The sequence below is a fragment of the Lepidochelys kempii genome, chromosome 4, assembly GCF_965140265.1.
Source record: "Lepidochelys kempii isolate rLepKem1 chromosome 4, rLepKem1.hap2, whole genome shotgun sequence".
Taxonomy (NCBI): Eukaryota; Metazoa; Chordata; order Testudines; family Cheloniidae; genus Lepidochelys; species Lepidochelys kempii.
Window position 1 is genome coordinate 66,234,883 of NC_133259.1, and position 288,358 is coordinate 66,523,240.

General features: G+C 40.7%; 3 protein-coding genes across 19 annotated transcripts; all 3 read left to right on the top strand.

Moving 5' to 3' along the window:
- Positions 1-3,971: 3,971 nt before the first annotated feature.
- KLHL2 (kelch like family member 2) lies at positions 3,972-109,355 on the top strand. 15 transcript variants are annotated; one of them, XM_073341540.1, is made up of 16 exons: positions 3,972-3,992; positions 9,552-9,677; positions 14,843-14,949; positions 17,797-17,918; positions 67,120-67,282; positions 68,195-68,271; positions 87,090-87,194; positions 88,839-88,955; positions 90,597-90,746; positions 93,627-93,744; positions 94,359-94,556; positions 95,322-95,423; positions 96,359-96,487; positions 106,964-107,104; positions 107,316-107,459; positions 108,239-109,355. In XM_073341540.1, the coding sequence occupies exons 2-16, from the start codon at positions 9,640-9,642 to the stop codon at positions 108,265-108,267; spliced, it is 1,740 nt and encodes a 579-aa protein (XP_073197641.1). In that variant the 5' UTR covers positions 3,972-3,992; positions 9,552-9,639; the 3' UTR covers positions 108,268-109,355. The 15 variants fall into 15 exon arrangements, with proteins under 15 accessions (XP_073197641.1, XP_073197642.1, XP_073197646.1 ...); XM_073341541.1 differs by lacking the exon at positions 3,972-3,992 and adding an exon at positions 4,002-4,140; XM_073341539.1 differs by lacking the exon at positions 3,972-3,992 and adding an exon at positions 4,291-4,785.
- Positions 109,356-115,259: 5,904 nt separating this feature from the next.
- On the top strand, positions 115,260-128,191 carry MSMO1 (methylsterol monooxygenase 1). Of its 3 annotated transcripts, none has more exons than XM_073341555.1 (6): positions 115,260-115,357; positions 118,209-118,520; positions 121,591-121,739; positions 122,845-122,971; positions 125,594-125,748; positions 127,167-128,191. In XM_073341555.1, exons 2-6 carry the CDS (start codon positions 118,266-118,268, stop codon positions 127,372-127,374), a joined length of 894 nt encoding a protein of 297 aa, XP_073197656.1. In that variant the 5' UTR covers positions 115,260-115,357; positions 118,209-118,265; the 3' UTR covers positions 127,375-128,191. The 3 variants fall into 3 exon arrangements, with proteins under 3 accessions (XP_073197656.1, XP_073197655.1, XP_073197657.1); XM_073341554.1 differs by having other exon boundaries at positions 115,292-115,399; XM_073341556.1 differs by lacking the exons at positions 115,260-115,357; positions 118,209-118,520 and adding an exon at positions 119,379-119,539.
- Positions 128,192-147,452: 19,261 nt separating this feature from the next.
- CPE (carboxypeptidase E) lies at positions 147,453-237,523 on the top strand. Its single transcript, XM_073341557.1, has 9 exons — positions 147,453-148,043; positions 214,696-214,892; positions 217,629-217,796; positions 218,888-219,005; positions 221,346-221,528; positions 228,336-228,475; positions 230,004-230,103; positions 232,597-232,715; positions 234,737-237,523. The coding sequence occupies exons 1-9, from the start codon at positions 147,743-147,745 to the stop codon at positions 234,833-234,835; spliced, it is 1,425 nt and encodes a 474-aa protein (XP_073197658.1). The 5' UTR covers positions 147,453-147,742; the 3' UTR covers positions 234,836-237,523.
- Positions 237,524-288,358: the final 50,835 nt, after the last annotated feature.

Sequence of the window (288,358 nt, forward strand, 5' to 3'; positions counted from 1 at the left end):
GACAGAGGGTAACACCAGCATTGTTGACTGCCCTGCAGTGAAACCTGACTGCTGTGGATGACAATGTCTTTTAAGGAACAACTGCATCCTACCAAGGAGAATGTAAGCAAAGACCTTTCCAGGGACCAATAACGAGACTGGCCTGTAGTTGGCACAATCGGTGCAAGGTTCTTTGCCCTTGTATAGGGACTCTATGATGCTGTCTTTCCAGTCTATTGGTACTTTTCCTGATGCTCACACTTTTAAAAACAGTTGATGCAGGCTGGTGCTCACTGGTTCCAAGGCACCTTTGAGCAGCTGCAATGAAATACCATCAGGTCCAGCATCATGTCCATTGTGTAACTCTTGGTTGGCCTTTCATATTCCTTGAGTTACCAAAGATCAATGTTTGTTCCTGGATCTACAGCTGTGAGGTTTGCCAGATCATGTAGCTCTAGACAGTCATCAGCAGGTCTGTGCTTCAGCATGCTTTAATGTGTTTTCCATCTGTTTAGCACCTCCTCCATCAATGAGCAGAGACATCTGGTTTCATAATAGGGATGTTAGAAGGCTGTTTATGGCTGCCAGCCAGGTGGGTGATGGCTTGGTAGGCAGGATGCAGACTGTTCTTTAGGCTGTCCTCTGCTTCGTCGGCGAGGGAATTGACATAGATCTCACGGTCACATTTTGCCATGGTCCAGAAAATGCCTTTTAGCAGTTTACATTCTTGGACATCCGTCTGCTTATGTGCTTCTACCTTTTTCGATAACATAACAAAGGCTTCTTCAGAAAGCCAAGGTGTCTTGGTTAACCATCTGACGCTGATTGTTCCAGCGGTGGAATGTGACAGTGTTACATATACTATTCCAGGTGATCTCCACATCGTCCATGCGGGTACTGAGGTTACATATGTGATCCATGATGGCCTGCGTGTATTTCATGGCTTCAACAAGATCCTCAGAAAGATTCTGGACATTGTACTGGTAGCGAACATCTGGTTTGCAAGAAGTTGGAAGATGCAATGAGAGCTGAGTGACAACCAGTCTGTGTTCTGAGTTTGCTGGTGCTTCTGAATCGCCAAAGACCCACAGACAAGGTGGTATACGTCAAAAGCCAGGTAGTGGTGTCATTTGAGAAATCGAACCAAAAGGGACCTATTATGGGTCTCTGGATTTCATACTTAGTTCGATTGCAGCCGGTCACAGCACTGAAATCGCCAAGCACTAACAGTGTGTCATGTGGCAGTGTTACTGGAATGTTTCTACTAGCTGGTACTAGAATGGGTCCTTTTCCACAGCTGGTGCATGGGACACAACAACAGATGTATCCACAATGATGTTGGAGCCAAGCATAGAGTAAGCCTAGAGAATAGAGGTTTCATGTGGCTAAAGTCTGTGCTAGAGCGGTCTAACAACAAGTGCCACACCTTGAGTTTGGTGTGGATGGAAGGTTGCTCTTCCATAGTAATGGGTAGTGGCATAAATGGCATAAGCTGCAGTTCTTCAGGATGTGGTCTTCCATGCCTACATGAGCTTTGTGTCTGACTATACCTGATAAAGGCTCCTGCTCAGAGCAATGAGCAAATGCCAACAGCTGACACTGTGGATGAGGACCAAGTTTCCCAACGGTGATGAAAGTGGATGAGCCCAAACAGTAGATGCATGGACCACATCAGATGGAAGAGCTAGCACTTCAGAATCATCATCCACACCCTCAGGAACCAAGAACATCTAGTAGAAGAGTTACTGAGAAGGGGGAATGATATCCCCCCAAATAAAACCCTTCTATGTGTCCCCAGACTCAAGGGAGCAGAGTGAAATGAAGGAAAACCAGCCATGACAGACCACAACAACAGCACCAGAAGACGTGTGCTCTGCATGTGAGGATGGGTGTGACCCAAACTCTGTTTACAGAAAGTGCCACCTCGATGTCCCCAACTTTCTAGGAATCCAAACCAGACCTTTATGGAACATTCTAATACTGAACAGCACTGGGTGCAAGACAGCTCTTGTGAAAAAAACATACCTGTTATAAAATTATAATTGCCAGTAACACAGAGGCCCATCTGCCACAAAGCAATCAAGATTTTGGAATGGGGATATGCAAAAATCAAGGTAATAATGTGAACTCAATTGCAATCTTAACTAGGGGAGGCCTGCTGTTGACCAATACCACCCATAAGTTAGTCTTGTAGGTTTAAAATGTAGTTAATGATGAGTCTTGCTTAGTTTAAAATTCTCTTCTGTGAGATTTGTCTTTCTCAAAATCCTCAGTGGCCTTAATTGTCACTGGTTAGGTTGTTAGGATTATGATGTGTAATTGTTGAGATAAATTAGTTGTGCTGTTCATTTATGTTCTCTTGGAGCATGCTTATTTATTATACAACTTGAAAATGGTGACTATTTTTAAATGGGGATAATACCCACCTTTTATAGAATGCTCTGAGCCCCTCAGAAGGATTCACAGATTCCAAGGCCAGAAGGGACCATTGTCATACGTGTTGGAGTACCCATGGAAAAAAGTTAGCGGGTGCTTAGCACACACCGGCAATCAGCTTCCTCCTTTCCCCCCAGCACTTTCTGCCTGCTGGCAGCCCCTGCCCATCAGCTCCTCCCTCTCTCTCCCAGTGCCCCCTGCCTGCCACAGTCAGCTATTTCACAGCATGCAGGAGGCTCTAGGAAGGAGAAGGAGAAGCACGGATGGGGCACATTCGGGGAGGGGGGTGGAACTTGAAGGGAAGAGGCAGGGCGGGGCCAGGAAGAGGCAGGGGTGGGGGTTGGGGCTGAGGGTTTGGGGAAAGGGGGTGGGACCTGGTGCGGAGTGGGAGGTTGAGTACCCCTTACAGGTCCGGAGGAAGCTGTCACCTATGACCATTGTAATCATCTAGTCTGACCTCCTGTATACACAAGCCACAGAGCTTCCCTAAATAATTCCTAAAGTATATCTTTTAGAAAACATGTCCACTATGTCCCTCGGTAAATTGTTCCAATCATAGGTGCCAACTTCTCCTGGCACCGGTGGGTACTTGCGACTCTACCCCTGCCCCACCCCTTCCCCAAATCCCCGCCCCCTCGCTTGAGCATGCTGCATTCCTGCTCCTCCTCTGTTTTGTGGCAGGAAGCAATGGGAGGAGAAGCCAGGAAGGCCCGCTCAGAGGAGGAGGCGGAGGTGAGCTGAGGGAGGGTGGGGAGTTGCTCTGCACCCACCAATGTTTCCCCTGTGGGTGCTCCAGCCCCGGAGCACCCACAGAGTCAGTGCCTATGGTTCCAATGGTTAATTAATACTAAAAATGTACACCTTATTACCAGCCTGAATCCGTTTCAACTTCAAGCCATTGACTTGTGTTCCACCTTTCTCCACTGGAGTGAAGAGCCCACTATTTAATATCTGTTCCCCAGGTAGGTACTTATAGACTATTTACTCTTCTTATTGTTAAGCTAAATAGATTGAGCTCCTCCAGTCGGCCACCGTGAGGCATGTTTTCTGATCCTTTCATCATTCTTGTGACTCCTTCCGGAACCTCTTCCAATTTAGCAACAGCCTTCTGGACCGGAGGGCTCGAGAAGGGGACGCACGATTCCTGCAGCGGTGGCATCAGACTTAGGAAAGCGGGGACCTGTTAGCGCAGTTGCAGGGTCATTTTCTTTCTTCCAACAGGCCCCGGGCCGTGCCCAGGCAGCGTCTGGTGGGGGGGGGTCCCCCTGCAGCTCCAGCTTCCCCTGCACAACGGGCCCACCCCCGCAAAGCCCTCCTGACTCCCCGCGGCGCCCGGCCCCTGCAGAGCCCAGGCCCTCGTGCCCCACGCCCCGGCTGGCGGACGCTGGCGGAGGGCGCGAAGCTTGTGGGCGTCCCGCTCACTGCGAGGCTGCGTGCTGACGTTGCGCCGTCACCGCCCTCCCGGATGGAACCCGGAAGTGGGTTGGGCTAGGGGCGCCCGGCAGGGGCATCGTAGCCGGCTCTGGCGGGCAGATGGGTGGGAGCCCGGCTCCCCCTGGGCGGCGGCGGCGGCGGCGGTAGGGGGGCCCCGGGAGGGGAGAGGCGGCGGCGGCGGCGGGTGCCCGGGCGCGCGCGGCTGGAATGGTGCAGGCGGCAGCGCGCGGTGCCCGCGTTCTGAGGAGGAAGCCTGCGCGGAGCCGCGATGGAGATGCTGCTGCCGCCGGTGTGAGTGCGGGCGGGCGGGAGAGGGGGGCCTTAGGGAAGCCCCGGGCGCGCCTTGCTGATGACGGTGGGGAATCCCCGGCGGTGTCTCCCCCCCATGGCCTCCGGGCAGGGGAGCGGCCCCTTTCCCCCTTGTCCTGGTCTCCGGCAGCCCCTGCCCGGAGGGAGGCGGCAGCTGCGGGGTCCCCCTCCTGGTGCCCAGGTACCGCGGTGCCTTGAGTGCCCATTGCTCGGGCTCGTCCCCTTCCTTCCTCCGGCTCAGCGCGATCCCGGCAGGGGAGCCCCGGACGCCGCTGCCAGGGACCCGGCAGAATGTGCGTCTCCCACCTGCCGGCGGGCTCCGGGTCCCATCTGCCCTGGTGGCGTTAGGACACGTTAAAGCCTTGCACAGTTATAGCCCTGCTGGATTGTGTTAATGCTGCTGTCCCATTCCCCGCCTGGGTTCGCGGGATAGGTCTCAGAACAGGAGCACCCAACAGGTGAAACGTAGTAGTGGGTAAGGTGTCTGCAGGATTTTAATAATACTTCTTGTTTTGCCCTAGTACTGTAAGATCTTCAGGGGGCGGACTGTCTCGTTGTACCTTGTACAGTGCCAGGCATGGCGGTGTTCCATAAAGAACTCTTAAAGGCTGTCACAAGCAGAGGCAGGTGAATGAGGGAGATCGCAGAAAGTGAGCAAGATTGAAGATGGTCAGCAGAAAACATGATAAAATGCACTCCCAATCCATAAGACCAGGAGAGGAGATGCTAAGGAATGCCCTTAAAATCTGTTCCCCAGGAGGGGAATAGCACCCTCATTAAGGAAGTCTTCAAGGGAAATGTGTAACCACCCTGTTAAATCTTCCTCATCTTGACCGAGATCCTCTCATTTTTGTATTAGCTATAGACATTTTTATAGCATCTGTTTTATGAAGAATGGTTTTGAAGACAATATGAAACATTTAAAATATCACCCACACTCATTTGCTGGCATTGTATGTGCATACATATGCATGCGCCGAGATGTATCACTAGATTAAGAGATTTCTAGAGTGTTCAGGCATGTGGATGTAGTGGCTTTCTTAAAAGCAGGGTTGCTAAGCAATAAGCAGTTACATGAGTGGTTTATGAAGATATGTATATTTTCTGCTTCTCAATATTTAACAACATGTTACCAATTCCATAGTCCCAAACCTCCTCAAATTTGAAGCACGAGTGTTCCAGTGATTGAGCCATAGTATTATGTATAGGTGTGTAACTCCTTCCCTGCCCATGGTACTTGCAAATCCCCTTTCCTTCCTGGTATAGTAATTTTACTTTTGTAACTGGCAGCCATGTGTTTTCTTTGTACTAAAGGTAAGCAACATATTACCTCCTTTGTGCCCAGGATTTGGAGTGTATTAACTTACCCATCTCTCTAATACCCAGGGTTTGGCAGTTGACCAAAAAATTACTAGAGGCACCTTCTCCCCACACTGTTACACATAAATGGAAAAATATACCACCTGCTGTTCCTTTCTTTATCTCTTATGGTAAATTTGTGCTTTCCCAAGCTGTCTTCCAAAAAGAGGCCTGTCTTCAACAAATCTTGCAGCCTTTTGCTGTTTGTAGGAGCCCGGATTTTGGATGAGTTCAGATAAGATTGAAGACAGAAGGAATTAACCATGATGGGGTGGTGTGTATGGGATAGTGGAAGTGAATATGCTTATGAAAACTCTACTCTGTGTACGTGGCATTACTTTCTGCTCTTCAAAGATCTGACAGGTCAAGACTGTGACATATGAAGTTAGAAATGACAACTGGGTCCCATCTGTTGTTTTCTGGTATTCAGTAAATGTGTTGCATGCCTATATGCAGATCTAGACTCCCATTTTTGTATACAAATTCAGGATTGGATGATGTGAGAGATCCTGCATTATATCTTTTCTCTCTACATCATCATGTGTGTTGTAATCTGACATGCAAGTGAGGTTATATATTACCTCAGAATGTTTAAACTTTCCCTACTTCTCAGGAGCTCCAAAGGGTAGCTATTGTAGTCCTGAAATTTCAGGAGGAGCAAGGATCATCAAACAGGGAGGGCTGCATGAATAGGATAGGCAGAGTAAAGGTAGTTTGAGTTTGACCATTGCTCTGGTTCAGCCAACCACATTGTTTTCACCCTATTTAGTTAAGCATGATAATCAGGACAACTGGAAGATCTTTTATAGCATCAGTGTATTGAAGATTCAAGCCACATGCCTCCACCATGCTTAGGTTAAGGTTCATCCCGACTGTCTACCCTGTGGTCTAATGTATGTGCATCATACCCTTCTCATTACAGTATAGTCTTAGATGCCACAGATATGGCACCACTAGAAACAACTAAAATAGAATTGCTGTCACAAACAACTGTAGCTCAGTTGGAGACACTGCTAAACAAATCCAAAGTAATTTAAAGTATGTCAAGCAGCCCCCAAAATAGGATGCATATTAAGGAGGGCTTTTTAATTCATTGTGGTCTTTATAACATCACAGCCAATTTATGATATTGCTGTTTTGTAACCTAGAATCTGACAGTTTCATCATCTCCTTACGAATTTATGATTCATATGTAATCAACCCCTCCACCTTAGCCAGTGTGTCTGGAAATCCTCAAAGACAGCGTTTGGCATAGCCTTAAAGTTTTTAGAGTGTGGTGTATTGCATTGGAACGTGAGAAGTTATGGTAGAAAAGATTTTGCTGACTTGGATGTGTGTTGTAAGCGAGCAGAGAAGTAAAAGAGTAAATGTTTACTTCACCGTTAATTACCTGATGGTGCAATATGTATTGCCTAATACCTGTAGTTTCAGTATATCATTTTGAGTGCTTGCTTTTATTTCTGAATGATGATCCCTGTATACAGCATATAAATTGGAAAATTAAAGTTTACTATAAAAGAAATGCACCACAGATGCTGTATTTAGGTGTTTTGTAGTACAGTGACAGATGTAAGGAAGAAATACCTGGTAATGTTGGTTTTTTGAACATTGATGCAAAATTTTTCTACTAATTACCCCCAGAACCACTTTTTACTTGAATTGTATCTGTTCGTTTAGGACACTTCCCAGAAGTTAGCTGTAAAACAGACTTTTAAATTCTAGAATGTTAAAGTTGCAAGGGGTTTGAAGTAGAAAACCATATTTATTTTGCTGACCTCTCTCTTCTATCGATGATTCTCTCTTACTTTGTGGATCAGTGCTTTTTGTCTTTCTTGCAGTTTGGTCCAAAATGTTATGTTACTAGACCCAATATCCTGAATGGTATATAATGACAGGTTTCAGAGTAGCAGCCGTGTTAGTCTGTATTCGCAAAAAGAAAAGGAGTACTTGTGGCACCTTAGAGACTAACCAATTTAGTCTCTAAGGTGCCACAAGTACTCCTTTTCTTTTTCTGAATGGTATAGTAAAGATTGCTTTGCTTTCCTATTTGTGGGAATACTGTGCATCTAGAATGACAGGTTTAAATCTTAAATTTAAGTAGCCATTATCTTCATGTAAATGCTGTCCTTTTTTTTTTTAAAGCTGCTTCAGACATGCTCAGAAAAATATTCTAGCAGATGCAGTGAAAAAAACAGATCAGAGTTCTAGGTCCCTAAATCTTATGTTGAATTTGACCCTCCTAATTTGGTAAAAACATTTAAACATGACAAACTATAAGCAGTGATTTAATCTTCACTATAAAATGCTGTAAATTTTTTAAGTATTTGTGTCAGAGTGAACTGCCTCTAACAAGTTATTTGAATGCCAAATACTCATGCTTTATTGTTGGTCATTTTGAGGATAGGGAATAAAGTTGTGTAGTGCAGATAAACATATGAGAGCTAGTAAATATTGTAAAAAGAAAAGGAGTACTTGTGGCACCTTAGAGACTAACCAATTTATTTGAGCATAAACTTTCGTGAGCTAGAGCTCACTTCGTTGGATGCATTCATTTCCAGTGAATGCATTTGATGAAGTGAGCTGTCGCTCATAAAAACTTATGCTCAAATAAATTTGTTAGTCTCTAAGGTGCCACAAGTACTCCTTTTCTTTTTGCGGACACAGACTAACACGGCTGCTACTCTGAAACCAGTAAATATTGTATAACAAAGTGAAATGGTCTCCTTTGTGGGAATAGCAGCACAGCCTTTAGGCATTATAGACAACAGCATAGCTTGGAAATCTACTTGCCTACTCATTACTGGCTAGCTCAGCTGAGCAAAGGAGCTGGTATAAACAATGTTTGTAGAATTTAAACATTCTTTTAAAAAGTTTAAATTCAGACAGATTTTTTGACTCTGCTGATACTCTGAGACTTTTCAAGCAGCAGAAACTCATTAAGAAAAGTCTGGTCAGTTTCACTCCTTGTCTTCAGAAGAGTCTTGTGGATAGCTGTGAAATTGCCCATAATCGTGTCAGTTTCATGTGGCTGATGTGGAAAACTGAACAGGAGTGGGTACTGTTGGAATTTTCAAAGGGGGAGGATGACCTGGAATCTGTGGGAGATGATGTGTTGCAGCAGCCTAGGGCTGGGGGAGGGGGTGTGAACTGATTCTCTTCCAACAGACAGATAAATGGGAGATTGAAAATTTATCAGTGCTGGGATTATGTCTGAGATCTTTTCCACTCATCTTATCTAGAACACCTTGTCCATTTCTGGGAGAACGCTTCATCTAGTTCTCAGTTTAACTCCAGATTTTGTCACTCAGATTCTTTTATTTGGCACAAAGCAAAGCTACCCTGAGTTGATCGGACTCAAGTGTAGATGAGTATAGGAAATACCACACATCCAAAGTTACACAGAAAGCCTCTTCCTTTATATATATATTTACATATTACATTGCATCAAATGTTTTTGGATTGGCTTGGTTACTTTGCAGGAACCAATCCCTGTGCAGCATGCTCTGTCCATGCATTGCCCATGCTCAACCTCATCTTTTCATTTCTAACTTATCTTACTCATTGTCAGTAAATGGTGCTCTGGGTGTTCTGCCTCTTACCTTATCTGGCTAAGACATTGTTTTTTTAGCCTACTGACCTATTTATTTATCTTATTTAGCACAAAAGTTCTGTTTTCAACCTAATCTGTTTACCTCCTTAATTCTATCCAAGCACTTAGTTAAAAATTCCAGTACCCATTTCTTTCCCAGAAGCTGAGGATTGGTAAGGGGGAGGATGGGTTCCTCACTAGTGCCTTTGCTCATGGAGCTTTCTAGGCTAACATTCTTCTTTATCATCAACCTGGCTAGTAGATGCATTCCTCTGACTAGTATTATTAGGTGCCTGGTATATTTTCCAAAATACGTACAGGGTGTTGGTAATGTGGAATTTGAAATCACTCTGAGTAAAAAGTAAGTTTGGCAAAAAGAATTGGGATCATGATTTTCAAGTAGACAGAAATGTTAACTAAACTTGTTTGTCTTGTTTGTTTATAGATGTACAAAACTTTGCCATCAGAAGCCTGTGGATCTGAAAGATGATAATACTGAAAAACACTGCCCTGTTACAGTGAATCCTTGGCATATGAAGAAAGCTTTCAAAGTTATGAATGAATTAAGAAGGTAAGTATTGTATTCATTTTATGCATGTGTATGGGGTCATCCATTTTCAGTTGTTCACAAATTTTTTTAATTTAAGTTTCTGCCGTAAATAGGATGTGTAATCCCACAAACGTAGTTTTCCAGGTAAACCAATAAGATGAATTATAAAACTAAAAAGTGATAACTTATTGGTAGTCATAAAGTAATTTGATGGAATCTATATTCATATCACCCTTGACAAGCTAGCCAGAGTTATTGCTTATGTGTTGGCTTGGCAGAATTCAACATTTGATTTTTTTATATAATTTCAACAGATATAAGTGTTTATTTGTAAGCATTTTTCTGGGTATAAACTTTCAAAGTTGAACAACATTATAGATTTTAAGCATTTTTTATTTTTATATGTTTAAATTTTCACAGTTGCATGAAATTATGGAGGGTCAGACAATAATTGTTTCATGACAGTAGATATTGAGATTCAAGTTACTTCATAATAATTAAAAACACAAATTGTTAACATCACATCAAAATATACCAAGTAAATCATTGATTTAAAGATATCAAGGATTATTTTTCTTACTTTGCCTATCTGTAAATTTCAGTTATTATTGTTGGAGATATTCATTCCTGGATTTGTGTATGTACAGTGAAATCGATATTGACCAACATTTACTGATAAAAATCTAATCCTTCCAAGCCTGCTTATGGGGTATGAAAAACATCTGAAGAATTTTGTTTGTTTCAGTGGCGCTATCTGTTGCACAGTATATTCCAAATAGGTTCAGTTAAGAGGTCACTTTTCACATAGGCCTCTTATGCATTAAGATATTTTTGTTGTCAAGTTTCCAACCATTGCAACACTGGAAGCCCTGTGTTGATACTGTTCTTAGTATCATGTCAATTAGAATATTTAGTAAGAGAACTAGGTGATGTGGTACTCAAAACTGTTTATAGCTGGTCTTACAACAGTTGCTAACATTGGTTCAGCTGAATAGGTGTTGACGACGCAAAATTTTTGCAGAATTTCCCTACTATAGACAAAGCCTGAGATTTTAAACTTCATATACCTACCTTTTTTCCCTACCTTACCTAAAAATATTAACCTCTTTTGGCATAAAACAACAATTTGTATCTCTTAGTAAAGTTTGCCTCAATATTTGATTCTCACTCGTTGCATGTGGCTATGTCTTCTCGCTGCTACTGACACTGTGGCCATACTTAGTTATTTATTGAACTTTGACAGTTTGTGCCACTCCGGACAAACATGGAGATAGTCCCTGCCCCAAAGAGATTGCAATCTACATCACGCCGACCGTATAGTAAAAAGACATAGCCTGAGAGTAAGCTATCCCCTTCTAAGTGTTCCTGCCCATCCTTACACTGCTGACCAAACTGAATGGCTGTCATGCTACACCCTACCACATTTCTTGTTCCTCCAAGGATTATGGTAACCAGATTCACAATCTCAAGGAATGTAGCAGAGCTGCAGGGTCAAGTGAGTGGAGGGAGAGTGTAGAAATAGAGGTCACGTCGTGCCCAGAAGTAACAAACCCAATCTCAGTTTTGCTGTTTCATTGTGGGCAAAGGGAGCTGACTTCCCAGCAGAGTTCATTGTTGAAGGCCCTGGATTATTATTTTAAAAATGTACTTCAATTTTCAGGATTTATTAAAGTCAGGATTGTTGTTGAGAGAGTACAAGCAGTTTCTGTTTTGTATTTAGAAACAATTGAGAAGTTTAAATAGGAATGGTGCCAAGCAAATCTCAACTATAGTTGCATTTAGTAGTGTAGCTGCCACAAATGTTTACTGATGATACTGAAAGGTAGCTTCAGTTTGAGTAAAACTGATGTCAAAATTTTAGGACCTTGTCAGATCACATTATATTTGTATTTGCATTCCTTTTGGATTTGAAATAATAAACTTAATTATTTTAAGCTTGACTTCAGAACAATTGGCTTAATTAGATTTATTTGACTGTTTCCTCTAGACTTTAATAGAAAGTATTAAAAACTCCATATTAGTGCACCTTAGTTTGACAATGTGTTGCATAATGAATTTCCTTCAGTTTTAAATGTGTTGCCTTTTAACTTAAGATCTGTTTTCATATTATGGGAACTATTTAGTAGGCGTTTGATCATCTTTGAAAGTATTCATTATTGTTTACTAAACCTCTAACTTTCCCTTGCTTGTCTTTCCAAATGAAATTATCCTAAACGTTTTAATCTTTCTATGGAAACCTTCTTTATGTCTTTGACTGCCGTTACACAAGACCACTGAAGGACACTATCAGCTTTGAGAATGAGTTGACTAAAAGACATGATATTGTTCAAAATAAGGCAGTATCTTCAAGTAGCCATTTTTTGTATTATTGAGTATTTTTTTAATACTGCCTCCCAGCTCACACTTTCTTTCATTTGTGCAGCAATCTAAGCAAATATCTTTTGAGATATGTGCACCTCAGTAGACATTTCCTGTAAGGTTATAACTATTTAAGAATCCCTCAGCATGAACACTTAAATTCTTTTTAATATGTATAACCTTTCACTTGCCTACATTGAATCTTGGTTGATGTCAAGTTACCCATTTACCCAGTTTTGTTATATCTTATCAATGGTTTTCACAATCCTTACAGTTCTTAACTAATCTGAATAATTTTGTCCTTGGTAAATCTTGCCACTTCATAAGTCACAATCTCCTCTAAGTAGATGTCAAATATGCTTAACATCGATCCTAGTGTTGATCACTGGGACACCCATCTACTAACTCTTACACACCAACATTAAGTCTTCAGTTAAAACGCTACAGCAGCACAACTGCAGCAGTGATTCGGTGTAGACCCTACCTACACTGAAGGGAGAGGTTCTTAATTCACCTCCTTAAGAGGCGGTAGCTTGGTTGATGGAAGAATTGTTCTGTTGACCTACTGCTATTTACACTGGGGGTTAGGATGGCATAGCTACATCTCTCAGGGGTGTGGATTTTGTGGATCTGCTATGCAGATGTAAGTTCCCCCCCAAAAACTGAAAATTGTCCATTTAGCCCCTACAAATTGTCCATTTAGTCCTTATTTTTATGCCTCGCAGTAATCTGTTTTTATCGTGATGGAACTTCTCTTACTTATGCCTCCCAAACAGCTTTAATAGTTGATAAACAAGGACTTCCAAAAGCATTCTAATTGGAAAATGGTTAATATTACAAAACCTAGACTGATTTCTTATATTGCATATGTACCAAGCTATGTTACCGCTAGAGCCCTTTTGTAGACTCTGATTCTGCAGCTGAGAAGCTTGTCACAGAATTGCTTCAGAGTGTACCCTTTCATTATTAAAAAAAAAAAAGTTACTTAATTTTCTAGTGTAGACAAGCCCTAAGTCTTTAGCAAAGTTATGAATGTAAGTTACCAGGTTTGCCATTTGAAGGTGTCGTGCAGGTTTCCTTTGAGGTCAAGAACTGAGAGGTTAGATAGTGAGAGTTTTTTGAAGAGTTTGCCCATGGGTGACAAGGTGTTTTTGTTGTTTATCGTTTTTCTATGTGAGTTCTGTCGAGAATATAGTGATTGCCTGACTTCCCCCAAGTCGTCGTTGGGGCATTTGATGCACTGGATGAGGTACTCTATATGTTGTGATAGGCATTGATAGGACCTATGGACCTTGGAAGGTGTGGGGGGTATTGATCCACTTAGCAGTGGAGATATGTCTATGGGCTTTGCATCTATCATAGCAGGATCTGCTGTCATTTGGTTTGGTGTGTCCTGGTTTGTGGGGAGCTTGCTTCTGATGGTGATCTTAGAGAGGTTAGGGGATGGGAGGTTGTCTGAGACCAGAAGAGGGGATTTGGGAAAGATTTCTTTCAGGATGTGGTCCCCATAAAATAGGGATTACAATTGTTTGGTGGTACCCCACACAGATTCTAATGTGGAGTGGTAAGTGATAATTAGGGGTGTGTAGTTGGTGGGTTTTTTCCTTTATTGAAGCAGATTTTCTTGGGGTATTTGGATGACCAGTTCCATGATGCAATCTACTTCTCTGATGGAGTGTCCTTGTTTGGTGAAGGCAGTTTTAAGTGTGTATCCTGGACTTCCTTCTTGGAACATATTCTGTGAGTGGTTGGCTGTAGATAACAGATTTATTGTTGTGTTTGGGATGGCTACTAGATCTGTGAAAGTAAGTGTGTGGTGATCCATGAGTTTCTTGTATATAGTTGTCTATAGGATTTCCTTGTTGAGGCTGATTGTGGTGTCCTGCAGGTTGATGCTTGTGGGGGAGTGTTCTAGAGAGTTTGATGGATGGGTGGTGGTTCTCTAAGCAGAAATTGTGGGATACGCACTTCACCCACTTAAAACCGCCTTCACCAAACAAAGACACTCCACCAGAGAAGTAGATTTCATCGTGGAATGGTCCATCCAAATATCCTGGGAGAATCTGCTTCAATACAGGGAAAAAATGCACCGACCGCACACTCCTAGTTCTCAGCTACCACACCACACTGCAATCCATACGGGATATCATCAAACAATTACAAGCCATACTGGATGGGCACTGCATCCTGAAAGAAATCTTTCCCAACCCCCCTCTTCCACCTTGTCTTTCTCATGTCCTGGGACCAACGTCGCTAAACAACACCTTAGAAAAAACTAAGCTATTTTTCTTGGTTCGGAGATTTTTGGTGATGAAAATATACTTGAAAAGCAGCAATAACAAAGAAGACTTTATGGTGATTTTGAATAGTAAACAAGGAACGAACTTTGAAAGTAATACAACAAAGAAAGCCACTCTGAAGTTTGGGCTCATCACTGACTAGGAAGCTCATAGCCCTGAACTACCTGGGAGTGAATCTTAACCTTTTAGTATTTGTCCATATTGATACATGGCATGGAAAGAGGATTCCTCCAGAGTATGTAGCCTTAAACTCTTTTCGGCTGATATAAGTTGTTCTGTATTTGGCATACAAGTCTTTTCACTAAGCAAGAAAGCAGAATTTATTAGTTTGCGCCTAGGAAGCTGCATGAATCCAAGCACCAGCTGTATACAGCCGTGTGTATTTTGAAACAGAGTTAAAAATGTTAGTTTATCAACATTGTTTTTGTTGGGGAAAACATGTTTACTGTGAGGTAGATGTTATGTGCTTTTCTACTATGGATTTGCTGATGTAAAACTACTCTTCCTTTGATATTTTTTTCAAAACAGTCAGAACTTGTTGTGTGATGTGACGATAGTAGCTGAAGACATGGAAATTGCAGCTCATAGAGTCGTGCTAGCCGCTTGCAGCCCTTACTTCCATGCCATGTTTACAGGTACTAAATATTTTTAACACTTGTTACCTTTAACTCCGTGCTCAGGCAAAAGAGTTTTGTTTTGCTTTGTTTTATATATTAATAAGATGTTAAAATTAAAGGAACCGTGTCTATTTTATATGTTAGCTTGTTCTAACCTTAAAGGGAACTGTCAACTTGAAATCCAGTCTCTTGTATAGAAGGAGTTAAAAGTAGGTTTGGGTGATTCTCTTTCCTCTAAGTCCTCCTGACAATTCTTGGTATTTCTCTCTCTTGTTTTATTTATTTTTGTTTTTCTCTTCCTTTTTCTGTGTGAAAGATGCACACAAACAGTGGAAACAGTAGAAAATGACTATGTAAATTGCCGTCACGTTCAAAGTAAAGGAGAAAGAGATTCTCTAACCTTTTCAGCAGTAACAATCCTATGTAACAGTAGGTTAAATCACTTTTTTCTGGACTTTAAGTAAATGATGTCCCTTTAACATCTCTTCTTTCCCCTAAGTACATTCCTCAGTCCCATAGTGTTGTAAGCTGTTAGACATGAATGCTTTCAGTGGCTTTGGCAGCTGGAGTGCATATTTTGGTATTCTTTGGATAATTGAGTGACAGATATGCTGTGCATTGTTGCAATAACTTTTCTGTACAGGCTGGATTCTGTCTCTTCTCATTCCACGCTAATAATTTGCTGTTATGTTATTACAGCAGGTATGTTAGATGTTTTGTAGGGCTAAAGTAGGTTTAGATCCTTAATACCTCCCAGTGGATTCTGAATGTTGCGGATTTACTTCTTCACTGGTTATAAATTACTTTGAAACCCTCTCATGGAAGATGCTGTCAAAATGAAAATTATTATTAAATGTGTGTTTTATAATTTTATTTTAAAATTCCTTGGCTATTTCCTCTCACTCTGTGATATACTCTGGTCCTTAATGTTTTTTTCTTGATGACATGGGACATCAGATATAATCACTGTGATATGCATCTTACAACTTCAGCTACATTCCTGACATGGGCATGCAGGTAAAAAGAGTAAAAACAAAATTTTGACAACTAAGTTTCAAATTAGGATCAGAAGTTCTAGTTGTATATACAACTCTGTATTGGGAAACAGGGATCACTTTACTGAGATTAAACTGTAAATGTAGGATAGATTTGATTTGTTTATGATATGGAATTGACTGAAATCTGTTAATATTTTCTTTCTGCTCTGTTCTGTGCTTTCTTCTCTCCTCCCCTCTTCCCCCACATTTTTGGCTGAATACTCACTTAGTGCAGCATAGAAATGACATTTAAAGAATTCTCCAGTTATTAATCCTTAAGTATTCAGTTGTGGTTGATACACAGATTACTAGTGAGCACTGATATTTTTTTTAATCTGATAATCATCCTAGTTTTCTGTTAAACTCAAATGAAAGCAACTTTTTGTATTATGCTTTTTTCCATCTGGTTGATAACGTAGAATTGCAAGCCTTTTAAGTTAGCTGTATTTTAAATGCTGAGTATTATTATCTCACACATTCAAAATATCTCTATGTAAACAGACTAACCATTTATTCAGTGAATTGGTGTGGTGGGAGTTTTAAACCCAACACCAACGTTGCTTCAAGGATTGGAAGACTGTGTGCTACAGGTGCAAATGCTTCCTTCCAATAAGAATCAACCATGCTGCCTATGCTATTTGGCCATTCTCCACTGACAAAGTCCTAAATTTAATCTTTAATTCTTATTATGTTACACTTCTAATAACCCACATTCATACGTGTTGACCTGCAAGTTTCACTCACTTAACTGGTTACAACCAAAGGGAAGAAAGGAGGAATTTTCTGCATTCTTTCTCCATTCAGAGTTATAATTGTAAATGCTAACATTTTGAAAGATATTAAACCTCAGACTTTAGGGTTTACACCAATAACTAACTACTAAGGATTGGGAGGAGATATAGCGTGGAGGACAGATTATCCCACTTTTCGTAACATGAGGTTGCATGCACCGTCTTCTCAAACATCTGGTACTGGCCACAATCAGAGACACAATACTAGGCTAGATGGACCACAGGTCTGATTCAGTCAGGCATTTCCTGTGTTTCCTCTAGAGCAGGGGTTCTCAACCATTTTCTTTCTGAGGCCGCCCCTCAACATCCTTTATAAACTCCATAGCCCACCTGTGCCACGACAACTGCTTTTCTGCATACAAAAGCCAGGGCCGCCGTTATGGGGTAGCACGCAGGGCAATTGCCCAGGGCCATTCACCACAGGGGGCCCTGCAAAGCTAAGTTGCTCAGGATTCAGCTTCAGCCCCGGGTGGCGGGGTTCAGAGCTCCATAGCTTCAGCACCATGCGGTGGGGCTTTGGCTTTCTGCCCTGAGCCCCAGCAAGTCTAATGCTGACCCTGCTTGGCACCCCCCCCCCCCAAAACCTGCTCACGGTCCCCCAGGGGCCCCGGGTGAGAACCACTGCTCTAGAGCCTAAATTCTGACAGAGTAACTCAAGAGAAGAGGCAGGAATGGAGACGCTTCACCCTTCCTAGCCCTGGTCTGTCCTTCCCATCCGAAGATAGAACCTAATGAGTGGCAGAAGCAAGGAGCCTTGATAAAGAGACTGTCAGATTCTATGGTGATAGGGGCCACATAAGTACCTTAGATAGCCTTTTAGTAACTTCAGATAATCTGGGTTACTCTACCTTTAGGCTGTGTCTACACGGCATACCTACAATGGCTGTTGTAAGGTGCGCTGTGTGGTTGCTCTTTGTCGCCGGGAGAGAGTTCTCCCAGCGAAAAAATTAAAACCATCCCCAACAAGGGGCAGTAGCTTCGTTGACAGTAGTTCGCCTCCCGATGACTAAATTAAAGACTACAAAATTGTATTGCAGGTGAAATGAGTGAGAGTCGAGCAAAGAGAGTTCGAATAAAGGAAGTGGATGGCTGGACACTGAGAATGCTTATTGATTATGTTTACACTGCTGAAATTCAGGTTACAGAAGAAAATGTACAGGTAAGAGAGTAAGGACTTCTCCTAATAATTGTTTCTGTGGTTTCTGACATTTTTGCTCTTGCAAAATAAGGTGATTTTTTTTTCCTTATACTTGCAAAGATAATAGGATTTACTGCTAGAATCTTAACCATAAGAAAGAGAGAAAAATATTAGACAGAAATTGTGTGATCACAGAATTCTCCTTTTTTTAAAGTGCAAAATCAGGCTCCCTGACACATTGATTACCTACATTCAAATCCTCAGTACTGCATGTGCTGCAAAGAAAACACCAGTCACTAGTTTGTAGTTTCTCACAAATGATAGATTGACAGTAATCTTGCTGTCTAGTAGAGAATGTATCAGCAAGTCCTTAAATAAATAGACAAACAAAGGGTTTTTGTACTAAAATCATGTAAGTTTTCTAGTGAAAGTCAAGTGTGTGTGTGTGTGTGTGTGTGTGTGTGTGTGTGTGTGTGTTCTGAAATGTGGCTGTTCTCTGCTTGAGAAAAGTGCCATTACTGCAAAGTGAAGTCCTCTGTTCACAGTATAGCTACACCAGCTATAAGATCCTCTACACTACTAATGTGCTTCTACACTGATGTGGAAAAATTCCCCACCTTTGTGATGGAAAGGTAGTTCATGCTCCCAAGGCTAGTACTCTCACATCCTGTACTCTGGGCCTAATCCAAAGATCACTGAAGTCAATGGAAAGATTTTAGTGGGCTTTGAAGCATAGCATTAGTGTAGTAAACTGGGTATCCCCCACACTTATCAGTTTGCTGCTAGTGTTCTTCCTACATAGCTACCTGGGAGTTTTCACTCTGACAGTGCTAGGTTGCACTGAGTTTTGTCTTAAAACAAACAAAAATAAACCTCCCCCTTTAAATTAAAGTTTAGTTTATTGAACATTTCCTTTACATTAGTCCACTAAGTCACCTACTCCCACTTGGTCCAAGCTCCTATGTTCTCATTTTGTCAGTGGCCTACTAAGTCTGGCTTTTATTTTTTTTGTCAGCTCAAGGATGGACTTTTGCTAGATAGCTCTATATTTATATCAGTCGGTATTTAGCACAAGGACTTTGCCCATCCCACTCACTCAATCAGCTGATCTTACCTATGACTCATTCATGGCAGACACACTTCAAAGAGATTAGAAATGTCGCAATGAAAGAGTCCAATCAACAATGAAAAATACAAATAAAAAATGTAGCTATTATCCCTCCCACTATAATATTTTCTTACCATGTATCAAGAAGATTCAGCCCTTCCCTCTTCTTTGCTTCTGCTGCTTTAAGATCTGAAGTAGCTATTCTGGAGAGTTAATGCTGGTTGCTTATTAAGAGGTGCTGTTTGGTAAGCTGTATTATTTAGGTCTCCAGTTGCTCTTGTTACCCTCTGCCTTTGTTTCTCCACTTCCCCGTTTTCTTGCTCTGAGCATTAGATCACTAGCCATTCACACATAGTAAACCCTGAGGGAAAGAAATCGTGCATTGTTATATGCACCACATACTTGCGCTTCAGTCTTTAAGCCTGAAATAAACAGTTTTCTACTGGGCATTGGACTGAAATTATCTTCTCTTTCTTGGCCACAGAATAGCCATCAATTGGAATCACTACTGGTTTTAGTCATGTTTTGAATCAGTGACCTGGAAGTGATAGGCTTCATATTACCATTTTACAAATCAAAATAAATGTTCCATTACCACCCTTTGCAGCAATCTAGGCCACATGTGTTCCCATTCTGAAATGGTAACTTCACATCTTACTAATTAGTTCTCTTTGGATACTGTTGGCTTGTGGTGGTACTGTCTGAGGGCTCTGTCAGACACATAATAAGTCTTTGATGATGCTGTGCTGTATCCTGCCAGACTAGCAAGGGTACAGACCTCTTAATCTCATTGTGGAGAGCTCTTGCACGATCAAAAATGACAGAGGTTTTGTTAATACTCATCTCATGTGTTCATGGCAGCTCCTTTTTGCCCATTCAGGAAAAGTTTGATTCCTCAGGGGCAAAACTTCTCCGTATATATCTTGATGACTACGTGTGCAGGGGACTGGACTTGATGACTTCTCAAGATCCCTTCCAACCATGTGTTTCTATAAATCTATATCTTTCTAATCTACAGTACATAACATTAGGATGGATGCCCAAATTTCAATTAAAAATAAAGTTCTTCTTGTCAGGGCTTTTGTGTAGAGATTTTCTGTCTGACTCTGCAAGCAGCCTTGTGTGTTTTGGATGCTGGTTCTGTCTGAGAGGACATATTTTAGTCTGATGTTGACAGTGTTGGCTTCCTCTTGTGTTTATGGGCATGAGAAGTAAAATGTCTGTATCCTAGTAGTAGTATGAGGGATGTTAAAGGCCAGATATCCACAGGTTTAATGCTTCTGAGTCTGATGCAGCTTTCATTTTCACAGCTCCAGATTACCTGGCTGTTTGAAGATGAATCTAATGATGTTGGGGTTGGTAATTTATATAATGTGACCTGGTGAGTGATCTTACAGTTTGTAGTTACTTGTATATTGAAAAGACAGTCTAGCTTTGATTCGGACTAGATCTACTGAAATAAGAGTTGCACTTTTGAATGTCATCACATGCATTTGTGTCCTGGGACTGGCTATAAATGCAAATCTATTCCTCTGTTACCCTCATGTTTATTTTAGCTAAAAATATATTTTATTTGTATTCTGCTAATACTCACATTAAGTGCCATCCAAATATGCCATATGTAGTCCCTGCCCCAGAGACTTTAGAAGCTAAGATAAAAAAGGCTGCCCTGAATCTTTTGGAAGGATAATGCAGTGGTTAGATCCCTAACCTAGGCAGTGGGAGATAGGGTGATCAATTCCTGTTCTGCTGTAGACATCTGTGTGACCTTGGGGCAGTCTTAGTCGTTCTGGGCCTCAGTTCCGCACCAGTAAAATAGGGCAAATAGCACAGTGGTGTTATGAGGGTAAACACCTTGATGATCGTGAGATGCTCATGTATCGTGGTCATGGGGGTTGTAAAATACCTAAGATATAATATAATAGATCCTGTTATACTGTGTCTGTAGACTGATTTACTGAACACCTGAGAGGCTCCCACTTACAGGTAGCTTCTTATGATATTTACATGTAATATATTTAATAGGATTGGAAGTGCTATGTTCAGTCTATTCAGATCATATGTTAGGAAACTATGTCTACTAAATGGGCCAATCTATTAAATGAACAAATATTCAAAAAGTGTGTGATTTTGCAGTTTCAATGAAGAATAGCTATATACAACTGCACTGATGTGCAAATAATTATAGATTGGTCCTTCTGCTATTAGGTATTAATCTATATATACTATTATGCTAACTGACTGTCCTCTCAGTCCATCTGTTAACAGGAAAATGAGTTTGAGCTTCTTCCTCGATTCGCTTTGGCACATAGAAAAAAGTTGAAATAGCCATGATTTGCCGTTAGCTGTTACATGAACATGATGTATTTTCCATTTGAAACAAACATACTGAGTTTTACTTATTTTTGCAAATAGGTACATAATACTACAATGGAGTTATTGTAGTGCAGTGGTCTTTTGGGCCTGGATAAACAGTGTGAGCTGGTATTAAGTCACTATTAAATTAGTTTTAACTAGTTGTTCATATATATTGTGCTAAGCTGCCTTTGTTTACTTTGATTTAGAGATGGTCATGAGCAGGAGATCCCTTTATTAAAAATCCTGTATAGGAATTACTTGTGTTTTAGGCTTTGTTAAAGAGCATTTACCTGGTTTTTAGAAAAAACTTTTTTTTGTGAGAACATGCACCTTTAAAGATCGGACTTGGCAATTAAGTGAACCAAAAAAGGATCCGTTTATTTTCCTGTTATGTGTGGAAACTGAATGCCTGTAGGCTTGCATTGCTGCCGGATTAAAGAAACTAGTAAAACAGGTATACGCTTGTTCATAGACTGTTTCCTGCAAGTGAATGTGAGACTTCATTGGCCTTCCTAAATTTCTTCTGGTAAACTCAGGGCATGTCTACACTTAACCAGTAGATCGGCACTGCTGCAATCGATGCAGCGAGTGTTGATTTAGTGGGTCTGGTGAGGACATGCTAAATCGATGGGAGAGCATTCTCCCATTGATTTATGTACTCCACCTCCCCGAGAAGCGTAAGGGAAGTTGATGAGAGATGCTCTCCCATCGACACAGCACAGTGTAGCCACCACTGGATCTAACTACATCGACTTCAGTTACATTATTCACGTAATGTTGCGTAACTTAGATCGATTTACTGCGCTAGTGTAGACCAGTCCTCAGATAGTAAGCTAAAGGTAAAAGATGGTTCTTGCTTAGGTTTTTCTTCGTCCCTTATTGTAACATCAGTGGTCGATCTTATTTAAAATTAAAATGTTATCTGACAAATTCAAGACTGAAACAGAAACAAGAAATGAATCATGAAATGATAGAGTTCATGATTCTAAGGAATGGTAGGAGGGAAAACAGCACAGAGAAGATAATGGATTTCAAGAAGGCAGACTTGAGCAAACTCAGGGAGTAGGTAGGTAGGTAAGATCCCAAGGGAAGCAAGTTTAAGGGGAAAAATAGTATGAGAGAGTTTGCAGTTTTTTGAAGAGACGTTATTAAGGACACGAGCAAACTATCCCACTGTGAAGGAAAGATAGGAAATGTGGCAAGAGACCACCCCGGCTTAACCACAAGATATTCAGTGATCTGAAAAAATAGAGTCCTATAAAAAATGGAAATTAGGTCAAATTACCAAGGATAAATATAAACAAACAATGCAAGCATGTAGAGGCAAAATTAGGAAGGCCAACGCACAAAATGCGATTAAACTATCTAGAGACATAAAGGGTAACAAGAAATCATTCTACAAATACATTAGAGGCACGAGGAAGACCAAGAACATGGTAGGCCCATTACTCAATGAGAGGAGAAAGACAATAACAGAAAATGTGGAAAAGGAAGAAGTGCTGAACGACTTTTTTGTTTCTGTTTTCACCAAAAAGTTTGGTAGATGTCCGATTGCTACTATAGTGAATACAAGTGACCAGGAGGTAGGATCAGAGGCTAAAATATGAAAAGAACAAGTTAAAAATTACTTAGACAAGTTAGATGTCTTCAAGTCGCTAGGGGTTTTTGAAACATTCTAGAATATTCAAGGAGCTGACTGAGGAGATATCTGAGCCATTAGTAGGGCTGTTGATTAAATGCCGTTTTAATCACACTTAAACAATAGAATACAAATTGAAATTTATTAAATATTTTCAGTTTTTCTTCATTTTCATATAGTATTCCATGTTGTAATTGAAATCAGTGTATATTATTTTTTATTACAAATATTTGCACTGTAAACATGATAAACAACAGAAATAGTATTTTTCAGTTCACTTCATACAAGTACTGTAGTGCAATCTTTGTCGTAGAAGTGCAACTTACAAATACAGATTTTTTTTGTTACATAACTGCACTCAAAAATAAAACAATGTAAAATTTTAGAGCCTACAAATTCACTCAGTCCTACTTGTTCAGCCAACTGCTAAGACAAAGAAGTTTGTTTACATTTATAAGAGAGAATGCTGCCCTATTCTTATTTACGTCACCAGAAAGTGAGAACAGGCATTTGCATGGTACTTTTGTAGCGGCACTGCAAGGTATTTACATACCAGATATGCTACACATTCGTATGCTCCTTCATGCTTCAGCCACCATTCCAGAGGCCGTGCTTCCATGCTGATGATGCTTGTTTAAAAAAAGAATGTGTTAATTAAATTTGTGACTGAATTCCTTGGGAGAGAATTTTATGTCCCCTGCTCTGTTTGACCCACATTCTGCCGTATAGTTCATGTTATAGCAGAGTCGGATGATGACCCAGCAAATTATGTTCATTTTAAGAACACTTTCACTGCAGATTTGACAAAATACAAAGAAGGTCCCAGTGTGAGATTTCTAAAGATAGCTACAGCACTCGACCCCAGGTTTAAGAATCTGAAGTGCCTTCCAAAATCTGAGAGGGATGGGGTGTGGAGCATGCGTTCAGAAGTCTTAGAAAAGCAACACTCTGATCCGGAAACTACAGAACCCAAACCACCAAAAAAGAAAATCAACCTTGTGCCGGTGGCATCTGACTCAGATGATGAAAATGAACATGCGTCAGTCTGCACTGCTTTGAATTGTTATCGAGCAGAACCCGTCATCAGCATGGATGCATGTCCCCTGGAATGGTAATTGAAGCATGAAGGGACATATGAATCTTTAGCACATCTGGCACGTAAATATCTTGAGATGCCAGCTACAACAATGCCATGCGAACGCCTGCTCTCACCTTCAGGTGACATTGTAAACAAGAAGTGGGAAGCATTTATCTCCTGCAAATGTAAACAAACTTGTTTGTGTGAGTGATTGGCTGAACAAGAAGTAAGACTGAGTGGACTTGCAGGGTCTAACATTTTACATTGTTTTGTTTTTGTATGCAGGTTTTTTTTGTACATAATTCTACATCTGTAAGTTCAACTTTCATGATAAAGAGATTGCAGTACTTGTATTAGGTGAATTGAAAAATACTATTTCTTTTGTTTTTATAGTGCAAATACTTGTAGTCAAAAATAAATATAAAGTGAGCACTGTAGACTTGGTATTCTATGTTGTAATTGAAATCAATATATTTGAAAATGTAGAAAACATCCAAAAATATTTAAATAAATGGTATTCTATTATTGTTTAACAGTGTGATTAATCAGGATTAATTTTTTTAATCGCTTGACAGCCCTCACCATTAGCGTTTATCTTCGAAAAGTCATGGAAGATGGGATTGATTCCAGAGGACTGGAAAAGGGCAAATATAGTGCCAATCTATAAAAGAGGAATAAGAATAACCCGAGGAATTACAGACCAGTCAGCTTAACTTCAGTACCCAGAAAGATAATGGAACAAATAATCAAGCAATCAATTTGCAAACACCTAGAAGATAATAAGGTGATAAGTAACAGTCAGCATGGATTTGTCAAAAACAAATCATGTCAAACCAGGGTAACAAGCCCAGTGGATAGAGTAGGAATGGTAAATGTGGTATATCCTGACTTCAGTAAGGCTTTTGATACTGTCCCTCATAACCCTCTCATAAACAAATAAGGGAAATACAACCTAGATGGAACTACTGTAAGATGGGTGCATTCCCAGAGAGTAGTTATCAGTGGTTCACAGTCAAGCCGGAAGAACATACTGAGTCATGTCCCGCAGGTCCTGGGTCCGGTACTGTTCAATATCTTCATCAGTGGGTTGGATAATGGCATAGAGAATATACGTATAAAGCTTGTGGATGATACCAAGCTGGGAGGGGTTGCAAGTGCTTTGGAGGATAGGATTAAAGTTCAAAATGATCTGAACAAACTGGAGAAATGGTCTGAAGTAAAGAAGATGAAATTCAACAAGGACAAATACAAAGGACTCCACTTTGGAAGGAACAATCAATTGCACACATACAAATTGGGAAATGACTGCCTAGGAAGTATTGCTGCGAAAGAGGGTATGGGGGTCATAGTGGACCACAAAGCTAAATATGAGTCAACTCTAGAGCTTAACGATTAATCACAGTTAATTCACGCAATTACCCCCAAAAAATTAATTGTGATTAATCGCACTATTAAATAATTGGATACCAATTGAAATGTATTAAATATTTTTGGATGTTTTTCTACATTTTCAAATATATTGATTTCTGTTACAACACAGAATACAAAGTGTACAGTGCTCACTTTATATTCTTTTTTATTACAAATATTTTCACTGTAAAAATGATAAAAGAAATAGTTTTTTTTTCCAATTCACCTCATACAAGTACTGTAGTGCAATCTCTTTATTGTGAAAGTGTAACTTACAAACGTAGATTTTATTTTTGTTACATAACTGCACTCAAAAACAAAATAATGTAAAACTTTAAAGCCTACACGTCCACTCATTCCTGCTTCTTGTTCAGCCAATTGCTAAGACAAACAAGTTTGTTTACATTTACGGGAGATACTGCTGCCTGCTTCTTATTTACAAAGTTACCTGAAAGTGAGAACAGGCATTCGCAGGGCACTTTTGCTGGTGGTACAAGGTATTTACATGCCAGATATGCTAAACATTCGTATGCCCCTTCATGCTTCGGCCACCATTCCAGAGGACATGTTTCCATGTCTGGAATTCAGGGGTCGGCAACCTTTCAGAAGTGGTGTGCCGAGTCTTCATTTATTCACTTTAATTTAAGGTTTTGCGTGCCAATAATACATTTTAACATTTTTTAGAAGGTCTCTGAGCTCTATAAGTCTATATATTATACAACTAAACTATTCTCATATGTAAACAAGGTTTTCAAAATGTTTAAGAAGCTTCATTTAAAATTAAATTAAAATGCCGATCTTACGCCACCGGCCCGTTCAGCCTGTTGCCGGCCTGGGGTTCTGTTCACCTAGGCCAGCAGTGGGCTGAGCGGGGCCTGTGGCCGGGACCCCGGCTGGCAAAGAGCAGGCAACCAGAACCCAGACCGGCAGTGGGCTGAGTGGGGCCGGTGGCTGGGACCCCAGACTGGCAGTGGGCTGAGTGGCTCAGCCCGCTGCTGCTCAGCCTGCTGTCGGTCTGGGGTTCCGTCCGCCAGCTCCTGCCAGCCAGGGTTCCGGCTGCGGGCCCCGCTCAGCCCGCTGCCGGTCTAGAGTCCCGGCCCTGTCCACATAGAGTAGGTACCTATCTTCTCCATGGTTCTAGCAATTCTCTTCCTCTGTCTGCACTGAGATGAGGGTGGGAGTGTGCTGAGAACAGGGTTGGGGGTGAAGGAGCAGGCTGGGGGTTGGGGTGCAGGATCTGGAGAGGAACTAGAATGAGGGAGGGGGCTCAGGATTGGGGCAGGAGGTTTGGGTGTGGAGTGCTTATCTGGGTAGCTCCCATTTGGTGCGAGGGGTGCAGGCAGGAACGTGGGGAGTGTGTGGAGGAGTTCCCGTTTGGAGCTCAGGGTGGGAGTGGGGATGTGGGGGTGCAAGAATCAGGGCATGGGGTGTGGGGGGGGCTGGGTACGTGTGGGGGGTGCAGGAGTTGGGGCAGGGGGTTGGGGTGTGTGAGGAGGGTGCAGGAGTCAGGGTAGGGGACTGGGGGGGCTGGATATGTGTGGAGGTGCTGGAGTCAGGGCTGGGTGTGTGTGAGTTGGGTTCAGGAGTGAGGGCAGAGGGCTGGGGGTGTGTGAGGAGGGTTCACGGGTGAGGGCAGAGGGCTCGGGGTGTGTGAGGGGGGTGCAGGGTTCAGGGCAGAGGACTGGCGGTTTGGGCTGGGGTCGTGGGGGTGCTCCCAGCCCCCTACCCTGGGCGGCTCACAGCAGGGGGCTGGAGGGGATATGCCCTGATTCTACCCCCTTTCCCGAGGTCCCTGGAGCAGAGAGCGTGCTGCTGCTCCGCTTTTACCTCTCCTGCTCATAGCAAGGGATCAGCCGCAGGGAGGGAGAGAAGGAGGGGCAGGAACCCAGCACACTTGGGGAAGGGGAGGGGGAAGCTTGCCTGTTCTGCAAGGAGAGAGCGGTGGGCGGGCGGGGGCGGAAAAGAACGGGCCGGGCCGGGCAGGATTTTTAGTGGCACGCTGCTGTCTGCCTGGGTCCGGCAGACAGCAGTTTGCCATTAAAAATTGGCTCGCTTGCCATGTTTGGCACGCGTGCCATAGGTTGGCAACCACTGGTCTACATAATACTTAGTCCTGCCATGAGTGCAGGGGACCGGACTAGATGACCTCTCGAGGTTCCTTCCAGTCCTATGATTCTATGCTGATGCTCATTTTAAAAAAAAAAATGCATTCATTAAATTTGTTAATTGAACTCCTTGGGGGAGAATTGTCCTCTGGAATGGTGGTTGAAGCATGAAGGGACATATGAATCTTTAGCGGAGCTGGCATGCCATGCAATCTTGCGATGCCAGCTACAACAGTGCCATGCAAACGCCTGTTTTCACTTTCAGGTGACATTCTAAACAAGAAGCGGACAGCATTATCTCCTGCAAATTGTAACCAAACTTGTTTGTCTGAGTGATTGGCTGAAGTAGGACTGAGTGAACTTGTCGGCTCTAAAGTTTTACATTGTTTTATTATTGAATGCCATTTTTTGATACATAATTCTACATTTGTAAGTTCAATTTTCATGATAGAGATTGCACTACAGTACTTGCATTAGTTGAATTGAAAAATACTATTTCTTTTGTTTTTTACAGTGCAAATTTTGGTAATAAAAAATATAAAGTGAGCACTGTACACTTTATATTCTGCATTGTAATTGAAATGAATATATTTTTGAAAATGTAGAAAACGTCAAAACATATTTAAATAAATGGTATTCTCTTATTGTTTAACAGCATGATTAATCGCTATTAATTCTTTTAATCACTTGACAGCCCTCGTCAACACTAACAAAAAAAGCAAACATCTTTCTGGGATGTATTAGTGGGAGTGTTGTAAGCAAGACACAAGAAGTAATTCTTCTGTTCTACTCCATGCTGATAAGGCCTCAGATGGAGTATATGTTGGCCAGAGAGTACAAGAGCTGGTAGTCGCAGGACAAAGGTTGTGAGGAAGACTTAGACAAAGGTTGTTCAAGATGCTGAAGGATGATATGAAGAAAATTGGTGTCAGTTTAGAATATGCGCTTGACAAGAATGCTTGGAGAAAAACAGAAAGAGCCACTAGTACCCATTGATGGGGCAAAGCAAAGAAGACAATTGTGTAAGTGGGAGATACAGAGAAAGAAATCAAGAACAGAACTTTCACGGTGCTTAGAATGTGTTGCTCTTTTGTTGTGCATCTCCTAGTAGCCGTCACTATGTATCAGGTTATTCTAGCATGTCTATCATCACCAGCCTTTTTCCTCACATGTTCAACTTTCTGAATGTTCTTTTTTTAATACCAGGAAATTAAATATCAAACTGTTAATGAAGTATTAAGGTTACATGTTTTAAGACAGGGAATACAACAGTTAAATGTTCTCAAATAAATTAACTTTCTCAAATCCAACTTTTCAATTCCCAGTTAGGTTATTAAATATGTACCTAAATACTTAGTGTGATGTGGGAGCGTTAGTTACTATAAGAAGCTTATGAGTAACTAACTCACCCACACTGTAGCATATGCATTTAGGTACATATTTAGTCAGGCCTGTACCTAATGGACTCTTGAGCACGGATGAATTGGGAAAGGAGCTCAGAGAGGTGGTCTTGGACACAGGCAGGGACTACTTCTAGGGTTTGTTTTCTTTCCCCAAAGCCTTATCTGCCACTTTGTAGGATGGGGCTGTAGGATAAGGGGTATATGGACATACATACTCAGACCAATTAGCAAACATGCTGTACTGCTTTATGAACAATTTGCAAGCACAGACACAATGCTAGAAGAAAGAATCGCAAATAGTTGAGTAATTACAAAGATGTATTCCTGTTTTGTGATCATTGGAAGATACTGTAGGGTACAGCATGCACAAATCACACAACTGAGACTTTGTAACTTTGTCCATATATGAACAATAATTTAAATCATGTGAACAAGCACATGTATACATAACAAGTATGTCTTCGCCTTTTGCTTTGTAACCCTAGCCCCTCATTCTTCCATCCGCCTAAGAGTAGGATCCCGTCCACTCTTGATTGCCTCACGTACCAGGTTTGCTGTGTAACCATGACACCAAAACCCACCACATGGACACTACACAGCACTCCATCATCATCAACTTCATCAAGGTGACCCCTAAGTGGAGCTGAATTATCTGTACTCTCCAAGGGACTGAACTTCTCCGCCACCAGAGAACCTGATCCTATATTAATGTGGAGAACTAAAAGAACTCTTTCGCCAACTCTGCCTCAAAGAATTCTTTCACAACAGAGACGACAACACCACCCACTTCCCCACTGACAGTCAAAAGAATCATGTAACTGGATACCCTACAGGAGATGAAATCACATACTTGATCTTATACTAATTGCTTAAGGGAAAAAAAATTGATTGTAAAATCTTTAACAAACATCACATCCATCACAATCTCTCCACTGCTGAGAGAACAGCTATATAGTCCCTGAAATCCAGCCACCAGATAGTGATCAAACCAGCAGACGAAGCGGGCACCATCAATCCTCAACCATGATAACTACATCAGTGAAGCTAACCGACAACTGTCCGACACAACCTACTATAGAGAATTCAAAGAAGATCCCACACCACAATTCACCCAATGATTTCAGGATATCAAATCCTTCCCCAGACAACTCCAAAAGAATCTCTACTACATTACCCCTCACGAACCCACCCCCATTTCATCCCCACCCATAACAATTTTATATTCAACAAACACTTTGCCCAAGCCATAGGAACAACCATGGATGCTAAATGGCTCCCCAATACCTCAGCCTCTTCATGGGCCATGTTGAAGAAGAATTTCTGGAAAAATGTATATCAGGTAATATGGTTCTGTGATGCATCAATGATATTTTTATCCTCTGGACAGAGGACCTAAACTGCCTTATAGATGTCCACTAGAATGTCAACCACCACCACTCGTCCATCAAACTCTGTTGAGAATACTCCCGTACATCAGAATCAGCTTCAACAATGCAACCCTACAGACAGCTATATACAAAAAACCCACAGATCATCACACTTACCTCCACAGATCCCAAACACACCAAGAAATCTGTTCGCTACAGCCAGGCACTCAGGTACCACAGAATATGCTCTGAGGAGGAAGTCCAGGATACACACCTTAACATGCTTAAAACCAGCCTTCACAACAAGGATATTCCACCCAGAGAAGTAAATCTTATCATGGAACGGGCCACCCAAATGCCCTGAGAGAATCTGCTTCAGTAAAGGAAAACCTGGACACTATATTGGAACCCATACGGGATATCATCAAACAATTGGAAGCCATACTTGATGGGGACCACATTCTGAAGGAAATCTTTCCCGAACCTCCTCTTCTGACCTTCAAACAACCCACCAACCTTTCCAAGTTCATCATCAGAATCAATCTCCCCACAGACCAGGACACACCAACTCAAATGACAACACACCCTGCTATAACAACAGATGCAAAACCTGTAGGCACATCTCCACTGCTAAGATGATCAATGCCCCCCCGCCCTCCCCCGCACATATGCCTTTCAAGATCCATGGGTCCTGTCAGTGCCTCATCCAGTGCATCAAAAGCCCCAACAACAGCTACTTGGGTGAAACCAGGCAATCACTATGTTTTTGAATGAACTCTCACGGAAAAATGATAAATGACAAAAACACCCTATCACTCGTGGGCAAACACTTTTTTTTCACAAAACGAAGAGGGAGACTCTCCTGTGCTTTCAGTGTTCCCGCTGCTGATGCCCAAGCAGCATAGATGAGAAAGAAGAAGCTGCCTAAGACGCCGGGCTTGTCTACACTACAACTGATGTCGATATAACGTACATCGTTTGGGGTGTGAAAAAGCCACCCCCCGAGTGACGCAAGTTGCAGTGACCTAAGCGCTGTCTACACTGGTGCTATGTTGGCAGGAGATGCTCATGGAGGTGGAGTAATTATGCCGACTGGAGAGCTCTCACATGTCAGCATAGAAGCGTCTTCACTAGACGCACTACAGTGGCACAGCTGCATCAGTGCAGCTGCACTGATGTAGTGTTTGTAGTGTAAACTTGCTCTATGCCTGTGCTGCAGCTGTGCCACTGTAGCTTAGATGCTTCCTACATATATGGACAGGGTTTTCCTGTTGGTGAAGGTAATCCACCTCTCTGAGCCAGTAGCTAGGTTGATGGAAGAATTCTTCCATCAATTTAGCTGTGTTGACAGTGGGCGTTAGGTTGGCCTAAGTTTTAGGTATAGTCCAGGTCTAAGGGAGTAAGGAACAGAAGGGCTGGGGGATGCAGGCTTAGGGGGAATAGAAGGGAGAACAAGGATACACTGGGAGGCAAAAGGAGCAGAGAGGAATAGAAGCAGGGTTGGCAAGGTCAGTAAGGGGTTAGGACTGCGGGGGGGGGAAAGGGGCCACATGGGTCTGTAATTGGTCACTGTAACATGTTCCATTCAGCACCTGACCTGGAAGTCAGGATTCCTGAGTCTCAACATTCCTTTACTATCAGCAAATAACTATGACACTTATTGGCTAAATGTGTGCTTCATCTCCCTCTAGCAGCTTGTCCACATAGAGGATGACTGACTACTGCTGCTGTCAGTTACTTTGTTAGCTTGAGGGACAGAGGTCTAAGCTGTGAATCTGAAAGTTGTAAACCTTCTGATGAACCATGTCATGTGGGAGTCAGTGTGATGTCTGTCACGTGATAGTTTTTTTTAGTTTGCTATTGAAAAAAAATTAATATGCAAAAAACTGTATTAAAAGAACACTAAAGTTCAAACATTAAAAATTTTAGACGCCTGAATTAATGGTTGCCTGTGTAACCTTAATTTGGCCCTTTTGTATGTATGCATTAAATACACAATCATAAACTGCATTTCCCACAGGATCCTTATCTCACTGAGTTCATAGGATGGATGAAGCTCACTGGAAGGGTAGCAGTTCAGTATAACTTTTCAGCCTCATCATTCATTGTGTAGCCCCAGGCCTTCCTTATCAGATACCATCCAAATCCCGCACTGACTACAGGTAACTTCCTTGTGTGTGCGCTCGAAGAGTATTGTTGAAGTGCTTTACAAACTTTAATAAATGTATCTTCACAACACATCTGTGAGGTGCTAAGCACATTTTATACACTAGGATCAGAGGCACAGATTAAGACAGAAGTATTGTCAAGTATCCATGAATATTAGGCATGCGCCTTGAGATACCATCACAGTGCTTAACATTTGTATAGCATTTCATGTGTTCAGAGCACAGTAGTTCTTTTGAGACCTGGTCAAAACTTGGAATTTCTGTTCTGCAGGAAATTCTAACATTTTGAAAATTTTTCATTCTGAACCACAAGAAGTCAAAATTCACAATTTTCTGTGAAACTGAATTTCCCGAAAATTAATTTGAGGTCAACTGAAATATTTCACTTTGATTTTGACTTTGATTTTACATTTTTAATTTTAATTGGTAACTGGTTTTGAAATTGGTATTCTAATTGCTTTAATAATAATGGGTATTGATTTGGTAATTAGTTTTGTTTGCTTGGTTGGTATGCTAACTGGTCATTTGTAATTGTCCTTACTGGTATCATATAAAAAATAAAATGAAAAAATTACAATCTGGTGCACGATTTTTCCCAGTTTAAGTTTGTGCATTTACGAAAGTGAGAGATTAGATGTGTGTGTATATCTCATAGTACTTGGTCAGAATGTTTTGTCATCTGCTTATTGATAACTAGTAAAGATTGTTTCTTTAAATAGGTGGTGCAGTGTCGAGAGGATGCTTACTAGGGAGGAGAGTAATTAACACAAAGGGTTAATTTTCCTCAAGATTTAGTGGGTGACGGATTAGGCAGGTGAATAGCTGCAGAGGTCATGAATGTAAGCATTAAAAAATCCTTCTAAAACCACTGAATCTAATCCAGGAATCAGAGTAATGGCTCAAGTGAAGGAAAGCATGGCAGCAAAATAAAGCAAAATAAGCAATGAGGTGGACACACTGGGGCTAAACTCTGAAGGGTTCTTATGGTACAGAGATTTAGTATGATTCTGCAATGGCATGGAATAATGGATAATGGCCTGGGTATTAAAAAATTAAATCCAAAAGTACCATATGGCAACATTAAGAGCAAGCATCCAGAAAGAAATTCTTCTACAGCCCTGCAAAAAAAAAAAAAAAAAAAGACTTGTTTGATGTGAATTGATATTTTTAAAATGTTGTTTTACGTTCACAGGAGATCTGTCTTATTAGACACGAATGTTTATGCAGCTTATATTCAGTCTTTGTTAAGATGAAAATGTAGTCTCTATATTTTAGTTTGCCCAAGTCACATGCTGTTGTACTTCTGGTTTTTTCATTGATTAACCTTCCTGTGCACCAAACAGAACGGGCAGGAGAGTCTATTTCAGGCTGAAGCTCAGTTGTATATTGGAGAATGTACTAATGCAAGAAGCTCCGGTGTAATTGGTTGCCATCAGACAAACAATACAATTCCTTTAAACCCTAGGAACAAGTATTTTCTATTTTAGTTTATCACATTATTTTGTAACTTCTTTTTTTATTACAATGTAGGCACATGAATTTAAATAACAAAATTAAAATTTTGAAACAAAAAATATTCATTCTGGTAAGTTAGAAATGTTGATCAAAGATCTTACCAAAATACTTAATTTCAGATTTTTTTTTAAAATGAAATGTTGTTGAAATAGACATATTCCTATAGAATGTGTCCATTTTGAAGGATTAATATTTCCTAATGGAAGAATGTTCTTTTGGAATTTTTTCATGCAGCTATAGTTCCCATTTACTTCACTTGCACTTGTGTATGCGAAAAACTTCTGTTTTATATTTCCTTTAAGGGCCAATTGCCTAGCTTCCCTAACTCTGGCATTTCCTAACTTTTGAGTACCTGACTTTAAGTAATCTTTGTTCTTTTAACATGCTTTAACATATATAGGCTTAAGGGCCACTTACCTAGCTTGCAGTTCATGTGTTAAATGCTAATAGCCACCCATGAAAGGAGGAGAAGACTTCTGCCACTCCAATTTCCTTACCCTCAGCCACCACCTTCTACTTGTCGTTATCGGTAGCGGAAAGCATAAATCATGACACAGGAGTTGTACAAAACTAGAACCAGGGAGGAAGATTTCCACCCCTCCCTCCCAAATTAAGCTTCTGTACTGGGGGGGTTTAGTTTCTGCTCTGACTCAGTGGGCTTAATTGGTGCAGGAAGATGTGCAGTATTTTGAAATTTACTCTCATATAAGTGCTCATGGAGGGGTTGTGAGGATTTGAGCTCTCGGAAAAGGAGTTATGATAAAATGTTTAGAACTCTTCGAGTGCCCCTTCAAGTCTACACAATTTCCATTCTCTCTGGAGGGAAGACTATGGAAACTTTTACCTCTGAAAAAGTGTGAGGAGTGAGTTGGATTCTAATCCAGTTTATGCATAATTAAAAGAATTATTTACTGAAGACTTGTCTACATGAACAATTAGTTTATGGCAAGCTGTGGTGTGAATCTGCACAGCACTAATTTTCTGCAGACTAACTGTTCACGTGGACCCTGCTGACATGAGTTAAGAGTTTGTTAATATGCTTTGATCTAGTCCTCTTTGAAACTGGACCAAGTCCCCATTATAGGACCAAGCAATTATAGTTATGTAGCTCATTGAAGACAATGGATATTCAGGTATAAGGGAGGGCATAATTTGGCCTTGACAAAATCTCTGGTAGTGATGCAGAAGGAAACATCCTTGATTCACTTTCATATCCCAGGTTGAGTTTGCAGAAGTGGTGGTTTTTAAAAAAAAAAAAAAAAAAGAGAAATCTTTCATTTGTCTGTAAACTTTGACCACAGTTGCTCAGTGAGAAGCAATAAACTTGGAAATCAACAATGCCAGTTCTAGTTACTTTTCAAAGTAGCATGTTCACCATGTTTTTTCTTATTCTCTGGAATTGGGCTTGTGCTGTACACTTGGTATGTCTTTAAATCAGTGATTACCTTTTTTCTTTGGGAAATGTTGATTTATACCCCAGGGAATCATGTGCATATACTACCACAGTATTTTGTATAATGGGGTATCTATCAGGGAACTACTCTCACAGCATTTTTGGTCACAGATTGGAATCCAAAGGGTTTTTAATATGACTGCAGCAGTTCCTACAGTTGTTCACTTTTCCTGGTGAGCTTCTCTAACCCATGAAGGATTTCAAAGATGACTTTGCTTGCCATTAGGTAAAGTGATTACTGCAGGTGCAGAATTTATCAATTCACATTTTTTCAGAAAGCATTGCTTGGAGTTCAAGAACTTAGTTGCTCTATTTACTGTCTATTTAAAAAAGGTTGGCAAATAACAATGAAGCAATTTTAATGTTTTATGTGTACATTGATTTATGTGTACAAATTCTTTCATAAATAGCAGCGATGAAGATATAAGGATCTTTTATGCTAAAATTTGTTAATTTTTACTTCCTGTGCTTTAGGTTTGACTTGCCAAAAAACTCTCAGCTAAATATCTGGTACAACATGTAATATTTTTAATGAACTGTTTAGCCAAATGTTCCCTAAACCATACAGAATGTTTCAAGCTGATACACGCTTATTTATCTGCATTGATAGGGAGTTCTAACACCCAAATAACATTCTGCTTTAAGCTTAACAGTATGGACAGTTTTGACGGTGGACATTGGTGAATTAATCAGCTTTACACTTTAAGTTTACATAACTTCAGATATTTTAATTACCAAAATCAGCCAGTTTCTTAGCACCTACGAAAGTGATCTTGCACTAATTTCCCTGTGCATATCACCATGATCTAGCATAAACAGAATCTGCTAGTGGTGTTTTGGCAGATGTTAAGACTTGCTAAGTGTTATGCATGTTGCATGACACTCACATCTGCCTTGTCATACCTGCCCACGTATCAGGTAAAATATCCTGCATAGTGACTCTCCTCCCCCCGCCCCCCCATCACTAAAATTAAAAATATTTAGCCTATGTGTAAAGGGCTGGGAGCTAGGAGACATGAGTTTTGATCTCCTGTATTCCATTGACAGCTGTTAATTTTTATGAGCAATTCCCAATGCTTATATACTGGCCAAGCCCTCATTGCTATCTTGGGAGGCAGGCATTCACTTATTTGACAAATAAGGTAGCAGAGGTTACACCAGACAGTGCTGGGAATAAAACATGGGTTTCTAATGTGACAGACCCAAGTTTTAACACTTATCCACGCTTCCTCTCAGAATAAATGCACCACATCTGTGTTCTTGGTATTCCATTGGTAACCACTGCTCTGATGATTAGACCTCTCTGGTTGCAGACCCAAGAATAGAATCCAGGAATTCTGCTGTGATGCAAAACATTCCATTGCTATCTCACAAATGGTTATCCATTGGCAAAGTGTGTATAGTATATCCATTAGGGGCTGAGCCACATAAAAGATAAAACAGCTTACTTCTCTTATTTTTTGTTCCTTTAACTCAAGTGGAAGAGGTCTGTGATGTCTATTTGAAGGTCCTGTTGAAAATCCATGTGAGGGGAAGAAAAGGTTTGTGATCATGTAACTAAAAACTATCCACATGCAAATGCAGAAGGGGGTCTGTCAAGCTTCCTTCCCCTCTCTGAACTCTAGGGTACAGATGTGGGGACCTGCATGAAATTGCCCCTAAGCTTATTTTTACCAGCTTAGGTTAAAACTTCCCCAAGGTACAAACTATTTTACCATTTGTCCCTGGACCTTATTGCTGCCACCACCAAGCATCTAACAAAAATAATAGGGAAAGAGCCCACTTGGAAATGTCTTCCCCGCCAAAATCCCCCCAAGCCCTACACCCCCTTTCCTGGGGAAGGCTTGATAAAAATCCTCACCAATTTGCATAGGTGAACGCAGACCCAAACTCTTGGATCTTAAGAACAATGAAAAACCAATAAGGTTCTTAAAAGAATTTTAATTAAAGAAAAAGTAAAAGAATCACCTCTATAAAACAGGGTAATCAGATTCAAAACATAGGGAATCCCTCTAGGCGAAACCTTAAGTTACAAAAAGACACAAAAACAGGAATATACATTCCATTCAGCACAACTTAATTAAACAAACAGCCATTTAAACAAAACAGAATCTAACGCATATCTAACTAGCTTGCTTACTGACTTTTTACAGGAGTTCTGACCTGCATTCCTGCCCTGGTCCTAGCAAATGCAAACACAGACAGAGAGAACCCTTTGTCCCCCGCACCCCTCCTCCCCCAGCTTTGAAAGTATCTTGTCTCCTCATTGGTCATTTTGGTCAGGTGCCAACGAGGTTGTCTTAGCTTCTTAACCCTTTACAGGTGAAAGGGTTTTTCCTCTGGCCAGGAGGGATTTAAAGGTGTTTACCCTTCCCTTTATATTTATGACAGGGTCAAATTAAGGTTGTATAGGTAACCTCAGTTTTGACATTTTCTAACTTAAGTGCTTAATCTTAAACATTATTTGTATATAAAATATATGTCTACAACCCCTTAAGTTGGGGCTGAATGCTTCATGGCCTTACCAGTGAGCTACAAAGTCTTTAACATTGAGGCCACCAATTCTGAATGCAGCCGAGCTGTGAAGGGATTAAAAGATGTTCCCATATAATGGATATTTGATGACCCCTGTATGAGATAAGTTTGGGGGTTCAGTTCCAGCATTCTTAGACCAAACTAATCATCATGCTTTGGACTATTTGGTAGAGGTCAAGCACTGAATAGGCCATGAGGACTGAACTATCCCTCTTGCCTGCAGATGAAGTCTGTCCTCCCTGTTATCAGGGTTGAAGCATGCTGACAGAACAAAGTTCCCTGCTGCCACCCTGTGATAAACAGGGGATTTCATTCATCACAGATGTCAGTCAAATGCCTTTTACCAGTATAAAATCCAAACAACTTTTAAAGATGAAATTTGTTAGATGCAGAGAGCTCAAATTTCTATGCAGTGTCATACATAGAGCTGCACAAAACTTGCCAGCTATGGATGCTTATAGAGAATTAGACTGAGACCATTTAACTCTTTCACCTGTGAAACTGAACTTGGGGCCTACAGAACTGAAAGGCTAATGTGTGATCCCAGTATGGCCATTTTTTTCTTCATCTAATTTGAAAGAAAATATCACTAACATGTCTTAGCACATTAGGTTATTTTAAATTAAGCCTAATAGTATTCTACTTATGAAGCCTCTAAGCGTCAAACCCTATTGGTGGTTGGTGTTCTTTCCCCACCCCTTCCCCAGTTATCTTCAGAATGTCATTTAAGTTGAAATATTTTTAAATATCCTTATCTGTCGCTAATGACGGTTTAGATGATTGAACTGAATTTAAAAAAATCTCACTTATCTCAGATTGTGCTCTTTACTCTTTGCATCTCACTCAGTGACAGCGAGCAGTGATCGTTGTTCAAGCTATCTCATTCTTTTACTCTAGTACTATTACAGTGCTGTAATATTTGGGTTCTTAACCCTGCAGAGAACTATTTACATTCCAACTGTCTTCTCTGACCCTTAAATTTTATTAAAATGTTTTAATTTAAGAGGGCTTGTAAAGCCCTTTTTTCCCCTTCCAAAATCTAAATGTTGGTTCTGAACTGCCTGATATGGTCTCTTTTTAAACAGCTTGATTGTGTGCTAGGAGAGAGTAAGAGTTACACTATATTTTGCTATTATACATATTTTATATGTTATACTTCCAGCAATTATCTGGGTATTTGTGAGGACAGCTTTGAGAATTTAAATGGTGTGAGGGCATAACTTAATATGTCACATAGCTGGAGGAGAAACAGTGGCACACAATTCTAGACTTTATATGCATTTTAAGAAATGTCAGGCAACCGTAACTGATCTAAGTTTCCAGTGAACGAATCCTAGTGTATTGTGCATGTATTCTACCCCTCATCTGTTATATATGGTTGCTTGTCATTTGAGGGCAATGGTCTTCCTATAGGCATATTTCCTTACAAATACAAGCACAGTGAGTATCTTCTTTAAATGATCAAGGTTTATATCTTAATGTAACTACAGTTTTGAAGGTTTGCAGCAAAATAAAATTTTGTTGAGGGTAATTGTTCTTACTGGTTCGCTAACATCAGTCAAGGAGCAGTTGGGAATAGTTGATGTATTTTTTTAAATGTATATGGAGTTGTACATATTCTGACTGTATCCTTCTGCATGTTATTCTTGTCTTAAGTTTTAAGTAGTGTGGGGGCAGGAACTCTTTTTTTTTTTTGTGCCTGTTGACAGCATCTGATACATTGGGCTCCCATATTTCATTAATATAACCATGCCTACAGAGAGACAAAGGTGTTAATGTAACCCAGTCACTGTCCAATATTAGACAGTGTTTGGTATATAGAGACCTCAGCCTGCTTAGTACCTTGGCAAAAATCATTGAAAACCCTTTTAACCTTTTATAGAAGATACAGAAAAAGAAGGAAAAGCAGTTAAAAGTGTTTGATGTGTAAAATATTAAATAAAGCTTTTGTTTTAACAACATCTCTTGTTCCCTTTTCCTTTAGCTGGAGAGAGGTTTTAGAAGGGGAAAAACCCTTGTTTGACTGTCTTAGATTATATCAAGAATGGTAATAACCATCCTTTATGGGGAAAAGAGAAGAAGTTAGTTGAGGTGGGCTGGAGCTGTCATTGTGTTGCTATTAAAGTCCAGTCCCATTTCCTAGAAGGCATAACAATACGAACCCACACATGGGGAAAGAAGAGAACAGAAAAGATAGAAAATGCAGTTTCTGTCTCTGGTGCTGACTCTCACTTGCATTCTCGCTGATAGAAAAACACAGGCACAGCACCTGGTCTTAACAGCCGTTCTGAGACATGGTAAACTTGTGCCAGCATTGGGCTGGTTCGGGCTTTACTTTTAGTTGCCTCTTTGCTCCTAGGCTTCCAGAATGTCATAAAATATGCAATCTTGGCTGGCTAAACTAGACTTTTGTTAAACAGAAGGCAAAAGGAGAGCGAGAAGGAAAAAAAAAGAAAGGTGGTGTGGGGAGAAAAGGACATAAGGGAGTGGGATTTGCAAAGACTGACATGCCAGGTGATGGGTGGGATTCAACTGGAGCCAGTGGAGGAGGTGGTGTCATCTGGGTCTCTCTTTTGGTCCAGTCTGGTTAGGACATCTCTTAGGGTCACAAAGAGGAAAGCACAGTGGTGTCGCACTGGATCACAGGGTTCCATGGGATAGCTGGGTTAGCAGCCATGAAGGAGAAGCTCACTCCTTCCCCTTCATTCAGTCATGCAGCATTTGCGGTAACCCAACCCCCTCACCCCCCGCCTATTTTTTTTGAAAGGACCCCCAAAAGGGAATGATAGCGGTATAGCCCATCCTCTCATTACTTTGTCCACCAATTAGGCCTAATTTCCAACACAGCAGTTTTGTTTCATTAATTTCCAGTCCCACACTTCTCCTGTTTACCAGGCATGGTCTTAATAGTTCTTGAGTTATAGCAATAGGACTTTTGGTTTGGACTAACTCAGTCTTTCTGACTCCCTTGTGCACCTTTTCTCATCAACATTTGTTACAGGTTATTGTGACACTTTATGAACTTTTATTCAGTTTTTCACAGTTAGGTTCAGAATTATGGTAAATATATAGGCCCAGTTATTACAGCAGCACAAGTAAACTATAAATAATTAATACTGTCACTCTCCTGTCTATTACTGTTTGTGTAAGAGTTTGGGTAACATCTTACTAAAGGAGTTCAGGATTTTTGGCGTGGTGATGAATGCCAGTGCTGAAAATAAACCCCAGCTCACTCACAGCTGACGATGGGAAGGGATTTGCTTGCGGGAGTAAAAGTATTACTCTTTTTACTTTTGCTTTGCCAGTGACCTGTAACAAGATGAAATAATCTTTAAAAGTATGCATTTCACATGAGGAAAGCTAACATGCCCTTGGGTATTGCTGGAACTTTTTCCACATTGTTTTGGGCTACTCTCCTAACAATGGAAATGTTGATCTGCTTTATCCTTTAGAGTAAATAATCAAGGCTTCTTGCACAGTGTGGCACCAAACCTGTATTATGCAATGAGCCCTTCGTATTTCATGCAACAATCTGTGGAGAATTTATTGATTTACTGAAGAAACTTCTAAGAATGAAGTGTCTGAGATACTAACAGAAATATGTAATCTGTTAATAGTGCTATAAAGGACTAACAATAACCTTTTTGTATCTAACTTTAAGAAAGGCATTGCAGGTGATCCTAGGAATTAAAGACAAGTGAGCATTCTTTCAGTGTGAAGTAGACTAGTAGAGAAGAGAATTTAAAATAGAACTGTAAAACACCTAGATGAACAGGCTATTGTTAGTATATAGGTCTGTTTGTTAGCCTGGGATAGAATTTTGGGTTTTACTTTTTAATATTTTATATTAAAATTAAAATATTAATATTTTATATTAATATGTGTAAACAAAGAACAAAAGACTGTGTGTGTTGCTTTTGCCTAGTTAGATGGGTTTGTTAGTGCAATGGGAACAAATAAGAGCAGTCAGTGTTACAAGGTGTGATGGGAGTGTAATATATGAGCACACTTTAAGATTGCCTCAAATCTCAAGGCAAGGTCAAGCTACCAGTTGGGAAAGGCAAAGGGGGATTGGAGGGAAGGAATAAAACACTAAAAGACCAACGAAATGCCTGTCCCTGACCGTAGCACAACCTCACTCCTTAGCCCTCCCATGGGGTACAAAAGGGGTGGACTGTGGGCATGCATTGCAGGTATATTTGGGCCTGCTAAGAAGGAGGAGGTGGGAAATGGGAATGTGGAGGGGGGAATACAGAAGCGGGACACAGGGCAAGGCTCTGCAGTATCAGAGCTGGAAAGGTAGACAAGGGGGTAAAATGCTCTGTTGTGTCAGAGCTTAAAATGAAATACTGGAAAACAGACTTGCCGGCAAGTAGAGCTATGGATATGTTTGCTTGGAACTAATCCCAATAAACATTGCATTGGCTGCACTTTGGACTTCTGGTTTTCTGCTTTCTGTCTGCATGACAAGAACCAAGGGGGTGAGGGGGTGTGTGTGTGTGTGTGTGTGTGTGAAGGGAAAGCCCTCTAACAGCTACGATGGAGCAAATTTGAACAACTTCTGTACAGAAAATGGTGTCTTTGAAATCTACTAGAATTCTATGAGCATATTGTTGAAATAGTGGATAAAAGAGAACCATCGGAAGGAGAATATTTCAATGAAGCTTTTGACACAATCTCATCAGTTGTCATGGTCAGAAGTAAAGTATTTTCAGAGATCAAAAATTGATTTAAACAGAAGAGATCATAGGAATAAATGGTCATTTTCACCATAGCAAAAGGCGGTGGTGCCAGGAGGTTTCAAAATAGGGCTAATTTTTAATATATTACATTTGAAAAAGGGTGTACACATGGGGTGGTAACATTTGCAAATGACAAAATTATGTAGGTTAGTCAAAAGAGAAAATAAAGGAACTTCAGAGGCACCTCCTAAAGCAAGGTGTACGGGCAACAGGATGGCAGACAAAATTCAATACTGAGAAATCCAAGATAATGTTACTGTTGGAAGCAATAATTTGAATTATTTGGAGGTATATTGTTAGGTTCTGCAATAACTGTCACCACGAAGGAATAAAGCCTGGGTGTCACTGCAGATACCTTAGTGAAAACCTCTGCTCAATGTGGTGGTTAAAAAAACAAAGTTTAAAAAAAAAAGGGGGGATAGAAAACACTTAATTTTATTAAGTCAGTCAGTGTTATGCCCTCACTTGGAATATTGTGTTCAATAGTGATAAACTGATCTCAAATAAAGTATAGCAGGTTTATAGATTGGTGATTAAAATGATTAGAGGCATGGAACGACTTCAAAATAAAGAGAGATTTAAGATGAGTATCTTTTTAAGTTAGAGAGTAGATGAGTAAGAACGGACTTGATTGATGCAAAATATCTAGTATATGTCTAGTATTGAAAAGGTGAACCGTGGGTTTCTATTTACCCTCTCACGATATGAGAATATTTCATTCAATGAAAGAGAGAGGCAACCAATTAAAAGCTTGACTTTTTTTTTAAACAATGTATGATTAACCTGTGAAACATATTGCTACAAGATATTCAGGTCAAGAGCTGCCTAGAATTCAGAACTGTAGTAAACATATGGATAATAACCTCATTTATTACATTAGGTAGAATGAAAATGCTTTTAGAAGTATTATGAGCCATCATGCTTCAAGGCGACACTCTAGCAGATGGTTTAGGAAAAAACTTCTCCAATGGGCAGGCTTTGGAGTTGCATGCATCTTCCTTTTAAGCATGTAGTACAGGATACTGGATTAAGTAGACCATTGATCTGATCTGGTGTAGTTATTTGTATGTTGTTGTCCAGTAACATCTTGATTTAATGGCTTTACTGAGACTAATTAAGAAGCATTGAATTCCTACAGTCAGATGTCAGCCACCTAGCAATGATTTAAAAGGTGGGTGTAAGTGGAATAGTGGGTAAAAAGAAGCTCCAGATCACATGAAATGGTACTTTCCCAAAAAATGCATCAGCAAAAAGCTTTCCTCTCAGCAGAATGATGCTCCACCAGGCAATTTGCCAGGGTGGAACAGCTTTGATTATCAGACGAAAGGCAAATTTTAGCCATTTTTTGAGAATGTTTTACTGAAACTAAAATTATAGAATAGCTCGCAGAATCTTTTTGTAACTGTCCTGTTATTTGTATTACAGTAATGCCTAAAGGCCCCAAACAAGATTGGGACTCTACTGGGCTGTGTGCTGTACCAGCACTGTTGAGAGACAGTCCCTGCCCCAAAGAATCTTCAGTCTAATTAGACCACTCAGACAGAAGGCGAGACAGAGACAAGGAGGTCAAGTGACTTGCCCACTCAGCAACTCCTGTAGTAGTCAGGAATACGAACACAAGTCTGACTCCCAGTCCAATGCCCTCTCCACTAGACATGCGTGTGATGGGCTGGATCACAGAACCCCCCTGGGAGCTGCCACCTGATGTGCCAAGACTACTTCTGCCCCTGCTTTCCCTGCCAGCTTAGGACTCCAGCAGCCTGTCCTGCTGACCCAGACATGCCAGTCTGCTCCAACACAGACCCAGGGTCTGAACCATGTGCACCAAAGTTGCAGACTTAACTGAAAGCAAGTTAAGAAGTGTTCCTGCCTTTAACACTTAGATGCCCAACTCCCAATGGGGTCCAAACCCTGAATAAATCAGTTTTACCCTGTATAAAGTTTATACAGGGTAAACTAATAAATTGTTCGCCCTCTATAACACTGATAGAGAGATACGCACAGCAGTTCGCCCCCCCCCCCCGCAAGTATTAATACATGCTCTGGGTTAATTAATAAGTAAAAAGTGATTTTATTAAAGTAGGATTTAAGTGGTTCCAAGTAGTAGCAGACAGAACAAAGTCAATTATCAAGAAAAATAAAATAAAACATGCAAGTCTAAGTCTAGTACAGTAATAAAACTGAATACAGATAAAATCTCACCCTCAGAGATGTTTAAATAAGTTTCTTTCACAGACTGGATGCCTTCCTAGTCTTGGCACAATCCTTTCCCCTGGTACAGCCCTTGTTCCAGCTCAGGTGGTAGCTAGGGGATTTCTCATGATGGCTGCCCCCTTTTTCTGTTCCACCCACTTATATATCTTTTGCATAAGGTGGGAATCGTTTGTCCCTCTGGGTTCCCACCCCTCCTTCTCAGTGGAAAAGCACCAGGTTAAAGGTGGATTCCAGTTCAGGACATGATCACATATCACTGTAAGGCTTCATTACTTACTTGCCAGCACACAGGTATACAGGAAGACTTACAAGTTAAACAACCATCTACAGTCAATTGTCCTGGTTAATGAGAGCCATTAAGATTCCAAACCACCATTAATGGCCCACACTTTGCATAACTACAATAGGACCTCAGAGTTATATTTCATATTTCTAGTTTCAGATACAAGAGTGATACATTTATACAAATAGGATGACCACACTCAGTAGATTATAAGCTTTGTAATGATACCTTACAAGAGACCTTTTGCATGAAAAGAATATTTTAGTTATTATATTCACACTCATCAGCATACTTTCATAAAATCATACAGAGTGCAACATCACAATGCCACTTTCCTGTTACCCAGTTGCTGTTTAACTGGATACTGTTGAAGAAGACCTCTTGTATGAGTAATTGGCTTCCTCAGCTAAGTTCACCCATTGTCCAGGTGGTCTTCAGTCTTAAGATATTACTAGAGTCATCATATTTCCAAGTTGCATCGTTGGCAGAAATGCCCCATCCGTGTGACTGTCTGAAAGATTGTCCTTTCATTTCATCTATGACCCTTGCCCTGGGCATCCATACCTTTTTATCTAATTCTTGGCAATAATTCTACTTGGAGCCATTCTTGAATGGCCACCTTTAGAAGATTTCAAATACATAATGCATTTTCCTGTCTTCTGTGTCCATACCAGCGAGTGCATATTAAAACTGTGTTTCTCACTCTGCACTGACTGTCCAATTTCAGGTTAAATTCAAGGTGCTTTGTTAGAATGGTAAACTTACATTTACAGAAGAGAACATGTATTCTTCCCTGACCCACCTTACCACATGTATTAATCAACAATGCTTATCTGTGCCAAGGATGGAACTCACAGGAATCAGAGGAAATCCTTTCTCCATAGTGGTAGCTACCTTCTGAAAATGTATTATAATAATCGTACGCTACTTTAATTTTCATTTACTTATGAGAATTTTCAAAGGCAAAAATCCTTTGAAAATCCCAGCCTTGGTTGTTAGATTGTTGTAACAATACCTTGATTTTTAAACAACCCTTTACTGTCAGTGAAGTGTCATTAAAAATAATCCTTTTTCTAGAAATTTTGCAAGGAAATGTCTCCTAGAAGAATTTAGACACGATCCACTGCAGATTATATGAATGATAGCTGAAAGCTTTCCTGGATGAAATGTAAAGTATTGGTCTTAGCTTTGTGTGCTGTGGTTATCAACATGTATTTTTAGCCTGCTCAGATGTCACCCACCCACTATTACAGATGTTGATCTTGACTCATTCTTTCTGCATTGAAAGACAAGCAGCATACATGCAAAGTATTTTAGCTTTAAGCACTTCTACTACCCTGCTATTTGGAATCTGTATTACTATAAAAATGGGAGATTTAGCTGATTCATACACCTGTGGTGTGGTGGGGGAGAAATGTACATCAGCTAGAGTTGGTGCTGTACTCCACTGTCTGAATTAACGATGCCTTGGGGTTTCAGTCCAGACTTTGGGGTTTGCTGGCTATAGTGGATGCTTTTTTACTTAAAGGCTTATAACAAATACTCAATTATAATTATGAAACAAGTTTGTTAATTACAACCAACTCTGCCTACACTATAAAAATAACCATGTTTGAAACATGCTTTATTGAAGATATAGTTGTGGACTTGCAGTGTTGTGTTGGCTTTTTGCCCAAATGGAAAAAATAGAGCTATTTTTTGCCTGTGATGAGTTGCAAATCATTTGGCCTCTCAAATTTTAAATCCTTAAAAAACAAATTTCCATCGTGCTATCAGTAGTGAAATGTGTTGATTTGTATTTGAAACTAACCCTTAATCTTTGTCTCCTTAGACTGTGAGGTCGTTGGGGCAAGGACTACTGTTCTTGACCATCTGAGAAGCACCTAACACAGTGTAGGTGCTACCATAAACAGATGATAAACATTTTAACTGCTTTTTCAGATTTTCTAGCCCTTAGAAAGGGTTATAATTAGTGATGCATAAAAATATGATGTTAGCAATAAGTGTTAATATAAACAAACCCAGTTGGGCCATTAGAAGGGTTTGAAACTAGGACCTACCTCACTGAAAGCCTGAGCTTCTAAATGACTAAACCCATTAGACGGAAGCCTCAACTGATTCAGAGACCTCTAATGTGGACTAGCTTCTAGAGACGGACAGAGATACATACTGTTAGTGTGGCTTACGCTAGCACCCTTTCGGTCTGAACTATATTTTTTAGCCCTTAGGGGAAGGTGAATTTCCCACAGCACTGAAATTTTTTAGCATTTTAGGTCCTGTATTTGTAGGATTGATTTAATTGAACCATTACAATCTCTGGTTGGAGAAACCCTGGTAGCTCCATTCAGACTGTGAATTTATCTTAAAATCAGCCTGTTGTTCCTAAGGAATTGCAGGGGCTTTTTACAACGTTTTGTAATCTTTCAAGTATTGCAGTACAGTATGAGCAAGAACTCTAAACTCTTGCTTTGGGTGACCTACAATGGACTGTTAATGTTACACAAATGTATTTTAGGAAATAACTAAAAGGCAAGTATCTACACTCACTGCTTTCCTTAATACCACGATGGCTTCTAGTTTCCAGGTTAGTGAGATAACATTTATGTCCAAGTCCTCGCCATGTTAATATTTATTATAGCATTTCGTATGGTTGTAATTATCTTTTATTTTGGTATTTTGCTGAATGCTTATGTACATCTGAAACAATAATATGTTGTAAATACTGTGGCTGCTGTATAGCAAAACTGTTGGGAAATAAGGGGTTGTACATCACTGTAGTGTGAATTAGAGGGGTGTGAAATGTAGAGCAATAGAGCATGTGCTCTAACTGCCCCATGTAGATCCTGCTGATGCGTACTGAAAGGTATTGCACGTTACCGACAGACAAGCCCTAGAACTGTATTTTGTTCAGTTATCTGAGACTTTCACGGATTTCAAGGCTGTTGTCCATTTTGAATTTCGTAAGGCTCATTACGCTTAAGGATACATTTGTAGTGTTAGGGGCTACTGTCCAATTGCCATTAAATCAGTGAGAGCAGTATGACTTAGAATACCATGCAACCCTATAAAACATGTCCTTTAGCGCTCTCATTCTAATCTTTGTGCTCCTTGCACAGCTTTAAATCCAATGCTGCATTTTCATACATGTATTTTTAAAACCACACCAGTGCATCCGGCACATGGGTGGTACCCTGAAAATGTTCAATAAAGATGCCAGGATAAACTATCAGACATAAATGCTGAAAGAGATGAACTGCAAAGTTTGTAACACTTCTATTATTCCCATAGATGCAGCTCTTAAATACTTCAAGTGCTTTGTAATTTTTTCATAAATATATTTGGCAGCAGTGAAATATAACTGCAATTTCAAAATGTGAATGTGTATTTACCACCCATTTCACTAAAAGTTAAGTTTCACTACAGGTTTCTCCAGGTGTGGATTAAAAACTCAGGTTAAATTGGAGCTGGTTTAAGTGTATTTGCTAACCCTGGCCTAACCTTAACTTCTTTTCATAATCTGGACAAACCCTTCCTGGTCTTAATGCAGCTCTTTTTTTCTCTTCATATGTCAGAAATATGTACCTATATTTCAGGTTTAGCTTAAAAAAAAAAAAGCAGTTCTCTGAGCTTGTGACTATTTAACCATTGGAAGTACAGAGTTTGAATACTTTAAGAATTAGATTTTGTAGGCTTTTTTGTCCACTGTTCTCTGTAGTGGGTCTCATTTTAACAGTACATGAATGCGGTGGTACTTCGAACTCAGAAGGTTTTTCTTTGAAATTCAAGATCAGACCAAACAGTTATTTTTACATAGGAAGAGAATTTCTTGACAACAAACTTCTGTTTTGTTACTCACTATGCTATTAACCCCATCATTTCTAACTCTTTGCTACCAGCTGTGAAACACATACAGCTCTTGGAGTTTGAGGTTAAACACCTATCTAGAGCTTGAGAATATTTAGCCAGCCTAATGAGGTCACAAGATCAAAATTCCTCCTAAATAGCTTTTCAGGTGAAGACTGGAGTCAGGGGGAAAATCCTGTATTGATTCATTGTTCAGATGTGGTGCAATCAACTATTCATACAAACACTCATCAGTTAATCTGAATTCTGTCTGGAGACCTGCCTTTCTTAAGCGTGAATGATATCTCACTAGTCACAGTATTGTCATGAGTATCTCTTCATCTGAGACTACTAGGCATGTAACCCTATATGTAGGGCACTCATGTTTTGGACTGTGGAGCATTGGGACTCATATAAGATAACTCGTCTTATTTAATTTTTCACCAGTATTGCTGATTCAGACTTGTCTCCTGCCCATGGTGATAAAAGGAAGGATGTCATGTTTGTATTTTTTAGGCACCTATCATGCTATTCATTTGTGAGCATTTTTAAAGTAAATAAGAAGCCCAGCTTTGACTATTATTTTAAGGTCTCTGTTTTGTATGTAAGGCACTTTTAAATGTATCTTAAGCAAAAGAACTGGGCAGGTAAAATGTGCCAAGAAATGGGAGGAATTTAAGTTTTGAAAACAATAGAATCTTGTTCCCAATCCCTGTTGCCATTTCCCTTTGTCATCTTCCATGTGAGAGGCTGTCCAAATGGCCCCAAAAAATCATTACTGATTTTAAGTTTCTATGTCTGCTTCCCAAGTATATTTGAGAATGTTTGTTTTCCTGTGATACGAAAGTTAAAATCCATTTTTATTGGCTTCATTGATTCTAAGCCTAAGAATGGTCACAGTGAACTGACCACCTGAATACCACGGGCCATAGAACTTCCCTGAAATAATTTCTGTTTGAACTAGAGCTTGGGAATATTAAATACAGTAACTTTAGAATGAGAGTATGCGTGGGGTGGGACCAGAATCCACAGAAAAAAAAAAATCTTAAAGCAAGTAAAGGGTAATTAAGAACAATGGAAATTAGAGTACTTAGATGTAGATTAGTATATGGCTGCTCTCTGGGGAAGGGACTGTCTCCTTGTTCTGAGTTTGTACAGCATCTGGCACAGTCTGGGTTCTGGTAATTAATGAGACTTGTAGGTGCTATTCTTTTTCATCTTGTACTCATCTCAAAGCATCTCTACAGACACCGGGAGAAATACTGCATCACTGTTCTTTCCTGTTCATGGCTTGTTCCTCCATTAAACCCAGCCTGGTTGTGTCCAGGCATACAATGGCCTGCCACGTAGGTGGTGGTCAGCTTCTTGATCTGACTGACTTTGGTTGTATTTGCATTGTTTTCTTTGGCATCCTATCATCTGTTTGTCTTCTACAGTGTCCCCACCATCATAATCTTTTTACTGCAGCCAATCGCATACCTGGATTTTTCATTTGTTTTAAAATCATTCCACTTTCTACCTGCCACCTTCCAGAGAACTCTTCCCTCTGCTGCCTCCAGCATTCTGATATCTGTATTTAAAGCAATTGCTTTCAGACCACAGAATAATATTGTTAGTACGCTGGTCTGATAAATTTTCACTTTATTACCAAACACAATGTTTTTCGGTCTATAATTTCATCAACTTCTGTGCAATGCTTGTAAAAGCAGGTCGCCTTTTAACTTCATTCTTGAGGGAAAGATCGGCACTGATCAAGATACACATAAGATTGTATTTGTTCTATGGTTTCACTGCCTCGTTTCAACATTTTATCTATTATCCCTTTTCCAAGATGCAACTGCTGTTGTCTTGGCATTTATTTTAACTCCAAGTTGACTACACAATTTTCCAAGGTAGTGAAGAGTATCATTAATTCAAATAGGTCTCCAGTTGTATGATATCATTGGATAAGCTAAAGAGCTTAACTGTAGATCATCCAGTATCATGCCCTCCCACTCATCTACCATTCTTATCTTTACTATATGAACATGATGAAAAGTAACAGTAATTTCATGCCCCCTTGTCCTACACCAAACTTTGACTTGAACCAGTCGCTTAATTTTCCACCAATTCTTACAGCACTACAGGGGTCTTGGTACATAACTTTCATAATTGCAGCTATGCCTTCTGGAACTCCATATGATTTTATTGCTTTCCGTAATGCTTCCCTCCAAACCAAATCAAATGCTAGGCGCTAGAGTAAGACAATACAGTGGTGACTGAGTGCTCTAGCTGAATTCTCAGATGCCAGTATTGTATACAGGAGGGTGGAGAGCACAATGTAATACAGAACTCAAACCATACAGTGCTCTTTTTAAAGTTAAAGTTTTCTTTATATCTGAAAACTAATTTGTAGCCAATGCAATCTATGGAGCATAGTTACATTTTTTTGGCCCCGTATGATATGGCAGTTCAGGAGAAAGTCTTGTAGTGCACAGAAATTTCCCAAATCTTTCAGTCTGCAAAAACAGATCCATTTTTAAAGTCTTCTCTCGCCCCCTACCCATACATGAATGGTGTTCGGGCTGTGGCAGAGCAACATCTCTGGTGGTAGTCCTTCGGGACTCAAATGGAGAGTCAATGCTGAAGTATTATATGTGGGGCTGGTTGCAGCACCTAGCATTAAGACACTTTCCATTGTAAGACACTGTTTTCAGTTGCTTATAATTTTGCCAAACTTCAACTGTTTCAGCTTAATTTTTCCATGGCAAGTAAATGACTCAGGCTGCATTTTTCTGGAAAGTTTGAGCCAAAACTGTTCAGTCACTTCTAAGAATAAGGCTAGGAAAAAACAATGTTTTTAAAAAAAGTCACCAGAATTACTTTTAAAACTCTATCTTGCCCAAGTTTTGTAGTCAGGACTTAAAACTTGGCAGGGAGGCAGTGACCTTCTGTCAGGGCTAAGCCTCTTGCTGTCCCTGTGAAGATCCGTCCAAGCTTGGCAAAGTTATAAGCCTTAGGAAAAAAATCAATTTTCATATGCTCAGTAGAGACTTGCTAGATTGTAACAGCTAAAATCTCCAAATGTTGTGTCCTTGCTGAGCATGCTCAAGCCTGTCTCAGCTCTTAGTGCTGGCCAGACTGTACATGCACCATCCCTGTAGAGCATCTGAGCATATTTCATCCCCTCACACCTCTTGCATGTAACAGGATTTCACATGTGCCATTCCTGCAAAGTGACTAAGCATGCTCCCTTCAGCCAAGGGTTACGGGGCAAAGCCAGACTCTCCCTGTAACGGCTGCTCTGAGCCAGGGTGGGGCCAGCACTGAAATTGAGAGCAGGGAGCCTCTCTTCTGTGCTTTCGATAACCTCCTGTGACGGTGCCCCTCATAAGCCTTTATGGAAATATGCTTATGAATATATATGACATAACTGGAATATGTTCTATGCTACATATGCCATGTAACATATCTATGTAAAGATTATTATCTACTGAATCTATTAATCCTATTTGTATGCATGTATCATTTTTGTATTTGAAGTTATGAATATTGCCTGTGTACTGGCTTGATTTCTAAATAATCTTAGTCGAGCATTTGGTCAGTTCCTGGAGAAAGGAATTCGCAAAGTTAAGTGCCCAGTCAAGAAGCACTTAAGGAACAATGCATCTTGGAATGCTCCAATCCACATAAGAAGTATTTCTGGAGACATTCAAGATACCATGTGGGCAATGGCTTCTGCCTGTAAAAACTGTGAGTCATGCGTGGACATGTGACTTGCCCAGGTGACTCCAGAACTCCATCTTGGAGCTGGACTTTGCATAGGAGAGAAGAGGGGGTCTCCACCCACAATAGAAAGTCTATTTAAGCCCGTGGGAGACCCCTCCATTTGGTCTTCCACTGGCTAAAGAGAGCGTCTCTCCACCCCCAAGAAAGAAACTGGAACAAAGGACAACTACAGGGGGTATGAGTGATTGCTGGACCCGGACTAGAAGGAAATTAGTCTGTAAAAGGAAGCTTACTGGAACTGCTGAGGTTTTATCTGTAATCAGTTTGATTAGACATAGACTTGCGGGTTTTATTTTATTTTGCTTGGTAATTCACTTTGTTCTGTCTGTTACTACTTGGAACCACTTAAATCCTACTTTCTGTATTTTATAAAATCACTTCTTACTTAATACATACTCTGGGCTAATTAATAATACTTGGGGGGACAAATAGCTATGTACATCTCTCTATCAGTGTTATAGAGGGCGAACAATTTGAGTTTACCCTGTATAAGCTTTATACAGGGTAAAACGGATTTATTCAGGGTTTGGGTCCCATTGGGAGTTGGGCATCTGAGTGGCAAGGACAGGAACACTTTTGTAAGCTGCTTTCAGTTAAGCCTACAGCTGTTAGGGGATGTGGTTCAGACCTGGGTCTGGGTTTGCAGAAGGCTAGTGGGTCTGGCTCAAACCAGGCAGGGCACTGAAGTCCTAAGATGACTGGGCAGGAAATCAGGGGCAGAAGTAGTCTGGGCACATCAGGTGGCAGCTCCCAGGGGGTTTCTGTGATCCAGCCCATCACACCTCCCTACTGGTATCCATGGTAGTGTGGGAGGAAGTCCTCCAATTCAAATGCAGAGAGAACAAGTTATACCTAGCGCACTGGAGGAGTATATTGGCACAAGGAGACGGGGATTGTCTGGGAGCCAGGGAGTGGAGAGGCTAGCAATAGGGAGCCATTGGTTTGGGTGGCGGGTGGGAAACTGAAATCATAGGAAGAGCTGGGTGTGAAGACGGTAGGTAGGTAGGCAAGGAGATTGGGACTGGGTGCCTGTGGGATGGGGAGGCAGAAGTGAGGGTGAGGGGACACAGGTCTGATAAGGAGCCATAGTGTGTGTAGAGAGAACAGAGACTGGCTGGTCAAAGACTGGGACTAAGACAGAGGAGCCAAGAGCACTGAGGAGATTGGATGAGAATCTCAGGGAGGGAAACTGGGACTGGAGCGAGTGAGGTTGGGGCAAATGGGCAGGGAGGAGAGTTAGTGGAGGCTTGGCATGGTGGAGAGAGAGATTGGGGAGTTGGGAAGGGGATTTGGAAGTGGGGGAGACTGGGATTCTGGAGGGTGGGAAACTAGGATTAATTGGACAAGGAGGCTGGGAGTGGAGAGTGGGACTGACTAGTTGAGGAGAATGGGCCTCAGATGAGGAGTCGGTGGTGGGGAAGAGATAGGGCTGGGGTATGAACAGGTTGGAGGGAATGGGGGAGAAGGTGTCAAGCTTGGAGAATGGCAGAAAGAGGAGTGAATGCCCATTTGAGTACACTCCCCTCCAGAGCCTGGAATGGAACCCAAGATCTGAGTCTCACCATTGTTCTGCTGTCAGCAAATATCTGTGAAACCCACTGGGAAAGTGTCCTTTCCCCCTCTAAGTGCTGGTCCAAATAGCACTAACTTACTACTGCTAACCGTTAGTCCATTAGCTTAAGTGGCAGAGGACTGTGTCATGGTTTTAAAGATTCTAATCCTGCTGACGATTTAGGTAGGTGTCAATGTGATGCCACATGATGGAATTTTCTATTTACTAAGTTAGCTTTTTAAAAACCTAGGAAATTGCACACACAAAATACATTAAAAGAACAGTATTAAGGTAGCAAAGTTAAGCACTCTAAAGGAAATGCTAAAATTAAGGTAGTCCAATCTGGATTCAGCCCCCTGGTGCATATGTATTATGATACAGCTTTAAAGACATGATCACATACTATTTTTTTCTTCAGAACTCCTGCCTCATGCAATTTTTTGTTTTGTCCTCATTGTTCAATGTGTGGCCCCAGGTCTTAATTACTGTATGCTGTTGAAACCCTGCTTTGAAGATAGAATTATTCATTTCCTCATGGGCATTTTATAATGTTCATCACTATAGTGTCCAAGTACTTCACAAACACTAATGAAATTATTTTCACAACACCTCTGGGATTAGAAGGCACTATTATTCCCCAGATGGGGAACTGAGTCATGGAGACGTTAAGGTCAAAAGTATCAACTAATTTTAGGTGCCCAATTTGAGATGCCTAGAAACTGATTTTTCAGAATACTTAGTATTATATAGCACTTCAGACATTTAAAGCACAGCTCCCATTGACTTCAGTTGCAGCTGTGAGTGCACAGCACTTCAGCATGTCAGATTTCAGGGTATCAAGTTTGGTACCCAGAAAATGAGGAACATGTAATTAGTGACCACCAATGAAAAGTAGGGTTTAAGAGATTTGCCCAGTATCACACAGCAACTCCATGGCACGGACTCCAATTCTCCAAGGCAGCATTCAACTGCCTTAACCACAAGACTGTTATTTCTTTCCTGCCTCTCTCATCCATCTCCTGCCTTGTTCACGACACATCTTCTAGCTTCTGCAAAAATGGAACAAGGGGCCTTACAGACCAACAGCCTCATTCATTGCATAACCCTGATTCATCCCCAGAGCGGGTACATCCAGTGCACTGAACGAGGCAGGGGAAAATAGTATGTGGAAAAATGTAATTAAAGGCTGCATCAATATGTATGCACAAAGGGATTGAATAAAGGTTCCAGAGGCAACCTTTATTTTGGTGTTTTTCCTCACCAACAACTACACACCACACAACAAAAACAACAATCCAGGGACCAAACCCTGCTACAAACCCTGGTGCCAACTCTGTCCACATATCTATTCAAGGGACACCATCATTGGCACTATTCCCTTTAAGCTGTGCGCCTGTGGACACGTGCACAGATCCTAAACCCCCGCGCACACAGCAAAACACCGGCACACAAAAATTTGCACAGAAGCACAATAATTTGCACAGAAGAAATTTTTTGTGCACACGGCCTGTCAAAAATTAGAGGGAACATTGATCATAGGACCTAACCATATCAGCCACACTATCCAGGGTTCGTTCACCTGCACATTTACCAATGTGAGAGATGCCATCATGTGCCAGCAATGCCGCTCTGCCATGTACATTGGCCAAACCGGACAGTCTCTACACAAAAGAATAAATGGACACAGATCTGACATCAGGAATCATAACATTCAAAAACCAGTAGGAGAACACTTCAATATCTCTGGTCACTCAATAACAGACCTCAAAGTGGCAATTCTTCAACAAAAAAACTTCAGAAACAGACTCCAACATGAAGCTGCAGAACTGGAATTAATTTGCAAACTAGATACCATCAGATTAGGCCTGAATAAAGACTGGAAGTGGTTGGGTCATTACAAAACCTAAACTTAATTTCCCCAATACTAATTTCTCCCTACTGTTACTCGCACCTTCTTGTCAACTGTCAGTAATGGGCCACTCTCTTACCACTTCAAAAGTTATTTCTCCTCCCTTGGTATCCTGCTGTTGACTGATTTATCTCGTCAGACTGACCTAACACTTCGTAAAGCAATCCACATCCTTTCATGTATTTATACCTGCTCCTGTATCTTTTACTTCATACATCTGATGAAGTGAGTTCTAGCCCACGAAAGCTTATGCCCAAATAAAGTTGTTAGTCTCTAAAGTGCCCCAAGGACTCCTCTTTTTTTCCCTAACTTTTGGGTGTCTGACTTTGCAATCTTAATACTAATGTAGTTTTGTGTGTGTATAAATTCTTTAAACAGAGAATAAAACAGGATATATTACAGGGCCAGTGAAGGGTGCCATGGGGTCCCTAGTGGTAATGTAACACAGAATTTAGATTCTTAACTTGATCCCTGTCCTGGTGGATAGAAACACTCTGCCCCTAACTGGAAATGGAAAGCAGTGTCCTATTTACAAATACTTCTAGCTGTCTGAAGGACTCTGGAAGGAGTGTAACGGCAAAATGAGGCATTTAGAAGGGAGAATTAAAAGGAGGGAACCAAGTAGTTTTCTTCAGTGCACTATGGCTAAATGTTTTTTCATTCAAATGTCCCAGGACACCTTAGAGCAATTTCAGGTTTCAGCACCACAAGATAAAAAGATGCATATGCATTTTCTACTTAACCATCTGCAGTGGTGTTCAGTGTTCAGATACTGGGATGACAGGGGTTATTAAAAATACCTCTGAAGTAGATGTTTCCTTATTATAATCTTCTCAAAATTTTCAAGCAAATTTCAGAGAAGTTCGCCTATTAAAAGATATATGTCATCTGTAGAGAAAGTTAGAGTGTCCTCTACTGCTTATCCCTTGGAATGGCATCCTGAGCAGTAAACTGCAAAGGAGTGAGATGGTAGCAGTTTGGGCAAGAACCAACTACTCTGAATGTCATCCTGACTGCAGTTTATCATAGTTAGGGCTATAAAACTTTTTACTCCTCAATTGTATCCTTTATTCATGGATTTACCAGAGCAGTAGCTTAATTTTTCCTCTTCTGATGAATCTATGTCTATATCTTTCAGAGTGGCAGCCATGTTAGTCTGTATCCGCAAAAAGAAAAGGAGTACTTGTGGCACCTTAGAGACTAACCAATTTATTTGAGCATAAGCTTTCGTGAGCTACAGTCTATATCTTGAACATTTTAAACATTTAGGACTTTGTTGCTTTAGGGCCAGTAATTCTACAGAATTGCAAATAGCTACATATAATCATTGTTCATGTTGCCTAGTAACTAGAGCTGAGCATGTAATTCTAATTAGATAAATTTGATGGAATATAGCCTCTTCTTTCCCCCTACCGGTGGAATATACACGAGCACATTGAGACTTCCATGCATTTATTTCCTATAGAACTAAAATGTCTTTGAATCTTTTACTGTGCAAACTCATTACAGATATGCAAAATCTGGTAGGTATTGCTTAATTGTGATTGGTCTTCTAACTTTCATAGCATTTCTGTTCTCTGTTTTAATGAATGGGCAAACATTTAAATATTAATATTTATGCAAATTGAAAATTCTGTTTTAGTATAAAACTCTTAATATTCACTGTCTTTTAACAGTCATTCAAATATTAGTGGAAAGAAAACAAAGGGAGAGCAAACATGATCAAAAGCAAGTTATTTAAAAATCCCGAGAAGTATTCACATAATTATTTGCTCAGCTGTACTGATAAACTTGCACAGAACTTCCTATGAATATTGCAAAATTAAACACATGTGAAGTGCTTGCAGTATCAGGGCATAACTCACACAAAATTAAATATCTGTATAAAGGCTTGCAGGAGCAGGGCCTTAATCCTAAATACCAGAGAATTCCAGTGTCATATTTTATCCTAAAATTCATCATCACACCATCCCTTGCCACTAAATGATAGAGAACGATAATATGGTTTTGCTATTAATAGAAACTGTTACTAACCTTATTCTAATTACTATAATTTTCATGTACATATATTGTATGCTCACTTTAATGAGCTCTTAATTTAGTGATTAGTGAACCTTTCTACGGAAGCTGAGGGGTGTGACTTTAAATGAGGTTATTTTTATACCTGACTGACTACATCTTCTTGTCTTTTTACTTAGATTCAATAGTTGTTTTTTGGTGGGGGGTATTAGGCATTATCTGAGATTTATAGTTTTGATTTAAAGATATGGTGATTTCTCAGATATTTTTGAAAAATGTTTAGCAAAATTGTAAGTAAGTCCCTCCCTCCTCACCCCCCCTTGAATTGTTAATTCTGCTTGAAGACAGACTTCTCTGTTCAAGATCTGGCCTTTGGTTTATTTCACGCTCATAGTGATACTCCTCAGATTAAACACTTGGTTGCTGAGGTGATTACTTTGATTACAGTGGATTATTAAAACTTCAGGTGAGAAATAAATCTTTTGTGGAACAATAACGTGGTCTTTGACAGACCAAGGAAGAGAAGAAATAATAAGTTCAAGCAGGACTAAACAACAAATCTTCAGTTGTCTGAGGCATCAGTAACTCCGAAGGAATGAAAGAGAATGATGTTCCAAAATTGCCTTTAAATGGCCATGGTAACGGAAGTCTTTATTTTTTTAAGATTATTTTGTGTCTTCAAATAAAACAAACAAAAAAACCTCCCAATAATAGACAGTACACTAGTAATAGCTCTGTAAAATTCAGGTTGGGGAATGTTTGTGATTGTCTTAGTATTTGTCTCAAGAAACAGGCATTTTAATCTTTGTAATAATGTTTAAAAAATTTAAAATGGAAACTCCACAACATGAAGAAGAAGGAAGCCAAACTAAACAGTGACATCTACTTCCTGAGCAAATGCAAGATACAAAACATCATCCCCAGAGAACTCACCACCTATAACACTCTGAACACTATGTAGAGCTCCATGTATGCTGAACAGCTCTTCAGAAGGATGTCTGAACAACTGAAGAACCATCTCCTGCACTTCACATGCTCCAGAAGGGACCACCTTTAATAAGAAATCGCCTGCAGCTCCCACACACTGGGGAAAAAAATATCAGGAAACCTACTTGGAGATTGTGCAGGAAATCCAAAACTATCAACAAATCCTGATGACAGCCATCCAGCACAAAACCAAAAAGTGGAACCAGCTACAACACCACCACAACCAAAAGAACACTGCCTCTGGGAGAAACCAGAACCCACTGCATTGATACTACACAACACCTCAACAACTTATCAAGACTACTCCTGACTGGAACTGCATTACCTGTGCTGTCCAAGTGACTGAACTTCTGCCCTACTACAGAACCTGATACCATACTAACATGTGGAGAGCTAGGATAATTATTTTGCCAACTCTGCCTCAAAGAATTATTTCACAAATACACCACCACGCACAACCACCATGTCTCCACCAAAAGACATAAGAATAAAGAATCATCTGACCGGATACCCCTCAGCGGATGAAACCACACATTTGATCATTTAAATACTGGAACAGGGAAAAAACCAACTGTGAAATCCTTAATAAACATTACATTCACCACAATATCTCCGTCACTGAGAGGGAAGCTAAGCAGTCTCTGAAATCCAACCTCCACACAAAGGAGGTGCCATTGTAGTCCTCATTTGTGATGACTGTACCAACAAAGCCAACTGCAACTTTGACACCACCTACTATAAAGAACTCAATAAAACACCCCCACTGCACAGTCCACAGAGGAGTTTAAGGATATCATCAAATCCTTCCCCAAACAACCCCAAGAAAAACTCTACAACTTCATCCCTCACAGACCCACCACAGGGGCCTTTTACATACTTCCCAAGATACACAAACAAGGGAACCAAGGCAGAACCATCATCTTTGTCCACAGCACTCTTTCTGAAGGAGTATCACGACTCATAGAAACCATCTTCAAATCACACGCACAGCCAAGTTTCCTCCAGAAACTCCAACTTTAACAACCTCCTTTAGAACAATACCGTTGCCACCATGGACATCATCTCTCTATACATCAACATCCCTCATTATGAGGCATTGCTGCTTGCCTCAGATATCTACAAGACAATGGACAACACTCAGAAATCCACCCCAAACACATCACCAAATGCATCCATTTCATCCTCTGCCATAGTAAAGAACTAAATTATCAGACATAGATGAACAAGATTTGTTGGGGAAGAATCAATGCATCTGTTGTAAAAGGAAATCATGGCTCCCAGTCTATTAGAATTTTGTGATGGGGTCAACAAACATGTGGACAAGGGTGATCCAGTAGATATAGTATGCTTGGACTTTCAGAAAGCCTTTGACAAGGTTCCTAACTAAAGATTCTTAAGCAAAGTAAGCATTCATGGGATAAGAAGTATGGTCCGTCATGGATCAGTAACTGGTTGAAACACAGGAAACAAAGGGTAGGAATATATGGTCAGTTTTCAGAATGAAGAGGGGTAAATAGAGCTGTCCCCAAAGGATCTGCACTGGCACCAGTGCTGTTCAAAATATTCATAAATGATCTTGAAAAAGGAGTAAAAAATGAGGTGGCAAAGTTTGCAGATGATACAAAATTACTCCAGATAATTAAATCCAAAGTAGACTGTGAAGAGTTACAAAGGGATCTCACAAAACTAGGTGACTGGGCCACAAAGTGGCAGATGAAATTCAGTGTTGATAATGTAAAGTAATGCATATTGGAAAACTGTACACCCAAAATGATGGCGTCTAAATTAGCTGTTCCCACTCAAAAAAGAGATCTTGGGGTCATTGTGGATAGTTCTCTGAAAACATCTGCTCAATGTGTAGCAGCAATCAAAAAAGCTGACAATGTTAGGAACCATTAGGACAGACAAGACAGTAAATATCATTATGCTACTATATAAATTAATGATACACCCACACCTTGAATACTGTGTGCAATTCTGGTCACCCCATCTCAAAAAGATATATTAGAATTGGAAAAGTTGCAGAGAAGGGCAAGAAAAATGATTAAAGGTGTGGAACAGCTTCTATACAAGGAGAGATTAAAAAAATTGGGACTTTTCAGCTTGGAAAAGAGATGACTAAGTGTGTGACGGGGAATCGGATAAAGGTCTATAAAATCATGAATGGTGTGGAGAAAGTGAATAAAGAAGTGTTATTTACCCCTTCACATGACCCAAGAACCAGGAGTCATTCAATTAAGTTAATAGGCAGCAGGTTTTAAACAAAAGGAAGTACTTCACATAACACACAGCCAACCTGTGGAACTCATTGCCAGGAGACGTTGTGAAGTCCAAAACTATAACTGGATTAAAAAAAGAATTAGGTAAATCATGGAGAATAGCCAAAAGGGCTAATAGCCAAGATGATCAGGGATGCAACCCCATGCTCTGTGTGTCTCTAAGCCTCTGACTGCCAGATACTGAGACTGGATGACAGGATGGATTACTTAATAATTGCCCTGTTCTGTTCATTACCTCTGAAGCATCTGGCATTGGCCACTGTTGGAAGACAGGATTCTGGACCAGATGGACCATTGGTCTGACCCAGTATGGCTGGTCTTAAACAACTTTACATTGAACAACAAACATTTTGTCCAAACCATGGGAAGAGCCATATGCCAGTCTCTTCATGGGCCACCTCAAGGAAGAATTCCTGGAAACAACGCACTGCAAAACCAATGATATACCTGGTTTACATAAGTGATATTTTTATCCTCTGGACAGGTGACTTAAACTCTTTCATAGGTTTCCACCATAACTTCAGCCACCACCCTGAACCCCATGATCAGGTTCAGCAATGGAACTCTACAGACGTTTACATACAAGAGACCCATGGATCACCACACTTACCTCCGCAGATCAAGTAACCACACCTAGCACACCAAGAAATCTGTTATTTGTTACCACAGAATATGTTCCAATGAGAAAGTCCTGGATACACACTTAAAACTGCCTTCTCTAAACAAGGACACTCCACCAGGGAAGCAGATCACATCATGGAATGGGCCACCCAAATGCTCCAAGAGAACTTTTTTCTCCACGGGGGGAGAAAAAAAAAGCTCCACACTAAAACCCATACGGCATATCAAAGAATGGCAGGGACCACATCCTGAAAGAAATAGCTCAATCCCTTTCTTCTGTCCTTCAAACACCCCTCCCCCTGCTCATCATCAGAAGCAAGCTCCCACAGTCAAGGACACACCAACTCAAGTGGGAGCAGACCTTGCCATAACAGATGTAAAATCTGTAGACAAATCTCCACTGCTAAGATGAATAAGACCCGTTCCCCAACAACTAACCTTTTAAGATACACGGGTGCTACCCATGCTTGTCACAACATGTGGTTTACCTCATCCAATGCACTAAATGCCCCGGTGACAACTGTTTGGATGAAACCAGACAATCCCTATGCTCTCGAATGATCTCACACAGAGAAATGATGAGATAAAAACACCCTATCACCCATGGGCACTTTTCACAAAACAGTCACTCCATATGTAACCTCTCAGCCTTTATTCTCAAAAGAAACTTGCATAACACCTTCAAAAGAGGAGGCTGGGAACTTAAATTCGTTACACTGCTGGACACTAAAATGCATCGGCTTAACAGACACACTGATTTTATGGCTCATTAGAACAATTTATAATACATCTTGCTGCCCTCTAAACCTCCTTTGTCCTTCAGACAGGTTAATTGCCCACTTCACTTTAAGTGATCTCCTAGAACATGTGTGAACTCTTTATGCTCACTTGCAAACTCTGGCTACCTTCTCCAGACTTGAGGAAGAGCTCTGAGAAGCTCAACAGCTTGTCCCTGTCGCTAACGGAAGTGGTCCAATAAAAGATGTTATCTCACTCCCCTTGTCTCAGTGATTAAAACATTTTTTCTCCTGAGAGAGGAAGAGGGCAGGCTCAAGCACATCATTTTTTTATTTTTATCATAACACCGTAATTGGACCAAAATTGCAGTGGTCATTAATACAGCTGGTAGGAAATCTTCCATCCCAATATATTTTGATGGAAAATGGAGTTTCTACAAAATTAAAATGTTGTGTGGGAAAATTTCAATTTGCCAATACAAACCAAAATAAAATACTTCATTTCAGGACCCGAACTAGAATATTTAGGTTTGTTGTTGTTATTTTAAAAGTTTCATTTCAAGTCAATTGAACATTTAACTCTGTTTCCCTATTGTGGTGCATTGTCTCATGGTATTGTAGTTTAGCTCCTGATGCCCCCACTCCTCTTTATGGGCTGGGCTTTCTGGCTGGCCTATATTGAGCTCGAAGCAACACAATCTGTGACCAGAAGGGAGAGCATATTGCATCTTGCCAGTTGTAAGCAGACCCTCAAAGAAGAACAGGAGCATCAGGAATCCAAACAACAACTCCTTTGACACAATATTGATGTTGAACTGACTCAAAATGAAACGTTTTGGGTCAAATCAACAAACCAAACTGAAACACTTTAATTCAGGAATGTCAATGTTTTGTTTCAATAAAAACAAGCAAAACATTGACAAAACAAAACATTTTGCCATTTCTGAAATATCTTGGAACGTCTAATTTCACAAACATTTTCAAGTTTTCATTTAGATTAGAGATGAAAACAGATGTTGAAATTTGGAATTTCCTATGGGATGGAAATTCCATTTTTTTCTGAGTTCACCTGCTACATCTTCAGTTCCTGTAGGTGAGAACTGAACTTTGGGCAAAGGTAAACATGTCTCAGTTCCTTTTCCAACATATTTTAAAATAGTTTGAACATAACATAAGAACATAAGAATGGCCATTCTCGATCAGACCAAAGGTCCATCTAGCCTAGTATCGTGTCTTCTGACAGTGGCCAATGCCAGGTGCTCCAGAAGGAATAAACAGAACAGGTTTATAAAGTGATCCATCTCCTGTTGCCCAGTCCCAGCTTCTGGCAGACAGACATCGCTGCCCATCCTGGCTAATAGCCATTGATGGATCTATCCTCTATGAATTTAGCTAGTTCTTTTATGAACCCTGTTATAGTCTTGGCCTTCATAACATCCTCTGGCAAAGAGTTCCTCAGGTTGACTCTGCGTTGTGTGAAGAAATACTTCCTTTTGTTTGTTTTAAACCTGCTGCCTATTGATTTCATTTGGTGACCCCTAGTTCTTGTATTGTGAGGAGTAAATAATACTTCCTTATTTAATTTCTCCACTCCTGTCATGATTTTATAGACCTCAATCATATCCCTCCTTAGTCTCTTTTCCAAGCTGAAAATCTGAATCTTATTAATCTCTCCTCATATGGAAGCTGTTCCATACCTCTAATAATTTTTTCCCCCTTTTCTGAACCTTTTCCAATTCCAAAATATCTGTTTTTGAGATGGGTCGACCACATGTACACATAGTATTCAAGATGCGGACATACCATGTATTTATATAGCAGCAATATGATATTTTCTGTTGTCCTATCTATCACTTTCGTAATGATTCCCAACGTTCTGTTCTGCCTTTTTGAGTGCCGCTGCACATTGAGTGGATGTTTTCAGAGAACTATCCACAATGACTCCAAGATCTTTCTCTTGAGTGGTAACAGCTAATTTAGACCTCACCATTTTATCTGTATAGTTGGGATTATGTTTTCCAATGTGCATTGCATCAACATTGAGTTTCATGTGCCATTTTGTTGCCCAGTCACCCACTTTTGTGAGATCCCTTTGTAGCTCTTCGCAGTCTGCTTTGGACTTGAATGTCTTGAGTAGTTTTTTATCATCTGCAAATTTGCCACCTTGCTGTCTACCCCCTTTTCCAAGATTGGTCCAATAAAAGTCACCCACCTTATCTCTCTAATATCCTGGGACCAACACAGCTACAACAACACTGCATGCATTCTCCAGAATCTGTTAAGATAATGAGGAAACAAGATGAGCAGTGTGACTAGCACCTTCTTTACCTACAGGCTGAACAAGAATTCCACAAACTTATTCTCCCTCCAGATGACTTACAATTGCAAGTCCACTCTAGATTTTAAAATCTTTCCAATTGTTGTTGCTGCTGTTGTCACCTATAGACATGGTTTAGTAATCATTTTACACTTACTTATTTTAATGAGATTTCTATTTTAGAATATACATAAAAATAAAAATAGAAATGCTTCCTGAAGAAATGGTAGATGACAGAAGGAAACTTCACTCAAAGGCACAATTCTAGAACAGAATAGTCTCATGTTCAGTTTTAAGGTTGAAGAACAATGTGTGTGTAATGGCATTAAGTTATTTCTTCTCTGCTGTGCCTCTGAAAAGCAAAACATTTCTCCTGTTGTCTTCAAGTAGTTCATTTTTTTATTGCTAAATATTTTTTTAAAAAGGATAGTGTTTTCAAGGCCCAAACTTAGAATTACCTGGCCCTGTATGGTTTCACTCAACAAACTTACACAAGCTCTGTTGAAAGATTGTCACTGAGTTTGATCTAGAAAGTTGTAATATGGTATATGTAAACTAACAATGTGCTTTTATTTATTCCTGGAGTCTTCAGTTATGATCTGGTGTGATGCAACTTGTAATTGGAACAGTTTAGAGGGTAACAGCCTATGTTGGCAAAAAGAAAGACATATAAATAAGGCACTAGATAGTGATTCATAATTTACAATGCTAGCTATTGCAATTCAGCAGTGAACGATGGGTATGAAATTCTTTAGATTAACATAGAAACAATAACAGTGGTCATCTGATAACTGGGACTTGGGAGAGTGAGAAATCTAAAGTACTAACATGTTTCAAGATGCTCAAAACCTCAGTATACAGAATTTGTGGGGTAATTTGTACTACTGCGATAGCTGAGTAACAAATGAAGTAAAACACGCATCATAAAAGAAATTCCTAAATTAAATAGAAGACAGTTTTGTGATCCAAAACTTAAACTCAGATCAGCGGAAAAGCCACCCAGGATCAGCTACTTGTTGTTGGGGAGCAACTGATCAAGAATATGAGGAGAGAAATAGGGAGATTTGGGACTAATGGCCATGTCTTAAATGACTTGAGTATAGTAAAGAGGTTTTTTTCACATCATACATGTGCAGTGGTGTTAGATTTTTAGGAAAACAAAGATGGAGAAATTCTTGAGTGATATTCAGTGAGAGAATTAATATTCACCACTGTAGAAGGAAACTTGGCAATCCTAAAATACCATACATAAGGCACATTTGACTTCAATTCCTCTGAAGGAGAACAATAACAATTACTTGGGAGTGGGGAGAACTTTCTGATGAAGAAAGACTAGAGTTTAATATCTGTAATGTGGCTATACTATGACTAAGAAGAGGCGTAAGTCTACAAATATTTCAATGGGTATAATACCCTGTGGGAAAAGTAGTGTCTGGGTTGGTGAAAAGGGTTAGGAGTATAACTAGGAGTAATAAGATGAGTAAGAGGGAAAAAAGCCCATAAACTGAATGTTATGAAGAGTTTACTGACACCGTGATTAGTATGTGGAATGATTTCCAAAGGGAAATGGCAAAAGCTCCACTGCTTGTGACCCTTAAAACTAAACTTCACACTAATAAATGTATGTTTGCAGGGAGGTGAATCGGAATGACCTAGTAGGTTTTTCTAGCTCTAACTCTCATAGTCCTGATACTTTTTCATTCTCCATTGTTGTGTCAAATTTTTATATTTTTCTGCTTTGTCTTACAGATGTTGTGATAGTACTGCAGCATAAAATTAGATGGAATTTTAACTAGTTTTTGCTTCTTACAGGTACTTCTCCCAGCAGCTGGTCTGTTACAGTTGCAGGATGTGAAGAGGACTTGCTGTGAGTTTTTGGAATCCCAGCTTCATCCGATCAACTGCTTAGGGATTCGTGCTTTTGCTGACATGCATGCATGCACAGATCTATTGAACAAGGCCAACAAGTATGCAGGCAAGTCTAACATGGTACAGACAATAACCTGCTCTATTATTGTGGGTGAGGGGGGGAACTTGGGTGTTTTTTTTGTTTTTTTTTAAGAAGATGCTTTTTCTAGTACGCCCTAACAAAAGGGAATTTATCCAAGATGCTGGAGATAGGTACTTTTTCTGAAAAAGCGTAGTGGGATCTATAACATCTATCACAGGAAGAAAAAGTCTTCTGGCCAAAACATTGGTTATATGGGCACAAGGGGAAGTAAATCTTCATTTTCTGTAATTATCAGGGCCAGAACCATGAAACTTGTGACCGAGCAAGCAATTCGCTTAGCTTGTAACCCTTGTAGTTCAAAGTTATCTTGTGCACTGGATTGACAAATTAGAGGGGACATTTTGGGGCTAATCCAAGTCCTTAGTTAACTGAGTCAGTTTTGGGGCACTATGAAGAAGAATATCATCTTTCATTTTTTAAAAAAGTAAGCTTTTAGCTCTCTTCCTTGTGGAGACAATCTTGACAGCATAATCAGTGTAAGCCAATGTAAACCGATTGCTAAAGCTAAAAGGAAAAAGCATATGGGCACTATTTCTGCAGGACGAGGCTTGGAGGGACCTAAAGGGTCCCCTTACCCAAACATACGCTGTATATGTAAAATGAGTCATAAGTCAAAATAAGTTTGGGGTGTTTCCCAAAGAATAATCTTATTGACTCTCCCCAGAATTATTAGCCAGGTGTGGTTCAGAGTGGTGTGGGGAAAAAAGGGACAAGAATCCATTATGTTCAGGGATGGGCACAGCAAAACTTTTTGCTGGCCTTCTCTGAAATGAACATTAAGGAGAATGCTGCTCACTTGAGCAGCTGCCTCATTGCAGGCGTGCTTGCTGCTGCTGTGATCGCATCAGCTGTAAAAGTGGAACTCTCTTTTTACAGCTGCCACTAGCACTGCTATAAGCACACTGGGGACATGCTGCATAGTCCCTGTATCCTGCTGGCTGTTCCGATGGCATGTAAGTATGTTGAGGTGAGGCAGAGAATGCACCGAATGGGTGTCCTACTATCTGCTTCTCTTCCCAAAATCTTGCCTGTCCAGCCCAAAGTTTGAAATGATACTAGAAGAGTGCCTGGAATGCCACTCTCCCACCTCAACACAAGATGGAAAGGGGACTAATTGATCATATAACTTACTACTACAGGAGGCTAGCTAATCTGCCCAAGCAAACACCTCAAGAACTACTATCAGGAGGAACATCTGCCGGGTAGGGGTGCTTCCCTGAGATGATGGGATGGTTAGAACCCTCAGCTTTCCCTATTTTTTCCTCTTACTAAATTTTGTGTTGATCCTAATATAATATGATAAATAGTTTTGATATTCTAAAATGAGGTTCTCATGCTTCTGAAATTTGAAACCATTGTCCCCTATTTATAATGTACTCCATAATTTTTCTGCTGTAGATTAAGACTACCACGGTTAATAAAGCTGAGATACAGGTAGTTCCAGAATCTATCACCAGATCAGCAATTGGCAGTCTAATGAGTTTGTCTAATTAATGTACTTGTTGTTCTAAGGAGGGTACTTTTTTTTTTACTTCATTACTTGTTTTCCTGACACTATGGAATTGAGAATTGAGGGATAGGATACAGAGGGACCTAGACAAATTGGAGGATTGGGCCAAAAGAAATCTGATGAGGTTCAATAAGGATAAGTGCAGGGTCCTGCACTTAGGACGGAAGAACCCAATGCACAGCTACAGACTAGGGACTGAATGGCTAGGCAGCAGTTCTGCGGAAAAGGACCTAGGGGTGACAGTGGACGAGAAGCTGGATATGAGTCAGCAGCGTGCCCTTGTTGCCAAGAAGGCCAATGGCATTTTGGGATGTATAAGTAGGGGCATAGCGAGCAGATCGAGGGACGTGATCGTCCCCCTCTATTCGACATTGGTGAGGCCTCATCTGGAGTACTGTGTCCAGTTTTGGGCCCCACACTACAAGAAGGATGTGGATAAATTGGAAAGAGTCCAGCGAAGGGCAACAAAAATGATTAGGGGTCCGGAACACATGACTTATGAGGAGAGGCTGAGGGAACTGGGATTGTTTAGTCTGCGGAAGAGAAGAATGAGGGGGGATTTGATAGCTGCTTTCAACTACCTGAGAGGTGATTCCAGAGAGGATGGTTCTAGACTATTCTCGGTGGTGGAAGAGGACAGGACAAGGAGTAATGGTCTCAAGTTGCAGTGGGGGAGGTTTAGGTTGGATATTAGGAAAAACTTTTTCACTAGGAGGGTGGTGAAACACTGGAATGCGTTGCCTAGGGAGGTGGTGGAATCTCCTTCCTTAGACGTTTTTAAGGTCAGGCTTGACAAAGCCCTGGCTGGGATGATTTAATTGGGGATGGGTCCTGCTTTTGAGCAGGGGGTTGGACTAGATGACCTCCTGAGGTCCCTTCCAATCCTGATATTCTATGATTCTATGATTTCTCAGAATTGCAAACTGTAGAAATAATAATAAGATGCCCTAAAAGCACTCTGACGTTATCATAGAATCATAGAAATGTAGGACTGGAAGGGACATCAATAAGGCATCAAGTCCAGCCCTGTGTGCTGAGGCATAAACCTAGACCATCCCTGGCAGGTGTTTTTCTAATCTGTTCTTAAAAACCTCAGTTGATGGTGTCATTGGGTGCTCTACTCACCACCTTTGGCTGATTCTGGGGATTAGTTCCACCTGGTTCAGCACTCCCTTTCTTCTCTTTCACCATTGCAGCTCTCCACCTGTTCATGGAATTACGGTACAGTTGCTTTGTGACTCAACCCTCTGGCCAGGTCACACTGTGATTTCCCCTTCCAGAGGAGTCTTTAAAATCTCTCTGCTCAAGCAGCATTAGGCAGTCCTCACGCCTGTTGCCCTGGATATGTCACTCCTACAGTGACTCACCAGTTTACTCATTCACTGCCCCAAGCAATACCACTTTGATTTGGTTGGTGGGGCACCCTCTGCTCTGGGTTCTAGGCCATGACCCTAGAGAAAGCAGTTAAGTTCTGGGTCTTCACTGATCCTATTACTCTCTGCCCTGGACTACTTCCTACCTTGCTTCTTTAAGCTTCTCATTCACCAGCCTTCCTAGTCAGATCCCTCTCTTAGCCCTACTAGGTAAACCCTTCCTTGTGGATTCCTGTCCCTTTTCTCAGGGGTTCCTATCCCCCTTCCTTCTCATTTACCTCAAGAAGAGAGACTGCAGTTTTATCCCTGCCATCTCACTGCACTGTTGGCAGCCTTCTGGCTTTATTGAAGCCCTGCCTGTTCCTTCACAGGCAAGGTTCTTCCACACAGCATAATTCTACCCTTTTTGCAGCTTAATTGGTTGATTGGGCATGCCTGGTCTAATTCAGTTCTTTCAGGGCCAGAGTGGGGAGAACGGATTCTACAGCCTCCCTTGGAAGCCTGTTCCAGAGCTTAACTACCCTTATAGTTAGAACGTTTTCCCTAATGTTTAACCTGAATCTTCCTTGCTGCAGAGTAAGCCCATTGTTACTTGTCCTGTTTCAGTGGACACACAGAACAATTGATCAGTCTTCTTTATAATGGCCCTTAGCATATTTGAAGACTGTTATCAAGTCCCCCCTCAATATAGTTTTCTCAAGACTGTATATGGCCAGTTCTTTATAACTTTCTTCATAGATGAGGTTTTCTAAACCTCTTATCATTCTTGTTGCTCTCCTCTGGACTCTCTCCAGTTCGTCTTCATCTTTCTAAAGTGTGATGCCTGGAGTTTGACACAGTAATACAGCTGAGGCCTCACCAGTGCCAAATAGAGCGGGATAATTATTCCCCATGTCTTACATACAGTGCTCCTGTTAATATACTCCAGACTATTTGCCTTTTTGCAACTGCATCACGTTGTTGACTCATATTCAATTTGTGATCCACAGTAATCCCTAGATCCCTTCTGCAGTTGTGAAAAGCAGGGTACAATTTGGACTGATGGACAGCTGTGTCCCCTCAGTTCTCCAGCATGGGGTGCCTTTTACATTGCTTTTGTATGAGAACAACCACTCCTAATCTGCCCACACACAACCTCCAGCATGTAAATCACGCCCAGCTATACTGTGTGTGTGCTATAGCTAGACATCCATGAATTACACTGCAGGGCAATACCAGCCAACACCCAGTCCCAGACTTTCCCCCAGAAATGTGTGCCTTGTACTACCCAGCCACTCCTGGACAATACTAGCTCATATAATGTCTGTCATTTTATTAATGGAAAATTAAATGCACAAATCCAGTGATCCCAAATGAAGTTTTCCAAACACACACTGGTTTAGATAAAACAAGTTTTTTAACTACAGAAAGATAGATTTTAAGTGATTTCAGGTAATGAGGCATAAGAGTCAGAATTGTTTACAAGACAATAAAAGGTAAAATGTAATTAATCTATAACTTAACAAGCTAAATGAATTCAAAACAAAAGGCCTCTCACCACAGATTCTCGCAGTCTTACTTTCATTGACATACTGCAACCATTGATGTACCACAACTACTCAAAGACAGCAGCCAAAATTAGCACTTGGAACAGCTAGCTGAGAAAACTGGCCAGCTCAAGCTGGGGTGCAAGTGCCCAGACACTTAGAACATTAGCCCGTGCCCTCTGCTTTTCAACAGCAGAGTACAGTGCTCCTGTCTGATGTCTCTCATCTCACATGAGGCTGGTTGATGTAGAGTTTAACAAAGCTATACACATTGTTACTGGGACTTTACATGCAACTCCATAGCTGCCAATACCTAGTAATATAGCATCACCCCATATTCGCTGTGAGGGGGCTTCTATCATGTTCCTGGACAAGATCCATGAGAACAGCGACTTGCCTCTGTACTCAGACCTCTTCAACCACCCGCCAGTTCACCTGTCTTCTAGACGCCCTTTATGGTAACTTATGCTATTACTGACATGACGGTGGAATCTTCTTGGTGTAACAAGTGGTCAGCGACAACAGTCCTTAATCTCTTGTCACTGATTCAACCATCTGTCCATCAGGTTTTGACCTGCCAAGGCACCTGAGGTCATCCCTGAACCATTTTGAACAGGACAGAGCAATTGTGCAACCAATCTCTTCAAATGGGGTTTCTCTAACAACCCGCAATGTAGATGCGGTTAACTTCAGACTATACCTCATATCCTCAACAAGTGCCCTCTGACTTACTTTGATGGCGGGCTACTGGCTCTTCACTTGGTTGATGATGATGCTATCAAATGGCTGGGCACACTGCATATACACTGAGAGATTGGGAGTGTCAGAAGCCTTACTAAAATGAAGATATATCATGTCTACTGCTTCCCCCCCCATCCACTAGGCCAGTAATGCAGTCAAAGAAGGAAATTAGTTTGGTTTGACATATTTTGTTCTTGACATATTCATGCTGGATATTGCTTATAACCCTATTATCTTTTAGGTGCTTACTAATTGTTTAATAATTTGTTCCAGTGTCTTTCCAGATACCAAAATTAGGCTGACTGGGCTATAGTTCTCTGAGTCCTATTTGTTTCCCTTTTTAAAAAATAGCTACTATGTTTGCCCTTCTCCAGTCCTCTGGGATCTCACCTGTCCTCCATGAGTTCTTAAAGATAATTGCTAACAGTTCCAAGATTGTTTCAGCTAGATCCTTAAGTACCCTAGGATGAATTTCATCAGGCCCTGCTGATTTGAATACAGCTATCTAAATCTTCTTTGACCTGTTATTTCCCTATTCTAGCTTGCATTCCTTCCCCCTTGTTGTTAATATTTATTGCTGAGTATCTGGTCATCATGAACACTTTTAGTTCTTTTAGTGAAGACTGAAGCAAAATGGGCATTAAGCAGCCTTCTAGTTGTAATCAGTTTTTAGCTCTTCATCCCTGCTAAGCAGGGGACCTACACTTTCCTTCATCTTTCTTTTGCTCCTAATATATATAAAGAACCTATTCTTATTGCCTTTTGTGTCCCTTGCTAGGTGTAACTAATTTTGTGTCTTAGATTTTCTGATTTTGTCCCTAGTGCTCTTGCTAGTCTTCTGTACTCTTCTTTAGCAATTTGACGATGTTTCCACTTTTTGTAGGATTCCTTTTTGATTTTCAGGTCATTAAAGAGCTCCTATGGAGCCATTTTTGCCTTTTATTCTTCTTGTCTTGTCTTTGCATCAAGAATGTGCAGTTATGCCTTTAATATTGTATCCTTGAGAAACTGCCACTCTCCTGAACCTCCTTTATCCCTTAGATTTTCTTCCTTGGGATCCTTACCTACCAGTTCTCTGAGTTCGTTAAAGTCTGCTTTTTTGAGGTTCATTGTCTTTATTCTGCTGTTCTCACTTGCCTTGAAACAATACATTTATGGAACAGACTGATTTTTAATAAAACTAACATTTCTGTCTAGCTGGGGGAGAGACAGTCATATCATTTGTTTATAATATGTATTGCACAACGCAGCACTGAGACTTGTTCTGTAGGTTGAAGACACTGCTGAAATCTATGAAAAATTGCTATAATGAGCAAAATATCTCTGGCTAGGTTCCAGTCCATCCATCAGTAGACTATTGTGATGTTGTTATTTCAGTATGCTTCTATAAATACTATATCCAAAGAATAAGACAAATCTGCTAATATACGTTACCGTTTTAGGTATTTATATATATTACAGTTGTCATGAATTGCAAGGATGTCCCAAATGTACCTCTTTACTGGAACTCTCACCTTCTTTCCAGTGACAAATCTTTTCCTGTCTTTTCAGTGTCTCTTGTATGTATCACTTCCATTTCAGGCTCAATGTGTCCAAAGCTGCATTGCTTTCCACTCCGAAAAATAATAAATACCACCCCCCAAATTTCCCTCTACACATCTTCTGTCACTGCTGGTGATTTCAGTATCCTCCTTGTCGTTCAAGTAAATAAACTTACCATCTTTAATTCCCTTCTCCCTTCCTCACATGTACAAGCCCTTGCTGAGTTTTGTTGCTTCTTTCCGTAAATTCCGACTTTCTTTCTCTACTGTAACCATCTTCTCTGCTCTTCTTCTGTCACTTCTCCCCATAGGCACTGGCTTCCTCCAGGGCCGGGCGGGGGGTGCTCAACCCCCCCCCATTCTACCCCAGGCTCTTCCCTCACCCACCCCTTTCCCTTATGTCCTCCCCCTCCCCCGTCCCGCCTCTTCCCACCCCTGCTCTGCCCCAGGCTCTGCCCCCACCCTACTCCTTCCCCCTCCCCGCAACCTCCATCCCACCCTAACTCTTCCCTCCCAGTTCTGCCCCCTCCCATGAGCGCGCCCCGTCCCCACGGAGTTGGTGCCTATGCTTCTCCCCTCTGAGTTGTATTGAAAACTCTACTTACTGCTCAGACCACATCACTACTTTCACTATCTCCTTTTCCTTCTGGATCGAGTTTAAGCATCTCATCCTTACTTTTAAGATTCAGCACAGCTCTGGCCCAATCTCTTCTTCATATCCTCTCTAATTACTCTCATTAATTTTCCTCTTCGTTTTGTGCTTGGAACATCCTCCCTCTCTCCCTAATCCAAGCACTGCCATTTCCTTTAAATTTCACTTTAAAATCCACTTTTTTCATAAATGTGGATTCCTTTTTGGCATCTAGTTCTTAGAATCTCAGTGGGCTCTTCCATTAGCTCCTAGGTCCACTCCAGCTGGTTGTGATATGTCTGTGCAGTGGATTTTAAATAAATACCTTTATTTTACTCTTCAGCTAAGCTAGAAATGTACCCAAGGGCATAGGACTGACAACCCAGCTACTTCATTTTGTTTTTGGCCAATGTGCACTACCCCCATCTGCCAGGCAGACTCAGCCCAACATGAGACAAAACATCTTGCCTTAGTTACAGCAAAATTTGATATAAAACAGGATTTTATCACTTGTCATGACTTTGTTAAAATGTACAGTGACATATACATCCTTAATTAGTGCAGTGTGTAAACTGGAGAGTTTACTGAAATAGTTAGAGCTGGAAGTGTCCAATCCAGATGTTCATGTACCTGTATTTTCCACCTCTAGTAAACGGTAGTAAACGTCCTGTTTTCTGTAGTGAGACATCCTCAAGAGACGCTATTGATACATTTTGTTTTAATTCACTAAGTTGAAATGAAGCTGATCCTGTTTCTTAGATAAATGTCATATTATTCCTCCAGTATGAAAGAAGTAGAATGCCCTTATCAATTATTGTGAATCATGCAAAGAAAACATCAAGCTAGTACCACTCGGTTGTTATGCTTAGCAAGATCCTAGCTAGTGTCTGTAATATAAAAATTAAAAACTAATTTTATTCTATGAAAGAAGTATTTTTGTTTTTATCTAATAAAGTGTTCTTTTAATTGAAATTGCTTATATGTGGCCTTTTAAAAAATGGACTCTGGCTCCACTCCAAAATATTTGGATTTGTGTTGCAGAAAGTTCTGGGATTTAATCATGTGTATTTCAGTAAAGAAACAAGATTAGTTTGCAGATCTGATTGCCTAAAGATGTTACTGTGAGAAGAGCATTACACTGAGAATGCCCTTTTACAAAAAGTTTAGTGCAAATTAACTTGGATTGTTTTTGTTTTTGTCTCATATCAACATTCTAACTTTTAATTTTTTTTCAAAAACTCTTTTGTGCCCTATTTTTCACCTCTTGTGCGCTACAACAGGAAGAAATACCAACTGTTGAAAAATACAGTTAAAATATGTAGGTACTTTATATTTTAAGCAATCCATTTCTTTGCTCCAAATGGTCCAAATTTTAGTGAGCATTTTAATTCCATTATATTGAATTATAAAAGAGTATCTTCAGACCAGAAATATTTTGAATTTTCATGACATTGTTTTGACATGTATGGTACGTTAATTAAAATTTATTATCTCATTTCGCCAATGCTCATGTTTTCACCATAACTCAGTGATTCGGAGCCCCATCAGTTTCTTTTAGGCCATTTTCATCTATCCTCTTATCCCTGGGTAATGGGCATATTTCTCCATGTTTGTTGTCCTGCACTGAAATGAGATTTCACAATGTTAGCCACATTGGAAGCTATTGTATTAGTCTTTCTATGACCTTCAGAACATTGAGAAAACTGGTTATGCATAGCTTTTAGAGTACGTACAGAAGTGAGGCTTTGGAATTAATAAAATAGCGTTTGTCCGTGAATACTCCAGGATACCAAACACCTTTTTATAGGTAAGGCCACTTCAAATAATTTGAGCCTGCATTGAAGTTACTGTACTATTACAGACTAGTAAAGCTGATGTTAGTTATTTATATATCTTGCCTTCCCAGGACAGAGAGAAAGTAATATATTTATTGACTATCCAATATATATATATATATATATATATATATAACCTATCCAAGTTCCTAATATGCTACATTTAGATTACTTTATACCATGCATCCTTGGTCATAATTGTTGGGTTGTACATTCTAATACCCCAACAAAACAATAAGCAACAGACTAATCTGCTAAAGGACTAATCTGTTAAAATGACAAGTGGTTCAAAAATTAGTCTTCTATAATCAAGTTCTGTAAGAATTTCTTGGGTGTTCCCACACTAATTTTGTTCCTTACATGGATACTATAGTGTTTTGGCATAGGGAGACACAAGCTTAGCAGTATCCTTGGGTCCATCCTCAGTTCTCTTTTTATGATGGGCTAACTGTGGAAGTCAAAGTCTTAGAATTTAGAATAAAATGAAGAACAAGTGCACTGATCTTGTTTTTGTGTTTCACAAAAACAATTTATAGAGCTATTTTGCCATCCTGAAAGATGCTGTCTTGTTATACCAATAAAATAAGAACCAGCAGGATCTTATTAAAGGGAAAAAGGCAAAATACCACATTTACAGTGATACAGAAAGAATCATAGTAAGCAGTTAGTTATAGCTATAACATTCCATTCAATCTCATATTTATTCACACATTCATTCATTCATACACACACACACACACACACACACACAGTTTCTGCAAGGTTATTTATCATAGTTATCAGCCTTAGAGTTGCTCATGCCAAGCCACTGACCAGGTGGCCTGGACATGAGGAGGGAGCAGGGCCTTGTCAGATGCACATCTGATGCTCTTGAAAGTTGGTTTGCAGAATCAGACCCCAAAGTTCTCACTTTCTAGAGTCCATTTTTATAGGAATTTCTTCCTATGCCAGTCTATGGGAATTGCTTCATCATGCTGTTGCTGAATCAATCAGCAGATAGCACATTCCTGATGGCTCCGTGCTGCCAGATGTTATCTTGTTCTTTGGTTCTCCCATCCTTGAGGCTGTTGGGTGGATTCCAGTCTGCCCTCCGGGGGGTCCTCTGGTTATTTCCACTTGACGCCTTCTTCAGCCGATGGACACTGGATTCTTAGGCTGGCACCTCCCTGATCATTCAGTTATTATCCACACCAAGCATCCAACCACATACATCCTCTATCTCTATTTTAATCACAATTGTTAACAAAGCGAGATGAATACAACAAAAGGGCGGGGAGTCTCTGGATGCTGTTTCTGTTGTTACAGAGTATTGCTTTGAGTCTCTCTCTCTCTGTGAGGAGTAGTTGTTACAAAGAATTGCTTTGAGAACAGACTCTGCCTTAGAATGTACTAACACAATTAGCAGCTTGCAAGTTTCACACATAGAGGGAGAGAAACAGTACCAAAAACCAAGAGACCTCTTAATTAGTAGTACCCTGGAATTTAAACTATGGGGAATCAAACTCATTTGTGATTTTAATACAGAACTTCTTTAATATGATCCAACAGCCTATTCTTCCACCCTTACAGAAATCACAGTCTTTGTGGTTGCTTTTTTAAGGGAGCAGGGAATGGCATTAGATAGGGAGGCAGAGTGAAGTGATGATCTATTTCATATACAATCTGGTCAGTGTCAATGAGTTCAAGTAGTCCAGGCCTTTGCCATTTCAAAAAAACTTGCTAATTGTTTAACTGCCAGAAAAATGTTTAACCATACACAGAAATGCCCACGATGTTAACTATTGAGTATTTGTGGCTGAACTGTGCATTGTAGTAGTTTAATTCTTATTCTCATTGCTCATTAGAATAAACACTGATAAAAATTCAAATGTTTGGTATCAACAAATGAAAGTTCACTTAAATTTTATACTATTATTTTTATGAGCCTGAAAATACTCTGCATTGATAGCAGTGAAATGACTAATGCACTTCTTCATCTTATGCCCTTTGATTATTCTGCATTTCTAATATTCCTTTCTTTAAACCACCTAAGAGAAAATGGAGCCATTATCCAGATTAAAAATAAAATAGTTCAATGACACTGCTATCACACAGCAGCTTTACTGTCGTGGGAAATATCAAGCTCCTTATCCTATTTCTTGCTTAACAGTTATCATGGTTTATAACATAATACAACTATAGACATTAAGGTTAAGTGTTTTTTTCACTGCCTGATCTAATGCAGAGGAGATATGAGGTTGAAAAGACTAAAATTGAGTGGCACCCCCAGGAAATTGCTTTATTCGCACAATGACTTGTATGGTGAGGCATCTTTTAAAATAGCTGACCTAGGTATAAACCACTTGGAGTTAACATCTGTTGCACCAAAATTTTCTGTCCAGTAGAGAATCTGACCGTTAGTTGGTCACAGCCATGCTGGAGATCCAGAATATATTCCTACTCAGACTCTCATAACCATCACTGGGCTAGGGAGTAATACTGTGGAAACAACTCATCACTCTTTTATAAAGAAAATACTTCAACAGCCCTATTGGCTAATCAAAGAATGTATCTGATGGGAGCTTTCAATAGATGTTCTCCTGAAGCTAGCTAGCACTTTCAGTGTTGATCAAGGAGTGAATGGCTATTCAGACTGAATGATTTTCTCACCAAGAGAGTGGTCATTCCAGGTTAGGGATGAAGTGGATTGGAAGGGCAATGTGAGAAACTTGTACTGTCACAGAATGTGCTATACTATCTTGTACCAATTCTCTAGGTCAAAACACTTCAGATTCCTGTGCTCTCAATCTGCCACTTTTCATGATTACTGAATGGAATTGAAAACATGTATTTCTCAATAGAGTATTCTTGTGTAAAATCTGGTACACTTCACTTAAAGGACACCTTTTAGGAAAAACATTTTTCTAATTCTATTTTGAGCAGTAATTTCTGTTGCTATGCTTCTTTTATCCTTGTTGCTATGATTTTGTAGTGTATTCCAGAATACAGTTATTTATACATAAAAAAGTCAAGTAAATTACATTATTGCTTAAGTAGTGTGTGGCCATCAGCTAGGCTATCACCTAAACTTTTTTGTACCTTTATGGTAATAGCCTAACAGCCAGATAATTATTTTAAAGACTAACTTTCACCAATGTTTTGGCTCTTCATCTGCTGTGACTGATACTAAGAACTGAAGATACTGCTTAATCTTCAAATCTAGGATTTTTTAAAAAGGGTCTTCTATTAAAATGAAAAAAGGCAGAGGTATCAAAGCTGTGGTGTTACCCATGATATTGGCAATGCCTTCATTTTAGAAGAGATGAGTCCAATGCGTACAAGGAGTCCATTGATACTCCAAATGATTGCTAAAGAGCAGTGTGATTCATTTGATTTAATTCATGATCTATATCAGGGATCAGCAACCTTTGGCACGCAGCCTGTCACAGAAATCCGCTGGTGGGCCAGGACAGTTTGTTTACCTGCAACGTCCACAGGTTCAGCCGATCGCAGCTCCCACTGGCCGAGATTCGCCGTTCCAGGCCAATGGGGGCTGCAGGAAGCGGCGCAGGCGAGGGATGTATGAAATATATGAAAGGATAATATATCCTTTTTTTGAATTTTCTGTGCAGCACGCTTCTCACCCACATATGCACGCTCTGTCAGCAACACTTGTGTAGATCTTTTTTCCGATGTGCTTTGAGTAGTTAAATATTTTAAACTTTGATATCAGCTGTAATCATTGACATCTGAGTTAGCACCTATTGAAATTAATAATTCAGCCCTCTCAGCAATTGTTTCATGTTCTCTGCAAATACAGTGAGACACCGTAATAGCAGCTATATTCATTTCACATTTTGAAGGTTTTCTTTATTCATATAACAGCTAGAGACTTCTTTTTAAATGACAGTTGAGGCTCTGGGGAATAATTGAGGTCGGCCCTTGCTCACCTGATCAATTCTTTGGATCCCAAGCATGGAGTACACCCCGTAGTTTGAGAAGCATTAACATAGCATTCTCTTAAACTCTTAATGCAAATATATAGAAAGCAAACTGTTATTAGTGATTTAAGAGGTTGTGCTTCTGGAAGAACTGAAGTATGTCCTAGCATGTGAAGAGTCCTCTTCTGACAAGTTTGCTGGATCGTGAGGTGAGGGGAAGAGCCTTTGTGTGGCATCTCCTGAAGATCTACAGAATCTTAAATAAGCTTGATGCCTTCAGTTTCTGAGATATATTTTTAAGACGCAACTACAGAATCATATAAAATAGCCATAAATGGTTGAAATCTATTAATGGTAGAACATGTATCTATGTTGTCCTGAACAGCAGATCTCACACGGAGACAAATTTTGGGGACAGACAGTAATTTTCATAAACTAAGCAGCAGATGGGCTATGTTAACCTCCAAACCGCTCTTCCCACAGAAATTCTGCAAATCAGTTTTCATCCAAGAGAACTTCAGTAAATCTTTACTACATTAAATACACATACAGAGAAGTAGTTAGTCAAATCATAAGCAAAAAAATTCAAGTACCACAAAATCAAGAAGGTCTGCCCTTATGTTTACAATGAATGTATTTATTAATACTTGATTGATCCATGAATACAAATATTTGTTGCACAATCTATTTTTTGTGTAGATTTCATATGCAGTTTCTCATGGGAAGTGAGATTGCTGATGTCCATATTCCTAAGGACAGGAGGTCAGACATTATTCCCTGTGGCTTCTGGCTGGTACAGTAACAGGACAACTGTTTGCTGCCTTGGATATAGAATATGCAGGGCAAATGGCAATATCTGCAGCAGATGATGTGAGGAAGAGGCGGGAGTCTCATAGCAGCTTCAGTTCCTCTGTCTTTTCTTTTCTCATCCTTGTTCCCTGCTCCACTCCCTCCAGCTTTGGCTTCTATACTCCCAATCATTCAGCTGCTACCCCTCTCCATTCTGTTAGAAGTTTCTTGTTCTTCCTCTTCCTCTTGGTTCCTCTCTGGATCTGATCAGCTTCCAATTTTCCCTGGTTCTTAGGCAGCTCTTGAAGAAACCCAGTTCAATGGAATACTTCAGAGGAAGCTATCCTCTTGAATATCAGCAGAGTACTTGCCACTAGACCTGGGTGGAGAACAGCAATTCCATTTTGCAGAGTATTTCAGATTTTGTTTTTGTTCTGATTTGGAATAAAAACCCTGAATTTCAAAATTCTCAGAAAAAGAAATTTGAAGAAAATTCATTAAAAAAAATTAAACATTTAATTTTAATAATTTCAGAACAAAATTCTGCCTGATAGCTGACAGGGAGCTGGAGCCCAGGCTCTGTGGCAGTCCACCAAGCAGGTTGCTGAGGAGCTGGGAACTTGGGAGCCGAGGTTCCTGCAGCTCCTGAGCCAGCTGGCTCCTAGGCAGCTCAGAGAGCTGGGGAAGCTGGCAGGAAACTAGAGCAGTTTTTGAATGGAAATTCATTGAAATCAACACATCTCTATGGAGCATTTCAGTGTCAGCAAATCAGCATTTTCAGATGAAACAACATTCCATTGGAAAATTTCTGGCCATTTCTATCTGCCACTCTATCTAGAACCAGGAATTTCTGGGAAACCTGGAAGAGTAGAAAGAAAAGGAGTACTTGTGGCACCTTAGAGACTAACCAATTTATTTGAGCATGAGCTTTCGTGAGCTACAGCTCACTTCATCGGATGCATGCCGTGGAAACTGCAGCAGGCTTTATTTATACACAGAGAATATGAAAAAATACCTCCTCCAGCAGGACAGTGGGGTGGGAGGAGGTATTTTTTCATATTCTCTGTGTATAAATAAAGCCTGCTGCAGTTTCCACGGCATGCATCCGATGAAGTGAGCTGTAGCTCACGAAAGCTCATGCTCAAATAAATTGGTTAGTCTCTAAGGTGCCACAAGTACTCCTTTTCTTTTTGCGAATACAGACTAACACGGCTGTTACTCTGAAACCTGGAAGAGTAGAAGATTGAGGTAAACCTTACCGTGAAAGAGGTAAAACCAAAACACAGCCAAGTTGTGGTTTCATGCAGCAATGGTACAAGAAGTGTAGAATATCACTTTGAAGTAAGATTAGGGCCATTAGTGTTGCCAACTCTTGCAGCTGCATTGCCTGTTTTGTGATATTTGGTGTTTAAAAAGCCCCAGATCCTGAAGTTATGTGCTCACATGAGAACTTCAACTTTTATGTTGGGGAGGGAAGGGAGGGGTGCTTTTCTAGCCCTCATGGTTGTGGAGAGAAGCTTGAAAATGTGAACCCTAAAGGCTCGAAAGCCAGAAGGCAAATCAAAAGACCCCAACCTTTAATATTTTTTTAAATCACAAATTTTAATCCAATCACATTTTTGGGGTACGGATCATTACTTTTTACTGGATGGGGTTGGAAATACTTGTTTGCTTCATTTCAAATTAAGATTCTGCTGTCCCTCTTGTTGTTCCGTTAGTTAATGTGAAGCATACAGACTATTTGGTTGTAGCAGTACACAAGAGGTTTCTTAAGCATTACATACTGTATGAAGGCAGTTATGTATTCCATCTTCAACACTGTACCATCTTTAAATAAATTATTGTTGATGAGCTATTAAAGGTGATCCCGTTCAGTTACTGTGTTCTTCCCTATTTTGGTTTCTCATTACAATAATTCATTTAGCTGCAATTTCACTTGGCTTCTGCTAACAGGATATGTATCAAACAGTTAAACAAGATCTCCTTGGTAACCATCTAACTCTAAAGAGGCAGTAGATAATAGCTTAGCCTTTTTTGGTAACTCGAATTTACTCAGACATCCACCTTCTGTGCTGAAGTTCTCCTTTCTCGCTAGTGCATCAGGCTGCAGGTTCATACGTTTTCTCTGCTACCAGTAGCACTCAAGATCCCGAATCTGTGTAGCTATTGACTATCTTGTGGGTTGTTTGTTCTCATTTCTCCTTTCTTTGCTGTGCCTTTCATCTGCTCATTTTTAGTTTTATGCTTTATTTTGTGCCTAACTGCATGCCAACCCCTTTGCTTAAAGAGTCTTCCACTTCTTCAAACACCTGCTTTCTTTTTGCTTTCTAAAATCTGTTTCTTTCCTTGAGGTTCCTTCCTACATTGATTTTTCTCATAGATAACATTTCCTGAGTTCTCATCCTGTGTATCTTATCTTTTGTTCTGATTGCAATCTCTTTTGAGCAAGGAACATGTCTCTTCCTATTCTGTAAAGTAGTCAGTAAATCTATGGTATGGCATAACTGCAAATAACTTGTTAAAAAGTTGTTTACATCATTGATTGTTTACTATTGATTATAGAATAAATTGGGTACTTGAATTGCATGATTAAATATCTTGATTGGTTTTATTAGGGAAGGATAAACCAGGTTTTCTGTACCTAAACTTTCTTTAAGGATTGGATTAGATCAGTGGTTCTCAACCTAGTTACCATTGTGGGCCGCATATGCGGCCCATGATGTGTTATGTGGGCCACATCCAATGATACCTATATGGCCCTGAGAATGTCAGTGGGCCTCAGCTGTATGCTGATTGAGCTGTGGCTTGAGAACCACTGGATTAGATTAATTTAAGGATAGTCACTTCCCCTGTTCTGCTTCCTTCCTTTCCCTTGAAATGCCAGTGCTTCTTGCCTACCACTTTTATGTGCATCTCCACGACTGGCTTATGCCTCAGTTCATTCCATTTTGCCAACCCTTTTCATTCTCTAGGAAGTCTTAAGGTTCTGTAAACTTTGTGCATGTCCCTACATGGCTTAAAAAAGAGAACAGAAGAGGTGGGTAATTCTTCCATGCCCTTATTTTACTTAGAGGGTAAAGCTATCCGTTCGTTTTTGACCCTACTCATGGATTTGCAGGTTAGATTTTCTTGGGAGCAGAAACTTTCACTGAAATATCTACTTAAATCCAAACAAGATATTTTGCAAGCAAAGGATCTGTTTCAAATAGCCTTGTCATGCTTACTGCTTTAAATGACAGATATTGTTCATACAGGGTAACTCATGCAATTATTTTGGTTCATCTTATTTACTGGTTGTGCGTGTGTGTAGCACATTTCAATACTCATACACCTTACAGAACTCTAAATTAACTGTATCAACTCAGGAAAGGGACCTGGGCATCGTTTTGGGCACCTCAACTAAGACCTCTGCTCAAAGTACAGGTGTAGTCAAGAAAGCAAACCGTGTTAGGCTACATATAGAAAAGGATGGAGAATAACAGAGAGAACATTTTAATGTTGTTATATAAATTAATTTTACTGCCCCGTCTGGAGTAATGTGTTCATGTGATCATCCCATCTCAGAAATCTATTGCAGAATTAGAGGAGGTTCAGAGAAGGGTGATGAGAATGATAAGGGGAATGGAAAGACTGGTACAATGAGACACTGAGAATACTAGGATTGATTACCTTAGGGGAAGAATAAAAGGAGACATGAAAAAAGTATATAAAATAATGAATGGTATAGAGAAGGTAGATCAGGAATCTCTATTCTCCTTGTCTCATATCACAAGAACTAGGGGACATTCAATGAAATGGAGAGATGGCAAATTCAGAAATGATGAAAGATAATACTTTTTACTCAACTTGTAATTAGATTGCAGAACTCATTGCCCCAGTATGTCATTGAGGTAAAGAATTTAGGAAGATTCCAAGAGGGATTGGATGCTGTTATTGATGATAACTCTAACTATAACAAGACTATCCAATGCTAAAGAGCATAGAAAGGAAGTAAAATCGCATGCTGCTGGATTTAAACAAGTCTCTAACCATTGGGATTAGGTGAGACCATAAAATGTGGGGAGTGGTGGGGTGGGAGAGAAGAGATTATCTCACGTCTTCTTACTGTGTGGTTTCTTGCACCTTCTTCTGAAGCATCTGGTGCTCCCACAGTCAGAGAGACACGATAGTGGGCTAGATGTCTTGATCCAGTATGGCATTTCCTATGTTTTATGCTCACTTGTTTTTGTTAAAATCTGTTAAAATATTCATCAAAAGGTTTTAGCATAGGGAGTTACTGAAGACCTATGTATGTGCTTTACTGAAAAATCAGGCTTCTCACCCTAGAAATCTTCAGTATTCTTTATAACTCTTGGTCTTACACTACCACAGATAAAGATGTTTGTCATGCTTGAAGTAGTATATCGTATAATACTGGAAAAGGCTTTAAAAAATACAACTTTGGTTTTAATCTGTTTCGTCTACTCCTGGCTGGTCTTTTTACTTTCTGTCACTTCAAAGCGAATTTTTAAATTCCTAACATCAAACTGTCTCTTGTCTGTTAGGCATAGGTGATGAGAAAAAAATCCCAGTTAATAACCATGAGGCTACCTTTTATGCCTATTTATAAGCAACGATGTTGCTTCTGCTAGTCTCTTCAGAGACTCTAAACCAGTTCTTTCAACCCATTTGGTGAAGAATTCCATCTTCACACTTCTTTGCTCTAAAGGATATTTTAAAAAAATCTGAGCCCCCAACCCATACAGAGGGACAGGCACTTAGTACCAACCGCCACACCTCATGGCAGAGGCCAAACCCTCAGGGTGTAAACAGGAGGGACACAGCTGTTGCCTCTTCTGCTTAGGAAAGTTCTACATCCTGGATGAGTGCTCTGTGTACCAAACTTTCTCTCCCAGGATTTACAGCTCCAGGGAAACACAGCTTAGGCTGCATCTGCTTAAGCAGTCCATGCATGTCATTTCAGACCCAGAGGTGACGGTTATGACCAGAGTGAGACTGAATAAACCAGCATCAGTCAAGTACTCCCTTAAACTGAAGGCTTTTAGATGTAACATGCTGTAATTGTTAAAGTGAGAGGCAGGCTTCTATTACAAATAATAAAATGTCTGGCTCTGCCACTGATTTACTGTAGACCTTGCTCAAGTCACTTACCTTCTTTGTGCCTCAGTTCACAATCTGTAAAATGGTTATAAGATTTGCTCCCGGGGTTGCTGTGATGCTTAATTTAATGTTTTTAAGAGTCTAGAGATGCTCTGAAAGGTAATAGAGAAGTGTAAAGTATTTCAATTATTTATGCTTGCTGAAGTGCACTTCAAATGCAGATCACTGGGATGAACTTCTAAAATGCTGACTGGGTAAAATAACTGTTTATGTTGAGGATTGTACTACAGGCTCTAAGGCTATATCCAAACAATATATAAAGGCATATTCATGTTGTATTTGAAGCACTGGTGTACACCTTCCAAAATAAAACTAGTAAAATATGAACAAGGGATCTTAAAATAAGGCATTCCCTATAGGCAAGTGGTGTGCTAATTTGACTTTCAAAGAATATCTTAAAGTGAAAAAAATCTGTTTAATCACTATGAAAATTACTTCTAATGCAAGTTTTTAGTATCATTACTGCAAAACGTGAGAAGTTATTTTTATGAAACTTTTAAATTTAACTTTAAAAATAACTTCTGCCTCTTTGAAAATGTATATAACAATTGCCTGCTCTGCTTGTGTGAAGGCAATGATCAAAACTTGAGGTGCTAGAGAATATTGTAAAATAAGGTATTGTTTATAGACGTAACCATGTATGCTATGCTAAATCAATCTTGCTTTTCATGTTATTGTTTTATTGCTGCTTATAAACTACGCTCAGTGGTGTATGTTAAAGAGAACTTTTTTCTAAACAGAACAGCATTTTTCTGATGTCATACTTAGTGAAGAATTCCTCAACCTTGGCGTAGAACAGGTGTGCAGTTTAATATCCAGTGACAAACTTACAATTGCGTCAGAGGAGAAGGTAAGATACATCTATCCTTTCTTCCTTTCGGATGGAAAAAAAAAGTGTCCATTCTTCCCAGATTTTACATAATTTTTTGGATTGATTTTTTTGTTAATCCCTCAGTAAAATGGTTCAACTGTGTAGACACACACAGTGTTCTCTGCACTTAAGGAAGTTTTACAGAAATGCTGTCAAGGTGTTAAACCTTTAAATTAATCCCTTGACAGATTTGAACTCTTAAGGATTCTAAGAATGCATTTAACCAGTGACTCTCAGTTAAAAACTAAAAGCTTTTACCCTAAAAGTTTGGGGTAAACCAATTAATACATGTGTGCTATTAATGCAGGAATGTGTACATAGTGATTGGCTAACATGGGGACATACAATAAATTGGGATTTGCTTTAATTTAGCTGTGCAGAATGGCGTTTTTGAAGCGTCTTTATATACCTGATTCCTTTAATGTAAGAGGTACCAAAGTGGACAGCTGTCACACTAGATTGGTCTTCAGATTTAAGAGAGAAGCGTCCCAAATTAAAAAAAAAAAAAAAAAAAAAAAAAAAAGTGAGGAAGGACTGCAAAAGAGATTGCTAGATAGCTGTGTATGACCAAAACAGCTTTAAGGTATCTTTAGATTTCCCCCTGCAACTAGGTCTGGTTCCATTGGAGTCAAAGGCAGAACTCCCACTAATTTCAATGGGACCAATACTTGGCCCTTAACAAATACCTAACTAATTTAATTTACAAATATTTTCATTTTGAACATGTACATACAATGTTTTTTTCCCATTAAAAATGTGCTTATCTCTGTCAGGAGAGCTGTGGCCATCCCATAAAATCTGTTCCAAGAGGAGTCTGAATCTCCCTGTTCAGGCGCACTTAACACATATAAGCATATTTGAACACAAGATGTATGGCCACACATGCTTTATATAAACTAAAAAGCATTTTAAAGCCCTTGTGAGCATAGGAGGCACAGTTCATCTTAGAACTAATGCCATGTTGCTATTCCCATAGTATCGTGAAAGTCTAGTTCTCTCCCACACAGAAGTGCTTGACTTTACTATATAAATGTCTGTCTCTAGAAAGACACAAAGTTTTAATTCGCTGATTTTATAGCAACAGTGAAGTATTGTGCAGTGGGAGAGAAATCACACTTGCCTTGCCCTAGTTGGTTGGTTATAGACTTTAGTGAGAGTCTAGTGTGGTGACACCAGCAAAGATGCAGGGGAATTAGTTATGGATGATAGTTCTGGACTTCAGGACCTTAAGAAAAAGCAGGGTGGGGAAAGACGGTTACTTAGATGCAGGCTTTTATTGAGTTTACAGCACTAATTAAATTAGTTCCTATGGGAAAAGTTCAGATTAGATTTGTTGACAGCTTTCATAATAGTGAGAGTAATTTGACGATGTCCTAATCCACTGGGAGTTCTCACTGAGGAACCAGTAGCATATGTATTCAAAAAGAAATTGGCTCACACATACCCAAGGGGGATATTATATATGTTGAAAGGATTGGAGTGGCCAATTTATGTGGCCTCCTATTTTTATGCTTCAGAAACTTTAGTCCAAGTGAAAATTGGCTTTGGGGGCACACTTGTACTTTCATACTGATGAATTTGTAAAACAGGTGGGACTCATGGCATGTATTTGTTTTCTGCAAGGTTTTTGAAGCAGTGATAGCATGGGTAAACCATGACAAAGATGTGAGGCAGGAGCTAATGGCACGTTTGATGGAACATGTTCGGCTGCCTTTGCTTTCCCGAGAATATTTAGTTCAGGTAAGCAAAAACCAGAAGAATTCTAGCAAGAATTTACACACACTGTGTATGATCCTGTCTGTCAGCAGCCTAATTTACATCAGAGTAACTTAATTGTGTTTTAGTCTAATTGTAATGCTATACAAATAGTTTCAAATGAATGGTTTCAGAGTAACAGCCGTGTTAGTCTGTCTTTGCAAAAAGAAAAGGAGTACTTGTGGCACCTTAGAGACTAACCAATTTATTTGAGCATGAGCTTTCGTGAGCTACAGCTCACTTCATCGGATGCATACCATGGAAACTGCAGTAGACATTATATACACACAGAGACCATGAAACAATACCCCCTCCCACCCCACTGTCCTGCTGGTAATAGCTTATCTAAAGTGATCATCAAGTTGGGCCATTTCTAGCACAAATCCAGGTTTTCTCACCCTCCGCCCCCCCCCCCCCCACAAACTCACTCTCCTGCTGGTAATAGCCCATCCAAAGTGACCACTCTCTTCACAATGTGTATGATAATCAAGGTGGGTCATTTCCAGCACAAATCCAGGTTCTCTCACTCCCTCACCCCCCTCCAAAAACCACACACACAAACTCACTCTCCTGCTGGTAATAGCTTATCAAAAGTGACCACTCTCCCTACAATGTGAATGATAATCAAGGTGAGCCATTTCCAGCACAAATCCAGGTTTTCTCACCCCCCCACCGCCATACACACACAAACTCACTCTCCTGCTGGTAATAGCTTATGTAAAGTGATCATTAAGTTGGGCCATTTCCAGCACAAATCCAGGTTTTCTCACCCTCCGCCCCCCCACACACAAACTCACTCTCCTGCTGGTAATAGCCCATCCAAAGTGAATGAATGTTTCCTTAATACATATTGTAAATCAGTGATTATTTAATACATATTGTAAATCAGTGATTATTAATCCGACTTTAGATTTGGGCTTCCTTTTGTAATATAATCCCTTATATAGCACATTTTTTGTTAGTGATTCTTTTCATGATTTTAATGGTTAAAAGTTAATGTTTATGTTTTAGTACATGGTAGCTAATGTTCTATCATTTTTAAATATGTAGAATTCAGTGTCAAAGGAAGTCTATTTTATGTAGTTTAGATATACTACAGTTTTGCCAATTTTGTACGGTTATCACTTTGAACATAAGGTCTGATTAGTGTCAGAATGCTTATCGCAGATAATTGGCATCTTGGTCAACTAAAAGTTGTTTATGTTGGAAATATAACCTTTGGTGGTCTACATTTCTTCACTCTGTTTCTTGCTATATTTCTGTGTTGAGTTTCTGTTTAATGGGATCCTCTTGTTCAAATAGTTCATTTTAACTGAGCCTCTTATATTGTGATTTAGAAAAGCTAGAAATCTGCTTGACCATCAGGAAAATGACTAAAAACACTTGCCATTGCCTAAAATTATATCTTCCATTTAATAATTAGAAGGGTCTGTATTCTCCAATTTTTTCCCTAGGAACTTGGCATATCAACATCATGGTGTTTCTAGCGTTTCACTGACTGGGGTATGATCTACTAATTCAGTGCTTTATTTTTTTGCCTGTAATGTAGGTTTATTTCAGTTCGAATTATGATTTGTGTTTCACTTTAAAATTCTGTGACCATGTCAAACTTTCATTAATGCACAGAGGGTTGAAGAGGAGACGCTGGTAAAGAACAGCAGTGCGTGTAAAGATTACCTCATTGAAGCTATGAAGTATCACTTACTGCCAACTGAGCAACGAGCATTGATGAAAAGTACTCGAACCAGACTGAGAACACCTGTAAGCCTTCCAAAGGTAAGATCTCTAACTTCTAACTAGCTGCCTTCTTCATATTCAGTTTTGTCTAAAGTCTGGGATGAAAGTGTAACGCTGGATAGGGCTTTAATTGGGGTTCTCCATTAGACAGTCTTCCTACTAGAATTGTTCACCATTGAGAAGGGTGCAACATGGTAAGAGCTTAGATCCTAAACTGACTGACAGAAACGTTTTATGGAGTATAAAACTCATAAATGTCTGTGTTTTGGCTCTTTAAGGAAAATATGTTGTAGAACTGTACCATTTTGAGCCCACAGAAGTTATGGTGCTGCCGTAGCATCATAGGAACCAAAGTTATGGGTCTGCAGTGGGGACGGGGAATGTAAGCCTGGATAAAATTATGTGATCGTGTCTAATTCTGGAGTATTTTAAATAATCTAATTTGTTTTCAACTAACAATATTTGTTAAATACCTAAGCTCCTCTTCTCTTTCACCAAAATACAGAAGAAGTTTTATCACAGTACTGTTATTCCAACTCAGCAGTGGCAGAATAGGAGCTGGATGTCAATGCCATTCCTCTGACTTTTGCATATTCAGTGAAGCTTTACAACTAGCAAGAGCACCAAATCAAAGGCTAGATTCTGCTCTCAGGTGCACATTCACAATCCTCACTGACTTCATCTAGATTCTAGGAGCTGGGCTCTCACACTTGAGGGCAGAATCAGCCCCCAAAAGTTCCCAGAGTATCTTTATCCTGAGCTTCCTGCAGCTTTCTTCAGTTTCAATTTTTTTGACTTTGAATTTAATTGAATGGCCTCTTTTTGTACTACAAGAAAAAGTAAATAGGCATGCCTAATTCACATTCTTTATCATTCATTATTTATTTAACATACCTCCACTATGTTGACTCTTATTTATGTCTTCTCCAAATTAAACAGTCCAAATGTTTTCAAATTCTCTTGATTATTGAAGTCTTGTCATGTGTAATAATTTTTGTCACCCATCTCTGGACTCCTTTAAACCTGCACAATGCACTTTACTAATTAGTTGCACTAGTAAAGTAGCAGAGTAATAAAAATATGTAAAACACCATGCTGAATGTCTGACATTAGAATCTTATCCTGAAAATCTTGAAAGACTTTGGGATGATTTTTTTAAACAGCATTACATTCTCTTCTTCTAAGTAGGTAACGCTGAGTGTTATGATAATCGATATTTACATGCTCTTTCTTCTTTTCAATATTATTTGTTTAAACAGATACAAATTTTGGACAGCAGAATTCTTAGTAAAATTATGCTATGAAGTAAAGTTTCTAGATATTTTGGTCAATCTTTTGTTTCAACATTAATATGAGTACTCCTGGTTATCAGTCCTGTGCTGCTCATGAGAGAGAAACCGACCAGAAATTTGAGTCTATGTAGACATTAGGAGCTATATTCAAAATAGGAGTTTTCCTTTATTTTAAATAAATACTTACCAGTAAACTGGTACTTAATTTCAGTAGAAATTTAAAACTATATAGAAATTTAAACCCCAAAATTATAAACAGTCTCTAATTTGAGGCTAGATTACAGGCATCATTTATTGCACTGTGTCTACTCTGACCATTATAACCACGTATTTATGATTGTCTTTATTACTACCTTGACCCCCTCACCTCCCATTTGCCTGTTTAGCACTGACCCACCATGTGCAGTGGACGGAGGGGAGATATTTATACTCCGTGCACTCTGGAAGGAGCTCTCCCATCAGTCACCAATCCACATCATTCACCCTCCCACCCCTGGAATCAGAGTCTAACCAGATTTTTATGATCTGCTGGTGGCATTGCACTAGTAACCTTTTTTCTTTTGGGATTGGTAAGGAATTTTGCCCTCACTGCCAGATTGGCCAACGCGGGGTGGATTTTTGTCACCTTCCCTGCAGCATGTCAGGGACCTGGAGGGGTGGTAGGTAAGGTGAGGTCAGGATGTTGCAACGTAGTAGATAGCAGTGTGGCAGGTGTCCTGTGCAGGATTTGTAACAGAGGGGCTCTGAACAGGGTTCAAAAAAGAACTAGATACATTCATGGAGGATAGATCCATCAATGGCTATTAGCCAGGATTGGCAGGGATGGTATCCCTAGCCTCCGTTTATCAGAAGCTGAGAATGGGCAACAGGGGATGGATCACTTGATGTACCTGTTCTGTTCATTCCCTCTGGGGCACCTGGCATTGCCACTGTTGGAAGACAGGATACTGGGCTAGATGGACATTTGGTCTGACCCACTGTGGCCGTTCTTATGTTTTTATTCACTGATAATCAGGAGTTGGAAGTGGATTTAGAGGAAGGCATCACCTAAGGAAACTGGGAAAAGGGAGATTGTGGCTCCTAATGCCTGGTATAGTGGGGAAACAACTCCACCTTTTTCCACCCCCCACCCTCTCTTAACCTTCATATGAGGGGAGCATGGCAAGGTCCCAGCAATAAGTTTGGAACCAGCTTGGAAAGCTGACGGCAGACCTCCAAAATAGGTGGAAATTATTAAGGAAAGAATGACGACCTGCACTGTATGATTTATTTCCAGATATATTAAGTGACTAAATTTGTGGCCTAATTAAACTACATCCATTACATCAAATCTTTATTCCTGTGTGGCCAGGGCAATCTGAATCTTTCCCATACAGCATGTATAACAAGGCCAGAATTCCTTTCTGTCTTCTTGCCTCAAATACTGCCTTTGCTGGAAAGATCACAAATTCCATGTTTCAGAAGTCTTTTTATTTTTTCTTAACTTGTAAGATATTAGGCATATATTTGGCTGAAATATCTTTTGATTATGGGCTGTACATAGAAATGTTTTTCTTTAGCACTTTAAAGCCTTTCAAATATTCCCATATGTGCAAATAAGCAGTAAATATTGTTGATTCCCTTGCAGTTGATGATGGTGGTTGGAGGACAAGCACCAAAGGCCATCCGTAGCGTGGAATGCTATGACTTTAAAGAAGAGCGCTGGCATCAGGTGGCTGAATTGCCTTCCAGAAGATGTAGAGCAGGTATGTGATGTATAGCCTAACTGCTCTGTCTACAGCAATATTCAAAACCATGCTTATTCTTTCTTTACCACTTATTCTACATGCCCTGAGAAGTGCTGAGTATAGATTTCAATGGGAGCTGCAAGTGCTCATCGCCTCTAAAATTCAGGCCACTTACTTAAATTACTTTTTAAATATGGATTTAAATGCCTAACTTTAGATCATCCAAGTTTGAAAATTTGGTCTTTGTCTCTTTGTGCTTTAGTTCCCAATCTGTAAAATAGAACTTGCAATGATACTGAGGATAAATCCATTAATGTGTATGAGATGTTCAGATACTACAATTTTATGTTTAAAGAATATGGAGAGAACCATTATGTAAAAATATTGTTGTTTAAAATGGCATTTAATGTAATACACCTGAGGAGCTGTAAGCAGAGATAAATCCAGCCTGCAGAACATTTTTGCATTAATGTCATGTAAAATTTAATGCTTAAACTGAATAAAGTGTCACTAAAAACCTGGTAATGTAATGCAATCTATATTATAAATTGTTACTTATTAAACACTGATGTGCTGAGAACAGTACAAAAGAAAGTCAGTGGTAAGGGAAAGTAAACTCTTGTTTTTTCAAGGCATGGTGTATATGGGTGGACTAGTTTTTGCTGTCGGTGGTTTCAACGGCTCTTTAAGAGTTCGCACAGTAGATTCCTATGATCCAGTGAAGGACCAATGGACCAGTGTTGCTAATATGCAAGATAGGAGAAGCACCTTGGGAGCTGCTGTATTAAATGGACTCTTGTATGCTGTAGGAGGATTTGATGGGAGTACAGGTATTTTATCTTTAAATACTACTGTGTTGGTTATTACAGTTTTAGCTACTATTGAAATAATCCTGTCAGATCTTCTTATGCATCTTGATATTGTTCCTGGCATTTGAAATGAAAAAGACCAGGAAAGCCAAGTAGCCTTTGGGTAGTTGAACATTCCCTGGGAGGTGCTGGTCCTAGCACAAACTGTGTACTGAGTGGGAGCAATGATCCGTACTCCCACTTGCTAGAGTGCAGGTCCAAAGGACTAAACAGCATCTGAGCCACTGCAGAGCCAAATTCCTTCTCACTGTCCTATTACAGTCCTCTGACAACTCCCTCATGAAAGATATGAGCCTAGGAGCCCCCTTCCTGTGTGCGTGTAGAACAGATTTTCTGTGTGTTTTCTGTAATGCAAATATGCACACTTATTCCTAACTCTTAGTGGTGTCTGAAGTATGTGTGTGTGTGTGTGCGTGTGCACACATGCGATGTGCACGTGTGTGTATGTACATGAATGTGTTGGTGAGCAGAAGGCTGTACCAAATAGCTCATCATTTAAAAAAAGAAAGGGAGAAATTTTTCTGACTCCCTACAAAGACTTTATTCACCATCCCTTATCCAAACATCACAGTATGTTGTGGGCTATCCAAATGATACTTCCCAGGCCACATGTATAGCCATTAATTGTTCTTAGAAAAAAATCTGACTGCAAATCTTAGCACGGAGAATTTCTAAAGACTGGATACTGTGAAGATGTCAATCACAGATTTTGTTCTGTTTTAACAGGTTTATCATCCGTAGAAGCTTATAATATGAAGACTAATGAATGGTTTCATGTAGCTCCCATGAACACAAGAAGGAGTAGTGTTGGTGTAGGTGTTGTTGGAGGTAAGTTTTTAGGTCATCCGATAATGTTAGTTGTCTGTCTATGTCGCTGTCTGTACATTTGTAAGATTTTTTTTCTCAGTCAAATACTACATGTACAATAAATATATAGACTGGAAGGTTTTTGCAAAGCAGTCTAGTACTAATTGCAAACATCCAAATGTCCTTGTTATTAACTGAGAATAAGACAAGTACAGTTCTGAAAGTTTCTGCCTTTTCTCTCTGCTCGTGTTCAAAAATCAAGGTAGGGAATGGGACATTCTCAACTAAAAGGATAGATTAGTGGCACATTCAGTCAGTGACAAAGTAGAGGAAAACTTGATGTCTGCAAGTAGGGAAAAGGTTACCACAACTATTTATGCTATTTTCTGCCACATTGCGGAGCAGACTTTAAACTTTGTTTATATTTTTTCAAAACTCCTCTGTGAACATTGTTATTCAGCTCGTGTGGACAGTGCAAAACTGTTATAATTGCTTTTTAAAAGCCACCTGAGAATAGGAAATATTTTGGTCATTAGACTAGGAGATTAGTTTATTACCCCATCTTAAATGGCCTTTAAGAAACATGTAGATGATTATAGCCATCCACTATCACTGGCACAACTTTTAGTAGAAACTGCTTTGTTTATGGTTTATTTTATTTAAAACAAAATATATGTATTCTGCTATATTAGAATATGAATTAGAATATCATATCCGCTTAAAATAACAGGGACCAGAGACGAATACTTCAGGCTAATTGTGTTTATGTAGGACCTCCCCCATAACCACTCTAAATTGGACTGCGAAAAACAACAGTAGAAGGTGTCACTGAATTGATGTTTTGCCTGCTTTCCTATATATAGCACATCAGAGTCTACGTACCTGTGTGTGTATTAAAATACTTAAATTAATCTGTGTATACTGTGGGGCGGGGGGCTTGGTGATTGCCTTTCTAGGTATTCTGTATGCTGTAGGTGGCTATGATGGGGCGTCACGTCAGTGCCTTAGTACGGTGGAATGCTATAATTCTAGTACAAATGAGTGGACCTATGTGGCAGAAATGAGCACTAGACGGAGTGGAGCAGGTGAGTGAACAAGAATTAACCAAATGAAAGCAAATTATTATATTGCAACCACAGAAACACCGTTATTCCTTAAAATATAAAATACAGGCTGACCCTAATAGGACACTTCAGAATATTTACTTTTATTGTATGGTGGAGTTGACAAAAGCACTGCAGGTTACAAATGCAAAACTGTCCCATACAGTAGGGTTAAATGTTAAATATGCAGGGGTTTTCTACCCCCTTGTTTTAGTACTTTTTCGCATTTACCTACTAGACTTTTTAGGCTTCTTGGTATTATCATACAGAGTAATATACATGGAACGTCACATCCAGTGCTTTTACATTTCCAACTAAACTCCATTAAGCAGCTCATCAAATCACAGAAATCAGATAAGAGAGGCCTATGTCATCTAGGTCATCCCTTTCTTAGTGTAGGATTGCTTTCTCTAATAGGGATTTCAGTCTAACTTAAACTGTGCAAAGTGATTGGGCTTCCACCACCTCCTTTGGAAAACTTGTTCTGCAGTCTAAGTGATCTCGCTGTTAGGAAGTGTTCTCCTTATATTTGTCCTTAAGTTTCCATTCCTTAGTTTAATCCCATTACTTCTACTTATACAACCTTTGTTTCATCTTGAATAACCCCCTCATTACCTGTTGTTTATACCCTTCAAATATGTCTGGCTGTCATGTGCTGCCATCCCCTGTCATTTAGTCAGGCTGTACACATTTCTCTCTTTTAATCTTTCTTCAGAAGTAAATCTCTTGTATCCTTCTTTGAACTCCCTTCAGTTTTTTCTTTCTAGTATTGAAGTGCCCAGAATCTAAAACAATAATCTAAGTGTAATCTCGCCAAGACGTATGTGTGTGTTTTTGTTTTTTAAATATAAGTCAAAATGCCAGAGTGACATCTACTTCTTGTTTGTTGAGATGATACTAATGCCATTTTGGGGCTGTTATATTGGGAACTCAAGCCAAGTTTGCTGATCATTGTCATCTCTCTCTTTTGGTATTCTAGGTTTTTCCAACTCATTGAATAGTAGTTTATTGCTCCAGATGTTTTCACGTGGTCTTTTCCAAATCAAATTTAATTTGAGTATTTTTCTGCCCATGTTTCTAGCCTCTTCAGGCCCCTTTATACTCTGGATGTCTTCCATAGTGTTTCTAGGCATATCCAATTTAGTATCCAGCAGGAGTTGCATTAATGTGCTTCTTTCTCCTTTTCCGTATGATCAAAAGAAACATTGCTGTAAATAAGACCTAATGGAACTTGGATTCCTAGGTGCACCCCAATAAATTTTCTACCACTTCTCCAATATTATACCTTGCCTTCTATAATTTATTCTATCTTTATTTATTGAACTCTATCAAGTTTCTAATCAATGTAGCAGTACTTAAATCCAATCCAAATGAATTATTTTTGAGTAGTAATTCATGACACTGTATTAAAACATTTACTAAAATCCAAATATTTCATCTACAGAGTTCCCTTCGGAGACCTATTTTGTAATTCTAGCTAAAAAAACCAAGAATTTGATTTGTTTATATCATAAAACTTGCTTAAAGTATTTGATTACATTTTTACCTAAAATTACAAAATTAGTGCATCAAGGAATATGTCATATGTGGATTTTTAGTAAAACATTTTAGTATCTCATAAAATACTACTAATTAAACTACTTCTTTGAGTGATTGCTCATGTCGATTCCAAGTGTGGGTGCGCCATGTGCACAGTCATCGGAAGGTTTTTCCCCTAGCGGTACCCGTCGGATCAGCTCTGGAACCCCTGGAGTGGCGCCCTCATGGCAGTGTATATGGGTCCCTGCCGACCCGCCGCCTCTTCAGTTCCTTCTTATCGCCAGTGACAGTCGTTGGAGCAGCTTTCTCTCTCTCTTGCATTGAGCAAGCAATTTCATAGTGGACTGTTATCCGTTTTTCGGTAAATAGCTTTAAAAGTTTTAGTTAGTATTAGTGTTAGTAGTTAGGTTTTAATTGGGGGTTTCCCCCCACACTACCCTTTGCTCCCGCTGGGGACTGGGGCTTGTCTTGGCCTTTGGGTTTCAAGCCATGAGGATCCTGCCTGAAGCCCATACAAAGTGGAGACCCCCATGACTACTGTCTGAAGTGTCTGGGAGAGGCACACCAGTCCAACAGGTGCAAGATCTGCAGGGGCTTCAAGCCCAGAACTATAAAGGAGTGGGACTTTTGGCTGAAGCTCCTCTTGATGGAGTTGGCCCTTCATCCCCAGAGAGCCCAGGCGACATCTTACCCCATGCTCGGTACTTCGGTGCACAGTGCACCGGCCTTGGTGTTGGAGGCTTCAGCACAGAGAAAAGGCTCGGTTAAGGAATCTCGGTGGCACCACCATTCCCCAGCACCGAAGACCGGCTCCAATGCCAGTGCAAGGCACCACTCCCATTGGTCGGTGCCGCACAAAAAGAAAAGAGCAGACAGGGCGCTTCCCCACTAAAATAGTGGAGCAAGCAGGCACCAGTGGGGTGAGTCCCACGTTGGGACACTCAGCCTCGGCCCCATCTATACTGGCACTGTCGACTTCAGCCTTGCAGGGAGGTCCGTCGAGTCTGGTCCTGGTGGACTCCCCACTGCAGGAGGACCTGGAGGAGGACATAGGCCTTCTGTCCACACCGGACACATGTTAAGCTGCCAGGGACTTGATCGCCATGACAGCACAGTCTTGATCACCCTCTCCATGGCACCATTCCCCAGCACTGCCTCAATCCGCACCACCGTGGTCACAGAGATTCAGCTATTCTTCGGAGTCAGAGGTGGACTCCTATGTCTCTAGGCTAGCTGGCACGGTCTGAGGCAGGATGAAGGGCAAACGGTGCCTGTGATGTCCTGGCCCCCACAGTGGCAGGGGCCAGCCCAGTGGCCCTTTTGAACACCATGGGCCTACCACCAAGCCCAGGGGTTGGGCTCCAGATCCCTGTCCGTGGCCTCGGAGGTTTGGATCCCTCCTTCAGCCACCTCGGCAACCCAGGAGTCTCCCCATGGGCAGGACACGGACGTCCAGGTTGGTGCTGGGCACCACCGTTATCCCCTGTGCTGCTCAAGGTGTCACCACTCAGGGCGACTCCCATGAGCCAGAGGGTCAAGACGACCCAGTGCCCCCGAGGGCGTCGTCCTCGTCCACCCCAGATGAGGTGGTGGTGGGTACCTCTACTATGCTGCCTTCCATAGACTCCAGGGTGCATCAGGACCTGCTGAAGAGCGTGGCCCAGAACCTAAATATGCAGGCAGAGGAGGTCTCTGAGGAGACCGATCTGATGGTAGACATTCTGATCCCTGAAGAACCTTTGAAGGAAGTGTTGCCCCATATCAAGACTATCCAAAACACCACTAAGGTGTTGTGGCACACACCTGCCTCTATCCTCCTGCATGGTCAAGGGTGTGGAATGCAAATTCTTTGTGCCGTCCAAAGGGCACGAGCGGCTCTTTACCCACCCGCAGGTGGGTATGCTGGTGGTGGAGGCAGCTAACCACAAGGAGCAGCAGGGACAGCTGGGGTCTTCCCCCAAATCCAAGGACACTAAGAAGCTGGACCTCTTCAGTTGGAAAGTGTACTCCACTGTGGGGCTCCAGCTTCGCATAGCAAACCAGCAGGCAGTATTCAGCCGTTACTGCTACAACTCCTGGAATACCTTGGCCAAGTTCCAGGAATTGCTCCCCACGGACTCCCGCTCGGAGTCTGGCACAGTCTTGGAGGAACGCAAGGTGGTCGCAAGGATCTTGCCACAGGCCACCTTGGACTCGGCAGATTTGACTACATGCATGATGGCTACTGCCATAGCCATGAGGAGCAGCTCATGGCTTCAGGTCTCATGAATACTATGCCCACATGAGATCAGAATACTATCCAGGACCTACCCTTTCACTGCTCTGGGCTCTCTTCAGAGCAGACCGACTCTTGGCTTCTTGGCTCGGGGACTTGCCCTTAAATCCCTGGGGCTACACAGGCTGGCCCCCGCAGCGGAAGCCAGTCAAACCTCAGCCCACCCGCACGCTTCTACTCTGCTCCTCCCAGACAAGATTATAACAGGAAGCGGGGCAGGAGTAGCAGGAGGCGCCTCTCTCAATCCTCCTTTGGCCACGGCCAAGCGGTGGTGAAACAGCCCTCGGCCTCAAAACCAAACTGTTGAAGATGCACGTGAGGATGGAGCTCCAGCCCAACTCCCGGATCCTTCCCCTCTCTTTGTGAATCATCTATCCCATTTCTACTGTGGTCTCAAATAACCTCAGACCGATGGGTCTTGAGCACGGTAGAATTGGGATATTCTATCCAATTTTGTTCCCTTCCCCCTTTGCATGCCTCCTCCCCCCCTCAACAGATTCATGAAGAGATTGAAGTTCCGCATGGTCTACCTGGCTTCCATCATTCCCTCTCTGGATCTGGGGAACTGGTACGCTGCCCTCGACTTGAAGGACACGTACTTTCACATGTCCATAATCCTGTCCCACAAACGACTTGTGTGCATGACTTTCCTCAGGTGTGGCCTCATTCTTAACATGGCAAAGTCAACCATAACCCCTACTCAGAGGATAGAGTTCCTTGGGGCCCTTCTCAACTCCACCCTGGCCAGAGCATCTCTTCCGGGAGCTTGTTTCCTCGCCATGAACGCCATCATAAGATATCAGCAGATTTCCCAACATGACTGTATGGAATTGCTTAAAGTTGCTTGGGCACATGGCAGCTTGCACGTCTGTGGTACAGCATGCCAGAATGCGGCTACGTCCCCTTCAGGCTTGGCTAGCTCTAGTTTACAGGCCGAACCAAAACCACCTAGACAGACTGGTCACTCTTACTGCTCAGGTTCTTTAGTCCCTACGATGGTGGCTCGACCCGCAAACAGTGTGTGGGAATACCCTTCTCCAAACCTCAGCCGACACTGTCACTAGTCACAGATGCGTCAGCAATGGGATGGGGAGCGCACCTAAGCGATCTCAGGTCTCAGAGTCAATGATCCCAGTCAGAACTTCCACTGCACATCAACGTCAAGGAGCTGCATGCGGTGCACCTCGTTTGCCAGACGTTTCAAACCCATCTACAGGGCAGATGTATATCGGTACTGACAGTCAATATTCTATATAATGTTCTATATAAACAGACAGGGTGGTGTTCACCTCAGCAGGTCTTTTGACGGCCATGAGTGGTCTCTTTGCCCAGACATCACCATAAACATTTTCCAGAGGTGGGGACCTCCCCAGATAGACCTGTTCATGACATGGCACAACAGGAAGTGTCAGCAGTTCTGCTCCTTCCTGAATCACAGCCAGGGCTTGCTCGCAGACACCTTTCTCCTGTCCTGGAAAGGGCACCTGCTGTACGCATTCCCGCCGTTCCCACTCATCCACAAGGTCCGACGAGACAAGGCATTGTTAATATTGATAGCACCAGCATGGCCACATCAGCACTGGTTCACCACGCTGCTGGACCTGTCAGTGGATACGCCTATAACTCTGCCCCTGATTCCGGAGTTGATCACACAGGATCATAGCTGCCTCCTGCACCCCATCCTAGAGTGTCTCCACCTCACAGCATGGAAGATCCATGACTGATCCTGTTAGAACTCATGTGATCAGATTCCGTTAGGCAGGTGCTCCTTGGGAGCAGAAAACCTTCTACACATGCCACTTACCTAGCTAAGTGGAAGAGATTTTCAATTTGGTCCATTGCAGGCCTTGACTCCCTTCATCTTGGACTATTTACTTCATTTAAAGCAGCAGGGGCTGACAGTGTCATCAATAAAAGTGCACCTGGCCGCGATTTCAGCTTTCCATCCCAGCTCAATGAACCGTTCAGTATTTGCTAACCCTATGGTTGGATGCTTCCTCAGGGGGCTAGACAGATTGTACCCTCAAGTAAGACAGCCGATTCCCCCATGGCATCTTAATCTGGTGCTCTCGAGATTGATGGGCGCTCCCTTTGAGCCCTGGCGACTTGCTGTCTCCTTTACCTCTCTTGGAAGGTGGCATTCCTCGGGGCTATGACTAGGAGGGTATCTGAGCTCAAGTCCCTGATGTACGAGCCCCCTTATACTGTGTTTTACAAGGATAAGGTGCAGTTGCAGCCTCACCCAGCTTTCCTCCCAAAGATGGTTTTACAATTTCATATGAATCAGGACATTTTTCTGCCAGTGTTCTTCCCTAAGCTACGTGCCACTAACCGAGAACGTATGCTCCATTCCTTGGATGTCAGATGGGTGTTAGCCTTTTACGTCGAGCGGACGAAGCCATTTAGGAAATCAACCCAGGTCTTCGTAGCAGTTGTGGAGCAGATGGGAGGGTTACCGGTGTCATCCCAAAGGATCTCTTCTTGGATCATGGCTTGTATCAGGGTGTGCTATGACTTAGCAAAGATGCCGGCCCCAGTGTGGACAGCTCACTCCATGAGAGTGCAAGCTTCATCTGCAGCTTTCCTGGTGCAGATCCCTATTCAGGACATCTGCAGGGTAGTGATATGGTCATCTGTTCACACCTTTACGTCACGCTACGCCATCACACAGCAGGCTAGAGACGATGCCTCATTTGGTAGAGCTGTGCTACAGTCTGCCACTCAGTGAACTCCAATCCCTCCTCTGGGGGACTGCTTGGGAGTCACCTACTTGGAATTGACATGAGCAATCTCTCGAAGGGAAAAAAAAACCCGTTACCTACCTTTTGTAACTGTTGTTCTTTGAGATGCGTTGCTCATGTCCATTCCAAGACCCACCCGCCTCCCCTCTGTCAGAGTATCTGGCAAGAAGGAACTGAAGAGGCGGCAGGTTGGCAGGGACCTCTATACCCTGCCATGAAGGCACCACTTCAGGGAGCTCCACAGTCGACCCAATGGGTACTGCTAGGGGAAAAACTTTCCGATGACTGGGCACGCAGTGCACACACACCTACTTGGAATGGACATGAGCTTGGAGATGAGAAGCAGATTAAAAACTGGCCAAAGGATTATAAAAAGGGCACTAATAAATATTAGTGATATCTAACACTGTACTAAAAATTATGAGGGAGTTCCTTCTCCTCTCCCTGACTGTTTTGTGGAAGCTCATTTATAGGGGCCTAATCTGGCAGACAAGCTTGGAGTTACCAGCTTGGGCCTTGCAGGTGAGTTAGGTAGAGAAACACCTCTCTTCCCATGGTTACAGCATCGCTCTGGGACTTGGGCATCCAGCTATCTAGAGTGGGCTGCAGTGTGCAGGAGCAGAGGCAGATACGTAGGCAACTAGGAAACTTTGTAGGCAAAAAATTAGGTGCTGAGCTAGTTTAGGCACCTGCACAGATCAGCAGCAGTTGAGTTGGGGTTTTGTGAATCTCAATGGGACCTGGTTCTAAGATTTAGACACCTAAAGTTGTAGTTAGGCACCAAAGTCCTTTTGTGAATCTAGCTCTAAAAATGTTCAGATTTTTTTTCTCTTACATTCCATTATTTTACTCAGAACTGAAATTCTTAGCTGGTAATTGCCAGGACCACTTTTTTCTAAGTTTTGACTTTCAGCTGCCTGATCCCTTTAGAGCCACTACCTCTCAGCTGATCAGCATAGGGATGGAAGTCATATCTGCTCCTGGCTACAGCTGAGAGGAGTGTGCTGCACCACACAGGGATGAGGATCTTAAATCCCATGTCCTCTGGGCCTTTTGGGAGGGGTAAAGGGTAAGACAAGGACCAGGAAAATGGGTAGGAGAAGAAAACAAAATAACTGAAAATGCAAGAGGACAACAACAAGAAGATACAGATGGAAGGAGTAAGAAATGAGGTATGACTTGTAAATCCGGGTTGGTGGAGGCGTAATAAAGGATTGACCAAAGGGGAGTGGGAGACAGTATTAAAAAGTAATATGTTAAATGGTTGGGTTTTGAGAAGTAAATATAGTAAACAATAAGGCCAGCGGCTACAGTAGGGTGGAGTTAGGGAAGAGAGATGGGACAAAATAGCAATGAAACCCAATCTTTTTATATATTTGGTTTGTCTATATGACTGCATCTCAAATTTGTGATAAAAATCTCATCCTTCCTCAGGCCCTCTCATATTGAAAGCCGTACAACATATATGCTGTGTCATAACTCTACACTAAAGTGAGATCACAGAGCAGGAGAAAGAAAAGTGATACAATGTTGCGTTCTGATCGATGTTATAGCCATAAACAATAGCAACCAAAATATCCATTAGCTGAACTGAATGATAGTCCATACTGAGTATCACCGATAAAGCAATGGATAACATGATTTTATAATGTTGGTATAGTGATGTTTTATGGTAGCTATTTTTTTAGACTTTTATTACTTCCTAATTATTCCAGTCTCCCTCCTTTTTGGTTTTCTTATTGAAGACAGATATGAAAATTTAAATATTAAGTATTTCAGCAGAGGTCATGTCCCTCTTTATGTATTAATGGCCTTACTATATAATATATTTTCCCCAAAGTATATTGTTGAAAATCCTTGATAGTCACCTCACACTTTGGCTGGACAAACTGGAGAAATGTCTGAAGTTAATAGGATGAAATTCAGTAAGGACAAATGCAAAGTACTCCACTTAGGAAGGAACAATCAGTTTCACACATACAAAATGGGAAATGACTGCCTAGGAAGGAGTACTGCAGAAAGGGATCTGGGGGTCATAGTGGACCACAAGCTAAATATGAGTCAACAGTATAACACTGTTGCAAAAAAAGCTAACATAATTCTGGGATGTATTAGCAGGAGGATTGTAAGCAAAACACAAGAAGTAATTCTTCTGCTCCACTCTGCTCAGATTAGGCCTCAACTGGAGTATTGTGTCCAGTTCTGGGAACCACATTTCAGGAAAGATGTGAACAAATTGGAGAAAGTCCAGAGAAGATCAACAAAATGATTAAATGTCTAGAAAACATGACCTATGAGGGAAGATTGAAAAAATTGGGTTTGTTTAGTCTGGAAAAGAGAAGACTGAGAGGGGACATGATAACAGTTTTCAAGCACATAAAAGGCTGTTACAAGGAGGAGGGAGAAAAATTATTGTTCTTAACCTCCGAGGATAGAAAAAGAAGCAATGGGTTTAAATTGCAGCAAGGGAGGTATAGGTTGGACATTAGGAAAAACTTCTTGTCGGGATGGTTAAGCACTAGAATAAATTGCCTGGGCAGGTTGTGGAATCTCCATCATTGAAGATTTTTAAGAGCAGGTTTCCATACACTTGTCAGGGATGGTCTAGATAATATTTAGTCCTGCCACGAGTGCAGGGGACTGGACTAGATGACTTCTCGAGGTCCCTTGCAGTCCTATGATTAACTTTTTCTAACCATATCTTTTCTCTGAGCGCCATAACTGATCCTGTGTATTCCTATTTGGTTCCCTCTCCCTTTTCATTTGCAATATAGGTTTTATTTTAAACTCTTAATCTTTTGTGAAGCCCTTTATGAAACCACATTTGGCCAACTCTTATAGCTTACATTTTTTTGTTGAGCAGTCAGTGCCATCATTGTCTCCTGGGATTCCTCAGCCAACTTCCATACTGGTGAATTTTAATATTTCTGTTTGTCATACATTACTTACTAGTGTCTTAACTCCAAAAACTTTCCTTTCTGAAATCTTCTATGCTAATACTGTTTTGTTCTATTATCCCATTTCTTATTATAGTGGTGAATAAGCAGCTGTTATCACTGGTTCCAGGTTTTCCTAGGATTCTCATATTTTCAGTTGGTTCATACTTATCAGTAAGAAGTAGATCCAGTCTGACTTCACCTGTTCCTTGAGTCGCTCCTTATAGATTGATAAAGTTGTTCTTAACATAAAGATAAATATACACTAAGATGTTTATTTGACACAGATCTGGGTTCTGTACCCCATGAGTATGGAATCCTTTGGGTTTTTGAGCACCTTTAGTGTTGGTTCAAGGAATGTTTAGTGTTATCCACCAGTTTGTAGCAGATGCCCACTGTAGTTTCCTGGTTGTTTGTTCATTCATTGTATGTTCATGCCCAGTGAAGTATTCCATAACTTCATTGTCAGCTTGTTTCAACATACTTTTGATAGATATGTAGTGCCTCTCTTGCACCTCTTCTTTTCTTTCTGCTGTGTAGATTGTACCCAGCTCTATTTAGATTCATTTATATGGCTCATCTTGCCTGGTTTCCATTATACCACTGGATCATAGCCCATAATTTAGTATAATTTCTAACTGGTGCTTACTTCCAGTACTCTGTATTTGCATAGATATTCAGTACATTTATTCTTTGCTTATTTCTAATCTTCTGTTGCAGAACAGCTCTAATCTTTGTATGCTATGATAAGCCCAGTCACACAAGGCCTCTAATCAATGTCTTGCCTTTACCAATTTGTAATCATTTCTTTAGTTTAACATGTTCTAACCCACATTTCTTTTGAGAGGGTTTCTAACTCTGATTGTGAAATAGGGTTTACATTTATAAATACACTCTGTACTGGCTTTCCCTGATACTCAGTCATAGCCATTCTTCTATTGATTTGAGTGTTTTTGTATTTTTACAGGTGTTGGTGTGTTAAACAACTTATTGTATGCAGTAGGTGGTCATGATGGTCCTTTGGTTAGAAAAAGTGTTGAAGTATATGATCCTGCCACCAGTACATGGAGGCAGGTTGCAGATATGAACATGTGCAGAAGGAATGCAGGTATATACTGTAGTTTAGAAATATTGTTCTTTAAAATGCTATTAATGTGGCTATGTATCTATTCTGTACATGCTTCTACCTCTCTTTAATATTTTCTGCTTCTTTACTAAAGCCTCAAAATGGAAGGCATGATTTCACTATGTAAGCAAGCAAATAGGTGTGCGCTTTCTGTAAACTTCTGTCTTATTGCAGCTATTTTCCTTTTTAATAGGGGTTTGTGCTGTATATGGCCTGTTATATGTAGTTGGAGGAGATGATGGTTCCTGTAACTTGTCAACAGTGGAATATTATAACCCAACAACTGATAAATGGACAGTTGTGTCCTCTTGTATGAGTACTGGAAGGAGCTATGCAGGTAATGGGTATATAGTTTTTTAAACTGCTCACAATTACTTTGAAAGTAGTACCTCAAGTGAGTTGTGTGACAAAACATCCGAAGAGTAAAATGTCCCAGGTAAAAATCTATTGCACGGAAAGACCTGTTTTTTAAAGTATATTTTGTACAGTTCCTGGTCCTGGTCCTGGTCCAGAATTAGGGCTCCTAATTATCATAATATCTATCACCACACTATCATAATATAAATAAAAATATTATTTCTTAAATTCATTTAAAAGCAAAATATTGTACTAAAATTGTATGAAAAATCTGGTTGTTTTGGATAGCACACTTTATTTTCTTCTCGGTATTCACTAAGAAGTACAATTTATGTTAAAGCGGCTGGAAACTTACTTTAGGATCTGACTTTGGGGGGAGCAGGACATTCTTTAAATGAGCCTGATCGTTAGATGTGCTGGGAATCCACCCACTGAAAATCAGATCCCTTTGAGGATCTTGGCTCACATTTTTGGGAAAACAGAAAATGGGTAATATAAACAAGTGCATGATAGAGATGTTATGCTACTGATAATCAAACTGAATTAATGGTGAAAGGTTAATCTTTGTGTTGAGTAACACGGGTTGAACATTTTTGGATATTTGCCTTAAATTAATGCACATATAGATATATATTTTTGATGGGTATAAATCATTGTATGAAATCTTGTATTTCTTGTAATACTTTTGGAAGTTGTCTTTTTTGAAAAAACGCGATCACATAACTTACACTTTAATCTTGTGATTCTCTTATTCTATAGGTGTTACAGTTATTGACAAACCATTATGAACAGCGAAAAGATTTTCAACTTAATTATGTGCTAAGGGCCGGCTTCAACAAGTGTTTTTGAAGTGACTGAGAATCAAAGCACTTCTCTACTTGTAGCTGCACATTGAGTCACAGTGGAAGGTGTGACGGTCTGCAATTACGTATGACAGATAATGAAGATTACTCTAGGTAGAAGCAACGTGTAGGATTATTCTGCATTGAGCAGCAGCTGACTGAATTTTTATAAATGCTAGTGGACCACAGTTTTTATTTGCAAGGCCTTCGAACAAAAAATCACTTTCAAAAGGACCAATTCATGTCAGTTGTGACTGACAAATGGATTATTCAGTGAAGAATGGTAAAGTGATGTGTATTCTGGTGAAAGTAAATTTTTGTCTTATTTTTTCCCAGAGACTGTAGATCCATGAACTGTAAGTCTTCAGGATGGGTATTGAATCCCACTTCAGTAGTACAAGCTGGCATGGGAATAAACATGTTTTGTTTTTAATAACAGTTTTCATTACATGAATATAGTGTGTGTGTGTGTGTATGTGAGAGTATAGGTTGCTTTCCATTAACACTCTTCAGAACTTGATTATATTATTTATAATTGGCAAAGTACTTTGAACTATGTCAGTACTCTATGTTGTAAAACAGGGTTGTATTTTTTTTATAACAATGCTTAACACTACTAAATGCCATTTAAAGAGAATGGAGAAGACACAGCATTTCTTGAATGGTATAATGCCAAAATCTTTTATGAATAGTTTAGTTGCCTGTACTTATTTAAGATTTTTCTTTGTTTAATCTTGGTCATGTTTAGGTGAATTCCTTTATTACCTTTTTATGAAAAGGTGGTTATTTGGCATGAACATAACTGCAAGTTTATAATGAATGTATGGAATTCAACTGAGCTTGCATGGTATTAAGAACTATCTATGTGTAACTTAGCTGCTATTAACAAATATGAAAAAACTTACTCTATGTGCCCATGTTTGTGGAGCAACTATCGTTTTTATTCATGGATGACCTTTTAAATATGACCAAAACTATTGTACGCTTTGAGCTATTTTCTTTAAATAATAAAAGTTTGTATATTTGTTTCATAATGCTAAGGAGTTGGTTAAAACTTGTTTTGAGAAACACAAGCTTCACAACAAATACATTTGAGATCAACAAACGGTCAAAAGTTGTTTGGAAAAACTTGTGTTAACCTAAATACAAGAATAAAATGTAAGTGATTTGAAGAGGGGACTGCCAGGCTGTAACAGTGCCTTTGTGGGTTACAACAGGGAATACCAAATTCAGGACAAACTGCTGAGAAATAGGGCAGACAAACCCCAAAACTGGTGGTTATTCTCCCATAAGATATACCAAACCAGCAACGAAAGCAAACTTCTGTTTCATCACACTGCCTAACAAGAAGTCAGAAAAGCAGTTTCCTTAGGCATTCCAGTCCTGGATTTAATATCCAGGCACAAGAGTTAAAGATGAGTGGTTATTTAAAATCAGTTTTATCAAACAAAAGGTTCTTCTGATTCCAAAGGACCAGCCACATACCCAGGTTAATATACAACTCGGATCTTACCAAATAATCACACTGTTGCCAATCCTTTAGTATCTAAAATCTAAAGGTTTATTTATAGAAAGAAAGAAAGGTGAGAGTTATAAAATTGGTTAAAGGAATCAAATACATACAATAAATGCAAAGTTCTTGGTTCAGGCTTGTAGCAGTGATGGAATAAACAGCTGGCTTAAGTCAGGTCCCTGGTTGCTTCCAAATGATTAGAAGGTCCTCAGTCCTGTGGTTAGAATGCTCCCATTAGCATAAGTCCAGACGCTTGAGCGGGAAATAGGGAAAATGAGGATGTTTCCAGCACCTTTTATAGCTTCTCTCAAGTGAAGGGAATCTCGTTGTTATCACTGTGGAAAATTACAAGTAAAAAATGGTGTTTGGGGTCACATGGGCAAGTCATATGTCCATGCATGATTTTGCTTAGTCATACTAGGAAAGTCCATTAAGTGTAGATAGGCATTTCCCATGGTCCATTGTGAGTTAAATGTTCCTTGATGAGCCACTTAATTTGAATAGTCCCTTCAAGATGTGCAGGCTAAATACCTTGTGGGCGTTACCCCAGGAGCAAACGTTTGAAATCCAGGTATAGAGCCAATACTCATAACTTCAAATACAAAAATGAAACATGCATACTAATAGCATAATCATATTCAGCAAATCATAACCGTTCATAGACACCTTACTTGACATAATTTATACAAGATTTGCTGTAATTATGTAACAGTGGTAGCAACAATGATCTATATGGTCATAGTTTAATATGATAACATTACACAGGCTGAGGAAATAGGTACTGGAATATAGAACCTTTCATTTCTAGGTTACCAATTCAAATCCACCCCAGGTAAGTAACAGAAAATTACCACCATCGGATGGAAGGTTTTTTGGCCCATGATAGCTCTAAGGGCATGTCTACACAATTAGTTGCGGCAAGCTGGGGTGCAAATCTACCCCACACTAGCCTGCTATGGGCTCTCTGTGTGGTCTCTGCAGACATGTATTAACAGTTGGGTAATGCACATTGATCTCAACCCATTTCAAAGAGGACCAAAATGAACCAATGAACTGTTATTACGCATCAGCAGAGTCCAAGGCAGGCTAGCGTGGGGTAGACTCACACACCAGCTTGCTGTGAACTGAATGATCATGTAGACAAGCCCTTAGTAGGTGGTCTCTGTCCAGTTCCTAGTGAACGAGTATCCATGTCACAAAACCACCACCGTGGTTTTACTCGTGGTCAATAACTAGGGCTCTTCGGTGCTACAACAATACAAATGATTAACATGGTTGAGACACACAGGTGATATCATGGAAGCAAGCTTATACTTCTGCTGGCTGTACTGTATATATTATATGAAGTTGAGGATTGCAATTTCCACATTCTAGTTTTCACCAACACTAAAATTTCCTTTATTTTAAAAGAAAAGATAGAATAGAACACAAACTCCTCACAGTACAATAGAACCAATTTGATAAAGGTCAACCTGATAAAATGGGACACTATTATTTTACCTGAAGAATGATTTCTTCTTTAAAGCTAACATAAAATTCTCACTCCTGAACTCTGATGGACTTGAATTCACCTAGATTTTTTTTACTTCAGTAAGGTGGTAGTGGCAGTTACAGTGTATGGCAAGAAGAAAGTCAAGGAAAGTGTGGGCCCCTTACTGAAGGAGGGAGGCAACCTAGTGACAGAGAATGTGGAAAAAGCTAATGTACTCAATGCTTTTTTTGCCTCTGTCTTCACAAACAAGGTCAGCTCCCAAACTACTGCACTGGGCAGCACAGCATGGGTAGGAAGTGACCAGCCCTCTGTGGAGAAAGAAGTGGTTCAGGACTGTTTAGAAAAACTGGACGAGCACAAGTCCATGGGGCCGGATGCACTGCATCCAAGAGTGCTAAAGGAGCTGGCGGATGTGATTGCAGAGCCATTGGCCGTTATCTTTGAAAACTCATGGCGATCAGGGGAAGTCCCGGACGACTGGAAAAAGGCTAATGAAGTGCCCATCTTTAAAAACGGGAAGGAGGAGGATCCTGGGAACTACAGGCCAGTCAGCCTCACCTCAGTCCCTGGAAAAATCATGGAGCAGGTCCTCAAGGAATCAATTCTGAAGCACTTAAGAGGAAAAGAAAGTGATCAGGAACAGTCCGCATGGATTCACCAAGGGCAAGTCATGCCTGACTAATCTAATTGCCTTCCATGACGAGATAACTGGCTCTGGATGAGGGAAAAGCAGTAGACATGTTGTTCCTTGACTTTAGCGAAGCTTTTGACACGGTCTCCCACAGTATTCTTGCCAAAGTTAAAGAAGTATGGGCTGGATGAATGGACTATAAGGTGGATAGAAAGCTGGCTAGATTGTCAGACTCAACGGGTAGTGATCAATGGCTCCATGTCTAGTTGGCAGCCAGTATCAAGTGGAGTGACCCAAGGGTCAGTCCTCGAGCCCGTTTTATTCAATATCTTCATAAATGATCTGGAGGATGGTGGGGATTGCACCCTCAGCAAGTCTGCAGATGACACTAAACTGAGAGGAGAGATAGATATGCTGGAGAGTAGGGATAGGATACAGAGGGCCCTAGACAAATTAGAGGATTGGGCCAAAAGAAATCTGATGAGGTTCAACAAGGACAAGTGCAGAGTCCTGCACTTAGGACGGAAGAATCCCAAGCACTGCTACAGACTAGCGACTGAATGGCTCGGCAGCAGTTCTGCAGAAAAGGACCTAGAGGTTACAGTGGACGAGAAGCTGGATGTGAGTCAACAGAGTGCCCTTGTTGCCAAGAAGGCCAATGGCATTTTGGGCTGTATAAGTAGGGGCATTGCCAGCAGATCGAGGGACGTGATCGTTCCCCTCTTTTCGACATTTGTGAGGCCTCACCTGGAGTACTGTGTCCAGTTTTGGGCCCCACACTACAAGAAGGATGTGGAAAAATTGGAAAACGTCCAGAGGAGGGCAACAAAAATGATTAGGGGACTGGAACACATGACTTGAGAGGCTGAGGGAACTGGGATTGTTTAGTCTGCGGAAGAGAAGAATGAGGGTGGATTTGATAGCTGCTTTCAACTACCTGAAAAGGGGTTCCAAAGAGGATGGATCTAGACTGTTCTCAGTGGTAGCAGATGACAGAACAAGGAGTAATGGTCTCAAGTTGCAGTGGGGGAGGTTTAGGTTGGATATTATGAAAAACTTTTTCACTAGGAGGGTGGTGAAACAGTGGAATGTGTTACCTAGGGAGGTGGTGGAATCTCCTTCCTTAGAAGTTTTTAAGGTCAGGCTTGACAAAGGCCTGGCTGGGATGATTTAGTTGGAGATTGGTCCTGCTTTGAGCATGGGGTTGGACTAGATGACCTCCTGAGGTCCCTTCCAACCCTGATATTCTATGGCCTACCTTTCCACTCAGCATGTGCTACCAACTGCCACCATCTTAGTACCTAGAATCTTCCAGGTAGTTCCTCCTTGACTTCAGTCAACAAGGAGTCTTCCAACAGGTAGTACATCCAACTTTTGCATCAGTTGTTGCTGCTTTTATTCTCATCAAACCTCCATTCCCCCCCCCCCCCCCCATTTGTCTCTCTGGGTCTTCTCTTTTGTTGACCAGCCTGCCAGTCAGTTAAGTCAGCTCATAATAAATATTTTGGTCACTACTGTGTTTCAGTGCTCTGAGTTGTTGATTTAAAGAACTAATAGATGTGACCTTTCTAATTTCAACTGCATTATTCAACTCAGAGAACATCGTGCTTCAAGTGCTTGTGTGTCTCTCTTCATATTCCACTCTTGCACCTTATATGCTTGAACAGAGACATTTAGATAGCAGTGTCATTTGGGGCCTGGCATGCTCCCTCAGTGTCCTCATGCCCCATATTGAAGGCACGAACGTCAGAGTGGCCCAAACACCCCTCAGTTCTTTCTCACCAGCTGTGGCTGCAAGCCAGAGCTATTCAGTGTTTGTGTCTTGATATTGTCTCTGAAATTATTTACCTTAGACAATGTAGATAGTCGTGTTAGTTGCCAATCCCCAGCACTGGAAGAGGGAAGCTCATTTGAAATATTGCGCTTATTCGTAGTTTTGTAACTGGTAAATAGATGCCCAGTTAAATAACACCTAATATTACTTCCTCTATGGTGACAATTTGAAATTAATCAGCAGAGGTAGCTGACCTGTTTTACAGATAAGTACCTCTTGACTCTCAAAGGAGTACGATTTAAGGCATCACAAGCAACCACAAAGACAGAAAATCTAAGTGGCCACACCCTGTGAATAGTGTTAACTCCCTTGTCAGAAGTATGAAACAGGCCAGGCGTACATCAAGCTACTAGCTGAGGCAGAGACAGAAAATATCAAGCTCCCTCCAGTGGGGCCTCAGCTGCACTAGTAAAAGGCAGGGACAGCTCTCCCCCCTTGGGCTAGTGGACCCAGGTGTTTGCCTGGATAGCCCGGAGTAGAACCACGCTGTGCCTGCTCCATGGGGGGCCTGAACCCCATGGAAGCTGGCCCTGACACCACCCTGTTGGAATTATTTGAAAGTAATATTATTAGGGGAGACAGGACACTAATTTTAAGCAGAAATTCCTTTATTAAGCCCACAGCCCAAATAGTATTTTATACAATGGCTCTGACCTTAACAGCAGTTCTCAAACTGTGGGTCAGGACTGTGTTTTAATGGGGTCACCAGAGCTGGTTTAGACTTGCTAGGGCCAAAGCCTAAGCCCCACCATGCAGGGCAGAAGCTGAAGCTGGAGGGCTTCAGCCCTGGACAGCAGGGCTCAGGTTACCAGACCCCTGTCTGGGGCTGAAGCTCTTGGGCTTTGCCCACTCCCATGGCACTGGGGTCGACTCAGGGTGAGGCAGCAAGCCCGGTGCCTGTAGCGCTTTCCGGGGGCCCGTTACTTTATCCTCCCCCCGAAACACGGCTCCCACGGTGTCCTGCCGCTGCGGGCTGGCCGGGCCCCCGCCCCAGCCCCCAGGAGCGCACCAAGCTCGCTGTCTTCTTCTCAACCACATTTACGCCCGCGTTAATCACCCCCACAGCCCCCTCCTCGGGCGGGGAGCGGCCGCCGAGGGCTGCTGCGGCCTGCGCACGGGGCCCGGGTCCGAGCCGGGCGCTGCCCCCAGGCTGGGCGAGGGCAGCAGCAATTTCCGTGGGTAGAAAGCGGAGTCCTAGCGCTACGAAGCCCCCGCGGCGCTTCGGAAAGTGATTAACTGCAGGAGTAACCACGGTAACGACCCCGCCTCTTCTTCCCACCTGGGGCTGCCCTCTCAGCCCGTCTCCTTCTAATGGCGTTTTCGCCGTCACCTGGGCTCCCTCGCTCCTCATTGGCTGCGCTCCGAGATCTCACTATGCTCACTCCATCCCTTCTACCAATCATCATCGGGTGGGGCCGCTGTGTCCCCCCCACCCGCCCCACGCCTGACGGGCACCGGCTCCCGCCCGAGAGCCAATCAAAGCGGCTGAGCGGTTTTGTGCGGCCAATGGGAGAGCGCGGAGCGGCTGCTGCTGCTGCTGTTGTTGATGGGTGAGAAGCGGGTGAGGTGAGTGCGTGAGGGGCAGCGGCTGGGGCTGTGGCTGTGCAGGTGAGTGAGGGGCTGGGCGGCCCGGGCTGGGGTCTCAAGGTTGGGGTGCGGGGCTTTGCCACTCCGGTCTCCTGGCAGCGGGAGGAGCTCACTGTGCCCGGCACCCCTCGCCCAGGGCTGGGCGCTGTTCGGAGGCCGGCTGCCTTGCCCTGTTGCTGGCAAGCTTTTAATTTTGTCCAAGAGTCAGAACAGATTTGATTGTGAAAATTGCTCGTGTCAGAACCACCTACCGAGCCAGTCACCAGGCGTGTAGCCGTGCTGCAATAAAAAGGGGGGGGGGGACATCCTTACAATTAACCCCTAAGCCAGCGATACTCTGTCCCCATTGCAAGGCTCTTCCTAGCGCATGATGTTAAAACGCTGTGATTTTTAGTTGTTTTTAACCATTCAGGGTGTTTTTACCATGTAGTTAACCAGTTGTAGCTGATAAAAATAATACTTGGTTAGTCATTTTACTGTGAAAATAACGTGTGTGTGTGTTAGTTAAACTCCCCTGTCATTGGAATATATAGTACTACAGTAAATCAAACCATGAATTCACATTACTGTGTCTCTTCTGGGTGATGTTGATTGTTAATTTGGCTCTTGAACCACTCAGACCTGAGTATCTGCCCTAAACTGTTTCATCCTTTGACTATAAAAGAAAAGATATCATGCCTTGGGGTCTAGTGAGTACAGTACATCCTAACTTAACATATGGCTTGTTTTGCCATTGGATTCTAAATTGTATATATTGTTTGGCCTCTGATAAGTAAGTAATCTTGCAGTTTGAATAATTTTGTTCTGCAGTGGGGAAATACACACTGTGTTTGCAGTAACATGTACGATCCTTGTGTTTAGGAGTCAAACTATTTAATAGTCTTAAGCAAGTAATTTTTCCATTACGTGCCGTGCTTAAACTTCTTACCCAAAACATTACCCATGGGGATTTTCATTTTTTTAATAGCTTAAAATATCAAGTTTTTACTGACAAAATTTGGCCAAATATCAGGGGGGAGAGGGAAGGTTTTTCAACAAAATCAAAAGTTATTGAGGAAGCCAGGTACTTTCCATGAAAATTCTTATTTAATCAAACCCCTAGTTGTTTTTCCCAAGATAATTTGATAGAAAGTTGTTGACCAACACTACTGAATAGTCTGAAGAAATTCACCTGTATGTAACTACAAAAAGTTCTACTTTTAGTATACTGAACATTTTTTATCAACCTCCCTAACTGCCATTTTACTTACCAGGGTGTTTTCTTAGAGGAATGGTTTAAGGTTGAAATAATAATCAGTTGCTTTACTCAACATTTGAAAAGAAGCCTCTTTGCTTAGTGAATGAATAGAATTTTATAATGGTGATTGATATCAGTGTTACACTTCTAAAATAATTAAGAGTTTATGATGATAGACGTTTAGGTACAGATTCTCTGAAGGGGCTTGCCACCAAACCAGTTATTAGAAACATTTGGATTCAGGGGCATACATAGCAATTTACATTTGAAAAAAGGGTAAACAGTGAAGTGGCAAAATTTGTAGATGATCCAAAACTACTAAAAATAGTTAAATCCCCGGCAGACTGCAAAGAGCTACAAAAGTATCTCTCAAAACTGGGGACTAGGCAACAAAATGGCAGATGAAATTCAATGTTGATAAATGCAAAGTAATTCACATTAGAAAACATAATCCTAATTATACATATAAAATGATGGGGTCTAAATTAGCTGTTACCACTCAAGAAAGAGATCTTGGAATCATTGTGGATATTTCTCTGAAAATATCCACTCAATCTTCAGCAGCAGTCAAAAAAAAAACACCAGAATCATTTAAGAAAGGGATAGATAATAAGATGGAAAATATCATATTGCCTCTATATAAATCCTATGGTATGCCTGCATCTTGAATACTGCGTGCAGATGTGGTCACCCTATCTCAAAAAAGATATATTAGAATTGGAAAAGGTTCAGAAAAGGGCACCAAAAATGATTAGGGGTATGGAATGGCTTCCATATGAGGAGAGATTAATAAGACTGGGATTTTCAGCTTGGAAAAGAGATGACTAAATGGGAATATGCTAGAGGTCTATAAAATCATGACAAGTGTGGAGAAAGTAAATAAGGAAGTGTTATTTACTCATAACACCTGAACTAGGGGTCACTAATATAAATTAATAGGCAGCAGGTTTTAAACAAACGGAAGTATTTCTTCACACAATGCGCAGTCAGCCTATGCAACTCCTTGCCAGAGGATCTTGTGGAGGCCAAGACTAGAAAAATTCATGGAGGATAGGTCCATCAATGGCTATTAGCCAGGATGGGCAGGGATGGTATCCCTAGCGTCTGTTTGCCGGAAGCTGGGAATGGGCAACAGGGAATGGATTGTTTGATTACCTATTCTGTTCATTCCCTCTGGGGAATCTGGCATTGGCCACTGTTGGAAGACAGGATATTGGGCTAGATGGACCTTTGTTCTGAGCCAGTATGGCCGTTCTTATGTTGACCACTTTTGGAGGGGCTGGAGGAGCTCTGTGACCCTGCCGATTATTGGGGAGAGCCCATGCCTCTGCTTGCCCTCCCTTGTGCACTCCCCTGTTTGAGTTTATCCTTTAGCCCTCTACTCACTTGATCTGATTTCAGTTTAACTGTAGGATTAAACCTGTTGATTCTGTTTACATCATAGTTTTGTGCTTTTTTTAAAGTACAATGTATTTTTACAGTGTCCTTCTTAACCCTTTAATGTAACCTTTTTTTTTTAATTGAAGTAGATGGCTGTTTGAACAGCATCAATTTGTCAGTAACAAATTCAATTTTACCTTTTAAAATTTATAGGCTGTTTCTAGAATTCTGCAGAGCAACTGCAAGTGTGAAGTTTTTTATATTTGAACAATGGCAGTGAATGAGAGTGTTGACATCCTGAACTCCGCTTACCTGGCTGTGGAATACATCGACTCTTTCTTGCCTGACAATCCACTGCAGCAACCATTTAAAAATGCTTGGAACTATATGCTGGACAATTACACCAAGTTCCAGATTGCAACATGGGGATCACTCATAATTCATGAACTTTCCTACTTTTTGCTCTGTCTACCTGGATTTATATTTCAGTTTATACCTTATATGCAAAAGTATAAAATTCAGCAGGTAAGATAAAGAATTTTGAATTGCACAGGTTTCTGGTTGCTTTGTTTTTTGTACAAATTATGTGATATTCTAACTTCGTATTTTACAAATGGTCAGGAATCTTAGAATGTAGAAACATCTGTTCTTGATATGCTAGTCTATATATTTTATGGGAGGCTCACACACTTCACTTCCACCTATATAAAGCCACAGGTTATTGGGGTTGGTGATGGAACTCCTTCAGCTTTGTGGGAGGGGAAGGGATCCATTGTTCTCAAAGTGAATGCAAAGGACAACTTTGCAGCACAGCCTCTTCAATCACTGTTCCGTTACACAAAGTGGAATAGAGGCTACATACCTGTGTGTGGAAGATTTGGGCTCTTGGCTAAGTATAAATCTGGATCCCGTAGCCCAGTGATACTCGGACTTCAAGGGTTCAGGAACCAAAATAGTGATCAAAGTGATCAACATTACCCAAAAGAGCCACAGTAGTATGAATTGATTGTTTCATTTACTATAGTACTGTAGTGTACTAGATTTAAATAGTATGACAGAGGAAATATTTAGTTTTTATATGTAAAGTGTGTGTATATATCGTCTCAGCAAATAAGTTAATAACTTAGTGCAAGTTGATAACATTGGTTAATAATCAGGATGCTTTTACTGTTGGCTAATAACTTTAATATGTCTCCTGCAGTTCTTTGCAGCAGGATATTAAAGAGCCATTTGCACAGTCAATATCACTGCTGTAAACCTCTCCCCTGCCCTAGTACTCCCATATGTTGGCTTCTTAAGTTCCAAGATGGGGGCCACACCTCGGGCCTTCCCTGCAGGACATCTCCACCCAAATCCCCTTGAAGGGGCAATGCAAAGTTTCTGTAATACAGAAAACACTGAGCAAGCTGTCCACACTGAGTGAATTTCATTCCATAATACAGGTAATCTGCCCATCCAATGCAACCTGGTGATTGTTTTCTACACTTGCCTGACTTACATGTTCATATTAAGGACTGGATTTAAAATCAAACTTGTCTATGACAGTGAGTGTTGAAAAATTTTTGTGAAACTTAAGTATATAAATGTTTACATAATTTGGTTGGAAAATATTAAGTAAATATAGATGTCATAGCTATGATCTATCCCACACATCCTTGCAACAGACTTTAATTCCCAGCATCTCTTTGTATCCTTGCATTCGTCCAAATGTGTGTGTGTGTGTGTGTGTGTGTAATGAAAATGTAGTGGAGAAGTGCATATGTTGGCATGGCATAGTTTTATCTGAATGAGTCTTGGATAATAACTCTCTTGCAAGTGGTGAAGTCATCCATGAGTTTTGTATGACTGCAATGCGAACTTGGAAGTTACATTTAAAAAAATAAAATAATGAATTGGAATGATTTGTGGCCAAACCCCTGTAAAATCAGGTTGCTTTAGTTAATTTTAGTTTTGGTCACTAATGTGACCTACCTTTAAAGGTTCTAGGATAGAAAAAACAATACAACACAAAGGAATTTGTATTAAAAAGAAAATAATTACACCTTGAGATATGAGAGAGACCCAAATTCCACCCTCAGAAATACACTGACTTGTCATCACTCTGAACTGTACTGCCCTGCCTCTGCTCTTTCCCAATGTGCCTGTATCCTTTGACACCCCCCCCCACCCCCAAACAGTTCTCTCTCCAGTCCCTTTTGGTGTCTTCCTCTCACATCTATTTTTTTTATCTACCAGCCAATAGAAACTGCTTAGGAACCTACTTTCCAGGTGATTGAAAACTGAGACTGTAGAATTTGCGTTGGGCTGACCATACTTTCTTTGGAGGCACAAAAGGGTTATTTAACAATCATTTCAGTCTAACACGAGATTAAAATAATCTCATGTTTAGTCATTGAGACTTTATTAAGTTAATTGAAAGCTGAGTTGCAAGTGGGAGAAAAATAACTTGCCAGTTTACTGACATATGTAAGAAGCAGAGAATGGTTTCACATTTTTTTAAAGAATATGAAAATTATTGGGTTTGCCTTCACCTCCACACCTAGGGTGACCAGATAGCAAGTGTGAAAAATTGGGACAGAGGGTGGGGGGTTGCAGGGGGGTAATAGGAGCCTATAAAAGAAAAAAAAAACCAAACATCAGGACTGTCCCTATAAAATTGGGACATCTGATCACCCTATCCATACACATTCTCCAGCAAAACCGGCAATCTCTTTTTATGTGGTTTAGGAATTTTCGCAGTCTTTAAATTGGTGGGATGCTAAATTTTAGGTGATTTTTCTCCCCCTCTGTCCCCAGGTTAATGTAGTGATAGAGTTAAATAGATGTCAACAAAAACAAATAGTTTCACTTAAGTCGTTCATCTCAGTCAGTTCTCACTTGACAGATGCTGTGATGTCATCCTGCTAGCTCTCCAGTGGCCCATAATCTTCCAGGGTAGACAAGACCTGATTTGTTTTTCTTTCTTTTATGAAGGTAAAAAGAATTCTTGGAAACTCCACTTTCTTTCAGGCTTTTGCTTCTTGTTTATACTTTTTTCAGGTCACCTAATTAATCCATCAGTCTGTTCATTTGCACCTCTTTCTTTATAATGTGACGAGTTGACTTAAACTCACTAAAAGAGTGAAAATCACCTAGGATGTAGTGGATCCTTAACTTACTGCATATGTACTTCTAACACCTAAAAATATGATTGTATGTTATGTAACAAATGTGACCACCTAAGATTTTACAATTCTCACTTGTTACGCACACACAGACTACTTAGAACTACTTGGTGGTCAGAACTTTTTCCAAAAGCACAGGCCCCTACTACTGAGTAAAGGAAAATATTTATCAGCTTTTAGCAATACAGTATATATCAAACACAGTTGAACAGGTCTATCCAGTAGAGACCAGTGGTAGACCTAAAGACTAGCTAGTTTATTACAGCACTACGTGTCTGTAATACTAAAGCATAGCTTGGCAAAGTAGGAAATTCAGTGAATGCTTTTCTTTTTTCTATTGTAGCTTGAAGCCAAATCTTCAGAATTACTTTCTGTACTTCTGCAATGATATTGCATACTAGGACTGATGATTGGAAATTTCTTTTTCCTAGGATAAACCAGAAACGTGGGAGAAGCAGTGGAAGTGTTTAAAAACGCTTCTCTTCAATCACTTCTGTATTCAGCTTCCTCTGATATGTGGTACCTACTATTTCACAGAGTACTTCAATATCCCTTATGACTGGGAAAGGATGCCAAGATGGTAGGTAGAAACCATTGAAATGTTATTTGTACTTCTGTTTTAACTCTCTGTTGGAAGAACCGATGACAGTACCTGTGAAATGTTCCCAGCTGCTAGGGAACTTAGTGTGCTGCACAGTCATGTGATTGTTTTGAACGAATGTGTAATTCATAGACCCAATCTTGTTCTCACTGAAGTTTATCCAGTTGCAATAATGGGACCAGGCTAGGGTCCTATATTTGATATTGTGCCTAATGCCTGCAATGTTGTTCAAATCCCGAAGGGGGAGGATTTGAAAAACTAAATCCAAAAAGGGATAGTGTGGCTGGAAGTTAAGACACCATCTGTGGGCTCGTGAGCACCCTTGTATATGCAAGCGTCTAATGTTTTTTGAGCCATCTGGTTCATTTCCAGAAATAACATGATGAAGCGTTACCCACATACTGTATTATGTACTTCAGGAAAGAGACTGTACCATGTGCACACTCTTCTGTCTGCAAACTAATACATTTTTAAATCACAAACCTTATGTTTTTTAAGTGCCTCTTTTACTAGTTTTAGTGTCAGGAGAAATATTACATACAGTAATTTTCTATATTTTTTCACAGTTTCTTGCAGGGTACTAAGTTATCTCCTTTCTAGTGCTAATGCTGCTTTTTTTTTCTTTATATAACTGCAGTGTGTTAGTATGCAGGTGTGTGTTAGTGTGAGAGCGCACACACGTGTGTCATGGCCAAACTAAGAAGCTTGCAGTATTGCATGTTAACTCATTTAACAGCTCTTTCATTGATCTGCTGACACTTACCACTGAGTATAGTACTTAAAATGGTACATATATTATGTTTTGTTAGCAAATAAATATATGTACAATTTTAGGTACTATATTCAGTGGTATTTGTTAGTAGTAGATCAATAAAAGAGCTGTTAACAGCATATACATGTGCTCATAGTGCATATTATCTGATCATTAACTGTACTTTAAAGTTAAATGTACATCCCAAGTTTCCAGAGCCTTTCCCTGCGCATACATCCTGGATTTGGCCCGTTAGCAAAGAAAAATACTATTTCTTTCATATATTTTAATCTTGCTATCGCTAACAGTATATATATATATATTTTTTTAAAGGTACATGCTACTTGCCCAGTGTTTTGGATGTGCAGTGATTGAGGATGCCTGGCACTATTTCTTGCATAGACTCTTGCATCACAAGAGAATATACAAGTACATCCATAAAGTTCATCATGAGTTCATAGTATGTACTACTTTAATGATTTCAACCTTATGTGTTTAATATAACCAGGATGCTGACAATAAACACTGTATTAATCAAGCACATTTAAATAGATCTTGCGTCCATTTGGAAATAGGGAGAACAGCCAATCTTACAAAATATTTTACACCTAGCTAGTTTTTTCTTATATCCATTACCCTAGTATTTGTAACTGTGTTTAAATGACTTCTGGGTGGTTCCATAACTATTAAATTAACCCAGATATCATAGATCTAACAGAACATGTCTTGTAACAACTCTTTGTCTCTTCTCTCCCTTTCACTCAAATGGCAGCCGTGTTCTGATACCCACCTTTTATCATCTGACTGTCAGGATGGTGACTGTCTACTTGATTATTCATTTGTTGTATTTAATGACATACTGTCAAATTGACAATCACATTTGTTAGAAGATTTGTAGCCTGTTATAAGTTTCACTAAGATTATAGTTATCTTTATAATTACTATGCCATAATCTTTATTGTACGGTAATATTACTATAGCTGCAAGGTTGGTTTGGGCAATTAACATTCTAAATATAGTCACTTTAATTGTTTGTCTTGTACAGTCCTAAAAAGATCCTTATAATAAACAGCAGTAGGGCCACAAAACCCTATGCACTCTTAAGGATTTAAAAAAAAAAAAAAGTGTTCAGGACATACTAATTAAAAAGAGCTTCATTCCAAAAGTAGTCTTAAAAAATTCAAGTTGACAGTGTTCTTCTTCAAAACTGTTTTTAGTGTTGTATTTCCTGAACTTGGATGTGGTGAATTAGTATATTTTTATATAGCATCCTTATTTTGTAAGGATGTTTCAGGACCACCAACTAGGTCCACAGGTTACCTTATGAACTTAGCAAACAGACAACCGCTGTTTGGTGTAGCAGACAATAGCCACTTGCGAACTCCAGGTTCGAATCCAAGGAACAGGTTTATAGATTCATAGATATTAAGGTCAGAAGGGACCATTATGATCATCTAAGCTGACCTCCTGCACAATGCAGGCCACAGAATCTCACCCGCCCACTCCTGCAATAAACTTCTCACCTATGTCTGAGCTATTGAAGTCCTCAAATCATGGTTTAAAGACTTCAGGGAGCAGAGAATCCTCCAGCAAGTCACTTATGACCCATGCTACAGAGGAAGGCAAAAAACCTCCAGGGCCTCTTCCAATCTGCCCTGGAGGAAAATTCCTTCCCGACCCCAAATATGGCGATCAGCTGAACCCTAAGCATATGGGCAGGATTCACCAGCAAGATACCCAGGAAAGAATTCTCTGTAGTAACTCAGATCCCACCCCATCTAACATCCCATCACAGGCCATTGGGCCTATTTACCATGAATATTTAAAGATCAATTTATTTATTTCAGCATCAGTACAGAATGCCACACCCAGTGATCAGTTAGGGGTGATAGGACAATGAATTGGCTGCATGTACACACACACAAGGCTGTACATAAACAAACACTTAAGTCTCGGTGCTTTTTTTTTTTGTACCCAGGATGGCATTCTACTTTTATCAACACCCTATTCTGATTTGTTATATAATAATTTATGACCAAATATGAAATTCTGCATTACACAACAGGTTATATAACATTTATCTACTTATTAGCAATAACAAAGCTATTAATTTTATTATTTGAGAGGGAGTTTGGGAACTCTGCTTTTTTTATACTTATTATATCTGGCAGATCTACTGTACCCAAACCTGGGACAGTCCAAAAACTGAACAGGATATCTAGTAAGCCAAAAAGGCTGTGTCTGCACTTTTTACTTCCGAAAAGGTTATTCAAAGGTCTTATTAACTGCACTAGGCCAACAATTATATTGCTTATATGATACTGTCTAATATGTGATGTATATGATCCTTTAAATACTCTTAGGCCCTTACCATCTTACCTATGGTAAGATCACCTATTCACTGTTTCACTTCCTTACTTTAGACCTCGTTGGTCCCTAAGGGACAAAAAGGGGTCCACATTCTTCCTTTTGAGAACTGCTTTGATTTCACGTTACTGATTCTGGTTGGCAGTTGTCCAATCACAGTTTTGATCCAGCAATACATTATGAATAATGTTATTAATATTACAAGCTGAAGCACTATTAATAGATACAAATTTATATAAACTCATGTATTCCTGTGTTGTGGAAGGTATTTAAAATTTTAAGGCTTTCACAAAAACTTGCTGTAATTGCCATAATGAGATCATTTGATTTTACTACTAATTTCTGGTTCAGGGAAGTTGATAATGGCCAGGGAAACATGTTTCCTACCATTGTTAACTAATATATAGAAATGGCAAGCTTTCTTTTATTTATTTGCAAGGTTGTCATCACTGTAGTACTGGAGTGACTCAAAATCATCAATGGTTTTTGTCCTTCCCACTGAGGTTAGGGAACACTCCTGGGGGACTGAAGCACTTGATCATGTGCCCCTATATAGCCAGTGGATGAACCAGGGATTGAACCCCAGTCTCTTGAGTGCCCTGTCTGCAAGACCATCCTATTTACCGTTATCTCTGTTCTAAAGTGGTCTGACTCTTGAGTGTGTTGACATACTACAGAAAAGTGCTTACTGTGTGTGTTTTTCTTTTCCTCCCAGTCTCCATTTGGGATGCAAGCAGAGTATGCACATCCACTGGAAACGCTTATCCTTGGAACTGGTTTTTTCATTGGCATTATTGTTTTCTGTAACCATATGATTCTTCTGTGGGCCTGGGTAATATGTCGCTTAATGGAAACCATTGATGTACACAGGTAAAATCCTCTCATTCCGTGTTAGTGATTTTTCCATACTCGGCTCTTCCACCTATCTTTGTGCTAGTATATATGAGATACTAGGAGGCTCTTTACCACACTACAAATAGAAGTCCACAGTGTACAACAGCCAGAGAAGGATTGTAGTGCTTCTTTCATTTCAGTATTGTAGTTGGCCATTTGTCCTTTTCAAAATAATAATTGTTGTTCTGTTTTGGCAATGTTAATAACAAAACTCCTTGGGTGGGAAAATAGGGCTCTCACTAAAACAACTTCAGAAAGCATCTACTAGAAACACAGTTTGTGAGATTAGTGGCAGGATTATACATTTTGTGATCTCAGTTTTTAGGAAAGGTAAATCTCGGACACCAGTGAAGCTCTCAAGATTGAACTTAGAGCCTGAGAGAGAAAATTGGATATTTAGTACACAAATTACCTAATGTTTGTTAACATATGAAATAAGTGAGGTTTTATTTTACTAAAATGGAGGGGGACCTCAAGGTAATATATCTTAAACTTCTCTGTCAATAGGCTTGCCTGTGCAGAAAGGCTTATCTTGGAGAACCAATGCTTGCTTAGCCTAAGGGGCCCCAGTTCAGCTCCCAGGAAAAATTGCCTGTAGGTGGTGGTCCATAATGACAGTCTACATTTTCCTAAATCTTCTGTGGGGCTTGGAGAGCAATCTTTACTTGTTTTTAATTAACCTAATCTCAATGTAGTAATATACTTACAGGCAAGAACTAAAAGATCAAGAATGGTATAAAATATTATAGGTTAGAACAGTGACCCATTCTTCAGGTGGCCAAATAGCTTCATTGTATCAATTTTAACATTTTCTGTGATTTTTACTTCACTTCCATTTGAGGGAAGCTGTTATATGCCTTATGAACTGAAGAATGCAATGCTACAGCAGCATAAATAAAATAAAAATGGATTAAACTAAATCGAAGTAGTGCATTTCAATGTGAACAGCAGATAGAAGCCACAACTGTCAGTGGACATTTTTCCCGAAGTGGTCACACTAACAGGCATGGGATGACAGGAATATTATAGCAAAATCAAATCTAGACACTATCTTGCCACTAGGTGGAGTAATATGCTTTCTAGTCCAACAAAATGTGAACATGTTGAAATCCTTTAATGTCATTTCCCTTTCCTTTCTGCAGTACTACTTAAATGTTGAGATTTTTAGCTACATTTAATGTGTTTCTCAACCTGGTACTGGACATTCTGGCTCAGATGCCACACAAAAGACTTTCTTCTATATTCATCATTGTAGTGATGTTTTGGGTGTTTTGGCTTTCATTTTTCAGTCTGAGAAGTAATCTGTGGTGCCTGGCTTTGTTTGTGTTTATAAACAAAATGTTAAAAACATTATGGTTCAGTATTTTAATTCTGTTTTTGTTTTTTCTCTCTAGTGGCTACGATATTCCTCTAAACCCCCTGCATCTAGTTCCCTTCTATGCTGGGGCTCGTTTTCATGATTTCCATCACATGAACTTTATTGGCAACTATGCTTCAACCTTCACATGGTGGGATAGAATCTTTGGTACAGATTATCAGTATGTTTCATATCAAGAGAAAGAGAAGAATCAAGAATTGTTGACAGAAAAAAAGTCCAACTAAATTTCTCATTTAACCTCCCACAGACAAACTGTTTCCATCTTTCTTTTGGGCTTAAACTTGTAATTAACACCTGATCACAAATTAAAGCAATATTTTGCTTTTCTTAAAAGCAAAAGTTAAGCATATACCTTGTCCCTTGGCTACTAAGTGGTAGGGGAAATCATTAATTACATTGCAATATCTTCCTAATGGGAATGCTTTCTATTTTATACACAACTCTAAAGTATATATGCAGTACTTTAAAGATAAATTTAAAAATTACATAGGTGACTTGAAAGTTTTTTGTCATCTGTTGCAAGAATTTTATTAAACTTTTTAAAGTATCTATAATGCCCTATTTGGATTCATGTAGAATTATGTACATTATAATATACTGAAATTGGACTTCATTTTTAAAAAAAATTATATATATATATTCTTAAATTTGTAATACAAATACAGCAACCCTATTAAAACTGTGGTACTGGCACTATATTTAAACCTGGAGCAAATGGGCAGAATTTGCTTTAGGAACCAAAATACCATCAGTTGATAAGGAGCTTAGACCAGCCATTTGCACACTGAATAACGCAAACTATTAATTCCAGAAGAGCTGGCTATATGTTTAGAAACATTCCTGACATGGGTGTAGTACATTTTAGATAAGATTAGAAAAGGGTGGTTTTGTTTTTACTTGAGAAGCCTTTTTTGCTGCTCTTTAAGTTACTTTGTCAGTGTTCTTAGCATTTACATTACATTTCCTTCTGTGTGTTGTAATTTGCTAAACTGACTTGTTGCTAGATTTGCACTTGTGGATTACAAAATACAATAAATGTGTTGATTTGGCATCGTGTGTATGTCATTGTGTATCTTCCATATTTTTAATGTAAAGCAAATGAGGAATTGCCCTACATTGCCATTCACTTTCAAAATATATGAGCAGAGTTAATTCTAAAATTAATTGACTCAGGCAGTGTAAGGTAACGACTGTAGAATGCATCTGAGGAACTATCTACACTATAATAACTGGGGGACTTGGGACTTGTACAAAATTATTGTCCCCTAACATAGTTAACACACTTATCTTGTAGTGTATATGGACCTAACTTTTTCCCAAGCAAGGCTACAGCTTTGGAAAACTAAGGCTGCAGCTTAGTTCAGGGACAGAATATGGTTAGGTCTACCATAGAACCTAGAGTTCAGAACACCAGAGTTACGAACTGACCAGTCAGCCACACATCTCATTTGGAACTGGAAGTACACAATCGGGCAGCAACAAAGACCGGGAGGGGGGAAGCAAATACAGAACAGTACTGTGTTAAACGTAAACTACTAAATACAGCTCTGAAACTTTTTTCCTTTTTTCTTAAAGTCAGTTTTCAGTTGTAAACTTCTAAGTGAACAACCATAAAGTTTTGTTCAGTTACAAACATTTCAGAGTTACAAACAACCTCCATTCCCAACCTGATTGTAACACAGGTTCTACTGTACCTTACACAGCACACAGAACCAATATTTTTTCAGTGGTGGTGGTGGTTATATCCATCTAAATATTTAGATATGCCACCCCAATGCTCTCCCACAAGTGAAGAGAACCATGGAACTAGTCTCTTAAGTATTAAATGCAAAAGTCTTTGACTTAGATTTTCCTCTTTTTATTTTTTCCCACACAGACAAAACAGTCAAAACCCTTATAAACTAATTAAGCTAATCTACAGGCCAGGCAGGGAGAGACAGAAACAGATTGATTTCTATTTTTAAATATTTGGAAGATTTTCTGATGCTATAAGTGGCAAAGGCATATAAATACATAGCATAACTATTGTTGTACTCCAGAAGAAATGCTTCCAATTCCTTTGTCCTCCCACCCAGCCCCCCCTTCTTTTTTAAGGGGAAAAAATGCTAACTGTATATAAATTTAGCTGACTGCACACAAGGCTCTCAGTAAAGAGACATGTCTTGGAAATAGCTCTCAAAAGACTTGTTTCCAGGCTCTTAAGATACTTGCTGTATACTTTTTCTCTCTGGCCAACACCCAACTGTGCTTAGGGATTGAAGGCATATCTACACACGCACTTTCTGTGCAGCAAGCTGCGGTGTAAATCTATAATACTGCAGCTTGCTGCATGCCAACTGTCCGGATCCTGCTGATGCACACTAAAATTCTTGTGTGCATTGAGCTACTGCTGTTTCATCCTTCATTGTGGGGTCTGTGCCCTTGTGGAGTTGAGGCTGTGTAATGTAGTCATCTGTTGTACACCCTGAGAAACCATTATGAAAGCAGAGTGCTATAGTGGTGATTTTGGGAACCACCTCTCTCTCTCTCTCTCTCTCTCTCAAAACAAAAAACAAAAAAACAAAAACCAAAACAACAACTCACCACCACACCCTGTCTCTAGAACCATCTCTGAGCTCCTGAGCACACAAGCAGACCTAACACAATGGCCACTTGTTATCTGGGAGCTGCTTAAAAGAAAAGGAGCAAGGCTTGCATAACAAACAAAAACCTAGACCTTGGGACAGGCATTTTAAATTAGAAGTACAAATAAGTAGATTCAGAGATCTAAAAATGGCAGGGTAGGGTGCCTAGAAGAGCTCTTTCTCTAGCCAACTCCTCTGCCTCATGAAACTCAGCTACAGCTGGTGAATGAGGGTAAGGTCACCTGAAAATTCTTTTACCCAGCTACCTCCTGGTTCTGAAAACCCACTGCTATATTTACAGTGCTCCTTTCTGCAGGTTTTTCAGATTTTAAAATGGACATTGAGGATTTGCATATCTTTATTTTTCTTGATAAAGGAAAGTGCTGTGTTTTTCCTCAAAGGTGAATGTTCTTATATATTCTGGATGTTCAGTTAAGTCTCTAGTTGCACTAACACTATTCTTTATAGCACAAAAGGAAATGTTATTTTCACAAATCATTAAGAGGAAATTTTTCCTTCACATGTAAAATAATTCATCCCACTGCTGCTCTAGTGAGCAAATCATTTGAAAACAGAAATCTGAAAGTGATATTTTTAGTCCCTTCACACTCCCCTATTCAATATCAGTAGTATAATCATCTCTTTTAAATTCAACTTGGAATACACCATCACTTTCAAACGGTCTCCCACTGCACTGAGTTGGCACATCAGAAAGATGAGCCTCCTCGTAGCATGTGATTACTGATTTCTAATACAAAATGTAGAGTGATGCTTTCTAAAGGGCTGGTGCAGTATAGCAGAGAACAGGCAACATACAACCAAAATACTGTGGAATCCAAACATTTGTTGCTCCATTGATTTCTCCATTGGTTTCTCTAGCATATCCCCGTGAATAACTATACAGAATTAAGAATAAACTGGGTTGAATTAAGTTAAACCATGCTTGTCTCCTCTCTGCCAGGAAACCATCAACATCTTGACATAGTGCCACCTACATAAGACAACTATGGCTCTCTACCTCCCAGGTGTCAGCAACAACTTGGCAGATTTCCTGAGCAGAGAGCCAATTGCCATAGGTGAGTGATCCTTGTGGAAGTCTACCACAGAGACAGTATTCCCGTGTATGGGAACCCCAGTGATAGACATGTTCACCACCAATGTCAATGCCAGAATTTTAGTTCCAGAGATAGTTATGTGTCCAGGGTCATTTCTGGACACATTCCTTCTGCAGTGTTCTGGTGCCCTCTTGTATGCCTTTCCATGGATCCAGTGGGATTTCCAACATCAAGAGTCAAAGTCACAATGATTCTTATAGTGCTGTATTCATGGAGGTGGTTTTAGCTGACAGATCAACCACAAATGTCCATCCACACCCCAATCTAGTTCTCTCTGCCTAGACCTGACCCCCAACACCATGGGCAGATATTCCATCTAGATTTCAGAGTTAACAAGTCTCTCCTCTAAAAAAAACCCACCACACTTCGGCTCCAGCTGATGAAGAGTAGGAAGGAATTCTAGTCTTAATGAGCTTCTATGAAAAAACGCTCTGCAACCCATCCCTATGAGTGCACATACCCTTGAGGGTCACCTTCTAAAAAGGTACAAGAAATGATTCCAGATTGTCCTCAGGGAGCATTGTGATCAGAGATGGTGTCATCAGCGATAGTCTGGGGACTACACCAGTGTGTCTTGAAGGCAGGGATGTTGCCTGAACAGGAAGTTCCAGCACTGCCATTATCTGCTGTTACAGGATGGCACCCTCTATCAATTACTGCTGGTGAATTGTCAGTTGTTGCAGGAGTTTCTATTGCTGCTGAGTTTGGTTTTCAACTAACCATAGTAGTAGCTATTCGAGCTCTATGGCTGCCAATGTCAAATACTTTCACCTTCACCTATAGGATTTTTTTTTTTAAATGCCACTCTGGTGAGCAGACAGCAAGTGTGAAACATTGGGACAGAGAGTGGGGGGTAATAGGCACCTATATAAGACAAAGCCCAAAATATCAGGACTGTCCCTATAAAATTGGGACATCTGGTCACCCTATGTCATGTGCAGTAGGCCCAGTTATTTCACTGGGGTTCAGACATTAAGCACAGAACCACTGTGTGATGGGTTGAGTCACAGAGACCCCCTTTGGGACTGCCACCTGATGTGCTGAGACTACCTCTGAGCCCGTTTTCCCTGGCAGCTTAGGACTCCAGAAGCCTGTCTTGCTGAGCCAGACATGCCAGTCTGCTCCAACACAGACTCAGGTCTGAACCATGTCCCCCACAAGCTGCAGACTTAACTGAAAACAGCTTAAGAAGTGCTGCTGTCTCTAGCACCCAGACACCCAGTTCCCAATGGGATCGAAATCCCCAAATAAATCCGTTTTACTTGTATAAAGCTTATACAGGGTGAACTCATAAATTGTTCACCCTCTATAACACTGATAGAGAGATATGCACAGCTGTTTGCCCCCCCCCAAGTGTTAATTGTTTGCTCTGGGTTTATTAATAAGCAAAAAGTGATTTTATTAAATATAAAAAGTAGGATTTAAGTGGTTCCAAGTAATAACAGACAGAAGAAAGTAAATTACCAAGCAAAATAAAACAAAAACATGCAAGTCGAAGCCTAATACAGTAAGAAACTGATTACAGATGAAACCTCACCCTCAGAAATGTTCCAATAAGCATCTTTCACAGACTAGACTCCTTTCTAGTCTGGGCCCAATCCTTTCCCCTAGTACAGTCCTTGTTCCAGCTCAGGTGGTAGCTAGGGGATTTCTCATGATTGCAGCCCTCTTTATTCTGTTCAACTGCCTTATATATCTTTTGCACAAGGCGGGAATCCTTTGCCCCTCTCTGGGTTCCCACCCCTTCTTCTCAGTGGAAAAGCACCAGGTTAAAGATAGATTCTAGTTCAGGTGACATGATCACATGTCACTGTAAGACTTCATTATCCACTTGCCAGCATACACATATACAGGAAGACTTACAAGTAAACAGAGCCATTTACAACTAATTGTCCTGGTTAATAGGAGCCATCAAGATTCCAAGCTATCATTAATGGCCCACACAATAGGACTTCAGAGTTATATTTCATATGTCTAGTTTCAGATACAAGAATGATACATTTATACAAATTGGATGACCACACTCAATAGATTATAAGCTTTGTAATGATACCTTACAGGAGACCTTTTGCATGAAGCATACTCCAGTTACATTATATTCACACTCATTAGCATATTTTCATAAAATCATATAGAGTGCAATGTCATACATTGCAGCATGTAAGAGTTTTGAAAATTTCAACCCCAAGCAAAAGCCATCCCTGACTCTCTACATAAAACTACAGAAAACAGTCAATTTACATTCAGGTCTCTTCCACACCATGCTATTCAGCACCCAGTCCCACAGGTAAGATTATCTCAGGGTATGTCTACACTACGAAATTAGGTCGATTTTATAGAAGTAAATTTTTAGAAATTGATTTTATACAGTTGATTGTGTATGTCCCCACTAAGTGCATAAGTCAGGGGAGTGTGTCCTCAATACCGTGGCTAGCATCGCCTTACGGAGCAGTGCACTGTGGGTAGATACCCCACAGTTCGCACAGTCTCTGCTGCCCATTGGAATTCTGGGTTAAGCTCCCAATGCCTGATGGGGTAAAAACACTGTCAAGGGTGGTTTTGGGCACATGTCATCAGTCGCCCCTTCTCCCTTCTTCCTTGAAAGCAATGGCAAACAATAGTTTTGTGCCTTTTTTCCTGGGTTACCCGTCATACCACAGCAAGCATGGAGCCCGCTCAGCTCACCACTGCTGTTGTGAGCATTGTAAACACCTTGCACATTATCCTGGAGTATGTGCAGAACTGGGCTAAGAGACGCCAGCACGAGGATGACTGTGAAAGCACGGGCTGTGGCAATTGGGACATCATGGCGGCAGTGGGGCTGGTTGATACAGTGGAACGCCAATTTTGGGCCCAGCAAACAAGCACAGGCTGGTGGGACCGCATAGTGTTGCAGGTATGGGATGATTCACAGAGGCTGCGAAACTTTTGCATGCATAAGGCCACTTTCCTTGAACTTTGTGAGTTGCTTTCTCCTGCCCTGAAGCACAGGAATACCAAGCTGAGAGCTGCCCTGACAGTTAAGAGGTGAATGGCAATAGCCCTGTGGAAGCTTGCGATGCCTGACTGCTACCGGTCAGTCGGGAGTGGGCAAGGCTACTGTGGGGACTGCTGTGATGCAAGTAGCCAATGCAATCACTGACATTCTGCTGCCAAGGGTAGTGACTCTGGGAAATGTGCAGGTCTTACTGGATGGCTTTGCTGCAATGGGGTTCCCTAACTGTGGTGGGGCGATAGACAGAATGCATATCCCTATCTTGGCACTGGACCACCTTGCCAACCAGTACATAAAGTGCAAGGGGTACTTCTCAATGGTGCTGCAAGCACTGGTGGATCACAAAGGACGTTTCACCGACATCAACGTGGGATGGCCGGGAAAGGTGCATGACACTCGCATCTTTAGGAACTCCGGGCTGTTCAAGCAGTTGCAAGAAGGGACTTACTTCCCAGACCAGAAAATTACCATTGGGGATGTTGAAATGCCAATAGTTATCCTTGGGGACCCAGCCTACCCCTTGCTCCCAAGGCTCATGAAGCCATACACAGGCAGCCTGGACAGTAGTAAGGAACAGTTCAACCATAGGCTGAGCAAGTGCAGAATGGGGGTAGAATGTGCCTTTGGACGTTTAAAAGCTCGCTGGTACTGTTTGCTGACTCGGTTAGACCTCAGTGCAACCAACATTCCCATTGTTATTGCTGCTTGCTGTGTGCTCCATAATATCTGTGAGAGTAAGGGGGAGATGTTTATGGTGGGGTGGGAGGTTGAGGCAAATCGCCTCGTGGCCGATTTTGAGCAGCCAGACACCAGGACAATTAGAAGAGCACAGCTAGGCACTCTGCGCATCAAAGAGGCTTTGAAAACCAGTTTCATGACTCGCCAAGCTACAGTGTGACAGTTGTGTGTGTTTCTCCTTGCTGCAAACCTGCCCCCTGTGTGAATTTTAATTCCCTGTAAGCCAACCACCCTCCCCCCTTTGATCACAGCTGGCAAAGGAAATAAAGTCACTGTTGTTTTGAAACCATCCATTCTTTCTTTATTAATTAAAGAAAAAGTGAGATAACTGACAAGGTAGCCCGGGTGGGGTGGGATTGGGAGGAGGGAAGGACAAGGCCACATTGCTTATTGTAGCCATACTACAAATCAAAACTTATTGAATGCCAGCCTTCCCGTTGCTTGGGCCATCCTCTGGAGTGGAGTGGCTGGGTGCCTGGAGCCTTCCCTGGGTGTTCTTGGGTGTCTGGGTGAGAAGGAAATGGAACTTGGGGAGGAGGGCAGGCGGTTATACAATGGATGCAGTGGGGGTCTATGCTCTAGTTGGCTTTCCTGCAGCTCCAGTAGATGCTTCATCATGTCCATTTGCTCCCCCATCAGCCTCAGCATCTCCCCTTGCCTCTGCTCTTTGCGCTCACTTAATGCTTTCTTGGCCTCTGCCACTGAATGCCTCCATGCATTAAGCTGTGCCCTATCAGTGCATGAGGACTGCATAAGTTCAGAAAACATGTCATTGCGAGTGCGTTTTTTTCGCCTTCTAATCTGCGATAACCTCAGGGATGAAGATGATAGGAGAAGCATAGAAACATTTGCACCTGGGGGAGATAAAAAGGGAGAGTAAAATTTAAGATTATACATTTCTGAGAACAAAAGGGAGAGGCTCTTTTACTGTGAATCAAGCAATTCACAGCAGATAGCACATGTGCTTTAGATACAAGGTCGCATTTTGCCTTTTCTATTGAGCACCTGCCGGTATGGTGACACATCACACACGGCTGGGCAACAGAATTCAGTTTCCAGACAGCCATGGTAAACCTTTTGGTATGCAGGGTTGGCTTCTTACGCCTTCAAAACATGTGGGAATGGTTTCAAACTGCAGCACCATCCTTTCCCATAGCAAGCAATGCCGGGTGGGTTTCACATTTAAAAGGAGGGGCTGCGGTTTTCAGGTGGATGTGCAGCACACACCTCCCCGCACCCCACCGCGTGGCTATTCTCTGGGATGATCCCTTTTAGCCAAGCACAAACAACCCAGCATGAACGGGGTCCTTTTACTGTTCCCTTACAAAAATTCCCCTATTTCAGCCAGGTGACCATGAATGATATCACTCTACTGAGGCTAACACAGAAAGATAAAGACTGAATGTTGCTTGAATGTGACTAAAACCCAGGACCCTTCGCTGCCATGCTTTGTGCTGCAATGATTCCAGACTACTTGCTACTGGCTTGGCATGGTAAAGTGTCCTACCATGGAGGACGAAATAAGGCAGCCCTCCCCAGAAACCTTCTGCAAAGACTTTCAGAGTACCTCCAGGAGAGCTTCATGGAGATGTCCCTGGACGATTCCCGCTCCATCCCCAGACACATTAACAGACTTTTCCAGTAGCTGTACTGGCCGTGAATGCATCCCATTTCTTCAGGGCAAATCAAACATTAAACACTATTGCTTTTAAACCCTGTACTGTAGTTACAAATGTGCACTCACCAGAGCTGCCTTCTCTGGCTTCAGGGTCGGGAATCCTGCCTTGGGAGGGTATTGGCTCCAGGGTGATGAAAACGTCCTGGCTGCTGAGGAGAATGGATTCACCGCTTGCCTGCTGCTCATTGTCCTCCTCCTCCTCCTCTTCCTCATCCGCAAAATCCTCCTCACTGTTGCGTGAGACTCCCCCCCTTGCAGGTGTCCACGGACAGTGGTGGGGTAGTTGTAGGGTCCCCCCTAGAATGCCAGGCAACTGATCATAGAAGATGCATATATAGGGCTCTGACCCAGAGCAACCGTTTGTCTTTTGGTAGGCTTGCCTGAGCTCCTTGACTTTCATGTGACACTGCTGTGTGTCCCTGTTGTAGCCTCTCTCCACCATGCCCTGTGCGATTTTGGCATATATATTAGCATTTCTTCTTTTTGATCAGAGTTCGACCTGCACAGATTCTTCTCCCCATACAGCAGTGTCTCCCTTTCGGTCCATGCTGGAGCTTGTTTGCAATTCTGGGGGGACTGCATGGTCACCTGTGCTGCTGAGCTCACCACGCTGACCAAACAGGAAATGAAATTCAAAATTTCCCGGGGCTTTTCCTGTGTACCTGGCTAGTGCATCGGGGTTGAAAGTGCTGTCTAGAGCGGTCACATTGGAGCACTCTGGGATAGCTCCCGGAGGCTAATACCGTCGAATTGCCTCTGCCCTACCCCAAATTTGACCCAGCAAGGTCAATTTTAGCGCTAGTCCCCTCGCGAGGGAGGAGTACAGAAGTCGATTTTAAGAGCCCTCTAGGTCGCCGGAACAGGGTTGGTTGTGTAGGCGCATTCATTTTAGAATCGACCTAACGCAGCTAAATTCAACCCAACCCCGTAGTGTAGACCTGGGCTGAGCTGGGATCTAGGCGGAGTGTGGCCCCACCTCTTCCCCCAACATTTACAATTCTTCTTCGAGAGGTGTCCCTGTGGGTGCTGTACTGTAGGTGTTGCTGCGCCCCTGCGCCATTGTTTGGAGATTTTTACAGCAGTACCTATATTGGCCGCGCATGCACGGAGCCTGCCTCACATACCGGTTTTGTCTTAATAATGCGCATGCGCGGCCAAACTCCTCAGTTCCTTCTCTACCATCCCCGGCCAGAGTCAGACCTACAGCAGACTCGTTAAAACTTTTTCTCTTACCTATTCTACATCCTTTTTTTCACTTAGTTTAGCACTCTAGTTACTAGATAAGTTCATCCCTTAAAAAAAAATTAAAATTAATTCCCGCTTGTTCCTCTCAGCCTCCAGCCGACGTTAATATGCCTGGCTCCCCAGGATTTAAGTGGTGCACTACGTGCAAGGATGCCATCTCTAACTTGGATGGCCATTCCCAGTGTATAAAATGCCTGGGGGAGTCCCTCGAAAATGTGCCCATTGTTCCAAATTAAAATCCAGGGCACATAAAGACAGAGAACTCCACCTGAAAATGATTCTTGGGTAGAAGTCACTCAGACCTGCTTCTGACCCAGGTACAGGCTCCTCAGTGAACCGCAGCCCTCCCGCCTCCAAAAAAGACAAAAAGGAAAAAAAAGGACAAAAGAGAAAACACCCGCCTCCCTCACCCAGAAGGGAAACATTGCAAGCAAAAAGGTCACCGAGCAGGTCTATTTCTTCTATACAGACCTTCTCTCGGCTCAGCACCTTTGATGTGCTGGTTTCCCCGGCATCGCGCTAATCCTGCCTGTGGCTGAAGCAACAGTGCAAGCTCCCGGTGCTGAGGCTTCAGGCTTCCAGTTGCCTGCCTCTCTCATGGCACCGTTCGGCACCGCAATGGACACGGTGACAGCAGAGAGGACCTTGCTGGAACAGACCCACGCTGCGCTTACCTTCCCGGCACCACCGATATAAGAACATAAGAATGGCCATACTGGGTCAGACCAAAGATCCATCCCAGCCCAGTATCCTGTCCACTGACGGTGGCCAATGCCAGGTGCCTCAGAGGGAGTGAACCTAACAGGTAATGATCAAGTGATCTCTCTCCTGCCATCCATCTCCACCCTCTGACAAACAGAGGCTAGGGACACCATTCCTTGCCCATCCTGGCTAATAGCCATTAATGGATTTATACACCATGAATTTATCTAGTTCTCTTGCATGCATTGAGCGCTACGGTGCAGAGAACATCGGTGCTGAACGACCCTTCAGCACCACAGGCACTCCTAATGGAGGGTTTCTCTCACACAGGCTCTCCGGCACTGCAGTTGATTCATTCCCCGGACCTACAGGTGTCACCTAACCTACAGTTACCTCTACTTGACACTTATTTTTCTCTGGGCATTTGCATGCGGTCCAGACACCTGTCTCCAGCTGTATCTCACTTTTGTAGTGATGAGGAAGCCATAGTGCAGCGAGACTTTTCACCATACCAGTTCTCCCAGTCACAGAGCCAAATCAGCACTGGTCACAGAAAATCTAGGTCTTCGTTCATCAAAGACCTCCCTCCCTGGTATACAAATCCTTGGATGGCCCCACCTATGCCCTTCCACAGTCAGTGGCAGTACGGGGTCCATCGGCACCACATAAATGATTCCGCTATGATCCCCAAGATGCCAAAAATAGGAGCAATGCCACCTCGCCACCACCAGTGCATACGGCTACGAATGAGACACAACAACAAGCTGTTACTCCTCACTTTGAAGAACACGCTACACATGCTTCCCCAACACTTGTGGAGCCCGTATCCACACAGGATGAGGCTATACTGCCTCCCCCACCAACACTGTCGGATGACTTTTTAAAATTTCAAGACCTCTTCAAAACAGTTGCCAATGAGTTGAGGATTAATCTGGAGGAAGTTTTCTCAAAACCAACATGAGTTGACTGACATCCTGCAACCTTCCTCCACATCCAAGATTGCCTTACCTATAAATCCAGCCATTATGAACCCTGCCAAAACCATATGGCAGACACTGGCTACTAGCACACCTACCTGTAAGCAAGCTAACTGGAAATATTTTATTCCTTCCAAAGGGTCTGAGTTCCTTTTTACTCACGCAGAGCCAAACTCATTGGTAGTAGAGGTAGCTAACCAAAAGAACAAACACCAGTTCCCAAATCTACCCCAACTGATAAAGACAGTAAAAGGCTGGACCTGCTTGGTCGTAAAGTGTATGCTTCGTTCACATTACAATTCCGGATCTCTAATTATGTGGCTGTTCTGGCAAAATATGACCACAGAAATTATGAGAAACTCATGGCCTATATTGATGACATTCCAGGGGGCAAAAAACCATCAGTTTAAAGCCATAGTCTCTGAGGGAGAAATCATCTCCCGTACTGCACTACAAGCTGTGCTTGATGTTGCTAACAAAGCTGTGAGGTCCCCTGCTACAGCAGTCATGATGTGTCGAGCTTCATGGTTTTCATCATCTTCTTTTCCTTGCGAGGTTCAGAATACCATAGAAGATCTCCCTTTTGATGGTGAAAAACTATTTGCCAGGAACACCAACGATGTGCTTCACTCCATGAAGGACTTGAGAGCGACATTACAGTCTCTCGGTATCCAAACCCTTGCAAATAGGAGGAGACAATATAGAAACCAACCTTATCAACATCCATGCTACCAATGTATACGCAACAAAGTCATAGACCATATGAACAACAACATCAGTGACCAAGATATCAACGTCGCCACACCAATTCATTGGCTCCATGTCAACCCCCTCCCACTAATGAGCAAATCTGAAGATGTGACCGACGGTACAGAAAACATCATCCCTACTTCAGTGCCCATTTTCCCCTCCCCCCATCCCTTTTCAGGGACCCCTCTCACGAACAACTGCTCCACCAAGAGGTGCATCACCTCCTCCAATTAGGAGCAGTACAACCAGCGCTTGACCAACACAGAGGAAAAGGGTTCTACTCCCATTACTTTTTAACACAAAAGAAAACTGGGGGATGGTGATCTATTCTTGACCTCAGATGCCTCAATAAATTGATTAAATAAAATAAAATAAAATTAAAATAAAATAAAATAAAAAAGGTGACTCTTGCAACCATAATTCCAGCACTGGAGCAGGGAGATTGGGTTTTCAGCCCTCGACCTGCAGGATGCTTATGTTCCTGTGACCATATATCCTGCCCACAGATGTTTTATTCTCTTTGTTTTGGGCTCACAACAGTACCAGTACGGGGTCCTACCTTTTGGCCTCTCGACTGCGCCTCGTGTCTTTTCCAAACTCCTCACAGTCATAACAGCTCATCTCAGAAGGCAGAGAATCATAATTTTTACTTACCTCAACAACTGCCTTTTCAAAGGCAGGACCCTCCAAGAAGCCATTCAATCCACACAATGGACAGTCCAATTTTTCCATGCTCTTGGCCTGCAAATGAACAAAGAAAATCTTCACTCACTCCCACCCAAAAACTGGAGTTCACAGGAGCACATTTTGACTCATGCAAAAGAATAGCATCTCTCCCACTCCATCCTTTTAACACTATCAACCTTTTTGTTCCCAAGCTGTGCAACAGTCCACAAGTGGCTGCAAAAGCTTGCCTACAACTCCGAGGCCACATGGCCTCTTGCACTTTTGTAGTCAGGAACGCTTGCCTCTTCATGAGGTGTTTCCAAAGCTGGATTCCACTGTCTACAGACCGAATGTCCATGGTCTGAACAAACTTTTATACATACCTCCCAGAGTCTAGGACTCCTTCCACTAGTGGATATTGCCTCACAAACTTTGCTCCAGGGTCCCCTTTCTACAGGATGTCCCATCGGTTGTCTTAACTACAGACACATCCCTTATGGCATAGGGAGTACACATGCCCCAATACACTGCCTAGGGGCTTTCGTCTCCTGCTTAGACGTCCCTTCACATCAACGTCTAGACCTCTGAGCAATATGCAGTGCCTGCCTAGAATTTCTCCCCTTCATACATAACCAACATATCAGGATAATGACCAACAACACTGCTTGCATGTTCTATGTGAACAGGCAAGGGGTGGGGGTGTGATCCCACTCCCTTTGTACAGAAGCGATGAAACGATGGAACTGGTGTCTCAGGCACAGTGTCTAAATATCAGCTGCATACTTACCTGGCTCTCTCAATACCACTGCAACGACTTCAGCAGAAGATTTCCCATAGACCACGAATGGGAACTAAACGAGGATATAGTACTAGACATATTCCACACAAGGGGATATCCAACCACAGACCTTTTTGCAACTGCAACAAACAAGAAATGCCCAAGATTTTGTTCCAGAGCAGGACTAGGCAAACACTCCTCGAGGGATGCGTTCATATTCCCATGAAACACCTACCTAAAATATGCATTTCCCCGATACCACTCATACACAAATTATTGATCAAAATATGAACACACCAAGCCAGGGTCATAATGATAGCCCCACATGGCCCAGACAGGCATGATACCCTTTCCTTACCAGGATGTCGCTTTCCACACCCATCCCACTACCCTCTGCCCGAATCTCTTGTCCCAACAACAGGGTCTACTACTCCACTCCAATTTAACCATGTCACACCTCAAGGTTTGGCTCCTTCATGGTTCTCTTATGCCAAGCAAACTTGCTTGGAGCAGGTTCAAAATGTACTCCTTCATAGCACAACAAATTCTACATGCACCACCTGCCTTTATAACTGGACAAGATTTACACACTGGTGGGCTGTCACAAACACCATTCCTTTTTTCCGTGCCTCTCCCACTAATCCTCGACTATCTGTTAGGGATTAAATTCTCTGGACTCTCCCTGAGTCCCATCAAACTCCACTTGGCCGCAATTACAATGTTCTATGATGCCATCGATGATAGGACTATCTTTGCTTATCCCATTACTAAGCGATTCCTTAAGGGACCCCAAACCCTATACCCAGATATCAAACTGCCTAATCCATCTTGGGAGCTCCACTTAGTCTTAACACGCCTAACCCAAAACCATTTGAACCATTAGCCACATGTTCCCTCCTACATCTTTCTATGAAAACTGCATTTCTGGTAGCGATTGCCTCTGCGAGACGCACAGAAGAAATTGCAGCACTCATGGCAGATCTGCCATACACCATATTTTTAAGGACAAAGTCCCCCTACGCTTACTCCCCGAAATTTGCTGAAGGTGCACTCTTCTTTCCATGCCAGTGAGCCTGTCCATCTCCCTACCTTTTCCAAAACCACATGTAAATTCCTTTGAATCTACGATGCACACTTTGGATGTGCGCAGGGCTTTGTCCTTCTACTTCGACAGGACTAAAACCTTTAGGCGTTCCGACAAGGTATTTGTCCCCATTGCAGAATGCTTTAAGGGCTCATTTATCTCTAACCACTGACTTTCCAACTGGATCTCGAGTTGCATTTGTCTCTGTTATCAACTACAGAAGATGATGACTCCTGCCTTTATCAGGACTCACTGCACCAGATCCATGGCAGCCTCAGTGGCCTTTCTACATAACGTCCCTCTTTAAGAACATTTCCAGAGCTGCCATTTGGGCCTTTGAAAATACGTTTGCAAAACATTATGCTCTTACACAGGGACTCATCACCGATACACGTGTGGGCAGAGCTGTTCTATCTACTGCATTCCTTCCAGATCCAAAGTCCCTACCTCCTTGAGAGATACTGCTTTTCAGTCACCTACATTGAAGCACCCATAGGGACATCTCTCGAAGAAGAAGAGGAGGTTACTCACCTGTGCAGAAACTGACGTTCCTCAAGATGAGTGTCCCTGTGGGTGCTCCACTCCCCATCCTCCTCCCTTCTACTTCGGAGCTGGGGCGGCCTCCGTTGTAGAGAAGGAACTGAGGAGTTCGGCCGCGCATGCGCACTATTAAGACAAGACCGGTATGTGAGGCAGGCTCCGCGCATGCGTGGCCGATACGGGTACTGCTGTAAAAATCTCCGAACAGCGGCGCAGGGGCGCAGCAACACCTACAGTGGAGCACCCACAGGGACACTCATCTCGAAGAACGTCAGTTACGGCACAGGTGAGTGACCTCCTCTTCTTCCTGTGGCCCAAGCCTTTTGGTTCAAGCTTACTTTTTTAATAAGGGTGTGAGAGCTAACATCTTGTGCAATTCCTTTGGTGTGTGGCAAACAGTAAATCTCCTTGAAAGGGAGGAAAAGTAATCACTTCATCCCCTTGGCCAGGTAGGGTGCCCCTGCTGTCACTAGCACTCAGAAACCTTGTAGTGGGTACTTTATAAATTAGAAAATAAAGGACAAAGTAAACTCTATTTTAAACAGTGTAACGTACTATGCTGTTAGGATCATGAGTGTGCAGTGACCTACTCTGTGCTTTGGGTAAGGCAAAGCAGATGTCCTCTGAGTTACAAAAGTATATATTATAGTGATAATAATATCTGTTAAATGGGAACAATCTCATTTACTTACATCCCTGGATCACCTGAAGTTTAATGAGTGTAAAGTGCTCTGAGATCATTTAAATGTAATTTCCCATCTAACTACAAAACAATATTGCTGTCATCACATAACATTGACATATTACACGTTCTTGGGATGTTGCCTTAATAATATGTTCTCAGGAGGGCAGAACAGGGAGGGGAAGCTGATTGTTTTTGCTATCCTCATGATGTAAGAGCTTTACAATTTAGGTGTGATATGAGAAGCTGAAATGCATCATTGACATAAGTAAACTTTATACATTCAAATGAATTAAGATGAACCTTTTCTTAAATTCTTAAATGCTTTTAAGTACACAGCTGGAAGTTAATGAGAACTGATACGAAACACAGACCTCTCACTGGCTGACTACAGGTTAACTCAGGGGAGGACATAGCCATACACATTTTTAAAAGAGATTAATTACTTAGGGCCTGGTTTGAGGAATAACTAGGAATGATGAGGATGAAATTAAGAAAAGAATAACTCAGGCAGAATATTAAGAAAATGTTCTGAGAATGTGTTTGGTAAGACTGGGCGGAGGAGGTCCATCTCTTAGGGCCTTAGTAAATAAGTCTTGAAAAAAATACATATTATACCCAAGGGGACAATCCTGTATTGACAAAGAGATGAATTACATGAAATTAAGAGGTCCTCTAATTTCCATATCATGACCCCTTCCTCACACTGGTGAGCAGTTACTCACATGAGGAGTCCTACTGAACATGAATAAATGCTCCTCCATGTGAGTAAGAAAATCACACTCTGTTCCTTGCATGATATGAGCCGTCAAATATTTATTTTTATAGGTCATTAACTATTTGGATGTTAATATTATTTGCCAGACCTGTCTATTGCTGGAACAACTTAATCAAATACATTTAAATTTTGCAATATTTTTTAAAAGTTTGGTACTTCATGTCCAAAATCTATTTGGGGTCCAATAGAGAACAGTATATATACCACTGTCTTCTCTGAGATCCCCTCATTCCTCAGCATTCTGCACTCATTTATACCCTTGCCACTGGATTGACTTAAATGGGTTGCATGAGTATAAAGGAGGGCACAATATAGTCCAATATCTTTTTAAAGTGTTGTTTGTATAAGTTCCTTGCTGGGCTATTCTGATATTACCCATGATATGAATATTGAAAGCAGTTAATGAAAACAGTTTACTGGATTATGCATGCACAGCACCGTAGGTGGTTTTACAACCATCAATAACATAGCTGCTCTGGTGACCAAATAGCTTAGTCCACACTCTTCAGGACATTGTGGTCAGCAAAAAAGAGATATTTCTGGGATGTTGTTCAAGTGTGCACAAAATGCATGGAAAATCAGAAATATTCTATGGCTCCTGTCTTGCACTTACCGTTACTTGTGCAAACAGTCCCCAATGTTGTGTTGTGAGTCAATGTGACTACTTCCCTGAGTAAAGTGTTTGCAAGATCAGAGCCAATACCACTTTGATTTAATGGGGTGGTAGGATTGCATTAAACTATTTTAAAAACCTAAATAAATGTACCTCTGAGGCTGAGTCACTGTATGGAAAAGTTTGACTTCAGTCTTAACTGTGGAACAGTCAGGGCTGGCTCCAGGCACCAGCGAAGGAAGCAGGTGCCTGGGGCAGCCAGTAGAAAGGGGCGGCACGCCGTCAGTTATTGGGGCAGCATGTCCGGGTCTTCGGTGGTAATTTGGCGGTGGGTCTTTCATTCCCTCCCTTCCACTTCGGCGGCACTTTGGCGGTAGCTCAATCATTTTGGGTTTTTTTCCGCCGCTTGGGGCGGCAAAAAAGCTGGAGCTGGCCCTGGGAACAGTATAATGGTGCCAGGATGCTCCCAGGGCTGGCCCTAGTCCAAATGGCAGCCCAGGTGAGGAGCGTCTTCAGCACCCCCTCCCATTTAATTAAACTTTTGAATATGTTTTTTATTGCATTTGTAGCCCATTTCATGACTTTGATGCATGATTTGCATGTGTGATTCATCTCTGTCATAGAAGATGATAAATTTGCACACTAGGATCTGTAAATCTGTATTTATTCATGCCATATATAAGAAAATAAAAAATTCATTTCCTCTAAGAGTCTAAGCTTACGGAAACTTTTTAATTTTAAGAATAACTGAAATGTACTAACATCGATAAATTGAACTGTTCACCAACATTGGGTGGAGCAGTATTAAATAGTGTTACAGTAGGTGACAGCCTTAGAATGTTAACCCTAGTCCTTTAGTTCAAAGGGTCACTTTTTGCACATTTGCCCTCACAAAGCATAGAGTCAGAGAGATCTAAAGACTGGTCAATGGCATTTTCAAGCAATAAAATAGTAAGCAATGTCAGTGTCTTGTTGGCCATCATTGCTCAAAGATATGTTTTAATGAGCCTGAACTTTGAAAAGCTGTGCTCACCACTCATGACTGTGACCAGCAGCATGAGCAGAATCCTCAAAGCTATCCACACATTAGGAAAATTGTCCTTCAATACTGCATCATGAATGAACTGGAGAACTTGGAGTGGAGAGTGCTTCCCATTTGGCAAAATGTGACAGATGTTGTCCAATTTGATATCTTTATCATTGATGTCCGAACTATTCCCCAGGTGTCAGCATCCAGTGAAGGCCTGTAAAACTGTTTAAGAGTGTATTCCTGTCTGCTGGCATACAAAAAAGCCCCCAGGTTTTTTCATGGTGCTTCATTTGTCTGAACCTTTGTTCGATGGACACTTGAGCAGTGTCAATGAGCGAGCAAAAAACCTACTTCTTGAATTTTTCTTCAGAGCTTCCCATCATCTCATCTCTGCCCCCTGTAACCAAACCGTCTCTTCTGCTGATGAATATGAGTTTCCTTGAAGACAGGCTCAACTCCTAAGTTTTCTACCATTTCTTTGGCAGCAGTGATGGCCTGTTCAAATTCATTGTCACTGTAGGCCACAACGAAATCAAGGCAGCTTCTCATCAAAATAGTAGCGGTCGCGATGTCCATCGACTGAGTTTGTAATACCTTGCTTACAACAATTACATGGAACAAGATATCGTTCCAAACCACAACTGAGACCAGAAATTTGAGGTCAGTTATCTGGTGTGCCAGGCTTTGTGCTTTGGGTCTGATTCTGGCTTTATTCGACTGCGCCAGTTCCATCAGGGCGTTGTAGACCTCAGTCACGTGGTACCTCACTGGCCTTACACTGTCAACGCAGCTCTTCCAGCGAGTATCACGTAGGGGCTTCATGGTCAGATTTGTAACATTGTCCATGAGGATCTTTTACTTGATATCTGATGCTGAAAGCAGGATGTCTATCCTTTGCAGCACTCCATCATCATTTTAGGAAGTCTGAGGAAAATGTTGTTCTCAGAAAGTCTGGAAGGTTCCAGGAGATTCTACAAAGGTCCAGAACATTCTAGGAGGTCAGTGAAAAATGAATCCACAGAGGGAGTACCTGAAAGGTGTTACTTCAAACATGCTATTTTCCCTTTTGTCGCTTACAACAAAAACAGCACCCCGAGCCGGTCGCCTGGCTCACCTGCCCCTAAGTCTGGCCCTAGATGCCCCCATAATAAGAACACATCAGTCTTGTCAGAGGTCTCGCTGTCCCCCCTTTTAGCCTAAATGCAGCTCTAAGTGCCCGTCTCCCATGTGGCTGCCTAGCTGTACTACACAGTTGTCTTGTACAGAAGCAACACCAGCCCCAGCCTGACGGCCCCGTGGCGTCCCTGCATAAATTCGCTCCATCCTTCCCGACCCCGGCTCTGCAGCAGACGAAGCGGAGTGATCCCGTGAACCCACCCCCGCAGGGTCTGCGGCGTCTCCGGCCCCGGCCCCCTTGCAGGGCTATCTCCTGCATCTCCCCGTCGCGCCGCGGAGAGCAGTGCAGCCTGCGGCGCTTTTAGCTGGCTGGGAAGGTGTGAGCAGCGCCGCTGGGGAAGAGGCGGGGGGAGACCGAGGGGAACAAAGCGCCGAGGCAGCTGCTGGCTGCAGAGCAGCAGGCACAGGAGGCGGCTGAGGGATGGCAGCGGCCAGGGGCTCGGGGCTGCTGGCGCTGTGCGGGGCGCTCAGTGCCTGCTGGCTGCTGTGCGCCGGGGCGGCGGAGCAGGAGGCGGCCGCCGGGGCCAGCCGGCGGCGGCGGCTGAGCCAGGAGGACGGCATCTCCTTCGAGTACCACCGCTACCCGGAGCTGCGGGAGGCGCTGGTGGCCGTGTGGCTGCAGTGCCCCTCCATCAGCAGGATCTACACCGTGGGGCGAAGCTTCGAGGGCAGGGAGCTGCTGGTCATCGAGATTTCGGATAACCCCGGGAGACACGAGCCTGGTAACTGCCACCCACCCCGCGCAGCCCTCTCCGCCCGGAGATCCCCTCCGCCTGAGCCCGCCTTAGCCCCGCGAGGCTGGGAGGAGGGACAGCCGCTGCCAGGGCCGCGGGGATCATGTCAATATCGCTTACAGGGCAGCGGGGATAAGGGCAGGCTTAGCACGGCCATGGGGAGACAGGCATCATGCCTAGCCCTGATAAGGAGAGAGGAAGAATACACATGCTAGCGGTTTGTAGGCAGTAGGAATGCCGTGAGATTAGTACATGTAGGGCACGAGCAGTCGTGTAGTATTAGGACTGTGGAAATAGTAATTAGTGTGCCCAGGCTACAGGAATCGTTGAACAATTGTTTCGTATAGGGTACAGGGAGCATAGATGAGGCATAAGAGCGCTTGTAGTGCTATAGACAGAATAGAATGACACTTGCAGTGCTTTCAGTTTTCAAAGCCCAGTACTAACGTTATTATGAACATCTTTGCTTTGCTGGTAGGGATAGATGTATGGAAGCTTCTACCAGTCTTTTAGTTGGTCACGTTTTTAATTTTATCATTAAAATGAATGCCATATCACTAACATCCACTAAAAGTGATATTAGAAATCCTAGAAAACAGTGACCCTGATAGGGGCTGAAAGATCTCCCTTTAATTCTGATTTATGAGGGAACACCATGTGCAAGCATACTGGAAGGAAATTACCTTCTTTATTTCCTGACCTAAACAAAATTACAATTTAAAATCTAACATGTCTGTTCAGAAATCTGGGTCACCTTTGAGTGTGTAAAATGCTGTGTTTTTCTGTGGGAATGGTGGAAGCACAGATTGTTACAGCTCATGATTAGCAGTTGCACCACTTATATTTTGTGGAGAGCAACAAACACCTTGTGATTATTTGTACTTACCTTTCAAGATAGTTAAAGCAGGTGATTACAAGTGACGTTTATAGTATATTGGTTTTATACATATACACAATGAATTTCTAATCAGTGCAAGTTTACTCATTTGTATAAAAATTTATTTCCAACTATTGTGTTTTTAAAGGGCTAATCCTGAAAGGTGCTAAGCAGCTGAGGTCTGCTATATAGCCCTTTGCAGTCAATAGGAGTTTTTCCATTGACTTCAATAGGTTTGGGGGCAGGCCCACCCACATTAGCACTGATTTCAATGGGAGTTGTGAGTGCTGAGCACCCATCAGGTTCAGGCCCCACATGATTTGAGCTTTATCTTTAATTATCTTTTTGACCTCAGGTATTTATACCCCTGCCTGGCATTCTTTGGGAGTTGCATTGCTTTTGACAGCACCATGACTATTGATAACCATGTTAAAAATGAGAGGTGGTAGGATATCTGACATAATAAAAAAGGCAAAATAAGGGGAAAATATAGTATAGTTTTGGAATGGAATATAAATACCAAAATTGGAAATGAGTTAAAGTATTTTATCGTTGGTGTTGGGGCCATCTTGACAGCAAGCATGATATTTAAAATAAGTGGTAAGTATCATTGATTATTATTATTTAATGTACTCATTTGAATGATGTGCAGATGTTACTATGGCTTTCTGAGAGTTATTGCTTTTTATTATTACGTATTTATCCAGCATTCATTCAATCTATTTAAAATAGGAAGAAAAAGACAATTTTACATATTGTGGGGTGGGAGAATATAATTCGCATGGAAGCTCTGATCCTGCCCCCTTTGAACTCACTAGAGGCTTTGCTACTGACGTCAGTGGAATCAGGATCAGGCTCAGTGTCAGTTCCTTACTTCGTCCTTTAACCAAAATGTTTTAATGGACCACGGATAGGGAGCTTTCTTTGGGATTGATCCTGAAGATGACTGCAATGAACATTGAAGATGTTCACCACCTCACAGGAGGATCCCGTTATTGTAATTAAAACGTTCACACTGAACATATTGTTTGAGAACCTCTGATTCAAACCAGACCTTGTGTACTACGACATATCTGAGCAAGTTGTAGCAGCCAATGCTGAAAATGTGTATTTTTTTCCCTACAGATTAACCAGGATTTAAACTGTGAGAGTTTATTGTTGGATAAAAGCTTTAAGGTCTGATCCTGCAAATTGCTAAGGCACCTCTTGAGAGGTTCTGAGCTCCCTTTACCTTCAGTTGCACTCAGGAAGAACACGACATGTTGCAGGATTTTCTTAGTATGTCTAGAGAATAATATTTTGTATCTGGATATATACAGTAACTAAGGGCTCGATCCAAAGCTTATTGAAATAATTGGATAAACGACTAATGACTTCAATGGGCTTTGGATCAGACCCTGACTGTCTAAATACTATTAATGGGCATTTTAGAAATGTGTTCAGTAATAATAAAAATGCTAGAAACTTTCTTCAGATTAGTAAACAATGTCCCTTTTTAGTTTCCTATGTAGGCCTTTGTGATAGCTATAGCAAAAGAAGTGGAGCCCTGTATCAACCCCGCCAGAAAATGTGAGTATGATTCTGCAACCCTTACCTGTGTGAGTAATCCTTGCTTACATCAGGAGTCCCCACTGAATGCTTTAGAGGGTGAAGACTAGCCACATGAGTAAGGATTATTGATGTAATTAAGGTTTGCAGGATCAGGCCCTATATGATTTATTTTAATCTATCATTAAATTACGATTTACAGAATTTTGTGGCACGCTATGGAGTTGTGATCCAGCCTGTCCTTACAATAAAAATACCCTGAGTCATTGTTTTTTTTTAAAAACATAGTGGTCAATAGAGCAGTGATCTGCAGAGAGCTGATAACTGTAGAGACCTGATAAGAATGTTAGGCTACCCTTTGAATTATCCAGTCAGCTGCTGCAGCAATACAAACAATTTCTGTCTGGGTGCATACTTCAGAAAGTTCACATCTCTTAAAGAAACTCTGATTATACCCTTGAGTAGCATTTTTTTATAAGTAAAAGCTGGACAGAATCTATTTGTGTTGGTTTTAATGATCGTGAAGAAATAAAGAAGCACCAATCAGGACACCCTTTGATTTATTGTGTGAAGCTGAACCAAAAGGTTGGTTGCCAACTTTCTAATGGCACAAAACCGAACACTCTTGCCCCGCCCCTTCTCCAAGGCCCCACCCTGCTCACTCCATCCCCCCTCCCTCTGTCGCCTTGCTCCTCTCCACCCTCACTCACTCGCTCATGTACACTGGGCTGGGGCGGGTCCCTTTTTGATGGGATGTTCTGGTTGAAAAACAGACACCTGGTAAACCATAATCTTTGTCAAATTTTTTATGTATAAACACACATCACCAGGCAGATGTCACATAAACACAGGCATCAATATATGCACACAGTCACAATGTGCATAAGCATGTGCACCAACCTGCGGTTTTAAGGAATTATTCATGAAAGGAAACAATTTAATTTAGGTGCAATATAAGAAAACACATGTGAAAAATGGAAAGAACGTTTATGTAAGCATGTATTAAATTACCCAAGCAACTGGAATGATTCTTTAAGACCTCATATTTGCTGGGGTAAATATAAATTAAGAGGTTTTTTTAAAACCCATAATATGCACATTGGAAACAAGAATGGCTCTTCAGGAACAAATCTGGTTTCTTGCATAAGTGTATGAAGTATCTTGGCAATCCTTTAAAAAACACAGATTACGCACTCAGAAAACAAGTATGACTTTTTCTGAGCTGTTCCCATAGATCTGCTAAATGTTAAAGGTAGGAGAATGCCAGCTTTTACTTTGCCAAAAGTTTTCAATTGTGAATTAAACACTATCAGAATGTGTTGCATTTTGTGCCATCCTGAATACTATACAATTTAAGCGATTTAGGGTGAAATGTTTTTCTCTGACTCTCTTTTGATTCATGACCATGAGATTGGATTCTGATTAAAAAGGAATTAAATGTACTTTTGATGGTGGCAGTTCCTTTTTGAGTACTACAGAACTCAAACAGGAGAGTAGAGCCCATTGCCACTGTCAGTAAAGGCATGGCTGAATAAGTAGAAGTAAAACTCCAGCAAACAGTTTCAGAGAGAGAGAGGGGTGTCAATACTGGTTGCACCAAATCCAGCAGTATGCTCAAGGAGATGGAGAAGGAACTAGAGTCAGCTGAAAGCAAACCATTGATCTAGAAGGGCAGTTTTATTGCTGTTAAGGTGGTGGAAGCTGAACCCAGTCTAGAAATGATCAAGGACATTGTTTTGGGAGAATTGGTTAGGTGAGAAAAGACAACTTTCTTCAAGCTCTTGCTAAAAAAGGTAAAAGCGAAGATAGGACAGTAGGCAGTGAGGTGTGGGAAATTCTGGGGTAATGGTTGGTGATATAGTATGCCTGAGACTATCAGGGAAGATAGAAGCTGACAATAAATAACTGATTATTACTGTGATGGGGGATAATGGGTGAAAACCAGGCCCCACTGAAGTCAATGACAAAAATCCCATTGACTTCAACAGGGCTAGGGTTTCATGCAATGTTTCTTGCCTCATTTGTAAAATGCTTTGAGGTGTTGGGGGGGAGGGATAGCTCAGTGGTTTGAGCATTGGCCTGCTAAACTCACGTTTGTGAGTTCAATCCTTGAGGGGGCCATTTAGGGATCTGGGGCAAAAATTGGGGATTGGTCTTGCTTTGAGCAGGGGGTTGGACTAGATGACCTCCTGAGGTCCCTTCCAACCCTGATGCTCCATGATTCTTCAGATGAAAGGTGCTATATATGTGTGAAGGGTACCTCCATATTTTATTATATAGAGGGCCTTGGTTGAGAGGCTAAAGGAGGTAAGATGAAAGGAAAAAGTATGGCATTGCTTTTTCTTTAATGATTATATGTACTCTCTCCATCTTGTATATGAAAAAAGCATTCTGTTTATTAATTAAACTAACAAACAAACAAAAAATCCAACAGTATTTTGCTGTAATTCAGTTGCAGGATAAATTTGCCTATTGTTCTAAGGATTTTACGGGGTTTCCCTTCAGTTTAAAAAGAAAACTGATGGGCTTAGCCTCTGGAAATATGATTTCCATGGGGACAAACACAGTAGATGCAGATGGAATCTTTGTGACTGGGGATAGCCAAGCCCTATGCAAAAGATTTTATCTGGTAATAGCAGTGATATAGAGGGGCTGATTTTACACCATTAAAGTCCATGGGAATTTTGCCATTGATTTCAATGAGAGTAGGATCAGGTCCATATCATCCAAGAGAATAGGTTTCTGGGCCCTATAACCATAACGTATACAGTTAACTAATAAAATATTACAACAGCATTTTGTGACTAAAATTTAAGTTAATAAGTAATCAAAAGCTATTTGAATTGGTTTCTCAACCATTAATCTTCTGATCCTAGTCCTCACTGAGGCAAAGCTTTTAGTGATTTCACCATGAATTTTGCCTGAGGAAGGAACAAGAAAGTGCAGGAACAGGAACTAGTTCTGTACCTTATTGCTGTGCTTAGTGCACGTGAGGAAATGGGTAGGCTGGGGCAAAGGTGTCTCTGTGTCTAAATAAGTGGCCTGATCTTTTCAGAAATGCTTAGCAACCAGCAGATCCCATATGGGTGCTTAAATGTGGATTAGGAGTCTAACTTTTGGCATCCATTTTTTTGGCAGTCTTGACCCTAAATAACAAAACCTAAATGTGGGCACTATAGTTATTTGCACCTGCAAAATTTTAGGTACAAAAAAGGAGAAGCCTCTTTAAAGCTGGACTAAAAATCAGGCTTACAATATATGTTAACAAACCAAGCAAATAAAGCTACTGCCAGCCAGCAAAAAAGCACATACCTGATGCTTAAGATGTCATCGGAGAGTCTATTTCACAACTGTGACATCAGCAGAAAAGACAGCCTTTTCTCCCAAAGGTTATAAAGTTGATAGTGAGTGATAGATTACTTGGCAAAATTGCCTGTAACATTAGCATTTTACTGCCTCATAACGGTCCATTTCATAATGCTTTTAAATCAGTTTGTACGTTTGAAAGACCCTATACAAATTTTAGAAAAAATGGTGATAAGTTTTATCATACAAAAAAAAGCAAATATGGGGGAGGACAGAATATCTTTAGCACACTGTATGAGTAATATGCTGTGCTGTGTCTCCTAAGAAATGTAGCACAGGAGGAGTGGGCGGGGGAAGGGGAGGGGGAAAAGGTGGCTTTTTGCCACCTTTGTGACATGTGTGCTGCGGTGGGGGCTAAAATGCATCCAGCATAAATTAAAGCAGCCTATTTTAATTTATGGGAGCCTTTCCCCTGGCTGCCTATGGGCTATGCTGCAGCCAGGAATCCCTTGGTCCACTATCTCCTACTTCTAGGCCCACACCTACTTTGGGGCTATTGAAAGGGCACATAAATTGGCTTTATGCTGTTCCTATATTGAGGAAATTCTCCCTTGGCCCATTCTGACCTGTTTAAAGCTGCTATCTGCTGCCGGAGTGGCGTATATGGACCAGGGCAGGGGCTAGACCTGGGCAATATTTATGTCCGGTTCAGCAACACCAAAATGTTTTGCAAATTCATTAAGATTCCACCAAATTGTTCATGTAAAGGTCCCAGCTTCCCCATTTAAAAACAAAATCAAAATGTTCCATTTCAACATTTTCAAAATGAAAATTTTCAGTTTTTTGGTTTGAAGTGAATTTTGTTTCAAAATTTCCTTTAATGTATTATTTTTTTAAAATAGAAAAATATTTTAAAATGGTCCAAATTGAACAAAATAATTCATTTAACTGAACTCAAAATGATTTTTTAAATGTTTTTGGTACACTAAACATTTGGACAATTTTTGTTTTCAGTCCAGTCTGGAATTATTTTTTTTCCCGAAATTACAATGATTCACTCAGCTCTAGCAGGGACTAGGATGCAACCTGTGAATTTAATTAAAATACTTCTTAAAATCTTAACTGAACTGATCAGAAGTGTATAAAACATCTTACAGGAAAACTTTGAATTAGGCAATAATGAATACGTCATCTCAGAATAATGTTGACAATACAAACCACTTAAGCCTCATTTTCTTGGTTACCATGAAGTCATCAGAACATCAGATATTATTGTTTACAGCTTTATTGATTATAGTTAATTGCACGTCATTGTATAATATTTTGTTCCTTTCTGTTTCTGTCTCTGTGAGTCTCTCTCCATCTAGAAGTAGAAATCCCATGTGTTATTTGATAAGATCTATTATTATCTCCTGTTTTGGTGAAGCATTAATGCAAATTGAATGTGGCAAGTGACTTGTTTTTAACACTGGACATTAGAGAAAGGCTCATTTTATTATGTCTTTAATGTTTAAGTAGACAACACTTTTAAAGTGATAGTGTTTAGCATTATCTTGCTGCAGAGAGGTCATGGAGAACATGGGGCCCGTCTCCTGTATGTAAGAGTACCGATGGTGGAAACTGAGGTTATATTTCTCCCAGTGCACTGAATAAAGCTGGGGAGATTACAAATACAGTAAAGACAGGAACACAAGGAAAATACTTATGACGTATCTGGAGCATAAGAGGTGCTACAGAGTCACCAAATTACTCCATATTTTCTCTGTAATTTGTTGTTCAGTTTGCCCTTCTATAGTAGCTCATCATTTGCAATTCTCTTTAAACATGTGCCAGCCTTCAGCTAATCCCCCACAATGACTCTTTCCATCTTCCTGTTTCTTAGTGCTGATCTTCCCTCTTCTTAACTGGGACACTATTTCTCCCCCCACCCTCCATTCTTCCCTACTTTCACTGAAAATAATTCCAAGGCAAACATTTTTGTTGTCAAACAGACACACACATGCTCTGAAAATGGTACCACTGCCAGAAATATCCATTCTCATTTAAAAGAAAGCACCAGAATTGTCTGGGGGGAAAAAGTCAACCAAATTCTGGGAGGTGCTAAGTATCTGTAGCTCCCAATTAAACTGGAGATTTGTCTTTATAGAAATAAAATCCCACAATAATACAGGCACAGATCATACCCAAGGATCTGCACCCAGATCTCCTTTGTGTGTGTGTGTGGAAAGGAAAAGGTTACTATCTCTGTGGAAGTCCTCTCCTCTTTCCCACCCACTCCTGCAGAGCACTCTGCAGATCCAGAGAATTTGTTCATTGTGAGAGAGTTGAAAATGAGGAGGGCTAGTCTGTGGCCTCAGGGGAACAACCAGCAGCTGTATTAACTTTCCTGTGAAATCGCCTCTGTTCTGGCGCAACTGGGTAATCTGGGGAGTCCCGGGGCAAGTATTGGCAAGGAGAGTTCCCAGCAGCATGGTTATGGATCCCAGAACTGATGTGGGATGGCAATATGTCCTTAGCAGATTCCATAATGTACATGGATCTCATGGGATCTGCAGGGTTTGTGAGTCAGGCTCCTGGTTTCTTCCTTGAAAGAACAACCTCCCTGCAACAGAAAAGTGTGGAGTTCACGCCAAAAAAGGGAAATGCAGAGTTTCCAAGCTCTTACATGGATATTTCCACACAGTCACAATCTGCCCATAATGTTTTAGTAACACTTGTTGAGGTTTAGTTATTCCTGTTCTGTTGGAGTCAAATTTTGAGCAGCCTCATGTGAAACATTTAGTACAAATTATTTAACGAGATAATTTGCATATAACAATAAACTTCTGTTTATGATCAGCACTCGCGGCACCAAACAGTGATGTGGGTAAGTCATGAAGCAGCACAGAATTCGGCAGCTGTAGTCATAGCTGGGGCAGATAGGTGGATGCTGGAGAATGGATGGGGCCAATGTGAACTTTTACCTTCTGCCAACTCTTCAGCTTGCTCCTGCTGCCTCCTTCCCTTCCTGGAGCTGGCTGCTTTTCCCATGTTCAGATTCAGCAAGAGGAGTGGTGAGATGAGAGAAATATGGCTGCCGTGTTGCTTGCTTAGTAGGCACCATCCTAGTTGCTTGCAGCAATTCTTGGCCATTCTGTTCTCTCAGCTAGATGCATAGGATCTCAGTTGGGCTGCAGGAATGGGTGACACATGGCAGCAGCCTTACAATTCTATGGAGGGCCAAGTCTTTCTGCCTGGTGACAAATTAGGACAGGAAGAAAGAAATTCTCTTCCAATAGGAGGAAACAGGGCATTCTGAATGCTCCTTTTAGGTAAGCTGTACTCTGTACTGAATTATTTTTTTCCATATATATCTTTGTTTTTATTTTCTCCATAGTCAGATAGCAATATGCAGCCCTTACCCAAAGACTTTGTGTGCCTCCAGCCTCAGTCCCCTTTTCCTGTGTAGCTCAGCACAATCCTTCATCCATGTTTCCTGCCTGAAATCTCTAGATCAGTGGTTTTCAACCTTTTTTTGTTTGTGGACCCCTAAAAAATTTCAGATGGAGGTGTAGATCCCTTTGGAAATCTTAGACAGAGTCTGCAGACCCCCAGGGTTAGTTGGTGAAAGGCAAGAAGTAGCTAAGGAAAGCTTTAAGTGTATGGTAGGTGGAAAGGGGCAGGGGAATGAAGCTAAAGGAACACTAGATTTGTTGGGGCATATTATTTGTCTTCTTTAAAAACTCCTAAACATCATCTGCCTATGAAGAAAACTGGTCTTCCTATGTGACATTGGGAAGGAAGTATCCCCCAGATCAAATTATTGGGGATGTTGGGAGTTTTCATCTTCCTCTGCAGCTTGTGGGTAAGGGTAACTTAGTAGGATCATCTGGACATGTCTCATTTAATTAATTCCTTGCCATTGCAGGGTCCTTGGGCATTGGCGTGCCTCACCACCTCTCCTGTTCTCTGCCAATAGTTTGGCTGCTGAGGGCTTTCGTCTAATTCTGGTTGTTGGCTTGGTATTGGGCTGGCTGGGTGGGGCTGTGGCCTGTGATATAGAGGAGGTCATACTAGATGATCTGGTGATACCTTCTGGCATTAAACTCTATGACTAACCCAGATATGCTTAAAGGAAAGACCATTCTACCTTTGGGGGAAATAATCAGGACAGATTCTAACTTGCTTTAAAACAAAATATCCAGAGTGCTCTGTTTCTCCTATTGAACCTAGTGGCGAGATAATTTATTATTGTACATGCAGTAAGATGACTGCCACCATGTTAGCAAACTCAGGGAGTTGGTAGGCAAAATCTAATAGGAAGCAAGTCTAAGGGGAAAAACAATTGAAGTCAGTTGGCAGTGTTTCAAACAGACATTATTAAGGGCACAAGAGCAAACTATTCCACTGCATAGGAAAGATAGGAAGTATGGCAAGAGACCACCCTTGCTTAACCAGGAAATCGTCAATGATCTAAAACTCAAAAAAGAATCCTACAAAAAGTGGAAACTTGGTCAAATTACAAAGGATGAATATAAACAAATAAAACAAGTATCTAGGGACAAAATTAGAAAAGCCAAGGCACAAAACAAGATCAAACTAGTTAGGGACATAAAAGGAAACAAGAAAACATTCTACAAATACATTAGAAGCAAGAGGAAGACCAAGGACAGAGCAGGCCCATTACTCAATGAGGAGGGAAAGACAATAACAGAAAATGTGGAAATGGCAGAGGTGCTTAATGACTTCTTTGTTTTGGTTTTCACCAAGAAGGTTGGTAGCGATTGGACGTTTAACATAGTGAATGCCAGTGAAAATGAGGTAGGATCAGAGTCTAAAATAGGGAAAGAACAAGTCAAAAATTACTTAGACAAGTTAGATGTCTTCAAATCACCTTGTGCATCCTAGAATACTAAAGGAGCTGACTGAGGAGATATCTGAGCCATTAGCAATTATCTTTGAAAAGTCATGGAAGACGGGAGACATTCAAGAAGACTGGAAAAGGGCAAATACAGTGCCCACCTATAAAAAGGGAAATAAGGACAACCTGGGGAATTATAGACCAGTCATCTTAACTTCTGTACCCGGAAAGATAATGGAGCAAATAATTAAGCAATCAGTTTGCAAACACCTGGAAGATAGGTTTCAGAGTAACAGCCGTGTTAGTCTGTATTCGCAAAAAGAAAAGGAGTACTTGTGGCACCTTAGAGTTAGTCTCTAAGGTGCCACAAGTACACCTGGAAGATAATAAGGTGATAAATAACAGTCAACAAGGATTTGTCAAGAACAAATCGCGTCAAACCAACCTGATAGCTTTCTTTGACAGGGTAACAAGCCTTGTGGATGGGGGGAAGCAGTAGATGTGGTATATCTTGACTTTAGTAAGCTTTTTGGTACTGTCTCACATGACCTTCTCATAAACAAACTAGGGAAATAGAACCTAGATGGAGCTACTGTAAGGTGGGTGCATAACTGGTTGGAAAATCATTCCCAGAGAGGTTATCAGTGGTTCACAGTCATGCTGGAAGGGCATAATGAGTGGGGTCCCGCAGGGATCGGTTCTGTGTCCAGTTCTGTTCAATATCTTAATCAGTGATTTAGATAATGGCATAGAGAGTACACTTATAAAGTTTGCGGATGATACCAAGCTGGGGGGTGGGGGGGTTGCAAGTGCTTTGGAGGATAGGATTAAAGTTCAAAATGATCTGGACAAACTGGAGAAATGGTCTGAAGTAAACAGGATAAAAGTCAATAAGGACAAATACAAAGCACTCCACTTAGGAAGGAACAATCAGTTGCACACTGGGGGTCAGAGTGGATCACAAGCTAAATATGAGTCAACGGTGTAATGCTGTTGCAAAAAAAGCAAACATAATTCTGGGATGTATTGACTGAACCCCGAGTATTGTAAGCAAAACACGAGAAGTAATTCTTCCGCTCTACTCTGTGCAGATTAGGCCTCAACTGGAGTATTGTGTCCAGTTCTGGGTACCACATTTTAGGAAAGATGTGGACAAATTGGGGAAAGTCCAGAGAAGATCATCAAAATGATTAAAGGTCTAGAAAACATGACCTATGAGGGAAGATTGAAAAACTTGGGTTTGTTTAGTCTGGAGAATAGAAGACTGAGAGGACATGATAACAGTTTTCAAGTACATAAAAGGTTGTTACAAGGAGGAGGGAGAAAAATTGTTCTTCTTAACCTCTGAGGATAGGACAAGAAAAAATTGGCTTAAATTGCAGCAAGGGTTTAAATTGCAGCAAGGTTGGACATTAGGAAAAACTTCCTAACTGTCAGGGTGGTTAAGCACAGGAATAAATTGCCTAGGGAGATTGTGGAAGCTCCATCATTGGGGACTTTTAAGAGCAAGTTGGACAGACACCTGTCAGAGATGGTCTAAATAATACTTAGTCCAGCCTTGAGTGCAGGGGACTGAACTAGATGACCTTTCGAGGTCCCTTCCAGTTCTATGATTCTATGTGTTGAGTGAGCATAGGTGCTGGAACTAGGGATGCTAGGGGTGCTGCTGCACCCCCTGACTTAAAGTGATTTCCATCATATACAGAGTTTACAGTTTGGGTCAATGGCTCTCAGCACTACTACTATACAAATTATTCCAGTGAGTGAGTTCTTTTCTTTTCTTTTCTTTTCTTTTCTTTTCTTTTCTTTTCTTTTCTTTTCTTTTCTTTTCTTTTCTTTTCTTTTCTTTTTTAAGGGATTTTTTCAACTTTTGTACTGAATGTAGTTTAATTTTGTAAGAAATGCCAACTTAATTGCTTTTGGGGAAAAAACATTATATATTTAGAAAATTTTGTAAATTTAGAGGCATTTTCCGTCAAACAAAAAGGGAAAACCGTTTTATCAGAACAAAAAGTGTATATGTGGGGGTAGTTTCAATAATGCTGTCCCCACAATGGCCCATCAAGCAAAGCGAGAGAGCTAGACATTGCTAAGCATTATTTTACTTTGTTTTTAAACATTTGTGAATTCATCCAAAAGTTTTAGTGTTTGTAGTTTAAGAGCACTTTTAAAGTTCAATTAAAAACAAGTGTATGTAGAGTATGTGATAATTTCAAGAGCCAAACTATGTGCTGGGATGGACTTGCAGAACTCCCACTAAAATCCAGGGGCCGTGAAAGGCATATTCATGTGCAGAGTTTCAACCAAAGTGAGCAATTTAGGACTCCGATCCTGCAAAGGCTTACACACGTGGTTAACTGTATGCATTAGGAGTAGTTCCATTGAAGTCAGTGGGTCTACTCACCGTGTGTAAGATTAGGCCTGCACATAAGTTTTTGCAGGATCAGGGCCTAGTATTTTTACTCCCAAGTTATACTTCTGGTCAAGGTATTTAATTATCTCAGTTTTTATTCAGATCATAATGAAAAAGGGCAGCTTTGGCAGCTCTGTATGCTACTTGGGAAGCCCCTAGGCCGGCGTATTTCTTAGGGGTTGAATCCAACCATTTTACAGCCCCTTTACTTTGCTGGAGCAGCATAAAGGGGGGACAGACTGTAGCCAAGAATCAGTGCCCAGATCTCCAGAAAGGGCATTACTTTGCACCATTGACTTCAGTGGGGATTTTCCTAGAGAATTCATAAAAATCAGGTGTAGGGCCTAGCATACTATGGAGAACTGTGAGTTCTCTGTTCAGAATCAGCTATTGATAGTCAGATGGTTTTTGAAAGAGTTGATTACATTGACTTGGTTTCTCATGCGTGATGCAGTTATCACTACCTCTGCATATCTGCAGAATTCATTAGGGATTTCTAACAGAAAAACAAAAGGCAGGCCTTTTTGTGTCATTGACTTGGAAGGTTAGAACAAACCTGGTGTTGTACGGTAGTTAGACTAATGTGAATTCCAGATCATTAGTAGCATGAGTTTTATAAAGTGTGATGATTTTCTAAGGCATCATGAAGCACTTGATGAAAAGCAGCAGAATACAGTTGTGTTTCACAGAATATGATCTTGCTATTGTGTTAATTCTGCTTATGTGAGAAATTTACTGCTATAAAAATTTAATTCCTTTTATCCAGGAGCAGTTCTGTATTCCATAATTTCTTGACCAGTTTCTCAATACTTTAGTTAAGGCATGTGATGAGACATGAGGCCAATGCCCGACAGACTGGCCTTCATATTTGCTGGCATGAACAAGGGGGGTACAAGTTTGTGTCTGCAAAAATGGAGGACAAGTTAAGCCAGGCAACCCAGTCTGGAAATTTGGCACTACACATATAGCCATGCAATGCATTTGCATTTGTATTTGTGAGGTAAAGAAACAAACAATATTGCTTTATGTGCTTGCTTTGGGCTGTATACTACTAATAAACCGTGTATGGTACTTTCTCACTGGGTTCTCTATATGGTAAATTCTTAATCTTGGATCCAATGACCTTTTTCTTAGCAGGATCTCTTTAAAGAAAATTCTGACATGCATGGTTTCAGAGTAGCAGCCGTGTTAGTCTGTATTTGCAAAAAGAAAAGGAGTACTTGTGGCACCTTAGAGACTAACAAATTTATTTGAGCATAAGCTTTCGTGAGCTACAGCTCCGATGAAGTGAGCTGTAGCTCATGAAACCTTATGCTCAAATAAATTTGTTAGTCTCTAAGGTGCCACAAGTACTCCTTTTCTTTCTGACATGCACGGCACCATAGAGCACTAACAAAGGTATTTCTAAAGATATACAGTGGGGAAGCTGGAGTACACTGAGAAAGGGGATTGTAGCTACCAAACGTATGCGAATCAAGAAAAAGAAGTGAAAAGAAAAGTGTGTAACTTAAGGCTGCCAATCCAGTTAATCAATATGGTGAGCAGAAGTACTGGGTATTGGTGAAGAGGATGTATTCATTTTGAAACAAGTGCCTGGGAGGAAATCGTTGCCCCATTGAAGTCGATGGTAAAATTCCCATTAAGTTCAGTGGGAGTAGGATTTCATTCTCAATCTCTGGGAACCTACTTCAGAGTATCCTGGGTTGAGTGAGGGCATCTATGAGAAGACAATGGGGACTTGAAGGGATTGAGACCTGCATGGTACTGAGCCCAGAAAATAGAATGGTAGCTGGGTTTGTAGGTATTTTTTTCAGTGAAAACACATAAATCATTGTTAGCTCTTATGACAAATCTATATGTTAAGTAAGTACTGAGATACTGTGGATGTGTGGGTGGGGGTTCAGGGTCTTGACTGGATCAATAATCCCAAACATATGAGCTGATTTACCCAGAATGCCTGTCGGGTTACTGGAGGAGTGCATCATGGAGTGGGAGCTTTGACATCCTATGGCTGGTGTAGGGGATTGAGGATGGGGCCTTGTCTCATCTCTTTGAGATGTCTAATATTGGCAAAAGTGCTAGACTGACTCAACTCCTTGTTGCTACTGTGTTTAGTCCCTGCCCACAGAGAGAAGGCTTCCTCTGTCCTTCCTTTCTTTTTGTGTACCCGTGTACGGCTAGCCAAATCTTGTCATTGGCAAATGACAGGATGTTTGTTTGAGGAAGCACTGCAATATTTGATCTAACATGTGGCCATACATTAGAGGTAAATGTAGATAACAGTAAATGGTCAGAACAGATCCGTAAATCATAAACCCTTTGGAATGCAGTTCTAGGACAGTACACTTTCTTTTAAAATTAATACAACAACAGTGCTGTTTAATTTTTTCCCAAAGCCAGGGAGGCTTTTATAACCGTATAAACCATAGTCAATTTTAGCAATCTTATTTAATCTGGCCCAAGACATGTAATCTGGCCTGTTTGTTTACTCATAAACTAAATCCTGAGATGTAGGCTGAGATAAACCAAGAGGCAGCTTTTATGTGGAAACATTCATTGTCATGGAATATAAGATGCCTAATTTGCATCTATATAAAGACCTTGCTCTTACTGCAGAATGTGCATATGGTCTAAAGTAGTCATCATATGCTGTAGGTGCAGATCTGCATTAAAGTCAGATAGAAAGAAGTTGTTTGATCTGGTGAGACTTGGGCCCTTTGGCTAAGATTTAATGAAGTCACAGTTCAATATCTGATACTTTTTCTTTGGCAGATATGTCTTTGCAGGAGTATGAACTTTTATGTGCTTATAGATTTTTCTGTATCTAAATGTGATCCTGTAATACTAATTTGTGACTGTAACTGACCCTTCTTCAGATCAGTTCTCTAATCACCACATCCCCACAAAAAAGATGTAAAACAAAAATAATTGAATATTTTTACTGTACAATAAAATTAATGTTGAAAAAATAGAAAAGAGGGCAGAAGATTTTAAATGGTAATAACTTTCACCTCATGTTAATGACTGATAAGTAACAAGTATGAATTGTTGAAAGTTTCTTTCAGGAAGTTTCTAGATGTAAATCATGTAACTTGAATGACCCCTTCATAAAGGAATAGGAGCCCACACTGAGTTATACATTGCACTGGTTCACAAGCATGAACTGCATCTTCCCAGCACATGTATCTTTTGTAATGAAGAATTTTAAAACTTTTTCAACAGGAAAAGCAGAAAGCACTTATTGGTTTTGGCCAATTCTATTTTTTGGTCATAATGCTAGTGCTAGGAAAACAGCAGTAGGATGAGTTCAAACTCCAATTTCATGTCAACGGGAGCTGCAGATAATCAGCACTTTTGAAAATCAGGCCAGAGGCACACAAATTCCAGTGACGAAAAATGGGACCTGGTGCCTGACTCATGGGTATCCTTTTGAGAACATGCTTCTTTCAGTATCTCAAAGGAAGGTTTGAATTTTCAGCTGTGGTTTGGCTGTAAGCCCTCTGTATGGGACGTTGTTGAGAGCCACAGTTCCCTTCTCATTTGCTGCGGTGAGGTGGGAGTAGTAATTTACTCCTGGTCTATACTAGCAGCAAATGATGACAACCCTTGTGCTGGCTCAGCTATATTGGTTGGCATATGAGAGAGAGGAGCCAAGCTTTTCCCCACCCTGTCCACCAACCATTTGAGGGGGATTAGCAGGTACACAGCATCCTCCTCTTGAACACTTGTCTCCATAGCCTGAACAGGAATATAAGAAGGTTCTTCTGCCTTAAGCCGCTATATGATCAGGTAGTTCAAGTCACAATCTAGCTCTGTATATTAGTGGAACACTCAATGCTACCTTGATGAGCGCCATAGAAATGCCTATAATTAAACAAACCACCAGATGGAAAGACCAAAACTTCACCTGGTGCTTCATGTGACGATCAAAGTAAATGAAATTCTGTAGCTCTAGCCAATGCAAAATGAAAATGCACCTGGTTGCATCAGACCCTTGGCTAGAGAAGTTTTAGAGCAGGCAGGCTCATTTGACTTGAAAATTGAAGAATTGTCTGAAATAGATGTTGCCATGGTGACAGAGAGGATTAGCAGTCTGAGACTGATTTCATTGGTCTGCTACTAGCACAAGTTGCTTGTTTGAGTAGCATTAATCTGTTGTCTCCTGCTGCTTTATATGCCGAGACCATCTGGTGTTGGTTGTATTTAAAGGTGCAGTTCTGTTGCAAAAAGAATTGGCCAACGTGATTTGATTTATGTTTAAAATGCAGTTTATAAGAGTAAAGAAAAGTAAAAAGAGTACTTGTGCTTTAAACATATTCTTAAAAGTCACAGCACGTACAGTGATAGAGAATGAGGTGCCAGTTCTAGGCAGCAGGACAGAGAATTTCTGAGATTTGTTTAATATTCAGTCAATGCACGATTTAAAATATTCACTGCAAAACATGTACTCCTGCACGTTTTTTTAGAGCCTCTGCATTTGCAGCCACATTTCCCTTTTCAAAAGGAATTCTTGTCAATATACACTGGAAGATACTTTCTAGCTTGAGAACTGCACATGAAAAGTCTTCAGTAAGGGCTAAGTGTTATTATTCTGTGTTAGAGTAAAGCATATCAGTTTAACTTTAAAAAAACAACAACCCATAAATAACTTACTTTGGGGTCCATTTTTCAAGAAGGAATCAGTGCGCATTTTATTTTGGAATGAACCTACAGAATTCAAAAACATTTAAAAATATTTTTAAAAGGAGGAGAAAAATAATATAAAATCCCAAATACCATTAATCTATTAATAAGTATGAATCTTCTTTTGCCTTTACCATTGTCTACAAGCTCTAGCATGGAAATTGCTATCCTCTGAAGAGCTAATTTACCTAAAGCATATTTATAGTACAGTACTGATTTACATAGGATGCTTTTGAATTTCCATTGATTTTTTTTCCTGGTGATTTATATCATAGTGTTTAATTATTTCCAAGACTGTAGGACTTAGATGAATGACTCAAGCGGTGTCAAATTCAGAATAAAACCAGCTCCCATAGAAAGCTTAAGCATTACAGTTTTGAAATGTACTCTTTGGCCCAAACATTGTGTGGATTTACACGCTTGGTGTCAAAGTAGGATTGCAAGGGGAGTAATCAGCACAGAATTTCATCCTCTGTAATGTATTGAAACCAATTTCAGTCTTGATTATGAACCTCTGAGAGGCATTATATAGTATGATAGAACCATTTTCATATTCCAAACTTATTAACAATGACACTTCATAATGCTACTTTGCACTTTGATCTCAATTCATTTTACAGGGGGTAATCACTTTGGCTTAGTGTACAATAGTGCAGTTACATACTAAAAAGGGTGTTGGAGCTACTTCACAAATCCTTACTGTTAAGCCTTCTTGCTGAAGTTTTGGCTTTAGTGCCAAAATCATTTTTGATTATAAAGTACACTTGAAATACAAGGCCTTATAGTTAAGCCTGTTGATTTACATAATAACAGGTGCTCTGTTTTGTCTTCAGAAGGCTTTAAAGAGGATCATCTTTGATCCCTATTGTATTCACAACTCAGTCCTAACATTATTCCTACTATATTAATTATAATTGTTGACTTCTAGTGTATAACAGCAGAAGGTTATATTTTGTTATCTGAACTTAATTTATACTTAACTGATTTTGTTATCTGAACTTAATTTATACTTAACTAGTTCTAGAGCAAATAATCTTGGATTGCTGATTGTCAAGATTGAAATCATATTGTGCAGATTGTTGGCCAAATGCTACAGTATTCCTTGTAAATATATGCGTAGCATTGTCAGGGGTGCTGGAACAATTTTTATTGTGGGGGTGCTGGGAGCCATTGAACCAAACTGTAAACCCTGTATATAATGGAAACCACTTCAAGCCAGGGGATGTGGCAGCACCCTAAACACCCCTACTTCCAGGACCTATTAGTGTTGTTTGTTTCTGATCACGAGAATGTGAACCTAGATATATTAATACCTAGATTCTGGGAATGAGCTCTTAATTTTTAACCAGGGGCTTAATTCTGCCACCTTTACTCTCATTGAGTTGGCTCTTATTCCTCAAGTAGTCCCACTGAAGTTGATGGTACTGTTTACAGATTAAGGGACTGCTCAACATAAGGAAAAATGGGCAGCAAATAAGGAACCTAAATTGTGAATTGACAACAAAATAAATTGGGCTAAATGAAAAAGAACAGGGCAGTCAGGCCATCTGCCTGGAGCTTCAAGCAAACTCTTTAAATTAATTGTGACATGAGTTGAAGTAAAATAGTTTATCAGATATTTGTGGCTTCATTTCTAATCTTTTTGAATAGTGATAATGAAAATTTATGACCGAGAGAAATCTTCCACTGAATTAATATACCATACAGGAAGCCATTGCACCATATATGTATGTATATATTTAAAAATATATGTTACCTATCCAGTGAATTACTCTGCTGTTTGGTGTCAGTCCATATTATGGAATTTTTATGGGCTTAACTACAAACCCTTGCCCATGGGAGTAATCCTTACCTACCTAAAGAGAAATTCATTCTTGTGCCAAGGGCCAGCATAGGGCCCAGGGTCCATTTAAGGCCTCATAAGAGTTTATATTGTATTTATGTGAGACATACTATTTGTAGTCCTTGTGCTGGGCAAAATTAATCTTTAAGCAGTATCCAGTGGGTAGTCCCAGTGAGTAGAGTAGCCTTGAAAATCAGGGAATAGTCCAGCAATTAGGTTGTTAGTCTGGTACTTGAGAGGTCCAGGTTCAGTTCCCAGAACTGCCACAAACTTCCTTTGTGACCTTTGACAAAGTACTTAGTCTCCCTGTTCCGCAGTTCCCCATCTGTAAAACAGGGATAATAGCACTGCCCTATCTCACAGGAGCACTGTGAGTTTAAATACATTAAAGATTTTAAAGTGCTTAAATACTAAGTTAATGGGGGTGATGTAAGTGCAATCCAACCATGTTTCTTTCTCTCTTCCTATACTGGGCAGTAGAAAGGGATCTGGAGTAGAGCCATTAAACCAGTTTTATTATAAGGGATCCTGTTCTGCCCCATTTAAATGTCCCATCTATGCTTCCAGAACAGTGTAAAGGAGTCCTAGTGTAATTGAGAATCAGGCTTTTTGTATGTAAAGGGAGCTTCTTCAAGTGTTGTTATTTTCCTGTTTTATCCATTGTAGCACTTTCATGTAGTATGGAACACAACACCTCTCAAAATCCCTTATTCATTTTAGACCATAATGTACTTCAAATTAACTTAGAGATATTTCACAAATCCTGGGGCCTTGCACAATAAATTAGGTTTTTAGTGCTACATACTAGACAAGGCCTTGAATATTATTCTGCTAGCCAAGCAGTGTATTAACAATAATTATATTTCCCCAGTGTAACATCAGCAGACGGTGAAAATTAGGACTGAGTTTTTAGGGAGGAATAGAAGAGATTTCTCCCTGAACCATAGCACATTTCTAGATGCAGAATCTTATTTAAGATCCTAAATGGCCAGATTTTCCCCATTTTCACCTGACGAAGAAGACAAAAAAACTGAAAGTGGGGAGGGTAATATATTACTGTGCTCTCCCTTTACAGGAAGACCTGCATGGGAGCTGGGGGGAGGGGCATGTGGAAGGATTCTGGAGGGATGGTTGTGTGTTATGATGAGGCAAGGCTACAAAAAGATAGATAAGCACCCAGATCTGAACTATTAGGGGTTTGCCTATCCCTAGCTGAAGTATCGCCTGAGAGCACTCTCCAGTAGCAATGAGCAAATGATCTTTCAGTTCAGTGGCCAAACTGGAAAAAGAAACGGTTCATTTCAAACTGAAAATGAATTTTTTTGTGTTTTCTTGCTGAAATCAAAAACCAAAACAAATGTGTTCAGGTCAAACAAAATGTTTTGAATGTTGATTCAAAATGCCATTTTCAAAATGAAATGTTTATTTGACTCAACATTTCATTTTGAAGATGTTTTGAAACAAATGTTGAAATGGTTCACTTTGATATTTCTGAAATTTTTGTTTTTAATTTTTTTTTGGCCAAAATCATGAGCTGAATTTTGTCCCAAATTCCTGAATAGTTTCAGTGCCCCCAGAATGCTTTTTTTTTTTTAAAGCAAATATGCCGTTTGCCGTAAAAAATTCACTCACCTCTACTCCCCAGTAGAGCCCTGTGTGGATACAAATTTATAGCTGCGGATGTAGATATCCACAGATATAAATCGGTCGCCGTGGAGGTGCAGAGCTCTACCGGGAACAGCAGTGGGCACCAGGCTCACCAGCAGCTGTGCCTGGTCGCGCCCATGTGTTCAAGTGGCTTGCACGCCCCCAGACAGGAGACGCAGACCACTGCACGGAAGGGACTCCTGTCTGGGAGCGTGCGAGTTGCTTGAACCCACAAGCATGACCAGGGACAGCTGCTGGGGAGCCGGGTGCCCGCCCCGGTGGGCAGGGCTGGGAGTAGTACAGCCACACTGGAGGAGCTGCCAGCGTGGTGCGCTAGCTCCTGAGAGCAGCACCCTGACATGCTGCTCCTTTCGCTGCTGTGGTTCCTGGTAGAGCCCTGCACCTCCAGCGATACCGATTGATATCCGCTGATATCCGCATCCGTGGATATAATTTTGTGTCCACACAGAGCTCTACTCCCCAGTCTGTGTAAATATAACATGTTAACTACATGACCATTGACTTGAATAGACCTCACCTACTACTGTTATCAAAAATTTAGGGTGTGACCTTTATGCACTCCCGGTTCCATTTTTAAATTAAGTGTTGTGCAGACTGGAAGCCACTGTTCTGTATGCATTTCTTCATGGAAAGGAAGGATTAACTTTTTAAAGTAATTAGAAATGTTTCTATTCTGTTTCTTCCTCCCATTTTTCCTGCATCTCTATTGCTCTTTCATAACTTCTCTTTGGCCCTTTCTCCTCTGCTTCATAAAGAAGCATCTCCAAAGTGCCGAGAAATTGGGACAATGGAGAAGGAGCAGAAGAGATTGAAAAGAACAAGTTATAAGCGTTGCTGCAGATTCTACAGACTTATTAGAGCAGGCCCTGATTTCTGTTTCAGCCAGTATATGGTGTGGAATGGAGGAAAAGTCCAAGCTCTTTATCAAGAATTCTGCTATCTAGAAGGAAGCTATAACTATAGTTTAGAACAAGAAAGAAGCGAGCTAATAAGTAATAAATTTTTAACATTGTAGTTTAGTGTAGAATGCACCTTTTCTCTAAGAAAGACAAGGAGTACTTGTGGCACCTTAGAGACTAACCGATTTTTTTGAGCATAAGCTTTCGTGAGCTACAGCATCCGATGAAGTGAGCTGTAGCTCACGAAAGCTTATGCTCAAATAAATTGGTTGGTCTCTAAGGTGCCACAAGTACTCCTTCTCTTTTTGCGAATACAGACTAACACGGCTGTTACTCTGAAACTTTTCTCTAAGGAGGCTCACTAGTGGATTCTGAGGAAACTCAGAGCAGCTGTGAGTGAGCATTTTAGAAGGAAGTGTACATGAAAAATGCTGGAAAAGGCAGCCAAGAGATATAGTCAGTAATAGTCTTGTTATTAAAGGCTCTGTTCATATCTCTGAGCAAAGAAAAACCACACCTGTACATTTAGGTACATACTGGAAATAGACGGAAATAACAAGAACCTTTGTTCAGATGATCACAGCAGTTTATAACATTCCAGAATCTGTTATTTTAGTAAGTACCCTAATAGAAACCTCCCTAATCACACTGAAGGCTGTGAGTCTATGAGGTATCCAGGCCATATCTACTATGCACCCACTGAAACAGTCAGTTTTCGGAAACAGCAGTGTGCTAGCTTTCAGTGTATTGGGTTCCTACAGGAAATCATAGAATTATAGGACTGGAAGGGACCTCAAGAGGTCATCTAGTCCAGTCCCCTGCACTTATGGCAGGACTAAGTATTATCTAGACCATCTCTGACTGGTGTTTGTCTAACCTGCTTTTAAAAATCTCCAATGATGGGAGATTCCACAACCTCCCTAGGTAATTTATTTCTGTGCATAATCACCCTGACAGTTAGGAAGTTTTTCCTAATGTCCAACCTTGCTGCAGTTTAAGCCTTTGCTGCAATTTAAGCCCATTGTTTCTTGTCCTATCCTCAGAGGTTAAGAAGAACAATTTTCCTCCCTCCTCCTTGTAACAACCTTTTATATACTTGAAAACTGTTATTATGTCTTCTCCAGACTAAACAAACCCAGTTTTTTCAATCTTACTTCATAGGTCATGTTTTCTAGACCTTTAATAATTTTTTTTGCTCTTCTCTGGACTTTCTCCAGTTTGTCCATATCCTTCCTGAAATGTGGCACCGAGACACAATACTCCAGTTGAGGCCTAATCAACATGGAGTAGAGCAGAAGAATTACTTGTCATGTTGGTAAAGATGGCACTTTGTTTACTGTGAATGTCTTACAAAAACTTAACTCAGGTGAAGGGAAACCACTTTCATCCACCTTAACTGAAGAATGCTTTGATCTTATTGCTGTAACCCTTGTCCTCCATCACCTCTTCCCTTCCCTGCCTTTATGTTGCTCCCTTTACTCATGTCATGTCTAAAATGACATTGTTAGCTCTTTGGGGTAGGGATATGTTCTTTCTACTTAAGCTGTTGGGTGAATACTGTAAGATGCTTAGTAAAAACAACAGATAATAAAAGCTCTTCATTTTAGTTTTAGTTTTTTCCAGCTCTGGAAACGACTGGTTATTATTTTATCTTTCACAGATTCCAAGGCCATCGTCTGGTCTGACGTCCTGTGTAACACAGCCATAGAACTTCCCCAAAATAATTCCTAGAGCATATGTTTCAGAAAAATATTCAGTCTTGATTTAAACATTGTCAGTGATAAAGAATCCACCACAACCCTTGGTAAATTGTTCCAGTGGTTAATTACCTTCACCATTAAAAATTTGCACCTTATTTCTAGCCTGAATTTGTCCAGTTTTAGCTTCCAGCCATTAGATTGTTATACCTTTCTCTGCTAGATTGACGAGTCCATTATCAAATCTTTGTTCCCCTTGTAGGTATCTATAGATTGTAATCAAATCACCCCTTAATCTTCTTTTTGTTAAGATCAATAAATTGAGCTCATTGAGTCTCTCATCATAAGGCATGTTTTCTAACCCTGTAGTCATTCTCATGGTGCTTCTCTGAACCCTCTCCTGTTTTTCAACATCCTTCTTGAACTGCGGACACCAGAACTGAATTCCAGTAGCAGTTGCACCAGTGCCAAATACAGAGATAAAATAACCTCTCTGTGCATATTCAAGGTTCCCCTGTTTATGCATCCAGGATCAGATTAGCCCTTTTGGCCACAGCGTTGCACTGGAACTCATGTTCAGCTGATTAGCCACCATGACCTCCAAATCTTTTCCAGAGTTGCTGCTTCCAAAGATAGAGTCCTCCACCCTATAAGTGTGGCCTACATTCTTTGTTCCTAGAAGTATACATTTATATTTAGCCATATTAAACCACACATTGTTTCCTTGTGCCCAGATTAGCAAGTGATCTTCTGTGTCAGTGACCTGTCCTCTTCATTATGTATCACTCCCTTAATCTTTGTGTCATCTGCAAACTTGATCAGTAGTGATTTTATGCTTTCTTCTAGGTCATTAAGAAAAATATTAAGTAGCACAGGGCCAATAACTGATCTCTGTGGGTCCCCACTGGACACTCACCTGCCAGTGAGTTTTTAAACCATTTAATGTGTGCCAGTGAGTTTTTAAACCATTTAATGTGTGCCATGTTAATTTTATATTATTCTATATTTGTATTCAAAATGTAATGGCACCAAGTCAAACGCCTTACACAAGTCTAAGTATATTACATTAACACTATTAACTTTATCAACCAAATTTATAATCTTATTAAAAAAAGATGTTCAGTTAGTTTGATGGGATTGATTTTCCTTGAACATGTTGATTGTGATTAATCATATTATCTTCCTTTAATTCTTTATTAATCAAGTCCTATATCAGTCACTCTATTATTTTGCCCATGATTGATGTCAGACTAACAGGCATATAATTATCCAGATCATCCTGTTTACCTTTTTAAATATTAGCACAATGTTAGCTTTCTTCCAGTTTTCTGGAACTTCCCCAGTGTTCCAAGACTTACTGGAAATCAAAATTAGTGGTCCAGCAAGCTCCTCAGCCAGTTCTTTTAAAATACAAGGATGCAAGTTATTTGGGTCTGCTGATTTAAAAATGTCTAACTTTAGTAGCTGCTGTTTAACATCCTCCTAAGATAACAGTGGAATGGTAAGAGTGTTATCATAATTATATGATCAGACTCCATTATCTTTTTTTTCCTCAAATACAGAACATAAATATTTATTGAACTCTTCTGCCTTTTCTGCATCATTATTGATGATTCTACCATTTCCATCTAGTAACTGGCCAGGAGCATTGTCAGGTTTCTTTTTGTTCCTAATATACTTAAAAACCAGCTTCTTCTTATCCTTAACTCTGCAGGCCATAAAGCTCTCCTTGTGTCCCTTTGCTTCCCTTAACAATTTTCTAAAATGAGTAGTTTCTGATTTATATTCACTATTATCAACTTCCCATTTCTTCCATTTGTTATATATTATTTTTTATAGCTGCCCTTCACTTTCCCTCTAAACCAGGTTGTTTTCAGCCAGTGCACCCTTCTTCCTTGTTTGTGACTTTTTGGGCATCCAGTAAAGTGTGCTTAAACAATTCCAAATTATCGTTCACATTATTCTGATTAAATTCTTTCTCCCAGCTGATCTGGTTCATAATTGATTTGAACTTTGTGAAATTGTCCCTTTTAAAAATAAGTGTTATTGATTTGTACTTTATTCTGATTTCTGGATTTTATTGCTTTAGTTCCTATTTTAACTATAGATCCTGGGCCAATTGTAATGATGGCACATTGGACGACATAATTATTTGAAATGTATATCAAGTTATTTTTTCCACAACTGTTTCCTAATACTCTTGTTTTTCTTTTGTCTTACATTGATCATTGTACAGTTATTATCTTCCAGAAGAGCTGTCAGTGGTATCTTAATATTGTTAGAAAAGAAGCTTCTAATAGATCTCTTTTGGAATTTTCAAATCAGCTGAAAAAGTACTTCATGACTAAGACTAATATTTTGCAATTTGAAAGTCTTTTTCAGTGTGATATAATGGCAAAATTAGAAAAATGAATGGCAGAAAAAAATTACTGTTATTTCTAAAAGAGAACTGCTTTTATGATAAAATCTTAGATAAGAAATTGGTACTGACATAATAATTGCTAGTGTTTAAAAAATCTTTGGTCTTTTTGGCTTTCAAATGAGTTTTTACAAAACAACTGATTGACTATCATATTGATCAATACAGACTTAATTGCCAAGATGGCTAGCAGTTTGCTACTGGTCTCAAATGTTAGAGCATGTTACAGAGGGGAATGAACAGCTCCTTGCCTCACTGGAAGTCTGAGGGAATAACTTGATTTCTGCTGCCATGTTGTTTTTTTGTTTGTTTGTTTGTTTGTTTTTTAAAATGTATTTATAAAACATTTGGGATGGATCCTGCAATCCTTTATCCCATGAATAATCACTCAGTAAAGACTATTCCTATGCATGAGGTTTTGCAGTGTAGGCCCTTTGAAAAGTCACAAATTATCATACATTCCAGTGAGTACCTGTTTCTTTATTTACAGTCACATTTTCTGCTTCAGATAGAGAGGAAGATAAGGTTTTTAAACACATATTTAATTAAAAAAAATCCTACTGAGCTTTTGATTTTTTCCCCTCCTGTTAAATAAATAAAATAATCTTGGGACCATGAGTGATTATCTTCTAGAATCCATGGAGAATGGGGGAGGTCCCAGAGGATTCGAGAATCATAGAATATCAGGGTTGGAAGGGACCTCAGGAGGTCATCTAGTCCAACCCCCTGCTCAAAGAGGGACCAATCCCCAACTAAATCAAAAAACATAATACTGATCTTCCCGCAGCCCCCATTGGCCTGGAGCGGCGAACTGTGGCTAGTGGGAGTCACGATCGGCCGAACCTGCGGACGTGGCAGGTAAACAAACTGGTGCAGCCTGCCAGGGGCTTTCCCTGAACAAGCGGCAGACCAGCTTTGAGAACCACTGGACTAGATTAAATTACTATAAAGTGGGACATCCCTTGCTGAAAAAAGAGTACCTAAAAGAGTAGTTATCAAAGGTTTGCTGTCAAACTGGGAGGATATCTAGTGGGGACCCGCTGGGGTCTATCCTGGGTACTATTCAGTATCTTCATTAATTACTTGGATAATGGAGTGGAGAGTATGCATATTAAATTTGTGGATAACAACAAAATGGGAGGAGTTGGTTTGAAATCAATAAGATGAAATTCAGTAAAGAGATGTGCAAAGTACTTAAGAAGGAAAAAAAATCCAATGTACAACAAAATGGAGAATAACTGGGTAGGCAGTAGTAATGCTGAAAAGAATCTGGGGTTATAGTGGATTACAGATTGAATATGACTCAACAATGTGGTGCTGTTGCAAAAAAAAGTTAATATCCTTCTGGGTATATTAACAAGAGTGTTGTATGTGAGACATGTGAGGTGCTCTGTTCAGCACTGTTGAGGCCTCAACTTGAATAGTGTGTCCAGTTTTGGTCGCCACACTTCAGGAAAGATGTGAGCAACTTGGAGAGAATCCAGAGAAGAGCAACAAAAATTATAAAAAGTTCAGAAAACCTGACCTCTTAGGAAAGGTTAAAAAAAACTGGGCATGTTTAGTCACAAGGAAAGTTAATGATTGTTAAGGGCTGTTATAAAAAGGATGGTGATCAATTGTTCTCCATGTCCACTGAAGGTAGGACAAGCAGTAATGGACAGCAAGGGAGATCTAGGTTAGATATTAGGAAAACCTTTCTAACTACAAGAATAGTTAAGAGCTGGAATAGGCTGTCAAGGGAGGTTGTGTGGAATCTCAACCCCTGTAGGTTTTTAACAACAGATTAGACAAACATCTATCAGGAATGGTCTAGGTTTACTTGGTCCTGCTGCAGTGATGGGGAATGGACTAACTGACAACTAGAAATCCCTTCCAGTGCTACATTTCTGTGATTCTGTAATTTCGAATCATGTCAATAACATGGGACATATAGAGCCTGATCCAAAGCCTACTGAAATTAATGAGAGTTTTTCCATTATGTTCAGTAGGCTTTGGATAAGGCCCATAAGTAGTAAAAATATAATTTGCATGGCAGTGATTAAGCACTGGACGGACATACATGTATACCATGCTCTTTTCTCACCACTATATTGTTTAATAATATGCCTCATAGGTAAAATCCTGGCCCAATGAAGTTGATGGCAAAACACCCATTGAATTCAGTGGAGCCAGGATTCGATCCCTATTTGTTTTGATGCTGTTTGATTGTGTATTTCTAGAAACAATTACCATAGGACTTCCAAATCTCCTTTTCCATTTAAAGATTAAGCAGTCTTTTCTACTGAGCTTTTTAAAGATCCTTTTTATTTTTAAATCCTTACAGAAGTTGTTTGGTTTTTATTCCCTTGGATTTTGCCCTTTCAAAGATGACGAGGAAAGAAAAAGGTGTTGAGCCTATTTTTTCATCTCTGTAATGTTTAAAGAGGGACACAAAGGTCCCTTTGCTCCCCAAGAAATATTGGGGATATCAAGTCTTGCCTCTCGTTTTTGTTTTGTTTCATTGGCTGACTTCATGAATAGCTCAGAACTGTGTATTGGGAGCTTTCCCCACCTCTTTTTGAAGAGGTTGAATCCTGAAGAAAGATTTTTCTCAGAAGTGTTTTGGTTAAATGGGTTTTAACAACAATAAACAAATAAACCAAACCAGCCAACCCATAAAAGACAGTTTTAAACAGTCTGAATAAAAACCATTTCCTTTCTTGATTAATCAGCTTTCACTTCCTTGGCACCTGTGATGTCATCATCCTGCTCATTCTACAGTTATCCATAGAGTCTTCCACAAGGTGGATTTCTAATGTAAAACTCCTGCATTACTTAAAAAAAAATTATGTTTCAGGCCTTCTTCATTTATCGTGCTCTGAGCATGTCTAAGACCTGATATTTGCCAGACCCCACAGCAGAAGAGCTGGATGTAGGTCATTGATAGATGTGTGTTTGGAGGGGCAGTACAGTACCTGTAAAAAAAGATAGCCCGGGGTATGGGGAAACAGAAGGTCAGTGTGAGAGAGGTATTGAGTGAGAGCAGGAGAGAGGGGGAGAGATGATTTCAACTGCTAGTTTGCAGGCTACCTAAGCAGCTGATTTTGGTGCTTTACTTCGGGATAGTGTTGATGGCTGAGGATCCTAAGCAGAGGGAGACGCCTGTCTCTGTCCTGTTAGCCAACAGCACCAGATCAGGCACTTTGGCATCTAAGCCCTTCTCTCCTCACTCCTGGCTATCTTAGATGGCTCCCTGGTCAGATTGCTGGCTTCTGAGGATTCCTTTCTGAGGTGCCTGACTCTCCCCATGCATTGTATAAGGACCCTGGGCACCTAACTCAGGACTGATGATTACACTAGGTGGCAGGACACCAAACATTAGATGTTGCATTGTTGAGCGGAGCAGTGCATAAGTACCTTTTTGAAGATCTGGAAGTCCTGCCAATATATTGTATATGGGGAAGAAAAGTATTGTCAATAGACTGATGATGATCTGCTGTTTTCACTGTGGACTGGAGGCTATGGGCCTACTCTAAGGTGGCCATATCTGCAAAATCAAAGCTAGTACATGTTTATGGCAACACATTCAGGGTTGTGGTATACTTGAAGGCTATGCATTCTGGATCCTTGTTTTGATTCACCCAATCCTCTTTTTGAAAAGTTCCACCAGGAACAATATATTGGGTCAAAGAGAGGTGGCACAGAGGGATCACTAGGTGCTCATCCTGCCTCTACATGCTCCCACCCCCCTGAGAGGCTTCATCAATTCATAAAACTCATATTACAATGATGTCACCTGACAGGTTATCACAGATTTTGGTTTTGACCAATGTGTTGCACAAAACACATACTTGCTATGTAATGAGGGTGAAGCAGGGGTGTTGAAAATATTTATATCAGTGCAGCAATGTGTTTTGAACAAACACTAGGCAGTTACAAAGAAACAGAACATTTTGATTGATTAAATGAAAAAAACAGGATATTTGGGATATCTGAATAGACATACTTAGGGTATTGGGACATCATCTGAAAACCAGGACTGTCCCAATAAAACCAAGAGGTATGCTTAGTTTACTGCAATGCTGCATTGGAATCCAGTAGCATTAAAGTCAGTGGGGTTCTGCATGGGTTCAGGGGTCAGCTCATGTGGAGTAGCTTGCAGGATCAAGGCTATGATCAAGGCAGCACTATGGAGAGAGCTAGTTGAAGTCAATGATCACTAAAGAAACTACATATTTATTTCTAAAATAAAAAAAAATTACAGGGTTTTGAGCATCAGTCACTTAATTAAACCTTGGAATAATTCTACTTCCATAATTCTTTGAGTGAAGCTAGAGGTTTCCAAATGCTAAATAGAGGAAACCAAATTTAGAAGTTCCTATTCCTTTTGGTTGTGATTATAGCTATTTTTATCATATTATGGCCAGTGCTGTTAATTGTGGATTTTTTATCCACGATGTCCACACTCTTAGGAGACTGTGCCTCCTTACCATAGCAACAGACTCAGTGCTCTTAGAAGTAGGAGTCCCTAGAGATTGTGTAGATGCAGGTAAGTGAGGAGCTCTCTAATTAATGTAAGTACTTGCATTTAAGTAACTGTTTGAATTCAGGCTTGAAACTTTGTTGCTAGGCTTTATACCTTTTTGTATTTTTCCATGCACTCTGTCCCAGAGTGATCCAATATGGCAAAGTGTGTTTTTTCAGACCTGGTAATTTTTTGTGAAAGGCATATTTTATAAGTAATTCCTTTAGTAGTCATTGTTGACTCTCTGTCAGTTCTCAGTTGTCATATCACGAAGACTACACATACATACAAGCTACTACATTATGCATTGTATCTCATGCTTTAGATTCTCAGATTCACATTAATTTAGAAGATGAGATATACTGAGGTAGAATGAACACTTAGCTCTTTACTTGGAAGGACACATTTGACACTCAGGTGTATATGCATTGGTAATCTAAAAATGTGTGATATAAAGGATCTCTATAAAACATTAATTAATGCTAGCTTAACAATTGTCTAAGGCCTGCAAGCCTTAAGAGGCAGAAAGGAAGTCAATCAGAATATGTTTGAAGACTCAGGGATGGCTATGTGCCTGTAAGACTACATCAGGATTAAAGTAGGGAAGATAGAAAAGGAGCACTTGTGGCGCCTTAGAGACTAACAAATTTATTTGAGCATAAGCTTTCGTGAGCTACAGCTCACTTCATCGGATGCATGCAGTGGAAAATAAAGTAGGGTGATTTTATATACACAGAGAACATGAAACAATGGGTGTTACCATACACACTGTAAGGAGAGTGATCAGGTAAGGTGAGCTATTACCAGCAGGAGAGAGAAAAAAAAAAACTTTTGTAGTGATAATCAAGGTGGGCCATTTCCAGCAGTTGACAAGAATGTGTGAGGAACGGGGGGGGGGGGGGAGGAGGGATAAACATGGGGAAATAGTTTTACTTTGTGTAATGACACATCCACTCCCCATCTTTATTCAAGCCTAAGGGGAGATAGTATGTCAGTAATACCTTGCATGTATATAACTCCAAATGAAGTCAAGGGAGTTCTAGGTGTTTAGCACTTCTGAAATCAGGCTCTGTTTCTCTATATTGTATAAGGCAATGAGGCCACAATCTTGCTGGGGTATCATTAAAACATAAATAAATAATAATAATAATAATGAAACTAATTCCAGGAGCTCATTCAGAACCCGGCCTGATGGAAATACAGTATGTACAATCACAAATAGAAACAAACCAAATTCCAAGGCCAAAGTTTGACTGCAACTGAAGAGTGAACACAAGAGGAGGCACGGCCTGCACCATTAGAGTGAGTGAGAGTGAATGTTCAAACTGTGGCATAGCAGATTTAGATTAAATTTCAGGAAAAACTTCCTAACTATAAGACCAGTAGGACGATTCAACAGACTGCCTAGGGAGGTTGTGGAAGCTCCTTCACTGGAAACTTTCAAAAGGAGGCTGGAGCGCCATCTGCCTGGTTTAGATATAACTTATCCTGCATCTTGGCAGGAGGTTAGACTCGATGACCCTTGGGGTCCCTTCTAACCCTATGATTCTATGATTCTATAGTGCATGAGTGGGTGAAAACAGGTTGCTTGATGACTTGAAAGCCATGGAACACAATGGCATGAATCAGAGACGGGGCTTGATCCAATGCTCTTGCAATTAAAGGGTGTTTTTTCATTTACTTCAGTGGATTCTGGATCAGACCCTGGGTGAGCTACTCAGGAAGCAGGAAGTCATAAAAGGGTTTAAAGAAATAAACAAGCTTTTACATAGTTGCCAGGCGGCAGAGAAGGAGACGAATAGGAATTGGAATTAAAATGTTCAGGTTGTGCCTAAAAGGTCTTAAGCGAAGCACAAATCATGTTAAAGTAAAGAGTTTTGTATGTAATTTGGTGATTTCAAAGAGAAAAGTGTGACTAATTGCTGGAAAATAAAAAGGGGTCTGAGAGAATGGGAACAGAGTATCAAAGGACAACTTTCTAAAGTTTTCTCATATTCTGAAGGGGTAAATGTAAGTAGGTTAAAGATGGGTTAAACCATAAGGTGTATCTTGAAAAAGCATTTTGTTTATTCTTCCATAATTGTTAGTAAAAAGAAATAAATCAACATATTTTAAGGTTTGAAAGCTGTTTAGATTAAAAAGAAACAAAAGAATTCTACTGAGAGTGTTAGTGTGTTGCTATGTGAACAACTGTAATTTAGTAACTGAAAGTGTTTACTATGTACTCGCTGTTCTAAGGGGGATTTCTGTCAGAGGTACTAGAGGATAAGGAACAGTCTTTCTGATGCCCTCTAAAAAGACCTGAAATTTGTTGGAGAATGTTTTGCTTTGAGTAAGTCAAGACAAGCATACTTACACAGAGCAGACAAGACCTTTCAAAGCTGCTGAAGAAATGCTGACAGTTTCATTGTGTAATTGAAGGTGCTTCCATTTTAATATTGAATCAAACATAAAATGTGTATGGGTAACTACCTGATATCAATATCTGATATGATTGTTTTCTTGGGAATATCCAAAGCACAAATTTATTCAGAAAGAAGGTTTGAAAGAAAAAGGCAACCCTGTAGTGTTGAATGATTATAGATCCATTAAGATAGAAGTGACTATTATTTATTGTATTTATATATTTCAATTTATATATATATATATATATACTATTATTTATTTTATTTATATATTAGTACTGGAGAAGATCTGTTAGGTCACTAATCCATCCCATTGTGTGGGATCATTTCCTACAGTTTACAGTGTTCTTCAGCACTTAGTCCTGACTTGTTTTAAATGACTCACATGCAGGAGCTTCCATCTCTTTCAATAGGAGACTCTTCCAGAGCTGAATTGGAAATCAGATTGTCAGACAATTTTTCCTGTATTTTCAGTCTCTATCATTACTCTGGTTTAAATCTTTATGCATTTTGAATAAGTCCTTTGTTACACTATATCTAAGTACCCTAGGTAAAATTTTCTAAAGCACCTAAATACCATTTTCAAAAGTGACTTAGGCACTTAGAAGCCTAAATGCAGGCTTGAAATGAAAATGTACTCCTAAATCTCTGTATCTCCCTCTCTGTAAAATGGGATATACTTCATACTTCATTAAAGTTTGTAAAGCACCTTGAGATCCTTGGAAAGAAAGTGACATATATGTGAAGTATTGTATATAGGAAGAATAATTTCATTCATCACAGGAATGCACAGGGTGCTACAAAACAGGAAGTTTTCATGCAGTGTGATTGCTCAAAGTGGAATTTAGACAGTAGACCAGGGTTAGTAATCCTATTCTTGTGCAAAGTGCCATGGGATTTTTAAGAAGCACAAGTGGGTTAAATTCTTAGGTCTACAGCTCATCTGAAAGGTATTAACCTCAGTTACAGAGCATGCAACATGACTGGCTTAAAATTTATTCAGAGAAAATTGTCATCAACTGAATTATTAACATTTCTTATTGCAACACCCAGGTATTCTTTGGAAGAATGCCAGTATAACCAGGTCACACTCTGCTTACCTTGTGAGAGCTGATGAGCTCATTGCCTGAGACGGAATGACTGTAAGCCCTCTTCGGTTTTGTGATATTAACCCTGGATAGTACCACAGAGAGATACTGTGGAAGAGTCTTGGTAACTTATTGATGCTGCACTACTGCTATATTATTTTACAAGGGACTAGTCAGAATAAATATTAAAATTAGTTTTATTGTGCTGAACATGTGATTTATTTCTAATTTTTCTTTTTTTTAAGGAAAATCACGATTTTGGAAATTAATACACAGACCTTACTCATATTAGGTCAGGGTTTCCTTCTCCCAATTTTATTAAAAAATTTTATTATTGCACTGATAGGAAAGTCCTGCCCTTTTGATTTTCCATTTGATGACTCAACAAATAGTCACATTTTCAGTTCCAAATACTTGTCTCCATGGGATTTCCTGAGGAACCAGGAATCCTGAACTGCAGTTGCAGATATACTCTGTGGAATTACATTGTATTAACATGTTGAATGTAAACAATGAATTATGAAGTGTTTAGAGTAAATTGTTAAGCACTATCTTTTCTGGCAAAAACCAGAAGAGGAAGACCTGGAAAAACCTTTTAATAATTTTCATAAGGATGAAATCACAGTGTATACAGTGTGTTGATTAATTTGACATTGAAAGTGCCCCTTTAAATTAAATATGGTGGCACCAATTTAAAGGAATATTTGACATAATTGTTAGATATGCGTTAGACAATTTGTCCCATAAATTATTTTTACCTTGTAAATGAGGTTATGTACCAAAAATGTGACTGCAAAAAAAGTATCTTCCTACTAAATATACATGTTACAGCTGCTTACTTATGACAAACAGATTTTTGCTCTTCTTAGCACAGCAGAGAAAACCCACCTGTGGAAGAATGAGCTGGGATTTATTCTGGCTTGTGAAGCATCTACCAAATTAAGTGCTAAACTTTGATTGCAAAATTTTTGTTACTGATAATGACACCCTGGTGATGAGTGTAATATGAAAACACAGAGATGGATTAGATAGGGTATGGAAAGCACAGTTTAATTTTTAGATTCCAGTTTAAATCTGCAGGGCTGGCAGTTGGGAAAATTTCATCTTTTGATATGTAACCTGAGCAACCAATGTAACCATCCACCAATGTGTAAATAATGCCCCCCAAATCTGTACAATACTTAGAATACTGGGAGTCCATTGAGGCCCTGTGGCAGGTCCAACGCTAGTGATTTTCAGTGTTTTCCTCTCCAACAGAAGTCTGTGTGTGCTAAAGTGTTTACCAGGTACCCCAACTATTGGTCTCCTAATAGTTGTTGAGCAGGAAGCAAAAGTGACGTCTTTCCCTCTGTACCTCCAGTAGGCATAAACAATGCAGGGGCAGCTGAATCAACTGGCAAACTCAATGAATAGCAATACAGCACTGTCTCTTCTATATGTGAGGGGAGAAGGAGCAGGCGCTGACTGAGGGAGGAGATGGGGGAGAGACTAGGAACAGATTTTAGGGGTAATTAAAGAGGAGAGAAACTGTAGGAGACCAGAGATAGAGACTAGTGGAGAGAAGAAAAGGGTGCTGGAGTCTGGGGGGAACCGACGGAGGAGTAAAGTGAATGGCAAGCAAACAACAAGGCCAAGAGGAAGGTGCAGGTCCATTATGGAACCTAGGAAAGCAGGTGGATGTGCTTTGGAGTTGTGGGGTTGCAAAAGGCAGAAAATGAGAAAAGGGCCCATTTAGACGTCGTGTAGCACACTTAATCTTGTGCTTCATATGGAGAGCACTCACATCTCTTCTGAACTTCATAACATTTGTATCGTCACTTTCTAAATGTAACTGCACTTTCCATATTACAGTGCTGCATCTCCACCTCCCCCTCTCCAACCTTGGCTAGAGTCAGCTTAAAACAGACACTTGGTTTACTGAAAGACATAAACAGAATAAACATATACACTTTAACACCTGAGGCGTGCTCCACTACCGAATAAATAAAGAATACCAGTAATCATCCACAGGCTATCAGAAAATAGAGAATTTCACAAATTAATATATCTGCCATATTAGGAAAGGAAGCATATATTAAATTAGTCTATCCCCAAGGCACTAATATCCAGTGTGATCATAATGTATATTTTTCTTTGTGGAAAAAATATATTTTTTTAAATCATTGCATTTGAATCATATCTTTTGCACTAAAGAAAAGGAGTCAGTGGAATACTGCTGAAGAATCCTAATGGTCAGGAAAGTTTCAGATAGAGTGGTATAGATACCCATGTCTGAGCTGCGGAATACGTGCTACTTCACCACAGATCTCCATTAGGTAGATACTGATTACTGTGTTAAATGCAGTATTTTTTCATGTGGATAAATCTCAACAAAAGACTAGTCTGAGACTGTGGTGAGATCACACTTATGTACTGCTTTCAGTTCTGAACACGCTAATAACAGCAAGGTGATGACAGGCTACTGGAAATTTAGACCAGAGTAGCAAAAATAAGTGAAAAAAATATTTCTGAGAAAGGATTGAAGGATCTAAATAAGCTGACCACTAAGTAGGAGAATGGCATGAAAATCATCTGTACAGATTTGAAGGGTGTGACTCCAAAGAGGCAATTAATCTAAGGTGCTACAAAGGAGCAAGGGTTGGTTGGATTTAGTGAGCGGGTGCTGCGTGGTGGTCTGTGATATACAGGAGGTCAGTCTAGATGGTCTGGTGGTCCCTTCTTGCCTTAAACTCTGTAACTCTGTGAAGCTAGCTCCACAGCCTATAGAATCCCCTGCCCAGACCAGAGCACTGTAGGGGTACAAAGAGAAAGGAAGGGAGAGAAGCCCAGTGTCACTGGGCCAGGGGTCAGAGCATGAATGGGGAAGTAGCAGGAGGGAAAGAGTTGCATCTTCCTCTCCTTGCCTTGGCTACTGTTGGATCTTAGGAAGCTTAAGATTCTTCCATTGGGCATTCCCTCTCAGTCCACAATGGAAGTTGCACCATGTAACTGAGGGCAGAATTGGGCCCACATTTCATTCACACCCTCCACTACATATCTGTGGGGCAAAACTCAGAAAATAATTAGAAAAATATATATAATATAACACATTCTGCCATGGAATGGGGTTGGAGTCCCTCCTATGAAGAGTACTAGATCTGTCTTAGTCCATCTCACCTTGCCTGGGGGCTTCACTTTGGCTCTTAGTGAAACTGCCCAGGTAAGTGTTTCCGAAAAAAAAGTAATTAACTATGGGACCAAGTCTGCAAAAAATAGCGAGCACAGTGTTTACTCCCAGGCTCAATAACTCTTCATATTGATGCAAAAGCAGAACCTAAATTCTGTAAATATGACAGAAGGAAAATATATTTAATGTATAGAACATGTCCAGAGGGGGTTCTGTCTTACTTCTTTATTGTTCTGAAATTAAAAAGTCATGGAGAATAAATTATTTATGAGAGAAACATCTGTTTTATATGGTTAACTCACTAGCATAGTTAGGTTCTACATCCTGCATGTGCTGCCATCTGAAAACAGCAGAGCCTCTCTTTTTTTATGCCTAGTATCTGTTTAGATTTTATGTATAATTACAATCATATTTGACAGTGACAAAAAACAGATAAGCCCCTCAAAAATAAAACAAAAAACAAAACAGAAACAAGCCCAGCAAAACACAAACCAGATCAACTCAATAAATAAAACAAACAAACCTTCTTTGTATATAAACTAAAGCGGTTGTTGTTACTATGGCAAGCTAATACAAAAATTGGTAAAGAAGACAAGAGATACTCTACGTTTTGCCCTGATTCACCGCAGGACTTAAAGATATGTTTATCATTAAGCATGTGAACTGTGGGGGTTTTGAACCTTTCTCTGAAGCATCTGTTACTTGGTACGGTGGAAAACAAGATACTGGAGTAGACACTGGTGGACCACTGCTCTGATGCAGTATGGTGGTTCCTATCTGAGTTGTTGCATTGGCTTCACCGGAGAACTCTCATGCTGAAAGTTAGGGTATGTCTACACTTGTAGAGTTTTTGCGCTGTAAGTTTCACCAGGGATAGGGAACCGGTGAAAGTAAAGCGCTGGTTTGTGTACTCACTCGATACCTCAGGCGTCAGAGAGTGTTTACACTGCCATCACTTCCATCGCAGATGAGAGCAGCACTGTAGGGCAGCTATCCCACAGTGCAGCTCTCTTGATAGGTCTTGTGGGAAAGGGAGGTGAGCGGAAGGCATTCTGGGTCTCTGCTCAGTGCCCCCTGCTGCCCTGCTTCATATCCCAGCAGCCCTGTTACTTCCTTGTTTCTTTCATGGCATTTTTTTTAACCCCCCCTGCTGTCTGGCTGCTTTCCCTGCTATATCTACAATCAAAGGGAAAGGGAGTTTCAAACTTCCCGGGGCTTGCAGGAGGAGTGGTGGACATCCATTTACCTTGCATCAGAGCAGCGGAGATGCTGGCCAGAGTGGTCACTTTTGGAACAGTGGGATATCCTTCGGAGGCCAAAAGGAGTTTACACTGGCAGAACATGTCTTTGCTTTCACAGCAGCGCAAAAAGAACAGCGGTAAAAGCTATATGCCTCTCATGAAGGTGGTTTTCTTTTTGCTGTGAAACTTCTGAATTTCAGAATAGGCAGGCTTGGGAGGGCACAATGATGGCTTAAAGTCACCTCAGGCTACTCTTCCGTTGGGCTGTGAGTTCTGTGCAGTGCCTCTTGCAGGTTCACTGCAGAATCTCACTCTTTATCTGTCCATTTTAGATTGTAAAAACAACGAAGCCATCCACAATTTCATGTTTAGCTCTCTGGGCTGATAATCACTTGCTCTGTTTATACATGCAGGCACACAGACCAGGAGTGGGCCCCCTTGGAATAATATCTCCATCCGGGCAGCATTTTCGAAAACATTATTTATGTCCCTTCTCTTCCGTTTTCTATATGTATAAAATGGTTTAGCTTCATTTAGCAGCTGCTTGTTTTGAAAAGGGAAGGTCCCTGTCCAGCACTGCTTTGAAAGGATGTTGATGATAATAGTGTAATTGGGTTAGATAGGTTAGGTAGGGTGCTTGGTTAGAATAGGAAGAGGTTACACACAGGTGTTAAGATAAAACAGACTCTTTATCAGAGAGAATTAGGCGTGGCGATTAAGTTCACAATAGAACAGACTTGTAAAGCAGCACAGAGCTATAGCACAGGAACTGTGTGCCTCAGTGAACAGGATGTACCCTACACTGTAACTTAGAAACGTAGGGCCAGATTCTGATATACTAGTTTACACTGGTTTTCACCTTACTCTCAAGCAGCCCCATTGAAATCAGTGAGGCTATTTGTGGAATTATTATTATTATATTTTATTTATTATTTATATAATCATAGAGCCTAGCAATCCCAGTCATGGACCAGGACTCCATTGTGCTAGGCACTCAACAAACACAGACCAATCAGTTACTACTCAAAGTGAGCTGGGTGGCAGAAGGCAGCCCATAATTTTTCTTGGTGGTTCAGTTTTCTGCCAGGCTCACCCATCACTGTGTCTGCTGTCTCTAGTTGGCAGATCACCAGTAGTGTTCTCATCACATTACTGGTTATACAGGGCTCCCTTACTATTGCATGGCCAGTACTTTCCGAAACCACACTCTGTCACCAAGAACAGTGGGATTTCTTCTCTCTGTAGCACTATAGGGAATGCCTAAAATACTGTTTTCAGTTCTGGTCACCTCAGTATGAGAAAGATGACAACAGATTGGAGGGAAATCAGAGGAAAGCAACAAATATGATTAAAGGGCCTGTATTTGGGTTGGCGAAATGACAACTAAGGGGAATATGAGAACCATGTTAAATGATGCAAATGCCAAGAGTGTAGCCAGAGGAATTGTTTAGGGAGGTCAAAGGAATAAAGGAAAATATCCTGCCAGATCTTAGACTGTAGAATAGTCTCCCAGGGAAAGTATGAGAGCTCCATAGCTAATCATTTAAAAATAGACTTGAGAAAAAACTCTTAAGAATACTTTAGGAAAGAATCCTGAGCTAGCAGGGAGATAGACATAGTGTCCTAATATGCTTTTTCTATCTCTAGTTTCTTGATTCCTGTCTTTTTCATTCACTGAGTATCTGAAAAGAACTTGGTTTGTTCTCACTCTCCCTTCAGGAGGGAAGGGGATGTGTGTTGGGATTCAGATAATTCAAAGGAGTATCACACAAAACTGTGTAGCAAGGGCTCAAGGAACACAACAGACATATTCCCTAGTTTAGTTTGATTTGCCTGGACAAGCGTCACTTTGCAATGACTCACTTTGTGTCTTCGGTTGAGCAAATGACATTGCTTCTCACATCATCTGCCTAGTGGGATATGGGTGGATTTGTGTGGGTGTGATTACAGATCAGAAATCCTAAAATAAACCTACTCATAACACATTTTTCTTCCTTCCCATAAAGTACTTATGTTCCAGGCTGGATCTATCTGGGTGTGAATTTATTAAAATAATAGTTACGTTTCAGCTGTAAAGACCAACAGAAGAAAACAGCAACTGCAACATCATAAGTGATCCTACTTTCAACGTGCTCTCAAAATGTCAGCTCTTAGTGTATTTTGTTGTGGTGAAAATCTCTGTAATGATAACAAAAGCAACAGAAAATGGCTTAACAGTACAGTTGTTGATCAACTTTTTAAACGAAATAGGCAGAATAATAACTTGAAACCTTTGTTTATGGAAACAATGTTAATTTTCTTTTAAGAAACTGCTCTGATTCCCAGAGGTAAGTACTGTGGAGTAATATGAAGCGATTGCTGTTACAGAAAGCAAGTTGGTTCTCCCCCCAGTTATCAACTTCTTAGTCTCATGTAAATGAGAGGTTTCAGAGTAGCAAGCATGTTAGTCTGTATTCGCAAAAAGAAAAGGAGGACTTGTGGCACCTTAGAGAGTAACAAATTTATTTGACCATAAGCTTTCGTGAGCTACAGCTCACTTCATCGGATGCATCCGATGAAGTGAGCTGTAGCTCACGAAAGCTTATGCTCAAATAAATTGGTTAGTCTCTAAGTTGCCACAAGTACTCCTTTTTATGTAAATGAGAGTTCTGCTTGTGTGACTCTCTACTTCCTTAGGCAAAACTTGCATTGACTTCAGTGAAATTTTGCTAGAGTTTTGCAGCACAACCTTTCCGTCCCAGCCACAGTCTGACCCTTAGGAACGATTTGTCCATTCAGTTCATTTTTGTCTGTATTTACACCGGTTTTCTTTGCTATATTTGTGCTCTGTTTTGCCTTCCCCTTTATTTTTGTGTTTTCTTTGGGTCCCAATATAAAGATTTAGACCATCATTTGGGTTTGGGACTAGAGCTGGTTGCTGGTGAAAAATGAATTGCCATTTTGCCCTTGGGGAAATATTCAAAGTTTTGTGAAAAGCATACAAATCCCGCAGTTTTTGCAGACAAGAATTTGCAGAGTAAAATGAGAAGGAGCTTGAATCACATAGTCCAGTTCATCACTCATGTAACTGCCTCAACTCAGCGGAGTTATGCTTTGGGTGAATTTGGCCCACAATAGTATTATTCCAGCTGAAAAGTCATAACTTCAATAAGCTCATTTTATACTTGGATAATGTACATACATTTAGTTGCATTCTTGGTCTAATTTCAAGTATCCTGTTTGATTTCTGTCTTTACTGGAACATTATTATTTCATTCAGTGAATGCAAATATTGGCTGCTCCTCACAAAATGTAGTTGTATCATCTTTTTAAATATGGTTTCAATAAAAAAATCCCATGTTTGCCTTTTTCATATAAAGTTAACTCAGATGTTCTTACCCCAAAGATTAGAGTAGTACAATATGCTTAGAAACAGGTAAAGCCAACCAAGCATACTCCCTTTCTCTGTCTCATCTGTTTCCTTTAGAAAATCTTCAGAGACTGTACCTGATGAAGAGGGCTTTAGCCCACAAAAGCTTAGGTTCAAAAAAATGTGTTAGTCTCTAAGGTGCCACAAGTACTCCTCATTCTTGTTTTTTACTATGTGTTTGTTCACCGTCTAACACAAATGGGGCCTGAGGCTCCTCAGCTGGTACCTCTGGGCACTTCTGGAATTCAAATAATTCATACTAATAATAATCATAGAATGGCAGGACTGGAAGGGACCTCGAAAGGTCTTCCAGTCCAGTCCCCTGCACTCAAGGTAGGATTAAGTATTATCTAGATCATCCCTGATAGGTGTTTGTCTAATCTGCTCTTAAAAATCTCCAGTGATGGAGATTCCACAACTTCCCTAGGCAATTTATTCCAGTGCTTAACCACCCGGATAGTTAGGAAGAATTTCCTCATGTCCAACCTAAACCTCCCTTGCTGCAGTTTAAGCCCATTGCTTCTTGTCCTACCCTCAGAGGTTAAGAAGAACAATTTTTCTCCCTCCTCCTTGTAACAACCTTTTATGTACTTGAAAACTGTTATCATGTCCCCGTTCAGTCTTCTCTTCTCCAGACTAAACAAACCCCATTTTCTGAATCTTCCCTCAGTGGTATAATAAGCTAATATTGGTCAGCATGATAGGCAATGTTCTCAATGCAATAGCTGGCTCACTTCTGTCCTGTTTTTATAGGCTTCATGGTTTCCAAATTTTTGATACAGTCAGTCAAAACAGGGGGGTTAGGAGGGTAAGTTCTCATGGTCCCCCCGCCCCCTTGACTTGTCAGCTGCCTGCAACACAATCTCAGCCTCTCGGCTTCCATGACTCCTGTCCTCTCCTGGTTCTCCTGCTGTCTCTCTAATTGCTCCTTCAGTGTGTCCTTTGGAGCTTATACCCTTTATTCCTTCTCCAACTTTCTGTGAGGGTTCTGTAGGGCTTTGTCCTTGGTCCCTGTCTCTTCTCCCTCTACACTTTTATCTCTGGGTAATCTCAAACCAGCACCTTTGTGCCTTCCCTCATGCTTGGAAGGAACTCCCTGTAGATATCCACAAAACTGCCTTATCATCTTCCTTCAAATCCTCCTCAAAACTCTCCTTTGCCATGATGCCTATAAAAATAGGACAGCAGTGAGGCTGCCGTTGCATTGAGAACATTACCTATCATGCGGACAAATATTAGCTCACTGATTCTTTGTACTCTCTCATATGCCTACTGTATACATCTGTTGTCTCTTGTCTGATTCTTAAATTATAAGCTCTTTGAGACAGACACCAATGTTTTTCTTCTGTGTTTGTACAGTGCCTAGCACAATGGGGTCCTGGTCTAGGATTGGGGCTTCTAGGTGCTACGGTAATACAAATAATAAATAATAACAATACTGAAATTATCACGCTTTAGTGTGGCAGTCTTGGGAAGAACATAAAATATACTTGACAAAGCTATATCATTTGTGTGTGTGTGCGCATGAGAGAGAGAGAGAGAGAGAGAGAGTCTGGGCAAATGGATGGGGGTCAAATATTTCAAAAAGAGCACATTGTTTACATAGAAATAAGAGAACCACTGGGAATGTCTGCACTGCAAAGAAACTCCTGCAGCAAGAAGTCTCAGAGCTTGGGTTAGCTGACTTGGACTTGTGGGGCTTACACAACGCGGTTAAAACTAGCAGTGTAGATACTTCTGCTCAGGCTAGAGCCTGGACTCTGAGACCTACCCCCCACTCTGGATTTCAGAGCCTGGGATCCTGCCTGAGAAGGAATGTCTGCGCTGCTTTTTTAGTCCATAGCACAAACCCCATGAAGCGGAGACTGTCTGAAAATCTGAGACTTGCTGCCATGGGACTTCATGTGTAGATGTACCCTGTGTTAATTCATATTTGTGCATACCATTATTTAATCCCTAGCTTCCAACTAGCAATTTGTGATTTGTAGGAAAACATCCTGTTCTCTCTGGTGAATGATCTATATATTTGCCTGGCTGCAGGGAGCAGTGAATACTTTAAGGTTTGATGTCTCATGAACTACCATGCATAGAAACTAATAATACCTCCCAAGGTAAAGCGGGTAATACCAGTTTTTCCATTTTATATAGTGTGTTGCTTGTAACCTGGTGGTTTGCAAGATATTGGACCTCAGTATAACACATTCTGATGAATCAATGCTGCACATCTATAAATTTCGAATCCCAGTTTTTAGCCTTCCTTTCTGACTGCTTAAATCATGCTGAAATTTCAACAAGACAGTAATCAGAATGACCAGATTTTTAAAGTCTAGGTGTCGTCTCATTTATTAGGTTTGATGATTATGCAACTGCTTTTGGCAGTATAAGCCGTTCCTATTTCCATATTCAAGAAGAGCTACAACTGCTTAGTGAAGTTAAGTTGAGAATATATTCAACATTGCAAAAAGAAAGTTAATGAACTGTACTTTACTTCACAGGGCTACTATAGCGATTCTTGGGTATGGAACTAGGAACTGCCTGTGACATCAGCAGCAAAAACATGGGACTCAGATGCTCAGACTTTGCGAGTAGAGGCAACCAGCTGAGGGACAAATATTAACTTTTCTTCTTTTTTTGTAACTATTGAAGTTTTTTACATAATATATGTTCAATAACAGCAAAACATTTTTACAGTTGGTAGATTGTGATTTGCCTCTCCCATACTGGAAGTGGTAATGAATAACTTCTGTAAGTTCTCCAGCCACCTGAGCTGTCGATGTTAACTGCAAGAAAGAAAGAAAGAAAGAAAGAAAGAAAATGATATTTAATTTGGAAAAATAAAAGCGAAGAGGAGACTATGGATTAAAATTAAACTAAGCTTTAGTTTTGAAGCAGCTGGTGTATCATTTCTATATATTTAAAGATAAAAACTTAATTATAAATTAAATGTAGGTAATTTTAGGTTTCAGTTTTAAACACACACAAGTCGGAAGATACAAGAATGCAAGAGGCCTGAATTAAAGTTTTCATAATGCCCTCACACACATTGCACAGATAGAGAGCTCAATCCTGTATTCCAAGCACACCCACTGAATTCAATGGGCTTTGGTTGTGCTATGAATGCAGAAATATTTATTTAGATTAACATACAACTACAACACACATTACAAAATAGAACATAGAGGACTGTTTTCCCCCACCTTAATGCAGAAATAAATGTCGACCAGTTATTGATAAACCCAAACCTCAGCTCAGCCCCTCCACAAAAGCCTGAGGAAAAAAAGATGGACTCTACAGGATGCTAAGCTCCAGCAGATCAAGGGGAGAGCAGTCGTAAAGTCCAGGGTATTTCCTGGAAAACCCAGCTCCCTCCTGTTTATAAGAAAGGGAACAAGGCTCCTAGGAATCAATTTTTCCCCTAGCTACATCTTTGCTACTTCTTTTGACATTGATTTGAATTGCTGGTGAGTATTTAAGGTTAGAAATAGGCCTTCTAAATATTATGGAAGATATTTAATGGCATAACTAGCAATTTAAAATACTCTTATGATTCAAGTTCATCCCCTATGTTGCTTCAGTGACGTTAGCTGAATTACGCCAGAGATGAGTTTAGCCCAATACGTACAATGTAGATGAGTGTAGGTTATCATGAGAATCCTGGGCTGCATTCATCCCTGGTACAGGCAGGGGTGCTGGAACTAGGGACACCTAGGGTGCGGCAGCATGCCTTGGCTTGAAGTGGTTTCCATCATATACAGAGTTTCCAGTTTTGTTCAGTGGCGCTCAGCACCCCCACTATAAAAAATGTTTCAATGCCCTTGGGTATAGGTACGTTGGCTTCATTGAGATAACTTTGACCCCTTAAATTTTATATTTCCTAACTCTGGAGGGTTACAATTGTTGGCTAAATATTACAATGATATAAGATTTTAAATATCATTTCCCATTTCTTAAATAAAGGAAGAAAAACAAAGTTTAATGTTTTTAATCACTTTCTGCTGATTTTTCTGTGCACTTCCACAGCTGATTAGTCAAAAATGTTCACAATTATAGAAATCCACAATGAAACAGGAGCACAAAACTACACTGATGTAGGTAATGTTGCTGTTTTGTATGCACTTTAGTCCGAAGTCCTGTAAATAGTATCATGCCTCTAAATTTCATACCAGGCATGTGTAGTCCATAATAAATCTGTTCTTTTACAACTGGCCTGGAGTTTTGTTCAGTGCTCAGACATTTATTTCAGTGCTCAGTGAAAACAAGATACCTGGAAAGTTTCAGCTTGTGAAGTTCAGCTGTTTTTCTGAGTTATGCGTGTACAAAGAAAAAGTCTTATAATATTTTTTTTAATAGGAACCTTATTTTTTCTCCCTCACATAACTCAGAACTGTGGAAACAGATCTTGATCGAGCTTTTTCCTTAAAATAAACAAACAAACAAATAATTTAAAAAAGTCTTTGGACAGAGACCACAATTCCACCCAAAATGAAATCTTCCAAAGTTCTTTGGAGTCAGTAAAAAGACTCCTGTTGATTTTGATGTTTTTTGCATGAGGTCATGATACCCCAATCTTGCAAAATACTAACATTTTCAGCATGAGAATAATCCCATTGAAATCAATATGTGTACTCAGAGTTAAACTCATGTCTAAGGCCCAGATTTTTAAAGGTATTTAGGCATTGAGGCACTCAGTATTCCAATGCCTAACTGATTTAGGAGCCTAAATCTCATTTTCTAAAGGGATGTAGGCACTTAGGAGCCTAAATGCTATTGACTATCAATAGGACTTTGGCTCCTAAATGCTTAAGTCCCTTTAGAACATGATATTAAGACTCCTAAATCAGTTAGGCATTAGAAAAACACTGAGTGCCTCAACGCCTAAATACCTTTAAAAATCTGGGCCCAAGTGCCTTGCTGGATCAGGGTCTAAATGAGCATGGGAACAGGTGGTTATAATGGAAATCTAAATTTAATTTTAATGATAGCTTTTGCTACTAGTAAAGATATAATAAAAGGGGTGGATCTACTGCATACACATGCAGACCTTTGCAGTTGCAGTTAGAAAAAGGGTCAAGTCAGTTCAAGGAGCCGTGGTACATTTTTGGAAAAGGAGATAGATGGAGGGTATTGTCACTGCCTACTGAGCTAACACAGTGTTTGGATAAGATCTATGTTGATTTCTCCTTCATAGGTTTGTGATATTCCATTCAGTACTGGGTGCAATGGACAATGTGGTAATCTCATGCCCCTTAGCCTTCATGTTCTTGTGTTCCTATAATTTGAATGCTTTTTTTTTTTACTTTAAATTTTGAGCCCAAGTTCTCTTTTTTCCTTTTGTGGCTTGGCATACAGCTGGATAAAATATACTGAAACATGCTTTTGGCAGTCCTCATAGATTCGGTCATAAAACTTAAGTTCAAGATGAGAGAAATTTAAGTAAAGTGCATTTTAAAAAAGGAAAAAGAAATAAAAATATGTCACAAACCAGATTTATAACATTCTATAAAATGATCCCAGCAGTTTTACATTAATCATATACTGAAACAATAGCTTGATTTGGCACATAGGGCTTTTCTTTCACATTGTGCAATTAAATAAAAACAAACCACTCGATCGGAGGGCATGGGGGTGGGAGGCTAATGAAGACCAGTGATTATTGGGTTGCTTCCTAAAAGAATTCTATTTCTTTCTCCATTGGAGTCATGTGGTTTGCATTTAGTTTTCAAAATGTACCAATTTTTTCTTTTTCTTGCCATTTTAAATATCTGTAAATGCTACTCCTTTTGTTTAAAAGTAGGTATTTGTTTTATATATAAGGAGTACTTAGTGAACAGCATGGTATGAAAAATATTTACATGAACTCAGAATGACCTTCCTAACTCCTGAGTAGAAGAGTGAAGGACATGAGGTATGTGTGTACATAATACATAAATCCAATAATATATAAACATGTCTCTAAGACCAGAGTGGGTAGAAAAAAAGATGGATTTCAGTTTTCACATGACTCCACAATTTTTCTTTGTTCTATAAATTACTGGCTCTGGCTCAACAGTTAGTCAAATGTGTATTTAGCCATGCACCACACCTTTCCTCCTACTTGATTTAAGCAATTATTTCTGTAAACTCTCTCTTCAGCTCACATTAGGAAGACACTGCTTCTCCCATAACCATATCATTTTCTGCCCTAATAGTCTAAGAGAAGTAAAATACGGGGAAGAGAGTCACCTGGCTGGGGTAGTGCAAGCAATGGGGGTGATAAAGAAAAAACTGCAGAGGAGTGGACTGAGAAAGCAGCAGTGGCAGAATGATCTATTAGATCATCTCATTCTCCCCCTGCTAATGTGGGATTGTTCCCAATAGTGGGTGAACAATGGGAGTTTTGACATTGATTTCAGTGGGGCCAAGACTTCATCCGTTATATTCACTCTAGTGCTTTGTCCAGGCTAGAGCCTGGGTCAAGATAGAATGAGAAGTGAGAGAGAAGGAGGATGAAGACAGAGCCAACGAGAGAAAAAGGGCCACTTTTATTTCACCTGGCAATCCATCATGAGAGGTACCAGGGTTCCTTCTAGAAGTACCTAAGACAAGTATTAGCATAAGTATAATGCTGCTTGGATGACACCATCTCCACAGTGCTCTCAGCCACATGCTGAGAGTCTGGAGCTCATTTTGTTGGTTTTGTATTAAACAAACCCAAAAAGAGAGTGGGGTATGTGTATGTGGTGGTCCATGTACATGTGTTTTTAAAGCTTTGGAAGTATTTTGGTAAATCTGTTTTGCCTTTAAGCGGTCACTTCCAGATTGGATTTCTGCAGCTTTCTCAGGATTAGGCCCTTTTGTAAAGAAATTGTTCATGCAGCTTTGATGAATTTACATTTTTGCTTACAGAGATTATTTGGCCATCTGCATGCTGTATCTCCTTATTTGTGTGTTGAAGTTTTAGCTACAGTTTACACTTCTCTTTGTCTCCTGGTGCTGTTTGACATTTTCCACCCACACAGGTTCCGGAGATGCGTCATATCTATTAATTCTCTTCTGCTGTTGTGTACAAAAGATGCAATTGGAAAAGTTGTTCAGAAGCAAGGTGATCAGTGAAGTTGGATTAAAGAGTTAGGGCTCCTAGGACGTCTCCTGTTCCTACTCTAAGTATCTTAACAGTCTTTCCCATTTTTCATTTGCTTCTTAGAGCTAACCATTTTTTTAAAAAAAGGACAAAATAGCAAAACTTACAAAGGCCAATCATAAAAAATGTAAAATAAAAATCTGCTCCCATGTTTGTTTCCTGTACAGGTTTTGCATAAGTCACACTGGTTACTGGTTTACACTTCATCAAGTCCCTGTTTTAATTATTAAAAAATTAATTATACTGTTGTCTACTTGAGACTCAGGTAAAACGGGTGGTATGTGTATCTCTAGAGAGCAGAGGAAGCAGAAAATACTCTAACCAGGGAACAATCATTTCTGATTTGCTGTTCAATAAGCAGGTGGATAATTAATAGTATTATTCTTATTCTATTGAATGGGGCTGGTCAGTTTTGATGGAAAATTTTTGCTTTTCAATGGAAAACTTGGTTTTCAATTAAATGAAATTTTTCATGAAAAGTGTCTGCTTTCCTTGGAGAATTTTGACTTTTTGTCAAAAAACCCAAAACACCTGAAAACCAAAAATGTTGAGTTGAAATGCCACTCTGATACTTCATGGGAGTTGTAGTTCAGCTGCCCGGTGGCCCCATTCTCTTCAATGGCCAGGCTTCCCGACCAGACCACATTGGTTTTCAGCTAAAAAAGCTTGGGTTTTGATTTGCCATCAATAAATCAAAATGATCTATGGGTAACATTCCTGCCCCATTTTCTGACCAGCTCTAGTATTGAATATTTATTAATGTATGCCGGCATACAGTACACACCACAGGCACATTAAAAGGGTTGTGGTTCTGATTTTTCACTGCCTTGCATCTTGTGTCGTCATTTATACCTGTGTAACATGAGTGTAAGAGCCTCTCAGATCAGAATGGTAGGGCACAATGGCCTTTTTGCTTGCAGTGATTTTACTCTGGCCCAACCCCATTGACTTCAGAACTTCTGATTGACACTAGTATGACTGGAGAATCAGGTCCGATAGTGTTCTGCACTCCCTTGTCATAGGTGTGAATGACTGCACTAGATGCAAGGTAGAAAACCAATCAAGCCCAAAGTGCCTGATCCTGCTGCCATTGAAGTCCAGTGGCAAAACTCTCCTTGATTTTATTGGTGCAGGATCGTGCCCTTATATAATGGAAAAGAAAATGTTAATTCTCACCAGCTTGACTTGTTTTTTGATGCTTTGGCAAGAAAAAGCCTCTGTGATGTGTTGCTAATAACATAAAAGGGATAGAAAATTTTGAAAGAGATGAAAGAGACCACAAAATAGATGGATTTGCTGTAGCTTTTAATGTTTCTCAGAGGAATTAAAAAAATCAGATAGTGCTGGGAAGAGAGATTCAGTTCCTGATCCTGCTGTTGCCTGTACTTGGATGTGCATAGCCTAATGGAGGCAGACTGGCTATAATTGTAGGAAATGGTTATTAGTCATCCTTTTGTAAAGAATATGCCTTGTTATTTTTAACTAGCCCTTCTGCCTGTCTGCAGCTGGGGAGCATAAATCGTGTAGATTTATATTGTATCAAATTGCGTGATTTGTCACATGCAGAGATCACTATGCAATTGTCTAGTTATAAATTTCATGATTTTTCATCCTGGAGTTCATTCACTGCTCACTTAGGGTATGTATACACTGCAATGTAAACCCGGGGTTAGTGGGACCTGAGTCAGCTGACCTGTGTTAGGGAACCCCGGGCTTGAGGAGCTACACTGTATTTTAACCTTACATTAAGTTTGTTCTAACCTGTGCTTGAACCTATGGTGTCCATACTGGTGTCCACACTGCAAATCAAAGTAACCATATCCCATAGTCCCTAGTGCTGCCTCCTTGAAATATGGCCGCTTTAACCTTAGGACCATGGTGCACTGTGGGAAAACTTTGCTGCTCACCCTGCACATTGCCAGGAAGCAGCTTGCTTTGCAAAAGGCTTGGTAGGTTCACCCTCCATTGCAAACCCAGGAGGCTCTCTGACAGTGTGCTTGCAGATTAGAAGAAAATGAGTTAATGCTGACCTGAGCTGCTGCCATTAGCAAAGGCCGGGGGTGGCTTCTGTTTTCAGTAGAGTAGATTGCAGATTGTTGGAACAGAGAGGACTAAGGAAGTTGTCCCATGGAAATGTGGGATACCTGTGGTTGAGTCAGGTGAGGTTGTGTCTGCACTGCAAAGCAATAAGACTTGGATGCTGAGTCCTGGCTTCACTTGAGCTCGGACTCTCCAGCCCTGCAGGGTCCTGAGACCCTAGGTCCAAGCCCTGGTTTAGCACAATTGAAATGTAGATGCAAGGGGTTTAGGCTTGATCTGGGTTCAAACACAGTCTTACTTTGCAGTATAGACATCCCCATATGTGTGACGGATACTGCAACTTCTGCTGTCCTTGCCTGGGTACTTGGGCTGTAATCCCATGCCTGACTCAGCCTCCTCTGAGTTTAGAACCCGCTGATTGCTCCTCTGAAGGCAAACCCCAATGGAAATTCTGTGAGGGAAACCTGAGGGAATTTACCAACCCCCTTACATTTTTTCCCATATAGCGAACAGTCTGGCTGTTAGCAGGTCATATGATGTGTCTCCCTAATCAGATGCTAAAGCTGTTACAGACTGTTTGTTAAGCAAGATGAAATGCATATACATTAATGGCCTTTAGTGATTCACAATTGCAATGCTGTGTCCCAGCTTCCAGTTCCAAGGTCACTGTCCATCTGGCATTCTCTGTCTGGCAGTCCCTTATGTGAGAAGGAAAAACAAACAAACAAACCTCTAGAAACAGGCCCTTTTCCTTTTTTCTATTTGCTATTGAGGCAAAGGTTTTACCCAGCTCAGTAGGCTGATATCATTATTCTTGAGTCAACAGACGGTAATACGATTCTTTTCTTCCTCTTGCGCACCAAGCTTGATTAGGTTAGCTTTTCTATCAAACTGGCTTCCTCTCCTTAGATTTGGCTTACAGTAAATTATCATTTCTTTTCCTGTTTTATTTTTTACAGGGATATGGGGGGGTATTTAATAAAGGGTTTCTATGTTCTAACAAATATGTGAATAGGGACATATTGCATGCTGGTCTGGCCATCCAGGTCCATGTTTTTGCCTGGTGTGAAGGATGAATAACTCTTTGAGGAAGAATTGCCTCTTTTTTCTTTCCACTTCAATTCTGGCTTGCTGTAGTGGTTGCTGTCTCAAGAACTGTTAGAGCTATTATCGAAGCTGCACATTATCTAAAAGCTTTTAATCTTAGTTTTCAGAGAGGATAAAACATTTGTCTCTAACTTTAGAAGCCTGTGAGAATATTAGCTGCTATAACATGCTGCAACTGATCACAAACAACCTGATTTAGGAAGCAGGGTGTGACGGGTTCCCCCGCACCCTGGGTGCCACTTGGAACTGGGGTACCACTGAGCCTGCTTGACCCACCAGCCTGGGTTCCCTTTACACCATACTGCTATGCAGCCTGTCAAGCCCTTTCCTAGGCTTCAGACTGCACTTTACCAGCACACATAAAGGTAGGAACACATCCAGCACACAGATACTGAGATCAGCTCTGCTAAGGAACAACCCAGTTACTCTGGTGCACACCCCTTCTGGAATATAAACCCAAAATTATACTGTATTGCGCTGCACAATTCAGAGAACTGCACAGCATAAGTTTATGAAATTCGGTTGCTCCCTCAATGTGGAGAGGAATATACATAGCTTTCTGCCCCAAGTTATGATTTCTACACAGACAAAACAAAAACAAGTTTATTAACTACAAAAGATAGATTTTTAAGTAATTTGTAAGGGATAGCAAACAGATCAAAGCAGATTACCTAGCAAATAAAACAAACACACAACCTAAGTTTAAATATACTAAAGAAATTGGATATGTGTAGCAAATTCTCACCCTAAATGTTGTTTTAGGCAGATTGCAGAGATTCTTGAAGACAAACTGCACTTGCTTGCAGCTTAAAACTACAGGTATTCCTTTCACAGGCCAGACAACCCTCTAGCCTGGGTTCAGCCCTTTTCCCATAGTTCAGTATTTTTCTTCTCAGGTGTTTTCAGTAGTCTTCTTTCTTGGGCGGGAAGTCAGTGAAGAGCCAACCGTGGTGATGCCACTCCCCTGCCTTAAGTAGTTTTTGCATATGGCAAGAATCCTTTGTCTCTCTGAGTTTGATTCCCACGCCTAGTCAGTGGAAAAACACTAGTATTATCATGGAGTCCAGTAGGTGACTTGGTCACATGCCTCTGTAGGGCTGTAGCAGCCATCATGAGACAGAGGCTGCTTGTAACTTTCTCAGAAACATGAGATTAGCATGTTCTAAGACCTGTTGTTCTCCCAAATGGCCCTTCCCAATCAGCCATTTAAACTGATAGAATTCTGTCTAGTGGCAATAACTATGGACAGTGAAGATAGGAAGAATGAACCCTTGAAGTGGTTACATGATACTGCTTGGTACTATGAAAAGTGTGCAAGAAACTAAGCTTATTACTGACCTCCTCTTTTAAGAGACCATCACAAAGTACCCCCAAAGATATTGAATGTTACAAGAAGATAACTTACCCCTCAATCTTTCTTGATCACTGTGTGTTCTGAAGCACATCAAATCATAAAACCTAATATTCTGATGTAATTTGTGTCCTTTGTTCGTCCTCATAGGTTTGTGTTTCATAAAAGTAGATTTTTTTTACCTGTTCAGCTTTTGCTCTGTGTCCACTTGCTTTTCCTATAACTGATCAAATAAAGATGGCTTTTCACTTTAAAAATCCTTTCACAAACTTCCTGACTAATAACAGTAAATTCAAGCAAAAGCTAATAAGCATTAGGACTTGTCTATGTGGGAAAAGTGGAATAATTATTCTGGAATAAACTCACTTTTATTCCAGAATAGAGTATCCACCCAGGGGAGCTATATAGTCAATTTCCCTGGGTAAACAAGTCCTTAGTCATTGGCAATTTCCAGAAACAGTTACTGTCTTAAAATGCATCATGGCTGCTGAAATGCAGAGTTTCGATAAGGAAGGAGAGAGAGGAAGATCGAGATTATTTTCAATAAAATGCACTGAATTGCCATAGAGACAAATTGCTGTCACTGCTAGTAAGGGACCATCCATGACAGCGTCCGAGGTATATTGTTGGGGCAGCATCAGGAAGCCTCCCTTGCTGCCTCCTGTGCTGTATGGAGTAGGAAAGACCCTGAAACCAGCAAAGAAAGTGTAGCCAAAGTCAGCAGAAATCCCCCTGCACTAGAACTTGGAGGCTGGAGCATTGTGTGCGATGGGGATGAGGGTGCAGGGATAAAGCTGAGGAGCAGCTGCTCTATTTGGCATGCACCCCTGGAAATGGGATGTAAACTGCAGGGCAAGCTGCTGTTAGATCCAATCAGCATTAGCTCCCCAAGGACAAGAAAGACCAGGAATGGGCTGCTGCAGTGGGGGGCAAAAATGCCATTGTGGTTCCTGAGAGAGCCATCAGGGAAATGGGGGAAGAAATCTGGAGAAAGGAACAGGATTTGCAGGGATGTCCCTGGAGCCTCAGGCTTGGAGTCTATTTTCAGCAAGGATTCTCAGGTTCTGCAGGATTTGAGGGCTGTTTCACTTCCCTGAAGTGACAAATCCCTCTCCTCTAAGGCTTGCTCTAGTCCCTGCTCATGGGCACATACTGGTGTGAGCTCTCATCAAGCTCGCGTGAGTATAAGTCACAGTGTAGCTGCTGTAGCACTAGCAGTGACAGTGGAAGGCTCAGGCTGAAGCAGTCCTGAAGGCTCTAACTTGCATCCCTGTTGCAGCGACGCCTATGGGCCTGTACAGGGGCACAGAATTACTGAGGCATGAGAATTGCTGGTAACCGGACCCCTGAGGCCCTGCCCCCTCCTCCGCCTCTTCCCCCAAAGGCCCGGCCCCGTCACTCACTCCTCTCTTCCCTTCGCTCACAGGGTTGTCCCATGAAGCATGCCTGCAGGTAGGAGGCAGCCCCGGCTGAGCAGGGGCTAGTGTGGCTTAATGACATGGCGCCTTCCCTGGCCCTGCAGTAACCAGGCTTTGGGTTTGGGTGCCATAAATTAGGGTTGCCAGGTCCCCCAAATCTGGGCACCTTGTAACCCTAAATGGCACCCGGACACAGAAGCCAAAAACCAGACTGACTGGGTAAAAACTGGATGGGTGGCAACCCTAGAATGCCCTGACTTTGCCCCCTCCTCCCTCACTATGTTCCTTCTCTCCTCTGGCCCCCCTGCTCCGGGGGCTGCTGCGGAGGTGATGCAGAAATTCTGTGAGCTGGGTCTGTCCCTGCCCTTTTTGCCAGCCTACCTGGTACAAAGAAACTGCAGGGTAATGTTAAATTGGGCCTGCACCACTTCCTGGTTATGTCTTCCCTTTGCATGGGTCCCTCATGCAAAGGAAGTATTTTGGTGTAAGTAGTGATTTTCTTTGTTTCCAGTGAATAACTTACAAAAATAGTAGAGAGAGTTCATTTAATTTCTTGCTGTTTTTGTCCATTGTCTTACTGATGCCTCTAACACAAGATTGCATCTGGACAGAATGGACTATTTCATCTTAGTGTTAGTCTCATGAACTTAGTGAGGGCGATTTATCCTCTTAGTCTTATCAGTCATTAATGCACAACAATAGGAGAATAGACCCCCAAGTTCTGAATATCTACCACTGGGAAGAGCTGCAGTGCATTATAAAGAGGATTTGAGCTACAATTTAGTTTTAAATTTCCTATATATCTACCCCAGGAATAAGGAATGGAATTGTTAATCCAATTCTTTTGAACCACCATGATAGTGTCAGACATTTCTGTCGCTGAAATAAAATCACTGATATTTTACAGTATGCTGAAGAGATAAAAGCTTGTCAGATGAACTTGATAATGAACCATCTTGCATACACCCACCTAAACCTGTCATATATAAAAACTTCCTTGTAATAAAAAGAAACATTGCAATGATAAAAGGAAAATTAAAGAAAAATCTTTGTGTCGTATGCCAGCCAAAGTATAGGAATACAGCCAATCCCTTTGAAATTACACTTAACCACTGTGCAGACTGTGTGATTAATTTAAAAGTTTGCTGGTCTTAATAAACAGAGAGGACAAGCTGAGTAGCACCTGTTGTATTCCACAGCTAATATTCATGGTGATATGTTTGCTCACACAGTCACTGCACTACCAGCATCTAGCTCCAGAGAAGGCAGTCTTGTTTAGCAGTCAGAACAACGGAGTGGGAGACAGGAAAGCTGGGTTCTGTTCCCAGTTCTGCCACTGACTTGTGTGTGGACCAGGGCAAGTCACTTAACCTCTCTTTTCCTTACTATCCTCATCCTTAATATGGAACTAATAACACCTCCATTGTAAGGAAATGATGGATAAAAGGCATAATATGAGTGCAAAGTATTGCCATAAATTTTTTTTCAAAAGCACTTGGGAAGAATTTGAATATGATAAATCCAATACAAAAACAAATATTAATCTAGTCTCTTGGCCAAACCCATCAGAGAGAGATTTATTGCTTTTAAAATTTTAATTTAATTTTTACTCATTATTTATCTACTTTGAATTAAAATCAACAATTCTAGCCATCTATTTACTATATTTCTCAATTCTTAAGAAACCAGAACTTTGTGGCTATTGAATTATACTCCTTCCTATTTAGATGAACTTTTTCAGTAAATGAATGCAGCTAGAAATTATTTCAAATTATTTATTATAACAGGAAAGCATGGTTATCTATTGATTCATTTACATAGCACCAGAACTGTTCACAAGGCAATATGGCCCTGTCTTCACTGCTAAAAAAAACCAAAAAACAAACAAACAAACAAACAAGGGCACATCTTGTATCTCATGGAAAATAATATCCATGATCTCTCCAAGGTAAAAACACAGTGAAGACCAGGTACTTCAGTTTTACCATGAGGTAAACTGCAAAGTAAACAGCCCTTTACCCTCTTCACGGTGAGTCTACCTCATGGTAAAACTGAAGGGCCTGGTCTGCATGGTGTGTTCAGGATAGATCATGTATGTTAGTTACCCTGAGGTAAAAAGTACACCTTTTTTAGCAGTGAAGGCAAGGCTTATGTGGACACGTAATAGACATATAGCTAGATCCTTTCATCCATTAAAGTAAGTGGTCCCTGTCCTCAGTATCTGACAGTCTAATTCAAATGCGTACATCAGATAACACTTGAAGTGTAAGTACCAGAGGGCACATCATCAGGGAGAGATCAGCCTTGGAATGTCATGAAAGAATAGGTCTTAAGGAGGTTATTCTAGAACAGAGAGAGAGGATACTTGGCTCACATCATGTAGGAGGCTGTTCCAACCTTAGGGTATGTCTACACTACGGAATAAGGTCGAATTTATAGAAGTCGGTTTTTTAGAAATCGGTTTTATATATTCGAGTGTGTGTGTCCCCACAGAAAATGCTCTAAGTGCATTAAGTGCATTAACTCGGCGGAGCGCTTCCACAGTACCGAGGCTAGAGTCGACTTCCGGAGCGTTGCACTGTGGGTAGCTATCCCACAGTTCCCGCAGTCTCCGCTGCCCATTGGAATTCTGGGTTGAGATCCCAATGCCTGATGGGGCTAAAACATTGTCGCGGGTGGTTCTGGGTACATATCGTCAGGCCCCCGTTCCCTCCCTCCCTCCGTGAAAGCAAGGGCAGACAATCATTTCGCGCCTTTTTTCCTGAGTTACCTGTGCAGACGCCATACCACTGCAAGCATGGAGCCCGCTCAGGTAACCGTCACCCTATGTCTCCTGGGTGCTGGCAGACGCGGTATGGCATTGCTACACAGTAGCAGCAACCCCTTGCCTTGTGGCAGCAGACGGTACAGTACGACTGGTAGCCGTCATAGTCATGTCCGAGGTGCTCCTTGCCACGTTGGCTGGGAGCGCCTGGGCAGACATGGGTGCAGGGACTAAATTTGGAGTGACTTGACCAGGTCATTCTCTTTAGTCCTGCAGTCAGTCCTATTGAACCGTCTTATGGTGAGCGGGCAGGCGATATGGACTGCTAGCAGTCGTACTGTACCATCTTCTGCCGAGCAGCCATGAGATGTGGATGGCATGCAGTCCTTCTGCACCGTCTGCTGCCAGCCAAAGATGTAAAAGATAGATGGAGTGGATCAAAACAAGAAATAGACCAGATTTGTTTTGTACTCATTTGCTTCCCCACCTCCCCTGTCTAGGGGACTCATTCTTCTAGATCACACTGCAGTCACTCACAGAGAAGGTGCAGCGAGGTAAACCTAGCCATGTATCAATCAGAGGCCAGGCTAACCTTCTTGTTCCAATAAGGACAATAACTTAGGTGCACCATTTCTTATTGGAACCCTCCGTGAAGTCCTGCCTGAAATACTCCTAGATGTAAAGCCACCCCCTTTGTTGATTTTAGCTCCCTGAAGCCAACCCTGTAAGTGCCCCTCCCGGTGTCAGAGCAATGGCAAACAATCGGGCATCTGAGAGTGCTGTCCAGAGCAGTCACAATGGAGCACTCTGATGGGGCTAAAACATTGTCGCGGGTGGTTCTGGGTACGTATCGTCAGGCCCCCGTTCCCTCCCTCCGTGAAAGCAAGGGCAGACAATCATTTTGCGCCTTTTTTCCTGAGTTACCTGTGCAGACGCCATACCACGGCAAGCATGGAGCCTGCTCAGGTAACCGTCACCCTATGTCTCCTGGGTGCTGACAGACGCGGTACGTCTTTGCTGCACAGTAGCAGCAACCCATTGCCTTCTGGCAGCAGACGGTGCAATACGACTGGTAGTCATCCTCGTCGTGTCCGAGGTGCTCCTGGCCACGTCGGCTGGGAGCGCCTGGGCAGACATGGGCGCAGGGACTAAATTTGGAGTGACTTGACCAGGTCATTCTCTTTAGTCCTGCAGTCAGTCCTATTGAACCATCTTATGGTGAGCGGGCAGGCAATACGGACTGCTAGCAGTCGTACTGTACCATCTTCTGCCAGGCAGGCAAGAGATGAGGATTGCTAGCAGTCGTATTGTACCATCTTCTGCCGAGCAGCCATGAGATGTGGATGGCATGCAGTCCTTCTGCACCGTCTGCTGCCAGCCAAAGATGTAAAAGATAGATGGAGTGGTTCAGAACAAGAAATAGACCAGATTTGTTTTGTACTCATTTGCCTCCTCCCCTGTCTAGGGGACTCATTCCTCTAGATCACAATGCAGTCACTCACAGAGAAGGTGCAGCGAGGTAAATCTAGCCATGTATCAATCAGAGGCCAGGCTAACCTTCTTGTTCCAATAAGGACAATAACTTAGGTGCACCATTTCTTATTGGAACCCTCCGTGCAGTCCTGCCTGAAATACTCCTTGATGTACAGGCACCCCCTTTGTTGATTTTAGCTCCCTGAAGCCAACCCTGTAAGCCGTGTCGTCAGTTGCCCCTCCCTCCATCAGAGCAACGGCAGACAATCGTTCCGCGCCTTTTTTCTGTGCAGATGCCATACCAAGGCAAGCATGGAGGCCGCTCAGCTCACTTTGGCAATTAGGAGCACATTAAACACCACACGCATTATCCAGCAGTATATGCAGCACCAGAACCTGGCAAAGCGATACCGGGCGAGGAGGCGACGTCAGCGCGGTCACGTGAGTGATCAGGACATGGACACAGATTTCTCTGAAAGCATGGGCCCTGCCAATGCATGCATCATGGTGCTAATGGGGCAGGTTCATGCTGTGGAACGCCGATTCTGGGCTCGGGAAACAAGCACAGACTGGTGGGACCGCATAGTGTTGCAGGTCTGGGACGATTCCCAGTGGCTGCGAAACTTTCGCATGCGTAAGGGCACTTTCATGGAACTTTGTGACTTGCTTTCCCCTGCCCTGAGGCGCATGAATACTAAGATGAGAGCAGCCCTCACAGTTGAGAAGTGAGTGGCAATAGCCCTGTGGAAGCTTGCAACGCCAGAGAGCTACCGGTCAGTTGGGAATCAATTTGGCGTGGGCAAATCTACTGTGGGGGCTGCTGTGATGCAAGTAGCCCACGCAATCAAAGATCTGCTGATATCAAGGGTAGTGACCCTGGGAAATGTGCAGGTCATAGTGGATGGCTTTGCTGCAATGGGATTCCCTAACTGTGGTGGGGCTATAGACTGTAGATTATTTACTTTTCAAATTCAGATAAACTTGTTTGGGAGTTGGGACCTGTCTTGAGTTCAATGAGATAAAAAGAATGGATCTGTTACTTCGCTTCAAAGCAGCCATCTGCCAAGAGCTTCATGAATTTTTGTTTCCATTGTCTTCTGCTCTGGGTATTTTCTGGTGGTTAATTACAAGGGTATGAAGAATGGGATTTTCCCAAAATCATTGCATGTTGGCGTAACTTGGCTCTCACTTAAGTAAATGGTAACACTCCTGTTAATTTCAGTGGGAGCAGAGTTAGGCTAGAATTGCTTTTTTGAAAATCCCACCCTAAAATTATCCGTGGCTGCTAATATATAATGATTTAGAAAATAACATTGCATTACAGAATTTAAGTGAAACATACTAGCATTGACTTCACACAACTCACAGAGAGAGATGAGTCAGGTTGCAGTCATTTAGTTTACAGGGTAACAGAAAGCTATATTGCCTCTCTTTTTCTCCTTCTCTAAATCTTTCTTTCAATCTCTTTTTTTTTTCATATGGACCAGAGAAATCCATTACATAACCCCTTGAGCTTTCATTTATTTGATCCCCAGAGAATTTCTGTCTCTCTGAACTACAAACAAAATCATAGAGCATGAAAGTCCTCAAATTCAGTTAGATTAATGAATTTCCTTTGGCAAGAGCTCCAAGATTTGCAGCATTGTGTAGCTGCAGGAATAGTTTACAGGTTGTGATATTTAAAAATGACAGGCAAATGGAAGTAATCAGAAACACTAACCTTATTACCTAAGAAATGTTGCTAGCTTTTCAATGGGGAATATGAGAGAGCAGAACAAGGAGTCTGTCCTTTCTAAGGTTATTTCCAACTCATTTGCAAAGCTGTTTATAAACCACTTTAATCTTTCAGCAGTTACTCTTTCTTCATATGATTTCCCCCCCCATTCCATGACATGAGTTATTATACATTTCTTCCATGCTAGCTCTTAACATTACAACAAATGTAACTGAATGGCATCCTCTGGACTCATAATATATTTGATTAATAGATGCCAAATGTAGCTGTCCATCTATGAGTTCAAACACTTTAAAACTCCAGAAACTTCCCAAACCAATATTTTAAAAGCATTATTGCCTTTAAACAGGCATTCAAAGAATTATCTGGTTGTGGGGTTTTTTTTAAAAAAAAAACAACAACTTGCATCTGCGATATAGCCTTATTTGAAAATATAAGTGGTTATTCTATAAATTATCTTTAGTTGGAGTTGTGTTTCTAGAAAGTAATTGAACAAGACCTTAGGTGACAGTGCCTTTAGAAGTGGCTAGTGACATGTAGCAGTGCTTGTCAGTTTGTCACCAGAAAAGCTTAACATTTTGAAACACTTCTTCCTTAATCAGTTATCAGGTTTTAATGTACTCTGAGGTCAGTTCAGGATTGATGTAAAAGCCCTCTAACAGTCAGAGCAACTGAAGGAGTTTGTGCTTTACCAAAGATATTAAATTATTTTAGAAAAATTGAGTACTGGATTGCCAATAGAAATTGCAACCTTTTCATTTCGTTTTTACTATTAAAAAAAAAAAAGGGCTTCGTTGGAAGCAGAAATTGAGACAAGCTGCTTCTGTTTTGTGATGACCTTACTAGATTATTATGATGTTAATAAGATCTTTTAATAAATAATAATAATAAAATAATAGCATTTATATAGGACTTTTCATTTGTAGGTAAACCTAAGATACAGAAAGGTAAGGGCACATTTTCAGAAATTGACTCTAATTTTGAGTGCTTCTAATTTTAAGTGCCCAACTTCAGATATCTAGGGGGTCTAATGTTAGACATCCAATTACTGAGCGCTCAAATTTAGATGCTGTTTTTGAAAATTGATTGAAATGAGTCACTTGCATTTCTCTGATCCTGAGCCATGGGAATCAATGGAGTCAATTTCATGTTTGTTTTTAGTCTGTTTCACTTTTAGGTTTTTGGATTGCAAACACTGGAATTCTTCTTTGAAAACTTGTCTACGCGTTTTTAAAAAATCAACAACATGGAAATACTTTTACTAGTCTTAGGTTTTGGGGAAGTTAATTTTTACAAAAATCAACATTTTTACATCAAATTTGAATTGATTGTGTCTTTTCACAAGAAGGTGATGTTCTATGAAGGATTATAACTGTAGTAGCCGTATTCAGAAAGGAAGTAGCAGATACCTCTACTGGCTCTTAAAGAATATCTGTACAGACATGTGGTGCCTTAAAAACTGACAAGTCACTACCTTTTCCTGCCTGAAATTATAGGGAAAATAATTCTGTTTCCAGCAGGTAAATTGCATGTGCGTGCTTAATGTGAATGAGCTCTGCAGTTGAAATGCCAAAAGTGTAATATTGAGTAAACAGCAAGGGTACGAACGTTTGCTTATTATCATGTCACATAGAAAAACACAGTGGTAAATGAAGTCTTAGTGTGTGTGCAATGTGCTCAGGTGGCATGTGATCAGGATGCATCAGTGAATCTGGTCCACTGGTTGGATCCTTGTGACAGCAGAGGTAACTCAGCCAGTCATCACTCCCTCCCTCCAGTTCATTAGCATACTTCAATCCCATTGCTTGAAATGATTCAGTAAGTGAAACTGCAGGTGCTTTGAAGGAGTTCAGGACAGGAATAACGGGCTGCTTCAGATCAGTTGCTATATAGGTGGAGTAGGAAAGAGAATAGAGATTTGCACTGTGGCCCCCTCCACAATATGCCTGGTTCAGGCAAGATCATTTACCTTTGCCTAGTCAAAACTATTTTAGTGCATTTAAACCATGCCCACTTAGTGTGACAGGCAGAGATTCCTCGAGGCAGGCAGCAGGTTTAGGGTTAAAGGTTAGGGTTGTTGGAGGGAGGGAGTGAGTGATGATTGGCTGCATTACCTCTGATATCACTGTGCTACTGCTCATGTTCCTCTGCTTGAAGCACCAAATGGGCACTGTCAAAAGGAATTTGTTATTGATAGAAAACTGATAAAACAATGAAGAGAAGAAGAGGAATTGGCTTTAGAGGGCTTAACAAGCATGTTTGGATTTAGTGGTAGTAACCTGCAAAAATTCTACAGGTTCAGGGATAAAGTTTTTCTAAACCTTTTATCATTTTTGTTGCTGTTCTCTGGATTCTCTCCAGTTTGTCCACATCTTTCCTAAAGTGTGATGCTCAACTCTGGACACAATACTCCAGCTGGAGCCTCACCAAGACTGAACAGAGCGGAACAGTTACCTCCCGTGTCTTACATATGACATACCGGTTAATATAGATCAGATCAGGTATTCAATATTAGATATTCAAAGCATATCCCATTGCTTGAAATGATTCAGCAAGTGAAACTGCAGATCAGGACTGAGGTGCTTTGAAAGAGTTCAGGACAGGAATAATGGGCTGCTTCAGATCCGTTGCTATATAGGTGGAGTAGGAAATTGGATTGGAATTGGAGTTTTTATTTAATTAAGGAAAAACCACACATTCTACTCATCAAGATACTGCACTGCTTTTTTTGCCTCTGTCTTCACGAACAAGGTCAGCTCCCAGACTACTGCACTGGGCAACACAGCATGGGGAGGAGGTGACCAGCCCTCTGTGGAGAAAGAAGTGGTTTGGGACTATTTAGAAAAGCTGGATGAGCACAAGTCCATGGGGCCGGATATGCTGCATCCGAGAATGCTAAAGGAGTTGGCGGATGTGATTGCAGAGCCATTGGCCATTATCTTTGAAAACTCATGGCGATCGGAGGAAGTCCCGGACAACTGGAAAAAGGCTAATGTAGTGCCCATCTTTAAAAATGGGAAGGAGGAGGATCTGGGGATCTACAGGCCAGTCAGCCTCACTTCAGTCCCTGGAAAAATCATGGAGCAGGCCCTCATGGAATCAATTCTGAAGCACTTACATGAGAGGAAAGTGATCAGGAACAGTCAGCATGGGTTCACCAAGGGCAAGTCATGCCTGACTAATCTAATTGCCTTCTATGACGAGATAACTGGCTCTGTGGATGAAGGGAATGCAGTGGATGTGTTGTTCCTTGACTTTAGCAAAGCTTTTGACACGGTCTCCCACAGCATTCTTGCCAGCAAGTTAAAGAAGTATGGGCTGGATGAATGGACTATAAGGTGGATAGAAAGCTGGCTAGATTGTCGGGCTCAACGGTTAGTGATCAATTGCTCCATGTCTAGTTGGCAGCCGGTATCAAGCAGAGTGCCCCAAGGGTCGGTCCTGGGGCCGGTTTTGTTCAATATCTTCATAAATGATCTGGAGGATGGTGTGGATTGCATCCTCAGCAAGTTTGCAGACGATACTAAACTGGGAGGAGTGGTAGATACGCTGGAGGGTAGGGATAGGATACAGAGGACCCTAGACAAATTAGAGGATTGGGCCAAAAGAAATCTGATGAGGTTCAACAAGGACAAGTGCAGAGTCCTGCACTTAGGACGGAAGAATCCCATGCACTGCTACAGACTAGGGACCGAATGGCTCGGCAGCAGTTCTGCAGAAAAGGACCTAGGGGTTACAGTGGACAAGAAGCTGGATATGAGTTAACAGTGTGCCCTTGTTGCCAAGAAGGCCAATGGCATTTTGGGCTGTATAAGTAGGGGCATTGCCAGGAGATCGAGGGACGTGATCATTGCCCTCTATTCGACATTGGTGAGGCCTCATCTGGAGTACTGTGTCCAGTTTTGGGCCCCACACTACAAGAAGGATGTGGAAAAATTGGAAAGAGTCCAGCGGAGGGCAAGAAAAATGATTAGGGGACTGGAACACATGAGTTATGAGGAGAGGCTGAGGGAACTGGGATTGTTTAGTCTGCGGAAGAGAAGAGTGAGGGGGGATTTGATAGCTGCTTTCAACTACCTAAAAGAGGGTTCCAAAGAGGATGAATCTATACTGTTCTCAGTGGTAGCAGATGACAGAACAAGGAGTAATGGTCTCAAGTTGCAGTGGGGGGAGTAGGATATTAGGAAAAACTATTTCACTAGGAGGGTGGTGAAACAGTGGAATGCGTTACCTAGGGAGGTGGTGGAATCTCCTTCCTTAGAAGTTTTTAAGGTCAGGCTTGACAAAGGCCTGGCTGGGATGATTTAGTTGGGGATTGGTCCTACTTTGAGCAGGGGGTTGGACTAGATGACCTCCTGAGGTCCCTTCCAACCCTGATATTCTATGATATCATTGAAAGACTCCTTGATCAGATGAGAGCAGTTATAATGGAATGAAAAATTAAATCATCATATCTAGAGATGAACACAGATAAAAAAGAAAATTAAGCCTCCAATCCTACAAACACTTAGGAATATGCATACCGTTAGCACGAGAGTCCCCTTGATTTCAGTTAGAATACTCACGTGCTTAAAGTTAAACACATGCCTGAATGTTTGCAGGATCAGGGCCCAAGATATTACCTTAAAATAATAAATGCATATAAATTCTTCATGCCTCTAGGGACCATAGACTCTCTCCTGCACATTCCTCTTGTATCTAGAGCTGCAATGATATTGACCAATAAACATAATTTGGGAAGATTGGAGTTTTTATTTAATTAAGGAAAAACCACACATTCTACCCGTCAAGATACTGCACTAAGTGAATGTCTCAGACAGTTGTTAAACAGGACTTTCAGACCTCCAGGAGCAGTTGCTATTCATTGGGAGCGTTATAAAAAATATCATTCCAGTTTAAATATTTGCAAGTAGGGGGTGTTTTAACCTAGCCCTGAAATGACATTAACAATTAAAAGATTAATTTAGCAACACTTTTCCTTTCTTGAAAAGTGAATTTATTCTTTATAAACCGTAAATGTATGGGCTACATTTGGATTATACCAGTTACACAATGTAAATGCAGCGTCATACCATTAATATTAATGGTGCATTTACACCGATATACTGGGTCAGAATTTGGTGTCTTTTCTCGACTCTTAGACAAACTCCTGAATAAAGATTACTATTTATTTAAATAGCTGGATTGTTTTAAAAATCTAAATTCACTATCCTGAAGGACATTTTCAATCTCTCTCCCTTAGATCTTCAGAGACTAAGGGTGGGGACACAGAGCTACAATAATAGTTTTCAGAGTAGCAGCCGTGTTAGTCTGTATTCGCAAAAAGAAAAGGAGTACTTGTGGCACCTTAAGAGACTAATCAATTTATTTGAGCATAAGCTTTCGTGAGCTACAGCTTGGCTACATCAGATGCATCCAATGAAGTATGCTGTAGCTCACGAAAGCTTATGCTCAGATAAATTTGTTAGTCTCTAAGGTGCCACAAGTCCTCCTTTTCTTTATAATAATAGTGTTAGAAACAGGTGTAATATGCTATGTGACCTTATCCACACTTTGTCCATGAGGCATGGGCTTTGGTGAATATTCTTTGCATCTGTCTAAGGGATGTTTCTTCTTTGTGTTGCAGGGGAGCCTGAATTTAAATATATTGGGAATATGCACGGGAATGAAGCCGTTGGAAGGGAGCTGCTCATTTTCTTAGCTCAGTACCTATGTAATGAATACCAGAAGGGAAATGAGACAATTATCAACTTGATCCACAGCACACGCATCCACATCATGCCATCCTTTAATCCAGATGGGTTTGAGAAGGCAGCATCCCAGGTTTGTAAGCCAAGGTATACAAGGATTGTAATCACGATCTGTATCTACCTTAGACTCAGTGAAAAACACCACTAATAGAACAAGCTCAGAAATATATGAATTTTCACTGCAATGACTGTTGACGAGTCCACCTTACACACTATTTTTAATAGTACAATACATTGTAATTGTCCTCTTTAATAAGCTATATGATAGAGCTAGGCAAATACTGCAAAAAATTGTCTCCAAATATTCATTTTAGTTAAACTAATTCACTGTATTCATGATCTTTCTGTTGTCACATTTCATAAATATTCTACATATAAGTTTACTGACCAGAATGTTTTCCCCCCAAACAGCAAATTTTAATGGAATATTGCAAAATATTGGTGGAAGGGTAAGTTTAAGTAATAATTAAGAGTATTCTCACTGGAAACCTGATTCTAAGAATTACATCCATCCAGTCAGGGAACAGAAACATACCATGTGACCTATATGTCTCATAAAACTGCTTTAATTTCAAATATCAGAGACTCTGAACAAGCTTCTTCTAAAAAAACAACTACTGACCAAGACGTATTCAGCAAATTTAGGATAATTTAGGATAATGAATACAGTCAAGAAAATTGTGATCTGTTCATGCAGATCTAAAATTGTATTAATGGATTACTCATGGATATTTCATCCACCAGTTCTACACTTACGCACACTCGTAATTTTACTCCAATGAATATACCCGTTGAAATGAATGGGACTACTGACATGCTTAAAGTTAAATATCTGCAGAAGTGTTTGCAGGATTGGGGTTTTAGTGTATGGTCACTACTGAGAACTATAATTGCACCTTTAATAAAGATGTGATCGTTTTTATGATTTATAATATAAAATAATATCAAATAGCTATAGTTTAGTTCGCTAACACCATATATTTTCATTAGACTTTGAGTACATTAAATTGTAAAGATTACTGCTAAAGTAATTTTGAAACTTCCCACATGAAAGCTGTATATATTATTAAATAAGCAAGATTCAGTTTCTTAAAAATATTGTTAAACTCATGGAAATGAAACACTTGTGTTTGAATCGGTTACCATCACTGTTTCCCCAAAATGTTCAGTATTCGTGCTCCCTCTAGTGGCAGTAAAGGGGAAGGTATATTTCCCATAAATTACCAGCTGGTCAGTATGTCCTACTCATGTTAAATCACTTTTTGTAAAACTCTGGTTTAAAATGGGAAAGAACCCCTTTTCTGCCTTCAGGAAGAAACTCCCAACAATGCTTTACATGTATTGTTTTAGTGTTACTTGAATTTTATTTGTATAGTGCTACTGTACACAGAGCTTTATGGCAAGTTTGATACACCCCACAAATTAAACCAAAATGATATCTTTGCCATGAATTTTCCATTAGCTAAAGTCATAATGAGCGAGAATACAAATAATCATCAGAAAGTAGTTATGTACACGCTGTCACTGGTCAGCTTCAGGGAACAGATATGTTTTTTTAATGGAAATTGAAAGCATCATAGCCAAATCTGGAAGTTCCTGCTAATGCAAAACTCACATTGTTCCTGATTCCTGAGAAATTCTGAACAGCCGCAACTCTTCTCTGGATGAGGAACATTGACTTTCATAGGAGTTTGTCTGCATAAGAACTTTAGTATTTGATCTTTTAGAAATAATGTGACCTGAAGCAGGATAATAGAAATTTGAACTTTTTGCCATGTAAGGCTGCCCTTCCTAAGAGAATTTGCCTTTAACCTCAGCATTAAGCTACTAACACTCACTGATCTGCAATAATCCAACTCTAGGGCCAAATCCTGAAGTCCTCACACAGTGCAAACTCACATAAAACACTGTTGACTTCAGTGGGAGTTTTGCCTTAGTAAGTGATGACTGAAGGCTTTGGTCCAGGGTGCAAATTTATTTTAGGTTTGTGCTGATTCTTTCTGCATAACATCTCAAAATTACAGCCTTCCCTGTCCATCATACAGATAAAACTCTCATTCAAGCTGTCATCATTTTGTGTCTCAGTTACTGCAACATCCTGCTCCCTGACCTTGGTAAATGGAATCTTGCCATGCTCATATCCATTCAGAATGCTGCTCCTTGGGATCATTTTCCTAGCCCATGTCACCTCTCTTTTTGAATCTCTCCACTGGCCTCTCCCTTCCCTGTCACATCAAATATAAGTTGCTAGTATTCACTTTCCAAGCACTTCATAGTCAATCCCACCCTATCTATCATCTCTCTTTCACTATCAACCTGTTGCAGCTTTCTGATTTGCCGATGATGCTGACCTCCACCATCACAAGCACCTTCATGCCTTCTTCCATGCTGCCCCTCATGTCTGGAAGGTGGTCCCCTTAAACATCTGCAAAACTGCCTCATTCTCTGCCTTGAACTCCTTCATCAAAACTCTCCTTTGCTATGATGTCTACAAAAACCATGACAATGGTTAGGCTGCTGTTGTGCAAAGACCACTGCCTGTCACCTATATTGTCTCGTTTACTTGTACTCCCCTGTCTTTATCCATCTATCGTCTCTTTCTAATAATTAGATTGTAATCCCTTTGGGGCAGGATCTTTTTGTTCTGTGTCTGTACAGTGCCTAGTTCATTGTGGTCCTGTTCTAGGACGGGCCCCTGTGTGCTACAGTAATACACATAATTAATAATAATATTAATACAGATGTGTTTGTCTGTACAGATGGCCTGAATTACTTTTGTTTTCCCTGTCTTCTCTCTTTTCCCTTTTAGCCTGGTGAACTCAAAGACTGGTTTGTTGGTCGAAGTAATGCTCAAGGAATAGACCTGAACCGTAATTTTCCTGACCTGGATAGAATAGTTTACGTTAATGAGAGAGAAGGTGGCCCAAACAATCACCTACTGAAAAACATGAGGAAAGCTGTGGACCAGAATCCTAAGGTAAATAATGTCCTGTACTTTCACCAAATCATTGGAGTGTGTTTCATCCTTTTCCAAAGAGAGCTCTCTTGCTGGCTCTTACATCAAGAAGCCTATGTTTTTAAATAAATAAGACAATGTTCCGGACTTAGATTAGTTTAAGTAACAAAATAATCCATTTTCTGGTCTTAAATCTGTCAGCTCCTAGTGCACCATTAATTTCCTTCTATTGAATGTTTCATAAACTGGATTCCTCCTTTTGTGTAGCAAGTCTTCTTTGGTCCATTCTGTTAGTTCACATTCACTCTCCTTTACTCCAACCTTCATTTTTTAAGACCAGAGATCATGGAGTCATCCTTGACTTCTTTGTCTCCTACATTTCCCTTGTCGATAAGACATCCTGGTATTGCCATCTGTGGAACACTGCCAGAATTCACTTATACATTGATCTTACCTGCTGGAAACTCAGTTCTTGTTTATGTACCCATATTCTTAAATAACATGTTTGGAGGGGTTCTGCCTACTTCTGATCTTCACATGCAGAATGCTTCAGGAACCCCTACTGGTGCACTGGCATACACTTTTAAGGGGCTATGGCCCTAAAAGCCAGCTTTTGATTACAGATTTTGACAACCTGTTGATGAAAAGTGACTACCAGCTCAGCACAGGTTTAATTTTACTATCTATCCATTGTAGTTAACATACAGCGTAGAATGTACAGTGGACATCCTTGAAATCAACATTTGTTTTTTCATAGTTTTCAAAATTACCACAATATTTGCAATATTTCCTGTGCTATGTATAGCAGGGTAAAATCAAAGACTGAGATGCAATAAATATAGGGTCTGATTCTGATCTAATTTACACCTTTTCCTTTGATGTGAATCCACCAAAGTCAATGGAGCTACTCCAGATTGACATCTGTGCAAGGGCCTAATGTCAATCAGCTGCCTTGACGCCAATGGAAAGATTCCCATTGACTTAGATGGATTGGGCCATCAGTGTGATCAGAAGCAAGCCTGTAATCTGTATTTAAAAAGGCATTAGACTGCTGGATATGTTACTACATGGACTATCAAAGTTAATTGCTGAAAATATCTGTTTTCTTATAGCTTGCTCCTGAAACTAAAAGTATCATCCACTGGATTATGGATATTCCCTTTGTCCTCTCAGCCAACCTTCATGGAGGAGACCTTGTTGCAAACTATCCATATGATGAAACTCGCAGTGGTGTGTATTATACATTAGCCTCATACATCCAAAGATGCAACTAGGATGTAGACATGCTATCCTTCCACGGCTGCTAACTAAGATTCACTTTATAAATCATAGAAGTATAGGACTGGAAGGGATCTCAATAGGTCATCTGCACTCATGGCAGGACTAAGTATTATCTAGAACATTCCTGACAGATGTTTGTCTAACCTGCTCTTAAACCCCCCAGTGACAGAGATTCCACAGCCTCCGTAGGCAATTTGTTCCAGTGCTTAACTGGAAGTTTTTCCTAATGTCCAACCTAAACCTCCCTTGCTGCAATTTAAGCCCATTGACTCTTGTCCTATCATCAGAGGTTAACAAGAACATTTTTTTCACCTTCCTCCTTATAACAACCTTTTATGTACTTAAAGTATTATGAGCCCCCTCAGTCTTCTCTTCTCTAAACTAAACAAAAACAATTTTTTCAATATTTCCTCATAGGTCATGTTTTCTAGATTTTTAATCATTTTTGTTGCTCTTCTCTGACCTTTCCCCAATTTGTCCACATCTTTCCTAAAATGTGGTGCCCAGAAAGAGGTACAATATTTCAGCTGAGGCCTAATCAGCTAGGAGTGGAGTGGAAATACCATGCAACTGTATAGTAATGAGCTATTTAAATATATTATTCATTAATTAGTTACATGTATTGGTTTAAAGATAGTTAATATGTAATCTTTCACTCTGGTTTTTGAAGATACATTTCCTACAGTTAGAAGGGCCTGATTTCAGTGGGTTACTTGGCATATAATTGGTGTAACACAGGGGAGAATCAGGTTCAGAAAATGTTATCCATTTGCGTAGGCTGAAAATGGAGCTGGGGGAAGAAATGGTGATGGGGGAGCAGCTGGATTTAGAGGGGGAGCTGGTCTGGGGACAGAGAGGGAATGAGGGCAGAGCTGGGCTGGGAGCTGAGCAGCGGGGTGGAGTGGAGCTGGGACTGGGGGCAGAGGTGGTTTGGGGAGAGCGAATGAGGGCTGGGGTCAGTTGGAGCTGGGCTGGGGGCAGAGAGGGAATGAAGCCAGAGATGGGTCTGGAGGTAGAGCAGGACTAGGGCGTGAACGGGATTAGGGAAGGAGAAAGGGTGGGGGCGAAGCTGGTCTGGGAGCGGAGCAGGGCTGGAAACATGGCACTCCCTCGCCACCCCCTGCCACCCAGTGTGCCTCCCCAAATGTTCCTAGGAGACGTGCCCCACAGTTTGGGGACCAATGCCCTACATTATATCCTTTTTAGTCATACACCAGATTTTCCTAATCAGGGAGAGGGGAATGGGTTTTGAGGCTTTGGACACCTGTCAGCGAAGAAATGGTAATTAAATATTGAGTTGTGAGTCTAGGAACTTCCCAAGCAAAGTGGTATAGCTGGTATAATAGCAAAAGAGCTTGGGTGATATCCTGCCTCTACTGAAGTCAATGGGACTTTTACCATTAGCTATTGTGGAGCCAGGATTTCACCCTTTCTGTCCACGATGTTTAACTCTCCATATCATCCTCATCATCTCTCTGAAGTATATTCCTCATATTTGGTAATTACCACATGACAACGAACCAGTAGTTATATGTACAATAGCTGACATGTAAGCAGAGGCTGTTTATTTGTGGCTTGCAAACTAAGACATTAGTGACATACTTGTTGAAAGAGTTCTTTATGATGTCAGGATTTAACTCTTGGTACTTTAATAAATAGAGTCATGGAAGTGACGTGTATGTTAGTGAAAATAACTGTATTGCAGTTTCTCCTTCACGAGCACGGCTCGGCAAGTTGTAGTCTGTTGTAAAATGGTTCACCCTGCAGCAGAATCATTTTGTCAGTTTGCAAATAGTATGATTATTGTTTTATTACTTCAGCCACTAACATGCACACAGGTTTAAAATGAATAACCACCTAATTTTGTTTGTAACCCTTGTCCTTCTTCAACCCATTTTCTCCCTACTGTTCGTTACTCTCACTCATCATATCATTTAACATTAGATTGTACACTCTTGAGGGAGAGACTTTTTTTGTTTCTTTGGTCTGGAAAATGCTTAGCACACCTTGGTACTGTAAAATTAATAACAACAATAACAATAATATTAATACTGGTAATCAATGAATATTATTATTGATATTAATATTTTGAATAATAGAAATACAGATCATATTAACATATTAAAGTAATGGAATTATTATTAAATATTAATTTTATTCTGCTATATGTGCACTCGGTACTTTACAGAAAAGTAGAAGACACAGTCCATGTCTCAATGAGTTCATAATCCAGTAGTCCTAATCTGTATGACTAACCTGCTGATCAGTGTCTCTGACTTTCTATTCCAGGTAGCACTCATGAATACAGCTCCTGCCCTGATGATGCAATTTTTCAAAGCTTAGCTCGGGGCTATTCATCTTTTAACCCAGCCATGTCTGATCCAAACAGGCCACCATGTCGTAAGAATGATGACGACAGTAGTTTTGTAGATGGAACAACCAACGGTGGTGCTTGGTACAGTGTTCCTGGAGGTCAGTGTCACTTCATGGTACAGTACAGAACGTACACAAAGTGAAAAGGGAAGCTGACCAGGATGCCTGTTAAAATATTTGTTATCTTTCACCCTACACACCCAGCAGACTCAGAATGTTTAAGCAATTCAATTCTCAGACAACTGCAATTAAGCCATTTTCTACAGTTAGAGAACAATTAAAAATTATTTGTCTTTTTTCACAAAAAGGTCTGAAAACTGTTTTATCTTCAGGTTTTTAACAAATTATTCAGAGAATAAATGTAAAAAAAATAATGGATGTATAAAGAAGTGAAATATTGATTTTACACATGCACAGTAAAAAAATGCCAACTAAACACAGTTACACTATTACTTGTGGGAGTATGGAGTAATTTATCATTACCGACAATCTAGGAGAAAAAAGAAAGATACCTGGTAATGAATGGCAGACTGCTGACTGCTATTCACTGTGGCCCAATCGTGAAAGGTGCAGAGTGCCTTCTAGGAGGTGTTTAGGGCCTGATTCTACACCACTGTAGACAATGGAAGTTTTGCCATCAGTTTCAATGGGAGCCTGTAGCAGAGCAGTCACCCCACTCCAACCCTGAAAGGGGCTGAGAGAAAAGGCTAGGCTGATTGGGGAAGCAGCCACAGCTGGGGCCACGCCCCAATCAGGCCACAGCTGGCCCTATAAAAGGGCTGTGAGGCAGGGGCTCAGGTAGAGACTCTCTCTAGCTTTTGAGAGAGAAGGGCTGGTTGCCTGGGAGAAAAGGGTACCTAGAGTGGAGCAGGACTGGGGGAAGGCCAGAGGTTCTGGGGAGCTCCAGCCTGGAAAACCCCCCAGGCTGCAGGCCTTGTTAAAGGCCAGGAAAGGTACTGGGGCTACAAAGGGGTAGCCTGGGAATAGGCAGAGGCAGTGGGTCCAACCCCCTTGCTGCTGATGAGTGGTTTACAGATTGCAGTCTGCCCCAGTGAGCAGGGGCTAGATGGTGACTGGCAGTAGCCACTGAGGCAAGGAGGGGATAGAGGGTTGGGGGTTCCAAGATTGTGGGTTACTGCTGGGGGCAGAACCCTGAGGGAGAGGGGCACTGGGGTCCAGGAGGGACATGGGGGCCAGTGGCAAGTGAGACACTGGCCTGCAGAGGGCACTCCTTAGGCTGGAGAGTGAATTCCCAGGATGACCAGCAGGAGATGCCACACCAGTGAGTCATTGCATTGCTACAGAGCCCAATCAGGGCCTTAGATTCCTGCATCCCTTTCTCACTTCTTGCCTCTTCCCTATCAGTGGATCCCCAGACTCATGCAGAGCTCTCTGCAGAGTCTAGTGGAGGTGGCAGTACAATGTGGTAGAGGTCATTGAACCCCTTTACTATGTAGGGAAAGGAAATACTTCCACTTGTAGGCTGCAGGGGCATGAACTAGACTTCAGTTTTAACTTCGTTCTTTGCTCAGACAAAACTCCCTTTAAGTCAATGGAAGCTTGAGCTGGTTGGAATAATTCAAATGAAACTTCTTTGGTCAGAATTTGCCAATTAATTGAAATGTTTGGCAGAGATGATTAAGTTCCTCTGGAAACCTGCCTAGTTTTGTGCCAGATTGCCTGCCCTGCTCCCTGGCAATTCCAGGGTCTGCAGCTCCAGAGAAGCCCACCTGCAGTTTCCAAATGTTTCCTTCCACATTAGACATGCTGGAGCTCAGGACTTTGCAATTGCAGCTCTGGGATGCTGTGAGCTGGGTGGGGTCCAGGCACCTGAACTTAGAGTAGAGAACATGTCTGTCATACCCAGGTCCCCACTACTGGGTTCAGGAAACATAGAAAAGGAAGCTGCCTGGTTTGAATATGGAGAGGACAACAGGTAGATTTTCAGAGGTGGCAAAATAGATTGGGAGGGGCTGCCAGGGGTGTGGGGAGACTGGTGGGGTGTGTACGGAGGGAGGGAAGGAGAAGGAAATTTACATGGAGTTGGGGTTGTGGAAGACTGACTTGCTGGTCAAGAATATTAGAACTGGGAACTAGAAGCAAGGGAGAGATGGGGCTGCCTGGGCATGGAACTGGGATCCAGGTGGAAGAGTAGGACGGACTGGGCAAGGAGACTGGAACTGGGAGCCAGGGAAGGAAATGGGGATGACGACTGGAAGCCAGTATATGGGGGAGACTGAGATTGGATGAAGGATGAAAATAGAGGGCTAGTTAGGAGGAAGCTGGGGTACCCCACACATCTCCTTCATTGCATAATCCTGATTCATTTCCAGGCTATTGAATGAGGAATGGTCCTGTGGAAAAATAATGTGTGATCTTGCAATTAAAGACTGTATCATAATACATACACATAAGGGGGCTGAATTAAGCTTACAGAGGGAACCTCAATTCTGGCATTTCCAAAATTTTTGAGTGCTTGACTCTGTTTTAATGTTCTGTTAAAGTAGTTTTTGTGTGTAATATCTATATACAGTAACTCATCGCTTAACCTAGCTATGTTCTGGAAAAATACTACTTTAAGCGAAACAATGTTAAGTGAATCCAATTTCCCCATAAGAATTAATGTAAATGGGGGTAGGTTCCAGGGAAATTTTTTTCTTCAGACAAGAGTATATATTTTTATTTATATATGTGCGCACACAAGTTTTAAACAAACAATACTGTACACAGCAGTAATGATTGTGAAGCTTAGTTGAGGTGGTAGAGTCAGAGGGTGGGATATTTCCCAGGGAATGTCTTACAGCTAAATGATGAACTAGCAATCAGCTGAGCCCTCAAGGGTCAACACATTGTTAATGTAGCCACACACTCTACAAGGCAGCACGAATGGAGGGTGGGGAGACAGCATGGCAGAGAAATACAGAGACACACTGTGTGTGTGAGAGAAAGAGATGCGCATTGCCCCTTTTAAGTACGCTGACCCTACTCTAAGTACATAGACTTAAAAAGGCAATCAGTGAATTGAGACAGCAGCTGGGCTCCCTCCATCTTGAGCCCTGTTGTGTCTCCTCTTCTCCCCCCAGCCACTCAATGCTCTGTGGAGGTAGGGGGCAGGAGTGCCGGGTAGAGGGTCACTCTGACAGTAGCACTCCTCTACTGCGCCCCCTGCCCAGCAAGCAGGAGGCTCCTGAGAGTAGCTCCAAGGCAGAGGGCAGGAGTAGCACTCGGCAGGGGGAGGAGGGACTGCTGAACTGCCCGGCAATTGATAGCCTGCTGGATGGCTGCCGCACAGGGAACTTAAGGGAGCTGATGGGGGGGAGGGGGGCTGCCGATCCACCCTGGTTCCAAGCCCCCACTGCTAGCTCCAACGGGTGCCTCTTTCTGCAAGCAGTGGACAAAGCAGGCGGCTGCCAGACAATGTTATAAGTGAGCATTGCACAACTTTAAACGAGCATGTTCTCTAATTGATCAGTGATGTAACAACGAAACAATGTTAACTGTGTGGAGTTACTGTATAATATAGGCAAGACCAAGAAATAATAGCAAATCATCCCCAAGCATAAGTCTCCTATGGCAGTTATTCACTCATTACAGTTTAACTCTGTAATATGTACAATACAGTACTCCAAGTAGCCGTGCAAGGGCCCTTGATCAACTGAGTCTGATCAGATTCTTGTATCAGCATAAAAATAGCATCTCAAAGCAGCTTAAACAATAGGCTAATTACAAATCAAGTTAAGTGTCTTTTTATGCTGTAGTCGTGCCTGACACTTTGTCAGTTCATTGCTGACCTAAATCACATTTCATGTTGCCTAATGCCGAATCAAAGCTGAGCACATTTTCTTTTGGGTTTTACCATGAGTCATGTAGGATGCTCATGCTCTGCGTATCACCCCCAAAACTTCAGTTTGTACCACCCTAAGAACAAGTGCGCCGATGTACTTTGTCACCATGTACTGCCCAGACGTCTGAATAAAGGGTTGTGCTAGTTCATATATTAGCTACTAACACAAAGGTATGTGGGAGTTGCAGATGCTCAGCAGCTCTGAGGATTTGGCCCCTAACATAATATTTATTTTAAAATGGAAGAAAATTTGTTTTGTCCAGATTCTAAACTCATTTATTCCAATGTAAATCCTGTGTAACTCCCTTAACTACAAGGGATTGGAATAAAAGAACAAAGGGACATTCAACTCACTTGGTTCCCTAGAAAATCTTGACTTTAAACCAGCAATGAGGGACGTGAATCAAAGTTGTAGGGGATAGTCTGAAGTTTGCGAAGCATCAAATCGCCATTCCCAGTAATGACATAAGTCCCTCCTTGCTGGGAGTTCTACTTTCCACACTGGACATTGTCAGTACAACTTACCTCCTGCCATTAATGTACAATGTGACTACTACATTATAGTAAAAGGTAAAGTCTGTCCCCCATACACAGAGCCTCTTAATAGCCCCTCTCTTCCAGGAGGGTGAGAGGTAGTGGCTAGAGTGACACAGGACACCTGGAACAGGAGAGGCCATTTCCTCTCCAGAATTTCAGTTACATGTGCACCATCTCAAGGATCTTTTATTATTCACTTTTTTCTCTTTGCGATGAGAAGGATGGAACGATCAGTCAGCTATGGTGAAAGAGACAATGGGAGGGAATGGTTAAGGGGCAGTTTGTTTAAAAGTGTAACTAGAAAGAGGTGTGCCTTGGTAAGACACTTGGCTGGGACCAAGGAGACGTCGGTTCAGGTCCTGGCTATGCCACAGATATCCTGTGTGACCTTGGGCAAGTCATTTAGTCTGTATGTGTCAATTCCCTATCTGTAAAATAGGGATGATGATACTTTCTCTCTCTCTCTCTCTCGTAAGCTTTCTGGGGCAGGGATTGTCTCTTCCTATCTGTATTGCACATAACATGATGAGCTCAAATTTTATTTCGGCCTTTAGGTGCAACCTCAGTACAAATTAAGGAGGACACTTCAGCTGAAAAGTGGCAGATTCAAAACTTTATGAAAGAAAAGGCTTTCACACACCACAGTTAGTCTGTGGAACCCATTAGCACAGCCTGGTAGAGAATGGAACTTCCTACATGCGAATGAGTTTTGAATGATATGAGTCTATTTGCTCAGATCTCTTTGCAGAACCTGGGCCATAGCTGAGAGCTTCGGGTAAAAAACAAACAACCTCTCTCCCCTATTTTTTAAAGAATAAAATAAAAACAGAGAAATTCTACAGCAGATATTTTCTGTTGTGTCCAAATGGTCTCTAATGTAATCATGGGAAGGCAAATTGGACTTTGGAATAAATGAAGGTTTTGCCTAGCTACTAGAGGCTATAGAAGTAGGATACAAACAAATCATGAAATTTGAAAGTCATGGTTTGACATGTAACATGAATTCAGTCACACTGCATGTATGGGACCAGATTCTCCACTGTGCCCACCATGAAGGAGCAGGATGGCATCAGGAAGCTGACTGCAGTTCCCTGATTCTGAGGCCAGTTTTGAGATCCCAGTCACAGTGGAATTTAGATCAGCCTTGGGACTACTGTAATTGCCCTTTGGCAATAATTCACCTGGGGATTGCCAGAGTATACTGTACTTCAGCCAGGCTTCTTCCTGTCCCTACACTGAAAACCACAAGGAGGAGGCATAGGAATTGGCTATACAAACCCTGTGCTCACTGCGAACTCCCCCACACTGGGTGAATCCTCATCCAGGGAAACATGGCTGGCTTCCACTCCTCTTTGTGCAGTGTGAGTGGTGCAGAGGAAGTGGAGTGGGTGTCACAGAAACTGGTCCAGTGAATTTAATGACTCACTGAGGTCAGGCAGATGAACATTTAAATACATAGCTAATCAAAAATACTACTGTACATTTTTAAATTCTCCTAATTAAAGTTGCATTAACAATGTTTTTCATTTATCACATTCAAGTCTATTCCCCATTTCTTTTACTCTGGTGCTGAGTTTGAAAGAAAAAACCCCCAAAAAACAAGAGAAATAAATGCAATAGCTGATTGGAAATTACAGGCCTCCCTTCCTGACTCTCCCACCCCAGTTGAAAATTTCAGTGAAAATGAAAACATTTCATTTTGGGGGTGAGGGTTGTTTGTTTGCAGAAAATCACTGAAAATCATTGAAGAAGGTAGACCCTAAAAATTGTGACGAAAAACACTTTTTTTGTTAAAAAGAAAAATTTTGACCAGATAAATATCTCTTTCAAAGTATTTATGTGATACTTTATTCGCTTTGTCATTAGCTGTCATTCACAGGTTTACAGTGCACATAATGGTCAGTTTCTTTTTTCATCTGGAAATAATTGAACCACACCTGGAAATTGTTTTTAGTTCCTATGAAAGAAAAAAGGGCTTTCCATACTAAGTGTCCCATAGGAATATGCAGGCCAGATGCATGGTCAGATTTGGTACAATCATTACATGAAGTCATGACTGTCAAGAAATTCTGTATTTTCTGTGAAATGAGCATTTTCAGTGAACTCCCCTTTTCTCCCCTGAGAACAGTATATTGGGCCTGATTCACTTCTCTCTTATTCTGGTTTAAACTCCAGTAACTTCAGTGGAATTACTGTAGATCAGTGGTTCTCAACCATTTACCATTGTGTGCCATGTATACAGCTCTCTGTTACGTGGGCTGCATACACACAATATATATACTACCCGTATGGCCCTGAGGATGTCACATGGGCCAGAGGTTGAGAACCACTGCTCTAGATTTACACCAATGGGAGAGGAGAATCAGGCCCATTGTGTTTAATGCAGATTTCTCCTAATTCCCCATAGCATTTAATAAGTCCCTCCTTGCCAGGAGTTCCACTTTCCACACTGGACCCTGTCAGTACATCTTACCTTAGAGCAATGCAAACAGTCAGGTCAACATATCTCTCTGCTGATATTGCAGGAATGCAGGACTTCAATTACCTCAGCAGCAACTGCTTTGAAATCACAGTGGAGCTCAGCTGTGAAAAATTCCCATCAGAGGAAACTCTGAAGAACTACTGGGAGGACAACAAGAACTCACTTGTCAATTATATTGAGCAGGTAAATGGTCAAAATAGAGTTTTCTCTAGAGTAATGCAACTAAACAGAAACTGCCAACGGTGTTAATCTGATTATATGCTGTAGTTATGGTTACTCCACACACATCCATAGGGGTAAATCCAGAACTAATAGGTTGCTAAAAATTCAAACTCATCTGGATCTAGATCTGATTTTTGATATGCTATAGTTAACAAGTATATGCCTGTGATTATGGTGAGAAAAATAGCCTGTTAGTACAGCTGTTGAAGAATGGGACACATTTATTCTTGAATAATTTATATAAGAAAAAAAAGCCAAAGTTTGCCAGATCAAATATTTGCAATGAATAAATCACTGAGTTTTGCCTGTTAGTTTTACGTGGGATGAAAAGGCAGTATATTTGCACTACAGAATTTCACCCTTTTGCTACAGGATCCCCCTGTTAACGGTCGAAAAAATGCTTCAGCTTTGCACATGGGTTAATTTTAATTAAAATATGGTCTGACAAGGAATTTTCAGAGTTGTAGATACCGTGACACCTTAAATTGCCCGCTTCTGTAGAACTGCGGGCTAGATCACTGAAGTTCAGTTGCTCTCATCTGGTAGAGGATTTTACTCACCTTCTGGACTTTCCTACATGATACTGACTGGCCAGATTCTCAGCTATGGCTGAGGAGGGTGCAGTAGTACCCAGTAAAGGGTACTTGGCCTTGTTGCTCTCCTGTGCTATGTGCCAGGCTAATCCTTTGTCATAAATTTGAGCTGTCTAAAGGATGTTCTTGTCTAAATGATATCAGCTGCTAATAGTGCCTAAACGACAGCTGAAGATCAGCAGAGTGTAGAGAAGCCTCAGTTGCATACCCTATCCCCACTTGCACTGCTGAATGCTCTATACTGGCTAGTAATGCTGGTTTTAGAGCCACAGTCCAATGGTATTGCAACACAAAATGGCCACATTGCACCAGAGGTACAGTCTCCAAATGAGGATTCATGCTCCACTGATGTTAATGTGAGTTTTACCATTAACTACAATCGGAGCAGGATTGTATCTTGTGGGCTCAGTCCTCCAAGGGGCTGACTGTCTCATGTAAATTAGCTGATTTCATTGGGAGTTGAGGCTGCTCACACCCCATTTTAGGTTCTGAATGCCTTGCAGGATCAGACCCAAAATTCTTATATTTGAGAAAATTTAATAGCCTGTGGGAAAGATATGCATCAGGCTGTCTCCCAACACCTTTCATAGAGTGTGAGAATACTAAGTAACAACAGGATTTGAGGGAATGCATACTTCCCTTCATGGTTTGCTGCATTTGTGATGAATGCTGCAGAGCAAAAAAACTAATTAGTCATATCAGCAGCTGAACTCCGTTGGCTCAATCACTTTGTAATATTCCAGTGTGAGGTTTAGAAATTATCCTTGCTGCTTATTTTCATCATGTAGGTATGGGGTGGATAACATGCAGTTTCAGATATTTCATTGACTAAAACAGCTGGCTTTTCCTTTAGAAACAAGCACAAGTAATTTCCCATGTATCTCTGGCTTTTTCAGATACATCGGGGAGTGAAAGGATTTGTTAGAGATCTTCAGGGAAACCCGATTGCAAATGCTACCATTTCTGTGGAGGGAATAAACCATGACATTACATCAGGTGGGTGTCACACCTTAGGTGATTAAGTAAGGAGGCGTGCTAGAATGTATTGCTATGCCTCTGTAGCACGCAACCTGGATCGTAGCCTCTCAAATCTAATCTGATATTATTAGCTAAGTGTGGTCAGGCTGCATCAGTACTTAGATGGGAGACAACCTGGGGTTAGGAAGAAGTTTCCCTTGTGGGCAGGATGTTTCATATCGGCCATTTGCAGAATTTCTTGCACCTTTCTTTGAAGGAGATGATAGTGGCTGCTGTTGGAGACTGGTTTGGACTAAATAAATCACTGGTCTGATACAGTGAGACAATACGTTTAGTCCTAATCCCACATGCTATATGAAGTATTATGAAGTAGGTGACACCTTTATCTTTGAGAATATGTCTAGAATGTAATCACGGGGTGTGATTGCAGCTCAGGCTGACATCCTCAAGCTAGCTGCTGTGGCTTCACTGCTCTGGGATATGAGCTAGCAAGATTAAAACTAGTTTGGATACATCGGTTTGAGCTGCAAACACACCGGTGACAGTTCCATAGTGACTCAGGGTTTGTGCAGACTATGTTCTTGAGCAATGTACTTTTGGAAGTGCCATCTCAAGGATGAAACCTAAAACTCTGGTCCAAATCCCTTGTGATCATTAAAGATCCCATTGTACTTTTTGCAGGATTAGGAGTGTTAATCCCTAATCTCATTGCCAAATTCCAGTTGGGTAATTGCTTTCTGCCTAGCTCCCTGCTGCTTCAGTGAGATGGTGTACTTTTTCATTTCCTGTTCTAAAAATGTTGTTTAGTAGTAGTGTACCTTTTCATTTTTGCTGAATCTTACCCTAGAGATAGGCTTAGCAGTAGTTTCACATTGACCGTGTGTGAAGGGTTACCTATACATTCGTTGTCATTTTAAACAGCATTTTTTGGTGTAAGGTGCTAATTAAATAAATTTCCCATATTTTGTGGACTATTGTATGCTGGCACTGAATCCCACTATTCCACTGAATTGTATGGCCTGGGATTGCCACCCACTCAGATTGGCATTTCCCTTTGTGATGTGCCCACACGTTACAGGCAGTGGACAGCCATGCCACCAACCAGAAGAGTCAACAGTAACTTTAGCAGTACCTTCCACTGTACATAAAAAAGGGAAGGAGGGGTGAAAGGTAAAGAACAGTAAGTGACCTGCAAAGGGATTGAGAGAAGGAAGGGGGGTGGGGGGAAGAAAAGGATTATGTCCTCCATTTGAAAGGTCAGTACCTACTCCCTATTCTCTGCTGCAGTGCTGGGAGATTAAGATGTAGGATATTGCACTTCTATAGTAGATAAATGCACACAGCCATCACCCCATCATCTCAGATCACTGGATGTTTGTAAAACAGATAGCGGCAATGCAATATCAAAAGGTTTAGAAAGGTGGTCAAAAGTCAGGAAATCTCAAAAGCGAATGGTGAACCTTAATTCTGCTCTTCTGTGAAGGTTTTAACATACAATCTTGCTACAGTGCCAGCTAATAAAATAGATCATATTTTTTTCCACAGAATCTGTCTCTTTAAAGAAAAAATATGGGGGCACTTTAGTTTGATGCCTCCTGAAGCTTTCTCAATTGTACTTTCACCAACTCTGATTGTACTGACCCTGTCAAGTTTACTTGTGAACAATTATATAATATTCCCCTCTAGGCATAGAAGTTTGGTGGTGGTGGTTTTTTTTTTTTTTTTTTTTTTGAAGTGCTGGTGTAGTTGCAGAATTGCTCAGCAAGCATTTAGGAAAATACTGGCATAAGCAATGACACTGATTTCAAGTGGCATTGCTGAGTGACCTTCCAAAGGTTCTTCTAAACTCTGTGTAGTATGCAGGGATGAAGAATTCTTGACAAAGGGACTTTTGTAAACTCCGAAGAAATACCACACTATAAACAATGCCCAGTGGGCCTCTTTATCCACCCATTGGTGTAAAACTGGTGTAATGGAGTGGAGGGTTAGTTCTACTGTGTGGCTTTAGGATTATGACTTTTATATTTTTTCCTTCATTGATTCACTGTAAAGAAAGATTACATAGAATAATCTGGTCCCCCCCTTCATTTATTGTCATCTTGATAAAAAATGATGCTTCTCTCACTGGGCTATATAATCTCTAGAGTATTTGAATCTTGATGGATGGGGATTTATTTCCTTAACTCACATGTTGATGGGAGACACCCGGGAAAACTGTATATATTAAAAAGATACTATATCCCTAAAGAGATTCCTTATTACAGGGTGACAGTTCTCATATTATCTATTTGCACAAGAGCTGTATCAGTAGTGAAGGGTGGCTAATATTTGTGGAAAACATCTTTTTATAAATAAATTAAAATGGTTTTATATCATTGCATAATTGCCTGGATATTGAAATCCAGGCTGGTATTTCTGGGATTATACTGTAATGGCATTTACAGCCCATCTTTTTTAGCCTAGGATAATGAGTTTCATTTCTTCAGATTCAATGTTTTTCTTTCTCTTCAGCCAAGGATGGTGATTACTGGAGATTGCTTACACCAGGAAACTATAAACTTACAGCCTCAGCACCAGGCTATCTAGCAATAACTAAAAAAGTGGCTGTTCCCTTTAGCCCTGCCATTGCGGTAAGTTCTCCCTCATTGGTTGGTTTTTCTTCCCCTATGAAAGAAGAATAATGGAGCATTGTTATTTATATTCTATGTATATTCACATATTTCATAAAAATATAAGTCTAAAGAAAAACCCTAGCTGCTCTTCATTCATAACTCTTTATAGACCCAAACCTCATCAGTTTAGAAAACAGACTGGAAATTTAGTCAGCCTGTGCACTCTTTCTAATGCTTGTTGGCTTCCACCAAGCAAGAGTAGTGTGTTTGAAGGTGTCTCATTTCTTTTTGCTATTAGTCTCGTCTTTATCCACATAGGTGGGTAAAAATTACACACACATGGATGGACATTAGCATTTTTGTTTAGATAGTCTTTTGGCAACTGAATATTTAGTTAAGATGAAAATCTCCTTAACCCCTGCGCAGAGGGCCAGCACTAGAATACTTACACCACTTATGTGCCAAATATACCCAAAACTAGGACTTCAGTGGGACTTAAGTAATGTATGGGTTTTGGTTTGACCCTCAGCACAGAGGTAAATTTCCCCCTTAAAAACTAACGTGGGACAAACCCAACCTGGATGTAACGCCATAGAACAGGGATGGGCAAACTTTTTGGCCCAAGGGCCACATCTGGGTGGGGAAATTGCATGCAGGGCCATAAATGTAGGCCTGGGGAGGGATTGGGGTGTGGGAGGGGGTGTACAAGGGGGTTCAGGGCAAGCTGTGGGGTGCAGGGAGCAGGCTCCGGCCCTCCCCACTCCTGGAGGTGGCCGGCACCATGTCCCTGCAGCCCCTGGGGGAGGGGAGGGCAGAGGGCTCTGCGTGCTGCCCTTGCCTGCGGGTACCTCCCCTGAAGCTCCCATTGGCTGCGGTTCCCCATTCCCGGCTGGCCAATGGGAGCTGCACGGGGCTATAGTTTGCCCATTCTTGCTGTGGAAGATGCACCAGGGAAGATTTTAGATCAGTACCTCTCTTTAAAATTATTTCTGGTAGACAATCAGCAGTGAGTGAACATAATATGACATTTATTAGGACATACTAACAGCACATTGTAGCAGGGTTGCTATTTACTGAGTGCCCCCTCATGGCCAGTGGTATCCTGCTACTAATGTCTCCCCCCTTCAGGGCCCCTTAATAACTCATAGTTAATAGGTAATTAAAACATTCCCCTCCAGCCCCAATCTCAGTCTGGTCAGTCTCCTGTAGGTAGAGACACCCCAATCCTTCATCCCAGACCTAGCTCCAATTCAAAGTCTTTTAGGCTGTACCTGGCAGGAGCTTTGCCTTCTTTGACTTCCAGGCTCCCACATCCTTCTCTCAGTCAAGGTGTCTAGTAGGAGCTGGGCCCAGTACCCTCATGCTTCACTTGGATAAAATTCAGCCTTCTTGCCTGGCTTCTAGGCCCAAACCATTCTCTGACTCAGGGGCTCTAGTAGGAGCCACCCGAGCACTCTCAAGGTCTTCCCTACAGAAGCCTGTCACACTCACTGCAGGCTCTACAGTTTTCAAGACTTCATTACTTCCTCCTGCTGCTCTTTTCAGGGAAATCACCTAGTCTCTCCCAGGTGTCTGCTTCTGTAATCAGCATTGGCTAGTTTCAGCCCTCAATGGGTGAGTCACCCTATTACATACCTAAAATGGTTTGTATGTGAGAAGGAACTCTGTGGTGGCATAAGGTAGCATATGTGTTGCTCTGCCATGCAGCAGACAACTGCCTGAATTCTGATCTTGGTGTTTTTCTCCCTGTATTGATAAGTGGTGGACAAAGCCACAGTGGTAATTCATATCATTGCATGCTAAAGGAGTTAGGTACTCAGCTGTTATTGAATTTCAATGGAAGTTGGGCACCTAACTCCTTTAGAGTGTTTTGAAAAACCAAACCTAAAATGGGGGAACATCCACTCAGATCCCAATAAATTTGTTGTCCTATAATTCCTTTCAGTTAATTAATCCAAACATGGACCTCCCTTCCCTGCCCTACATTTCCTGAAGCATGTGTTTTAAAAGTCACCTTTTGGATTGTTTCTCTGACCTAGGTTGATTTTGAGCTGGAGTCATTGTCTGAAAGAAAAGAAGAGGAGAAAGAAGAGTTGATGGAGTGGTGGAAGATGATGTCAGAAACTTTAAATTTCTAAGTGAAGTCTTCGAATTTGCAGCTTTTAATCTATTATGTGTTGCAATTAGTATAATGTGCTGTGGACAGACCCTATATTTTAGATCTTGTGCAGTTCACTATATTTAACTTTGATTTTTTTCAGTAATCTTTTGATTAGTACCAGCACTACTTAAAAAAACTACAAGGCTACTAACTAGACAAATAAAAATTATTAATTTTTATTCCATACTGTTAAAGAAAATTTACTCTCCTACATATACAATACACAAAAAAATGAGTGAATGTCTCAGCAGCCTAAGTGGAAATACAATCTTCTATGTGTAATTTGCAAGTCCAGAATTTGTAGGTTAACTCTGGATTTAAAAATACCCATAATTCTTAGTCAGTTTCAGATACTGGCAGAAATGTCTGGCAATGCATATGAGCAGAGATGTTCTATACTGAGTTATAATGAATGTAGTTGAAAAGGTGTATAAAAACAGTTTGGTGTTATAAATAATGTTTCACAAGAATTAAAATCCAATATAAAATTCTCTGTCTTTGGTGGTGGAAGCTATTAAAACAAATAAACATCAACGTATAGCTTCATTTTAGTAATGTGGAAGGAACTTGTATAAGCATTTTTACTGAAGACCACCTAATATTAATAACAGGGGATAATGTAACTTTATCCCTTAATCTGTTACTGATACTCCAAGGTTGGATTTGGGGTTTTTTGGTCACTCACTAACAAAGTTAAAATTCTGAATAGCAAAAGAAGGAATGCTGCAAAGTGTGGATTTTGTTAATATGCTTCTTGTGCTTGTGGGGTGTTCCAGTGAGGAAAATGTTCAGTGTTTCAGCTGATATATAACTACTAGTCACCCAGTTATGGAAGAACTGCCAAAGGTTTCAGTATGGTTTGGATGAGCAGCCAAAAGTTCTAGTGCTCATCCAAAGCCACCTGACTCTCTTCAATTTACAAAATGGGTTGGAAATCTACTAAGGACAGGCATTCTTTGGTCTGAGCCAGGCAGTAGTAGTGTTGTTTGTTTGTCCCACTGTTGGTCTTGTCTATATCTAGGAGAAACACAGGTGAAATATATATACTAAATATATAGAAATATATATACTAAAATTTTACCAAAATATTTTACAAGGAAAAAATACATTTAAGTTCTGGACAAATTTTTGGACCTCCAATTTATTTTTAATTATCCGAATCAGTTTGTTTAATTATTTAGTCCATAAATGAAACTTTCAGAAGTCACAGTATAAACGTAGACACCAGATCCTCAGCTGATGTAAACTGACATGGTTACATTGAAATCAATGGAACTATGCCACTTTATACCAGCTAGGATCTGACTGAAAGTTTAGAGTGTACTGCTGTGTGTCATTTAATTTAGGATCAGGTGTTTGACTCTTTTTTTTCCCCAACAAGGAACGGAACAGAAGAAATAGAATATTGTACCATCCTCTCTCAAAGAAATCTGTAGTTTTATTAGCTTGTATTTTCAGTCAATGGGGGTTGCAGGATTCAAAAATTAAGTCATCAGTGCCCAATCTTGCTCCCATTGAAGTCAATGTGAAAAGTTACTTCATGTGTTTAGGAACAGACCCTAACTTGATCTGCTCAAGATACTAGCTTGACAATCACAGCAAATGGTGTCCTTGGACTTCTTGCATTTCTTAAACAAACATAGCTCTTTGACTTTTAAAATAAAATGCCCAAGATACTGCATGTGTTCCTACACTGAACAAGTAATGGAAATGAATAACCTGATTCCTAATGAACCAAAAAATGAGTAACATGTAGATCAGTGCTACGTAAAGTAGTAGACACTGGACTACAAATCCCAAAGGAACTCTTCTATTAAGAGTTGTAACGATGGATTAAGCTGAAACTCAGTGAATTTTGTAACTATATCTCAGTCATGCCGAAGAACCTTTGTCACAAACACAAAAAAAGACATTGATACACAGACATTTTGGTAAAAAAAGGTAACTCCACCTCCCTTCCCAGTGTGTGTAAAAAGTCAAGGAGACAAACACCTACTACACAGTAGCTTAAAATGTAGAGACGTTAAATACAAAACCATGTGTCTGTATGATTAAATGTATGGAACTACTGATACTGGGTTCAGATAAGATGGGCAAAATAAAAAGAATAGTATGAATTAAAACAAAGGAGTGCTGGCATTTGGCAATGGCTACAGAGTTGCTTTCAGCCTGTAAATTATTGTAACAAGGCAAGTGTAGATTTGTACAAAATACAACATAAAACAGCATAATGTTAGGCCAGAAGGTGCTGTTATATGGAGCAACTCCCATCGTGTAGCCAATTTTTCTGCATAGGGAATTCTGTGGTATAGTGCAGACATTATCAAACTGAACCTCATAATGTATTTTTAAGCCTTGCTTGTATTCCATGCATGCCATTATCTGGTCTATTGTTTTATGCATTTGTAAATGAAATGTAATGTCCCCTAAGCTATCGTTGTTTTACTTCAGATGTCTGCTTGCTATTAGCTGTACTGAAACAGGCTAAAGTAATTAAATATAACAGCACCAGAACCACTGCCACTGTTCTTACTGTATGTAAAAATGCTTAAGAACAGCATAACCAGGAGTGTCAATAAATTGTTTATGTAGCTTCTCTAACTGAACTGATCTGTGCTTTAGGATTGTGTACATTGCAATGGAATATTAAAAGTGTGTTACGTGATGCAGAGTTCTTTGGTTGAAAAAGACACATACTGTACTATTGTACAATAAATAGACAGGTCTATTTAAAATGTACCCCTTTTCATTTCCTGAATGCTGAAAGGGCCCAGAATGTGTGCCATGTTTCAGGTGCTTCTCCTACTGCAGTATTTCTGGGAATCCCTATATTTAGAATGGCAGATACCATGGTTGACAATACTGCAGGTGACAAATGTCCAGCTATTAATATGCTCACTATTGCAGTATTGCCAACCCCAGCATTCAAAAATCATGAATTTTAAAAGTCATGAGATTAAAAAAACATTTTGGGTTCTTTTTCTTTACCTTTTGGTTTCTGAGCTTTGAGGATGCACTTGGTTCATGTTTCCAAGCTTTTCCTACACAACCATGAGGGCCAGAAACTTACTTAAAAAAAAAAGAAAAGAAAAATGGAGGCTCTCACATAATCCTATGCCTCCAGGAGCAAAGGCTCTAAGAAAGACACCACAAGATTGCAAGAGCTGGCAATAGTGCTGTATATCTTTGCTAATAGTGATTGAGGGGCTTGCAGTATAACTGTATTGGGTGGCCTTCAAACCCTGATTCCTGCTCAGCCTGTCTCCTTCACTTTGCTCCTCCGAGCCCTAGATATTATATTTCAACTTCATTTTTACAACCAGCACATAAGCACCTTTTATTACAGATCTAGATCTACACTGAATTAAATGCAAGACTGAATAATGCACTGTCTAGTATCCTTGTGGCCTTTATATTACCTTTTCTGTTATCGCAAGGTACCACAAATAGTCGTACTGAAGACACGATTGCATGGAAGAAGTCATCGAGCAGAGAAGCTGGCGGTTTTAGGAGCTGTGTAGGGGACAGTTGGGGCAGTCAGCATCTGGGAAGGTTATTGGAAACAGTTCAGCATTGTGATATTAGCTAGATCTTTCCGCTAAATATTTAGCCACAAAATGCTACAAGCAGATTGGAGCCCTAGAATCAGTGCAATCAACATCTTATCTGTACATTTAGGTCCTGATCTAAAGATGAGAGAAATCAATAGAAACTCCCTTTATTGGACTTTGTTTCAGGCTCCTAGTCAGAAATCTATGTGATTGTCCCAGACATGTGGGAAGAAAGACAAAATGCAAGGGTTGTGTGGTTTAATTAGGCTGCAACTTATTAACTTCACTCATCTGGGAACTATTTAGCAAAAACTCATATAGCACAGGTCATGAGTCCTTCCTTAATCCTTTCCACCCCGTGAAGTCTGCCATTAGTCCCCTATCCCACCACAGCTGGTCCCAGCCCATTGCTGGAACCCTACTATGCTCCCTCATAAGGGGGCTGAGTGTAGAGGGCAGGAAGGATTATCTTCTTGCTGTACTAAATATTTGGACCCCAGACCTGTTCTTCAGGGGACATCTTCCCCTAAACCCACTTCCAAGTCTGGTTCATCAGCAAACTAGATACCTGCCACCTACTAGGCTTTTATAGGGTAAGCAAAATAAATGTATGCCTTCTCCTCCTCTGCAACAATTTAACAGTCAAATTTTATAGCAAAGGAAGGAGTGTCTTTGGATTGCCACCTCTCTTCCATTGTCTTGATAGTGCTCTCCCATTTATTCCTATTAATAAATAGTGCTTTACAAACATTGGCTCATTAACCATTACACCTCTCTTAGGCAGATATTATATGCATTTACAGATGGGGAAATTAAGTCAGAATAGTTAAGGGCTTTATTGTGCTCCTAAGGTCTTGTCCCACACTTGGGGGCACTGTGGTGGTGCACCGTCCCAGTGGGAGCTCACTAAGACAATAGATGAAATCCTGATGCCAGTGAAGGCCCTGGCAAAACTCCCATTGATTTTTAATGGGGCCAGAATTTCACCCAACATACTGAAATACATATGCATATATAAAATACATAGTGCATTCTAGAGCCAGGGGCATGGTCACAGCAGAGAGATGAGGGCTCTGGCCTTGGCATCTCCCCATTCAGCTTTGGTTTGTAGTTTTGCATAGTCATTGGGCTCAAAGTAACACAAAAACCACACCGTGCCCAGAACCAAACCCTGGTGTCATGTATCCACAGGATCAGCAGTAGGCCCCAGCTTTTCAGCAGTCTCTGGAGGAATCACTTCAATCATAAAGACTCCTAAGGGGCCTCACTCTTCCTTCAGTGCAGGCTGGAGCCCACGGCTGTCACCAGGGTGGGGTGAGTGGGGCATCTCCATGGTGCAAAAGTGTGTGTGTGTGGGGGGCAAATGAAAAAATAGGGTGGACAAAAAGAAAAATGGTAGGGGGTAGAGACTTGTGGGACTGGGATCCTGCAGGATCCATTGCCATAATAGCAGGAGTAGGATAAAAATTTTTTCCAAACAATGTAAGTGGGAGTGGGAATTGCAGGGTGGGATGGGGTCAGGATGGGAGAGGGAATAAAAAAAATAGTCCCATGCAGGGGTCTAGCAGGGAGCACAAATATACTTGCTTGCCTTGGGCACTAAAACGTCTATTTACAGCACTGATGCAGCCTCTGAGACTGAGGCTTGAGGCTCAAGCACTCCTGTTTCATCTGATCTCTTCCCAGGTACGCCAATGGAGGTAGATTCCTAGTCAGAGGCTTGTACACACTTCAGGATCTAATGCACCTCTACAATTATTTGCAGTGTCACCAAGGCAGTGTTTTCAAAACAGTAGGGTGTATTTTTCAACTGGAAGTCCTTAGGTTAGAATAGAGAAATAAAGGTTAACATGTAGTCCATCCGGCCAACCCAGAGCAATTCACCAGCCAAGCAATACTTGACTCCATTTTAGGCTCTTCCAGAAGCCTACCATTTATCCCCGGTTGGTCACCTTCCAGCCTTTGCCCTCAAGCTGGTCTCTGCTCAGCATCATGTTGAGAGGTTGGGGGGGGGGGGATGTTCTTCCTCTTGGTCATTGATTGCTAGGATGTTCTGGTCACTGGGGCTTCCCATGGTCTCTTTTGGATGCTGCACTGATATGGGTCACTTTCAGCACATTCCAGCCAGTTTCTTAATGACCCATTTATTGTGCCCAGAGAGAAGGCAACACACACTCTCATGCCTCCTGTGCTGACCCAAGAGCAGACTTAACCCTTTCCCACCACCTCTGGATAGCAATGGAATGTACAAAGGAAAACTGAGGCACACATAGGATTCATCAACACATTACAAAAAATTCCCACTTCATCACACATTGGTACAAATGCTCTTGAGCATTAGCACAGTGTGTAATCTTGTCCAACCCACTTAACAAGGCTGAAGAGGTAGTCATTGTGACAGCACAGAGTAGAGCACAAGCATTCATTAATTGAAATCCCATTCATAGTCCATGAGACCACTTCTTAGAACATAAGCTCCTTGGGACAGTGCCTTTGTATGTGTTTGCACAGCACGTAGTAAATAGGTGCTATGGGGGGCCTCTGGGAGCTACTTCAGGAGAGATACTTGTGACGGGTTGGATCACAGAAACCCCGTTGGGACTGCCACCCGATGTGCCAAGACTACTTCTGCCCCTGCTTTCCCTGCCAGCTTAGCTGTTTTGCTGAGCCAGCACCCTATTTTGCTGAGCCAGACATGCCAGTCTGCTCCAACATAGACCCACGGTCTGATCTACATGCCCCAAAGCTGCAGGCTTGATTGAAAGCAACTTAAGAAGTGTTCCTGCCTTTAACACTCAGATGCCCAACTCCCAATGGGGTCCAAACCCTAAATAAATCCGTTTTACCCTGTATAAAGCTTATACAGGGTAAACTCAAATTGTTTGCCCTCTATAATACTGATAGAGAGATACACACAGCTGTCTTCCCCCCCCCCCCAAGTATTAATACATACTCTGGGTTAATTAGTAAGTAAAAAGTGATTTTATTAAATACAGAAAGTAGGATTTAAGTGCTTCCAAGTAGCAACAGACAGAACAAAGTGAATTACCAAGCAAAATAAAATAAAACACGCAAGTCTATGTCTAATCAAACTGAATACAGATAAAATCTCACCAGTTCCAGTAAGCTTTCTTTTACAGACTACTCTCCTAGTCTGGGTCCAGCAATCACTCACACTCCCTGTAGTTACTGTCCTTTGTTCCAGTTTCTTTCAGGTATCCTTGGGGGTGGAGAGGCTCTCTTTAGCCAGCAGAAGACCAAATGGAAGGGTCTCAGAAGGGTTTAAATAGACTTTCTCTTGTGGGTGGAGACCCCCTCTTCTCTCCTATGCAAAGTCCAGTGACAAAATGGAGTATTGGAGTCACCTGGGCAAATCACATGTCCATGCATGACTGAGTTTCTTACCAGCCAAGCCACATTTCTGGGAAAGCCCAGATGTGGATTGGCGTCTCCAAGTTCATTGTTGGCTTAAGGGCTTCTTGACTGGGCACTTACTGAGAATAGTCTTTTCTCAGGAAACTGACCAACAGCTTCACTAAAACCTACTCAGAATCAAACAAGTATGCAGCCAATATTCATAACTTCGAATACAAAAATGATACATGCATACAAATAGGATTAATAAATTCAGTAGATCATACCCTTTACAGAGATATGTTACATGGCATACATAGCAGTCATAAATATAAGGGGAAGGGTAAACACCTTTAAATCCCTCCTGGCCAGAGAAAAAACCCTTTCACCTGTAAAGGGTTAAGAAGCTAAGATAACCTCACTGGCACCTGACCAAAATGACCAATGAGGAGACAAGATACTTTCAAAGCTGGAGGAGGGAACAAAGGGTCCTCTCTGTCTGTGTGATGTTTTTGCCAGGACCAGAGTAGTAATGCAGGTCAGAACTCCTGTAAAGAGTTAGTAAGCAATCTAGCTAGATATGCATTAGATTCAGTTTTGTTTAAATGGCTGATAAAATAAGCTGTACTGAATGGAATGTATATTCCTGTTTTTGTCTTTTTGTAACTTAAGGTTTTGCCTAGAGGGATTCTCTATGTTTTGAATTGATTACCCTGTATTTACCATCCTGGTTTTACAGAGGTGATTCTTTTACTTTAATTAAAATTCTTCCTTTAAGAACCTGATTGCTTTTCCATTGTTCTTAAGATCCAAGGGTTTGGGTCTGTGTTCACCTATGCAAATTGGTGAGGATTTTTATCAAGCCTTCCCCAGGAAAGGGGGTGTAGTGTTTGGGGGGATATTTTGGTGGGGGAGACTTTTCCAAGTGGGCACTTCCCCTGTTATTTTTTTAGACACTTTGGTGGTGGCAGAATAAGGTCCAGGGACAAAAGTTAAAACAGTTTGTACCTTGGGGAAGTTTTAACCTAAGCTGGTAAAAATGCAGGTCCCCACATCTATACCCTAGAGTTCAGAGTGGAGAAGGAACCTTGAGAGTAGCATAAAACACATTCTAGTTATGTCATATATTTCCATAAAGTCTCATGGGGGGCACCATCACAATACTAAACAATAATAGGATTATTAAACTAAACAATAATTGCCTCATGTGACCGGACTGTAAAACAGTGTAAATAATAAAGGAGGAACAGTTACTGTCAATAGTGAAGGGAAGAAAAAGCAACACCCTGCCACATAGACAGCAGTGTTGGCCAAGTTCTTGCTCTGTACTCCGCACATTCTGTGCCTTAAATATCTAATGCACACTGTGCAGTATCAACAAACCTCTTCCACCTTCCAACAACATTAGCACCCAAGGGAAGGTAATCAAACTCCAAACACTAAAGGACTGTAAGTAATGGTAGGATAGTGGATAGGAATTTGCGAATGAGACTTGTTTATTAAAAATAGTTATCTCAAAGGTGGGTTTGTGTGACTGCCATAGTGAGAATCACATCGGTCCCAATCCAGCAAAATGCATTGACTTCAGTGGGACTACTCTTGTGTTTCAAGTTAATTACATGCGTAAATGCTTTGTTGGCTTGATACCATAGTATTCTGAAAAGGAAAGCTTCAGAGTGGAGGTGTGGCTTCTGACTTGTCCTGCCAATGTTAGAACTTTCTGCATGTCTCTGTTTCTCACGCACAGGTGAGCAAATGGAAGGGAGAAAAAAAAAAGGTGCTGATTTTGAATTATGAGACGGGAATAACTGTCTCGAGCCTTCTGCAGCAGACTGCAAACCTGAGCAAAGAGGGAAATTACTGCTGAACCATATCACAACAACACATGATACATTTCTGCCCCAGTAAAGGCAGAAACACTCTCTTGAGCTCTCTCCTTCCAAATAGACCCTACAACCCCAGCATCAACTGCCCTTTTGTATATATGATTATATGCCATTTCAGTTTCAAGACATGAAACACTTGCACAATCTTGTGATCATTTTTGTAATATCTTAAAAGTTAGACATAGCTTGCAGTGGATTTTTTTTTTTTAAGAAGGAAAAAATTTGAAAGACATTATAAATTAGGTCAGTGGATATTTGTTTGCCGATGGTATTATAAGATGCCAGGATAAACCCACATTAACAAGATAAGTATTCACTACTGTTAGGTATAGCTTTACATACATTTCTGGCATATTACCTTATAAGCGTGCTCAGTTAATAGTCTCCTGGAAAACTACACACACACACACAGCACACTTAAATGAGAACAACTGTCCCTGGAATATAGAAACTGATCTAATGGAAGTTTTCTTCTGAAAAGCAGCTAAACTGGAAAATTTTTCACTTCGACTTTTGAAATTAATTTCTCTCCTTACTTTAAATCTGAGGCATTTCTAATTCCATTTTAGCTATAAAGCATTGTGGTTTCTAAACTACAAATATTCCTAGGACAGAAATACACAAACTAAAGCAAAAAAAAACAAACAAAAAACAAAAAAACAAACAAAAAAACTGGGTAAGTATTTCCAAAGCACCTAAGTGATTTAGGAGCCTAAGTCCCATTGAAAATCCAATGCATGGGCAAACAAATATTTACTGTAGTGCATATTATTAAAAGACAATGGTTTTGAAAAATTGACATGAGGACTATGTAGTTCTCAAAGGTTTTCACTTTCTAACTTCACTATCAATCTTTGTGGTAAGTATTTCCCTAAATTTTATGTATATATATAACCTAGATTAGAGGGATAGGCTGTTAAATGACTCAATGGACAGGGCTGGAAAAAATAAAATACCCAATTCCAAGGGTGGTATTCGGGGGAAGGGGGAAAGGGGGCTCTGGAGACTATAGCCACCCAAAAATTTGCCTTAGCCACCCCATTGCAGCTGCCGCTCTCTGGCCACCCAGCCCTGAAAGCAGAGCGGAGACAGCGGTGGCTGCTGGCTGAGCATCCAGCTCCAGCAACAACACAGGAGTGAGCCCTGGCGGGGGGCAGGGGTGTCCAAGGGCAGCCCACAGCCATGTCCCCATCCACCGGGGCATGCTGCCAAGGGCAGGTGGAGAGTCCGTGGCTCTCCACAGCGGCCTGGCCTGACCTGCTCTGGCCTGCTCCTGGGCCCCACCCCATTGTCACTGCTCCCCAGGCACTGCAAGGTCTTTGTTCGCACTGAAGCTAGGTCCCACCACATGGGTGGCTTTACTGTCTGCGATCAGCCGGCATCGCACACTGCTTGGCTCTAGCTTCCAGCCTCTGACCTGGCCAGAGGTCAGGGCCTTGCGGGGAGAGAAGGGGCAGGGATTGGGGTCTCATGGTGATGGGGGGCTAAAGCCCACCTCAGCCCATCCCCCTCCACTGGGAAGAGGCTGGTGTCCTCCCTGCCCAAGTCTCTTTCAACTTGACTCCACAATTATTTTTAAACCAGAATCTGAACTTTTTAAAAATGTTCGGAACTGCTAGAGTACAGTGATATCACTTAACTTTCAAAGCAGCAAAATGTTTTTTCATTAGTTCTATCAGTGTTCCCCAGTATGTGAATGGGAAATCTCTCTCTAACTAACAAAGCTTTCAAAGCATAGAAGAGGGCTGTTCAGTCTAACAAACAAAGATGTAACAAGATCCAATGGCCGGAAACTGAAGGCAGACAAATTCAGACAGAAACAAGTCACAATTTCTTTACGCTAAGGGTAATTATCCATTAAAACAACTCTCCTCGGGGTGTGGTGGATTGTCCATTACTTGAAGTCTTTTAGAAAGACATCCAATCGTGATTTAAGGATATGCTCTAGCCTAACCATGAGTTATGGACTTGACACAGAAACTGTTTAGTGAAATTCAACGGCCTATGTTATGCGAAAAATCAGACTACATGATCATAATGGTCTCTTCTGTATCTAAAAATCTATAAGTTGAGGCCAGGAGCATCTCTAGTTCTGGATTCCAGCTGCTCAGGTTGGCAGATGAAATATATTGCAAGTGACAAATTTAGCATCTGAAAGATGGGGCTATGCTGGCAGCAGTAGGCAGAACAGTCACAGAACATCCTCTTCTCAGCATTTGTAAGAAGTGGCCCATTATTCTGGGCCTCTGTGCAGGAATTATTAAAGAGATTTCCTGGTTTCTAATGAAAAGAACATCCAGTTAAAAAAATCCTGATTTAATAAGTTGTGGGGTTTTTCCTGGGAGATGAGGAGGTGCAGATGGTGGATATGTAGGGGGAATGATGTGTTCCTTCATGTGATCACAGACCACTGTGGATACTCCTTTTTGTCTCCATTTACACACAATTTCCTACACCACCAAGACTCCAATGTCATGATAAACTATAGTATGAGAGTGTATATTAGACTTGGGGTAGATAAATAGGTAGGCCATGTAATAATAGAATCACACAAGGAAAGCAAAGATAAGGTCATGCATACATCCTTAATTTCAGCTTTATCAGATTTTAAGTGCTTTTCTTTGTAACCTAGATGTTCTTTTAATCTACTGTTTTGTGTGGAACTTAAACAACAAATCTGAAGTTGAGCCTCAGAGCTTATGTTCTTTGTTTGGGCAGCAACAGGCTCATTGGCTTACATACAGTCCTGTTCCTCACAGACCCAGTCTACAGAGAAAGGGGTCCTGTTTACAAAAAGGTTCTGGGAGAATCATTAAGTCAACCATTCTGAAATGCTGCCTCTAATTTTGTAGCACACTCCATTCAGGAATGGATGACTTAGACTTCAAAATGGCTGACCACATGTTTTTATTGGTATTACCCTTCCCAGCTTACCCTGCAAGATGCATTTGTCTCAAAGAGAGAAAAGCCTTTCCAAAAAAAAAAAAAAAAGCCTTTCCATCAGCCCACACTAGTCTCTAATCCGCCATCCTCTCTACCTAAGGAAAACAATCCTTTTGAGTAGTTTAAACTGCTTCTTTTTTCCCCTTGGGCCTTCTGGATAGTGTGGAACACAGGTTCAAACCATATAACTTTTCATAGGGGGAAATATTAGGAGACTGCGTATTAACTGCAGCCAGGTAGCTACAGTGGCATGACTATACTCAGCCATCGAGTAGTATTGGGAATTTGAGCCCTTCTGCAATCCTTTAACTCTAATCTTGGGGGCCTATGATGGGGTGACCACCCCCTACAAGCCCATGAGAGGTTAAGGAGTTGGGCCAATTAACTCCCTAGGCTGCACACGGAGGAGGAGCCAGGGAGCAGGGATTGATTAAATGAGGCTCAGTTGGACAGGAACAGGAGGGGCCTATATAAAGCCAAGAAACTAAGTACAGAAAGGGGTTTCAGAGAAATGTACTAGGGAGGTGGCACTGGTTGAACAGTGAATGGGAAGACTGAGATAGTTTGCCCTAAAAGACTTTGCCACTCTGGAAGAGGTAAACAAGCATAGTGACCTGGCCAGATGGCCAAGTCATGAAGAAGGAGTACCTGGTGTTGCAGTGGCAGGTGGAGACACCCTCAGAGGAAGGTGCAGTAACTGAAAGGAGCCAATCCCTGGTAGTGGCCAGGAAGAGGCGCCCAAGGGGTGAGTGGAACCTCTTGACAGGGCCATAAATATATAGTTAAGGAAAATATAATAAGGTTGCATTATATTTTTAATCTCAGACTAATTCTTCTCCTTCAAAGAGAGGTTCCACTTTAGGTCATCAAACAATCATATCACAGATTTTCACAACTGACTAGAATATTAGTAGGACACATCATTTTAAGAATGGAGATTCTAACAAAAAAAACTGTACCTACAAATGTCTCAATTTACCAACTAATAATTCTCTGTGCCAACTTTCCTAACTCATAGGTCATAACTTCTGTCATTTAGTAGCTACTTTTTTTTTTTAGCTTACATTTTTTTTAGGTAAACATTTCTTCAGTATAAACTATGCTATTATAAGTATAGGATAAAGATCCTTAGATGATGTAAACAAGCACTTCTCTATAGAAGACAATGGAGCTACACCAGTTAATACCAGCTGCGGATCTGGCCCAAGTATACTGTACTTCCACAGTGACAAATGAGGAACTGAACACAATAAACATGCAGAAATGTAGTTAGAAAGCTGACGGCTAATATCATTCAAAGGAAAAAATATTCTATTTCTGAATAACACATATCCATATACACTAGGGGTGTTACTTATGTAATTCTTTCACTTAGCGGAGTGAGAATTAAATCAGTACAGAACCTCGTATTTCCTGAATCCCATGTCAGAGCCTTAACGACAAAACTATCTTTTAGTAGAACTGGGAACTGTGTTTCTCCCTGCTTGCCCTTACTTAGACCCACCCCTTCAGGGTGTTTCCTACTGTGTGCCTGCCTCCAACTCAAATCTCCCCTTGAAGTTCCTAATGCTGGGGTTCACCCAGCCATGCGTATACTATAATTAAAGTCTCATAATGTCTATTAATGGCAATGGAAACTATACATCCACATGGAAGGCAAATTACCCATTCTGTTCAATAAAGTCCATAGCCTGCTTCAGAGAGTCTGTTTCCACAATGGTAAAACAATCATTAATGATTAATCAGAGATGATGAAAGGTCTAGAAAACGTGACCTATGAGGGAAGATTGAAAAACATGAGGATTGTTTAGTGTGGAGAAGAGAAGACTGAGAGGGGGACATAGGTTTTTAAGTACATAAAAGGCTGTTACAAGGATGAGGGAGAAAAATTGTTGTTAACTTCTGAGGCTAGGACAAGAAGCAATGGGCTTAAACTGCAGCAAGGGAAGTTTAGGTTGGACATTAGGAAAAACTTCTTAACTGTCAGGGTGGTTAAGCACTGGAATAAATTGTCTAGGGAGGTTGTGGAATCTCCATTGTTGGAGATTTTTAAGAGTAGGTTAGACAAACACCTGTCAGGGATGGTCTAGATAATACTTAGTCCTGCCATGAGTGCAGGGGACTGGACTAGACGACCTCTTGAGGTCCCTTCCAGTCCTCTGATTCTATGATTTTGAGTACATTCTCATGTTAACCCTTGCAGTAGCAAACATTATGTATTTAGTTGAGGCTGCATAGGTTTGTTCACTATAAACCCCTGTTTACATTCATTACACCTCCCCATGCACACAGAGTTCATAGGGGATAACATTTTCTCTTAAAGATGTTCAGAATAATACTAAAATTTGAAACTCAGTGCTCACTAGTTGGACCTGAAGGGATCTCCTCAATGCATCTTCTTTACTGTCAAGGTTCTTTAAATGTCACTCGAGGTGAAATAGAATGGGCTAGGTAGGGTTTCAGTTTCCCTTCTGCAACATTCCCTGAATTGTACTTTTTAAATTCGACATGGGAGTAAAGTAGTTGACAAACAAGCTGACTAGATGCAACATTTTTACTTCCTCATGTAAAACAACGATGGCCCTTGGGATCCTAATTCCTCTCTAGCTGTTTTCGCAGGTGACTTGGAAATGTTAGATTTTTTTTTGTTCTGAATTTAACATTGTATAAATGCATTGCCAGAAGCTGTTCATATAGAAAAACGAGGATATACATTGTGCTGAACTAAGAAGCTTTATCTTGTCTTCCCCATGTAAGCATGTAGTTTTTATTGCTCATGTAAATCCCAGTCAGAGAGAGGATGATATCTCTGTGTGACTATTATAATTTGTGAGTGGATTTGATTGGATCAAAATCTTGCTTTCAAAAGTCAGAAACTGAAGAAATTACTGCATATGACTATCAACTAACACTTTACTAATACAGCTTGTAATAATAATAACCAAGTGATTATATATCTGCCTCTGTTATAATGCTGGTAGTGCTTAGATATCAGAGGGATATGTTTCTTAGTACGACCTATAATAGAGGACCCAATTCCATTATTAGTTATCTGTGGACCAAAGCATCAATTTAGGTCTATGGTAGATACCACCCTCTCTCCACAACCCACTCACCTTAATGTCAATGGGACTAAGATTAAGTGTAAATTATATCCTTTATGTGGAAAGTAAACTTTCATTATTTGTTCTGTACTTTGTCTCTTTCAGCATCATTTAATGGGGAAAATATTCTCACCTTTAGGAACGATGTTATTTTGTTCTTTGCTTCTCTTCCTTCCCCAGCAATCTTTTTCTGTTTCACTCCCTCTTCCCTGTCTTGGTGTTACTCCTCTTTTTAGCCCTCTGCATTTCCTTTCCTGAAGCAACTTTCAAATCTGAATACCCTGCAGGCTTTCCTCCCACCTCCTTCTCTCTTCTGTCTGCTAAAACAATTTAAGCAATTTAAATAGTTAATACTTATGTTAAAGTGCCATAACTGGGTGTTAGAGTAAATAACCCCAATGGATTCATTGATTCAGCCCTCTGCAGGCTGAGGCAGCCATTTCTGATTGGTTACAGTCAGGTGATGGTCGGAAAGTTTGTCTTTGAAACCACAAGGGCTAAAGAACTACTTTAAAAATATTCAAAGGATAGATGCTGGAGAATCTAAATGTCATGTGGGCTACATAAATACGTCAAATGGCTTAATCTGGCCCTTAAACTTGGTATTTGACACCCTGTCCTAGATTAAAGAAGGTGTCAGATATTGTGAGTCTAACTGTTATTGCTAGAATTGCAGTACTAACAAACACACATGCACCTCTCCTTTGCTCTGGGACCTTGTTCTGTCAAGTGAGGGAAACTTCCACCATCTGAACTGGTTCCTGCAGTGACTCCCAGATCCTGATCTCCTCTGGGAGGGCCAGGGAAATTCCCCACTTTCCCAAAAACTCACATCCTGCTCTTCCAAACCTACTGTTTAAGGAAAACATGCAAAGAAAAGAGACATTTAGCTATCTGCCAGGGGAGGACGAACTTTTAATCATTTAATCATTAACTCACCACAGAAAGAAGGGTGATATTAAAGTAAACAAGCTGTTGCTCACTTCCCATCAAAATGCTGTGCTCCCCAACTCCCACTGAAGTTAATAGGAGACTGCATATCACAGGATCAAGACCTATGGTCCAATCAAGTTCCCATCAAAGTCAATAGCCAAACTTCTGCTCTCAGTTATATATGTAAATCCAGCAACTTCAGTTTTCAGACTTCTCTGGATTTACAATGCTATTACTGAGAGTAGAAAATGACCTTGTGCCTCTATTTTTGTCCTTCAACCGTCCCCCTTCCCAGTTTTCAGATGTCGTCAGGCATGGCAATTTGGTACATGCTACTACTGCATATTTCACTCACAATTACCTGCTTCCTCTTGCATATGAATATTTGGCCTAATGTGTCATGTTGTGAAAGTGCCACATACCTGAAATGTTTGAAAGAGCAATGTTCCAGAAACAACTGGTTATCAGAATCAGTTGGTGGAGATATGGGAAAAAATTCACCTTGACAGAGAGAAGAGAGAAATTACACTGTTTCCCTAAATATATTACTGTCTTACCTCAAATTTGACTGTTTTCCTTTATAAAACAGAAATGTGACAGTAAGCACCTGAAACACTACAGAAGGACAGCTTTAGGATGAAGTGTTTAGGACTACAATTTAGACAGTTTTTTAATAAGAGGTTTCAACTATGGCAACTTCCACCTTCTCTGTATATATCTATCTATCTATCTTCTTACTATATGTTTCATTCTATGCATCCGATGAAGTGGGCTGTAGCCCATGAAAGCTTATGCTCTAATAAATTTGTTAGTCTCTAAGGTGCCACAAGTACTCCTGTTCTTTTTGTGGATACAGACTAACATGGCTGCTACTCTAAACCTAAACTTCAAATCTATTTTCTTTAAATAGTTGAAAAATCTTCCATTTCTATACAAGACTGTTTCCCCAGTGAAGGGTCCAATCTGCCAACCACGGAATTCAGTGGAAATTTTTGCTGAGTAAGTGTCAAGGTTCCTTCCCCACTCTGAACTCTAGGGTACAGATGTGGGGACCTGCATGAAAACCCCCTAAGCTTATTTTTACCAGGTTAGGTTAAAACTTCCCCAAGGTACAAACTATTTTACCTTTTGCCCTTGGACTTTATTGCTGCCACCACCAAGAATCTAACAAATATGTAACAGGGAAAGACCCCGCTTGGAAACATCTTTCCCCCCAAAATCCTCCCCAAACCCTACACCCCCTTTCCTGGGAAAGGCTTGATAAAAATCCTCACCAATTTGCATAGGTGAACACAGACCCAAACCCTTGGATCTTAAGAACAATGAAAAAACAATCAGGTTCTTAAAAGAAGAATTTTAACTGAAGAAAAAAAGTAAAAGCATCACCTCTGTAAAATCAGGATGGTAAATACCTTACAGGGTAATCAATTCAAAACATAGAGAATCCTTCTAGGCAAAACCTTAAGTTACAAAAAGACACAAAACCAGGAATATACATTCCATTCAGCACAACTTATTTTATCAGCCATTTAAACAAAACAGAATCTAACGCATATCTAGCTAGATTACTTACTAAATTCTAAGACTCCATTCCTTTTCTGTTCCCGGCAAAAGCATCACACAGACAGAGAGCACTTTTGTTTCTCCCCGCTCCAGCTTTGAAAGTATCTTGTCTCCTCATTAGTCATTTTGGTCAGGTGCCAGCGAGGTTATCCTAGCTTCTTAACCCTTTACAGGTGAAAGGATTTTTCCTCTGGCCAGGAGGGATTTTAAAGGTGTTTACCCTTCCCTTTATATTTATGACAGTAAGTAATGACTTTTTTTCTGAAAATGGCCAATTTACACCTGGGACAAATGTGTGAAAATTATGAATTTTGTTTTGAACCATTAAAAACTGTTTTACTGATGGAAATAATGACATTCTTGTAGCATATGTTTTTTTGATGCCCGAATCTGTAAAATGAAAATTGATTAGAGTTGTGCAAAACTAACAGGTCCCTTCAAGTGCCTGTGTGTGTGTGTTTGCATATGTATGCACTTTAGAAGGGCTGAGAACTTTTCCTTGAATCCAGTGAAAAAGGCTGGTGAAGGTGGACATGCAAAATTGATACATAAAGGTACACTTGGGGTCAGTTTTCATCTCATACTTTCCCTGTCTTAAAACAGATTAAGCATTTAATATCCTGCTAATACTGAGAATCTTCTTGCCCTAATTCTTGCTCATAAGAGTCACACATCCTTACCATGCTGGTACAGTCCTGTAACAATTGCCTAAAAGTGGTAAAATTGGTTGCTAGTTTGAGTGCCAAATAGTGTTATGTTATAATAACTTAAGGTGGTAATAAGAGGCGAGTTATCAGCATGTTAGTGAAGTCTCAGTATCATTATCAACCTGGCCAGGGATGATAAACCTCCTCAGACTAGTATTCTGAGCTTTACATTATCCTCCCCTTTAGGTTTTAAAAATATCCAATTATACACAGTTGCTACTGTTACCTGCTCAATTTAAGGCATCTTGCCTATACCCTACCGAGGGCTCAAAGTGTGACCCAATCAATTTAGGCACCCCCACCCTTTTCCTTCCAAGGGTTCAGGGGCCTATTGGGATCCAGGAAGTGGGCAGGCAGAAGACCACTTCCTGGATCCCCCCCCAGCCTCAGGGGAGGATCCACAGAACCTGGAAGCCAAGTGATTTTGGGGGACAACTAATAAAATAACAGGAACAGGAGTGCGGTCAAAGGGTCAAACAAAGGGAACCTGACAGGGACACCGAGCAGAGAATCCCGGACAGTGAACACTGCTCCTTGAAGGCATGAAGGGAGTCAGCGGATGCCACCCAGAGGAACTCTGCCTGGATGCGTGAACGGACGGAGGATCGGAAATAGGCCCCACAGTCACAGGTGTCTCCATCGGCCAACCTCCTCTCCCTGGTTTTATAGATAGCCATTTTAGCCAAGGCCAGGAGGAGGTTGACCAGAAGGTCCCGTGGCTTTGTGGGGCCATGGATAGGGAGTGCATAGATAAGGAGGTGAGGGGAAAAGTGTAGCCAGAAACGTAACAAAATATTGGCGAGGAGCCGGAATAGGGGCTGCAACCTGGCGCACTCCAAGCCAAGGGCTCAGGGTGTAAGGCACCTATTCTTACCTATGGGGATCAGGAAGAAACCTGGTCAATTTAAGTACTTGCCCTTTCCCTTGGGGCTCAGGGTTCTACAGGTCTGTGGAACCTTTTCCCAATGTAAGAACCTTACACAGTTGGGCTCTAAACATCTATTAGCAGCACACACAGAATACATATACCAAGCAAATCTCTTGTGCTCACCACTCCCGATATACAGACAAATTTCACTCAATGGCCAGTCAGGATTCATTCATCTGGGGGTTCCCAGCGATGCCTCTGCATGTCATGGTCATGCAGAGGGGTCGAGTTCCAGCAGCTTGATGTTGAACCGCAGTCCAGAAATGGTTCCCAAAGAGCATTGTTTTTCATTTACATTATATAGATAAAACTAGTTCCCTCCTTCAAATTTACTAAACCTATCACATTATCCCACACTCCTCAATAACAAACATTTTAACCAATTACGCACTGGCACCTATGTGTCCTCCTTCCTGCCCCAAGTTCTTTACATTTTATCTTTCATGCCCAAATTGTAACTTAATTGTGACCATCTCTATTTGTCCAGATGGTCAGCATAAAACGCTGGTCAGAGCTTATCTCACCATTTGTTGAGTCTCCTTCTGTATCCTCCCTAATTTCCCAGCGTCTTCACAGCCTTGGTGGTTATAACTCTCGTTAGGGACATTCCTGAGGTGGGAGGGAGGGTGCTTTATCAGCAGCAGAACATTCCTTTTTTCAATCGTAGTGGTGAACTCCCTGAGCTTCACCCAAGGTTGGTTTAATGGCGGGGGTTGGGGGTGGGGTTGATCAGGTCTCAGGCCTACACTATCGTTCCAATTGACTATTTAGGAAACAACTTTTTTTTTAAATCAATCAGTTAAAATTTGTTGTTACCCATGTTATTTTCTTTCTTAACAGTGTCTCTGTATTCAATTCGCTAGATAAAACATGTAATTACTATATCAATAAGTTAATGTTTACAAGTGGCTTTATTTAATTAAAAATGGGCAAAGTATCTACCTTTTTTATGTTTTCATAGGATCATGGCTCTGATTCAGCAAGCTACGTACGCACAAGCTTCACTTTATGCACATGAGTAGTCCTATTGAAATGAATGGGACTATTCAAACATTTAAAGGTAGGCATGTGCTTACGTAACTTGCTGAATCAGAGCCTAACACATCTGGTACACAAGAATTAGCTTCTATCCATCCTGAAACTTAATTTACAATCAGGACATTTTCCACTTGTCATAGTGCCATAGCATGCTATCACAACTAATGCAGAACTCCCCACTGATTTGGTTCTCCACCTCTTAAATAAGAGCACTGATTTTTTTTTTCAGTGCTTACACAGAGTTGTTAGTACCTAACTGAAGGGCACCGTGTTGAAAATTATTGGCCTAAGTGACATACCCAGCATCAAACAGGCAGATTGTGGCAAAACCACAGACAATATCAATGTCCTGAGTCCCACACTTGTGCCTTAAGCATAAGATCATCCTTCCCATAGAGAGGACACAAGATAAATGTCTCCTATAGTCTAATGGATTGCTACTAAAACCACATCATAAACTGTGTTGTAATTTTATGGAGCATAATTTAAGCAGTGTGGGCTGTTGAGTAGTAAACTGAAATTGAATTTAGGTAAGGGTAAATATTTTGACTATTAGCTGCAATAATAGCAAATACAATTTCAAAATTGGATGACTGATTAACAGAAAACACGCTATGAAATACATTTCTTGATACTGCAACCTATGAAACAGCATAAAGTAAAGAATTAAATTGAAAAACTAAAATAGTGTGCTAACAAGGCAAACTATTAGTACAGGCCATAAGAGCTAGAGGTGGGATGATAAAATCCACTGCTTATATGAGGCAGTATAAAACCACTATGAAAGTGTGCATATGTAGCTGATGGTATGGTAGAAACTAAGAGATGGAAGCATAGTAGGTTCTTCGGCTCCACAGCCAGGAAGTCTGACTTTGATTCCTTGATTTCATTTTTTAAAAATTCTGTCTTTGCCCATATGAAGCACTTTCCCATTCCCTATCTCCAGTGCAGGATCTGTTTCTCCTTTAGGCCAGTTGCCATACAGGACAATTGGGCAACAGTTATTTACTTGGGTATCTCAATGAATATCAACGTTCGGGGAGGTCCTGATATAAGGATGAGATTACTCAGCCTAGAGCAGCAGCATGAGCAGGGGACTACATGGAGAACAGGAAACTAGGAGCATCTTGGTTCTAATCTGGCTCCTCCATTCTTTCACCATGTAGCCTTGGATAAAGCACAGGGTTAACCTCTGTGTCTCAGGTTCAGATAATTTCTTATTTGAAACTAGCTAGTCCACCCACCCTCATCTGTGAAATAAGCAGGTATTTCTCCTATCTTACAGGGATGTTGTGAAGATTAATTTAAGGTTTGTATAGATCATTCAACAAGTACAGATCTATATGTGTACTAAGATTTTTAAAGGTATTTATATGTGTTGCTCCACTCAGTTTTGCAAGGCCTGAAGTGATTTAGATGTGTGACTACATTAGTGATTCCTGGGTTTCACAATATACAGTGATCACTAGATGGCAGTACAACACCTTTTCAAAGAAATTACTATTGACTACTCTATCAAGCGTTCTTACAACTACAATACCCACCTGCTGAAGTGAAGAAACAAATTGACAGACCCAGAAGAGTACCCAGAAGTCACCTACTACAGGACAGGCCCAACAAAGAAAATAACAGAACGCCACTAGCCGTCACCTTCAGCCCCCAATTGAAACCTCTTCAACGCATCATCAAGGATCTACAACCTATCCTGAAGGATGACCCAACACTCTCACAAATCCTGGGAGACAGGCCTGTCCTTGCCTACAGACAGCCCCCCAACCTGAAGCAAATACTCACCAGCAACCATACCACACAACAGAACCACTAACCCAGGAACCTATCCTTACAACAAAGTCTGTTGCCAACTGTGCCCACATATCTATTCAGGGGACACCATCATAGGGCCTAATCACATCAGCCACACTATCAGGCCATGTCTACACTACCCGCCGGACGCGATAAATCGATCCCCGATCGCTCTGCTGTCAACTCCGGATCTCCACCAGGGCGAGAGGCGGAAGCAGAGTCAACGGGGGAGCGGTGGCCGTCGATCCCGTGCCACAAGGATGAGAGGTAAGAGATTCTAAGTCGATCTAAGATATGTCGACTTCAGCTAAGCTATTCTCGTAGCTGAAGATGTGTATCTTAGGTCGACCCTCCCCCCAGTGTAGCCCAGGCCTCAGAGGCTCATTCACCTGCACATCTACCAATGTGATATATGCCATCATGTGCCAGCAATGCCCCTCTGCCATGTACATTGGCCAAACTGGACAGTCTCTACGTAAAAGAATAAATGGACACAAATCAGAACTCAAGAATCATAACATTCAAAAACCAGTTGGAGAACACTTCAATCTCTTTGGTCACTCGATTACAGACCTAAAAGTGGCAATTCCTCAACAAAAAAACTTCAAAAACAGACTCCAACGAGAGACTGCTGAATTGGAATTAATTTGCAAACTGGATACAATTAACTTAGGCTTGAATAGAGACTGGGAGTGGATGGGTCATTACACAAAGTAAAACTATTTCCCCATGTTTATTCCCCCCCCCCACAGCTGTTCCTCAGACATTCTTGTCAACTGCTGGAAATGGCCCACCTTGATTATCATTACAAAAGGTTTTCCCCCACCCCCCTGCTCTCCTGCTGGTAATAGCTCACCTTACCTGATCATTCTCATTACAGTGTGTATGGTAACACCCATTGTTTCATGTTCTCTGTGTATATAAATCTCCCCACTGTATTTTCCACTGAATGCATCCGATGAAGTGAGCTGTAGCACATGAAAGCTTATGCTCAAATAAATTTGTTAGTCTCTAAGGTGCCACAAGTACTCCTTTTCTTTTTGCGGATACAGACTAACACGACTGCTACTCTGAAACCTGATACTGACTAACAGTGCACCATGACTTCTTTTCCAGGTAGATTCTGTGAAGTTCTTTTGAAGATGTAGTTGTGCCCTACAGTATTCTATCTTATTCTAATATGGGTCAAATTCACACCGGCATAAGACTGTGCAACTCTTGATTTTGATGAGGTTGTGTCTGCTTGTGACTCCATTAATGTGGTTATGTCTAGTTCTTTCCAGAACTATCAATGTTACTCATGTCTATTGGCTCTGAGTAGCTTGTTTCACATATTAACTGCTACCAGTGTACAGAAATCTAGCCTAAAATCCCTCATTTAGGTTTGTATCCCCTACTCCTATTTGACACTAGCTCAAATAGCTTTGTAACACCCTTCTGTGAATACCCTTCAGAATCTTTTATACATCACAGATGTTCTCTTTTCATTTCCTCTTTTCTGGTGAATTTATGCCTATTTCATAGCAGAGTAGCATTTTGGGATATGTAAGGAGGTTATGTGACTGGTATACTCTGTCTACCCACCCTTTTTTCCCCTCAGGCTTTGCTGTAGTTTTCTGGATTTGGCCTGGGGCTCAATAAAACTGATAATTATCTTAACAACAATAGCTAAGTTATCGTATGTGTTCAGATAATCATCTCACTCAACTGACTGAATATTATGACAAGTTTCTGTAGAAAGTCTTATGTATGCAACTGTTCAATGGTGCTTTTTAATATATTTAGAAGTTTTATTTGCCTATTTCTGATGGTATTAAGGGCTCTCACTTATTATTTAAGTGATATTATAGTGTGATCTGCTATCCTGGGGTTCACAACAGAGCACTTGATTATTGTCCAGATAGTTCTGAAGACGGCTTTATAATATCAAAAAGAAGCAGGCAGGGAACCCTTCTATTATAGCCCTTGTGTTTATAAGCTCAAAATACGTATTCTCTAAATCATAAAAATTAGAGTGTGCAGAGTTTCATTGTTTGTTCTGTTTCAATGCATATCTTTTTCCATGTGCAGCATTCTTATCCTGTAATCTGTAGAAAACATTTTTATTTAGAGAGATGTTGTTTTGAATTTTCAATTCAGTTATTTTAAAGAAACCACAAAATGTGCTAGACAGCAACATTTATGAGTAGCATTTTACTTCTTTGGTGGCTGCAGGTATGAAGATATACTGTACCCTGAGGCAAGCAATAATCACCTGCTTCTCAAAAAGGCACTCTGTCAAATACCATTCTGCGTTCTATCCCATTGTTTAATTTATCTTTACTTTCCAAGTGTTCATTTATTCTGTCCCTGATTAGTTCTTCCAGTATCTTCCCCAGTATAGAAGTCTCTTTCACTGCTAATTATTTCCACCCTGTCCACCCATCTGCTTATTTTAGCTACTTCTTCCTTCCTCCCTGCTGGCTTCTGTATGGAACTTACTCACAGGGACCAGGGGCTTACATAGCAGATTGATTTGAGGGAACCCTGACCGGAATTCACTCATTTTCTTTGCTCAAGATTTAGAGTGGCTTGTGAAGGAAGTGGGGTGACTGTTTGCCTCTGGTGTGGGACCAAGAAGCCATTTGTTTCCTCAAGTATGTCCCTGAATATTAATCGAGAGATCAGTATAAAAGTTATTGTAATGCCTTGCTTAGCACTGAATCCCAATAACAGAATATAATCCTTATCTTCTAATAGATAACACAAACTCACTGAGCTATGCTTCCTCTTTAACCTCCACCCATTGCAAGGTCATGCTCTTACTGTTGGTTCTAAAAGCTGTATGAACATGAGCCTCCATTACAAACCATCATGTATCAATTCATTACTAGGGTCTAGGCACACATGCACACTGCACAAGTGGTTAGTAAACTTATTGACCTAGGTTGTAGCGTTTGCAGAGCCGTAGCCCATTGTCTCCTCTATATAGCCCCTCATCTTAGACCATTTAAAAAGGTTTAGACCTCCTCCAACAGGTATAAACCTCTTCAACTGTTATATGCCCCCCAAAACAAAGTTTCCTTCCGTTTATGCCCATTGTTCAGCCACACATTCAGATTTCTGATCTATTCCTCTCCTCAGCATAACACCAATCAGGGCCTGCCTGTCTGGGTCACAGACCAGAACAGTGCTTTGTTCATGGGAAACATCTGACATGCTGATGTTCCCCTGACTCCGCTGTCTGACACTAGTGAAAACAAGCCCGCAGAATCTGCTCTTTACTCAGGTTTCCTAATTCCTCACATCCATTTGCTGCACCTATAGTCTACTTCAATACTGCTGATACTTGTCCATATGATGTCTACCACGCTAATATCCCACAAGGGTATTCCCCTCATTGTAATTCTCAGTGAACCATAATATTGCTAATTTTCATTTTTTTAAAAAGGTGAACCACAAAGCAAAAGTGAAAATTGAGTTAAGCAAGTAATACATGCTAAATGACTCTCCGAGCCAGGTGGTGGGGGCTTAAATTAAGTCATTTTAAAAATTCTCTGTGAAAACCCGCTTAGAACTTTGATTTGCTGAAGGCATTCCACAATGCATCCACTTGTGATACCAAAAATACCATAGATTGCATGGGTTGTAAAACGTTTTTGGCATTTGTGATGTTCCATTGTGTGATAGTGCTAAGGAAGTACAAAGAAGATGGCACAGACAGGAAATAAGAATTTTTAAAAGGCTTATTATGACTTATTTGTGGTTTAATGCTCCCACAGCCTGGCTAGTGGAGGTATTTTGTACATTTCTGGGCTTAATTCAATTTCAATTTGCTTTGGTGGTGTTAAATATTAATATTAAGAAATGAAATTTTGTCCTCTTAATTCTCCAAATTAAAGATGTCCCTAAGAGTGCCGCCAGGCTTGTATCGAAATAACCCATCTCAAAAACACATCTTATCCAGACCTGTTTATAAAATAAGGTATTTATAGAGTGGAATTATGCTTATTCACAGCTGAGTAGTGATCTTCAGTTTGCAGAAAGCAACAGAATCTGTGCATACCTATTGTTTGTGTGTCACTGTTGGGCAATATATTAGAGAGAAGGCACGTGAAGAAGAGCTCTGTGTAGCTTGAAAGCTTATTTCCGTGACCAGCAGAAGCTGGTCCACTAAAAGATATTCCCTTATCCACCTTGTGTTTCTAATATCCTGGGTCCAACAAGACTACAACAACAGTGCAAACAACAATGGAGATATCTCACAAATTGTGAAGCTAGTGCTTCAGAGTTATACCATAGTACCGCTTCTTAACCAAAACTAGGAGCTATTCTGTCTGTTCTTTCATTTTTATAAATGAAGAGGTAGGTTAGATGAAGGAGCAAGAAGTATTTAGTTTAGCTTCAGAGTAGTGGCTGTAACATTATATATTCTTCTGTATAAATTGACAAATTCTCCAGAAACAACTCCAAGGGAGAGAGGAAAAATCACTGTTGAAAACTTGTTCTAATGATGCACTGATTTGGCTCCAAAAAGGCTGAATTTTGGGGCAGAACCAAAACACACACATATGCACATGTTTCTCTATGTGCACAATTCCTTCAACACTTTGAGTTAGAAGCATCTATTTAGTTCTGGATAGTTGAAGTGCTAAAATGTCTAACTGTTTTGCAATTGAATCCAAGCCAGCTTGGGACACTGCTACAGTTACAGTCTTCTACAAAAATCTTATCCCATTACTCCCCTGGGATTTCCTGCTGAAATTTTGTTCTCATTGCTCTGTTGTTTCCAAAGCATTATGTAAGAAGGAGTAACATTTTGCAGTTTGTCTCTTGTGGGCTTTATTTTTCTGTTCTTCTTTGTTTTAAGTTAGTCACACAGTCTGATTCTGATCTCAGTTGTATATATGGAATAACTCATTTGAAGCCAAAGGAGTTATTCTGGATTTACAGTGGCCTATAATGTTCTAAAGTAGGTGGAGTGGTTTTTTCTTACTTAGTACGGTGGGTCTAAGTTCTAAAAGGTTTCTTTTAACTTAAAGGATGGGTCTATAGTTCAAAAGTGTGACTTTCTAAATATTTATTAAAATCATGTCCGGTTAAAATCCTTTCACGCCCAGCCATGTGATTTCAGAGTTCCCCTTTCAAGCAGTTAAGATTTCCAGATCAGACTACTATCCCATCTGTTTTTCTGTGCCCAGGACAAACAGGGGTCAATTCTGGAATTACCGCAAATCTTGATGAATCTAATTAAAAAATACATTGGTTATAAAGGTGATCTGCAAAGGTCTCTCACCAAACATATTAAAAAAACAAAACAGCTTTTCTGAAACATTCCAAAAGAGGAAAAAAGGTATACAGATATTGACTGAAACAAGTAAGCAGTACTGAATTTTAAGACTGAAAAAATAACTCTCAAATTTGACCTGTATATTTTAAGGGAAGATACTGCAACCCACAGCAATTCTGACTCAGTGAGGAAGTAGTCCCTTTGACTTCACATCTCAGTTAAATCAACAGGATTACCTTGATGAATAAGTGTTAAGAGTTAGGTTTCAGAGTGGTAGCCGTGTTAGTCTGTGTCAACAAAAAGAACGAGGAGTACTTGTGGCACCTTAGAGACTAACAAATTTATTTGGGCATAAGCTTTCATGGGCTAAAACCCATTTCATCAGATGCATGCCGTGGAAAATACACTAGGAAGATATATACAGAGAACATGAAAAAATGGGGGTTGCCATACCAACTCTAACGAGACTAATCGATTAAGGTGGGCTATTTTCAGCAGGAGAAAAAAAACTTTTGTAGTGATAATCAGGCTGGCCCATTTCAAACAGTTGACAAGAAGGTGTGCGTAACAGTAGGGGGAAAATTAGCATGGGGAAATAGTTTTTAGTTTGTGTAATGACCCATCCACTCCCAGTCTTTCTTCAAGCATAATTTAATGGTGTCCAGTTTGCAAATTAATTCCAGTTCTGCAGTTTCTCATTGGAGTCTGTTTTTGAAGTTTTTTTGTTGAATTGTGACTTTTAGGTCTGTAATTGAGTGTCCAGGGAGGTTGAAGCATTCTCTGACTGGTTTTTGAATGTTTTATTCTTGATGTCTGATTTGTGTCCATTTATTCTTTTGTGTAGAGACTGTCCGGTTTGGCCAATGTACATGGCAGAGGGGCATTGCTGGCACATGATGGCATATATCACATTGGTAGATGTGCAGGTGAACGAGCCTCTGATAGTGTGGCTGATGTGATTAGGCCCTATAATGGTGTCCCCTGAATAGATATGTGGACACAGTTGGCAACAGGCTTTGTTGCAAGGATAGGTTCCTGGGTTAGTGTTTCTGTTGTGTGGTGTGTGGTTGCTGGTGAGTATTTGCTTTAGGTTGCGGGGCTGTCTGTAAGTGAGGACTGGGCTGTCTCCCAAGATCTGTGAGAGTGATGGGTCATCCTTCAGGATAGGTTGTAGATGCTTGATGATGCGTTGGCGAGGTTTTAGTTGGGGGCGGAAGGTGATGTCTAGTGGCGTTCTGTTACTTTCTTTGTTGGGCCTGTCCTGTAGTAGGTAACTTCGGGGTACTCTTCTGGCTCTGTCAATCTGTTTCTTCACTTCAGCAGGTGGGTATTGTAGTTTTAAGAATGCTTGATAGAGATCTTGTAGGTGTTTGTCTCTGTCTGAGGGACTGGAGCAAATGCGGTTGTATCTTAGAGCTTGGCTGTAGACAATGGATCGTGTGATGTGGTCTGAATGAAAGCTGGAGGCATGTAGGTAAGTATAGCGGTCAGTAGGTTTCCGGCATAGGGTGGTGTTTGTGTGACCATTGCTTATTAGCACTGTAGTGTCCAGGAAGTGGATCTCTTGGGTGGACTGGTCCAGGCTGAGGTTGATGGTGTGGTGGAAATTGTTGAAATCATGGTGGAATTACTCAAGAACTTCTTTTCCGTGGGTCCAGATGATGAAGATGTCATCAATGTAGCACAAGTAGAGTGGAAGCGTTAGGGGACAAGAGCTGAGGAGCACTGTTCTAAGTCAATTTGTTAGTCTCTAAAGTGCCACAAGTACTCCTCATTCTTTTTGTTAAGAGTTAGTGTCTGGCCATTAGAGTGACATTACTAACACCACATTATAGGCTATGATGGAACATTGGGGATATAGTTGGTATCACTTATTAATGGTTGAAATAAACTGTTTTAGAGCTCTTAGTAAGGAGAACTGCATGTACCTTGGTCCAGTCTCGGAATTGATTCTCAGAGATGTTCTCATAAAGCCTTGTAACTACTACCAGCCAACAGAATTATAACTTTAGTACAAGTAGTAGAGGGCTGCTGTCTCTCCCCCCAGTCTCTTTCCCTGGACTTCCACATTCTCTTGTCCCTTGTGTGTCCACTAAGGGGCCATCATCTTGACTGTGAGCAGCTTGATTTTAACACCACCAGAAACCTTGGGAGATGCTGGCCTTCCCCTGTGCCCCGCCTCCCCGTCCCAAGCAGCCTCACTTTCATCTGCAGGGGTTCAAATGAGATGGCAGTCATCTTACTGAGGGCAGCCAGTAGGTTCGGTCCAATGGGAGATGGTGGCCATTTCAGGTAAGGGCAAAACTTTGCAAGACTGAAGGCAGAAATTAATGAAGATCCTTAAAATGTCTGAAATATTAGAAACTCACAGTTAAATCATGAGAATTTGCAATACTATATAGGCTGCTCCAACTGAATAACAAGCAAAAATAAACCAATGGAGTGAAATTTCTTCAAATTCTGTACCAGATGATGAATCTATTTCGGGGATAATAACTTTATATGCATTGCCTTATGCTGTAAATCATAAGTATTTATACATTCTTAAATGATAGTTAATCCCATTGCCTCAGTGAATACATATTACAGAGCAAGTTAGCATTTTCACATTTTTGGGCCCAAAGGGTAGGCAGAAGAGGATGAGGTGTAATATACACTATACTGATTTGACTAAAAAGCTTTGCCACTAGGTGTGCAAGGTTTCCTCTCTTTTTTCCCTATTGTGTTCATTTTTTAATCCTGGTCTATAGCCAGATAGCTCTATTGCCCCACATCCAGATTAACTGCCTGATTGAGGCACAGGCATACGTGCTCAGCTGTAAAGACACTATTAGTGAAATATTCTGTTTTGTAGTAACTCCTGGATAACCACCCACCTTCCAGAACAATCAATAGTATTTTTATCTGGATTGGACGCTATGCATCGTGTATGTGCATCTCTATATTTGTAAGGGACATACAATGTTCTTATATTTGGTTAGTACTGTATCTGCTCATATTTTTCTTGCCTAAGAGAAGTCAGGAGAACAGAGACAATCTTACTTCTTGAAACTACAATAATTAGAAAAACTGGGATCTACAGAACAAATGTAGTAGGGAAGGGACTAAATTTTTTGATAATAGTAGTATACTTCATTTCAGTATGCAGGAAAATCCAAGAGTACTTGATAACAAAAACCAAACCATAAAACAGAGCTGTTAGAATAGCTATTAATTTGAACACTGCATGGTGCATTACTTTTAATAAAGTCAAGGCCACTGTAAACCGAATAAAGATTGCCTTTCACTTGCTATTTGGGAAGTAGTGCATTTTGGAGATAAGATAACAGAGCACATTCACACAACCAATGCAAGATTTTAACAAATAGCAGAGTATATAAAAGAGGGAGAACAAACAGCAAGTCTTGATCCAATAACCAGCTAATGGTTGTCTAGGGGGTTTTCATGCTTAATCAATATTTAATATTGTCAACAAAGGCTTTTCAAAGCAATACTCTTCACATTCACTCTGAATGGTGACTATTAATCTACAACTGGAACTGCATGTTTTTCTAAAATAGCTTCATTACTTTGCCTACCTTAATAGGCATATTCAGTAGAGACAGATTTAATTAAACTTGTGAAGACTAAAAGAAGAAATCCAGGGGAGGTTTTGGCACGGGGAATGAAGAATTGCTAATGTTTGTACATAGAAACATTTTGGCAGAAATAATAACGTACAATTGTAAAATTTGGGAATGCCAGGGTTCAAAAAGTTGCAAATGGCAAAGATTTAACACTCAGGTTTGAGAACATTTAGAAAAATTATATACATTGGTCATTTTTCAAGTGAGACTTAGAAGTAAAGTTAAAATCAGATCCAGACTCATGAGGAGAAATTGTATGCCATTTTGGGCTCCTGTTATGTGATGTAGTGACACACGCTTGGCAGTATCAAAAGTAACACTTTATAGAATTGAGTTCACACTCTCCTACTAATTCCAGCCCTAGAACTGGGACAACATAACTGGCAAAGAAAGATGGTTATAACGGATAGGATCGAGAGAGTGTGGAGATTAATAGATTTCAGAGCAAAGAAATAATAAGTAATGAAAAGAACTGGGGAGAAGGGAAGAGGGAGAAGGTTTATGGAACTTGGCATAGGGCTTGATTCTACATTTATTGAAGTCAGTGACAAAGCTCCCTTTGACTTTAATGAGTAGGATCTGGGTCATATTTTGCAGGGCATTTGGGAGAGAAGGAGGAAAGTACTGAGGGATAAAATATTCAATCAGAGGAGAGAAACCAGGAAAGCAGTAATGCAGAAAAAGACTTGGTCTCACTATATTTGATAGCTGCTTTCAACTAACTGAAAGGGGGTTCCAAAGAGGATGGATCTAGACTGTTCTCAGTGGTAGCAGATGACAGAACAAGGAGTAATGGTCTCAAGTTGCAGTGGGGGAGGTTTAGGTTGGATATTAGGAAAAACTTTTTCACTAGGAGGGTGGTGAAACGCTGGAATGTGTTACCTAGGGAGGTGGTAGAATCTCCTTCCTTAGAAATTTTTAAGGTCAGGCTTGACAAAGGCCTGGCTGGGATGATTTAGTTGGGGATTGGTCCTGCTTTGAGCATGGGGTTGGACTAGATGACCTCCTAAGGTCCCTTCCGACCCTGATATTCTATGATTCTATGATATGCAGCCAATTGAATATGATGATTTATCAATAATACATTCGTAACACAACTCCGTAAGTTTTATTTTTCTGATTAAAATTTGCAGTGAGAGATCTGAGGTAAATTATTCTCTTCCATTTTTCCATCTTGCTATCTGCACTTGTATAACTAGTAGGCCAAATCCTCAATGTGTGTAAATCAATGTAGATCTGGATCTGGCAAGTATGTTTATGGTTTTGGATTTGTTGTGTTGACTCTCACTGTTCAGGAGAGATTTTGGGAATTAGCACTTTCAGAGGCAAGACTTTTAGAATTATGAAAGACACCACCCACTTGTTTGAAGCTAGGTATGGTAAACGCCAGTGCTTTCCTTGCCAACCAGCCTTTAAACATTATTTGGAGATCCCTGCTCTCCAGTGAATATATGTAACCCATTTTTTAAAAACCTCAGTCAATTCTTTTCTTTGTTCTTTTAAAAGTGGCTGCAGGCTATCTGTGAAGAAAGGACAGGGTTGGCTATACTAAGTTAGCACATTTACTTGCATTGCAGTGTTAACATAGCTGTGGCAGAGTGAATAGGTTTCAGGAATTCTGGGAAATCGACACTAGGGTTGGATTCAAAGTTTATAGGTTTAATGACATGGCCTACCTGTGTGTTGAATGTGCCTTTAGAACCCTTTCACCCTGTAAGTCATGTCTCTGAGGGTATAAAGTCATGCACAATTGTTTATACAGATTCTTAAGCAGTAGCAAATTTGGAAACTTGCTACTAAAGCTTGATTTGTACATTGACTAGCATTGAACTGCTTTCTACAGAATAGTTTTGCTCACACAACAGGGTGAAAACAAAGATATGATCAGTGAAGTTTGGAACCAAACAGCTGATGAAATCCAGAGATGAAACCACTCAAACAATAGATGTTTTCAGTGGAAAGTAAAAAAGTGGTTTTGTTTTGTCATAATTTCAGTGGCCTAGTCATGAATGTAGTGATGTTTTCTTTATTAAAATGCCAAGGACACAAGTCTGGAAACAAGGACAATGTGATCTACCAGCCATAAGCCTGAATCAGTGTAGTTTTGGATTATAGTCTAAGTTTCAAATAGTAATGACATTTCATGGACCACTGATGCCTATTCTGAAGAAAAAAGAAAGAAAAAAAAAAGTGACCACCCACTGTTACACAGACTTCACATCTCATCTTCATTGGCTGAAGCCCAGAAAGTTTGAAGCATATTTCAGCCACATTCTTAGAATTTACCACTGATTATTTCAAAATTGAATTGTCTTAGCCAGTTTGAAGCACAGGATGCTGCACAGATACCAAACCAAAACTGCAGATAGCTCATTTACACAATTTCCCTCATGCAGATTAGATGAGTTTGACTGGTTAGTATGACTGCAAAGTTATTTCTCACCAAAGACACACTATGTGAATACTTATACTCTGAGGGGTGTTCTTAACCAGAGAGCAGCAATTTGTCTTATAATTAGCATTCGTGTATTAACTCATACTAGTTATGTGTATTTCTATCCTCTTTACCATATGTCCTTGCACTATGATTGGCTTTTGCCTGCAGAACTGCATGTCCACAACATAGCTGGCCTTCTTAATTCCCATCCCCATCTTACACCTTGCCTAAACCCAGGTGTTCATTTTTAAAGTAGCTACTCTTAGTGGAAGTTGATAGCCTGGGCCTTACTCAAGAGGCAAGAAAAGGCAGAGGAGGACAGTAATAAAAATCTTGATCTGAATGTGATGGGTATCTGAGGTTGAGGTAGCTATGATTGCTGTGGACATATTGATGGAGCATTCTGAGGGTGGAAGAGTTTTCTAGTAGCTAAGCACAGCATGGGTTGGAAAGGAAAGGAAACATTTGCAAGTTATTACTTTAAGTGATCTGTGTTGACACAAATAACTCTAGCCTGAGTTACTGGATACCTTAGCTTTTGGCCTTGGAGTTTTTTTAGTCCAGGATACTACTGTTCCCCTCACATAGCAGGAGTGTTCTCATATTCTCAGTGTTACAAAACCCTGTAAAGAACGTGGGGGAGATCTGTGTTATTTTAATTATTGTGTGTGTGATGCAGGTAGATCTGGTGCCAGCTCTTGCCAAGGCTGTAGATGTCAGCAGAGCACTGACAAACTCATAGCTGGAAACCAGACTAACTCACGTAGTTAGTATTGTTCAGACTTAAAAGAAAGTGTTTAGACAAATTTTGCTTTATAACTGTAAAAATTTTGCTCTGGACCCGGGAACCCAGTCAGGAGGAATGGTCCACCACACATCAAGGACTATCAAAACTAAATGGGCCATTGTGGCACATTGCAATTCAAAGACTTAGTCCCTTTATGAGTTTGAGAGGGCCACAATGTGTAATAAAGCCCAGCCCATCAGCTTCAATGCTGGAAGAAGGGGATAAAACTGGGGAAATTTTTCCCTCTCCTCCTTTGCTGTTTGGACTGGAAATACAAAACTGAAGAAGAGATCCCCAGGGTCAACCTGGGTTAGCCCTAAAAGACATTCACTACTGATGGATTGTAACAACTCTGTCACCTTTTGGAAGCATAGACTGTAACTCATTTGTGTATGTATATATGTTGCCTGCTTTAATCTTGTAATAACTAATTTTTTCCTAGTTAAATAATCCTTAGTTCATTTACTATAGCATTGTCTACAAGCATTGTCTTTGTGAGATCTCAAGTACAAATTTACCTGGGAAAAGTGACTGGTCTCTTGCAATTGGAAACAACAATCTTCTGTGATCTTTGGTGTATTGCAACCAACTATCACAAAGTCCAGTTAGCCTGGGTGGCAAGATAGACTGGAGTGCCCAAGAGAACTCTGTGAGACTCTGTGGTAAGACTGTTACAGTGATCCAGGAGTTCACACTTGTTAGTGGGTTGGTGAAATCTAATTATAGAACCTATCACCAGTTTCTGATGTCTGCTCTATTTTTTGACGTCTGCCCTGAGTTTGGAACTCATGGTCATGAATTGCTCCAGACACCATGACATTGTGTACTTACATATGTTTGATGGTAATTATGCTGCTAGCTAAAAGGTTAACCTCCATGAGGCTCACCTCACACATCCTCAGGAAAGGACTATGATAACTTCCGATAGTCCTCTGTCTACCAGCACTTACAAGACAATGACAGGACAGTTCCCTTTGGTCTATCTCCACACCCTGCCATACTTGTCAGGTGGGTTTGACAAGGGGCAAGAGTCCCAACTTGTGGACAAAGAACAAAGGGGTCTGCCTTGTTTTAAAAATGCACACTCCCTGAAGCTCAGGGGAGAGACCATGTCTGAAGAGAAGCAGACTGTCCCCAGATGTTCAGGGGTCTGGGTAAACTAGGTCTACCTAAGCTGTTGGGTAATGCTAATGTAGATGAAGCACCTTGGTTGTTTTAACCCTTTGTTTTTGAAGAAGTTGATAAACAGAGGTGTTATAACCCAGTCTAAAAATGGGGTGAGCTGTGGGATTCCACTCTGAGAGAAGTGCACCTATTGACTCTGTAACTTGAAAGGGGTGTCCAGGGAAGGAGTACTGAGATGTCTGTGACAGGAACCTTTAGTTTTATGGGAGTATCAGATAGAAAAATCTTGGAGAACATTGAGATGATGACTATATGAAAAACTGAAAAGACCAATTTAGAGCCTGCCTATTGTTCATTGTCATAATCTCACTGGAGTCAGTGGAACAACTCCTGTTGACTTCAGTGGGCTTTGAATGAGGCACTGAAGGCTATATCCACAAAGATACTTAAATTTGCAATGACTAACCCCTAGGCACCCTATCACTTCATGGAATCCTCAGCCCTTAGATGGCCAGGTTCTTCATATGGAAGAGTTAAAATTCTCAGCCCTGAACCCTCTCCTGGAGTTGGGTGCCTAGGCCAGATCAGCTTGTGCCCTAGCAGATGAAACCCAGACTTCTCTTGTGAAAAACCAGAGAGAACCTCTCCCACCTCCTACTGATGATAGCCAATAACTCAGTGGTTAGGGCATTCACATCAGATGTAGGAGATGAGGGTTCAAGTCTATGCTCCAAATCAGATGGAGCAGCAACTTGAATTTGGGTCTCCCATCAGATCAGAACATAGTAGTCGGTCCCCAAAATTCTTGACCTGGTTGTCTTTTATGCAGGGTCTGATTTCGTACGTATGACATGAGAATTCCTATGGGATTGGGCCCCACAAGTAAGAGAGGTGGGAGAACACTTAGTTTGAGAATCCTGCTTTGGGGTCACATTAGGGCTCTGGCTTCAGCAAGGGCTCCAAGCAGCTTGTTAGCCATGGGGCAACAGCAGCACTTAAGTGGCTTAGCACGTGCCCACCAGCAGAAATTTAGGTGTCTGTGGGGTGAGGTGGCATCTGAATGGTAGTTTTTGATGTCAGTAGCACCTTCATGTTGGATTTAGGTACCTGAAGGGGCAGTTAGATGCCCAAGTGCTTTTGTGGATGTAGCCCTAAGTGCATAGATATCTATATACAATTCTAACTGCTCCCATTGCTCTGGAAATTTGACAATGAACAAGACTGTTTCAAGACTCTCTCAATAATCAAATGTGGATTATGTAACTGACTCCATATTTCGTTACTAGTTGTGTTCCCAGAGAGCCAGGGATATTAAATTAAAGGATTCTACTGGGAAATCTTAATCTGCAGCACCTAGACCTCCTTGAATTATGAGCCTAAACTGAAATTGACCTGGTAAAAATCCCTTGGCTGCAATGGAGAGAGCAGTGAACTACTCACTTCTGCAGCCCTCGCTATAATTTTGAGCGGCTATTTGTAGAACTTTACATGTCTCCTGAATCATTTCTAGACAGAAATGACAAGGAAGCTACAGACAGCTTTTGTCTCCTTTAATAAAGGGAATAGTACAGTAATTAAAGCTCTTAATTCACAGCATCCTCTTTCTAAAGGTCTCTTAGATAGATGTCTATGTGGCACTTACAGTTTCCTCCTCTGTCTGAAGCAAAGGAAGAGAAGCGGTTGTTTAAAAAAAGTCATGCCAGTGTTTACTTGATATAGGTACTTTTGACACATCCTGTGTAGATAACTTGTGACAATGTGATATCGTCCACTGCTGAGGAATAAATCTGAAAATGTGCTGATGGCATAGAAAGTGCTTGCCTGTACACTTTGTATTGACCCTACTTCTGTTTCTAAGTAAACACACCATTCTGATCTGTCTGCCTCAGACCTTATTTCGCTGATCAGAGTTTAATGGAGTACAATAACATAAAATGACATCAAAGGGCAACAGCTCTCACTCTAAAGCAGCAGCAATTGTACCTTAATAAACCATAGTATTCATGATTTATGGCCAGGCAAACTTGCTTCTCTTCGATTTCAGGGGATCTTTTCAAAGGATGATCTCTCAATATAATCGTCACAAGCCAGAACCACTCTGACCTTCTACTAGTTGTAGTGCCATGCTCCAAACAAGCAGTCCTTCCACACTGTAAGGTCAAAACATGTTGCACCAGAATTAAGAACACCATTTAAATATGTCTTGGTAAGAATCATAAACAATAGTTTTCCCTTCAGCATGTGCCAGTGTTCGAAGTCCTAACATTTCATTACTAGGCCAATCTTTTGCTGTCTTAATTGCCTTCTCTGTCACCCATATAAAGTGTCAAAAATAACCATCTTATTAATTTGTATTATGTCACCTAAAGGCCCCAGCTGAGATGGGTGACCCAGTGTGCTAGGTGCTATACTTAAACATAGCAACTGATAATTCCTGACCTAAAGAGGAGAAAAACACAAGACAAAGGGCAGGAGAAAGGAAAGGTTATTACTATTTATACTTTAGAGAGGGAAAACTGAAGCACAAAGACTGAATGACTTGCCCAGTATCACACAAGCAGTTTGTGGCAGAACTGGGAAGAGAACCCAGATCACCTGAATCAAGTCAAGTGCCTCCTTTGCCAAAACCCTCTTTCTAGTTTGAACCTGTGGTAATTTCCTCTTCAAATCAGGTGAGAGTGAGAATAGTTTTGTATCTTGTTTGGCAATTTAGATCTAATACCAAAAATGTGTACAATAGTAATCCAATAGCATCAAATATTATATTTTTTGCTTTCTCAGTTACCAAAATTTTAACCTGGGAACTTTGTTTTAACTTCATATAGACTGAACACTCTGCTACAAAGATATCAATCTGCTTGCTCGTTACTGGCAAGAGAAACCCATTTTGAGCCCTCTCTTGGCACATCTCCATTCCAAATCTGCTGTACATGTTCTTTCTAACATGCCCTTTTTCTCCCCAGTAGGCACAACTGCTCTTTGTCCTTTACAGGGCAGATCAGCATACACAGAAATCTCATCTGAACCCAAGTAGTGAATTGATTTCGTGGTTTTGGGACCTGAATTATGGCCATCTGTGTGTCTCTGCTTCAGCAAGTTTCTTCTGATTATCATCAAGTATTTCCTGCATGAATTCCTGCACTATTCTTTATACTTGGAAATTGGCAATATTGTGTTAACTTAATTCCAGTGCCTCATCTAGATCATTTGTGTTATTGGACAAGCGTATATTCCTTAAGTTCTTTACCAATTATTTTGCTGCTCAATTCCTTACTTATGTTGCGGTAGGACAGATTCCCATCCCAGTAAGGAAGGGTTTAAAGAACTGCTCTGGGTACAATCTGCCCCAAATCCAGTGGACCTGTGGCAGTCAAACCTGGAGCATGGCAGTTCCTTTTTGTTGTGTGTGCAGAATGGCTAACACAAAGATGGTCCCTGCCACAAAGAGCTTATGGTCTAAGTACATAATGAAAGGCGAGTGGATACAACAGAATTGGAGAGCACAAGGTAACTCCATGCAAATGGAGTTTTTAATGTAAATAATTGTTTGCATGTGTAAGTAATAGTACATAGATTGTGGATTTGCACAAATACAGTAATGGAGAAGGAACATGTACATCAAATGTGTGAGTGGATAGCATGGAGTGGGAAGTTAAGTTGTTGTCAGCATTAACTCTCACTGGATTTTTAAAGCAGAAACAGCCCCTGTTTCAGATGGCCATATCCCACATACAGCTGCTGCTTCATAGGCACAAAGGCTTTCCCTCTCCAGATCTGTGGAGACTGGAATGTTCCATGTGAGTACCAAAGGCCTTCACAGGTTCTCAATTACCTCTGCTCCCCACTTCTCCAGGTTCAACGGTATTTCTTCTATTGTTTACCCTGTTTATTCTGCTCCATGCATCAAATTGGAGGAGAGCATAGGGTTCTCAATATTTCCAAACCATAAATGTAGCTATAATTAAGGTTGCAAAGTGCAGTTCAAGCAAAGATGTTCTGCTCAACTTGTCTGTACCTTTTTATTTTTTTACACTGAGTTAGTCTGTCACTCTGTTCTTCATAATGGGCTGTCAGGTGCACAAAATAGTGTGAGGCTGATAAACTGGGGTTGATAACTGCTGCAGGTGCAGTTGGAGTTTTGCTTTGTGATCACATAGATAGCGATTTTCAAGCAACTTCACTCCATCACATAATATTAATTGCCAGTTAGTTCAATTGGCAGCTATAACTTAATATCTATGTGTCAATAATACATAACTATAAGGCTTCTTGAGAGCATCTTTATGACATTTAATTTGATTAGCTCACATATCAATTTTCTGACAGCCAGTTTACAATAAATTAGTTGCTTTGATATAGTCTTCTTATCCATTTGTGGACATGAGCAGTCCAGTCAAATTAAACTTTCATCAGAATTGCTTGATTGTGAAACCACAATATTGCTGGATATTTTACCTTGCCACTTATATTCATGAGTGAAGGAGTCTCTTGTGGCAGTAATCTAGCTCTTTGGCATTGCATTAGTAGTTAAACTCATGTCTTTGCACCATAGAATCATAGGACTGGAAGGGACCACAAGAGGTCATCTAGTCCAGCCCCTGCATTCATGGCAGGACTAAGTATTATCTAGACCAGTGTTTCCCAAACTTGGGACACCGCTTGTTCAGGGAAAGCCCCTGGTGGGCCGGGCTGGGCTGGTTTGTTTACCTGCCATGTCCACAAGTTCGGCCTATCGCGGCTCCCATTGGCCGTGGTTCGCTGCTCTAGGCCAATGGGGGCTGCGGGAAGCGGCGGCCGGCATATCCTTTGGCCCACACCACTTTCCGCAGCCCCCATTGGCCTGCAGCAGCGAAACGCGGCCAGTGGGAGCCGCGATAGGCCGAACCTGTGGACGTGGCAGGTAAACAAACCGGCCTGGCCCACCAGGGGCTTTCCCTGAACAAGCGGCGTCCCAAGTTTGGGAAACACTGATCTAGACCATCCCTGACAGGTGTTTGTCTAACCTGCTCTTGAAAATCTCCAATGATGGAGATTCTACAACTTCCCTAGGCAATTTATTCCAGTGCTTAACTACCCTAACAGTTAGAAAGCTTTTCCTAATGTCCAGCCTAAACCGCCCTTGCTGCAATTTAAGCCCATTGCTTCTTGTCCTATCCTCAGCAGTTTAGGAGAACAATTTTTCTCCCTCCTCCTTATAACAACCTTTTATGTACTTGAAAACTGTGATCATGTCTCCCCTTAGTCGTCTCTTCTCCAGACTAACAAACCCATTTTTTTCAGTCTTTCCACATAGGTCATGTTTTCTAGACCTTTAATCATTTTTTTTGCTCTTCTCTGCACTTTCTTCAATTTATCCACCTCTTTCCTGAAATGTGGCACCCAGAACGGGTCATAATACTCCAGCTGAGGCCTAATCAGTGAGGAGTAGAGTGGAAGAATTACTTCTTGTGTCTTGATTACAACACTCCTGCTAATACATCCCGGAATTATGTTCGCTCTCTTTTGCAGCAGTGTTACACTGGTGACTCTTATTTAGCTTGTGATCCACTATGACCCCCAGATCCCTTTCTGCAGTACTCCTTCCCCGGCAACCATTTCCCATTTTGTCTCTGTGTAACTGATTATTCCATTCTAAGTGGAGTACTTTGCATTTGTCCTTACTGAATTTCATCTTACTTACTTCAGATCATTTCTGCAGTTTAAGATCATTTTGAATTTTAATCCTATGCTCCAAAGCATTTGCAACCACTCCCAGCTTGGTATTGTCTGCAAACTTTATAATACAAACCATACAATAATATGAAAGCACATCTGAGCTGTAGATTCTGATATTCTTGCAAAAACAATTCAATGTTAAGAACATGAGAATGGCCATAATGGGTCAGACCAATTGTCCATGTAGCCTAGAATCCTGTCTGGCAGTGATCAGTACCAGATGCTTGAGAGTCTCCAGCCTCAGCTTCTGGCAGGTGGAGGTTTAGGGACACCCAGAGCATGGGGTTACTTCCCCACTTGAACATGTATCCAACCAAAGGCACAGTGAGCTTTCTACAAATGTGATTCAACAAGACTTTTATGTAAGGCCTGTTCCAAAGTCCTATGAAGTCAATGGAACAGCTTCCATTGCTATTATTGATGCTCCCTGTATGTAAGAATAGGAATTAATATTCTTTTCACTTCTAATTTCATGTCATACGAATTCACATATTTTTCCTCTGCATATGGACATATATTTCAGAGAAGAATGAAAACAGGCATAACTGGTGCTCCAAATAGCTGAAAGCTCCTGGGCAAGAAACTCATGTGGTTGGCTCATGCTATGGTCTTGTAAGCCAACCATCCTGAAAACCTGGTATAAAGAGGTTGAAAAAATACTTTACAAAACTGCAATTCTGCAAATTTTAATATTCAATATTTAATTTATTGTCGACTGAAAATAATTTATCTCCTTTTTAATGTTCTTTATTTTTTTATACTTAACTTCAGGAATATCTGCATTTTATTTTGTCTACAAGCATTAGAAATTGTTACCTGTACTTGATTCACTCCAAGAATATCTAGTTGTATTGAAGTCAAATTGTCTGAGCCAGTCAGATCAAAGGGATACTGTATACTTATTGACTTTTCTGTACAATTATTTCTTATACAATTTCCTGCACTGGCTGAGGAGATCTGACTTGCAGATTTATCATTTAATGTAAGAGAGCTGTAATTAGCTAAACTATCAGTAACTATGCAAATGCCTCTGGCGTGATTGGCTGCTACTTACAGGCCTCCCCATGCAGATTCCTGAAACAAATATGGCAGCTTCAGATGCTGACTCCCTCAAACCCTAGATATTAAGCATCATTTAAAAAAAGAATTACTCAGTTGTGATGGATATGGCACTCTAATCTTTACTTATGGGCCAGTTGACTTGACAGCGAAAAGCTTGGAATTAGCTAACGAAATGGTGGAGAAAGAAGTAGCTGTGACCATTTCGTGGTGAAATGATGATTCCTGAGGAAGAAGCCAATCAATGTGCAAGCCTGACAGGCTAGAGAGCACATTCCAAGATAATAACTCAAGGACATTCCCTGTTACGTCAGTATTGGTTAATAACCAGGTATTTTCCTCCTTTGCTCTCAGACTATTTTTAGTCCAAAATATTGTGGTTACCATATTGAAATAATGGATTTATAACTTTTTGTGGCTTTAAAAACTATCCTTTAAGTGCAGTTTACAGCAGTGTCAACTAACCACAACTTGCAGTACACTTTAAGCGACAGTATATCACTACCTGGGCCCCATGAAGACACAGTGATTTAAAACCATTGACATAACCATAAACGTAATGCCAACTTTAAATGACAACCTAAAACAATAATGCCTTGTGGGGAAACAATGGCCCAAAGAGTAAGTGATGCTGGAACATCAGGAGCATTGGCTGTCCCTGACATTCTGACAGCTCAGGAGTCAGTGAGGAAGCACAGATGGAGCCAGTCTGTACTGGCCCCACTAGACTCACTTCTCTCAAACAGCAGGAAAATAATGAACAGTGCCAAAGTCTGGAATGAGTCACTTAGCATACAATAGGAAAAATTTTGGAATAGTGAAGACCACCTTAGACATGAAGGTAAAGAAAATGTGCGCACATATCTTCTATGTGCCATCAATATTCTTATAAACCCTTCTTTGAAATTATTTGTACAGATTTTTCCAGGAAATGTGATGTATAAACAACAAAAAGAAACCCTTTGATTTATACTCTAGACTAAAATATTAACAGTAAAACCTGAAAAATAATCAGGGATATATTTTTTAAAAAAATATTGAGCTGGGGTTACATTTCAGAAAAGGTTGACTTAGAGCCTCATCCATCTCCCATTGAAGCAGGTGACAAAACTCCCATTGACTTCAATGGGAGAAGAATCCAGCACAAAGAAATTAAAGCCTGAACTTTAAATTTAATTTTTAAGTGAAAATATGAAACACATCTAAAGCAGCTAAAACTTATAGGTGAGGTGAAAAGCAAAACTGAAAACAGAATACTGATATTTCTGTGCATAAGTTAGGCAGGTTATGGGAGCATTCAGAACCAAAAGAAGCTTAACTAATCCTTTTTAAGCATTCTTTTTTCCTTTTTGTGAAGCATTTTTTACAAACTGTAGTTCATGAGGTAACATCACAAACACCAAGTTTTATTACAGGTCATGGTATTTGACATTATATTGTAGAATCCATGCAGTCATCCAGAAGGAAGCATTCACAGAGAGAGGAAAAAGAATTATGAAATATTAAACATAATACATTTCTGCTCTGATAGCCTTCCACAGTTTAGTGACTGGGGATGTTCATCATAAAAATATAGCCATAGCTCAGTGGCCATTTGTGCTCTGCTCTCACTTTAGAAAACATTATTCTGTCCAGAACGTCACATTATATGATAAATGCCTTTAATGCTTCATTATTATCCCACCACGCAATTGCCCTAGAAAACAATTACTACAGAGCAAAGGTAGGTCTCCATAGGTTGAAGAAGCTGCTCTAAAACTTGTGCTACTATAAAATGAGTAAGGAATTACTGCAGAGTAGGAAGTTGCAATGCCAGATTCCATTCTCGCATGGGGATCAGTTCTCCTGAACTGGCATGGCTCCAAAGTTTTACTCAACCTAAACCCTACTAGGAGTGAGTCTCTCACTAAAGTTGCTTTATAGCACTCTGGTGGCACCTTAAAGACTAACAGATTTATTTGGGCATAAGCTTTTGTTGGTAAAAAACTCACTACTTCTTGAAGAAGTGGGTTTTTTACCCACGAAAGCTTATGCCCAAATAAATCTGTTAGTCTTTAAGGTGCCACTGGACTCCTCATTGTTTTTGTGGATACAGACTAACACGGCCACCCCTCTGATACACTACCAGAGTGCTATAAAGTAAAAGGGCCTTATAATAATACCTACCCATTATAAAGCACTTTCCATCAGCAGATCTCAAAGTGCTTTACAAAGGAGGCAAGTATCTTTATTCCCATCTCTCAATGGGGAATCTGAGGCACAGAGATGAAATGACCTGTCCAAGGTCACCCAGATGGCTAATGGCAGAATTAGGAATAGAATCCAGGTTTTCTGAGTCGTACTCTATCCACTAGGCTACACTAGCTAAATTCCAGCCCAACCTTAAAGTAGGAGTATATGTAAGTTAGGCATCAACACGACAAGCTAGGGGAGTGATTCCCAGCTCATGTACACGTGCTAGCTCATAGTGTGAAGCCATAGCCTTAAAAATAGTGGTAGCTTAAGCAGAAATAGTCACAAACATGTGATGTATACCAAGAAGTATAGGTACCTTCCATGGGGGAGTTGGGGAGTGGGAAAGCAGGACTACCATGGAGAGCAATTGAAAGCACACTCAGAAAGGCCATAACTGGCATTATGGAAGGGGTCCTGGCAGTAGGAAAAGGACTTAGTGGACAAAGAGGCTCCAGTAGGGAGCCATGGGCAAAAGGAGAGGACCAAGATTACCTGAAAAACCAACATAGAGGAGTCTGACACCAGGAAACCAATTCACTCGGGGACTGATCCAAAATGCACAGAAGTCAATGGATAGGCCCCTGTTGATTTCAGTGGGCTCTGAGTCAGGCCATTTGATTTGAACTTTGTTTCATGCCAGGATGTGTAAAGTAGCTTAGCCTTTTTTTTTTTGCTAGCTGATTGTCTATTATGTGAGGGAATGGGATAACGAAACCAATAAATCATATGGCAGTTGCAGTTGTTCTGCGTGTTGAATCCTATTTCTATATTTCAGTGTTTCGTCTGTATCTCTTTTACCACTCAGTACTGATTTGAAAAGTTATTCATGGGTCATAGTAGTTAAAGGAAATTAAATTCCATCTGTTTCTGCCATAATAAGTAAATGGAATGAAGGACTCAACAGAGTTCCTTCTTGCTAAAATCCACATCAGTGCTATTTGTGGCTTTATTTCAGAAACTTATGCTTTATATACTTGTACAAAGTAAAACTGCCTGCCCATGAAGAAGACTATATGATCAATCAGTAGTGCCAATTGATCATCCAATCTAGAAAAAAAATTGATATGCACAGCTCATGAGTTTTGACTAGCATATCTAGATCAGTTCAGTAGGATAAGACTTTTTTTCAATGGCAAACCACGTGGATGAGAATTCTAGTTCTAGCTCTCCATATAGAGTAGCCTAATAGAGACATATTCACTTTAGAACCTATTCAATTTTTGTTAATTATAATTTAGAACTTTCAAGTTCTTTACAATCCTTTTTTTAACTAATGCATCACAGCTGATCTGTGAGCCAAAGAAAAATCAATTATATTTATGCAAGAAACAACACTGACATTTGGAAATTGAAATCCATATATTAGGGACCTGAGTTTCTAAAAACGTTCAAATTCAGTGTCTGGGTAGGATGGAGGAGTGGGGCCAAAGTTTAATTATAAACATTGATACATTTTTCATAGATACATTCTTCAGAGGTGCTGAGCACCTTTATCTCCGATCTCAAGCAAAAAAACAAAATAAAAGGGAATATATAGTAGGGACAAAAGGGGACATATAGTGTTCTTGACAGTAGTTCTTGTTTTTTATTTAACTGGAAAAAAGGTATATTGCATTTTAATGATTACCCATCACATTGCAGCTAGCTGACCTTTTTCTTGCTCACTTAAATCGAAATCAGTTGTATAGAAGTCAGCGCAAGCTGACATATTATTTACTATTAATGACACCTTTCACAAGCAAATATCCAGAAGTATATTTCCTGGCATGATTTTCAGATGCTAAGTATCTGCAGCTTCCTATTGATTTAGAACCTAGCATTGCATATGCTCTAGTAATTCCTTATTCACTTTCAGCGGTGTTGAGCATCTGCAACTCCAAAACAAGTGTTGAATCTACTGCTTCTGAGTGAGTGAAGAGCAAGGTGGGAGTTAAACTGCTGCAGTAAGATGGGTAATCTTTTCCCAGTGAAATAAAGATTTGGCAACTAACGTATATTGTCAGAATTTTATATCCATTGTATGGCCCCTTTTTGTCCCTACGATATGTCCACACTGTCTAGGTTTTGGGTTCACATGTTCAGAGTTCCACCAGTTTCTGGCAACATCCTCAGAAATAGCCCGGAGCATGTGCTTCCTGTATATTCCGCCTCTCTTAGGCAGAAAAGCTGTTCTCACAGATAACAAACTCCTTTCTGATTCATGGGAATGAAGAGCTAGTGCAATCTCAAACATTTCAATCTTGCTAACAGTCTTGATGCAATGTCCTCACTCAGGACTTCCTAGAATGGTATGGTCATCTCCTTCTGATATTCTTTGGCATTTGTTAGGTCTACAATATCCTTGGGTGAGATGACTTTATTTTTTTGGAACTCTGTTTTATTTTCTATGTCAGTAGCTTCATTGATTCAATGGAAACTATATTCAGAGTCTCTCTCTCTTTTTTTTCTACTTGAGTTTGTGGGCAGTGTGCCTTTTGCCACTTTAAATAATTTTTTCTAAAAAAATTTTATTTGTGTGTGTTTTAATAAAAGGCCTTTTAAACAAATAATCTTTTAATCCCCTGAAAGTTAATACAAAATAGCCTATTTTCAATGAACAGTCATCTGTTCCCATAAAAAGGTCCCCAAAAGTGAAAGAAGAAAAGTAAAATCTTATACTTAATTGTTTTTGTTTGAAACTGCTGGAACATGATCTTAGGCTTTACTGGTTGAACTAATGAGTGCTTCTTCTGAGAGGTTTTATCCATATCAGTTCTGTGCACTGGAGACAGCTGTATGTTTTGCAGCTCCATCACAGCAAGAGACGTGTATTGTAACAGATTTCCTTTGATTTTTTTTTTCAGTAGACTCCACAGATCCTGCAGCGCAGGGCAACATTTTAAAGCCGTCTCCATTGTATCTACTAATTGCTGCTGGGAAACAAGTCAAGTTTCGGACTTGGATGTTTTGAAAATTTGATCTCTCACCTGGAAAATAGTGGTGCTTGAACTTTAATTTTTCATATTACTCCGAGTATGAAAGATACTATAAGCTCAAATATTTGGTTCTATAATTTGTAGAACTAGCAGCTTGTGTATATATACAGCCTGATTTTTATCTGTTTTTCTCCTATAAAATAAAGGAATTGGAGGGAATTATTTTTATTGCTGACTGTGCGTTACTGTTGTAACGGATGATTCTCTGGTAGCTGGTATATTTAACATGTACTTTAAGATTATATACTGAAGATTCAAATTTTGAATGGTCAGACACTTTGAGTTGTGCACACACTCTGATGCACGTGCATTAGCAAAGGTACTGATTCACTTTACGTATGCATGGCTGTCGTAGCTGTGTCGGTCCCACTACACCTTGAATGATCCCTTAGAATATGTGCTAGTTTAGCATAAGTAGTCATCTGTTTGGTCTTGTAGTTAGCTGTGACACTTGGAGTACCTTTACCAGACCTGAAGAAGAGTTCTGTGTAGCTCAAAAGCTTCTCTCCCAACAGAAGTTAGTCCAACGAAAGAGATGAGCTCACCCACCTGGCCTCAGGCATGTACATATGTGAATCAAAATTTGATCCTTTGTTTTCACATGGTATTACTAATAATACATGCAAAATAGGTATCTATATATTTAAAGAGACAGTTGTGTGTCTTCACTGGGGTGCCACATCAGGGCCACATTTGCATACATCACATCGCTGGATTGGCATCCAAGTTTTTTATATCATTACCTTAAACCGTTCATAAATTGCAGAAGAGATGACAAGATGTAGGGCAATGTGACGTTTGTATCCTAAACAGAAGGCCTAAGATGTTTAGAGGATTGTAAATTTTCTGTATCTAGAAAGGCCTCTGGACCTAATCTCTCATTTCTCTCTGTTTTGAACTTTTGAGTAACTTGATATGTGCACCTGCAAACAGTAGGAACACTGCATCCTGAGGTTAATGATACACCAACATTTTATGGGATTCAGTATTTAAAAATCAAATATTTTTCCCTTCAGGGACACAAACAATTCTAAGTTTTAAAGCAGCTATGTTGTACTTACTGGGATATAATAAATAGCATCTCTCTGTATGTGTCCATGCGTGTGGAAAAAATTAACACCTTTTTCATGGCCCAAATAACTTAAATGGCCAAATGGGTTTTTATAAAACTTTTTTCTGTGACAGATTGTCCATTTTGGAGTGGAGACCCACATGTAAGAAATTTCAATCTCAACGGTAATTCTCTGACAAAGTTTTAAGGAACTGCATATTGTGCTTCGGGGCCCAATCATGCGAGGTGATGTGCGCCTTCTTGGTAGGTGGAGTTAGTGTAGTGCCTTTGTGTATATGGGTGGTGATGTCCTCTAGTAGCTGGTCCATGGAGTTTAAGGGGTCTACTTCAGCTGGACAACGGAGTTTTTCTATAGCTCAGATGGCAGCCTTGTATGTAAGAAGCAGACTGATTCAATTAAGAACACAAGCTTTTAAAAGCTCTCAAGTTAGCCTTTGGGATTCATTTATCTGAGGTTGTTGCTGTATTTAGTTCCATGCAGATGCAGCATTTTTAAAGCGTTACCACTCTATTCGACCAGTGTTCTAGTTAGTTCCAGCTCCTTAGGTGTATGTACTGATTGGTTTTGTTAGTGTGAATATCCTCAACTCTCAAAGAGCTTAGTGGGAGTTGAAGGCACACAGCTCCTTGCAGGAGTGGACCCTTAGAATGGAACTACCATGTCAACATTAAAATATGTAGTAGTTGGCAGGGTGCCATGGTATAATACAATTACTATTCACTTACCACTTGATTTTCTAAATACTCCCAAGTTCGGAAGATAAATTGAATGGAAAAAAGAAGGGAATCTCATTAACTAGACTGAACATGTGTTATGAATAAACATAAATGTTCAGTAGCTGTTTCTGCTGCTTCAAGGTAAAAACTGGTGTGGCTGTCTGCACAGAATTAAACTGGACAAATGTGTATTGCCTGCCAGATCTAGGTTCCAGTCTCTTGGGCAGGATGGTGGTGGGGAAGTTTACAATTCTTTTTAAACTCTAATAGAATTGTTCATCTGGATGGCAAATTTAAGAATGATGTTCTGAGCAGAATAGACTAGCATCAGGATTATTTTCTACCAGTCTCTGAGAAATGAAATGTCTTATAGTGATCCTATGTATTCTATTATTTTTAGAAAGCTGTCTGTTAACAGGCTCTGTAAGGATGACCTTTGAAGGAGTGAAGATGACATTTCCTGTCCCCCTCAGATAACAATTTTTTAAAGTTTTTCTTTTCCTGAAAGCAGATGCTCCTGCTTACTTGATAATAAAGGGTGATACTTTTCAAAGAGAAGTTGCTATCTCTCTTGATATTGTCATGCCTGTTTTTGTTTCCTAGTGGTTACTGGAAACATTAAACATTTTTGTATGTTGTATATTTTTCCATTCAATTTGAGTTACCACACAGCTATGGGTCCTGGTTTAACAGGAAAATTGATTCTACGCCTGCTCTTCTGATACATGGAGTAACCAAACTCAAGCTCAAAAGTGTGTGTGTGTGTGTGAGAGAGAGAGAGATGGAGTGGGTGGGTGGAGTGAACAGGCTTAAAGACAGTTGTATAATCAGCATGGCAGTTTGATCAACACATTACTGGATGACTATTACCTAGGTTTTCAAACTTTCACAATTAAATGCCATATTTCATAAGGGGAAAATCCAGACCCCATCTCCACATCTGTGGAGGTACCACAGTAGCAGAACTGGTTGGTTTCCACTGTACTGTGAGGTGGTGGGGAGTTAGCTTTGTGGGTGCCATGAAGGGCTGTAGTCATGTTTGTATGGTAAAGAGCTCAGTTCTCAGGGCTACCTGAGCATCAATGTTTGGGGGGCAGGTGGATGTGGGGCATGGGTGGAACAAAAGGATATTTTGTTGCTCAATGACAGTGAGACTGGGCTGGTGCCTTGGGGATGAAATAGCCTCCATGGAGCAGGATCACAGCATTGCCCACAGCTAGAGGTGGAAGGTTCCCCCAGAGATACCCAGCATGCAGTCTGATGCTTGGGTGGTCCCTGGGTGGTCCCTCCCAGTCTTGGGAGGCAATGCATGCTTCTTGCGAGATGTTGCACTCCCACAGACATCAGGATGCTTAATATCGCAGTAGGATGAGACCTAAAACACTAGAAGAAAGGTGAATGACACATGCAGTTATACAATGATTCTTTAGCATGTAGGCAAATATATTAAAAGAAAAGTGGTTTTTGTTTTCATCCAAAAGTATTTGAAGAATCATGACACGGGTATTTGAAGAATCATGACACGAGTGACTTCTAAGTGCAGACAGTATATTTTATTAATCCTGTGGGTACAGGGACAACTTTCACGAAAGGTTTGTAGCAGCAAAATGAATGGGCCCCCAGGCACCAAACTGCATGTGCAACAGAATCCAACCTTGGACAAGTCCAGCAGATACTGCATCTGGCAGCCCTTTAGCATGTATTTGCAACAGTGCTCTTCGACATAAGTTCACAATAGCTATTCTTATTTTCTAAACCAATTCTTAATTATTATCATTGTCCAGAGTTCTGGATTCCACTGCAAAGTTTCCAATAAACTGATAAATGCTATCTGACCTTCACTTCAACAGAAGTCAATATCTAACTCAAACGTTTACCCATGCAGGAGAAATGCATGTATGCTAAGTTGATGCTTTCACATTTCCGTGAGATGATTTTGACCTGAGGCCAGTGAACAGCTGAATATCCCCTAATGGATTCTGGGCACCCATGATTTCCAGACAGGTTACCTTTCTATATGCTGACTTTGATAATACAGCACTGGATATAACTTGGTGTATTCAAGAGTACTTCTTGTAGTCTGTTATGCAAGTAGCGTAGTTACTGTTACTAGGGAAGCTGCTTCCATAATGTCACCTTGACCAGCACCCTCATTGTCCTAATTTATCATCAAGCAAGCAACATCAGTGTGTGATGATAGAACTTTGAAAGAACAGGAAGATATAAAGTTACTATATTCATTTCTTGTTTAAATGATAGTTTTTTTAATGCAAGAACTAAGGTGATTCTGCTGTTGATGGTTTTCCCCCACTCTGACTACAGTGAATACATTTCCTGTTAGTAATTTTTCTAGAACAGATATTTTGTTGGGTTAATGTTCACCTAAAAATAGAGCTGCTGTAAATACCATTGGAAATCTTTTTCATGAGTCCTGAGCGCCAAATCCCTGCACCAGTCTCAACTATTTAATCTGAAAGTGGGTAAGAGAAGAACATTAAAAAGGCAAGATTTGGTATAATGAATAGACCAGTGGCCTAACTAGCCTTTTAGGACAGTGGTCAATGGAAAAGCTCAGTTATGCCTATAACTAGCAATAATCTTATCTCTTGAAGCTTGAGGAATGAGAGTTATAACTTCTATTCCTCCTATAAATGCTGTTCATATAAACAGTACACTCCTCTTCTGAAATGGCCAACTTAAGTACAGCAGAATTTAGGAGTGTGGAGTGGTAGGACTGGGAGGAGGAGGATCTGGGTTCTGATCCTAACTCATTCCACTGACTCACTGTGTGACCCTAAGAGAGTCACTCAACTCTGCTGAGCTTTGACACAATTTTACAGATGGGAAAGTTTAAATACCTACCTCACAAGGAACTTCTGAAACTTTGTTAATGTCTGTAAAGTGCTCTGACTGTCCAAGAACATTTTGTGATATTATTTGCTTTAATAATGTTCACATGGGCTGAACTATGTGGGAGGCAGGACACAGAGGAACTCTGCTTCAGCCTCTTCATCCCCTTCCCCTCCCCCCTACCAACTCCTTTCTTGCAAATTTGGGCTTTGGTCTGATTTGGTCTGGGTTCTTACTGATTAGTTTGCACAGTGTATTGAGGAACAGTAGTTTGCAAAGACCAGTTTTTTAGACTTTTGGGGAGCCATTTGGATAATCAAGATGGCAGACATGAGCTAGAGAGCTAGTGTACTTTGCTTGTTTCTATCTTCTGAACACTTAACTGACTGCCTCTCTACTAGTTCTTCCCAGGGTTCCTTCTCCCCTGCCCTCTTTTCTTTTTGGCTTCCATTATGTCATTAAAGTAAAAATAATCTTGCAGAGCACTTTGCCCAATCTGGTGCTGCATCAGGAGTTACAACTGGAACAGTGCTGCCTGTACAACATATTACTGCCTGTCCTGTCTTGCTGCTGAGGATCTCTGATCTGATTAATCAGAATTCAGGTACTCTGCAAAATGTCTGGATGACATTAAAAGCACCATTACACCATGGGACATTTGCAAACCTCAGTGATTGGGAGACTGTACTCAAGAGTAGCTGGGGATTACTAGAAGCTTCCATGGAATGTGCAAGACAAGCACTGAAGAAATACTGGAGGATCTTCAAGGTTATAAGCCATATTTTAAAGCAATGGAGAATGATTGGAGGATCCACATGATTGTTAGCATATATTAATTTAAGGAAAAGCTCCTAGAAAAAACAGTTGAAGACAATACTGCACAGCTAATCCATGGCGCACACACAATTGTGCACAGACAAGTCAGGGATGCATGCAATCTTCTATTGTTTGCCCTGAATTAATGCTTGGGTTCATTCAAAACTTTGAACTATCAACTTTGCCTTGTTTTGAAAACTGCCTCCTTCTGGTCAGGCATTCATTCCTCCATTGTTAATTATGACTGCAAATGAGGAATAGGAGCATTGGAATTCCAAAAACAGGGTCAGATTCTCCAGACTGTCCATTTTAAGCACGATAGTGGTGTTCAAGTGGCTAGAGAAGGTGCAGGGAAATTTCCTACCTCCTGCATCAGTGTAAAGAAAAGGAGGGGCATGTCAGGCATGTGGAATAGTTGGGCCAGAGATGGGAGGAGCTCCATTACCCCTGGTCTTCTATTAGTCTAATCTAAAGCTGCCCATGGAGACCCTAAATGTGTGTCCTCCCATCTCCTCTGGCTGTATGCAGCTCAGATGAAGTGGAGAATGGTGCTCAAAGATTTTATTTCCAATTTGGAAACAATACAATAAAATCTAAGCCATGCTGTTTTTTCCCAAAGTTCCCCTGATACAAAACCAATTTAAAGTTGCTCTGGCACAGAATTCTAAAACCAGTTTAAAACCAAATTTCATGACACACATTCTTCTGCTCTCCTTCCCCTCATTTGTCTTTCCTTTTCCATGTTATACTGTCTCCTTGCCCTTTCTTTGTCAAGTAATTCAGGTCACCTCTGCTAGCTTCTGCTTGAATCAGCTTTTCCAGAGCTGTTGCTTTGTTTTTCTGTCCTACTCTTCTCTGATTATCCTTTTTCTTTTCCGCTTGGTTCCTCTCCTTTTAGTTTTAGTCCTTTTCTCTCTTTCCTCTTTTTTGTCATATCTGCATTTTACCCTTCTTTTTCACCAGTGTCCCACTTTGTCTCTTGTCCCCTTTGTTTCCACTGAGGACTT

Coding starts and splice junctions, on each gene's coding strand:
- MSMO1 (XM_073341555.1), top strand. CDS start 118,266: ATGGCAGTGAATGAGAGTGTTGACATCCTGAACTCCGCTTACCTGGCT. Junction 118,521..121,590: donor AAAAGTATAAAATTCAGCAG/GTAAGATAAAGA, acceptor TCTTTTTCCTAG/GATAAACCAGAAACGTGGGA. Junction 122,972..125,593: donor AAGTTCATCATGAGTTCATA/GTATGTACTACT, acceptor TTTTCCTCCCAG/TCTCCATTTGGGATGCAAGC.
- CPE (XM_073341557.1), top strand. CDS start 147,743: ATGGCAGCGGCCAGGGGCTCGGGGCTGCTGGCGCTGTGCGGGGCGCTC. Junction 148,044..214,695: donor CCCCGGGAGACACGAGCCTG/GTAACTGCCACC, acceptor TTTGTGTTGCAG/GGGAGCCTGAATTTAAATAT. Junction 232,716..234,736: donor CCTTTAGCCCTGCCATTGCG/GTAAGTTCTCCC, acceptor TCTCTGACCTAG/GTTGATTTTGAGCTGGAGTC.
- KLHL2 (XM_073341537.1), top strand. CDS start 13,043: ATGAATGTAAGTTACCAGGTTTGCCATTTGAAGGTGTCGTGCAGGTTT. Junction 14,950..17,796: donor CTTCCATGCCATGTTTACAG/GTACTAAATATT, acceptor ATTGTATTGCAG/GTGAAATGAGTGAGAGTCGA. Junction 87,195..88,838: donor CAATTGCGTCAGAGGAGAAG/GTAAGATACATC, acceptor GTTTTCTGCAAG/GTTTTTGAAGCAGTGATAGC.